The 288,358-nt window shown below is 41.3% G+C and overlaps 12 protein-coding genes and 3 long non-coding RNA genes across 23 annotated transcripts in view; 10 read left to right on the forward strand and 5 right to left on the reverse strand.

The window, feature by feature from the left end:
• Nucleotides 1-26,368: 26,368 nt before the first annotated feature.
• ctsd (cathepsin D) lies at nt 26,369-37,180 on the forward strand. The gene is made up of 9 exons (XM_078254832.1): nt 26,369-26,532; nt 29,341-29,497; nt 31,700-31,823; nt 33,077-33,195; nt 33,280-33,479; nt 34,904-35,026; nt 35,487-35,631; nt 36,283-36,381; nt 36,616-37,180. Exons 1-9 carry the CDS (start codon nt 26,471-26,473, stop codon nt 36,775-36,777), a joined length of 1,191 nt encoding a protein of 396 aa, XP_078110958.1. The 5' UTR covers nt 26,369-26,470; the 3' UTR covers nt 36,778-37,180.
• Nucleotides 37,181-82,191: 45,011 nt separating this feature from the next.
• Nucleotides 82,192-96,252, forward strand: LOC144520825 (D(4) dopamine receptor-like). Its single transcript, XM_078254887.1, has 4 exons — nt 82,192-82,453; nt 85,422-85,534; nt 93,578-94,173; nt 95,583-96,252. Exons 1-4 carry the CDS (start codon nt 82,202-82,204, stop codon nt 95,651-95,653), a joined length of 1,032 nt encoding a protein of 343 aa, XP_078111013.1. The 5' UTR covers nt 82,192-82,201; the 3' UTR covers nt 95,654-96,252.
• On the reverse strand, nt 92,546-118,947 carry sirt3 (sirtuin 3). Of its 3 annotated transcripts, XM_078254865.1 has the most exons (9): nt 118,255-118,947; nt 118,136-118,184; nt 117,300-117,482; nt 116,364-116,596; nt 116,177-116,277; nt 115,319-115,480; nt 112,406-112,615; nt 111,614-111,661; nt 92,546-92,699 (listed from the first exon to the last, which is right to left on the reverse strand). In XM_078254865.1, the coding sequence occupies exons 1-8, from the start codon at nt 118,346-118,348 to the stop codon at nt 111,638-111,640; spliced, it is 1,056 nt and encodes a 351-aa protein (XP_078110991.1). In that variant the 5' UTR covers nt 118,349-118,947; the 3' UTR covers nt 92,546-92,699; nt 111,614-111,637. The 3 variants fall into 3 exon arrangements, with proteins under 3 accessions (XP_078110991.1, XP_078110982.1, XP_078111000.1); XM_078254856.1 differs by lacking the exon at nt 92,546-92,699 and having other exon boundaries at nt 110,648-111,661; nt 118,255-118,946; XM_078254874.1 differs by lacking the exon at nt 92,546-92,699 and having other exon boundaries at nt 110,648-111,661; nt 118,158-118,184; nt 118,255-118,357.
• Nucleotides 118,948-118,991: 44 nt separating this feature from the next.
• On the forward strand, nt 118,992-129,074 carry psmd13 (proteasome 26S subunit, non-ATPase 13). Its single transcript, XM_078254845.1, has 13 exons — nt 118,992-119,191; nt 120,742-120,820; nt 121,148-121,182; nt 121,270-121,325; nt 121,433-121,476; nt 122,686-122,772; nt 123,718-123,889; nt 124,493-124,572; nt 124,670-124,795; nt 126,325-126,387; nt 127,457-127,537; nt 128,384-128,500; nt 128,773-129,074. The coding sequence occupies exons 1-13, from the start codon at nt 119,091-119,093 to the stop codon at nt 128,866-128,868; spliced, it is 1,137 nt and encodes a 378-aa protein (XP_078110971.1). The 5' UTR covers nt 118,992-119,090; the 3' UTR covers nt 128,869-129,074.
• A 2,256-nt stretch (nt 129,075-131,330) lies between these two features.
• Nucleotides 131,331-174,798, reverse strand: LOC144520842 (uncharacterized). Its single transcript, XR_013502254.1, has 4 exons — nt 174,719-174,798; nt 134,329-134,398; nt 132,904-132,973; nt 131,331-131,938 (listed from the first exon to the last, which is right to left on the reverse strand). It is a non-coding gene; the product is annotated as an uncharacterized LOC144520842 (long non-coding RNA).
• On the forward strand, nt 150,916-165,824 carry jph3a (junctophilin 3a). Its single transcript, XM_078258310.1, has 5 exons — nt 150,916-151,297; nt 156,635-157,415; nt 160,549-160,673; nt 163,682-164,931; nt 165,744-165,824. The coding sequence occupies exons 1-5, from the start codon at nt 150,916-150,918 to the stop codon at nt 165,822-165,824; spliced, it is 2,619 nt and encodes an 872-aa protein (XP_078114436.1).
• Nucleotides 174,605-179,870, forward strand: znf319a (zinc finger protein 319a). Its single transcript, XM_078254899.1, has 2 exons — nt 174,605-174,923; nt 176,053-179,870. Exon 2 carries the CDS (start codon nt 176,195-176,197, stop codon nt 177,971-177,973), a length of 1,779 nt encoding a protein of 592 aa, XP_078111025.1. The 5' UTR covers nt 174,605-174,923; nt 176,053-176,194; the 3' UTR covers nt 177,974-179,870.
• Nucleotides 179,871-182,007: 2,137 nt separating this feature from the next.
• On the forward strand, nt 182,008-201,019 carry LOC144520866 (casein kinase II subunit alpha'-like). 2 transcript variants are annotated; one of them, XM_078254969.1, is made up of 13 exons: nt 182,008-182,243; nt 185,876-186,258; nt 187,810-187,921; nt 190,084-190,185; nt 190,390-190,440; nt 190,591-190,650; nt 193,022-193,105; nt 195,311-195,421; nt 195,505-195,606; nt 198,527-198,627; nt 199,404-199,552; nt 200,100-200,187; nt 200,546-201,019. In XM_078254969.1, exons 2-12 carry the CDS (start codon nt 186,152-186,154, stop codon nt 200,171-200,173), a joined length of 1,053 nt encoding a protein of 350 aa, XP_078111095.1. In that variant the 5' UTR covers nt 182,008-182,243; nt 185,876-186,151; the 3' UTR covers nt 200,174-200,187; nt 200,546-201,019. The 2 variants fall into 2 exon arrangements, with proteins under 2 accessions (XP_078111095.1, XP_078111084.1); XM_078254958.1 differs by having other exon boundaries at nt 185,879-186,258.
• A 380-nt stretch (nt 201,020-201,399) lies between these two features.
• kiaa0895l lies at nt 201,400-218,657 on the reverse strand. Of its 4 annotated transcripts, XM_078254927.1 has the most exons (8): nt 218,472-218,657; nt 217,971-218,034; nt 215,745-216,512; nt 214,979-215,122; nt 211,416-211,548; nt 206,378-206,683; nt 205,961-206,058; nt 201,400-204,578 (listed from the first exon to the last, which is right to left on the reverse strand). In XM_078254927.1, the coding sequence occupies exons 3-8, from the start codon at nt 216,468-216,470 to the stop codon at nt 204,417-204,419; spliced, it is 1,569 nt and encodes a 522-aa protein (XP_078111053.1). In that variant the 5' UTR covers nt 216,471-216,512; nt 217,971-218,034; nt 218,472-218,657; the 3' UTR covers nt 201,400-204,416. The 4 variants fall into 4 exon arrangements, with proteins under 4 accessions (XP_078111053.1, XP_078111045.1, XP_078111071.1 ...); XM_078254919.1 differs by lacking the exon at nt 217,971-218,034; XM_078254945.1 differs by lacking the exons at nt 215,745-216,512; nt 217,971-218,034.
• An 847-nt stretch (nt 218,658-219,504) lies between these two features.
• LOC144520883 (uncharacterized) lies at nt 219,505-229,159 on the forward strand. Of its 2 annotated transcripts, XM_078254994.1 has the most exons (6): nt 219,505-219,648; nt 220,333-220,520; nt 222,055-222,153; nt 223,530-223,682; nt 226,325-226,579; nt 227,116-229,159. In XM_078254994.1, exons 1-6 carry the CDS (start codon nt 219,525-219,527, stop codon nt 227,491-227,493), a joined length of 1,197 nt encoding a protein of 398 aa, XP_078111120.1. In that variant the 5' UTR covers nt 219,505-219,524; the 3' UTR covers nt 227,494-229,159. The 2 variants fall into 2 exon arrangements, with proteins under 2 accessions (XP_078111120.1, XP_078111129.1); XM_078255003.1 differs by lacking the exon at nt 222,055-222,153.
• Nucleotides 227,134-233,716, reverse strand: LOC144520893 (uncharacterized). Of its 2 annotated transcripts, XR_013502264.1 has the most exons (4): nt 233,626-233,716; nt 233,253-233,290; nt 230,508-230,613; nt 227,134-229,753 (listed from the first exon to the last, which is right to left on the reverse strand). It is a non-coding gene; the product is annotated as an uncharacterized LOC144520893 (long non-coding RNA). The 2 variants fall into 2 exon arrangements; XR_013502262.1 differs by lacking the exons at nt 227,134-229,753; nt 230,508-230,613 and adding an exon at nt 232,244-232,748.
• A 2,348-nt stretch (nt 233,717-236,064) lies between these two features.
• On the forward strand, nt 236,065-239,279 carry LOC144520876 (beta-1,3-galactosyltransferase 1). Its single transcript, XM_078254981.1, is given in 3 exon segments — nt 236,065-236,371; nt 237,985-238,738; nt 238,740-239,279. Coding segments are annotated over 3 exon segments (1,269 nt in total). The 5' UTR covers nt 236,065-236,336; the 3' UTR covers nt 239,220-239,279.
• A 14,080-nt stretch (nt 239,280-253,359) lies between these two features.
• On the reverse strand, nt 253,360-260,969 carry LOC144520902 (interleukin-17C-like). Its single transcript, XM_078255024.1, has 3 exons — nt 260,654-260,969; nt 260,285-260,502; nt 253,360-256,051 (listed from the first exon to the last, which is right to left on the reverse strand). Exons 1-3 carry the CDS (start codon nt 260,678-260,680, stop codon nt 255,814-255,816), a joined length of 483 nt encoding a protein of 160 aa, XP_078111150.1. The 5' UTR covers nt 260,681-260,969; the 3' UTR covers nt 253,360-255,813.
• Nucleotides 253,404-258,244, forward strand: LOC144520911 (uncharacterized). The gene is made up of 2 exons (XR_013502265.1): nt 253,404-253,482; nt 257,592-258,244. It is a non-coding gene; the product is annotated as an uncharacterized LOC144520911 (long non-coding RNA).
• Nucleotides 260,970-285,458: 24,489 nt separating the features above from the next.
• nqo1 (NAD(P)H dehydrogenase, quinone 1) overlaps nt 285,459-288,358 on the forward strand; it is a 6,328-nt gene continuing 3,428 nt past the window's right edge. Inside the window, exons 1-3 of the mRNA XM_078255044.1 lie at nt 285,459-285,568; nt 287,254-287,421; nt 288,003-288,133. Of these exons, the coding sequence (XP_078111170.1) occupies nt 285,565-285,568; nt 287,254-287,421; nt 288,003-288,133 (303 nt within the window). The 5' untranslated portion in view covers nt 285,459-285,564. The remainder of the gene's footprint in view (nt 285,569-287,253; nt 287,422-288,002; nt 288,134-288,358) is intronic.

Genomic DNA, 288,358 nt, shown 5'->3' on the forward strand with positions numbered 1-288,358 from the left:
AAAGACATGTGTATACATGCAGCACCAGTTTATGTCCTAAAAGGGAGCAAACTTGGAAAGATACATAATCCAAAAACATATCATTTACAACAAATCTCCCACATTTTTACACCATTTAACCTCTTAGTTTGAATAAAAAAAAGAACTGCCTGAACTAGTCTAGATTAGATCCGAAGTAATAAAATCAAAAGGGCTCTATAAAGCAACTCAAGGTTGTATATAAATACTGTGAAAATATCAAAACGCTCAATCCACAGAGAAATGCACACTGCCCATATTCAGAAATACTTTAAACGAGCCATCAGGACTTCCGTACAGATGTGATGTCACAACTATACTATATGTAGGTAAAAAGTGCCGCAACAGTGCCGTTACAATCATTACACGGCTGCAACGACGATGCAGAGACTAAAGGAACGCAAATGAGGAAGACCCAAAAATGCTGACCAATCAGAGCAGACTGGGCTTTTCTCGGGAGGGGGTCTTAAAGAGACAGGCGCTAAAACTGAGCGTTTCAGACAGAGGGTGAATACAGGTATATTCAGACAGACAGTATGAGAAAAGTAAAGTGTTTTTTGAACATTAAAGCATGTAAATAAAATTCTAGTCAAAAGCGAGACACTATAAATACATTTAGTAGAAACCCACAATACAAGTATGAACCTTAGGGACTGTTGGTTATCTATTCAAGGGGCCACCGGAGGAGTTTCGGGACCTTCAGCCAAAAAAAGACATGACCCTCCCCTCGCCAGTAATAATTTTTCTATGACCCTCCAAAATTATTTGAAAAAGAGGTATGACCCTGCCCTTATGTACTAGTTTGCACTTAGCAAAGATGTACAGATGCCATTTGATTTTTTTACAGCCATGACATACGTGAGTTAACCTCTGCATTCTCATCTTACGCCTCCCACTCCTCTGTTATGGTGGGGGGGCCATTTCAGTAGATTTACTCACTAACATTGTTGTAGAAACACAATAAGCATGGAAACTAAATGCACACTTCCTGCATTACTGCATTACTTCAAATACTAAGTTACTCCTCTAGTAAGCTAGTATTCACATGAAATAAAACAATAAAACATTGAGACCATTCAGCAAAGGACACTGGGAAATAACAAATTCAACACTGGTTGCTATGGACTCGTCACTAGGCTTCCTCAGTCATTGTATATTTTAGCACATAGGTAAAGGTGCCGAAGCTGAACATTATATTCCAAAACATATATGTTTATTTTTAAAGCAGATTTTAAATTACGTTGTAACAATTTAACAATCCGCCCTTTTGAAATCCAATCACGGCACGGCTGTCTTGGAATGCAATAGACAGACGGTGGCGGGATGCCCCGACACTTAAATTCAATTAAAATGTAACAGTAAACAATCAGTGTTTACTGTTAAAGTCTGTTGAGACGCCTCTCCAAACGCAGAAATGAAGCGCGGTCACACCATAAAACATTAAGACACGTTGAGAAAAAAGATCCGTATTTTGCCGTAATCCAATGACACGAAGAAAAAAAGTAATCCACAGCGATCAGTAGATCCACAGATCCAACAGAGTCACGGTGTATCCAGCGAGGCGAGCGTCACATTCTCCAGCCAGCTCCAAACAGGTGAACGAGGCTCTCCACTTCGCCGTTTAAACAAAGTGGAATAAACGTATAAAAGTCCAAATCTACACAAAACCCGCAATCAAATAGTAAGCTGACATCACATTTATATACATGGCATTTAGGAAACCTTTATTGCAAGGTTGGCATGGCAAGATGTCTAGACTAGTGCAACAGTCATTTTTGTTTTTTGCGTCCTGCTGCTCCCATCGTCAGCCAGGTAATATTTTTCTTTACTAAAGCAGTATATGAAATCTGATGTATTACCTACCACCATTTAGTTGTTTTGTGTTATTTAAGATATTTATAAAATATCTGGTCATGCCAGATGTAATTATTCCATTAATTGTTTAAACAATGCAATTACCTGTTTCAGCCACCATGGCGGCAGTGCTCCCCCTGTCCCCCAGCAAACTCATGGGTCAGACCCATCTGATAGTGAAGGAGGGCCGAGACTAAGAGCTACATGAAAAAATATGCGCCAAACAAGCCACTTTGAAATTTTGCTGTTTTCATGAAAACAAAGGTTGGGTGACCCCCCCTCAACAAAGAATAAAAGACATGACCCTCCCCTATGTTCTACCGGTGGTCCATTCCATAAATACCAAACGGTCCCTAAACATGAATATGGGACCTTTAAATTTCAGCTCCAGCTCTTCCAACAAGCCTTCACTTGCTGACCAGTAATCTCTTACAAATTGTTTATTTAATTTAATTCATTTACCTCTGAAATCAAGACAAGTGAGCCCCAATAAGCCTTAATGGGAAAGCTCTAATATCCTTGCTGTCAAACACATCCATCACTCCCTTCTTCTTAGTGAGGGTGAATAAGAATTACGTTACTGAGAAATCAACAAACAGGAAGGTCTAACTACACATGTTGATCTGTTTCCAGAATAATCTGACAGAATGATTTTGTCACAGTTTTTCTCAGTCGTTTTGGTACATTACTCAAAATATTCTTAACATTTGCAAACCAGTAAGTAAGTCGATTTCTCAAAACAATTATTACAAACAGCACCACCCAATGGATGACCTGCAAAAGCCTGTAACTTGCTCCAAATTTCTAGTCCATTCATCAAAAGTCCTTGTGTCATTATGTACAAAGAAGAGGCTGAGTTTGATCAAAAAGCTTAGGTGTGTTGTCAATATAAAATTGTACCTTTTAGGTATTTTCTGATGTACACTATGGCTACATTTTTTATGACAATGATTGAAAATGCACAAGGCTGCACTTCTTAATTCATAGATTTCAACAGTATAAAGTCACACATTCCTTTATGTGAGATTATAATTCACATTTATGCTTTTATTTTTATTTTTTCAACAAATTACAGTGTCATTGCATTCACTTCTTTCTGTGCAATCATAATGGTATGGGGTCCTGACATTCCAGTCTGTCGGGTCAATTGGAATGAACTGTATGGGAAACTTGCGATTATGACAATGAGTTCAACCATTTTGCATTTAAAGACTTATTCAATGAACTTATGCCTAGATGTTTTTTTTGTTGTTTTTTTTTTGGGGGGGGGAGTAAGACAATTCAACAGACGTCCAGTATATTATATCATGAGCTACATGACAAAAGCAATTGATCATGTAAAAAACAGCAGCGGTTGTACATGATCAATTGCATGAATGTACAAAAGCAATTGCAATTTGACCAAAACAATGATAAATTGCTTTTGCGCAAGTGACTAGATCATGTGAAGGTTGAACAAGCTGTTTTGAGAGTGTCAGTTGTGATCTGAGAAATGTACCAACGAACTGTTAACTGTTACAAAAAACTGTAACATAGATAAATTATTCATGTTCACTCTGGTGGGGAGATGTCAGAGGTTGGGAAAGTTGCATCAGGGGAGGTAAGCGCACTGAAAATGAATATGTTGGAGATGTGATTATCTCCATCAGTGTCAGACAGCTCATCAATGAGGTGCGTTGAGCGTGACTTATACTCACAGTTCATTTACACTGATTGGAAAAAGCATCCCAGGAAGTTCACACAGAAAGATAAATCAGGAAGTGACCGTGTAGATAGATAGACAGATAGATAGTTAGATACAGTAGATAGATAGATAGATAGATAGATAGATAGATAGATAGATAGATAGATAGATAGATAGATAGATAGATGGATAGACAGATAGATAGATGGATAGATAGATAGATAGATAGATACAGTAGATAGATATATAGATAGATAGATAGATAGATATATAGATAGATACAGTAGATAGATATATAGATAGATAGATAGATAGATAGATAGATAGATAGATAGATAGATAGATAGATAGATAGATAGATAGATAGAAAAGGACAACACTTCCTCAGAAAATGTGAATCTTTGAATTCCTGTAAGCAGCACAAATTGACTTGTTTTCCACGGAAAGTTTACACACTCAGCACAGTTAAAAGTGGACCCAATCACCAGCTGCCATCTTTCACTTCACAAACATATTAATCCACATGAAGTAATGATCAGAATAATTAGCGCTGACTCCTGCTCTAATTTAGTGCAGCAGCACTTCATCAGAGATCATTAAGTTGTTTTCTTTTAGAAAGCACTTTCCCGGAACATTGCTTGGCTGTGGTGGCCTGTGGTGAAGAGCTGAGGAGAGACAATGCTAATGAGCTTTTCATCTGTGAGGATCCATTCGACCCAGACATCACACTTCAGGTAATCCACCCACCAACACACTCTTTACTCTGTCACAAACAAAGCAAAGACATGTATGATGTTTGAAATAAAGTTGCAATGTCATATGTACAGACAATAAAGTATGTATTACTTATAAACAGCACTTTTCTACTTGTTTCCATGCTCTCAGGGCGCTTTCACACCTATAGTTCGGTGGGTGCGAGTCGGGGGTGTCGTTGCAACATTGTTTTTGGTTCACTTCCTGTATTTGGGTCAGATCGCGTTCTCACCTGAAGTGAACCGAACTCTAGTTCACTTGGAAGAGAACCGAGACCCCCGTTTTTAAGTGGACCAGAGTTGGGATGAGGTTTCACATCTCAAACGAACTGGACTGTCCAACCAAACGCTCCAGGGTTCGTTTTAAATGGACCAAACGAGGTAGGTGTGAACGCAACCTCAGTCACAACCTGGCTGTGGTGGAAGAAGCATTCATATCTTTTACTTAAAGATATAATATGTAACATTTCCACATAAGGAATGTCTAAAAGTGACAAGACCTATGTTATATATTTAGTTGAGTTGTGTACTTACAATTTCCCAACTGTTTTCAACAATGTTCAAACTCTCAAAGTCATTTTATTCAAGGTTACGGTCCGTTACATTTGGTCGCCTGTCGATAGCATCATATGCCCTTTGTGCATGCGTCAGCGTTGTGGTTGTCTGTCAGAATATCCTCTTTTAAGCCACATTTATACACTTTCGAGATCTTGGTGGTTTTTAAAATATGTTTGTTTAGAATCAAGCAGAGCAAACTTTAGGAGCAGCTCAGAAAAACAGAAATACAGATTCTTTCCCCTATTTTCCACCGGTGTGTCTGCGTTGCGTTCCGGGTGCGTCGCGAGCCCCGCGAGCAATCGTTGCCATTCAAGTCAATGCTTGATAATCCACCAGCAGCGCCACGGCGCGTCACAGAAGAGTGCGTGATGCGGCTCTCTGCTCCGCTAAAGAAACGCGCCAGGTCTATTCGGGCAGGAAGTAAAACAGCGAGAGCATCCAGTCAATTTACCAAAATACAAAACATAACAGACACCACATATCCACGCTAGAGCTGAAGATCTTTGCCCGAAACCGACGGGACCCAATGGGTTCGTTCGGGTTCGGTCTTAATTTCTATTATTTTACACAGGCTCGGGCCGGGCTCAGGCTTGCGCTCCGGGTTGCGCGTTAAATGAGCGGTCAGGTGATGCATTTCGATTAACGTGAAAATGGATGCTGAGGAGGTGAAACGGAGGCTGGCCTCTGGAAGACTTATTTTATTTCTTTGTTCCAACTTCCAAGTGGCCTGTAGCCTACGTTAGTCATGAATAAATGATGTTAAAAAATGTATAAATGACTCATTCTTGACAAAAGGCAAAAGAGCTAAGTGCGTGCGCACATTAAACGGGTTTGGGCTTTTAAAAAGCTGTCAATCAAAATGTACCTGTCGAGCTCGGGCCAAATTCTGTCGGGCTCGGGCCTTGTTGGGGCGAACTTTTAAGGCCGATTACAGCTCTAATCCACGCCAGAAAAGAGAAGGCATGGAGTTTAATTGCAGGGGTGATTGGAGTGGAAGGTTGATACTAGCTTAAATAAACACGTGATTGTTCTGTAAAGTCCTTGTAGAGACAATAAAGTCAGCGAGTCAGGCAGCAAGATTCTTCTGAGACGCTCCCGGTGTGGTATGGCAGGTAGCGGAGGACGGAACAAAACCGGAACGCTGCACAGACGCACGCAAGGTGGAAAATCGGGGTAAACGTCACCAAACAATGTTTATCTGATATTTTAATGGGATGAACTGTCTTCCAAGTAAAAGTCATGTGAATTATTTCTGCCTCTTGCCCTTTAGTGACATTCTGTTGACTTTACTTTGAAAATGCCAAGAAAATATGAAGTCCAGTAAAATGCTTCCTCATTCTGTGATGGCTGGGCACAGTTTGGTGAATCTAGACACCTCTAGTGCAATGATGTGTTTAAATGTCTATACATGCAGTCAGTGTTGTAATTTAACAAAGTACAAAAACTTTGTAACTGTACTTAAAGCTACATTGTGTAAGAATTTCTCCCATCTAGCGGTGAAATTGTATATGACAACCAACTGAATATTAGTTTCTAGCCCTTCGTCCTACGGTGGCCGAACCCGAATTTAGCTCTTAGTATCTCTTAGTTTACACCCAGCTGTTCTAGCCACTCCAATATTAACTTTGGTCTTGTTGCTTTGCCTGTCGCGTTGTTGTTTTTAATTCTCTTTTTCAATTCCTGGCGAGTAATCTCCCCCTGGCATTCATCACGGTGCCACTGAGTGTAAGAGGGCGAAAGGCGGAGGTATGTCCCTCTTTGGCTAATGTATTTTAAAGATGGATGCGCAACATGGCGGCCGTCATTCGAGCGACTCGCTCGTATGTATTCTGAATAGGGCTGTCAAACGATTAATTTTTTTAATCGCAATTAATTGCTGAAGTTCTATCACATGATTAAAATTCTATTATTTTGCATTTCAGAACAGTTTTTAAGTACATATTAACAATCGAAAACAATTCTTACCAGTGTATCTTGATTGGGAATCAAATGAATACAAAGAAAGTGACTTGATGAACTTCATTTTAAGATTTGTAATTATTTATTTACTGTAAACAAAAGAAAAATGTGTGAATCAATCAATCAATGTCATTATTGCACAATTCCTCCAAGTACCTAACTAAAAAACAAAAAAAAACCCTACCCTTATAGTCAATATAGTGTTTAGTAACTCCTAAATAATGTTGATTACTCACTGACGTCCAGTGATCACCGGTTAATGAGCAGCTCATTTCTGCACAAGTCCGTGTTAACACAGCCCATCTCCACTCTTACACGGTGACCGAGAAACAGGCTGGATAGTCCGGTACACTGTTGTTTCCACAACAACAAAAACACAGCAGTCCCTGAACTCGCGTTGGGAGTTTCGTTGAAGTTGGATGTAGTCCAGTTTTTGTCTAATGAGCGGACACTTGCAAGCAGGATTGATGGAACAGGTGGCAGGCTAGCGTTAGCTTTCCACCTAGCTAGGTTAACCCTCCGTTCGCGTTTCACCACTGAGGATGTTCCCCCGTGATCGCCGCTCTGGCCGCTGCCCGCTCCGGCCGCCGCAGCTGCTGCTGCCCGCTCCGGCCACCACTGCTGCCCGCTGGTCAAACTAACCTGTACGGCGGGCCACAGCAACCTCTTATTTCCAAACATTCATCTCTCCCCCGAGGGCTGGTGGTCTAGCATTACGTTAACTGTACTACTATGCTTAGCTCCGTAGGTGGTAGCTCAAGCTTGACGTGCTTCAGTGATATTTTAATTCGGCTTTACACAATGTGCATATGGCTTTGGACTTGTCTACGAGCCGTCCGGGAGTTTTGGAAAATAAAAAGCGCCATTCAGGATTTCATTTCTGCTGTGTTTCTCCATCATGCCTGCAGCCTGCAGCAGCAGGATGTGATACGAGGAAGTGGTAGCTTGATGATAAGTAACGGTGCTGCAAAGGGTCAAAATATTAGCCTGTTAGGCACGACGCAAAGCCGAGTGAAGTGTAAAATAAATTAATAAATGCCGGCATGCGATTAATGCGATTAAAAAAAATTAATCGCATTGCGTCGGCCCTTAATCGCATCGCGATTAACGTGTTAACGCTGACGGCCCTAATTCTGAATGATTCTAAATGTCAGATTCTACGCTTACGAGAATACTTTGATTAGTTGGTGGAAGTAATTACACATGAATGAGCACATATTTGTGAAAGAACAAAGGGGTTTTTGCCAAGAATCAACTAAAAGAATTACACAATGTAGGTTTAAGTAGAATTGTAACGTATCTGTACTTTACTTCGTTATTTATATTTCTGGAAACTTTTACCTTACCTGGATACATTTCCACTAAGAATCTTCGTTTTTCGTTAGTTGCAAGAAATGTTTTCGTACGTTGGAGTGAAAGATTCTTCCTCACGAAAAAATGAAACTATGTTTCTGTTTTTCTCTTTGATGATGTCGGACTTTGAATTTGATGTTGGAGAAGGCATGGAAGCCCTAAATGTTATGCTTTACTATAAGGAAGCCACAATAAAGTTTAGAATCAAAGTTTTTTTCACTTTTACTTTTACTTCCAATAATTTTGAACATTTCGTATCAGAAAATTACTTTTGATACTTAAGTACAGTTAATATCAGATACTTACTACTACCAGACTTTTACTAAAGTAATATTCTAATACTAAATGGTGACTTTAACTTCTACCAAAGTCTTTTTCTTGTAAGATACTTGTACTTTTACTCAAGTATTGCTTTCAAGTACATTATACAAGACTGAATGCAGCAACGCAAACTAACACCAAAGGCTGCTACTCAAAACATTTAATACAAGTACACAGTATGCTGCTGCAAAGCCACAAAATCCATTTCAATCCATTTCAATTCTGAAAAAAGAAGCAGACGATAGATGGACAGATATTTAATTTGATTATGAATTATCAGTAATGTTGTTTTCTGTCTGTGAAGAAAACACACACACACACACACACACACACACAGACACACAAGTTCCCTCTCAAAAATGCACACCTTAATATTACTTACACACAAACCAAAACAGTGAAAGGGCACTAATATTAAATATCAGTAACCTTATTTCATTTTATTATATTTCATTAAGGAGATCTTCACCATATTGCCGCAGAGTCACAGCTTCATACTCCACTGTACATCAAGCCAGCTGGCACGGATTTAATGGAATTTTCAATTTACGACTATTTTTCAGGGAAGTAATGGATGCCGTCTGAGAAATCTCAACCTCATTAGTAAGACGCATTACGCAGCTGAGAGCGGTGGCTGACAGTGATGAGGGGAGCTGAAGAGGCGTACAGGCAGCTGAGCTCTGCTTAAAGATTACGCTGAAGCTCGTCTCGCATTGCCACAGCGCTGTGGAGTAAGGTCTGGCTACACCGCACATACATTCTGGGATAGGAGGGGAAAAAAACGTTCTGGGTTGTTTGCATTTCTTTAAACTAATCGCAATCATCTTGGGCGGCGCTAAGCTCCAGACGCAGTGACGGTGGCTCTGCAAAATAGTCTCCGGAAGGAACTTTTTTTTGGTGGAACATTTGTACTCCGCAAAAGAAAACGCCACGTACAATATTACAGTTTTTCACAATCGCTATGACACTTTTTTCAATACTTTTAACAACTTTCCTAAACTCTTAACGCACCAACACACCTACAACACACAATTGACAAAACTGTTAATTTTCATGCTCAAAATCACACATTGTAAACTAAACTCCAACACTGATTTCCAAAATACAATAATACACTAACACAACACACTAAGTCTACCAAAACACTGCAAACATGTCCCAAACTCAAATAATTCTTCCAGAACACTAACATCTGTTCTCTTCCAACAGGAAGATTTAGTCAGTCATAGCACAATGTCATAAAAACACTAATACCAGGTGGAATTACAGAAACTGCATTATTTTATATGTGTCAGGTCTGCTCCTTATACAATAGACAGTTTCATTTGAAGCCTCTCTTAATTTTGTTATGGTGGGTTTAGTCAACAACCATGCAATCATGCATGTTATCTGTACGCATTTTGAGATATCCGCGTGTATGTATACGCCGTATACAGCGGACGGCAGTCTGCAACGTCACAGCGTAAACATAACATTTTTTATCGCGAGGTTTACGGTCTTGTTTAGGAAACGTCACACGTGGGTTGGATTTAGGAAAAGAAGAACCGGTTGGGTTTAGGAAAAAAACAAACATGGAAAAGAAACATCACTCGCAGGACACGAAGGAATAAGACACACGGGACACAATCCCCGCTCTCCTGGGTGAAAGTCCTGTGTTTTACTATTCCTCCACCCCATACATTTAAGGTACTTGTACTTCACTTGACTATTTCCATTTTTTGCTACTTTATAAACTTGTACTCCACTACAATACAGTAGTATGTGTATACTGTATGTATCATAGAGTACAGTAGCACTTTTGACTTTACTACATGTATTTAATACTTTGCAGATTCAGATTATTATCACAAAATCTAATCAACAAATAGATAATTATGATTTATTATCGGCTAACTTAAAACTATATTGATCCCTAGGGGATTAGCTCCACCTTCACCAACTGATGTGATGAAACACATGAATGCATCAATAATCATAAGCCATTGATATATATATATATATATATATATATATTAATGTAAAAGGAGAATTCTGCATAATTAGTACTTTTGGTACTTTAAGCATGTTTTGATGCTGACACTTTTGTACTTTCACTTAAGTAAAATTAGGGCTGCTCGATTATGGAAAGAAATCGTAATCACTATTATTTTTGGTCAATGTTAAAATCACGATTATTTAACATGATTACTCATTGACTTTTGGAAAGATGTTGCATTTCTTGAACTTAGTTAAACAAATCAACAGGGAAAACACCTTAAACTGTGACATTTCCCTTCTGTTGTGGGATTCAGAGAATGTCGGCCCCAAATGCAGAGACAGCAGTAAATCAGGAGTCACTTTTCGAAGGGGATCTAAATTGTGCTTTAATCACTTTGGGTGAAGTGTGACTTTTTAACAGTTAAATGCAGCATGTGCCTGTAGGCTGAATTTCATTACATGTAACAAGTAAGTGAATTACTGTAACTTTTCAACAGCGAATGAACTCTGAATAGATTTCTTTTTTTAAAGATAATTTTTTGGGGCATTTTTTTCCCTTTATTAGATAGTGACAGTGGATAGACAGGAAAGGTAGGAGAGAAATGGGGCATGACACACAGCAAAGGGCCACAGGTCGGACTTGAACCCGGGCCTCTGCAAAGAACTCAGCCTACATGGGGCACGTGCTCTTACTGGGTGAGCTAGAGGTCACCTAGTATCCAGTATTGAGATCATTAGGAGCCGAAATATTGGATTTATTGCACAGCTCATAGTAACATTTTCAATGCAGGATTTATAAGAGAATATTTCTTCACTGTGGCATTACTGCTTTACTGCTTCATTTTAAGGTCTGAGTACTTCTTCCACCACTAAAGGTAACACAACCGTACTATAACTGGACTATTTACCTTTCCATTGCACAAACTGTATCTCCCGAACTTTTGCACATTCCTCAACGTATTTGCACATCTTGCACCAAACTAAACATTTTTCTTTTCTTATTTTAAAACATTTATATTGTACATACTTGTTTAGTTATGTTATGGTTTCTTTTACATTCATTGTGTTTTTCCTTTGAATATGTTTATGTTTATGTATCCACCATCCACCAAGGCAAATTACTTGTAAGTGTTGTACTTATTGGCAATTAATCCTTTTCTGATTCTGATTCTTAAACTTACGTGATCCTCTGTCTACCATGAATATTTGCACCACATTTCCATTGGACGTTGGATGGATGTTTGAGAGTGTTAGATGAACAGACTGAGACACCATCATCATCCTTTAATCCTCACCTGGATGGGAATCTGGTACATTAGTTTCTCTTTACACGTGAAAAGTTTTACTTTCTGGAGACACACACACACACACACACACACACACACACACACACACACACACACACACACACACACACACACACACACACACACACACACACACACACACACACACACACACACACACACACACACACACACACACACACACACACACACACACACTAGTCCATTTCTGAAGAGCTGACTGGTTTGGACTGGAAAAAGGTTTTGATCTGAACAAGGTTTCCAGCTCACTTGGTCACCATGGAAACAAGCTGTGGATTTCAGAGTGTCTATCCATCTGCAGCTGTGTGTGTGTGTGTGTGTGTGTGTGTGTGTGTGTGTGTGTGTGTGTGTGTGTCTGTCTGTCTGTCTGTCTGTCTGTCTGTCTGTCTGTCTGTATCTGTCTTCTGGCTGCCAATCAATTTTCAATAATTCATCCCTTTATATTTTGACGAATTAGTCTAGCTGACCCTCGGTGCGTCTATCTGTGTTATACTCGCCTGTCAGCATCTCCTCATTTATTAAAGCTGTAGAGTTTTCACGCTGTTTTCAACAACTCCTCTAGAGATGAGACCTAATACTTGAGCAGGTGGAAAACATGAGACTGCTCTCATAGCTCCCCAGGGATTCATATGTAGGAAGTGAAACAGCGAGAGTATCCAACCAATTTACCAAAATACACCCCCTAATATCATCTTCAACGCCACGGACGACGAGTGATTCAACTTGGAGGGGGAAAAACATATAGACATCAAAGATCATTTTTATCAGGACAACACCAGAAAAGAGAAGGCATGGAGTTTAATTACAGGAGTGCTTGGAGTGGAAGGTAGATATTAGCTTAATAAACACGGGATTGTTCTGTAAAGTACAGTACTGTGCAAAAGTCTTAGGCAGGTGTGAAAAAATGCTGTAAATTAAGAATGCTTTCAAAAATATAAATAATGATTGTTTATTTTTATCAATTTGCAAAATGCAAAGTGAACGAACAAAAGAAAAATCTAAATCACATAAATATTTGGTGATACTACCCTTTGCCTTCAAACCAGCATCAAATCTTATAGGTACTTGCAAAAAGTCAGGGATTTTGTAGGATTGTAGTCAGGTGTATGATCAACCAATTATAGTATATAGGTAGTTATACTGCATCAGCAAGGTCTCTCCCAGACAAATATTTCAAAGCGGATTGGTGTTTCAAGATGTGCTGTTCAAGCTCTTTTGAAAAAGCACAAAGAAACGGGCAACGTTGAGAATCGTAGACGCAGTGGTCGGCCAAGGAAACTTAGTGGAGCAGATGAAAAACACATCAAGCTTATTTCCCTTCGAAATCGGAAGATGTCCAGCAGTGCCATCATCTCAGAACTGGCAGAAACCAGTGGGACCCAGGTACACCCATCTACTGTCCGGAGAAGTCTGGCCAGAAGTGGTCTTCATGGAAGAGTTGCAGCCAAAAAGCTGTACCTCCGACACTGAAACAAGGCCAAGCGACTCAACTATGCACGAAAACATAGGAACTGGGGTGCAGAAAAATGGCAGCAGGTGCTCTGGACTGATGAGTCAAAATTTTAAATATATCTGTAGCAGAAGGCAGGTTGTTCGTCGAAGGGCTGTAGAGCGGTACAATAATGAGTGTCTGCAGGCAACAGTGAAGCATGGTGGAGGTTCCTTGTAAGTTTGGGGCTGCATTTCTACAAATGGAGTTGGAGCTTTGGTCAGGATTAATGGTGTCCTCAATGCTGAGAAATACAGGCAGATACTTATCCATCATGCAATACCATCAGGGAGGCGTATGATTGGCCCCAAATTTATTCTGCAGCAGGAAAACGACACCAAACATACAGCCAAGGTCATTAAGAACTATCTTCAGCGTAAAGAAGAACAAGAAGTCCTGGAAGTGATGGCATGGCCCCCACAGAGCCCTGATCTCAACATCATCGAGTCTGTCTGGGATAACATGAAGAGACAGAAGGATCTGAGGAAGCCTACAGCCATAGAAGATCTGTGGTTAGTTCTCCAAGATGTTTGGAACAACCTACCTGCCGAGTTTCTTCAAAGACTTGATTTTAAAATCAAAGCTATCTTTATCTTGAAGACGAATCTGAGAACAAAGGCTAATGCATGACGCCGACGAAGATTTGTGAACTGCGGATGAAAGAGGAAACTGACTTTGTAGATTTATCTCCTTCCCCATGATGACATCGAGGGGGGAGGATTACGGATGGGCCTCAGTCTTTATGTCTGTCTGTCTGTCTGTCTGCCATGTCCCATAATCCCAACACCACTGATTCGATTTTTAATGGAACTTCTGGAGATCAATACATTTTGTAGTCAGGGTCCATGGAGCAGGAGTCCATCCCAGCATGCACTGGATGAGAAACATGGTACACACCATCACAAAGCTATAACACATAATACTTATACACACAGACACACTCACACACATTCTAGTAAAAGTCAATTTTATTTATATAACACTATATCACAAATGACAAGTTTGCCTCAGGGGACTTGTGCAGCGTTCGACACCCTCTGTCCTTTTTTTTTTTTTTTTTCAGGCTCCAATCAGATTACGTAAGAAAATCTCCCCCAAAAAAACCTTTAATGGGACAAAATGGAAAAGCAACTGATGACGGACCCCTTTCCCTTTTTTGCATGATACAAAACAACTCTTTCAATGTTACAGAGTAAATCAGGAATCACTTTTCGAAGGGGATCTAAATTGTGCTCTAATCGCTTTTGGTGAAGTGTGACTTTAGTCTTTACATGCAGGTTTCTTGATTTAAAACAGTTAAATGCAGCATGTGCCTGTAGGCTGAATTTCATTACATGTAACAAGTAAGTAAATTAACTTTTCAACAGTGAATAACTCTGAACAGATGCCGATTTTTTAAAGGAGTTCTCTGACATGCATGCGAGGTGGTTGTGGAATATTCGACGAGAAGAACGTGCCCACGAAAGAAAACTTGAAGTTAATGAAACAGATTGCATCTTCAAATCTGAGCTCCAAAGTTAGAAAAATAAAAAAAAATCTTATTTCACTTGGAGATTTGAAAGATGGGGGCCTTCTTGTGCCTTATTTCGATATTTAATGTTGTTTGTTGTGGCGTTTTCTTTATTCCCGAGGGATGGGCCGAGAGAGAGGAGAAAATGAGTTGTTGCATACAAAATGAGAGAAGAGCGAACGAAAGGGCACTTTAAGATAATGATCCATCCACCTCCTTCACAAACCAATGCATTTTAAATGAATCTGGACACAGTTGGTCGACTAATATAGAGGGCCAAATGTGTCTTAAGTGTGGGTCAAAATCCAAAATGCGTGTCGCTTGTTCTCCTCATGAAGTGAGAGTGTAACAGCTGTATTTCTGTGCATTGGAACAGCAGGTACTCAGCAAGAGATAACTAAAGCGAGTGCCGAGATGAAGATTTCTGACCTTATATAAAATGGATTTTTAATTAGATGCTGTTTGGCGGGCTAATTATCCCCCAGCCTCGGCTCTGTGTCTTTTAATAGAACTCAGTGTATAAGGTGGCAGTTTATATGTATGACTCGTTTCACTAATGGTGTTTTTTTTGTTGCTAAAGAGCTTAACAAGGACTTGTGGAGAGGCTTTTAGGCACTTAGATTTTCCTAAACAATTCCGTAAGAAACAAAGCAGGGAAACAGCACATTACGGCGTCATTATCATCAGCACATTGGAAAAGGAAAAGGAAAACGCCGGGGCTGATTAAAGGTTTCAGTGTTTGAGTGATTAACTATCTTAAAAGACAAGAGATAGGCCTATGTCAAGACAAAGGAGTGTTTGGTGTCATGGGACGTGGTGAGATATCGTGCATTAAGTTGTGTGAGCGCTCAATGTATGAGTCATCAGCCTTGACAAGATAACAGAATGTAACTACAAAGCATTTAGAGCAATTTTAATAGTGCACGAGTGACAAATCTAACTTAGAACTCTTTTATTTGTGATGCAGTTGGTCTTTTTATAGGCAAGGCAATTTATTTATAGAGCACAATTCAGACACAAAGGCAATTCAAACTGCTTTACATAAGCATACAAAGCAAATAAAACCAAAAAAAGAATAGTGTAACTAACAATATTCTTTCTCGCAAACATAGTTATGCATATTCCTCTTCATATACTCTTATTTATATATTACACTAAATTCAAGAGCACTGAATATACAAAAGTGAAATCGTACAACATATTTGTATATAAATATTTCTATACATAAAAAGTACAAAATGTAGTTACAAAAAATGTACTTTAGCAATCTGAGCTGGAAATGCGGTCCATGCAACCTCGATAATACTGTACGTTGCATTGATTGTGTTCTGGATCTAGAAACTGTGAAAAGACCTCTGGTGGCATGTCTGGTGGGGTATGGATGTGCCGATAATTAGGCATTTTCCAAACTATCGGTTTCGGCATTTATAATGGCCGATAAATGAATATTTTAAAAAATTAAATAAAAACGGACGAAACACCCTTCAACCATGAGTGTTGGCGTTGTATAGTCTGTCCACCAGAGGGCGCTCTACAACGTCCCTGTTGGCAACACTCTTTGATTATTTTTTTTGTTATTGTGTTTAAAAAGGACTTTAAGTTTCATATGTTAAGTTTGTATTTTATACATTTTATTTATCAGAACTTTGATATTTTGATGTTTCTCTGTTCTGTTGTGACAATAAAACAAACAAGTTTATTTTTAAACTGCATTATCATATTATTTTAGTTCATAAATAGCTACAAATAGCTAATGTTAGGGAAATCTGTTTATGTTTTGTTACGCGTTTCTGTATGTTTTTTTTTAAATATATATCGGAATATTGGATTTTTAAATCACCAAATATTTGTATCGATATCGGCCTTAAAAATCCTTTATCGGTCGGGCTAACAAAAGCCAGGAGTGATGCTGATAGCCTCTCCTCAACTTTCAGGAGAGATTGACATGCATGTTGTTACATTGGACCTAATTGTGCATTGAAGGGCAAGACTCTCTCTGTTCTGAGCCAGCTGCAGTTGTCCTAGATCCTTTTTTGTAGCACTTGACCATATCATTGGGCAATAGTCCAGATTTGATAAAACTAGAGTCTGCAGGACTTGTTTGGTCAAATGTGGTGTTAGAAAAGCAGAGCACCTCTTTATAACAGATATTTCCTCCCCAGACATGTATTTTGCTCCCAAACCATTCAGTGCTTTGTAAGTTAACAACATTTGAAATCAATTCATTGATTTACGATACACGAGGATACTCGAGAGCAACCTTCCCAGAAGCTGTGCAGCTGAAAGCCGTTGCTAACGCTGCCCAAACAGAAGAAGAACGTCTCATCCCTCTAAAAACAAATTTCCTCGTTTCCTCGTTTCCTCTCTCCTCGCATGATTTCCTCTCATGTCTCCCATGCTTCCTCGGTGGGACGGACTAAGACGTGAGGAAGGTAAGCAGGGGAAGGAAACAGGGATGCAATTTAAGGGGGATGGGATAAAAAAAAAATAATAATCAAGGATAAAATCAAATTTCAGTTCATAAATGATCTTCTGCCCTCATGTTTGTGCTTGAGGCCCGATCGATTGCTCCACATGTTGGACCATCTGTTATCGTTATCGCTCAAGATGCTTCAGCACCTGCTTCCACGACACCCCAGGAGGGTTACTGCTGTAATGCTGAATCCATCCAACCCAGTCTCACTCAGTTCGTGTGCATTCAACAAAGCACTGCAGTTGAGGAGTTATAATGCTGAATAAAGAACTCCATTCATGAATTATTCATGATGAGCTGTAATACTTGAAGGCATACAGATTGATGCAATTATTGCAGAATGTTTGCATTGTTAAAGAGAGACAAGCAAAGAAAGAGAAGGGCAGCAACACAAGAAATATGATATATACAATACAGATGTTCTTAATCAGTATTTTTATTTAAAGGGACAATGCAACATATAGAGAAATATACTCTTTTGTCCTTTTACAGAAATCCCACATGCTAGTTGAAAATATTATTCCAAAATTATTCAAATGAATCTGCTGCAACAGCCTCCGCTCTTCTGGTTTCAGAGATTTGCTCCCATTCAGCCACAAGAGCATTCAGGCATCATCAGTGTGCTTCAAACTAAGTGCTTGTTGAATCGTTGAACAGCGTCTGCATCCGATTGGTTATGAGAAAAGTCGTAATCGTCGTAATAAGTTTTTTTTGCGAATGTTCTGCAAAACAGAGCAGTGTTACAAAACCAAACAATCCATTATTATGTGAGGCATTTTCTTACGACATCTGTTTGTTCAAGCAGCAAAATACGACCTATGTTTACGTTTATAGTGGCGGCGCCCTCTAGTGGCCGTAATAGTCATGACAGGAGCAAAGCAGGAAGTAGGGTGACGAAGTTAAGAGCGTCAAATAGGAGGTATGTTGGGGTGGTGGATGGGTCAAACAAACACAGGACTTTCCCCCGGGAGAGCGGATTCAGGTTACTGGTTAGGGGTTACACAGCGTTCGTTGTTTGACTGGTCATGACTGTTTTCCCAAGATGGCACCTGCCTGTATACGTGAACGCTACTGTCTTTATAAACTATCTTTTTAATAAACTGTCTGTACACTTACAAAGTTCTCAATGCTTGGGTTTACATGTAGGGACCCTCATTATGCTACCGTGGAAGTGTGGTGCTATTTTGCCTTGTTAGTGGTATAGAAATAGTGATTTATTTTTACTTTACCCGTGTCCAATGTAGTGAATACAGCAAAAAAAAACGTGGAATGCTTACGAATTACAGTACTTAACTTTTCGTAGCTTTTTGAATGAATGGTTCGTGAGAACAGGCTGTTTAGATATGAGATTGTATTTCTGCCACCGCTAGGGGCGCTAATTTATTAAATGCTCCTGTGGGTCGTATTAGCAGGTATAAAGGGAAGGAAGGAATAAACAGCCGATATTGTCTTATGGTTTGAAGGACTTGGTGGTTGTTAAATTGGTATGAAATGTATTTATATATAAATGTATTTTTGAGGACACAGTTGGTAAAAACATCCACAGTTATGTGGAGTCAGATATGATAATCAGTAAGTTATTCACTGCAATTAGTATTGTTCAACTCACCCTTACTGTCACATCCTTGTTGGTTAGTTTCAACATGTGATCGATGTTCCTCTTTGTTTGTTCTCATGATTGTTCGCGACCTTTCCCATCAGCACATAAAGGACTCTGCAGAGTTGTTTTCCTGCCTGCTGCTCTTGCAGTTTGGGTTCATGTGAGTCACTCTGTTTCCAGCTCTAACGTCTCATGCTTTAAAAAAGACTCACATCAAAATGCTGAATGTCCAAACTGTTTTGTTGCTGAAATGCCAGTCGACCTCATGCTGTATGACTCAGCTCTGTATTGATGAATTAGTTATTTCAAAAATTGTCCTTTTCCTGTAGATGTATACATAACGAAGCCTAGATTAATAATATCACATCAATGGACAACAAATTTAAACCAATTTTACTTTATGTCCTGCTGTTATTACAAACTCTGAGTTACCACTGTTGGAGTTGATTCATATTAATTCATTGTAAAAACAAGATGATTTGTATTAAGTTTATTTTCTATTATTTCATTTTGAGATTATAAAATTTGGACTTTTGAATAATTTTCTGGAAAATGTTAACCTCCCCTCCTCCTCCTAATGAGCTCATTCTCAGGTGTATCGAGGGGTTTGGTGACAGTTTGGAGGGGTTTTTTGGCGTTTGAGTGAGGGAGGAGGACTGAAACAGATTAGTGAACACATTGTGAACAGTTTTTAACAGAACCCCTGGGTTTAAGTTTAGGATATGTTCTGTTGAAAGCAGTTTTGTAGTACTGGAGACCAGTCTCGGTCTCGTCTCGGAATCCTACACATTTTTACTCAGTCTCGGATGAAGAGGACTCAGGATTTTATTTCAAGACCACAGCAGCAGGGATATCACTAAACTGCCTGTGTACCGTCTGACTTATGTTGACATAATTACCGTGATTGGATGTAAAACTTCCTGCTTCAAATGCAACCAATAACTTGACTCATTTCTAGTTTAAAATGTGTTTTAAACACCTTATACCTTACCTTATGTTATATACACCCACCTTTAAAACGAACTCCCAAAGTGAATGTAGGTGACAGGAGAAGAAGCTCTGGCTGTCTCTTGAGATGCCAGCTAAATCCTCGGTAATAATATTTTATTTATCACATTTTATTTACTATATTTTTTCAAGAGTTTATTTGCAAAACAACATCTAAAAGAAAACCCAGAGCAGTGTGTAAATTCTGCAATGTAATGCTGATTGAGACAGCTGGGACCACCTAAAACTTTTATCGGCACTTAAAAAGGAAGCATAAAGAAAGTGTTAGTGACGCTAGCGAAGCTAAAGTTATCAATCTTCCTCTGCACCAAAACTCTCTATAAATCTCTTCACCCCTCACCCAAAGGGATTTAGTGAACATTAGCTATACATATTAACTAGTTGTGTACACACTGTATGTTTCAGTTGTTTGGTCTGGTCTTGGTCTTGTCTCAGTCTTGACTCCTCATAATCTCGGTCTTGTCTCTGTCTGTCTCTGTCTCGACCCCTCAAAGTCTTGGTCTCGACCCCTCAAAGTCTTGGTCTCGACCCCTCAAAGTCTTGGTCTTGTCCCTGTCTCGACCCTTCAAAGTCTCTGTCTTGTCTCGGTCTCAACCCCTCAAAGTCTCGGTCTTGTCTCGGCCTCAATCCCTCAAAGTCTCGGTCTTGTCTCGGCCTCAACCCCTCAAAGTCTCGGTCTCGACCCCTCAAAGTCTCTGTCTTGTTTTGGTCTCAACACCTCTAAGTCTCTGTCTTGTCTCGGTCTTGATACACTCTGGTCTTGGTAATGACTTGGGCTCGGTTAAGGTGGTCTTGACTACAACACTGGTTGAAAGTCAACCACAGAGAAAAAAAATGTTGACGTAATAATTCTTGGATATAACTGAACTGAACGTGAGGATCTCCATGAGTGCTTTTCCTTACAAAAGAGTCACAAACGTCCTCCAAAAGGCGACGAAGCAATATGAAAATGAGCAAAGGAGTCACCATAACAGGAAAGTTTAATCCTCCATTGTCTGAGGCTTATGGAAAAAAGGGTTCATTAAAGGCTGCTAAAAACTGAATAAACAACCATATTGTTTTTCTTTTTTAAATGGCCGGCCTTATCTAAATATATGGAGTGAACAACACAACACGTTAAGTACACCCCCCCGCCCCCCCTTTAATCTACCTGACTGAGGGATGGGATGTCGTTTTTGGATCTATAAAGTTTACGCTTAGAGAATCTAATGAGTGCTTTCTAAAGAAGTGGAAACCCTTTGTCTCCCATTTTAAGGGCTTATCTGTCCTTCCTCCTGACTGATTGCTTCGGTTCTACACAATATCATCGATAGCAGGCCCCTGATCAATATACTCCTTAACCCCATAGACAAATATAAACTCGTTGAAAAAGGTTCTTTTCAGTTTTTATTTTTCTTTAGTTTAATTTAATTCAATTTATTTTTCCTTTCTATTTTCTTCTTCCTGGCCATCTAACTCACCCCATTGTTAGTATTATCGTATTGGTTTTCATTGGTTATCACTGTCTTCCCCATTTTATTTTTCTATTATTATAACCCTTTCTGTTTCTGTAATGCATGTTGTTGTTGTTGTTGTTGTTGTGCAGGGGTGGGGTGGAAAGGTGGATGTGATAAAGAAAATATGTTTTAAAAAAAATGGTGACCTGTAAACCCAGCAGTGTTTTTATTTTTTGCTTCAGTTTTTCACCAAAAAGAAATTATTAAAAAAAAGAATAGTTGAGATATTTCAGTCAGACTTCAGTCAGCTGAGAGTGTTTGTTAAGAGGGTCCTGGCCAAGACAAGCATCAGTACAGTCACACATACACACAAACACAAAGTGCAAAAAAAACATTAAAAACATAAAAAAAAAAAAAAATTAAAGCTGCAAATATTTCCTAAAGTCAACCACAATCATAAATGCAATCAGGAAAACATCTACAGCCAGATGTGTCTGCCTCTAAGGAGCAATAGTTAACGTTTACTTTTCAGTTATACAATTATACTGAGACATTTTGCAGGGTTGCTGTGAATGTAAGTTATCATGGATGTAAATTATAAACGTCATCTCAAGATGCAGCTGAATGTAATCATTAAAAGCATTGCTGGAGGCATTCTGAAAACATTTTAGAGGCAGCAGTTTCTGGAGGTGAATTAGCCAAAACACTTGATGTCACTTCACAGTAGCGCAGATGTGGCTCTAATCCAACTCTGTTTAGTGTTCAGGCTCTTGCTCCTAAACATGATTCAGCCATTTCTAAGCACAGGATTAATTTGAGGAAACGAAGCTCAGCACTCCCCATGTGATACCTACTGTAGTGTAAATCCTGACTGAGTCAGAAGTTACATTTCCATATTTTTAATGTGCCTGAGTCATACTCAGTAATAAGGGTAATGGATCTACTCTAGCTCTGTGCGTGTTGAGTTCCCACATGTATTTGGAAATAGAAGCTCTCTAATGTGTTATAGTTATAGCTGCAACTACTACTTAGTTCTTGGATCTATGAAATGTCAGAAAATGGTAAAAAATGTGGATCAGTGTTTCCCAAAGCCCAAGATGACATCCTCAACTCAAAGATATTAAGTTTATTGTCACAGAGGAGAGAAGAAACTAGAAAATATTCAGATTTAACAAACTGGAATCAGAGAGTTTTTACTTTTTTCATGAAAAATGATTCAATCCTTGTGTTGTCCTCGGATCAAATTTGACCCGTTTTCAAATTTTCTATATAAAAATATGGGTTCCTTTCAACCAAATTGCCTGGATGGATGTAAATTGTATGGAAGCCATGCAACATTCTTCACAGGTAAAATTAAGGATTACTTTCATTGCATTTTGGGTGTTTTATTCAATTTCATAGCATTTGAAAAAAATGTCTAAATGGTTTCAAAAAAGTATCCTGACTCAACTTTGACAAAAACCAGTCAGTGATTATCCATCAACATCCTCTGTTCTTAATTATTAGTCAAAATAACTCACCAACGTGAGTTGCCAGTAAGTTACCACAATTGCATTTACAATACCTTTACAGTAATTATGTTTTACAGTAAAACAGCGTTACTGTGAATGTGCTTTACAGTAAAACTGCTCTACTATAGTTGTGGTTTACATTATGACACTGTAATTGTTAGTGTAACTAACTGTAAATATGTTTTATAGTAGGTTTACTGGGCATTCTGTGGTATTTTATTGTAAAAATTACAGCAAGGGCTAACAGTGTACCTGTCCACACGCCGTACTTTGGTCTGTATGGGGACCAGTGACCCTGAGGTTCCCAACCCAACACCCTACTGCCCCCCCCCCAAAAAAAAAAATAAATAACACACATATAGCCATCCACGTCTGCAAGATATAAGCACCTAAAAACAATTAGTTTTAGGAGTGTGTGATAAAAGGATGACAGATTTAAATCAATAAATCATAAATACCATATGGACCCTTTGGGATACTAAAACTCAAATAAGATTATAAAAGTTTATTGCCAGGATTTATCTGGAAATATTAAAATCCCGCTGAACCTGAAATTAGTTTTTCAGTTCTGTTTAGTATTACCTTTGGGTTTATTGCATTTCCATTTATTTTTTTTTCGTTTAGTAAAATCTACAGTTGCAGTATTTCCTTCAAGCAGTCGTGCTGTCAGACTTTAGACATGCTGTTAAACATGCCGTCATCTATGTTCATTGTCAGTGTATGTTAGAAAGGAAGAAGTCGCTTGTCTGTAATTGTGATGTGTTACGGTAACAGCTCAGAGTTTCCTTGATGAGTTTTTATGAGAGAAAGGTTTGAATATGATTTGTAGACTGAGGGAGAATCCTGGCTGGTGGTCTCTGGCATTTGGGACAAGGCCGCCCCTATCTGACCAGTCCTCGTCATTACAAGGCAGATTATATTTACTGGTATACCTCCAACAGTAGAGGTGGTTTAATTCATTTTAGTATGTTTTTTTTTACAACTGCTTACACACAAAAACGTTACATGTCACACGTTTTTGAAACCTCTCACTCAAAGAGCCAAACTACACACTAAATCTCCAAAACCATAAGCTATTTCTCAGCCCTTCACTCAGTTTGCTTAAGACACTATTTTCAAAACACTACACACACGTCTCTACCTAAGAAACAAACATCTAATAGGAAGTGACTTGCTTTCCTTTTCCAAACACAATCAATCAAAATGCTACACTTATTCACCTGAGGTCACACACCCACTCCTCACATGTGCAAACACTCTTTTTAACTGATCACTAACCAGTCACTGTTTAAAGCTATAGTGCGTAGTTTCTGCCGCCCCCATGAGGAATCCTAAGTAATGACAACAATGTCGGCGCGTCCACATGATACAAGCCTTCTGTGATCACTCACTCACCCCTGTTGCGTTTTTCTTGAGTTTTTAACAAAAAGATTTAATAACGAAATGACAAAAACAAGTTTTAATGCTGCAGCGGACTGAAAAAATGCTTCTCCCCTTGTGGATTCACATTTTATCGTCCCAAACATTTCTCAGTTTCACAAATATATTCTCTTGAAGTTGTGGGCAGTTCCTTGGATGAAAACTTTCTCTATTGGTCCGTCGTCGCCCAAAAGAAGGCATTATTTCCAAATCCATGTGTTTTGAGGTTACTAAAATCCAACCATGTGGGTGTCAATTCTTTTCAAACTACAGGAATAAACATTCTATTGTTCTAATCTAGATCTAATCTAGGGGTTTGGCTCCAAGACGGATAGACAAAAGGTTTCTTCCTGCCGTGTGACAAAGACCTTCCTCCTGTATGCTAAGTGACAGACACGATCTAATTAACACAATAAGCTGCAGAGTACATTGTGAATACATCAAAACATCAGCAACACACAGTTGCTAGTAACCAAGGAGGACACGGAGGATTAAAAAAACATGATGGACTCTTCAGAAGAGGGCATAATCTTCACTCGAGCTTCTGCGCGGGAAAGTCACCGGACGCCACAATCTTCTGAACATAGCCATACTGAGAAATACAGAGAGAGTTGTGTGGAGCTGATAGTCTTAATTAGCTTTGTAGCAAAAATACTTATATATAATATCAATAATATTGAAAATGTGTTTAAGCAGTTGTAAAAAAAAAACTTAACTTCTCCACCGAACATTTCACCTGGTGGAAGACGTTCTAGGCAGAACAATTATAAATTAAATGAAAAATATATTTGGGAAAGCACCAGTGGAATATGTAATTAAATAGGCTACATGCACTCAAGTACTCTAGGCCTACTTGAGCAAAGATTTGAGGTACTTGTATTTCACTTGAGTCTTTTCTTTTCATACCACCTTCTACTTCCACTCTACAACATTTATCTGACAGCTTTAGCTACTTTACAAACTAAGATTGTTGTACACAAAACACATGATGATGCCCAGTGGCTAATCTCTGTGGTGATGAAATGCTTTGGAAGGCTGGCCAAGGATTACGTCTTTTAGCAAACTGGCCCTCCAGGTTGGGGGTTGGGCGTGGGCCTAATAACCCCACCCCGGAAAAAACAAGATGTTGATGAACTCTCAAAGACCTATGACGTTGAGTGGTGAAAGCCAGGAGCTCCTGGAAGCCTCAAGACGGACAACCCTTCTTTCCACCATGAAGAACATTATGTGGAACCCCGAGGGGAAGAGAAGCCAGCGGCCGAGTTTTCTGGAGGTCCTTTGTCGACGGCTTATACCCCCCAAGGGGTGTCAGGCATAAGAAGAAGACAATAACATTCTTAAAAGAAATTCAAGATAACTTTAACTTTGATTGTACTGACTTGATATTTTTTTGCAGATATCCATAATTCAGTTCTTCCTAGTCATAAAGAACATTTTAGATATCTACAAAGTAATTCTTCCTATCTACAATAAACATTCTGGATATCTGACATATAATTCTTACAGGAAGAACTTCAATTTCAGCTATCTACAATCCATTTGTTACTATGGTTACTATTCATAATTTTGATTTCAGATGTCTAAAATGGAAAACCATTCCAGATATCCATACTGTCATAATCAGAATTAGTTTTAACAAGCAAGTAAGTGTGAACACATTCAGGAAATTTGACTCCTGGCTCTTGTAAACATAAACATTTGACTATATGTACTTAATGTAATTTTGAATATCTAGAATACATTTTGACTTGAAGCTATAAATGTAATTACGGATTACTAAAATTGCCATTGTGACTAGTAAATATGCAATTTCAAATATCTACAATTAGGCCTAGAGTTATGACTAGAAACAATGCAATTGCAGATACCCACACACACACATATTGTGGATATCTTTATCTATATATAAAGATATCTCTATTTTTTTTTCAATAATGCCACTGTGGATATCTGAAATGTTTTTTATGACTAGGAATAACTGAATTAAGGATATCTGCAATGCAATAAATACCCAGTGTAGCTATTACATGTAAAAGCGGCTTGCACACAGAGAGTTAACGGTAAGTTCAACAACCACCGGAAGTGACGTGTTTGTAAAGGAGTGCCTCACGTGAGCCTCCAATCAGCTGATAAAAGTCTGCAGCAGTTTGGCAACAACATTCTGAACCAGAACCTCTAAACTGCGTCGTCATTGTTGTGACTCTTCTCCGACTGTTAACAATGAAGGTTTTACTCCTGTTTGTGTTCGCGGCGTTAGCCCTGACCAACGACGCACTGGTCCGGTAAGAATATTAAGTATTAATACAAGTGTTGTTTCATAAGCGAAGTAAACACGTTTACATTGATGTGAACTAATGCTAGCTAGCGTGCATGTTACACAATGTTACCTAACACTTTGTAACGGAACACGGTCTAGTTGCACATTTTAAACCTGCAATATCTACAATGTCACGTAAGCTAGAGGAGTGTGTTAGCTAACGACTTTAGCTATATATATATATATATATATATATATAGCTAACGCTAGCTAGCCTTTGTCTCCTCTGTTTCTTTGTAATCGTCTGTTCCAGCGAGGACAGCTGATCCTGTGATCCCAGCACTTCTCTGTAGGCTCATACCAATTCATCTTACTGGGGGTGCATCTTACATTTCAGTGTGTGTGTATATTTATGACTTGGCACCTTTTTGTGATTATATATTTTGTGGCATCTAACAATGCATTATATTTATAAAACTGGTCCATGTGTTTTGTAAGTAAAGTATTAATCCGAGAAGTAACTAATAGGCTACTTATATTGAAATAAATGTAAAGGAGTCAAAAGTACATTTGCCTCTGAAATGTAGTAGTATAACATACTAGAGATGGCCCGATACCATTTTTTGCTTCCCGATTCTGATACCTGAACTTGCGTATCGGTCGATACCGAGTACTGATACCAGTGTGTCATATATTTTATTATGTTTTAACAACTGTATACTACTATCCCTGTATGGATGTGATATTTCTATCTTTGTTGTCGTTCTGGCTCAGGTTAAACTCTTTGTGAAACATGAACAAACAATGAACACCCCAGAACTTTCTTTTATTCTGCAGTTTGACAGTCAGTTATGTCAGTTACGGAAAAAGAACATAAACTACTCGAACGTAGATTTTCTTTAGGGCTTTATTACGTGGTATCGGATCGGTGCATTAACTCCAGTACTTCACGATATTGATACCAGCGTTTTAGGCAGTATCGGAGCCGATACCGATACTGGTATCGGCTCATCTCTATAACATACCCTGAAATAGAAGTACAAGTATCTCAGTGTCTATCTAATAAGTTTCTCTTGTATTGTAATTGGACAGAAACTGCGCACTATAGCTTTAACAGAAGGTTTGCTCTTAGTTTTAATATTAAATTTCTTCGGGGGGGGGAATGACGAAGCCGAATGCAGTTAGTTGACTCTCCATGAACTCATTAAAATTGGATGGAGTTGGGATATAGATTGAGTTTATTAGGCAGGTAGGTAAAGCTAATGCAGTGCAATACAACAGTCCAGTTGAACCTGATGAAGGCCGCCAGCCGAAATGCATCAACCTTACAAGAAAGTTGTTCTATATGCTACAAGTGTTCCCCTCTCCGTGCCCCTTGAAAGTAGCTGAAGTTGTGTCAGAAACCCCTACAATACGTACAATAAATCCTCCCCATTTATTTTCTGTTCATTTATCCTTTTATTTAAGCACAAAGGTCCCATTGAGATACAATGTTTCTTCTGCCAGGGAGTCCTGGTAAAGATGGGCAGCAAAATAAAGTTTCATATACAAGGAAGACGGATAACTTCACAAAACCTACCAAAACAGAAGAATCCTGGCATATAATGGCACCTGTTACAAGCAATAACATTGTTCTGAAAATAAATGACTCGAACTGATCGAGAGGTTGAAGATTTCTAGTTAAGTATGCCCTGCAGCTTATTCCAAGCTTGCGGGGCATGGGAGGAAAGGCAGATTTTGCCCAGCTCTATTGCGATCATGAGTAGACTTGTATCTGATCTAGTGTTATAGCTACTGGAGAAATGTGTGTAAACTGGATATGTACTGTGGTAATTTAGCCAGTAAAGCTTTAACAATATAAATGAACATACCGGGAACATACAGGCTTTTTAATGAAGGTTATAATGAGACGTGTTGATGCAACTGTACAATCATTTGTGTTGCTGTTGTAACACTATTGCTTCAAACAGATGTGTTTCTTTAGCCTACCCTTACAGATAATAGGAAAATCTATCTCTTTCAACACAAACTGAACATTTTAATCTTCATCAAGGGAGGATTTCTCCTGTTGTATTAGACTGGATTGATTTTAGCTTGGTGTACCTATGGCCTCCTGAGTGGAACATGTTGACTTAATGTGGACCTGTTGTGGTCACAAGCATTGCTGCAGTATGCATTAGACTTGCAGTATATTGCTACACACGTCTTTTGTGCAGATAAGGAGGAAGTATGTGGGTGAGATCTTATCTGCAAGGCCACCAGTGGCGTCTGTGTATTTCATAAATGAAGTAGCGTGATCATCAAACTTAATTTGTACTGCATTTGTACTAGTGCTGTGCAATTAATTGACTTTTGATCGCGATTTTGGCTTCTAATGATCACAAAAACAAGGTAATTGAGAAACAATTTTTGCACATTGCAGTTAGCAAGTAAACTCTTATTTTGTCTTGTGTTCTGAATGACAGATTTGTCATACAATGTTTTTTGTATTCTATCACTTGTTTTCAAAAGATTGTGAAAGTGTATCTATTTTGTGTTTATTTAATACTATTAAGGGGAATTCAAAAGGTTCAATGGGAGAAGTATTAAGGGCTATTTCACAGTTCAGGGTGTTTTCACTGTTTTTTAAGTTCAATAAATGCAACATCTTTCCAAAAATCAATGAGTAATCATGTTTAAATAATTGTGATTTCAATAGTGACCAAAATAATTGATTTTTATTTCCACAACCGAGTAGCCCTACTTTGTGCTTGGTTATATTCTTCAACCCCCTCCCCGAAACAAACATTCAGAGCCTGTAAACTAACAGCTTTTCCTGTTTCTCATCGTTCAGAATTCCCTTAAAGAAATTCCGTTCCATCAGACGTGAGCTGACAGACTCGGGGAGAAGAGCCGAGGAGCTTCTGGCCCACAGGCACTCCCTTAAGTACAACTTTGGCTTCCCCTCCAGTAATGGACCCACTCCAGAAACCCTGAAGAACTACCTTGACGTAAGCATCACTCTCCAAACCACTGAACTGTGGACTTTTAAGGCTTCCTTTTCCCCTAATGCATCACTCCGAAGCCAAGCTAGGGGAGAGCCACAACAAAGGCCCTGTTGTGTTGTGACCGCCTCGGCCCGCTTCTGTAAATCCCCTCAGCTGAATGGTAAATTAGACTTTGCCTATCAAGACCAGAAAATCCTCTGAACACAGCTTTTTTTTTTTTTTTTTTAGAAAGGCTGATTCATTCTGCTGTTGACTAATATCAGCTTTTAGGTGATGAGCTGAGAGTGACAGAAGAGGGAACATTTACCGCGTGCCGGCTGACTCACTGTTGATCTGTAAGCCTCTTGATCCCCGTCAGCTGACAGAAAGTTTGTTTGTTTGCTCTCGGTTTTACTTAACATATTAAGCAATCACCTTGAAATCAGTCAGCCTTTTAAGATTGTAAGATGAGAAGAGTGGAAAAACATCGATACAGCATAGTATTGCGATATTTTCAGTGGCAATACTGTATCTATACACAGACACCAAGTATGGATTCTTTTATTATGTATGTTTTGGTCAGTTTGTTTGCTTGACGATCCCATTTTGAAGCTATACAGTTGAAGTTAGATGAACAAACAGAGGACTGTATCTTTTAAGATAAAACCGATGTTAAAGTTTCCTTTTTGGGGACATCATTTGAAATTGGGAAAAATTTGAAGTTGGAGAAAACAATTGTTTTAAAAAAACAAAATTAGGAACTCTTACAAATGTTTTATATTAAAAATCACTTCACTGTCATAGTCGCTGCCATTGTATTGGGTTAAAGGAAGAAATATCAACGACTGCTGCCTCAAAATCTGGACAAATAATCTAAACTGCTAGATACAACTAACCAAGCACAGATTAAATCAAGCGGCTGTCACACGTTGCTCTGAAAAAGGAAGTACTTTGAGGGCCTGGGTAACTTGACAAATCTCGCAGAAACAGAAGTTTGCATCCGCTCCTAAATTTGTGGAGTAATCATTTGTTGTGTCATACTGTAACTGTGAAACTAGAAGTGATTTATTGAAATGACTCTGTAACTATTTGACCTGCGTCTTTCGAAAACATTCGCTGACACAAACAGCTGTCAGGCCTAATCAGCTGCTTTGCTTTGTTGTTTTAATCATTAGACCTGGGGCCTGTTTCAAAAAACCAAGATAAGGGATTAAGCCGGGATTTCTTCGTTATCCTGGATGAATTTAGCCTTGACTCGGTTTCACAAAAGTGGAGGTACATAAATCACCATGGAGACTTATTCTGTGCAGCTAGCCTGCTCCCGACCAGGCTAACAGCTAGCCTGCTCCCGACCAGGCTAACAGCTAGCCTGCTCCCGACCAGGCTAACAGCTAGCCTGCTCCCGACCAGGCTAACAGCTAGCCTGCTCCCGACCAGGCTAACAGCTAGCCTGCTCCCGACCAGGCTAACAGCTAGCCTGCTCCCGACCAGGCTAACAGCCAGCCTGCTCCCGACCAGGCTAACAGCTAGCCTGCTCCCGACCAGGCTAACAGCTAGCCTGCTCCCGACCAGGCTAACAGCTAGCCTGTTCCCGACCAGGCTAACAGCTAGCCTGCTCCCGACCAGGCTAACAGCTAGCCTGCTCCCGACCAGGCTAACAGCTAGCCTGCTCCCGACCAGGCTAACAGCTAGCCTGCTCCCGACCAGGCTAACAGCTAGCCTGCTCCCGACCAGGCTAACAGCTAGCCTGCTCCCGACCAGGCTAACAGCTAGCCTGCTCCCGACCAGGCTAACAGCTAGCCTGCTCCCGACCAGGCTAACAGCCAGGATTTATTTAATCCTGGAGCCTTTTCTGATCATCCAACCCTATTGTTATCAGCCTGGATTAAAATACAAGCCAGGCTTGGCCTTCATGAAACGCACAAAGCCAGGATGCACAGATTAGACTAGGTCAAGCCTCGCTTTATCAGTTATCCTGGATTTATACATTCTGCTTTTGTGAAACAGGCCCCTGCTCAGTTTCTCTGCTGTTGACATGCTTTCTGTTTTTAAAGGATATTTATAATCCAAAAAACATAAGACCAGCTCCAGAAGCCTGTGTTCTCTCTCAGATTTGTTTACTGTTGGGATTTTAAAGCTCAGGTTCTTTTGGGTAAAGTTCGGCAAGCTTTTAAGATACAGGCGGTTGTAATAAACATGAACATGTTTGTGTTTTTTTTTGTCCAGGCCCAGTATTACGGTGAGATTGGCCTGGGTACACCGCCTCAGATCTTCACTGTGGTGTTTGACACCGGGTCCTCCAACCTGTGGGTGCCCTCCGTTCACTGCTCCCTCTTAGACATCGCATGCTGTAAGTTCAACGTGTGTGTGTGTGTGTGTGTGTGTGTGTGTGTGTGTGTGTGTGTGTGTGTGTGTGTGTGTGTGTGTGTGTGTGTGTGTGTGTGTGTGTGTGTGTGTGTGTGTGTGTGTGTGTGTGTGTGTGTGTGTGTGTGTGTGTGTGTGTGTGTGTGTGTGTGTAAAATGCAACAGAAGCATTTCTTCACAAGACGAACATTACACTTGGCAGCACGTAACGTTAGCCTACTGTTAGCGTGTAGCTGGCTTAAACGCAGTTTGCTGACAGCTAAGCGGTCTACTGTTGTCTGTATTTCACTGGAAGGGATTTAAACACAGAGACATGCAACAGTCTGCAGCTAAAGACACAGAGGAGACTAGTTGATCTAAAGGCAGCTACACACGGGGCCGATTATCGGCCCTTGGACAGTCTGGCGAGGTCAGTGACTGGAGTCTGTTCCGTGCTGTCGTCCGTTGGAGGAGCTGTCGGCCTTCATTTTGGCCGACCTGACATGCTCAGTCGGAGACAGGGCAGTCGGGACTCACCCGGAAATGGCGAGCGGATGAGCCTCTCAAAATCTGACAAATCTTTTAAACTGACCTTTGATCTGAAATGAAGACAGATTCAGCAACTGCACGGCCTATTTCTCGCTTAAAATGTTTTCAGAAACACGTTTCGGTGAACTATTTTAGTACAATATGAGATCGTATTCTGAATGAATCGCCATTAATGGCCGGTTGAAAAATCCGGAAGCAGCAGCAGCCAGACCCACATGACGCGTTCGTCCAATCAGCTGCCGGTTTTAATTTCTTTGGCGACAATACAGAAGCACTTTTTTGACCAACTCTGGGAGACTGATCAGTCCAACTGCCTTTTCTGCCGACGGTCGGCCGTCTGGTCGGTGTGTAGCTGCCTTTAGAGTTGGGAGTTGTCAGAGAAACGGTACAGACGGGACTTAATGGTGCTCTCGAAACTCAAGCTGTTGTTGTAAAATACTTTCTGCCATCTAGTGGTTCTTATTTTTATTTAACAGTATTTGATTGATTTATGTTTGACTATATGGCCTTAGCAACAAACAAGCTGTTCTTTAAAACCGACTGTCGTTTTGTGCTTCATTTCTTTATCGGTTTAGGCCCCGTTTTTAAAAGTGTGATATTAGCACCGGTATTTGGGGGGGAGGGACCAAAAGACACCCGACCCTAGTATAGTTTAGGTAAAAATGTTAAAGCTTTAAATATAATCTTTCCATTCCTTCTCCTTTTTCACAGTGCTTCACCACAAATATAATTCTGCCAAGTCCAGCTCATACGTTAAGAACGGCACTGCCTTCGCCATCCAGTATGGAAGTGGCAGTTTGTCGGGCTACCTCAGTCAGGACACGTGCACGGTAAGATTATCTCGCACGTTAGCATCGCAGTAAACTAGTTTCAGTGAAGCTTTACGTGACTAAGTAGTTTGTTTTTATTTCTAGATTGGAGACATATCGGTGGAAAAGCAGCTTTTCGGAGAAGCCATCAAGCAGCCCGGCGTGGCCTTCATCGCAGCTAAGTTCGATGGGATCCTCGGCATGGCCTACCCACGCATCTCCGTAGACGGGGTGGCTCCGGTCTTTGACAACATCATGAGCCAGAAGAAGGTGGAGCAGAACGTCTTCTCCTTCTACCTGAACAGGTGGGGAAACAGAACCGGGGTCCCAAAACACCCTCCAGTGCATCACACCACTTCATAGTTTTCTGTTTGCGCCACTTTTTTTTTTTTTTTTGTGATCTGGTTTCATTTCATTTTTGTCCTGTACTGTTTAGCTGTGTTGAATGGCCTTCTGTCCTAAGTTTTGCTGCATTATTCGCCACATGCTGCTGTAGAAGCCAAAGAAACTCCTTTACAGCTGCACACTGGCAGGACTGACCAGTGTATGTAAAATCTGGTTAGGACACTCAAAGGTTGCTGCCGTCATATGGAGAAACGGTCTCCCTCCAAACTGTGTGTGTGTGTATGTTGGTTAACAGTAGCAGGGCCTCTGATAACAGAAGTAGATAAAGATAATGTGCAGATGGATCATTCTCACAAACGTGGTCATAACATTTAGTGACGGTAAAGAACATAGGACAACATTTCTTGTCCCTTTCTAATAATCATAATTGCATGTATAAAGAACTTTATCATAGACACTCAGTCATTTTTTAGATTTCTGTATGAGGGACTTTCTGAAATTATGACTTTAAAAACTTTCTCTCTCTCATTACAAACCTAAAAATAAGCATAATATGGACACTTTAAGAGTGGGTAGTGAACAAATTGTTGATATGCATAGATATTTATTTAGAACTGTCATAATTTCAATTCATTAGATTTATCATTTAAAGCTGAAAATAAATAATAAATAAATTTTTTACGTGGATGAACTGACTGAAAGAGGTGACACTGAGACATATCACCCGACTGCAGCTCCGAGGAGCGTTTTTAGTTCTGTTTTAGCTCATAGCATTAGGCTGCAGTTTCCGTCTCGGCGCTCTCAACTATCAGCAGCAGCAGGCAGCAAAAAAGGTGCTAATAAACCCACTGTACAGTACCTGGCCAGCATTAAATCCTGCAACTAGCTGGTGAAGATAGTTTAACAAATGAAAAAGAAATGTCAGAGGTTTGTGGAATAAATATGGAACAAAAAACACGACTCCAAATGAATGCTACCGTTGCAATTTAAATGGTTAACTGTTTGCTGCCTTAACTATGGACATTTTTTGGAATCTTAAATTGCTGAATAAAAACTGTTCGTAGTAACTTCTTAAGAAGCCGGTTCACCCAAATAACAAAACATTTTCTTTACTTAAAACCACTTTAGTGGTATCGAGCTGCAGCGATGACTGATTTAGTTTTGGTTTTATTTGTCTTGAAATACTTTCTATGACAAAGGTCGAGTCCAGTGGACTCTGTCCGATGTATTGTGGTAGCAGACGTTTCAGAAACTGACACATTTGAAAACTATATATAAATCTAAAACAAACTCTCTGCATGTCTTGACACTGCAAGAGCTGAAACAACACTTTAAAGCCATCCTTAAAAGTTGATCCTGAAGTTCCCGTCTTCTGTGTGGTCAGGAACCCGGACACCGAGCCCGGCGGTGAGCTGCTGCTGGGAGGAACCGACCCCAAATACTACACCGGTGACTTCAACTACGTCAACATCTCCCGCCAGGCCTACTGGCAGATCCGCATGGACGGGTGAGTGGTGCTCCAATATTCCAGTTCAAACACAGATCATTATATTATCATCATTCTTCAAGTCGTGCAGTTCTAGCTACTCTGCCTGGGGATGATCGTAATTTGCGTCTTATACTCTACGGGGGACAAACAAAAGTATGGAAACCCGTAATTTGAAGAGATTAAAGATTAAGTTAAGATTTGTTGACCAAGTCAATTGGCTTCAATGGCAGTGAGAATTTTGTATATTTGTTTCCTTCAAACATTTGCTGTGTCCATCTTTTCAAATGTGACTATATTTAAAAATTTTTTTTGACTGTTGGTTGGACAAAACAAGCATTTTGGAGACTTCACCATGTGCTCTGGGAAACTCCTTAAGAAAATGATAACAAAATAATTGTTGCATGCTTGCTTTAGTGCATAACTTCCATGCCACAGTGATGCTGTGATGCTACTTTGAATACTTGTGTGTGTGTGACAGGATGGCCGTGGGCAGCCAGCTGAGTCTGTGTAAGAGCGGCTGCGAGGCCATCGTGGACACCGGGACGTCTCTGATCACCGGCCCCTCTGTGGAGGTCAGGGCCCTGCAGAAGGCCATCGGAGCCACGCCACTCATCCAGGGAGAAGTGAGACACACAAACTTCATTCAACCGCTCTGATGTAGAAGCAAACCTTCTTTTTCTTTTCTTTTTAAAGATCCAAGGCACACTGCAATCCTGTTGCTTTTAAAGAATACGTCTGATGTTCAATATTTTCTTTTAATGTACTCAATCCCGCACACACACCTGCTGCCACAAATACCCACTAGAGCAACAAATGTGGTTGCTATTGCTAAACTATTTTCTCTAAAAACTACAGGGACCCACTGTTGTAGGAAATTAACTTTTTTTTACAAATTTTAACTATATTGGCTATTTGTGTCTTATGTGATTAATAAACGATAAGACAACAGTCTTGAGTTTTGAATTGCTGCATACCAGCAATTCTGATCAACTTGTGTCCTAAAGTTTAGAAATATTGTGTTGAAGTTACAATGGCTACATTAAAGTAGTTATTTGAGTTTCATTTTAATTTTCGTTTTTAATTGCATCATCATATTTTCCAGTCAACTTATGTAAGGGCAGGGTTCACTGTACATTTACTTTACTGTTGTGGAATCAAATCAAACGTAAACACAGTTTTATGCCGCTTATTTCCCAGTCTTGTCAGTTTGTAGTTAAAATAATGAATTTAACAAATAAGCAGTGCATTTAATAAGTGGCTTCTGGTTGTTTCAGTACATGGTGAGCTGTGATAAGATCCCATCGCTGCCCGTCATCACCTTTAACGTGGGCGGCCAGTCCTACTCTCTGACTGGAGAGCAGTACATCCTCAAGGTGAGACGTGATGTTTATTGTCCAGCAGGGGGCCACAGAGTCTGCTCCCGCAGCACCAGTACAACACGGACTGTGTTGCGTCATTTTAAAAAAAACTAAACAAGTGCAGCTTTTGTTTCCCTTGGCAAAGCGGGGAGGAGGCTGCTTTGTTGTCTGAGGAGTGATTACACGTTCCCAGATTTATTTTATAACCCTTCAGCAGCTCTGACTGTCTTTCTCCTTGTAATTATTCAGGTGAGTCAGGCTGGAAAGACCATGTGTCTGAGCGGCTTCATGGGTCTGGACATCCCCGCCCCGGCCGGGCCCCTGTGGATTCTGGGAGATGTATTCATCGGTCCGTACTACACCGTCTTTGATCGGGAAAACAACAGGGTGGGCTTTGCCAAGGCCAAGTGAGCACGTCCTGCAAGAGCTGAGCATCCCAAGTTTTAGGAGACAAAACGAATCTGAGCTGCACACGTTTTCTGTTGCTTTGCAATCCAACTGTATTTAGCAATAGATTTTGTGTAGAGCCTAAATGCACTGATCTGAAAATTTTGTACGATTTCCAGCAGTGTGTGTGTGAGTGAAACCGACTGGAGATTTGATAAGTTTGTGTGGCGGGGGTACATGATCAGGAATGAGTTGATTGAAACAGTACTGCCCTTTCATAAACATAAGTGATCATTACTTTTTTTTAAACCAGGGATTTGTTTTAAACGAAACTTCATTTGCATTTTAGGAGAGAGTTGTTCCTCCACTACTGACTTTGAGGTGTATAGTAATGTGATGGGCCTGAATAAACAAGATTTTAAAAGGAGCAGCAAGTCTCAACTGGTTTGTAGCTTCTCTTAGAAGATGATCTCATTAAAAGTTGCTTTTAAAGGAACACGCCGACTTATTGGGACTTTAGCTTATTCACCGTATCCCCCAGAGTTAGATAAGTCCATACATACCCTTCTCATATCTGTGTGTGTTGTAACTCTGACGCCCCCCCAGCGCTAGCCTAGCTTAGCACAGATCCTGGAGGTAACCGGCTCCATCTAGCCTACTGCTCCCAATAAGTGACAAAATAACGCCAACTTCTTCCTATTTACATGTGATTTGTATAGTCACAGCGTGTACAAATAACAAGGTCACATGAGACACAGCCGTCTTCTAACCGTATACAAACTGGGAACTATATTCTCAGAAAGGCGAAGCACTGCTACTTCTGCTACGTGGGCGGAGTGATTAGCACTACACCTGAAAAGCACCGTTGTTACTTCTGAGAATATAGTTCCCAGTATGTTTATGGTTAGAAGATGGTTGTCTTTCATGTGACCTTGTTATTTGTATGCTTATGCTCATTTGCAGAAGTATTTTGGATTTCTACAGGTTTAGATGCTTTAATGTTAAACGCTATTTCCGGATCTTCCGCATATTCCCAAAAGAATCCAAAATCTTCGCCGCAGAACCAGGCTTATAGGGTAGATCTCATTCATGGCTGTATATTAATAACTGGATACTGGACCCCAAAATGGCGGCTACTCAGTTCGCCTGGCTCATACGCCAAGAAGTTTTTACACTTCTGGGTTAACTAGTGTTTCTCCCGCTGGCCTCGCCCGCGAGTTTCTGCTCAGCCCAGAGACTTTAAATTGTGATGTCACAGGTTTCTAAATCTTTTTTTTTTTTCTCGGCTTGAGGGAAGTCTTTCAAATATGAAAAGTCCACGGATTATAAATTCAGAATAGAAAGGGTCACAACCGACCTTTGTTTGCTGTTAGATGTCCTGTCGGCCTATAGGGAAAACCCTTTTTGGGCAGCTGTTCCTTTTTTAAATATCAGAAGTTCCTACGGTAGGAAAAAAATGTATGTACCAGCGAGACGTTCTCCCAAGACTCAACAAATCCTTTAAACTTTATTATTCCCTCAATCACTTTAATGTACAAAAAGTCAACTATACATTAACCATATAGGCTATTTATCCATAAAACAAGTTATTTTACTTAACATGCTCAATAAAAATACAGTCCACATAAAAACGTCCTCTCGGCTGTTTAGTATTCAGTAGATAAAAGTTTCTCTTCACATGTATTTTTCACTATAAAATCCAGTTTAGTAAAGCTTGAACAGAATGAGAGTGAAATCCTAATCGCAGCACCACAGCGAGCCGTGTCACTGCAGACAGAAATCGGGAGCAGGAGACGCAGATCAAATCTATCATTTTATATCGTAGAAATTTATATAGTAAATGTCCTGAAAATTCAATTTAGAAACAAACAAATGTCACGTGAATTAAATACCTGAAAAATCAACCACAAACTAAATTAAATGAATGCAAAAAATCCTGATCGTTACAACTTTCTAATAAGGCATCCTTTAGAACAGGTTTATTCATGGTTAATAAATCGTGTGGCGTCAATTTCACTTATCTGTTAAACACGTTTTATAAATATGATGGCATTCTCTTCACCTTAATGTTAATGATTTAACTTAAAGTGCTCATATTATGCTGTTTGGCTTTTTCCCCTTTCCTTTATTGTGTTATATATCTTTTTTTGTGCACGTTATAGGTTTACAAAGTGAAAAAGCCCAAAGTCCACCCCAAAGGGACTTACCATCTCCAACAGAAAACACTGTTCACAAACTGCTCCAAACAGCTCTATTGTAGTCCAGCCTTTACTTCAGAGACAAACGTGGTCACTTTGGAACACACGTTATAATGCTCGCCTAGCTGCTAGCATGGCACGACCTCATACTCTGCTTCTGACTGGCTAGTAGTCCTTACCTAGCTACTGTCAGGGCACGCCCTCATACTCTGCTTCTGACTGGCTAGTAGTCCTTACCTAGCTGCTAGCATGGCACGCCCTCATACTCTGCTTCTGACTGGCTAGTAGTCCTTATCTAGCTACTGTCAGGGCACGCCCTCATACTCTGCTTCTGACTGGCTAGTAGTCCTTACCTAGCTACTGCACATGTGCGACTCCAAACAAAGATGGAACAGAAGTGAGATGTCTCACTCTGTAGCTAAAACAGAGAGCTCAACACACAGGGTGAAAAGAGGAGCTGCAGCAATGTGCAGTACAACATAAATATGGTGTTTTTTTGAAAATTAAACCATGTAAACTTACTCTGATATAACCTCTAAATACAATTATGAACCTGAAAATGAGCATAATATGAGCACTTTAAATGATTATAACTTAACTGTTTGTCTGCCATTTTTATTTGTCTTTTTAGCACTTTACTTTGTTTTTAAAAACTAAAAAGAGATCTGAAAATTTTAATTTTGAGCATAACCACTTCATTTCCTACATTCTGGTGAATTTTTCTGCAACAATTTGTGCCTGTTATGCATCAAGTTATGGTTCAAATGTTTTATTTATGTAAAGGAAATTATAATAGGTTTTTTGGGGGGTTGTACTGACCAGTTTTAATTAATGGGGGGGTTGTAACCCCGCCCCCCCCTGTAAATTACGCCTATAACTACACACTAATAATTTAAGAATAAAGGATTTTGCATGATAGAGGGTTCTTTAAAACCTGGCAACCTAAAAGTTGTTCTGATCAATCACTCATAACTGGTCTATGAATTAATTAGTTAAGAAATGATTTAACTAATAAAACCATTAATTACAACTTGAGCTGCAATGATTAGTCGATAAATCAAAGAGTCGACCGTTTTCATCGTCATTTTTTTAAGCAAGAATGTCAAACGTTTGATCGTTTAAATGTGAAAAAGTGTTGCTCTTCCTGTCTTAGATAATAATAAATGTAATATCTGAGTTTTGAACTGTGATACAAAGCAAAACATTTGAAGACGTCACATTGGGCTTTAAATGAATGTGATTTTCACTCTTTTCTGATGTTTTCTATAGACAGAACAATTATTCGATTCATTGAGAAAATAAACTGCAGATTAATCAATAATGCAGAGTTAGTTGCAGCTCCTCATCACAACGTATAAACCTTTTCATAAACGATGCCTTATTAGAGAGTGATCCGCTTATCGATTTGCAACATCTCCATTTTATTACAACTTGGATCTTACTTTAGTACTTTGGGCCGTCGTTTCTATCCGTCATGAAAACACTGTACCCACCAGAGATCTGGGAACATGGTGACATTACGACAGAGAAGTCAGACAGTCAGTCAAGTTGTAAACACACCCAGCAGTTTACCTAAATCCAAAGGTTCCCAACCCCTGGGCTGCGGGCCAGTACCGGTCCACAAAACGCTTGCTTCCGGACATGAGGAAACACATTTCACAATTACAATTACCTCAGAAATGTCAGTGGTAGGCCTGCACGATTTGGGGAAAAATATGAATCACGATTTTTTAGCTTAGAATTGATATCACGATTCTCTGCCACGATTGTTTTCTCACGGAGTGTGATGTTTATTTCACACATGAACCATGACAAAACAAAACAAACTGGCAGTACCAAACATAGATTTTTTTTTTTGGCACCTATAGCACATTACGCATCACCACAAGCCTGTAAACACAGAGGCTTCAATGAATAAAGAAAATAAAGTACATAATACTGACCATTTAAGTACAGTAGGCTACCAGAAACAGTGACATATAACACATTGAACTAAATATGGCCCTGATACAGGCTCTATCTGAACTCCTTGAACATGTCGTAACATAATTAAAACATGTTAATGTCAAATGCTTTCAATAAATTAATTGAAGGAGAAAAAAACCCCAAAAAAACGTAGTCATTTAAAAATTAAATTGCAAACAGGGGTGAATCGAGATCGCGATTTTATAATGATTTATCGTGCAGGCCTAGTGAGTAATAATCCCACATTGCACAGGAAAAATGGTGTATTTGACTACAGTGACTGGAAATTTTGACTAATAATTTAATTCATGTTGCTGTGTTTTTTCGCAATATATTTACACAATGTTGAGTACAATGTTATAACCAAAACTACGAGGGGAAAAAGACAGGTTGTGTGAAGCCAGACTCACCTTGGTATAAGTATTCATAATGTATACTTGTGCCAACACTAGTGACAAGTCAGGCTGGGCTCATGAACCATTCGTAGGTATAGCTACGAAAGGTAAAGCTCTATAATAAGTTTGTATTCCATCTTTTTATTTCTGTATGCAGCACAATGACTGCAGCTGTATAAGACCGTGAAGAACCGCGTAGGGAGTAGGGTTAGGGTGGATAGCTGGGTCATAAAACACAGGGCTTTCAAGTTAAGGGATAACACAAGACTTTCACCCAGGAAACGGGTGTTTGTGTCCCGGGAGTAGTCTACCACTCCAGGGGGCTGGCGTTTTAACCCAAACTACAATCTTTTTTTCTAATCTTAACTAGCCGTTTTGGTGTCTCAACTCAAACTCAACTCTCGTCGCTGCATGATAGTCACCTTTTCTCAGCTAAATGTAACTGTAAAGACCACTAAACTCAACAGGTCGTCATGTGACCGGCCTTTGCCCTAATTTCGTAGGATATTATACGAATTGTTGTGCGATATACAAACCCGTTCATGAGAATGCGTTGGACAGGTTTATGTTTTTAAATATTGTATGTATAATAAGTTATTACCTTGGACACTAGTCTTCTGAAGATACTCACAGTAGAAAATAAATACTTTTTGGATCCTTGAATGTATTCTTGAGGTTTGGGCAGTTATCCAGTCATCCTGGTCTGCTGGGACCTCCCTGCTGAAGGCTGGCGTCTCCAAAAAGTGACAAGAAAACAAAGCTCAGTTTCATTCTCCGACTGGAGTTTCCCCTGTGACCCCCGCTGTCAGCCCTCTTTCTCCTGGCCTCCCTTCTCTTTTTCTGAGCTGGTATTTCCACGGTCCCGCTCCTCACTAGGCTCCGCGCTCTGGCTCTCCTGCCCACCATCGGACTCTCTCAGCGGGGCCGCCGGGTCTCTGACAACCCCCTCCATATCCAGCTCCTCCTCCGTCTCCTCCTCCACCCGGCCTACAGTGTCTGGGATAATCTCCACCTCGATGTCAGACGAGTCCTCGATCTCCTTGAACCACACCGTCTTCTGGCCCTCTTTCCTCCTCTGCTTGGCCAGGATAGACCTCCGGCTGTACTCGTCCCCGTCGCCTCTGCCCCTCCGGGACGGTCTCACCGAGGGGCTCCCCTTGGGGACGTGGTTGGTGTAGACGCCACAGGAGGAGCAGTGGCGGCTCCGTCTCTCCATGGGGATGACCCGGCCTCGTGCCTGGGGGAAGGTGCTCCGTCTGGGGAGAACGTTGGTCCAGCGTCTGCCGCTCGCGCGGCTCGGGTCGCCCTCATTCTGGAAGCCGTCGTTGGTATACTGCAGGGAGTCCCTGTGGCCGGACCGCGGCTGGTCCGACTTCAGGCAGGGGCCCAGGCACTACAGGCAGGAAAGAGGCCCCTCATTAAAACAGCAGTTAATGAAGCATTGAGAATATTGAGGCATTGTTCAAAGTTACAGATGCCACCGTGCTTCCCCGAGAGTGAGCTAGGTTCATTTGTTCTGCTTTGACACAGAGCCCTTCTGTGGATTTCAGCTGATACATATTCATCAAAGCCGCACAGGAGGAGCGCTGCACATACAGAGTATGTCTCTGACGCCCAAACCATCACAGTACGGAGGTGCCTTTGTAACGCACTGACAACTAAGGCTTCAAAAAAGCGGCACAAAACTTTAATCGTTTCAAAGGAAAACAATGTTTATATTTGACAGGCTATTGTCAATGTTTCTTTTACAAAGTCAAGAGAGTGGAATTTAAGTTCCTTTCACTTTCCAGACTTTCTTCGCTTTTACCAACTTCAAAGTAGTCTTTTCACTTTCATAGCTGCATATACCTTACAGTAAAATCAACCAACTAAACTACTTTGATCCAATGTTTAATTACATCTTCATTTTATTTAACTTTTATTTAAACAGGAAGTTTTGAGTCCCATCATCTCTTTTAATGAGAGAAATCGATACCACTTTAATGTTTATATGTTATGTATGGAGCTGGTGTCTGGAGGCTTGGATTAGCTTATCTTAGCATAAATGCTGCAAATTAACAGATAGCTTAGCTCTGTCCAAAGTTAAAAAAATATGTCTTACAATAATTAGCATGTTAAACCTCATTTGTTGTGGCCGGGTTGGTTCAGTGGGTAGAGCAGGCGCACATATCCTTAGAGGTTTATGCCTCGACGCAGAGGTCCAGGGTTAGAATCCGACTTGTGATGATTTCCTGCATGTCTTCCCCCCTTTCTCGACTAGCTGTCCTATCCATTAAAGGCAGAAAAGCCCAAAAAATGATCTTTAAAAAACAAAATTTAATTTGTTTACCTACACACAAAAATATATACGCATAACATAATTTTTGGTTATAGGGGGAGATGCTGCACAGAAGTCATATAAATAGTTATTCATCAAGAAAACGTTGTAGCACTTAAACACAAATTGTCCTTTTCCCATTTCTGTTCTGGATTGAGAAAATAAGATACAATGTGTTAATTATGGCACATCCAGCTGTCTTCATGCTAAGCTAATCTAATCAACTCTTGACACCAGCTCCATACATACAGCACAGACATTAGAGTGGTAATGATCTTTTCATCTAACTCTTGGTCACTAAAGCAAATAAGCAGATTTTCCAAAATCTGTCTTGGTCTCAGTGTCTCTCTTGTAAAGGAGATACTATGTCTTCAGACTTCCTGGGTCAATAAAGGTTGAATTAAATGAAAAATAAAGAAAGTATTTAATGGAGCTATTATTAATTGAATAAAATACTTTGAAATTGGTAAAAGCAAAGAAAGTTACAGAATCTTCAATTCCAATGTCCTCACAATTATTACTTTTGTAAACTTTGGACAATAGCCTTTGAAATAAAAATATTGTTTTCTATACTAAACATACAAATTTGAGAGTGGTTTTGATCTCCTGATTCAACTTATCGGCTATACCACCAACATATTTTCCTTAGTATTCCTTTAATATGGGAACGTACAGAGTCAACAATCAACCACATATAAAACATAACAAATAGGACCTTTAATACACACAAAAAGTAAATAAAACAAAACTCTTTCAGCAGCATTTATGGTGTTCAAATGCCTGATATTATGCAACATCTCAAATAAAGTTTGTATGTTACAGCTAAAAACACTTCAGAGATGATACTGACTGACCTCACATATTTTCCCCATGCTGGCATTTCCCTTCCACAAGTGGGAAATCAAGAAGCCAATCACAATGAGGCAGAGGACCAGCAGAGCCGCCATGACCAGACCCAGAAGCGCCATGTCGCCCGGACGGTAGCCGACGTTTGAGGGGGACGGGGTGGCCACGGCTGCAAAGGGAGGACAGGTGAATGACTCAGGATTACACCTGCCGAATCTAACTGATACTGATGTTGCGTTCCAGACAACTTTTAGCCCGTAAGTTACGATTTCAAGTCGCGACTCACAACTTGGTAGCGTTCCAAGCAAACGTTAGCTAGCGGCTACCTAACATTGACGTTAGTTAGTGCTAGCTAGTGCTAGCTGATACTAGCGATTTCTAGTCGGCGACATATTTTGGGCTTCATTTAATAAACATAACCTGTAGTTGTACACAATCGTATGTGTATTGTTTTGATTACAATGTGCGGAATTACTTTAACGTAGCCTATTCATGTCTATTTATTTCAGTTTCTCACCGTTAATCAACGGCGTCTGTACAGCATCAATAGGGGTCGCCATTGTTGTTTATGGGTTACGGGTTTGACTGCCGTTTCAGGGCACTTTCAAGGGTAGAAGGTTGTGAAAACACAAGTTACGGGTTGCCTGGAACGCAGCATTAGGTCACTACATAGACACCAAATACAGTTTACTGCAAATGCATTTTTATAGGTGCTTTATTCACAACAATATAGGGCACTTAAACAGCAATGCCTGCAAACAATGCTCACCCAAGTAGAATATTTATACTTTTTACAAACTTCTAAGGTCTGAAGACCAGAAATCTCTTGCCTTTTTTTTTATTTGAGGGGTCACAAAGACGATTGCTTTATATGCCACCATTAATCTTATCTTTTTTATCAATGAGATGGACCATGTCAGCACTTTATTTTAAGGGCCACAAACATGATGAAATAGTGAAGAAGTAATGTTTAGTTATTCAGGATTTCTACAATTCATTTTCTTTAGCCTGTCACTTTAACAACTGATTTACTTATGAAGATATGAACATCATTCTAAATCAGAAATCATGTTGATTGAAATACCTTAATTGATGCATTAATTAATGTATTGTTCCTGCATTTAGTCATGCATGAGATACTATTAATCCTTGTACATTACTGATTGTTCATGAAGTACTACATGAATGAATTCAGGCTTTTTCATGCATGAAGAAAAAATTGTACTTAAGTAAATGTACTTAGTTACTTTCCACCCATGTCAATCAGTATGACAGAGTGATGTTTTACCTGGTATGACCTGAACAGAGAGGGCAGCTGTTCCAAACTCCCCCGTTGTCGTGTCCACGGCTCTGAGCTGCATTTCGGAAAAAAACAATTGTACAGCTTCAAAAAACTGTAAGACGTGTCAGTTAATGTACGTAGAGATATTTTACTGTGCTTGGTTTTTAGAAACGTTTTCACATCCGTCACCTGAAGCGCGAAGGACTCCGTCTTCACGACTCTCTTCAGGATCACAAAACCGTCCGAGGTGACGTTGACGTAGCTGCTGTACTGAACCTCGTACTTCACATCTGGATTCGCACCCTGAAACACACACACACACACACACACACACACACACACACACACACAAATAAAATGCACAAAAGACACTGGATTTTAGGTATTATCATTTTGTTGCTGTCGGGCGAAAACCTCGTATGTCCTAAACCGTTGCTTTTCAGGAAATTAAAAAAGACTAAAACAAAAAATAACATCGTATTGAGCTATTATTCTCAAATCTAAAAATCACCTTGTAATTGTTTAAATATGAACAATTACAAAAAAACCACAAACAGACACAACATACAAAAAAGCACAAAAACGTCTCCACCTGCTCAGAAAACTCTTTCAGATCAGCAAGGACGTGTTAGCTTTGGTTTACCGCTCCCTCATTTAATCAGTTCTTACTTTCAATATCTCTATATAGTGTGATAGTGAATCACGCTGCCAAAATAATTGGCTCCCCCCCATCCCCGCCCCTCCCCCCATATCTCCCCAGAGTCAGAACTAAACAGGGGGAAGCAGCATTCAGTTTTTATGCTCCTGTCTGGAACAAACTCCCAGAAAACTGCAGGTCTGATGCAACTCTCAGTTGCCTTTCTTTAAATAATTGTTAATTTCTTATACTGCACTGTCAATTTTATTCTCGTCTTTTATCTAGTGGTATTTTTGAACAGATAACGGACATATTTCTAAGAATTTCTCCAACGCGGGTGTGACATAGATTTTACGATAAAATCTAAAGGAAAACAGTTGGAACTGTTTAGGATTTTGCAAAGTTTGCCTGATTAAACTAAGACTTGTAGTGACGGCTATATTGTAGGTAAAGAGAAGTACTTCCACTCTTGTTATGGGTAACAAGAATACAAAGTCACATGTTCCTGCGGGGCCCGTGGTGGATGAGACGGTAAAGAAATATGGTCCTGCCTGTTTTTTTTTTTTTTTTTTTTTTTTTTTTAATCGTTTTTAACTGTTCTTTAATGTGTTTTTTTTAATCTGCACTTTGAATTGCCCTGTTGCTGTAATGTGCTATACAAATAAAGCTGCCTTGCCTTGCCTATCTGAGCTGTACAGCTGCTCAGTAATCAGGTAAGCCAACCTGATCACAGAGGACCCCTCTCACCCCCTCCATCACTCCTTCCAGCTACTACCATCAGGCAGGCGTTTTAAGGTACCACTGGCCTGCAAAAACATCTACAAGAAATCCTTCATCCCCTCTGCAATAGCCATACTGAACAGCACAAAATGAACACCACAGTCAGCTGATACCTCAACACCCCATGTCTTGTTTTTAGATGTCTGTGTGAATGTCTCTTTGTGACTGGAGCCTTGTCAAAGACAATTTTCTGTAACCCGTATCTTATCTTATCTTAAAGGGTGACCAATGTTGATTTATGTAAAAAAAAAAAAAAAAATTAAATGATGACAATGTTTCTGCCAAACAGCGACAATATGCCATTTAAAGCTGTATTTAGTGATTTCTGACCACTAGGGGGCCAGCGACTTATACATTTGCTTTAGCTAATTAGTTAGCAAACCACAATGCAAGCTCACACTGAAACACACTGAGAAACATTATCCTTCATTTGGAGTTGTGTTCATGTCAACCTGATTATTAACTTCTGAAAAAATGATCTGGCTCTTTAGGTGCTTGATGTTTCACACCATCAACTCCTGCCATTTGATACTGGACAGGTAGAGTACGCTTTGGTTGTTTTCTTATAAAAGCAGCCTTCTACAGTTGAGTCTACATAGGAGAGCTGACTAAATTATACCTGCAGCGTTGGAAACAAAACAAGGACATTTGAAAGCTAAAAGCTCAGTAGAGCTGCAGACTTTGGTGTTACTTTCGACCCTGTCGCATTACATGTGCGTCATTTTGATACCTTTGAATGCAGATTCAAAAAAGCTGATATGCTGAACTTGTCCTCCCCCGAAAAACGCCCTAATAAGTCGTTTTTTCAAGCAGCAAGTACGTCTCATAGTTTCTTTTTATAGTGGCGTCGCCTTCTAGTGGCCGTAGTCATTATGAAATGAGCAAAGCAGGAAGTAAGGGAACAAAACATAAGAGCGCCAAACAAACACAGGACTTTCACCCAGGAGACTGGGAGACTGGGTGAAAGTCATAAAGCCTAGTTAAATGGCAAGTTTTTTTGTTTTGTTTTTACTTTACAGAACAAATTAAAGCTAAATCACATTCTGCATTACATGCGTAACCGAAAGTAAAGGAACGTCTGATTTGAACCCAAACTACAATCTTTTTCTAAACTTGATTATATTGATTATAGCCACTTTAAAGCTTTAGTGCGTAACTTTTTGATATTAATGAACGTCCGTTACATTCGAGCCATTGCCAAATGAGTTGCTACAAAGCTAATTAAGACTATCAGCTCCACATAACTCTCTCTGTATCTCTCAGTATGACTATGTTCAGAAGATTGTGGTGTCCGGTGACTTTCCCGCACAGAAGCTCGGAGTGAAGATAATGACCTCTTCTGAAGAGTCCATCATGTTTTGTTAATCCTCCGTGTCCTCCTTGGCTACTAGCAACTGCATGGAGGAGGGGGTGGGGGTGGTGCGTCGTCACGGAAGGCTTGTATCATGTGGACACACCAACAGTTTTGTTGTCATTACTTAGAATTCCTCATGAGGGCGACAGAAACTACACACTATAGCTTTAAGTAGTTTTTGTGCTTAAACAACCAAACTGTAAAAGTTTTCACAACATTAACGACGTGTTTAAAACCGTGACTATTACATTCCCTGGTTTATATGAGGACGGAAAACGCTTTTGTATTAGAGGTTAGGAATAAACAACCTGTTTTGTCGTATGGTTTGAGTAATTTAGCAAACAGTTGCTTATTTCCACATCTAGCAGTTACATACAACATGTCATTAGAAGTCTTTGTGTTTCTGTCAACCTGATGAATGTCAGTCCAATATTATCTCGCTTTTAGCTCTATGTTTGGTCTGCACCATCTCCTGAGAGAAATATATGTCTCTTCAGCTGCTAAAAGCTCCACTATGTTTCAGAGATGTGCACTTGAGTCATTGGGACTTGGCCTTGAGTCGACTCTGCGAAGACTACATTTTTCAGGGAGGTTAAACACTCACAGCGGCGAAGTCCTCGTCCTGAGCTCGGACCCTGAAGGGCCGGTTGGTGCTTCGGTCTCGGAGGATCATGCTCTCAGGGATCGAGTTGCTGTAGATGAATCCTTCGTATCGCTCCCTCTCAAAGCGAGGAGGGTTCCTGCTCTTCTTCATCACGTTGATGGTCACCTGCGTCACCGCGAACTGATCTCTGTTGGTCACCTGTGACGCCTGATGGAGAGGCCAGGAGAGGATGACAAGTGAGTTACACCAAAGCCATGTCCATTTTCTCAGTCAAATGTTTTGCAGTAACTACTGTAAATAGTTTAATTTGTTAGTTTTTTTCATCCAAATCACCACAGAACTACAGGCCAAAAGAGATTATTTTACCAGAACAGTGAGAGTTATTGGGCCGACAATATCAGCAGCCTTAGCCATGGAGATGTTTCCTGTTTCCTCATCAATCTGGAAAATATTTCCCTCATTCCCTGATGATGAAGGAAAACACCATAAGTAACAAACATCCGTAAATCAACACATCATTCAGAAGGACCTCGTAAGCTAAAACTGATTCAGTCTAACCCAACAGCCCTGCAATAAATCACCCCTTCATGAAGGTTATTGTTTCATTTTATTTAACCTTTATTTATACAGGTAATCGCATTGAGACACAGGGCCTCATTCTCAAGAGAGACCTGTTTGGCTCGATGGTGTTTTAAGCCCCCAATGTCGACTTCAAGGCACCTATCCCAAACCCTAACCATTGTCTAATCCTAGTGCCTTCCAGGCAGTGCTGCGACGTTGGGGGCTTAAAACACCAAACACCACCTATTTGGGACAATACACAACATCAGTTATAGACAGACATACAGATTACAATAGTATTATCAAGATTTACTAAATAGTATATACAATATTTAAACGAAAGTGCCAAGTAGACTTAAAACACTCCAAACACATTCCAAAGATGTTTTTTTTTCCAGTGCCCTTAAAATGAGTTTAAAATCCCCTAGCGTGATCAAGCTGGACAGCTTTAGATCCTGCTGCAGTGTTATAATCTGAGTTAGCTTCAGCTGTAAGGATAATATGTATGGAACATTCATTTGAACGATATTTTGAATGTTATTGGTCCTTGTGTCCGTTTGAATTTTACAAGAATCATTGGGGGAATAAATGGTCTGGTTACACTTTACTTGAAGGTATCTACATAAAAGTGACATGACACTGTCATGAACGTGTCATAAACATTATAAACAAGTCATACACGTTTATGATATAACGCTTCTTTCAGTAAGTGTCATTCGGTTTTTGTCATGACAAGTTAGGGTTAGAGTTCATGTGTCATGACAGTGTCATATGTTCATGACAGTGTCATGTCACTCTTATGTAGATGCCTTCAAGTAAAGTGTTACCTAAATTCTTCCTAAGTATTTCTCCACATCAACAACTAAATAAGCAACCATTAAGGTTTAAGGTTAGAGGAGGAGGCCTCGGGGAAGACCCAGGGCTAGGTGGAAGGGTTATATCTCCACCCTGAACTGGGAACGCCTGGGGATCCCCCAGTCAGAGCTGGTTAATGTGGCCCGGGAAAGGGAAGTTTGGGGTCCCCTGCTGGAGCTGCTGCCCCCACGACCCGACCCCGGATAAGCGGTTGAAGATGCGCTCTGTATCTATTGTTCAGTTCAAACCTCGGAGGATTCTGTAGCTGATCTGCTCGCTCCGGTTCTTGTCTCCGTCTTTGGCGAACACTGGGCCGGGCTCCAGCACCAACGGCCCGTCCTGTGGATTAAAACCATCACACATTTCGTATTCATTCATACCAAGACTTTTTTTTTCTCACAGGGAGACCTGAAATAGCAAAAACATCTGATGAGCCTTCAACATGTGTCGACTCAGGGGAAGTTAGAGAGGAAGTGACAGTTTTCACAGTTTCATCAACACCTCTCTCCACTGAATATGAGTATGAGAATAACTTCCATCTGCCAACTGACTGAATAATCAACATGAGGTTCTGACTAATGTTACATCCATGGACATTGATGAGATTTCTCACTAGAGAGAAAAAGAAAAGAGAGACAAAAAGTAATCGGTTAATCGAGCAGTTGTCAACTATTAAATTAATCGCCAACTATTTTGAGAATCGATTATGAATCGGGTTTTGAAAAGTAACGGGGACATGTGCCACAAATTCTATATCCATATGGGCATTTTGGAGTTTCCTTTTCACCTGAACTGCATGTGTTTACATGTGCTGCGAGGTGAAATATTGTGAATTCAAATCCAGTAAATGACAAAACTCAGATGCTCACCTCCTTCTCGGTGAGGTTGACTTTGCCTCTGTAGCCGGCGCTCACACACAGTTTGGCAATTCCCAAGTTGGTCCTCAAACAAGGCTGAAACCACGGAGGCCGGTTGTCAACGTCCTTCACGTGCACCGTGATGGTGGCCACGGATGTGAAGAAGGGCTCGTCGGAGGCCGAACCCTCCAGCGTGTCCTGGAACACGTGACACATATTCACAGGTCAAAGGTCAGAGACAAGAAGGAAGTTGTTTTTTTATGAATGATGACTGTACCTGCACGTGGAGAACCAGAGAGATCTTCTGAACAACATCGTAGTCCAGGATGCTTTTCACAATTATCTTTGGAGTGTTGATGTTTTCTAGGCGGAAATATTTGTCCTGGTTTAACAGACAGAGAGACAAGAAAGACACAATGACGTTCATAATGATGAACTACACTTAGCAGCATCCTTTAAAACTAAGGTACAAAGTGATTTACATGAAGAAAGAAAAGCGAGATTAAAACATTTCAACAGTTAAATAAAATCTGGAAAATAAAATACAGAAAAGGAAATGGAATAAAATTACACCACAAAAACAATAAAAAAGGAAATAAAATCTTTCTTTTTTAAATATAGGCTTGGAGAGGTGAGAAAGTTGTGGGACATCTGACAGGACAGGAGGGATGTAAGTCACGTCCACATAGGTGTAATTTATTGTGGCAATTAAACCCTTTTCTGATTCTGAGTGTTTGTGTGTGTGCATGTGTTTGTGTGTGTGTGTGTGTGTGTGTGTGTGTGTGTGTGCGTGTGTGCGTGCGTGCGTGTGATTCTGAGTGTTCATAACAATGATGAAGAATATATCTGCAGACAGTGGTTCACATTATGTCTGGCTTGTGATGCATTCAAAACCTTACCCTGAAATAAACGTATGTAAGTATTATCAGCAAAATGTACTTTAAGTAAAAGTAGTCATTGTGCAGTATAATGTCCCCCGTCAGTGTTTTCCTCTTCTATCTGATGTTTCTGGATTAATATTCCTGCTGCATTAATGTGTATGTTGCATTTTACTGCTGTAGATGTTTAAGGTTGTGCTTATTTTGACTCCTTTATATACTATAACGGCTAGTTTAATCTACAGCAATGCATCATGGTCTATAAGATCATCATGTTTTTAGCGTCGCTGTCTTGTGAGAACCACGTATCTCTAAAAAGTGAACTTTTCACGGTGTCAGAAACACATCCCTGTTTTCAGCTTTGTGACGATGCATTTCTCAGCTGATCCCAGAGGCTTTATTTAGCTTAAGAAGGAGAAGAATTTTCTCAACACCTAAAGGAACACTTCATCCTTCAGTTTATCACAAACATTCAACATCGTGAAAAAGTACAATATTTACCTCTGAGATGTAGTGGAGTAGAAGTAGAAAGTTGCATAAAAGTGAAATACTCAAGGAAAGTACCTCAAATTTGTATGTAAGTACTTAAGTAAATGTACCTATTAACATTCCACCACTACCTAAAGTTAAGAATGAACATAAATGCTCAAACATAATTTTGTGTAATGTCATTGTCAAATGTCATTTAAGTTGAATTCTCCCCCAATAGATAAACAAACGTACCTATTTTTTGATTTTTCCGAAACATCTTCTTCTCTAAAACAGTGTTTCTCAAATGACCTAACTGCCAACATTTTCTCAAAAATAGTAGGCCTTCTACTTCAACAGTACATTACAAATAAGTTTTTACAAATAGCTGACTCACTCATTGTCCCTTTTTCTCATCCCAATGGAAAAAAATGGTGCTGCTTATGCTGAGAATGCAGTAACCGTGAACTTTATTCCTGCGTAATTCCTTCAAATGTCACGCTGATCATTTGTGATGTAAATTGGAGGTATTGATGCAACACGGTACACAGACGAACGAACACAGAAAACAACAGCTGATTCAAATAAATAATTTTTTAATTGACATATGAGGGGTTTTTTTTATATTGAAAACCACCCATCTATGCTCCACAGGAAACACTGTTTAACATTTTAAAGTAGGTGTGTGGAAGACTAAGGTGCACATATTAGGCGGGGGGTTTAGGGCTCCTCCCTCAAGAAAATGCCAAGTTTTTTAATTTAAAAACATGCAATTTCACATCATTTTGGACTACTATTATCACCATATCTGTGTCTAAAATGTGGGAAAAGCTAGAGCAGATGATAAATAAACAGTCAAAAAGATTAAAGACAAAACTTGCTAAAGAAGTCCACTGGGGACCAACTACAATCATTAGATCCTAGAAAAATCTTTCAGTTACATTCATTTGGCTAAGGTGGTGCCCAGAACGGCTCGGGTGCTGCACCTAAACCTTATAATGGTAGGTAACCCTGAAAACATAATTTACCAAATCTACTCGCGGACCACCGGGGGTCGCTACTCTTTGAGAAATAATGCTCTGAAATAATAAAAACCAGTGAGTCCAGCATCACTACATGGTTACGTTAGTATTGGTCTTACTGTTGCAGGCTCTAAGCGATAGTACAGCGGCTCTGAATCAACATCCGATGCTTCTATCAGTCCCACGCTGGAGTTGACAGGAAGGAGCTGCAGGAGACATAACTCAGAGTCAACACATCTCCGTTTTGTCCTGGTAATAACATCCGATCTGAGTGATCGGATCACGAGTGGACAGCTCTAAGTTACATTATATCACATGTCATATAGCTGACGCTTTTATCCAAAGCGACTTACAATTGCTGTATATATGTCAGAGGTCACACACCTCTGGAGAAACTAGGGGTTAATTGTCTTGCTCAGGAACACATTGGTTGATGTATCACAGTGGGAAATGAACCCGGGTCTCCCACACCAAAGGCATGCATCATATCCACTCACCACCCAAGTAAATACAGGTGAAAACGCACCCAGGACGCATTGAGATCCAATCACTTAGAGCACATTCAGAGATGGTCTGGGCCACATATGGCCCATACTAGTCTCGCACTGCCAGAAAATTTGTGTCCTGCGGTTGCCTGGAAAAGGCAGCCGCCGGTAGACAATAACCTTATTTTTAGTTTCATAAAACAGGATTTCATTTCCTATACGTTCTTCACAATAAAAGTCCCAGGTTATTTTGTTATTAAAGGACAATTCCAGCGCAAAATGAACCTAGGGGTTAATAACATATGTGTACCGAGCCGACTGTTCTCTGGGACATGTTTTCATGCTAATCAAATGTGTCTCTAGCTTTTAACAAGCTACGGCAAACAGGTGGCTAGCTGCTAATGCTACCTTTTGGGGCAGATGGTAAATGGCTATTTTATATCACTAACAAGGCCCAAAATAGCACCACACTTCAACTGTAGCATAATGAGGGTCCCTACATGTAAACCGAAGCATTCAGAACTTTGTAAGTGTACAGATATATTATAAAGACTCAGTAGCACACAGTAGCTACTGAGTACTGAGTACTGACTACTGAGCTACAGTAGCATTCATGTTTAACTTTGTGTTTGAACTTTGTGATTGAGCTATGCTACTGTAACCAGTAGCATAGCTCAATCACAAATCACAAACCGTTGAAGTGTGGTGCTATTTTGAGCCTTGTTAGTGGTATAAAATAGCGATTTACCAGCGCCAGTAGCGTTAGCAGCTAACCACCCGTTTTAGATTAGCATGAAAACATGTCCCAGAAAACGTTTGACTTGGTACACATATGTTATTAACCCCTAGGTTCATTTTGCGCCGGAACTGTCCTTTAAAAGCTTTTATTATGAGGCAGCAAAATCAGGAAATACGTGAAACACCAGCAACACTCACCTCATTCACTTCCAGTACATAGTGGCTTTGTGCAAAGTTTGGAGGGTTATCGTTCACGTTTTCAACCAGAACTTCAACAGACTCGCTCACCTTGAAGGAAAGAAGCGACCGAATTATCAGAAACAAACACACAAACAAACAAAGAGTGTCTTGACCTTCTCACCACTGTTTAAAATCCATTTTCTTGGTTCACTAGATAATGATCGGCTTCTTTGTTGACTAGCTTTGTTGTGATATTGTGTTGGTTTCACTCACAGATTTGGAGCCATCTCTGCTGCACTGCACCCACACCACCAGAGCTGCACTGTGGAACGACTGACAAAAACACACAGCACTTTTAACATACTTTGACTTCATTTAAACACAAGTACGGATGATAGTTAAGTTGCCATAATTACGTAAATTATTGGCCAAGGAGTTCTCTTGCAGGACATTACATTTCCTTAGATTTCAAATTGATACATGATTAAATATAGTCTTTGCTAAAATTTGATTTGGTTTCATTTTAAAGTTACGGTGATATTTGAACCCTTCATGCTGTTACTACCCGGTTAATTTAAAGGTCCCACATTAAGCAGCTTCAACTTGTCTTCTATTTATAGTGATGTTAAGTAGAGATACTTAGTTAAGGTATTGTTTCATTTTCATTTAGTTTGAGTTGTTCAAATCACATCCTTCTAAAGTCTCGTATCATTTATTCACACAGTTTCAGACTATCTTCAGGAAGTGCATCACAAACTGAACTGGGCCCTGATTGGCTCCCCTCACTGAAGAATCCCTGAAATCTGTCCAATCAGGTCAGGTCAGGTCAGTAAATTATTGAAAGTTCACAGCTACCATACCAAGGATTCTCAAAAACAAAATGCGCCAATGGTATAAAAACGGTACACGAAAAGTGGATGGATATATATAACATAACAGCATAACATATATATATATATATATATATATATATATATATATATATATTACATTTACGTCAATTTATTAATATTTAGTTTTGTTGACATAGATAGATACACAGCTTTACAAATATTAGTTTTGTTAGGCTTATCTGTGTTGCCAGATCTTGCGACAGTTTGTTCCTGAGACAGAAACAGGCTTCGAACAGTTAAAGTTAATTTTCTCCACGTGTCCGTCTGAAAAATGCCATTTTAGTGTCAGAATGTTCTGGAGATATGTGGCTTGTGAAGAATAAATCAAAATGTTACTTTGGTGACTATGGGGTGAAAGAATCACTCATAATCTGTGTTCACGTTCACTTCTCCCATTAGGATAAATACACTCGGAACCTGCTGCTAGTCTCCTAAAGAGGCGTGGCCGTGGCGGAGCCCACGTGACATAGAATCAGCTGATATTAGTTTACTGATATATGAGTATTGTTGTATATTTTGACCGAAAAGCGACAAGACATTGCAGTACAGAAACTGTAAAATGTTCCAATCACAGTACATTTCTTGTCACACACTTAAGGGATCTTTATCAAAGTGTTTGCTCAATGTAAACGACTATCAGCTGATAGTTTCAAACTCTGGCTGTAATCACCTCATAGTCGAGTCCTTTCTTTACCATCAGGGCGTTCCCTTTCAGGTAGAACAAATCTTCAGGGTTCACGGTGACGGTCAGCGTCACATCACTCCCGGAGAGGATTTTTACCACCTGAACGTCGGCCGTGTTGTTTTCTGGGACCGCCACGGGGCCTGGAGGAACCGTGCAGACTGAGAGAGGGGAGAGGCAACGGATAAGTCAGGTTTTAGAGAGTAGAGTTAGAATCAACATCAGGCCTGCAACATTAAAGGTCCAGTGTGTAACATGTTAAGTTGTTCATTATCAAAATCTGTGTTGTCCGTTCACAAACGTGTCCTTTTTCATGAATATTTACCACCACCATCAATTCCAAGTATTCCTTTTGGCTTGAAATTTTACATTTGCATTTGCATGAACTGGGGTAGACGCTCAACATTCATGCGCCCTCTTGAAATATGTTTGCCGGTAAGGGACATACAGGACATACTGCTCCGCCTTTTGCGTTTTCGTGCGATGCTGCTAATGCTGCTAACGGGTATCGTCGCCCCGGCAAGTTTGAAGAAGGAAACATGGAGGAGCACACATACTCAAAATCCAAATTTCAGGAACAGGAGTCTTCTTCTTCACCCAGAAAAAAGAAAAAGGATATTGAAAAGAGCAAGAGACCGGCTTTTTGAAGCGTGAAGGCTACCGTAGCTGTAATACGTACTTTGAACTGCGTGGTGCGAGAGAGCTGATTGCGATATATGATCTCAACGCTAGATGGGAGAAATTCCTACACATTGGACCTTTAAGTCTAGGAGATCTTAATCAAATAAAACGAAGATTTGTGGGAGGAAAAACAGGATTAATCATCTAAAGAGATGAAGATCTACAGTACATGCAGATATGATTATTATAAGTTTGTGTCTCCCTTTAACCCTTGTGTTGTCTTCGGGTCAAATTTGACCCGTTTTCTAAATTTCTATTTTAGAAATATGGATTTCTTTTTAACTACCTAATTTTATTTACCCAAGTTCCAAGATCGGATCTCTACTTTCATTGAATTTTAGGTGTTTTGTTCAAAGTTTTAGCATTTGAAAACGAAATTGAAAGGTTTTTCGAAACAGTATCTTCTCTGAACGTTGATATATAAAAGTCTGCGATGATCCTTCCTTTAATATTAGTCTAAAATAATTCATCATTTCTGCTTTTTTAACTCAAGAATTAGGTATAATTTCATATAAATGAGGTTTATTGACCATGAATTCCAAAAATAAGTGTAAAACTAGTAATAACTTGGTGTTCGTGGTGTGTATAGGCTACATGGTAGTGAAAAGAAGTGTTCAACGGCAAAAAATGCGCCAAAAACATTGAAAAAAGTGCCAAAAGTGTCGAAAAAAGGGACAAAAACGTGAGAAAAAGTGTTGATTTTCAGTTCTGACCCAGGAGGACCTGCGTGCATGGTCCAATGGAAAACAACACAAGTGTAAACATGGGCTGCAATGGGAAATTGGCCTCACTGATTTCAGTATTTTTCAATACTTTCCACCACTTGGATTTCTTAGGACTTTATTTACTTTTATGATACTAGATCAGTTGAAAGAATTTCAATTTGTGTGGGGTCATGTTGCATAATGCCTTTCCTATTTACCTAATCACACACATACACACACACACTGTACACTGGTGGAAGTATAAGTGGCCTACATTTACTCAAGTGCTGTACCCAAGTACCTGTACTTGAGTTTACTTGAGTATTTTCTTTCCATCCCACTTTCTACTTCTGCTCCACTACATGTATCTGATAAGTTAGCTTTAGTTACTTTGATTCTTGAGCAAAACAGTAAAACATTATTTCTAACTTTGAAACTAAACTAAGCGTGCTGCATGGTGGGATGAACCTGTTTATAAATGTTAACCTGTACTAACGTCTTGCGGCTTCCTGTTGTAGCTCTGCATGGCTTCTTGAGAATGCTTATTTTGTTGCTGTTTCTGTCTTAATGGCATCTTGATGTCTTCTGTATCTAGATGTTAAAGGTGCTGTAGGTAGGATTGTGTGAGCATTGGCAACTTCTCAGTCCCTCCCCCCTTTCAGCTAAAGCACTAAACGGTCTCCTAATCCAAGGAGAATGAATGTTAGTTTTTTTTATGACCTGCTTCATGTAGTTCTACTGGAACATAGGGTCAGTTTCAGCAAATATGACAGAAAGTTAGTTTAATAAGTCTTACCTACTGCACCTTTAATCTTTAGCCCACTAATGTGTGGCTGTTTCCTGTTGCTCTGGTCTCAAAACATCTCGCCAAAGGACTACAGTTGAAAACTAGCCAGCTGGCTAACACTGGCACCTTTACAGAAATGTTGTTGATTGTGTGTTGTCCTAAATAAATAAACAGTCCCTCCAGGATGTTGCGATGTCGCGATCGCGCCGATTCACGCAAATTCAACCAATCACCGCGAATTTGGTGCGACTCGCAATTCTGACCAATCACCGCAACTTTTCTGCACATTTGACCAATAACCTGAAGTTTCCCACGACTTCAACCAATCACAGCAGTCCCACGTGCACTCTGAGAGCCAATGACCAATCGGGAGTGAGAATGGGTTTGTCATTTCCTTGTTTTTGATATGAAGACGAGACGTGTGTGTGACTCATTTACCAACAAAACGTACAGCGAAAGACATTTAACATCAATGTTGACTTTAACGATTTAAAAGTCGCTGAAGTTGCTGCCGTTTTAATCCTGGCTGTCGGCTCTCTGCCGCGGGTCGGGCTACTGCTCCATACCCCCCACGACTGACGCTTCCACACACACACACACACACACACACACACACAACACACACACGGTGGATGTTCTCTTAATACATCCATGGGTGGATGCAGGAGAAAAAGGAGATGAGACGACACGATGACCTAAATTGAGGACAGCTGCACTCGTTATTGTAAGTGCAATGATAAGTTAAAGTCAGTATTATCAAACCGTATGAATGTGTGTCCCAGGCCAGGATAGGAAATGAACTAACAATGTAAAGATCAACAAGCCACTGACACATATGTTCAAATTTGATTGATTCAATAAATTATTATTTTTTGTCTTAAATCCACCAGCCATTTTCATATTATACCAACATTTACAGCATCCTGAGCCTTTTTGGTTACTAGGAAATCTCAGCCCAGAGTAGTTTTATTCTCCCCGTAACAAGTTTCCTTTTGATTTTTAAAGAACTATACAAAAAACGCAACTTTTTGCAACTTTCACTGTCTCCCGCAACTTCTTTGCAACAAACATAAAAAAGACATCGTAACTTTTATCGCAATTTTTTACAAAAGCTCCCTCGAAATCAGGCATTTTGGGCCGCAACAATCTCAAAAAAAGGCCGCGAAATCCTGGAGGGACTGAATAAAAGAGCCCGATATAAACTATATAAAAAAATATAATAATAATGGTTTGACACAGGCCCCTCCACAAGGTAGGGCCAAAACATTACAGTAGGCTGTAATAAAACACAACCTGCCACTTGATATTGTACTTAAAGGGATAGTTCAACATTTTGAGAAACATTGACTTTCTGGTGGAGAGTTACTGTAGATAAGAAGACACTTCATGTCTGTACGGTGCAGCGGTGGAAGAAATATTCAGATCCTTTACTTAATAATAATAAATTGAATTTATATAGCGCTTTTCACGAACTCAAAGTTGCTTTACAGGGTACAGATAATAGAGACAAACAAACTTTATAAAAAAAAAGATTCAGGCACAGATGAAAAGGGGAGGGGCGTGGGGCTAGGGATAGGCAGTGGTGAAGAGATGGGTCTTGAGGCAAGAGTAAAAGTACTAATACCACACTGTAAAAAATATTCTGTTACAAGTACATCAGTATCATCAGGAAAATGTAAATAAAGTATTAAAAGTACTCAATGCAGAAAAATCCTCATATTTTTGAAACTGGAAAGGATCCAAACAGTTGTGTGTTTAATCAGCTAATCATTACAGCTGGACTCGTAGGCCATTATATTGTTGAGTAGTTTCATTTATAATAAAACATCAGATGTTATAAATTACCACCCGTTCTCACTCTGAACTCGCAAAATATGGATGCTTAGGCAGTGGCTCTCAGCGTCAGATGCGACGCAAAAATCACCCTTCATTGGTGTGTGGAACGCTCTGGGCAGAGCAGCAGCTACGCGGCGCTTTAAGATGACATAGTATTAAGAGAGACAACGATAGCGAGTAGTATGAAAGACTGGAATTCAGCGTAGGGAGGGTGGTTGGGGTGGTGGATGGGTCAAACAACACAGGACTTTCCCTTTGTGCCCAGCGTGTCACTTTTCCTTAACCCAACTGTCCCGTTCATGTCCCGCGTGTCACATAAACGTACTTTTTATAAGCCCACCCAACATTTTTTCCTAAACCTAACTGCGTCAAAAGTGACAACAATAGTCCCGACCCAGCACGTTTAAATAAAGCGAGTTTAGATAAAGTCTTAATTTTAATGTGGAAAGTAACTAGTAACTAAAGCTGTCAGCTAATGAATGTAGTGGAGTAAAAAGTACAATATTTCTCTCTGAAATGTAGCGGAGTAGAAGTAGAAAGTGGCATGAAAAGCAAAGACAAGTAAAGTACAAGTACAGTAATCACGACTCAAAGTTGTGTGAAGTAAAACTAAAGTAACGGTGACACTTCTGTATTTTCTTTGTTAAAGCATTAGTTTCTAACTTGGGGCTCAGGAACCTTTAATGGGTCCCAAAAGCAGACCAGATGATAAAATGGATAAGAAAGAAAAAATTAAATTTCAGTTGCATGAAGTCCATTTTCTGTTTGTTTTTTTGGTGTAATTTCATGTTTTTTTTTGTGGTGACATACTGAATTCTTTGACTTCTTCAGGCCTTAAAAATCCCTTGGAAAAGGAAAACATCTTCTCTTTTCCTTATGGATCACAAGTAGACATAGGGTCCCTAAAGGTTGGGAACCCCTGCTTTCTCACTGTCTTTCTCACTGGCTCTCAGTTATACAGTATCTTGTTTGTTTAAGCTGCACAATAACTTAATCCAAACCTGCTGATGAGTCAAATCTTTACGTAGGTTACGTAGTTACATAGGTTTATGTCAAGTCTGAATGTGATTATTTCATTGGTCTGCTATGTTGTGCTTTATTTTAGTGTTTCTTTCATGCTGCACTGAAATCAAATCCCACAACTTAAGTTGTGTGAAGTAAACATAAATTAACCCTTTGAGAGGCTTCTATTTTTCTAAAGCATTGGATCCCAACCTGGGGGTCAGAACCCCCCCCAATGGGCCACAAGATCTGATCTGAGAGGGGGGTCACCAAATGAATAAAGGAATATAAAAAAAAGAGTATTTCAGTTGCACAGAGTTCATTTCCTTTCACTTTAGTGTAATTTCTGCGTTTTTCGGGTGAAATACTGAATCCTTTGACCTCTTTAGGTCTCTAAAAATCATTATGAGGGACCACAAGTAGACATAGTGTCCCTAAAGGTTGGGAACCACTGCTTTAAAGGAGCAAAAAAATTGAAAACATCAACTGTTTCTTTCTCCCTGGCTCTCAGCAGCCTCATCAACATCCACATCCCTCCATGCCCTCGACAGATGACACCCTGCACAGAAATCAGAGCTCTACTCACGTCTTTCAGCCGGACAAACTGTACAAAAGCAGACGACGACGACGAAGACGCATCCGAGGAGAACGTTCACAGGTTTGTTCTTCGATTTCAGTTCCATGTCCTGATTTCAGACGCACTAAACAAATGAAGTCCCAGAGGAGGATGAGGAGCCCGTGGTACCAGCTGGTACTCGTCCACATAATGCCCCGTCTGTGCTGCCCGGCGAGTGGGAGTCGACTACAGTTGCAATGTTTGTGACTTCATCTTACGGGCACATATTGCACTAAGCGCCTGCCAGCAGAGGATTCGCAGCCTCCTACTAAAATACTTGCATCTGTTTTAGCTGGATGGGCCAAATTGAATTGGTGGCCCTAATGCATTCTGGGAGGAATCCAGCACAGGAACGCTGGCAGCTGAAAACATTTCTCACATAAATACTCTTCAGGTTAGACCTGTTAAAGACCTATTACTGCACAGAAATAAACATACTAACACAAGTACATTTACTCAAGTAGTGTAGGGAAGTAGAAATTCAAGATACTTGTACTTTAGTATTTCCATTTTATGTAACTTTATACTTACTTCTCTACATCTCAGAGGTAAATATTGTACTTTGTACTCTACTACATTTGTCTGACATCTTTTCAGGTGACAGGTTTTTCGTCCCCTTCCTCTCCAGAGAAAACCATGTATCTCCAGATGTTGAATGTTTGTGATAAACTGAAGGATTCCTTTATGTGTTGAGTAGATTAAGCTAAATAAAGTCTTTAAAAAGCCTCTGGGATCAGCTGAGAAATGCATCGTCACAAAGCTGTAAACAGGGATGTGTTTCTGACACCATGAAAAGTTTAAAACTTGTTTACGTGGTTCTCACAGGACAGCGACGCTACAAACATATACTGTATAATGATCTATATAGACTACATAGACCAGTGGTTCTCAAACTGTTTTCAATAATGTACCTCTTTTGAATTGTTTCTTTAAGCCAAGTACCCCCTGACCAGCGCTAATCATTTTTGGTAGAAAAAAAAGTTTATATAAAGAGGAACAGTACAGCGCTGTCAGCGATACATTTACTAAACAACTGCTTGTAACTGAAAAAAACATTTAAATGCTGATGAGAAAAGGAGACAAATACTGTAAACAAAACCTTGGAAAAAGATAGTAGAAAGAAGGAAGGAAGGAAGGCAAGAATAGGTCGAAAATAGTATCGAAAACTTCAAAAACAGTGACATAACTTCGAAAAAGCGAGAAACTTGTAAAAAGTAGAAGGAAGGAGGCAAGATTAGGTCCAAAGAAGGCGACACAAATGTCACATAAAGAGGAACAATGTTCTGGACAACAGCCTTGTAACTATTAAACATTTTGTTAAATATCTCACGTACCCCATGCAGTCCTCCAAAGTACCCCTAGGGGTACACGGACCCCCATTTGAGAAACACTGTTATAGACCATGATGCACTGCTGTAGATTAAACTACCTAACATTATATAAAGGAGTTAAAATGAGCACTTCGCGGGCACCTGGATAGCTCAGATGGCAGAGCAGGCGCCCATCTATATAAAGGTTTACTCAACGCAGGGGGCCTGGGTTCAACTCCAACCTGTGGCCCTTTGCTGCATGTCTCTCCCCCTTTGATGTCTTCAGCTGTCCTGTCAAAATAAAGGCCTGAAATGCCCCAAAAAATATCTCTAAAAAAAATGAACAAATCTTCCACCACTGCCTGTACAACTACAGTGACCAGCTGTTTTAGGAAATGACCAACACTTTAAAAAAAATAAACTATTTATTTGTGTTTTGAAAGATTTTCGTCTTCAGTAGGAACCAATACTCTGCTGCACAGACAGGAAGTTGGACAGTGTTGACAGATGGACGAACACTTTGTTCTTTTCATGGTATTTGTTGACAATAAAAAAAAATAAAAAAAAAACATAATGCCAGCTTTATCCTCCATTTTATCAGTGATAGATGATATTGATCTGCTGACAACCAAACACAAGCACAAATTCAAGTTTCAAAAATGATTTCCTCTCCTTCCTGTCTGATCCCTCGCTCAGTAATAATGACACAAAGTTACGCTGGCACAAACTGGGACACATAACGGCTTCACATGTGGACAAGGCACCACTGTGCGCACACACACATAAACACACAACACACACACACACACACACACACACACACACACACACACACACACACACACACACACACACACACCATCTCCTCTGTGTGGGAACAACAAGCTCACAGTGTCATGATGTTACATGAAGCCCATACATAATGTTTCCATGCAGAGATGCTCCTCACTAACACTGAACACACACACACACACACACACACACACACACACACACACACACACACACACACACACATAGTGCATGGCACTATCTTTGTGGGGACCCGTCATTGACATAATGCATTCCCTAGCCCCTTACCCTAACCTTAACCATCACAACTAAATGCCTAACCTTAACCCTTACCCTCACCCTAACCAGAACCTCATTCTAACCCTAATCCTAAAACCAAGTCTTAACCCTCAAACAGACCTTTAAAGTTGTGGGGTTCAGCATTTTGGCCCCACAAAGCTGTCCGGACCCCACAAGTATACTGTATTCTCGTTTTTTTTAGTTAAACAAGAACACACACACACACACACACACACACACACACACACACACACACACACACACACACACACACACATACACACACACACACACACACAAACACACACAGCTTCTCCCTGTGCTGCTTTCCCATCTGACCACTGGGAGGAGCCTTAACATCAGCAACTGTCAGCTCCTCGATTTCAATTTCCAATACAACTTTATTTTTCCTGGCAAGGACCAAGTATGCAGCAGCTTGAACAAATACACACAAAATAAACAGGTTAGTAAGAAAGAAAGAACACTAATAACCACTCAAAACAATTGAAGGCTGTAAGTTTAAAAACTAAATGTGGAATTGATAATACATCCATTCATTATAAATATACAGTAAATATCCAAGTCCAAGTCTTTATATAAGCATTTTTTTAAACGTCAATGGAGCAATTGAACGGGTAAAATCACTTCTGGAACCAAAGCTGTTCAAAAACCTCTGACAATACTTCCTGTATTCTACCTGTACATATTTGAGCAAGCCAAAAACATAGAAATAAAAGCCAAATGTTTCATGTTATAGTCCAGAATGCCATATTTTTATATAACTAAGGATAAGAAAGCAAAATTATTGGTATTTTTCATCCATAACAGTTTGGTTTCTAAGAAGCATTTCAGCATCACATGGTATGGCTTTAAACTTTTGTTCTTGTCTGTGTTTATGAAACTTTGGACTTGTAACTGACCCATTTTTATATAAAAATGGTGATGTAATTGTGACTTGGGGTTGGTGGGGTTTAGCAGGGAAGCTAATCTCATTAGAGACCTACTTAATAGTGTTAATAGTGTTCTTGTTCCACATAAAGCAGACAGAGAGAGAGAGAGAGAGAGAGAGAGAGAGAGAGAGAGAGAGAGAGAGAAGCTGGGCCCTAGCAGTAAATATAAAGAAAACTAATGTCATGATCTTTCAAAAGCGCCCCAGATTTATAAACCTCTGACATGTAGTGGAGCAGATGCATGAAATTGAAATACTCTAGTCCCTCGAAATTGTACTTAAGTAGAGTACCTTAGTAAATGTACTTGGTTACATTCAGGGGCTAAATTGGCGCCGGAACGATCAGGAATGGCGTTCTGGCACCTTCGATTATAAAATGAATATATATAATTTGCCGTTTCATACATTATGTGTCAACAGAGTTCATTTTTCGTGTCATGCAGCCTGTCGTTCCTCCCAGCTGATGCCGGCGAGTCAGTCAAATAATCCGAGAGTAATGTCACCCCTCGACCCGCCACCCATTCTCATCCCTTCCCTTGAGTTTGTTCACTCGCAGATAAACCAATATTAGTCTATATCCACGACGTTCCACTTCCGGGATTGCTCCGATGCCGCTGGAAATTCCACTGGATGTCCGTAACCTTCCTCTTTCTTTGTGTTGGCGTTCTAAACTCCGGTGGATTTATGAGGACTATGGTTAACTGCTCCTCAGATCTCTGCAGGGTAAATCCAGACAGCTAGCTAGACTATCTGTCCAATCTGAGTTTTCTGTTGCACGACTAAAACTACTTTTGAACGTACACATGTTCCATCAAAACAAGTTCCTTCCCGAGGCTATTTTGCAGAGGCGCCGTCTCTCCTTCCAGCGCTTAGCGCCGCCCAAGACGATTATGATTGGTTTAAAGAAATGCCAATAAACCAGAGCACGTTTTTCTCCCATCTCAGAATGCTGTGTGGACTAGACAGACCTTCCTCTGTAGCGCTGTGGAGGAAGGTCTGGCAATGCGAGACTAAACCAAGATAGACTCACGGCGCTCAGCGTCATCTAACGTGAGCTATCTAACGTTAACGTTTCAATTCAATTTCCATTCAATTTTTCAATTCAATTTTATTTAGAGTGTCAAATCATAACAGGAATTATCTCAGGACACTTTACAGATAGAGTAGGTCTAGACCACACTCTATAATTTACAAGGACCCAACAATTCCAGTGATTCCCCCAAGAACATGCATGAATGCGTAAATGCGACAGTGGCAAGGAAAAACTCCCTTTTAGGAAGAAACCTCGGACAGACCCAGGCTCTTGGTAGGCGGTGTCTGCCGGTGCCTGTCTGGGGGTATGATGAACAATGGCCATAATAGTCACAATAAAGATATTGTAATAGTTATAATAGTTCATGGTGTCGTAGAGCACAGCAGGACGTAACAGGGCGTGGCAGGGCGGTGGCATTGCAGTGCGTAGCAGGGTGTAATAGGGCACAGCAGGGCGTAGGGCAGGACCACGGCGACAGCTGCCACCATGATGTAGGTGCCATCATGATCCAAGATGATGATGCTGGGCGGAAAAAGAACATAAGGACTCCGGGGAACAAGCTCCCCGGAGCTATGTTAGTAACAAGCATTTCTGTGACACGAATACACACAGATGGAAAGAGAGAGGAGAGAGAAGCTCAGTGTGTCCAAGGAGGTACCCCAGTAGTCTAGAACTATAACCGCATAACTAAGAGCTGCAGAGAAGGGGAGATAGGGAGGCTGTGTTCTGTGATTGTGGCTACACACCTTCCTCCGCCGGGTCTAGGCTAACGCTGCGACTCATTACTCCCTAAGTATATGTAAGTTTTCTATGGGGAGAAGCAGAGATAGGGTGGGGGTGCGCCATGACTGTGGCTACACACCCACCCCCGCCGGTCTAGGCGAATGCTGCAACTCCTCATACCCTAAATATAGTAAGCTTTCTATGAAGAGAAGCCGAGATAGGGAGGCAGTGCGTCATGACTGTGGCTACACACCGTCCCCCCCGTCGGTCTAGGCGGACGCTGCAACTCCTCACTCCCTAACTATAAGCTTTATTGAAGAGGAGAGTTTTAAGTTTACTCCTAAAGGTGGTGACGGTGTCTGCCCCCCGAACCCAGACTGGGAGCTGGTTCCACAGGAGAGGAGCCTGATAGCTGAAGGCTCTGGCTCCCATTCTACTTTTAGAGACTCTAGGAACCACAAGTAACTCTGAATTCTGGGAGCGCAGTGCTCTAGTGGGACAATAAGGTACTATGAGCTCTTCTAGATATGATGGTGCTTGACCATTTAGAGCTTTGTAGGTCAGGAGAAGGATTTTAAATTCAATCCTGGATTTTACAGGAAGCCAATGCAGAGAAGCTAATACAGGAGAAATATGATCTCTTTTCTTAGTTCTTGTCAGAACACGCGCTGCAGCATTCTGGATCAGCTGGAGAGTCCTAAGAGTTTTATTTGAGCATCCTGATAATAGGGAATTACAATAGTCCAGCCTGGAAGTAAGAAATGCATGGACTAGTTTTTCAGCATTGTTTTGAGACAGGATCTTCCTAATTTTGGCAATGTTACGAAGGTGAAAAAAGGCTGTTCTAGAGGTTTGTTTTAAGTGGGCGTTAAAGGATATATCCTGATCAAAGATAACTCCTAGATTTCTGACAGTAGTGCTGGAGGCCATGGCAATGCCATCTAGAGTAATTATATCTTGGGATAATGATGTTCGGAGGTGTTTAGGGCCCAGCACAATAACTTCAGTTTTGTTTGAGTTTAACATCAGGAAATTGTAGGTCATCCATGATTTGATATCTTTAATGCATACTTGAAGTTTAGCTAACTGACTGGTTTTGTCTGGCTTGATTGATAAGTATAATTGGGTGTCATCCGCATAACATTGAAAGTTAATTGAGCGTTTCCTAATAATATTGCCTAGAGGAAGCATATACAAGAAGAAAAGAATTGGTCGATCAGAGAAATAGGACTTAAACCAGCTTAGTGCGATTCCTTTAATGCCAACTACATGTTGCAGTCTCTGTAAAAGGATGGTATGGTCAATAGTGTCGAATGCAGCACTAAGATCTAATAAGACAAGTATGGAGACAAGTCCTTTGTCAGCAGCAATTAGAAGGTTGTTAGTAATATTCACCAGTGCCGTCTCTGTGCTATGATGCTTTCTAAATCCTGACTGAAAGTCCTCAAATAGACTATTCCTATGTAAAAAGTCACATAACTGATTAGCGACTACTTTATCAAGGATCTTGGAGAGAAAGGGAAGGTTAGATATAGGTCTATAGTTGGCTAAGACCTCAGGATCGAGGGTGGGTTTTTTCAGAAGAGGTTTTATCACAGCTACTTTAAATGACTGCGGTACATAACCTGTTAATAAAGACATATTGATCATATCTAGTAATGAAGTGTTAACCACAGATAACGCTTCTTTAAGTAGCCTCGTTGGGATGGGGTCTAATAGACAGGTAGATGGCTTTGCTGAAGAGACCTTTAGCATTAATTGTTGAAGGTCTATAGGAAAAAAGCAGTCTAAGTATATGTCAGGTCCTGTCCTTCTTTCTAGCACTCCTGCATTCAAAGGTGAACCGTTGAATTCCATCCCTAATTGTTATAATTTTATCATTAAAGTGCCCATATTATGCTCATTTTCAGGTTCATAATTGTATTTTAAGGTTGTACCAGAATAGGTTTACATGGTTTAATTTTCATCTCATTTTCATTTTCACCATATTTTTGTTGTACTGCACCGCTCTCTCTCACTGCTGCAGATCCTCTTTTCACCTGGTCTCTGTTTTAGCTACAGAGTGAGACCTCTTTTCTTCTTCTTCTTCTGTACTATCTTTGATTGCACATGTGCAGTAGCTCAGATGTAGATCATGTCAGCTAGCTAGCTCCATAGACAGTAAAAGAAAGGCTGTTTCTCCAACTTCAGTCAGTTACAAGGCAGGATTAGCTGGGAGATTTCTTCTAAATGAGGGCGCACATGGAAGTAGTTCTTTTGTAGCTTATGGTGAACTTGTGTGTGTTGTAACAGTGCTTTGCTTGATTGAGAACGAGGTAGCATTAGCGTTAGCATTAGCGTTAGCATGCTAACGCTAACGCTACGAGCTAACGGTTGCGGTTAGCCAGCTCGTTTCTGGCTAACCGCGTTTCAGCTGTTCAAAATTTTGAACAGCTCACCCAGAGACTGAAGGCAGGACACATTCAGAAACCGTATCTCATTCAAAACAGCATGGATGGATTTTTTTCAAAGTTTGTATGCGTGTGGAAGCACCAGAGACACAAAAGAACACCTCAAATCCCAGAAAAAGTGTTTTTTTCATAATATGGGCACTAACCCTAACTCATGAAGTCGTCACTACTAAGAGCTAGGGGAATAGATGGCTCAGTAGAGCTGTGGCTGTCAGTCAGCCTGGCAACAGTGCTGAAAAGAAACCTTGGGTTGTTCTTATTTTCTTCTATTAATGATGAGTAATAGTCTGATCTGGCATTTCTGAGGGCTTTCCTATATGTTTTCAAACTGTCTTGCCAATCTAAACAAGATTCTTCCAATTTGGTGGAACGCCATTTACTTTCAAGTTTTCGTGAGATTTGTTTTAATTTGCGAGTTTGGGAGTTATACCAAGGTGAGTTATACCAAGATGCTAGTTTCCTTTGCTTCATCATCTTCTTTTTGAGGGGAGCAACAGAGTCTAAAGTCGTCCGTAGGCAGGCTGAAGCACTGTCTACAAAATTTGGGAGGAACTAAAGTTAACATAAAGGTCCTCTGTTATATTAAAGCACGACATTGAGTTAAATGCTGTTGGAATATTTTCCTTAAATTTAGCTATAGCACTGTCAGATAGGCATCTAGTGTAGAAGGTTTTATTTAATTTCGTATAGTCGGGTAGTAAGAATTCGAAAGTTATTAAAAAATGGTCTGATAATAAGGAATTCTGTGGAAATACTATGAAATCTTCAGTTTTGATGCCATATGACAGCACAAGGTCGAGTGTGTGGTTAAAACAGTGCGTGGCCTCATGCACACTCTGACTGAAACCAACTGAATCTAGTAGTGAGTTGAAGGCAGTACTAAGGCTATTGCTGATCTGATTTTAGGACTACACATGACAAAAACTCTGAGAATTCAGATAAAAATTCTGAATACCGGCCTGGCACTCGGTAAACAACAACAAATATAATTGGCTGTAATGTTTTCCATATCCGATGTTGAAGATTAAGAACAAGACTTTCAAATGAGTTATAATTTAGTTTAGGTTTAGGATTAATTAACAGGTTTGAGTCAAATATGGCTGCAACTCCCCGTCCTCGGCCTGAGCCTCGTGGAATTTGAGTATTAATATGACTGGGAGGAGTGGCTTCATTTAGACTAACATATTCTTCATGTCCCAGCCATGTTTCACTAAGACAGAATAGATCAATTTGATATCTGATATCAAATCGTTTACCAATATTGCTTTAGAGATCTAATATTTAATAGTCCACATTTGATTCTCCTATTCTATTCTATCGTTGCAGTGGTTGTTTTAATTCCAATTAGGTTGTTAAGTATAGCACCTCGTTGGTTTACGTTTGATTTTACCGATCTCAGTCGGGGGACAGACACCGTAGTTATGGGATTATGAATGGGTGGCTGCTCCAAAGGAAGCACAGAGGAGCGTGTAGCGCTGTACCTGTGATTACTGATATTATTGATTCTTACTGAAATGATATAGCTGGTCTGTGGGATAGCAGAGTTATTTGTAAAGGAGTGAGAGCTTATGGGAGAGTGTGACTGGGAAGTGTGCTTGTGCGTGTGTTTACGGGGTGCAGACAGTCATACTAAGGTCTTGGTCTGCACGGCGTGCCGCAGATTCTCACATAGCATCTGGCTGCCGCGTCTATTGGGATGACTCCCGTCCCTGCTGAACAGGGAGCCACGTTCCCAAAACAGATTTCACCTCTCACTATTGATGGTCTACTAGTATACAGATATTTTTGGAAAGGATATTCTAATCCATCAACCTCTTTCAAATATGTAGAAATAAAGAAATAATTAGCCAATATTGTTTGATTTGTTTACACCGTCAAAGGAAAATAGGCTCATTACGCGGACTCCAAACACGTGTTTGGAGTCCTTTTTGGCGTTTTAGTGTGGGCGCAGAAATGTTGTCAAACTAAGCTTGTGTGGACAGAATCTGGCCTGAGGCATAAGACATGATGCTGTGATCTGAGGATCAACACTGATTGGCTGCAATTAAACTTTGAAATTAAACTCTGAAATCTGTCCCGTTCTTGCATCGTGCTCCTGCCTGACCTGCGTCTTTAGTGACAAGTCACCTGTGGCTGACCCTGTGACATCACACGCTGAGGATTATGGGACGCAAGTCTGTCACAGGGGTGTGACGACATGGGAAACAAGTGTGAATGACAAACTGAGCGTCTGCTGAGTCTGATAAGCTTTAAAACACACACACACACACACACACACACACACACACACACACACACACACACACACACTCTCACCAGCATAAAACAAGCAAAACCCAAATTGTCTGTGCTGCTGACCTTTGACCAACAGAGCAGCAGGAGGGGGTTGTTGCTTTTCATTCATTCGTGCCAGTTTAGCAGGTGACTTTAAAGCTATAGTGTGTAGTTTCTTTCGCCCCCATGACAAATTCCAAGTCATGACAAAAAAACTGTCGGCGCGTCCACATGATACAAGTCTTACGTGACCACGCACCACCCCCACCCCTCCTCCACACAGTTGCAAGTAGCCAAGGAGGACACGGAGGATTAAAAAAACATCATGGACTCTTCAGAAGAGGTCATCATCTTCACTTCTTTTCTCGCGTTTCTGCGCGGGAAAGTCACCGGATGCCACAATCTTCTGAACATAGGCATACTGAGAAATCCAGAGAGAGCTGTGTGGAGCTGATAGTCTTAATTAGCTTTGTAGCAACTCATTTGGCAACGGCTTGAATGTAACAGACGTTCATTAATATCAAAAAGTTACGCACTAAAGCTTTAAAGTGGCTATAATCAATATTTTGATTATATGATATGATGAACAGGGAAACACTCAAGCTGTTCTCATGAACCATTCATACATTTAGGTACAGAAAAGAACAGCAACACACAGAGAGCAGACAACATGACAGGCTTTATCCTGGAAATGTACTTCCATTGATTCAGACTGAAGCTGTGTTCGAAATCGTTCCCTATCACGGAAATAGTGCACTATATAGTATAATTCGAACACAGCTTAAATGTATAACAGAGTGAATTTGAAATAATTTGGTATCTTCTTCTTATATATCAACTCGAATATGTCAGTGTGTTCACATCCACATTTTTATGCACATCATTTGCAAAACTTAGTGGAAACAAAAAAGTTTTTACGTTTGGCAGAGGTGGAAAACTTGGTGTATAGGAAGCAACATGCAGCAAAGTACAACGTAACCCACAAATAAATAGTGATGTACATAAGCGTCACTGAAGAGCTGAAGACATCAGAAGTGTGGAGCGATGAGGAGACAGTCATCTTTCTCACATTAATACATGAAACATATATTTACATGATGTTTTCTACTTTGTTTTCTACTGTTTAAGGTTCGACTTACTTACATAGTCCAATATTCTTCTGCAGTGGTTTATGGGCAACACAAACTGTTTCTCTAGATGAACCGACTAATATTCACTGGAAGGAAACCCGCGTTAATTCCTTTTTTGTGTGCAGATTTTCCGGAAATTCGGTTAAAATTTTGACAGAAACTTGAAACTTGTTTCTGCCCCAAAGTGCCCTAAAAATAAGTTGTCCAAAAGTAGTTTTAGTCGTGCAACAGAAAACTCCGATTGGACAGATAGTCTAGCTAGCTGTCTGGATTTACCCTGCAGAGATCTGAGGAGCAGTTAACCATAGTCCTCATAAGTCCACCGGAGTTTAAGGGGACTTTCACACCTACCTTGTTTGGTCCGGACTTTCGGACTTTTCAGTTTGATCCGAACCAAAATTACAAGTGTGAAACCTCCCCCGGTCCACGGTCCGGACCAAGCGGCCGAAATTTGGTCCGACCAAATGAGGTGGTCTTGGTCCGGATCAAACTGAACCATGGTCTGGTTCGTTTATAGTGTGAAAGCATTTTTTGGATGGTTCGGACTTTCTGACCAAATACAGGAAGCTCTGGCAGGCTATCTTGGGGTTATAAGACCGGGGAAGCTCCTTTAAGGAACAGCTCAGTGCTTAGTTTGTAGCCTACGTGAGAGAGAGTGTGCAGACAGTTGTCGGCTAGCAGAGATGTTCACAAGTCATTTGTTGCAAGTCCAAGTCAAGTCTCAAGTCTTTGAGCTCAAGTCCAAGTCAAGTCTCAAGTCTTTGAGCTCAAGTCCAAGTCAAGTCTCAAGTCTTTGAGCTCGAGTCCAAGTCAAGTCTCAAGTCTTTTGCCACAAGTCCAAGTCAAGTCTCAAGTCTCTGGCCGTCTGATCTGTCCCTAACACTGTATTGTTAAATCTTATGAATTCAAAGCATGTCCTGTAGCTACCATCCAGACAGTACAGTATCAAAATCAGTTGTAGGATAACCTTATGGGGTCTATTTAACACATCCCTCTAGACCTCGGACCTGGTGAAATATTAACCTAAGTCTGTCACATCATATGGATACAATGATAAAGATACAATTTGCATGTTCCCAGCATTAGCACAACACTTTGCGATGGTTAGCTTGTTACCTGTGATTATATATGCTAAATGTAACGTCTCTTTCACTCAAAAAAATGTCTAATGTCGAAGTGGAAATCAAGAGAATAGTGGCAGCGCCACACCAGTTACAGAACAACATGCATCTCAGTGTCAGTCCAAATTACGGACAATAAGCAGTATGAACTCACTGATGTAACGCCATTTATTTTCTAAGTGTTAGTACGCTCAGTGAAACTGAGTCCAGCACTCAGAGGAGGAGAGGTTAGTGAGGCCAGCGTCTCCACGGCAGGTGACAGTGTGCACGGATCCGCTGCGCCACACATGGATGAAATAATGAAATAGTAAATAGGACTACAGTAACAGAATTATGTGCAGAATTAAGACAGTCAAGACGGCCCAGTGTTTGGTGGACCGGGTACACCTTGTTCACTTAATAGCCTACAAATCATCCACGGGATCAAATACGCATCACATGAGTTTGCCCCCCCGACACAGCATTTGTTCCTGGGGAGATGGATCCGTGCGTCCCGCCTCCTGCGTGCCATGGATGTCTGAGCCTCAGCAACCACTAACTATAAGATACAATGTGCCTGTTCCCAGCATTAGCACAACACCTTGCAATGGTTAGCTTGTTACCTGTGACGATATATGCTAACTGTAACGTCTCTTTTCACATTAGTGTGTGAGTGACTGACCTATCTGGGTGCGTTTTGAGATGCCTGATGAAGTCCGACGTTGTTGATCCAGCATCATTTATCTTGGTGCCACACTTTGCATGTAGCTGTTAGCTTACTGCCACTGTTTACGAAGTTATTGAAAGCAAAACTAATGAGAAAAGGCAATGCATTTTTTGATATGTGAGTGCGCGCACATAGGCGCATGCGTTACGTTGCACATTATGGCAAAGGGCAGGGGACATGCAGCTCGTCATACGTTTCCCCGTATATGCGCCAATAAAAGAAAATAGAAATACATGAATACATTTTGATTTAAAAAGCAATAATTGCATGAAAACAGGTTGTTGACGAGTCTCGAAGCTCGAGTCCGAGTCTTTTTGGTCGAGTCGCAAGTCATGTCTGAAGTCTTTTGGGTCGAGTCCGAGTCAAGTCTGAAGTCAGCTGTTTGTGCGACTTAAGTGCGACTCGAGTCCGAGTCTCAGACTCAAGTCCCCATCTCTGTCGGCTAGCAGAGCAGAATATAAATCAGCAGTTTACTTGTTAAGTGGTTGGCCTCGTAAATGTACAGTGTAGGTTTCCGTTTGTCTCTAAATAAATGCTCCAGATAGAAAGTTCCTGTGTCTTGCTTCTCAACATCACAACAAAACAAAAAGAGCCGCGGCAGTAAGGGAGAGCAGCAGTCAGTTGAAAAAACTCCGACACAGAGAGAGGATACGAGAGGACGGGGAAGCCCATCTACAAACCAATCAATTATAAGTATCTGGAAACGCAGCTCACGTATGTGATGACGGCAGGACGTAGCGCTTGCATAACTGCAGTGTGAAACCAAAACTTACTGGATCAAATGTATACAATGTAACAAAAACATGAACCTTGGTCCGGACCTTGGTTCGGACTTTCAGGTGTGAAAACGCCCTAAAATGCCAACACAAAGAAAGCCCAAGGTAACGGATATCCGGCCTAAATGAGAGATATCTGGTGGATTTTCCAGAGGCCACGGAGCAATCCTGGAAGTGGAACGTCAAGGATATAGACTACAGAATGAACAGAATGGGTTTAAAAATAGAGTTACCGGTATAAAAGAGAAGTCATTAATAATTGATGGTTTCTTCTTTTAACCTATATTAATAAAACCAGCTGAGGGTTGAACTTCAAAGGATCTGATCAGCAGCGAGCTCCCAGCATGCACTGCAGGATATCATTTTTCTGTCACAGTGTTGAGAGGCGTCCACTAAATATCAGCTAAAATATTGAATGTCAGGTTTTAATGTTCGGTGGCGAGGACAGAGAGGCGATAACTCTTGTTATGATTTGATAGGATGAATAAAATGTTATTGAATAGTGTGTCTTTATTTTCTTCGAATGTGTCTTTATTTGCTCTGCCATGTGTCTGACAATATTTTTTGGGGTGTCTTTGGAGTGTTTATTGTCTTTATCTCTTTTGCTGTTATTTATCTGGTCATTAATCTTCATTATGTTTTTTTATTATTATTATTTATTATTTTCACCTTTAGAGGTGAGGCAACACATTAAGAACAACTTCTTATTTACAATGGTGGCCTGACAAGCGACAAAGCCACTTAGGGGGAAAGGAAGGAGGGCTAGATAAAATACATTAGACATATATACAGTTTAAAATGACATAAAATAGCATTTAAAGTAAGAACTAAAATTGCCAATGAGAACACAGACAATCAATCAATCACAGTCAACAAGTATAACAAGAAAAGTGCACAGGCGGTATTATATCTATGGGTACACGGGTACACGGGTACAAGGGTGCAAGGGGGAATGAGAAAAGGAGAAGCCTTAGAAATGTGTAGCTGAGAAATTATGATGTAGAAAGCAACTGCATATTTTGGAAAAAGTGGTCAAGTTTATCCCTGGGAAGCTCACCATCTTCCTCTCCACACACACTCACACGCACACTCACACACACACACACCTTAGTAATTAGCCATGTCCCATCAATCTGCTCCTATTTATAGCCTGTGAATGGAACAAGGTCCTTCTCCTGCTGCCGTGCGTGTGTGTGTGTGTGTGTGTGTGTGTGTGTGTGTGTGTGTGTGTGTGTGTGTGTGTGTGTGTGTGTGTGTGCTGCAACGTAACAAAGCCAAGACAGACTGACCTGTAAAAACTGTGGTGAAGTGGCAGGAACACACCTGAAGAGGATCCAATGGCGCTTAAAGGGATATTTCACCGTTGGAAAGATGAATATATCTTTAAATTGGGTCACTTATGTAGTAGAAATGTGAATTTTTTTTTTTAGAAATTGGTGGCTTCTAGGCCGAGAAAAGCCAGAAAATGTGGATGAAAGACACCAAATCCCAGAATGCACTTGATTCGCTGCTTTAGCATCTACTCCCAAGCCACGCCTACCGTTTACAGACAGACAGACAGTGAGACTGAACTCAATTTATGTGTTTTATTGTCATTTCAACCATATACACGAAACCACGTTTCACCGTTGCTCAAGTGGTTACACAATTAAAATATATAAAAACGACATTATATAAAAACGACATACGAAACAGGCTACATTTAGTGCACACACATTATATGCTCTGTAAAGTTCAGCTAACACATAGCTACTAGCATTAGCGCTTGGTGGGCTGTAAACACCGAGTATAAACAGCCGTAAATTTGCGAATGGAATGTAGAATGGACGCCATTTAACAGTCACAAACTCCACCAGCAGTTAGCGGTTAGTTGGATACAAGCACCCCATTTCTGCACCAGGCAGTCTGTGTTAACACAGCCCACCTCGACTAGTCTTACCCGGCGACAGAGCAGCAGGCCTGGTAGCTGGATAGTCCCAGAGCCATCTTTCTCTATCACTCTGGATAGTCTGGTACACTGTTGTTCAGCAATGTTTCCACAACGACAAAAACACAGCAGTCTCTGAACTCGCGTTGGGAGTTTCGTTGAAGTTGGATGTAGTCCAGTTTGTTGTCTAATGAGCGGACACTTGCAAGCAGGATTGATGGAACAGGTGGCCGGCTGGCGTTAGCTTTCCACCAGCACTCGTTATGCGTTCCCCGCTGATGATGTCGCTTTACCGGCCAGATGTAGAGTATTCCGTCTGTCAATGTATCCCAGTGGTACACGTGCGGTAGTTTGAATGCACATAATTTTTGCTCTAAAATTTCCTTCAGGATGAATAAATCTATCTATCTATCTATCTATCTATCTATCTATCTATCTATCTATCTATCTATCTATCTATCTTTCTGCTGAGAAGCCATTAAGTGAGGAATCAAGATGGCTGACCCTCGTTTTGCCTCGGCAATTTTCGGAGAAAGACGACAGTCCAACCCCCTATGGGTGGGTTGAAAACATGCGGAAGTAGCTCCTACTACTGGCTGTAGTCCATTGCCTCTGGGCAAAAAAATCTTCCGATGACGCAAAAATCGTCGTTTACCCACAATACAGAGATCTCTCGTCTCAGGTTGACATGAGGGGACGGAAGCACGGTCATTCAAAAATACTACCGTGTTTCTACTGATACAAAGCTCAATGCTAAATCTGTGAAGTATCCCTTTAAGCTGAAAGAAACTGCTCACTGGGCGGTAACAGCGTGTTAAATCTGATTTCAACAAGTCCTCCAAACCATACGACAACATGGGTCTTTTGTTCCTACCCTCTCACGACCTACAGGAGCATTATTCATAAATTAGCACCTTAAGCGGTAGGAAATAAGTCCTCATATTTAAACCAGAGAATGCCGGTCGTGGTTTTGAAAGCTGCTCTCGTTTAATCATTGAGTTCAGGTGGAGGAAAGAAGATTAGCCCACATGGAGCTGCAACGATCAACCGATTAGGTGTCAAATATTAAATTAATTGCCAACTATGTTAAACAATTCATCGGTTTGAGTCATTTTTTATGAAAAAAGCCCAAGATTCTCTGATTCCACAGAATAGAATGCCTTTTATTGTCACTATACACATGTACAATGAGATTAAAAGCAACTCTTTTCCCAGTGCCAACATATATGTAAAAAATATAACAACATGAAATAAAATAAGTAGTGCAAAAAGGGTGGGGAGGGGGGGGTAAGGTGCACATTTGAGACACTATATACATATTAAAAAATAAGTATGGTTTTATATACAGTGTGATATGCAGTGTGGGTTATTGCACATTATTTGAATATTGCCCAATGGTGGTGATCATATTCAATGAGTAATAGATATTGGACAATGAGAGTAATGATATTGCACAGTGTACAGGTATTGCACAGTAATGGAATTGCACAGTAATTATCAATATTTTCAATAGTATCAAATATTAAATATTGCACAGTAGTGAGTAGAAGAAATTCCGGGGGTTGGGGGAGTAGACTGTGCAGTCTGTGAAGTCAGTGCATGTGTGAGTTCAGAGTTCAGTCTTGAATCTGTTAGTCCTTGTTCTGATGCTTCCAGCTTCTTAAATGTGAATATGTTCTAGTTTCTTCTCTCCTCTGTGACAGTAAACTGAATATATTTGAGTTGTGGACAAAACAAGACATTTGATGACGTCATCTTGGGCTTTGGGAACCATTTTCTGACATTTTATAGACATATAACTAATCGATTAATCGAGAAAATAGAGCCTAAAGCCCACATGGTGTCCTTTATTTCCATGGGTGAGAAGATATTTCACACTGATCGTCCTTCTCTTCATGAATATTCTGCCCAAAAGGACTCCGGGCGAGTTTAACATCTGCGTTGTGTTTCTTTTTTTCAAGCATGTGTGCTGTTCGCCTTTTCTTCCCGAGGCTCCGTGACGATGTGTGAACTAATTGCTGCTGACTTTATTCTAATGATATTCATGCCACAGGAGCAGCCGCGGCGCAAACACCTTTACGCTCAGATCAAAAGTCGCTAGACAACTCGTCATCTGTTTGTAGCATGTGATGTCTGATTATAACGTCGTGGGGTGAAAACCAGACCTGGAAGTGTATGCCTTTCTGCCCTCAGTTCGTAGCAAATTTCAGAAGCTAAGATTAGTTTTTAAGATGTATAAAAATATTCGCTCCTTGAAGTTTTGGTTCTTTGAGGTTGTAAGGATAAACAGCAAACACAGTATGGAGATTAGATGTTTGAACACAAAATTATCCAGCGTCTGTGTTGCTGCTAAATGTAGTTTTCAAACAGTTCAAAATATCAGAAGTCACGCGGAAAGTTGCATCATGTTCACCCGAGGAAGCAAAGTGTTCAGATGCATGAAACAAAACTAGGCTAAACCCACTGATTGCCCCAACATCTAATGTAAGCTGCAAATGTTAGCATGTCCAGCTAACTTCTTCAGTGGCACAAATTCAGACATCTTCGTCCCAAGCAAAAAAAAACAACTCTGAAAGCTGAAAAACTATAAAATAAATAAATAAATAAAAAAACTGAAAAAAGCTTGATCCCGTTTGGGTCTGCACATCACATATATTTTATTCAACAGCAACAAAACTTTTCCCTGAAATGATTTTTGTCTAATGTCACGCCCCTTAATTTAAATATGTAAGAAATCAAAATAGAGCGGAAAAAAATAAATAATACATGTTATTTGGAGGTGTCTTTCGTAACACCCAAGTTCACCTTACATTAGATCAGGGGTGTCAAACATACGACCTGTGGGCCAGAACCGGCCCGCCAAAGAGTCCAATCAGGCCCACTGGATGACTTTGCAAAGTGTGAAAATTGCAGAGAAGTAATTAATTCCAATTCCAAATTTACCACTTTAATCTCAGAGAATATCAGTTTGAGAGTTCTTTTTCCGTAAATGTACGACTTTAAAGCTTTAGTGCATAACTTTTTGATATTAATGAACGTCTGTTACATTCAAGCCATTGCCAAATGAGTTGCTACAAAGCTAACTAAGACTATCAGCTCCACACAACTCTCTCTGTATCTCTCAGTATGACTATGTTCAGAAGATTGTGGTGTCCGGTGACTTTCCCGCGCAGAAACTCAGGTGAAGATAATGACCTCTTCTTAAGAGTCCATCATGTTTTTTTCAATCCGCCGTGTCCTCCTTGGCTACTAGCAACTGCGTGGAGGAGGAGTGGTGGGGGCGGTGCACGGTCACAGAAGACTAGTATCATGTGGACGCTCTGACAGTTTAGTTGTCATTACTTGGAATTCCTCATGGGGGTGACAGAAACTACACACTTTAGCTTTAATCTTAGATATTCTGAGTTATTTCTCTGACTATTACCCCTCTCTCCCGGGTCTGTAACATAATTTGTTTCCTACAACGGCCTTAGAATGTAGCAGAAGCAACCTGCGTTTGCCAACATCAAACTGACAAGAAACTCTGTGGCAGATAAAGTTGCTGATCTTTCTGGAGGGGTTTACCACTTGAGATCAGATTAGGGGAATTTGGACCCATTAACTAAAATGAGTTTGACACCGCTGCATTAGATAAAAACATGATAAAACAAGACAGGCAATGACAAAGACCAAACACAACCAAACAAGAGGCATGTGAAACCAGTTAAAACTATAATTTTGTTGGGAAACAGTGCAAAACAATCTGGACTTATGAAATAAAAGTCCCCTGAAATAAATAAAAGTGGTAGTTTGAAAAACGTTCTTTTAAATTATTTCCTCATTTATTTATTTCAGGATGTATTTCATAGGCATATTTATGTATTTATTTATTTAATTAATATTGGCTAATAATTAAATGGCATTCCATATAACTGTTGACACACAAAGCGAGCAGCGGAGCTTCAGTAAGCAGACTTTGTGCGGATGGATTTAAGCTGTTGCCTTCTGATTCGTCCACTCTGCTCACTCATTCCTTCAGGAGCGGGCTGACTGAGAAGACGGCAGGGACACTGATCCACACAATTCTACAAGAGCCCGGCAGTATCCGTCCAGAAAATATAAAAGAAAAGAGGAAACGAGGGGCTGGATAAAGCAGAGTTTGGTTCTGTGCGCTGCGGGGCTTTGAGTTTGGAGAGCGGAGCGCAGGGAGCGCGCGCTCATAGCGGAGACTTAAAAGGTCAGATGAGCGTCCTCGCGGAGATACTTTCAGAGACTTCATCTGTCACGCTGCTACTTATCTCCGAGCTGCTGGATACGGCTCCTAGATGAAAACGACCCCGGAGAGAGTCGCTCCGCACGGCGGGACACCGGCGACCATGTCGGAGAACTCCAGTGATTTCACCAACGACACGCTGCCGGTGGCGGCTGCGGTCACACACTACAACTTCCCCGCGCTCATATTCGGGATTCTGCTGATTGTGATCATCACCGGTGGGAACGTGCTCGTGTGCCTCAGCGTGTACCTGGAGAAGGCTTTAAAAACCACAACAAACTACTTCATAGTCAGTCTGGCGTTTGCAGACTTGCTGCTGGCGGTGCTGGTGCTGCCGCTCTTCGTTTACGCAGAGGTAAGCACCGAGCTACCGGAGCCCGGGTGGATTACTGCATGAGGCTGGCTGGGGCAAGAGGGCACCGGGGCCATACGATACGTGTCAGTGTGAATCTGCTGTGGCAGGAAGCTTTAAGAAAGCCTCTTTTCACTTTCAGAACCAAATAGCCTACTGTTGCTGCAGTTTTTAAGCACCTGAGGGTTCGACTTTACCTGCAGAATGAAGCTAAAGGAGACATAAAAAAACACGCAAAACCACTACACATGCAAAACAAGACAGGCAGAATTACCTCAAAGGCCTGCTCAACGACTACAAAGTTGCGCGAAGCGATTACAAACGCAAAGTGACTACAAAAACACGCAAAGCAACTGCAGAGAAACACAAAACAGCCTCAAAGAAACGCGAAGCGACATGCAAAAAACCCTGCAAAGACACGTAAAACAACTAGTAAGATGTGTAAAACACAAATGACCACATTGGGTGGCAATGCTCCATATACGGCAGCGTTGTGCACTATTTATTTTCGAGCTATTTGATAATTAGATGCCAAAAATCTGGGAAAAACATGATAGTTGGCAAGGTAAAGAATCATCCTGTAGAGATGACATCCTGTTTTGTGTCTAATTGTTCTCCATCATGCTGAAACCAGAACAGAGCAAATGTTAAGGATGACTCATTTTCACTGCTTCCAACTTAAAAGAGGCAGAAATTGTCTGATGTTTCCATCCAAGTTGCATAACATGGGTACTTATCTGGATTACTAATCTTGCTAAATATTTGTAGTAGAGTTCACAAAATGAATGAGCCATTGATTTGCCGGTTCAATCACAGAGACTGAGAAATGACGCAAAGTTGTGTTAAGTTATTTTAAAACCCTAAAACATTCTGGGCTTTTAAGAAAACATTCGGGGGAGCCCCAGAAGGTCCACACACACACACACACACACACACACACACACACACACACACACACACAATTCTCAAGTAAAAGCAAATATTTTAGATATTCTGGTTTAAAATTATAAAAAGGATAAACGTTTGAAAAAATCTGATCCAGGAAGGTTGCCCATTAAACCCAGCAGAGCCAGGTCATCATGGTGCAAAATAGAACAAAGACCATCCAGTACTGAGTCGTGCTGCGTTTCTCACTTCTTTAATCAGGATTATTTAAGGACAGGGGACACACTGGGGGTTCGTACTGGTTATTAGGAGAGGCGTGATCCATGACTCAAAACATTAGCAGCCAATAAAAAGGTTTAAAGGGAAGTTATTAAAGTATTAAAAGCCACCTGCCTGCCTGTCTAAATATCAGTGTGGCTCAGAGATGCCCTGCCGAGGCTTCCCCCTTTTAAGTCCTCTTTAATTAGCTCCAGGTGTTATCCCATTACGTGTGCCAGTGTCTGCAGCCAGTTTATCTACCGCGTGGTGGTTCGTCCGCATGCACTGACTGGATTAGAGAAGTCAGTCTGAAAGTTAAAACCTTTCCCACGTTCACCTGAAGAGGAAAGTGTTTTTACTGGAGGAATGTCTCAACACTGAGCTGCATTGGTGCAAGAGGTTTAAACATATTTACTCTCGGATTTAGGGCACGTAATCAGTTGCTGTGTGTGTGTGTGTGTGTGTGTGTGTGTGTGTGCGTGTGTCCACAACTCAGGTCCCTCATTGCTTGCATCACACCTCAGAACATATCAGTGAAACACTGTCACACATCCTAAATGGAATGTCCATGTTTCCATCCATGTTTCAGCACTGCAATAGTAACCCTAGTACTTTCTTACACCTGGTTGCCTATACGCCTGATGTTGTTGTTATCAATGAGGAGTCCAGTGAGGTGTACATTTTGGAGGTAGGCTGCACTTTTGATTCCAGCATGGAGACAGCTTTCTACACCAAGGTAGTTAAATACCAACCACTCCTAAACACCATCTCAGAGCTAGGCTATAGGTGCAGAGTATTCATTTTCATATTTGGTAGCCTAGGACACACACACAGGTTGGTAGTAAGAGGGCTGCAACAACTTGGGATGGCCAAAAAGAGGGCTAAACAGCTTGCAAAGTACTGTACCATATCTGCTATTATTGGCATCCGCCACATATGGTGGAGACATTGTTACTTATAACTTTAAGAACTGAGTATTGTGCTTATTAAAGGGCCCATATTATGCTCATTTTCAGGTTCATAATTGTATTTTAAGGTTGTACCAGAATAGGTTTACATGATTTAATTTTCAAAAAACACCATATTTTTGTTGTACTGCACAGCTCTCTCTCACTGCTGCAGATCCTCTTTTCACCTGGTCTCTGTTTTAGCTACAGAGTGAGACCTCTTTTCTTCTTCTTCTTCTGTACTATCTTTGATTGCACATGTGCAGTAGCTCAGATGTAGATCATGTCAGCTAGCTAGCTCCATAGACAGTAAAAGAGAGGCTGTTTCTCCAACTTCGGTCAGTTACAAGGCAGGATTAGCTGGGAGATTTCTTCTAAATGAGGGCGCACATGGAAGTAGTTCTTTTGTAGATTATGGTGAACTTGTGTGCGTTGTAGCAGCGCTTTGCTATTGAGAACGAGGTAGCATGCTAGCGTTAGCACAAGCGTTAGCATGCTAACGCTACGAGCTAACGGTTGCGGTTAGCCAGCTCGTGACGTCACAAGCCGTGCCGATTTTGAACAGCTCACCCGGAGACTGAAGGCAGGACACATTCAGAAACCGTATCTCACTCAAAACAGCATGGATGGATTTTTTTCAAAGTTTGTATGCGTGTGGAAGCACCAGAGACACAAAAGAACACCTCAAATCCCAGAAAAAGTGTTTTTTTCGTAATATGGGCACTTTAAGTGATATTGTGAAGACCTGCTGCATGCCACTGGTCCATGAGTTTGCGTATGCATTGTACTGCATCTGTAATATTTGTGTCCCTGTATCATTTTCTTCATGTGGACATAAATAAATGGTTAAAATGTGTGTGTGTGTGTGTGTGTGTGTGTAGTTTCAGGGCGGAGTTTGGTCCTTGAACATGCTGATGTGTGACAGCCTGATGACCATGGATGTGATGCTGTGCACCGCGTCCATATTCAACCTCTGTGCCATCAGCGTGGACAGGTATGTGTGCATTCGTCTGGTCGAGGTTTATCATCATTGATAATTAACTATGCTCTTATTTAGATTATATTTATTTTATTATTATTTATTTTTTTATCATTCTACCGTTCTTATTTATCTTAATCCTTATCTTACTTTCCTTTTAATACCTTACACTTCCTTAAAAACCTTACTCACTCATGCCACTAGTGTTTCCTCAGTGCAAATTTGGGTTTTGCTTGTTTTATGCTGGTGAGAGTAGTTTGTGTGTGTGTGTGTGTGTGTGTGTGTGTGACATTAATTTGTGAGAGACATTAGCTGTGTTGACTGAAAAGGAAAAATGGAGCGGACTTTCGTTTCTAAACAGTGGAAATGTAACATGCAACATATATACAGTATCTCACAAAAGTGAGTACACCCCTCACATTTTAGTAAATATTTCATTATATCTTTTATTGGGACAACACTGAAGAAATTACACTTTGCTACAATGTCAAGTATTAAGTGTACAGCTTGTATAACAGTGTAAATGTGCTGTCCCCTCAAAATAACTCAGCATACAGCCATTATTTGTCTAAACCGCTGGCAACAAAAGTGAGTACACCCCTATGTTAAATTCCCATAGAGGCAGGCAGATTTTTATTTTTAAAGGCCAGTTATTTCATGGATCCAGGATACTATGCATCCTGAGAAAGTTCCCTTGGCCTTTGGAATTAAAATACCCCCACATCATCACATACCCTTCACCATACCTACAGATTGGCATGGTTTTATTTCAGTTAGCCTAATAGCTGGTTTGATTTGCATTGAGAGATGATTTTATGGAAAGTACCCCATGCCAATCTCTAGGTCTCACTTTTGTTGCCAGCGGTTTAGACATTAATGGCTGTATGTTGAGTTATTTTGAGGGGACAGCACATTTACACTGTTATACAAGCTGTACACTTAATACTTGACATTGTAGCAAAGTGTAATTTCTTCAGTGTTGTCCCATTCAAAGATATAATGAAATATTTACTAAAATGTGAGGGGTGTACTCACTTTTGTGAGATACTGTATATATGTTGCATGTTACATTTCCACTGTTTAGAAACGAAAGTCCGCTCCATTTTTCCTTTTCAGTTGTCGGGGGTGCAGCTGCTGCTTCTTCTCCTCAGGGAAAACAAGACCGCATTGCATTGTGGATATACAGGAGTAAAATGTAGGGTACATCATATGTACACTCAAATTAACAGTCCATTGTGGGTATTTTATACTGGACTAGATAGTGAATGAAATGAACCGCGGAGAATTTGGACATTACTCCAAAATGGCGAACACACTATATAGTGCACTATTTCCGTGAAATGGAACGGTTTAGAGCACAGTGACTGTCTCTGTTTTTATAACGTAAAGCACTTTGTGTTGCATGAAAAGTGCTGTATAAATACATTTTGATTGATTGGTGCCTCGCTGCTGCGTCTGCAGGACATCCCCACTAAGCACCTTAGCGTAGGACAGGGGTTTTCAACGTTTTTTAGGCCAAGGACACCTTAGCTGAAGAAGAGACATTCATATATTTACACATCATGTTTTTATGTTAATCATACATGTAGCACAGAGAATCCTTAAGCCTAACTCTATCTGCGGATGGCTACCTTAGTTGCTACCTTACCTACAGGCCAATAAGCCTGTCATCAATGTTGTGTAAATTTAAAAAGAAAATCACAAAGAGGCCGATTTATCTTTGCTAATAATATGTTGAACTGATGTTTATGTCTATTCTCAGACATATAACATTTTGAACTATGTTTTAAATGATTTAACAATAACTTGGGGCCCCCTGCAGTAACTCTGAGGACCCCCTAAGGGTCTCAGACCCCCTGTTGAAGATCTCTGGCGTAGAGCAAACGGCGTCATTAAGGACGCCACTCATCCCTCTCATGGCATGTTCACACTCATGCAGTCCAGGAAAAGATACAGAAGTATCAAGGACTACTCGGCTGTTTCCCACGGCAACCAGACTGCTTAACCAGAGAATGTGAACTGCACATGACTGTTCCTCTAAAATATTATATTAAAACGACTTATTTTATTCAATTTTAGCGTGATCGTTGTCGATTTATTAAATGCTTTTATTTATTATTTATAAGTCTTCAGTCTTGCACTGATTTATTTATTGACTGGTAGTTGTGTGAAACACAAGTTCATGTTTATGTGGAGCATAAAAATGACAAAGAAAGGAATCTTGAGAATATTGAATCTTGGTCAAGGTTTAGATGAAGGCAGCGATCATCCCTCCTATCTAACGATATTGCAATTTTAAACATATTTTGATATTCTGCTAGCCTGGAAATCAATCAGCATTGAGTAATGAAAATGGCCCAACTCGAGGGACGGCACCAAGCATGCATTTGAAAATCTCACTGCACGCAATTGGATAACACTACGACCAATCACAACAATACACGGGGTGACGTATCCAGAGCCTCATACACTTAGCTACCAGCGGAGCTAAGTGGTAGATTAAACTGTCGTCATCTGTTTAGCCCGCCTCTGGCCCGCCTGTATCAGATACACTGATGTGATTGGTGCAGCTCGGCTACAAGGGCATAGTTAAAACGTAACTCTCGCCAAAATGAGAGAAAAGTGTTTCTGGGGAAAAGTCGATACAGCACAGTATTGCGATATTTTCTGTGGCAATACTGTATCGATACACGGACGCCAAGTATCAATCTTTTTTTATATACATTGCACATACGAATTTAAACTTATAATAAAAGTATGATAGAATAATAAAATCTATTGCTTTTTCAGTTAATTAAAAGGTGCCCTGCCACACAAACCCGTTTTTACTTGTATTTTTTGAAGTATGCCGGGCGGCCTCTAGCTCACCCAGCAAGAGCATTCGCCCCATGTTGGCTGTCCTTTGCAGCGGCGCAGGTTTCGAATCCGACCTGCTTCCCTTTGCTGCGTGTGCATAATTTTTTTGGGGCTTTTCCCTTTATTGTGTAGAGACATGAAAGGGGGAGAGAGATGGGGGATGACACGCAGCAAAGGGAAGCAGGTCAGATTCGAACCTGCGCCGCTGCAAAGGACTCAGCCAGCATGGGACGAACGCTCTTACTGGGTGAGCTAGAGGCCGCCCCAAAAAACACAAGTAAAAACGGTTTTGTGTGGCAGGGCACCTTTTAATTAACTGAAAAAGCAATTGATTTTATTATTCTATCATACTTTTATTATAAGTTTAAATTCGTATGTGCAATGTATATAAAAAAAGATTGATACTTGGCATCCGTGTATCGATACAGTATTGCCACAGAAAATATCGCAATACTGTGCTGTATCGACTTTTCCCCACCTCTAGTTTTCACTGTGTGACCCAATGGAGGAAGGGGGAAATGAACCCAGTGGTGGTAGGGCGAGGATTCATATTTGTCTGGAAGTTAAAGAACAAGACTCAAATTTGTATCCATAAATGAATCAGACAACCGATACTGAGTGTTGAATATTCTACTGTTGACTGCACTTGAAAATTAAAATTCCTGCTTGGCTTTAGTGCTGTGAAGAAGAGACAAGCGTGATTCTCCTGCGCTGATTTTCGGTTCATCAGAGCTTTGATGAAGGTGTGAGATGCCGCAATTAAAATACACCAAAACGATTGAAGTGTGAAGTGATGGAAGTGATTCTTTCCCTCTTTTCTTTTTTTAAACTACTGGAGTGCTGCTTCGGTCCTGAATGTGTTTCAGGATTGCTCCCAATTAAGAAGAAGACATACTTTATTAATCCTGCAGGGGATCACACTCTGTTGTTACACTTACACACAACCAAGGGTGTAACTTTGCTTTTAGAAGTGTGGGGGGGGCACAAAACAGGGGGTCCAGGTCCATATCTTGCATTCCATATTGTTTAAAATAGCAGGCCAATTGCCTATACAATAAAATAATATCAAATTAATTTGAAAGTGTGGGGGGGGACAACAAAAAACAGGATTTTAAAAAGTGGTAAAAGTAACCCTAACCCTGTCCCCAGTGGAAATGACGCCCTAGCACACAACACACACATGCCCAGTAGGTCCTGGGCATGTGTGTGTAAAAGTCTCCTTTAGCGTCGGGACTCTTGACGTCACTTTTGACGCTCTGGGTAGGGACGTACTGACTGACATGCGGCACGAGAACGGGACAGTTAGGTTTAGGAAAAAATCGTGGGTGGGGCTATAAAATGTACGTTTCAGTGACTCACGGGACAAGAACGGGACATGCACCCCGGTCTCCGAGGTGAAAGTCATATGTTGTTTGACCCATCCAAAACACGGCATTTCGCTCTTGCATACTGCATGCTACCGTTGTCGAGCTGCTGCTCTGCCCGGTGCGTCCCGTACACACGCTGAAGGGGGCTTTTTTCATCGTATCTGACGCTGAGAGACACTGACCAAGGGTCCGTATTTTACGAGTTGGGAGTGAGGGGACTGCCCACGGAAAGGCGCCCCGAGCAGTTGGGGCGTTCTTTAGTGCTAACAAAAGCTGAGTAAGACATGCATAACAAATGTTGACTAGTGTGACAGTTTATCCCAAACAAAACAAGTGGGTGAAGATTTAACGGCAGAATGGTTTGGATTTTCCTAAAAAGTAAAAATAAATAAAAATGTTCAAATTTTAAAATACAAAAAAACAATGACATGAAAAAGAATGATGACAAGATTGTGCAGCGTTAGCTGGGGAACATAGTGGAGCATTTAGCTGCAAAGGAGCAGATATTTCCCTCAGGAGTTGGTAGAAAACCAACCAGATTTTTCAAAGAGTAAACGAGTGGACTTAGACTCAGTCAGGTTGACAGAAACACGAGTCGTGGCTCCAAATCAACGCTAAAGTTGCTCCACGTCTATGTCTATTACATGTCAATGTTGTGTTTACAGCTTGTTACGCTGCCTCCGTGGCCAAAAAAATCAATAAATGTAAGTTTTAATGTTGTCTAAACACTCAGTTGTGAAAGAACTTGGCCTAAATATATTTTTTTCTAACTTGTATTATCTTTTAATACATATTGTAGCTTGTTTTCATTGTCCATTCTCCTTAATGACTGAATTTGAACTGTTTTTAAATGTGCTTTATAAATAATTTGCCTCACCTAAATGAAAGACATTGTAGAACTGCAAATGACAGTTGATGCTCAGTGCTACTGACAGCAGTAGATTTAGAATAATTATATAACAGAACAGAAAGTACTGAAATCTGATGCTGAAGACATATACAATATATATACAATAAAACTCAGTGTTATTTTAAAACAAAGCAGATGGGAGCTTCAGAAGATCTCTGCATGACAAATGGTCAATTTACATTTCCCACATGAAAAGCCTGTAAAACAACGCCTGCTTACTTTCTGTCTGGAGCAGCAGAGCGATGCCTTTATGTACCTTTTTCATTCCCGTTTCTTCAACTACTTCGATAAATTGGGAATATTATGAGTGGATGGGTTGGAGAGAACATCTCATCTCAATCTCCTTTGACAGTTTTTTGTTTGGACTTTTTTTTAGCATCTGGAAACTTAAATTACTGAATAATTTAAAAAGTAACCTTTAAAAATGCAGATAAGAAATAGAAGGAATCATGTAATATACATTTACTTAAAAACTAAAGCTTTGGAGTGACTTTTAAAATAATTACTAATATCTGACAAATACTAAGTAATTGAAAGAATGAGTAGAAAAGATTGATTAGGTATTAATAGGCATGTTCTAGGGATGCTAATTAAGAGGGTTTTTTTCTGACCGATACCTGACCCTCGTTAACTGATCATTAACCCTCTGAAGTCTAATGTCATTTCTTCTTGAATTCTCCTTTTTAAAGCTTTAGTGCGTAACTTTTGATATTAATGAACGTCCGTTACATTCGAGCCATTGCCAAATTAGTAGCTACAAAGCTAATTAAGACTATCAGCTCCACACAACTCTCTCTGTATTTCTCAGTATGACTATGTTCAGAAGATTGTGGCGTCCGGTGACTTTCCTGCGCAGAAACTCGAGTGAAGATAATGACCTCTTCTGAAGAGTCCACCATGTTTTTTTAATCCTCCGTAGCAGTCGTGCAGCCACGATGTTCTGTGCGTTGTCGTGGAAACATGCAGCTACTTTCCTGGAACCGCTTGCAAGTCCACGGCGGTCCGCGGCGTGTAGTCCGAGCCCGTCTCCACCGCACCTATCTGCGAGGTAGTCAGCTGTGTGTCTGCCTGGCATACTCTGTGTGTCGGACGGCCAATGTAACCCGCCAGTCTTCATCGATACAGAGGCGTTTGTCACGAGCAGAAACAAGAGCTTAAAACGCAACTTGCTGGTGCAAAGTTAACGCTAGCAAGTTAAATAGCAGTTAAAAAATAGATTGTATAGCCTATTTTTCTTTTATCATGCAAAAAGGTTTTTTATAATAACTTGAATTTTGTTTTATAATATTGTTTGTTACCGTTTAACTGATGAGTATTAATCGTTTTAATTTCTGACTGTCACAGTTTAACAGTTTATCATTAAAGAGCCCCTGTTATGTCTTTTAGTGTGTTATATAGTTTTTTTTTTGTGTGTAATAGATGTATAAAGTACAAAAAAACACATTTCACTCCAAATGGAGCTTTCTCTCCACAGACAGCACTTTCTTTTAACTGCCAAACTTTCCTGTTTCAAAATCCTCAATTAATTGAGAAAGCCAGCCCAGTTTTTCATATGTGCTGCCCCTAGGTGCTGCCTGAGCAAGCACAGCCCACCCAGTGGCTTGTTTAAATTTGGTTGACCAATCACAACAGAGAGGGCCAGCTGACCAATCAGAGCAGACTGGGCTTTTCAGGAAGGCGGGGCCAAGAGCTCTGACAGTGTCTGGCAGAGGCAGCGCAGCAGTGGGCAGTATGAGAAACATAATGTTTTTTGAACATCAAAGCATATAAGCCTATTCTAGTAAACCCCAAGAGTACAAATATGACGCTGAAAAGGAGCATAATAGGGGCTCTTTTGTTAAGTCTGCTATGTCTGGACTCAAGAGCGGACACCGACTAGAAGGTTTTGGGTAGTAAAAGGGTTTTAATGAATGCTCAACTGTACAGAAAATCTTGCAAAAAGGGAAGGTGGTAGTCCAATGGTCGGAGGAGTGGAGGTAGGCGAGGCGGGCATGAAGTACCGGCTGGTGGATTAGCAGGTAGCCTAGGTGACGTTGACTCCAAACGACTGCGCACAGAGAGACAAAAAAAGGTGTTAACACAACATCAAAAGTTTCACGAGAACTTCTAGGAGTTTGGGCCACGTGAGTGACTGAAACAAACTGGCGCTGGCTGCCTGGATCTCAGGAGTACTTGTGCCGGGGCTTGATTAGGAGATTGCTTGCAGCTGCGCTGGAGAGCCAAGCGCCCTGGAGAAAACCACGCCTACACACACACACACACACACACACACACACACACACACCAAAAAAGGAAACACTAACCCTACAGTCACATTAGCTACAAAAGAGAGCGACATGCACTCGCTTGTGGACGCTCCTGGGCGTGCCTAGCCTACTCCTGGTTGCTTGGCAACAGTAAACAGAAATTCTCCGGAGCTACCTTCAACCACGTCTTACAAGTCACTTCAGAGGTATTGTCAAGTCACAAGAACGACTTTTTTGGATTTAAAAGTAACTATTTAAATCATAAATATATGAGATAAAATGCCAACCATATCAGATATATACATAAATACGATGTCCTGAAGCGTTTTCTGCCATCTTGAATTATTTTCTTTGACTCGAGCCACTGACATATGTCACGCAGCCCTCACGCTGCCTTCATTCCGATTGGCTGTCGCTTTGTCGCATTGCTCATCATTTGCATAAAATAGACTTCTTGTCTATTTTGGCACCGTCTTGCTCGTGGCAGTGGCAAGCTCGTCGGTTGTCGCTGGCAACCGGCCACTCCCATTGAAAATGAATGGCAGCCTGTCGCTTTGTCGCTGTCTCTTGTAGCTAATGTGACTGTAGGGTAAGACCTGAGTCACGGATAGGCCGTGACATCTTTAACGCCCCTAACATGTTCTTTAGAGTTTTAACCCTTCTTCCTTTTGTTTTGCAGGTTCATTGCCGTGTCCATCCCTCTAAACTACAACCGTAAACATGTGGACCAACGTCAGCTGATCCTGCTGTCGGCCACCTGGCTGCTGGCCCTCGCCGTGGCCTCGCCTGTCATCTTTGGCATCAACAACGTGCCTAACCGCGACCCCAGTGAGTGCAAACTGGAGGACAACAACTATGTGGTTTATTCCTCGGTTTGCTCCTTCTTCATCCCCTGCCCCATCATGGTCCTGCTCTACTTCGGGGTTTTCCGCGGGCTGCGGCACTGGGAGGTGACTCGTAAGGTCAAACTGCGCAGCAGCATTGAGGCCTGCAGGAAGCTGCAGCACGCCACCGTCGCCACCGCCTTCCCCCCGCTGGCAGGCACCATCCCCGGGCCTCTGCCCATGCCTCTGCCCAGGATCATCGAGAGGGACTTGGCCCAGTCTCGGCTGGACGATACGGACGACTACATGCAGCAGGAGATTCCTTATCCCCGGCAGTACAGAGAGAACTCTGTGCCCACGGTGACGTACAGCCAAAAGCTGCGCATGAGGAAGAGAGCCAAGATCAACAGCAGGGAGAGGAAAGCTATGAGGGTGCTGCCTGTCGTAGTAGGTGAGTGTTTATGTTCTCCCTCTCCACCAATCAGAGACAGCTTTGATAACTCAATCTAAATACGGTTAAAGAACCATAACACTGAACTACAAATTAAAGCTGCAAAATATAATCGATTAGTTAGTTATAGTCACGTATTAAATGAATCGCCAACAATTTTGATGATTGAGAATAGTTAATGGGTTTGAGACCCATCTGTTTTTTAATAAAAAGTGCTTCTGACTGGCTAGTAGTCCTTACCTAGGTACTGTCAGGGCACGCCCTCATACTCTGCTTCTGACTGGCTAGTAGTCCTTACCTAGCTACTGTCAGGGCACGCCCTCATACTCTGCTTCTGACTGGGTAGTAGTCCTTACCTAGCTACTGTCAGGGCACGCCCTCATACTCTGCTTCTGACTGGCTAGTAGTCCTTACTTAGCTACTGAGCATGTGCGACTCCCAACAAAGATGGAACAGAAGTGAGATGTCTCACTCTGTAGCTAAAACAGAGAGCTCAACACACAGGGTGAAAAGAGGAGCTGCAGCAATGTGCAGTACAACAAAAATATGTTTTTTTGAAAATTAAACCATGTAAACTTATTCTGATATAACCTCTGAATACAATTATGAACCTGAAAATGAGCATAATATGAGCACTTTAAGTAAGGTAAGCTATCGAGATTAAACTTTTTACCGAAGCTCTCTGCGTCAAGAGCGGCCTCATCCAGACGGATAAAAGGGCTGTTATTCTTCACGCAGGGTTAAAGTCAGTCTGAATAGTGAAAAAAAGAATACTCTTTATTGTCACTATATATGTACAACGGAATTGGATGCAGTCCTATCAGTCCAAACATCAGCCAAAGTGCAAAATGGGTGAAACATAAATATAAAAGAAAAAGAGCAGGTCTGAACTGTTATTTCATCAGCTGTTTCTGGTTCCAGTGAGTGTAGTCGGGCGTCAGGCAGCTTGGGTGCCTTTTGTTCCTTGTTATTACTTACATAAATGGATTTCGGAGAGCCAAACAAACCAGTACAGTGTTTTTTTCTTTTTAGTTTCTCTTTAATATTTGTGGTATTATCTTAAATGTACCATTCAGCAACAACTAACCCAAACATGTAATAAAAGATTTTCAGATGAAATTGTTCTTTCCGGTGCTGTCAAGGGCCACTGTGCCTTTTCATTAAGGCCATTTGTGTATTTCAGTTATCAGTTTACTCAGTGAAGCAGGAAATAGAAGTACAATTGTTCGTGACAGTAGGTGAGGTTCAATTTGGTAATTACTGGCCTGTTTAAAAGTGGCACTGCAGCAGCTGTGTGTGGAGCCCATTAGTCAAACAGGATCAGACGATGAATTGTAGACAATTTTCACAATTTCCAAACATAACAGCATCTGTTCTCCGTGAATTTTGATTTTCTTTCACTTTTACAGATTCTAAGAAATGTCTGCCTGCTGCTTTGGAAGATAAAAATGGACTTTGGACTCTTAATCAAAACAGTTAATCAGCTTTTGCACTTTGTCTTTACAATTGTATTAATTAGTGTTGCAGCTCAGGTACTGTAGGTGTGAGGCTGCCGTTGTTCATGCTGGTTCACTGTGAGTGACGGTATCAACGCATCACTTCTGACTCGCGGTCTATCAACAAGCAGCGCCATTATAGCTTAAAGCCCTCAATCCAATTATGCAACACATGCTGTCCCAGTCACATCTCTACTATACACAGACAGGCTGAAATCCGCTCCGATTTGTTCACGGTTTGGACCAATGACCTACCAGAGATGAATCACTTTTATTCTGTAAATGCTTTCCCAAAGGTACCTTTTTTTTGGTACTTTAACTCTATAATTACGAAACAGTTATTTCAGTTGTAAACATTATTGTCAAACCTATTTATCCTATGTACTTAGAACATTGTTATTTTATTAATTAAACAAAATCCTCCTCCTCCCAAACCTGTCCCTACAACCTATTAAATTGAATAATTATTCATTTCTTACTCACTGTAACTTTTATTCTTGTATTTGTATATTCTTTTTTAGCCTGTTTTATTTTCATGACCGTTTGTAATTGCTCTTTAATGTTTCATGTAAAGCACTTTGAACTGCCTTGTTGCTGAAAGCTGCTGTAGAAATAAAGTTGCCTTGCCTTACAACCTCAGCCTGTCAGTCATTAACCAGGGCACAGAGACCACTGTTGTGCCTGCCTAGGAAGTGTAACGCCAACAGCACCGCGACCGCTTTCGGCTCTCCATTAATATCATATCGCAGCAAACGCTGTCTGCGTGAAGTTTTGAAAAACTGTAACCACACTTGAAACCACTTTATCGGCATCTCCGTGACTCACTGTGACTTCAACAAAACTGCAGAGCCGACGTAGTTTGCACCGTCCGCAGCTATGCGTGTGTGCGAGTGTGTGTGTTTGTGTCAGAGCTCCGCTCTCTGTCAATTTTCAGAGAGAAGCTTGAGCTTACACGCTCTCAGGTACTGACATTTCAACGTTTAACGTGTAAAAAAAGGGGGCAAATTTACTGGTCGCATGTGTGCGACAGGATGTAAAATTCCGTCGCACACTCTCAAATTTTGGTCGCAAAATGCAACCATTTGGTCACAGTGTGGAGCCCTGGATACAATTTCCTTCTGCTGCAAACTGCAGTGCTCAGCAGATTCTTTTTAGCCATTAGTTTATTGACGTATGGCAGCACCTAGTGGTATAAGACCATAAACCATTCACACTCATTCATGTCAACAATAAAGAGTTTCAACATGTAGGGCAAAGCCTCGACTGCAGAGCACAAGCTGATTAGTGTCCATTGAATATTTAAGTGTTTGGCATGGCTGGCCGAGTGGCTCTATATCCATGGTATTGCAAGGACGGTTTAATTCTTGCATGCTTTTTTCACAAATCGCACCCTGTAGTCGCCTATAGTGTGAAAAGATTGTGTATACAAAATATCAGACCCTTAGACAGGACTAATATATAATAAAGATTGACACTACATATTTCAACATACTCTACTAAAACTCATCAACGCTCTCTGGTGGACAAACTAAGTAATATAACTGCGTAATCTATATATACACACACACACACACACACACACACACACACACACACACACACACGTACGTGATATATGCCCCCTCTGAGTCGACCGATTAGTCAACTAATTGGTCGTTTTGGTCTTAGTCGACTAAGATTTCTTTAGTCGATTAGACACTGTTTTTTGCTTTTTCATGCTGAATGATTTATTTCCAAGACACTTATGAGCACATCTCTGGTAGAAACAAAATATAAAGTGGTTATTTTGCCTGTTTCTTTGTGGAGAAACTCAGATTTACAGATCTGTCAATAAAATCATCTACTCGATTAGTCGGCAAAATCATATGAGGACAGCCATAATAAAATATAGGCCAGTAATATCTGCCATGCTAATTTAGTAGCATACTAAAAAAAACTGCCAGGTAAAAAATCAAGTGATTGTTAGAGTTTCTGTCATGCTTTGGTGGCTTAAATACTGTGACAGAACTTTATACACAGAACAGACATGAATTCTCATATATATATATATATAAAAAAACAGTCTTATCAGAGCTGGCATGAATGCATATCATGAATAGGTAGTGATGCATGATCCCGTTCTTCTGACAGCACAGATGTGTCATATTATGCAAAGTCCTCCAATCTTCTGGAAAGAGGGACAGAAATCTCATCCATCAACACAAAGCTAATAAATCGCCCGGATCCGTTTTATCACCAACATGCGATGCCACCTGAGACAAATGGCCTAGGATTGACTCAGTAACACAGCTATTTATAGTCCTCGCCGACCAAAGAAACTAAGCTTGTTAAAGTTGCGTTATCATTTGAACAGACGGACCTCTGGTTTTAGTTTGAGGAGCAGGTGTGAATCATGTTTTTACACTCTCTTCTCTCAATCAGCCAACGAGAGAAAAAAATCCTTTGAATCACCGTGTATCCTTTCTGAAATGAAACTTTTCTTGTGATGGAGAAGTGGGAAAAAAAAAGTCCAGAAGTCCCAAATTTATCAAACACCCTCAAGCAGTAATGTCTCGAGTTAAAATTATGAGACGGCAGGGTCGTTACATTTCTACTTTGTCTCTAATGAACTCGGTGTGGTCGTGAATCATTTAGAGTCACTCCGTCAAGTCACAGTGAAACGGATCATCCTTATTTGACGCATTTCCCCTTGAATCTGGATCTTCAAAAAGCATGGAAAAGAAGAAATTAATGAGAGCAGTAACAAGGAGAGAGGGACTTATTTTTTTAGATGAGACCGGTGGAGGGATGGGGTTGTTAAAATATAGAGTTACACCATTAGGTCATCCATTAAAGTTATATTCACAAGTTCAGCTTGACACTTCTTTTCCATAGTCTGGGATAGTAAACCACTCCAAATTACGTGCTTGAAAATAGAGTTTTGTACCTGTAATATTGGTTTTGGAAAGTTTTCCATTTGAGTTTGTACCTGCAAACTTTGGAAGTCTGCTTTTTTTGGGTTTGAACATTTAGGTTTGTGCCTTTTTGTTAAATTGTACATTCAATTTGAATGTCTGCAAGCTTCCACCTTCTGTCCATCTTTGATCTTGTTTGTTCTTGGGTTTGATATAGATTTATTATACATTACATGCTGAAGTGTTCGGGTCATTTTACCTGCTTCTGTAAAGCTATAATCTCATCTCTAACTGTCTGACTGACGTTGATTAGTCATAAGTGAAATGTCTGCCCTCTCTCCTGTGCGAATCCTCCGTTTTCTTTAAACCAGACATCTTCAATAGAGGCTCCAGGACCCCCATGGGGTCCTCAAAGTTACTGCAGGAGGGCCACCAAATTATTAAGAAATAATAATGTTAATTGTCAAGAAAATAAAAATATCTTAACACATGAATCCAACATAAAATTAGCAAATATAAATCAGCCTATTTGTAAAGAAAACATTGAGGATAGGCTTACTTGCCTATAAAGTAATCACTAAGGTAGCCATTCCTGGGATAAATTCACTGTGCCACATGAATGTTTAACATTAAGGGCCCTATCTTGCACCCAGCGCAAAACGTGTCTCTGCTAGTTTAAAGTGCTCATATTATGCTCATTTTCAGGTTCATAACTGTATTTAGAGGTTGTACCAAAATCGGTTTACATGGTTTAATTTCCAAAAACACCATATTTCTGTTGTACTGCACATTGCTGCAGCTCCTCTTTTCACCCTGTGTTGAGCTCTGTTTTAGCTACAGAGTGAGACATCTCACTATTGCTATCTTGAGGCAGCGGAAAGTGATCGCGCCATTGACCAACAAAAATCTGGTTTAAAGTCAATAGCGCAGCATTTTATTGTTATTTAACAGCACATTAGTAAAATGCACCTAGGCTCGTGCACAGCACGCACACACTAGGCTTGTTACACACACAGGGACACGCAGCAGCACACAAACATGCAGAAGATTAAAAATACAAATATTGCGCACGAGCAGATCATATAATACTATTTCATATTGTAATATTTGTGAAAGGAGTCGCATACACCGATAAGTAGTTTACTTAAGTAGTGGGATTGCTCTGTTGCCGACGGAAAATCAGCCGGATTTCACTCATTTAGGCTGGATATCCATTGCCTTGGGCTTTCTTTGTGTTTGCATTCTAAACTCCGGTGGATTTATGAGGACTATGGTTAAAAGGAACACGCCGACTTATTGGGACTTTAGCTTATTCAACGTAACCCCCAGAGTAAGACAAGTCGATACATACCCTTCTCGTGTCCGTGCGTGTTGTAACGCTGTCTGACGGTTCCACCGGTAGCCTAGCCTAGCACAAAACCTGCAGGTAACTGGTTCCAACTAGCCTACTGCTCTGAATAAGTGACAAAATAACGGCAACATGTTCCTATTTACATGTTGTGATTTGTAGAGTCACAGCGTGTACAAAAAAACTACGTAACATGAGACACAGCCATCTTCTATCTGTAAACAAACTGGGATCTATATTCTCAGAAAGGCGAAGCTCTGCTACTTCTGCTACTTGGGCGGAGTGATTTGCTTTGAAGCAAGCCTTTCTGAGAATATAGTTCCTGGTTTGTTTACGGTCAGAAGATGGCTGTGTCTCATGTTACGTTGTTTTTTGTACACGCTGTGACTCTACAAATCACAACTTGGAAATGGGAACATAACTCCGAGATTCCTTACGTGGTGCTGGAGGCTAGGGCAACAAGTAGCTATATCTTTAGATAATGAGCTTCGAAAGATTTTGAGGCCAAGTACAATAACTTCAGTGTGACTGAGTTAAACATCAGGAAATTGTAGGTCATCCAGGTCCATGTCCTTAATGCACGCTTGAAGTTTCTTTTGGCTTGTTCGAGAGGTATAATTGGGTATCATCTGCATAACAGTGAACATTTATGGAGTGTTTCCTAATAATATTGCCTAAAGAAATCATATTTAAAGGTGAATAGAATTGGTCCAAGCACTGAGCCTTGTGGGACACCATGGCTAACTTTAGTGTGCCTGGAGGATTCATCGTTAACATGAACTGAGATCAATCTGATGAATAGGACTTAAACCAGCTTAGTGCGGTTCCTTTAATGCCAATTAAATGTTGCACTCTCTATAATAGGATGCGATGGTCATTAGTGTCGAATGCAGCACTAAGATCTAAAAAGACAAGTCAGGAGACAAGTCCTTTGCAACAAGTCCAACTTATTAGCGACTACTAATAAAGACATATTAATCATATCTAATAAAATGTTAACCACGGGTAAATCTTCTTTAAGTAGCCTAGTTGGGATAGGGTCTAATAGACAGGTAGATAGCTTAGCTAAAGAAATCTTTAAAGTTAGTTGGTGAAGGTTTGATAGGAGAAAAGAAGTCTAAATGTATATCAGGTCTTACAGCTGTTTCTAGGGTTCCTGCGTTTGAAGATAAATCGGTACAGATTGAGGGCAGGAAGTGATGAATTTTATCTCTTAGGGTTAATTCTATCATTAAAGAAGCTCATAAAGTCGTCACTACTGAGAGCTATAGGAATAGATTGCTCAATAGAGCTGTGACTCTGTCAGCCTGGCTACACCACTGAAAAGAAACCTGAGGCTGTTCTTATTTTCTTCCATTAATGATGAGTAATAGGCTGCTCTGGCATTTCGGAGAGCCTGCCTATACGTTTTACTGTCTTGTCAGACTAAGAGAGATTCTTCCATATTGGTGAACACCATTTGCTTTCAAGTTTTTGCAAGTTTTGCTTTAAGGTTTGGGAGTTAAACTATGGAGCTAACTCCCTTAGTCTTATCTTCTTTTTTAGAGGAGCAACAGAGTCAAGTGTTGTCCGCAGTGAGCCTGCAGTGTCTACAAGATGATCAATTTGGGAGGGACTAAAGCTAACATAAGATTAGACTATATTGTCCCGAAGGAAATTTGACTTGTACACATACAGTATCTGCTGTATCTGCTGTTTAGGAAATACAAGGAGTAGGAGTCCTCTGTTATATTGGGGTATGGCATTGAATTAAATGTCATTATATTCACTTTCTTAAATTTAGCTACAGCACTATCCGATAGACGCATAGAAACGTTCACCTTATGGCGTATAGTTGCAGTCGAGTAATAAGAATTCAAAAGTTATTAAGTACTGTACTTAAGTGCAATTTTGTGTACTGATACTTTATACTCCTACTCCACTGAAATGCTGAGGCAAATACTTTACTTTGCACTAAACTAAATTAATTTAATACCTTAGTTACAAGTTACTTTGCAGATTCAGATTAATAATATAAAATATATTATTATAAAAGGGGGACATTCACAAGCTTCCCAGCAGTATATGAAGTCATTAAAATTAATTAACAAATTTATATAATATATATTATTCTGAAATAGGCCATTCTGCATAATGAGGACTTGTACTTCTTGACACTTCAAGTATATTTTGAGGTTCATACCTTTGTACTTTTACCTAAGTACGATTTGGAATGCAGGACTTTTACTTGTAGTATTTCTACTTGTACATAATTATAAGATCTGAGTACTTAAATAAAGGTTTCATGTGATACACAATTTAGTACTCAAAGCTAAATACGTAGAAAGTTTGGAACACAACAAACTATAGAAATATAAGATTATTTATTCCATTATTGATTACATTTACGCTTTTGATAACACATACAAAAATTGCTTTCAGTTTGAGTTTGTTTCCCGTAGATTTTGGTTGAAAATGCACCAAATCAGTTTAAGAAAATTGAAGAAAAAAAACGTTAAGCTGTTTTTTTACAAACCGATCCTTCTCTACATGCAACTAAAATGAAAAATAACTAAATAAATGATGTTAACATGTCTGAACTTAGTTGGGGTGACATTTACCAAACACCTTCGATGGCCACAACACCTGATTTAAAGGACACAAAAAATTACCGTGCCAACATTTTAATTGCTTTGAACCTTCTGACATTTCACATGGTTGATTTTTGTAATTTCACTGATCCTGCCAGCCAAAACAAGAATGATTGGTACTAATTGGTGAGAGAATAACAACCCCCAGATGGCTATTGTCACATTTCTGTGACATATTGGGAAACTTGTCGGATGAATATAAAATGTGAGCATGACCCAAGACGCTGCATGCAGAAGTCAATCCGTCACTTTGTGTTAAAAGCAACGTCTGGGTTTGAAGTTATGATATAAGATGAGACTTGAAGCAAAGTTGGCCCTTTGGTGTGACATCCTGTTGTGTTCTTTAACCCTCCCAACAAAGCACACGTAGACTTTATATTTCACAATTACTGTTGTCCGTCAGATCATTTATAGATTTCTTGCGGTTGGACTTTTCCAACCGCACTTGAAGGCAGCTTGACTTCACAGGAGCGAGAAAAAGAAAAGAGATGAGCGAGACATAGCGAGTGTTTTGTTGTTGGAGGAAACATTCAGCTATTACACAAATTCCCGGGCAGTTCAGTGTTTGTGTTTTGTTTTTTACCCTCATAGTGTTTTAAAACTTTCTTGTGGCAGAGATAGAGGCAGTGATGTTTCCTGTTTACTGTACGGGACTGTCACACCCCCTCAAACCATAGTTCAAAACATTCTGACAAGTCTGATATCCAGTTACATGATTGGCCAGCGCAGCGTGACGTGGGGTTGCGTTTCTCCAAAAGTTGAGTTGTTAATTTTCGCCGCAGGCCCGCTGCGTTTTTTTGAGTGCCCCCGCCGCAGTCTAAATGCACTAACCCCATTCACAATCAATGGAAAGACCTGCGCGTTTGCCGGACCGTTGGACGGCCGACGCAGGTACTGGGAATGCAGCCTAACTCTAAACTTTCATGTTTTCATGCAGGTTGCTTCCTGTTCTGCTGGACTCCGTTCTTCGTGGTGCACACGACTCGAGCTGTGTGTCTGACGTGCGACATCCCTCCCGGTCTGATGAGCACCGTCACCTGGCTGGGCTACGTCAACAGTGCTCTCAACCCCATCATCTACACCATCTTCAACACCGAGTTCAAGAAATTCTTCAAGAAATGTTTCAGCAGCTGCTGTCGGATTTCCATCCACAGACGCTAAAGGAAAGAAACTGGAAGGTTTCCGGTTTGGCCAGTCAGCTCAACTCTGGTCTGCCATGCTGGATGTGGATGCTTAAAATTGATGGTATCTGACCGACAGGAAAAATACGCTTTAACAGTTACTAGTGATATATATCACATTTCTGGGCCCATTTTGTCATTTGGGGATGTACTTTTCTTGATCCTCAGGGATTACTGCCCCAACAAAATGATGTTGGAAAGTAAAGCTGCAGAAAACAGCTAAACAGACTCAAACTCTCCTGTCTGAGAGGAGCTTTTCCCCACTTTCAGTTTGTCTGTACAGCATGTCTTTACTCTATATCAGCCTTGGTTGTAGTTGGTCTGCCAGTCCCAGTGAACAACGTGGGATTTGTACTGCGCCTGGTCTGCCCGAAAGGATTAATCGGGACAAAAATGTCCCCAGGACGCAGAAAGACTGAATAAGCTTCAACAGACCAGAATGTCATACAGTTGGAAGCAGCTTCATGACAAAATAAATCTCTAAAAAAGGACTAGTTTGATATTCTGGGAATTACGTTTATTCGCCTTCTTGCTGTGAGTTGGATGATACCACTCTCACGTCTGTACGCTAAATATGAAGCTAAAGTTAGCAGCTGGTTACGACAATTTGTAGTTTTACAAAGAGTTATGATGTTGGGCTATTTCTTGTCCCGGGGGAGTAACTTCCTGGCAACCTGCGGACACTGCATGCTAGCTTTTTCCCTCCGTTTCTAGTCTTTCTGCTAAGCTAAGCAAACCGGCTCCAGGCTGTACGAAAGTGGTATCGTTCTTTTCATCCAACCCTCGGCAAGAAAGCCAAAAAGAGGACTTCCCCAAAACGTTGAACTATTTATTTAAAGCATTTGTTTCCAAACGGGGGTATGTGTACCTCCAGGGGCGGAAAAAGACTCATATAAGAGTGCGGGTGTGGGGGGTATGAAGTTGGAGGTTGAAAGACTGAAGGGGTACAGGAGAGACTGTAAAGCAACACAACGTTCACATCAGTCCTTCCGGCACTGTCAAAAGTTAAATAAGACATTAAAGTTCTTGTTCAACGAGTGACGGGCAAAGAGGCTGGTGGCAGGGAAGTACGAACAAAACGCTTCATCAACTAAATATCTGCCCGGAATCTGAAGCGTGTTATCAAGCTGTATGAGTGGAGTTTTTAACCTTAAGAGGAGCAGCAGGATCTGCTACATCCAGTCGACTGACACTCCCCCGTCATGGATCACTGACTCTTCTATGAACTGTGTGGGAATCAGTAAAACGGTTTAGAATGTGCAACATGGCACAGTTTAAAAACCAGCTCCCCATGGCTGTTTAAAGTGATTTTGACATATGTACAGATAAAAAAAAAAAAACATTCATACAGTATTAAGTAGCAATATGCCTTAAACTTCACAGGACGTTCTGGCTGTCTGTCGTGATAGAAGTCAAACTCTCAACATACTGAGGAGCTAATGAGATCCCTAAAAAGTCCTTTTTAACTTGTCAAGAACATATTTCCATTCCGGTTTCATATTTAAACCCCTGTGTTTGTGTCTTTCTCTGCTTTTTACCTGAACAATAGCCTCTTTCCGACCAAGTAGTTACAGGAACGTAGTTATAGGAACAGTCCACTTCTAAACAGTTCTACTAACTACTCTCCCCCAAAACAGTTTTTTTCCATTTGCATTCACACGGCCAAGTGGCCATAGGAACTGACCTTTTGTTATTAAAACACAGCCATCTAACCACCACTATAGCCGCTTTCCGACCGGAGGGATTTTTGCAGTTCCTAGAACGTAACGTTCCTTTTTTTCTCGTGTTCCGACTGGACCAATTTGGAGATTATTAAGTTCCTCTGGCCACAGTTCTTGTAACTCTTTCAGCTCCTACTTCAGGGCAGGGTCTTTTCCCTTTTCTGCATAGTGGTGGTTAGATGGCTGTGTTATAATAACAAAAGGTCAGTTCCTATGGCCACTTGGCCAGTGTGAATGCAAATGGTAAAACCGGTTTTGGGGGAAGAGTAGTTAGTAGAACTGTTTAGAAGTGGACTGTTCCTATAACTACGTTCCTGTAACTACTACTAACTACTTGGAAAGAGGCTTATGCGGAAAAGGGAAAAGACCCTGCCCTGAAGTAGGAGCTGAAAGAGTTACAGGAACTGTGGCCAGAGGAACTTAATAATCCCCAAATTGGTCCAGTCGGAAAAGGGTTCTAGGAACGTTATGTTCTAGGAACTGCAAAAATCCCTAATTTTACAGTGATTTTGACTATCTTGACTTCTCACAGCGAGACACGCGATCAGGCACACGGAGAGAGAGACCAACGGACGGACACAGAGTGTCTCTCTCACTCACACACTCACACAGCCACATATAGGCTACAGTTACCACAGTTTTCCCCACTCATCCTGTCTCTTTCTATCGGGGAGAGAGAGAAGGATCGCTTTGTGACCGGCGCGTAAAAATACGCGTCCAGTGTAAAGGGCCAGGCGCACGATCAGGCACTTATTTACGCTACGCGACACTTACGCAGACGGTGTGTTCCCAGTGTCATTCTAGTGCTGAGAGGATGACACATTTATCAAAAATGATATAATAAAATACCACAAGGGAGGATAAAAGGGTAAACATCTTTTACCTGACAATGTGAATCATTCGCCTCTGCTACCCTGAAAAGAATAAAGATTACCAAATTATTCCACACTTTTCTCAATCAAAGTATCAAATGCCAAGTTTCATGCAACTTGTTTTAATGAGAATGTGGTTCTAACAAAAACTGGTTTCCTTCTTTTAAGGACGCACGCCAATTGTTGTGGAATAACGGCAAAGTTTCACGACTAAAAAGCAAGTGATATGTTATTAAAACGGAATAATTTGGTATCTAGTAATAACGAGAAGGCTATGTCCTTATAACATGAAATATCCTGTGAAGTATCTTGTTATAAAAACGAGAAAGTGATCATATATATTTTGTGCCAAGGTGGCAGTAATACGTTCGTTACACTAATTGCCAGCTTTGAATTCATCATACATCATTTCCTGCCAAAACTATTATTTCTGCTACTTAATATACTCAATGTGATACCTTCTCGGATTGATTATTAGAGTAAGTCTCATCACATAATACAGTACATCTATAAAAGCAGCAACACTGTAAAGGAAGTCATTTTATTTTTTACTGAGTGATGAATATCAGATCAAATTAGCTTTGTAAAATGTGTCGAATGAAACGTTGACGTTGCTATAATAGAAAACTTAAGTGAAGCATTTCCAGATTGTGTCTTGGTAACGTTGCACATTAGAGTCATTGTCCTCGTGTCAAGTTTCAAAGAAGAAAAAAAAGTTGTGTTGAAACTGAAAGTATTCTCGACTGCAGGATGGTATTGTCCTTTTAAGTCATTACTGCCTGTCACCACAGTATGTATGTTTGGTTACTGACTGTGCCTATTGTATGCCATATCCACGTTTTATGTGGAAACCTTTCTAATAAAGTGTGTCATCTTTCTAAATGTTCCAGTGGCCTTTGGCTGAAATCGTATCTGCTCAGTTTGAGGTCGATGTGGTCGAACTCCCTCATCTTTTAATGTGAGATAACTTCCTGTGCCAGAACATCTCGTGCGAGGCAAACAGAACTTTCATTGAAAACAATGACTGAGCCACAGTTGGATGCCAATTTTAAAATCCCATTTATGCATGCATGGACTGTGAGACAATGGGCCCCTGGGCGCAAGCGTGTGAAAGGCCTCCTACCACTTCTACAAGACACCGAGACACAAAACGTGACGTGGCCACTTTGTTTGTAGTTGTTGTGTGTCCCTTTGTGTTCACTGCGCGTCTCTTTCCGGTCTTGTTGCATCTCTTCATGATCTCATTATGTCTCTCTGTAGTCACTTTGTCTCTTTCTGGTCATTTTGAGTCTCTTTATAGTCACTTTGTGTCTTTATAGTTACTTTGTGTATTTATATAGTCACTTTGTGTCTCTTTGTAGTCGTTTTACGTCTTTCTGGTTGTTTTGTGTCTCTTGCAGGTAGTTGGAGAACATGAATGTCTGAAAAAAAAATCTCATGACAATCCATCCAATAGTTATCGAGACATTCCACTAAAAACCACAAATGGGAAGCTCATGGTGGCGCTAGATGAAAAGTTCATCCTCTGGGCAACAGGAATGTTTATTCAAAATGTCAATGTCAATCCAGCAGTTGTAATAGTTATTTTAGTCTGGACCAAAGTGGTGGACTGACTGACAACATCACTATTACTAGAGCCGTGGCGCTACAGTGACTACACCTAAACATTTGGAGGGTCAAAAGTATACGTTATTATCCCAGAGTTGGGAAATTTGTTTGGTCAAAGTGCAGCACATTTAAAACACAGGCATATACAGTAAGTAGGTACCCCCCCCCCACACACACACACACACACACACACACACATAACATTTAGGAATACATAGTTAAGTATGAACACAACTCAGCCTTCCCCCACTTACACTTCAATCAATCAATCAATCGCTGCTTTGACCAGTGGATCTCACTGTCAACCCAGTTCAACCTGGAGGCACCTTTATAAAACAAAACCAGAAAAGAAGATGAAAAAGTAAAACAGTGAACTCTACAGACTAGATGTTAACATCATTAAAAATCCTACGATTGACAGTAAAGCAGTGGGAGGGATTTTAAGTACTTGTGAGCCTTGAAGAAGCGCACAGATCCCTGTGTGAAAAGTTTCTCCCAGTAGATGATATCATGCACTGATAACTTTTTCATGTTACAGAGACGACGTCAGCAGCAGCAACAGCAGCAGCAGGACCAGGCGGGGGAAGGAGAGGTGAAAATTGGAGCGAGGTGTGAGAGCTGGGTTTAAAAACTGAAGCAGGTGATGAATGTGATAAAATCTGTGATTATCCGCACGACTGCAAAACCCAGAGGCATGTTAAACCCAACTGGAGAAACTCCAAGTGATGTCAGCTCACACGAAATTACTGAGTGAGAGTAATGGTGAGAGTAAAAGACAATCTTGGGAAAGCTAGCGTGACAGAAATAGGCAATGCATGGCCCTAATGATGCTGGGTTTGATCCTATTTGAGAAATAACGTTTACGTGAAACATGAGAAACCTGGGTAATAATATCCCTGTATGGCTTCTGATCGTCAGCATCAGTGCGGGTTTGTCTTTGAATTTTTCCACATCCAGCAAATCTGTCATTTCGGTGTCAGTCACCTTAACAGTTGAGAATGAACCCAGTTTGATTTTTGGATTCAGCTAAACTTCTCCATCTAATCTTATAGTAGTGGTAATAGAAACTTGTTTCCTGTGCATTTAAGTCAGATTTCGGCTTTTATTTTAGCACGTAGATCATCAGTACATCATTTAGCGTCACAATCGTTTTGTTTTACTGATTAACTTTGACATAACTTGTGACTCTGAGTCACAGAATGATCAGAAACCTGGATCGAGTTGCACCAGCTATTTATTTGCGCGTGAAGTCCCTCTTGAATTCTTAGCAACAAGTAGCTTAAAGTTGTGATTTATTAAATCAGGTTGCCCCATTAAAACTTAAAAAGTCTCCGCTATTATAGACTAGACTGTGTAAATCGGTGTCCAACCAAAAGCAATCAGCTATGCAAACAGGAAGTAACTGTAGTATCACAAGCTGTTGGAGGACTGTTTTTAGGATGCCAAACAATATCTTAAACTTACCAGCCAATCCTTCATAAATGTAGATACAAGTCTGCCTTAATTAAGTATAGAAACATGGAGAAATATGTCTGAGTTTGCAATACTTAATGCAGTTTGAAGTGAGAGGAAATCTCTAATTATGTCAACCTAACTGATGTCATTTGGTGATTTAGATTTAAGTTGTAGTGGTAACACTTTACTTGAAGGTATCTACATAAGAGTGTCATGACACTGTCATGACACATGAACCCTAACTCTAACCATAACTTGTGACAAAAACCGAATGACACTTACTAAAAGAAGCGTTATGTCATAAACGTTTATGACTGTTTATTATGTTTATGACACGTTCATGACAGTGTCACGTCACTCTTATGTAGATACCTTCAAGTAAAGTGTAACCATTTTAGTTCCACTGACACATGTTAAGTTGCTCTGATTCAGTTTTAATAAAGACGTATTATGAATGAGAGATTTACTTTTTATTTTCTCTAAAACACCCTTAAAGCTATAGTGTGTAGTTTCTGTCGCCCCCATGACACACACACACACACACACACACACACACACACACACACACACACACACACACACTTAAAATAACATGATGGACTCTTCAGAAGAGGTCATCATCTTCACTCGAGTTTCTGCGCGGGAAAGTCCCCGGACGCTTTAACTTTTTAAGTGTTAAACACTTTAAGGTAAAGCTTTAACTTCAGTTTAGTTTCAAGTATCATTATAAAAACAACCATCTATTGTTCAAACAGGAATCTTTGTCACACTAAAAGGTCCGCTGGCTCCCTCTGCTGGTTAAAATACCAACAAATCCCACAAGTATTGTGTGTATCAAAGCCTGAAGCCTTCATCTTCTTCCTCTGTGACGTATTGAAAACAGTGAGAAGAATCAGTGAGCCACACTGTTGCACTGGATGACATGCTCCTTCATCACCATAAACAAACACACACACACACACACACACAGTCCTGCTGCCACAAATACTCACTAGAGCACCAATTGTAGATTAATCCGACGCTGAAAATAGTCCCCAACAAATGCACTATTTCCTCCTGTTTGTTGGATCAAAACTACATTGACCAGCTATCTTAGGAAACTACTGAATCTCTTGTAACTATTATATATTAACTAACTACTATTTGTAAGCTGTTTTTAAAGATTTACTCTTGTGAAATGTCCACTGACATTCAGCATAAACCTCAGTCCTTATGATTTTTCTGCATTTGAGAGTCGGTCCTGAAAAACTTAAAAAGGATGAAATAATATTTCTTTTTTTCCTGTATTTTACTTACTTACTAAAAAAAAAAAAATAAGTTTTGACTAATTCCACTAAAGCAGTCATTTTTACATCATTGTGATTAAATGATTTCATACAAACAAAGGCCATCATCAAGGTTGTTGTTGCATTTCTTACGCAAGGTTTTGACACAAAAGATGGAGGCTAATAACCAAAATATAATACTGCACATGGTCAATCAGCTGCACAATATATTCTATTGTACATATAAGGGCTGGGAGTCGCCAGAGGCCCCACGGAACGGTATTATCACGATACATTTTTGCAATTGTCTGCGACTATATTGCAATTTATCACCTTTTTTCCAACTTCAAATGATGTCGCCAAAGAAAACCTGTCAACATCTGATTTATCTAAAATGATACATTTCTTTTGTTTGTTCATCTCACTTATAATAAAAGCTTGACACTTGGTGTCTGTGTATCGATGCCGTATTGCCACGGAAAATACTGCGATACTATGCAGTATCGATTCTTTCCCCCACCCCTGGTACATCTGCACCTCATTAGATTTCTTGGCCACATCATCCCTGTGTGATCCCTGCATTTTACTGATATTTGACTGAGAAACATTTCTGCATTTCCATTGTAGCAGTTCCTTATTTGTCAGTCTATGAGTTCCCATCGATATAGTCTCACTTTGCCAGGCCATCCACACACTGCGGAACAGAGGAGGGTCTGGCTAGTCCACACAGTATTCCGGGATGGGAGAAAAACGTGCTCTGGTTTATTGGCATTTCTTTGAACCAATCACAATCATCTCGGGCGGCGCAAAGAGCAATCCCGGAGGTGGAACGTCATGGATATAGACTACCATTGACATAACCAAAGGTCCAAGTATCACTCATAGGTATCACCACATGAACCCCAGTAAAAAGTCTGGATTTAGTCTTGCAGTGTTGGCGTTTTCAAACAGTGAGTGAATGAAGTCAAACCTCCAGCTTGATGTGGTGAAATCGTCACTCTTCTGTCTTTGTTGCAGCCTGTAGATAAAAGTACACACAATAACATCAGTGAGGGTCTCAGCGTGGCTCCGGCTGCTGTTTGTGGAAATAACTGATATAGTACTGCAAGAATATATCACCAAAATACCGCTGTGCTTTGCATGTAGTCACACCATTTCTGTTTTTACTTTTGAGAGGACTCACGACACTGCACTAAGATACAAGACGGCCAAAAACATCAAAATGTTGTTAAAGAGAGGTTCTGTGTGGCCGGGTTAGCTCAGTTGGTAGAGCAGGCGCACATATGTAGAGGTTTACTCCTCGACGCAGCGGCCACGGGTTCGACTCCGACCTGTGGCCCTTTGCTGCAGGTCATTCCCCCTCTCTCGCTCCCCTTTCACGTCTTCATCTGTCGTGTGGAATTAAAGGCCTAAAATCCCCCCAAAAATAATCTTAAATAAAAGAGAGGTTCTGCATAATCATACCTTTGGTCTTTAAAGCTGCACTAATTGATTGAACATTTTATATTAACTATGGAATATTTATGTGTAATGTGAAATGTGTCACAGAGATTTATTACCTAACTCTGCAGTTCCCTTACGCTTTTAAGTTTCCTTCAGCTCATGTTTTGTTTGTTTCAGCGGCTTCAACCTTACTTCACTGGCTTGCGATACATGCATGGACCCGAGTACAGCGCCAGAGAAAATGTAACGGCCCAAAAGGCTCATGGGAACTCTGACGTAGAAGAATTATTATACATGTGAGCTTGTAACCCACACTCACTTTCTCAGCACCGGCCACCATCAGAGCGTTCAGCTCCCGAGTCCAGCCGAGGGCATCCACCAGGGCTTGCACACCACCGACCACGTCACCCAGCTGCACGGTGTCATGACGACGGCGGCGCCAGGCAAACGGACCCACCAAGTCCCTGTTGATGAGCAGACGGGGAACAGAGCTGCGCACAGCTCCCGCCAGACTGGCGAAGGGCTCCACCTGCAGAGCAAAGAGTCAAACAGCAGCTTTTAACGTTGAATTCCTGTTGTCAGGTGCTACACGAATACACTTACCTTTTTTTTTTTTTTTAAAGACTTTTTGGATGTTTTGATTTTATAAGAGAGTTTATAGTGGAGATGCAGACAGAAATCAGACAGACAAAGAGAATGTAAGACGTGCAACACAGGCCAAGGATTAAACCAGGGATTGTGTGGTGCAGGTCTTGAGTCCAGCAATAACCAACAACGTCAGTGCGTTTTCAGAAAGGTTCAAGATTTTGCACATAGTACAGAGAGTCAGTTTTCATGTTTAAAACCTGTTATCTCTCATCCCAACATATAGGCCTGTAACAATTATTACATAAAGTCTAACTGTCAATTTTTTTTTTACATAAATCGCGGTTTCTTCGTTTAAATACAATTAATTGCCAACATTAGCTAAGGTCTTAAGTAGAGATGCCCCGATTACAATTTTCTAGGCCGATACCGATTTCATTTTTTCTAACCTCTTTACAGCACACACAAATATTTACTTTTCTTTAATAGAACATTTTGCACAGAACATAGAACATTTTTTGAACAGATGATGGATCACTATAAAATACAACTATATAAATTACTCCTGGTGTGGGAAATTCACACACATCTAAAGTGCAACGTTAGAACCATTTCCTTCTTTTCACGTCAGATATCCAACTAAAAAAATGGGATTTTGGTTTTTGGTGTCGTCCCTGCACGCCCTACTTTCTCCTTGCAGGTGTTGCATATTGCAAACTTGTTATCTTCTGCACACACGCTGAAGAATTTCCAAACAGCTGACATGTTGCAGGTTAATTCACGAGGTTCCCTACGTTTGCGAGAATAGCGCGGACACGCGCTTCACACCGCGAGCGGGTACGCACGACACACGGCGGAGAAGTTGAGAGAAAGGAAAAAGAGACTGTGCTGTCGCGTCCGTGTGTGCGTGCGTCCTTGAAAACTGTAACACGTATAACTTATGTTGTCAGTTAATTGTAGCGTTGACCGGCATGAAATCGGCATATGTCAGACTGACCTGCCGGTCGCCGGTCATGGCCGAGCACGTGAAAATCAGTCAATTCCAGTCACCGGCCGGTCTATCGGTGCATCTCTAGTCTTAAGGCGTATGACTGGGAATTGTTTAGGGATCGACTGATATGGATTTTGTAGTGTCGATGCCGATACCAATACGGGCTGCCGATTTTCTTGAGCCAATACTGCTTCTGCTCCCTCAATTTACATCATAAAAATGTAAACCCTGCCACACTGGATTTGTTTTTGGAATCTGCTCTGCCATTTCTTTAAAACTAATAAACAAAAACACAGATCAGTGTCACTTCTGCAATCATCTTACATTCATATCACCCAAATTATGTGTGCAGTGTGCATCATATGGATGGGTGCACTGCATATGGTTAACTGTCCAAGGGTAAAAGGCTTTCATCAACATCTACAACACAGCCTTGATGACATATTATAAGGTAGATATAATCAGGTCATCACAAAAGGTCCTTTGTCAACACATTTAAATAATTTAAGAAAACAATAAACCTGAAAAGTAGCCATTGAAATAAAGTGCTTGATTTGTAATTTAAGACTGCCATCACTCTGCTAGTGGGGGATGGGCAGTGCATGGTCTGCACGTGATCTGCAGCGTCTCCAGCAACACAGAGCTGCCTGTGGACGCCTGTCTGTAAATAAGGAAAAAGTCAGGGAAAAAACTATCAGCGAACGCAGCAGCCGTGTATCGTGTAAAAACGCAAATATCAGCCGGCCGATAAAATCGGTCTATCATTAGAATTGTTGATGTTGTTTAGATATGCCCAATTGTAATTATGTAAGTGATTATTGGTCGGACTATATATTTTTATCCATCCATCTTCGTCCGCTTACCCGGTATCGGGTCGCGGGGGCAGCAGCTCCAGCAGGGGACCCCAAACTTCCCTTTCCCGAGCCACATTAACCAGCTCCGACTGGGGGATCCCGAGGCGTTCCCAGGCCAGGTTAGAGATATAATCCCTCCACCTAGTCCTGGGTCTTCCCCGAGGCCTCCTCCCAGCTGGATGTGCCTGGAACACCTCCCTAGGGAGGCGCCCAGGGGGCATCCTTACCAGATGCCAAAACCATCTCAACTGGCTCCTTTCGACACGAAGGAGCAGCGGCTCTACTCCGAGCTCCTCACGGATAACTGAGCTTCTCACCCTATCTCTAAGGGAGACGCCAGCCACCCTCCTGAGGAAACCCATTTTGGCCGCTTGTACCCTGGATCTTTATTATTATTTAAATTGTTAGTTGTTGGAACTTGACCCGATACACGTTCATAGCAACAGAAATGACAAGGGGGGATGCATGCTAAACGTTTTATGATAATGTAGAGGCGTGGTTTACTTCATAGGCTGTGTATTTGAGTTATTACATTATCTGGGTCACATAACAGTGATATAACCAAAAGATTGATTCTGGTATTCATTCAAAACTTTCATTTGTTAAAAAAAATGAATAAATTAATTAATATTTTTGAATTTTACTGAACGAGACAATTATATTGTTAACCACAATTAGTTCTGAGACAATTAATTGTACAGCAACATTTGGAATTGTTACAGCTCGACCAACATGTTGGTTCAGCTGGAAAAACATCACACTAAAATGGGGCATGACGTGGTTTAAAGCCGGTGGCGCTCACCTCCAGTGAAGTTCCCATGACGATCAGGAGATCAGCCAGAGGGAAGTCTGTGAGGTACTTGAAGAAGTGACGTGGAAGCTCCTCCCCGAAAAACACGATGTCAGGCTTTACCACGCCTTTACACGTGGGACACTTTGGGACCGTTCCTGCCATCACATCTGACTGATGAAACAAGATGGAAAATGAATATTAATATTATAACAAATATATCACCAGAGTCTAAAGTGATATCTTACATTTGCTCATTTCATCTGGCTCTTAATGTACAATGTATAAAAATGAAGGAAAACAAGAAAATATACTGATTTGCCAAGTTGTAGACACCACATGTTTGTGATTTATTTTCCAACAACATGATAAACTGTATTTTAAATATTCTGGTAAATGTGTAGAGTTAGTGTTTGGGTTATGAGGCTTGTAAACTTAATGGCTAAGAAATAAGGACTAGGTATGGTGACTGAGAGCTGTGTGTGTGTGTGTGTGTGTGTGTGTGTGTGTGTGTGTGTGTGTGTGTGTGTGTGGGTTTGTGTGTCAAACTGTGTTGGTGTGTGTTTGTGTGTCAAAAATGTGAAAGATATATATGGATGAGTGGGAATGAATGGTATATGTGGAATGTGGATAAATGGTCTATGTGGATGAGTGGAAGCATGGAAGCATGGAGAGTGTATGGTTGGGGAGGTGTAGAAGTATAAGTGTAAGTAAGAGTATGAGCATGCATGAGTGTGGTTTAAGATCCTGTGGAGTAGAGGAATACTGTTACTAGCAGGAGTTGTGCTCTGATTGGAGTATGAAATTACACAGTATGCTGGTATATGTATTACTTCTTGATGGAAATAATAAAAATAAGTTATGACTCACTCGTAGCTCCTCTCCCTCGTATTTCCTCCGGCAGACTGTGCAGGTGGCGGTGGCAAATGTACCGTGAGCCTCCACCAACATCTCAGGAGGAATCCCTGCAACTTGGTACACAAGTAAACAAGCACGATGGCTTACAATGACTCAACGATGTGTAGTGACTTCTAGAAGCAAAGATATGAATACATACGTCTTTCCAGGCCGTCGATGTTCTGCGTGTACATCCTGAGGAGCTGACTCTTCTCGTGAAGCAGCCGTACAAAATAGTGCGTCAGGTTGGGCTGATAATTCCCCGGATACAGCTCTTTGGCCAGGGCGAAGAAGGGATTTGGGTTTTGATGGAAAAAGCTGATCTCGAATATCGCCTCGGCGTACGGCAGGTCGTACTGCTGCAGGTTGTCATAGAGACCGCTGCCTGGAGACCTGACAGGGAATAATCTACTGAATACACCCGATAGTTACAGGTTTACAGAAACACTAGAATACATATCTAGTAGGGGATGGATTCACATATGTATCGTGACATTTTTTGCGACGGATTTTAAAATTCTTTACCCCAGAAACAATATTTTTTACCAATGATTCACCTAAATATTTTTTCGCTTATGCGGTTCCGCCGACAGCGACTACGTCATATCCGTTAGCAAAACAGACCGAAAGCAGAAAATCTATATTATGTTCTTCTTGACAAATTAAATAAATGTCAGACTGACTGAATGACATGTGACGTGCATTCTTTTTAGAAAACGATTAGTTTTTAGAAATGTCTCATGATATATTGTCTCTAGAAGTTTATTATTCAACTTTTGTTTAAGTTAAAGAAGGAAAAGAAAATCGCAATACTTCTAGAACCGCAATAAATGAAAATTGCAATGCCAAATCAAATCTGCACCCATTTATAATGTTTTTTTAAGGATCCCCATGAGTCATCACTGTCGTGAAGACTATTCTTCCTGAGGTCCAACACAAGACAAACCCAAACAAATATTATAAAGCACCATACATATTGTTATATCAGAACAATGGAGACATCCGGAATTTTATAAAGCAAAAAGCCATGTATCGTGAAAGAATCGAACCGGTACAAAAGCATACCGTTCCAGCACTAATATCTAACCTCTTTTACCTGAAATCTGGGATGCCACTAGGTGTGCTGATCCCAGCTCCGGCCATCACCACCACCCTCTTGTACCGCTGCTCTCTGATGCTCTTGGCGATGTCCTCCAGGGTCTGCTGCTCCTTGGCTTCACCGCCGCCACCACGGGAGAAAAACCCTTGAGTGCCATTCCACCGGGGAGAGTTTGTTTGTCTGCGAAGAAGAAAAACAAAGATGTAGAGCTGCAACAATTAACCCATTAGTTGTCAACTATTAAATTAATCGCCAACTATTTTGATAACCGATTAATCAGTTTTGTTTTCACTGGACAGGAAGGGGATTAAAAAAAAACTGAAAAACAACTAAAGCCGTCAGCTAAATGTGGAGTAAAAAGTAAAGAGTAGTAGATAGATAGATAGATAGATAGATAGATACTGTGTGAGGTGGTGGTGGCAGTATTATAGTTTGTATAAGTGTAACGTTACATTAAAAAAAAAGTACGGTACTTGAGTATGAGTGAGTGAGTGAGTGAGTGAGTGTGTGTTGTTGTTGTTTAACTATATTCGTGGGGTCCAAAAACCAGGAGTCCAGTATACTTGTGGGGTCCGGACAGCTTTGTGGGGTCAAAATGCTGGACCCCACAAGTTTAACGGACTGTTTCGAGGGTTAAGACTTGGTTGTAGGATTAGGGTTAGAATGAGGTTCTGGTTAGGGTGAGGGTAAGGGTTAAGGTTAGGCATTTAGTTGTGATGGTTAAGGTTAGGGTAAGGGGCTAGGGAATACATTATGTCAATGACGGGTCCCCACAAAGATAGTGCCACAAACCTGTGTGTGTGTGTGTGTGTGTGTGTGTGTGTGTGTAATACCTGCACAGGGCTGCAGCTTTACCTGAACACAAACTCCTTTGACCCAAACCTATAAAAAGCATGAGTCACAATTATCAATCATATAACACAGTTCATCATGTGGTTGTCTGTGTACTAACCGTATGCAGAGAGCGTCCTGCTTGTTCTCGAGCACAGACACAAACAACAAAGTCTGACAGGTGAAATTAATGAGGAGCTCGCTAAAGAAGCCATAACACAGCTGCAACTAAACTACTCCTACTGACTGAAGCAGACACCTAAACAGGGACACGCGCTGTTAACACATTTTATTCACCTAAAATCAGATACAATTTAATATGACTAGATGCCTGCATGTTTGTTGTCGTCCTTGGACCTCCGTATAACGCGATGAGACGACCCGTAACATAAAATAACCATAAGCGACTTTTTCCCCAAGGATAGTCAAGGCATGTCGCCGCTACTCTGCCTCTGATAGGATTACCCTAACCAATCACACGTCTTTGCCTAAACCTAACCAACCCAGCAAGAGCAGCCAGCGAGTCATAGCCAATCAGATGGATAGTAGGGCGGGTCGTGCCTTTGTCATCCTAGAAAACAAAACTACATTACAAAACCGTAATGTACGATATATATATAGCCTAGCTAACTTTAGCTAATGCACACAAAACAGCTCGGTGGTCAGCTACCAAGCTCGGTTACCTAGTAATTTGTTGAATTAGCCACCGTTTAATAATGAAAAACAATATTAAACAAACAAAAAAAGTGTAAATCGGTCAAGAAATCAACTTTGTCAAAAAGAAGAGGGGTATATCCCTTTTACCGTAAAAACCATAGAAACGCCTCCTCCCTTCCCATCATCCTTTGCGCCCAGCAGCAGACTCACAACACGGCAAGCTGGTTGACGTTAGCTGAAGATTCAGCAACACTCATCAGCCCCCGAATATACATTTAACTTTTAAATTTTGTTGCTACAATGAGAGATGTTACCGGGTTCCTCAAACAGCAGCAGAGCACCAGCTCCACGCCGGAGATGGCGACGGAGTGGCACACTTTGGAGGATTTGTACAACAAAAGGTACAAAAAAAGTCAGCTAGCTAAATGCTCTGCTAACGCTAGGCTAGCTAACGTTAGCTCGCTCATTCATTGGAAACGCACGCTGAGTCATGCACGGAGCTAGCTAGCGTTAGCTGAGGTTCGGCTAATGTTAGCCGCAAGTTTCTTCTTGTAGATCAGAACGGAAATGTTGCTTTTAAAAGTATTTTTTTAATATAAATTTAAATCAATAACGTATATATAAGTTAATGGTTTGTAGCTTTCAACATAACACCGTTAATGTTGGCCAGTGGAAGACAGTTTATCACAAGTTGTCCTTAGCTGTTTGCTAACGTTGATGCTATAGACGAGTCCTTAGTCACTGCACCATAAGAATATAATACGTTTAATATTCAATTCAATTTTATTTATACTATCAAATCTTAACCGTATAATGCCGTTTTGTAAGAACACATTACCATGGAGGCAGAACTGAATGACCTTAAAATAGTCGTTTGCTCTGTAAAATACATCATTAGCTAGTAGAGGTGTGCAAAACAATCGATTCATATTCGATTCAAGACAAACGATTCTTGATTATTAAACGATTCACAATATGTAAATGATAGTTTTCCCATATGATTGCAGTAGACATAAAATAAAATAAAAAATATGAATCGATTTTGAATCGGTAGAGCTTGAATCGCGATACGAATGTGAATAAAAAACATTTTGCACACCCCTAGTAATTATCTTCACCTGAGTTTCTGAGCGCAAAAGTCACCGGACACCACAATCTTCTGGACATAGTCATACTGAGATCCAGAGAGAGTTGTGTGGAGCTGATAGTCTTAATTAGCTTTGTAGCAACTCATTTGGCAATGGCTTGAATGTAACAGACGTTCATTGTGCTTTTTCCCTTTCCTTTATTGTGTTATATATCTTTTTTTTTGTGTGCATGTTATAGGTTTACAAAGTGAAAAAGCCCAAAGTCCACCCCAAAGGGACTTACCATCTCCAACAGAAAACACTGTTCACAAACTGCTCCAAACAGCTCTATTGTAGTCCAGCCTTTACTTCCGTGACCAATGTTACATGTTATAATGCTCGCCTAGCTGCTAGCGTGGCACGCCCTTATACTCTGCTTCTGACTGGCTAGTAGTCCTTACCTAGGTACTGAGCATGTGCGACTCCCAACAAAGATGGAATAGAAGTGAGATGTCTCGCTCTGTAGCTAAAACAGAGAGCTCAGCACACAGGGTGAAAAGAGGAGCAGCAGCAATGTGCAGTACAACAAATATATGGTGTTTTTTTGAAAATTAAACCAAATAAACCTATTCAGGTACAACCTCTACTATGAACCTGAAAATGAGCATAATATGAGCACTTTAATATCAAAACGATACGCACTAGAGCTTTAACACTGCCATCAGTCTGTGACTGGCCAAGGCTCGGCCCTCGTCACACTTGCCATCGAGCCTAACGACTTTTCTGGGTAGAAACCCTGTTGATTCTACAAAAACAATACAACTTGTCTTTTGGGACATTTGTCTATCTTCATGTATTCACTAACTGTTTTTTTTATTTGGCAGATTGTGGCATCAGTTGACTCTCAGACTGACAGACTTTGTGAAAGATCCTTGCTTCAAAACAGGAGATGGCCTCATACAGGTAACGGCACAGGCACACGTGACGTCGCAACTGGAAGCCTCACCACTGGTTATAAGGGATTAAAGTAAAATCTGTACCAACATTTACATACCAGACATTTACGTAAACGTTGAACTTTACACGCTTTGCTCATTTTCTCTTAATTAGGATCTTCAACCGTAAATAATGTCAAAGTCTAAATACTGTTCATGGCCACTAGGGCTGCACAATGTATCGTATATTTTCCTCATGTCGTGCAGCCCTAATGACCACACTAATGAGATAAACATTGAACGTTTTGATGTTTTTTTGTGCTCTGACAGCTCTTTTTTTTCTTTCTTCTTAAAGCTCTATGACAATTTCCTCAGTGACTTCGAACACAGGTGAGATAAGTTCCTCAAACACTCCGTCCGCCAGTTCAGTATTTCCTGCTTCTTTCGGTGCTTATTTTATTTTTTCTCCCTCGTCAGAATCAACCCATTGTCCCTCATGGAGATTATACTGTATGTTGCCAGACAGATGAAAGGTAAGAGCAACATGATGTAGCAGGAAATATTTCTCAGCAGAATACACTTTTTTTATTTTATTTTTTTAAACTTTTTTTAGTATTTACAAAAATGTTTTTTTCCCCAGATCCGAAAGATGCCATCACTTTTCTTGAGAAGACCAAGGAAAAGGTAAGACATCTAACCAAAGCTAATGCAGGCCAACACCACAGTAATAACTTGCAATAAAATTTACCTTTTTATGAATATTAGAACAAGTTTTAATTTCAACTGTTTTAAGGAAGTTGATTTAAAGTTTAAATATGATGCTTTTTGGCTTTTCCCCTTTCCTTTATTGTGTTATATATCTTTTTTGTGCATGTTATAGGTTTACAAAGTGAAAAAGCCCAAAGTCCACCCCAAAGGGACTTACCATCTCCAACAGAAAACACTGTTCACAAACTGCTCCAAACAGCTCTATTGTAGTCCAGCCTTTACTTCAGAGACAAACGTGGTCACTTTGGAACACACGTTATAATGCTCGCCTAGCTGCTAGCATGGCACGCCCTCATACTCTGCTTCTGACTGGCTAGTAGTCCTTACCTAGCTACTGTCAGGGCACGCCCTCATACTCTGCTTCTGACTGGCTAGTAGTCCTTACCTAGCTACTGTCAGGGCACGCCCTCATACTCTGCTTCTGACTGGCTAGTAGTCCTTACCTAGCTACTGTCAGGGCACGCCCTCATACTCTGCTTCTGACTGGCTAGTAGTCCTTACCTAGGTACTGTCAGGGCACGCCCTCATACTCTGCTTCTGACTGGCTAGTAGTCCTTACCTAGGTACTGCACATGTGCGACTCCCAACAAAGATGGAACAGAAGTGAGATGTCTCACTCTGTAGCTAAAACAGAGAGCTCAACACACAGGGTGAAAAGAGGAGCTGCAGCAATGTGCAGTACAACAAAAATATGGTGTTTTTTGAAAATTAAACAATCTAAACCTATTCTGGTACAACCTCTACATACCTGAACCTAAAAATGAGCACAATATGAGCACTTTAACTCTATGGTTGTTTTGAAGGCTGTAGTCACTGGTGATGTTGTGTTTTACTGAGAGATGTTTTGTCATAGTAGTTCATATAACAGAAACCACTCTCTGTATATCACAAACAAGTTATACAGCATCACAAACTGCATCCTCCAAAAATGATCATAAAGTTGCATCAACACAAACTGAACATTATAACCTTCGTGAAGGAGGATTTATTGCAGAACTGTTGTATTAAACTGCATCAGTTTGTAGGTACGTGTACCCAATCGTAAACTGGCAACTAAGTGTAAATTATGGAATTTTATGAACTGTGATTTTTGAGCAAACCTTACCGTGTCTCTGTCTGGTTCAGGTGAAAAGCAGCGACGAAGCCGTCATTCTCTGCAAGACTTCCATCGGCAGACTTAAACTGGAGATCAACGACCTTCCCGCCACAAAGGTAAACGCTCCTGAACTCTCAGCGCTCTCCCTTCGAACGTCACGCTGCTGGTGGCGTTCACACGTAAATATGTCGGTAACACCAACAGCTGTTAAAAGAAACCGAAGCGCCGAGTTTAGGTATCTGTAGAGAAACGGTTGGATTGATGCATCCCTGAAGTGGTGTCTCCGACCCTGTGGAACGCCCTTCCTCTTGTCTCACGTTCTGCAGTCTCTGTTGATGCTGTTAAAAAGCAGCTGAAGACTCGCTTGTTTCAAACTTGCTTTTGTCTCATGTTTGTAACTTTGGGTTTTTAAAGGTGCTCTAAGCGATGTCACTCGTTTTTTAGGCTACAACATTTTTCGTCACATACAGCAAACATCTCCTGACTATCCGCGAGCTGCCTGTCCCCTGAACACACTGTCTCTGTAGACAGCCCAGGCTCCACAAACGCCAACAAAAACAAACTGGCCAACCTGCACCACCAAACATAACAAACAGTGTTCCAGCGTTCCAGCCAATAACCGACGAGAAGGATTTCGGGGTGGGGGTTGGAGGGTTAGTGTGCGGAAGGGGACGGGATGAGGAGGAGGAGGGAGGGGCGAACTAGCCTCTGTTTTGTTTGACAATACTTCAAACGTCAACAAGAAGTGACGACAATTTATCATGTGAAGCACTTTGTTTGTAAAAGGTGCTCTATCAAATAAACTTAATGTTATAATATTATTATTATGATTATGATAATTAATAATATAAACAGTCCTAGAACATCTATAATACTACTGACCTGCCAGATAATGGTATTTTTACATAGCCTGACCTATTCTGGAAACAAAAAGTGCAGCTAAATCATGTTATGACTCTGACATATACGCCTGTAAAGATGAGTGAAAACGGGCAAAAGTTTTTTAAAGTAGAAGAAACGTGATCCACGATAACCAGAGATTCTCCTTTTGTCACTTCCAGAAAATCATTGAAGACGTCGAGGAAATGTTGAATAACTTGCCCGGCGTGACGTCGGTCCACGGCCGGTTTTACGACCTCTCCAGCAAATATTACCGCATCATCGGGAACCACGCGTCCTACTACAAGGACGCTCTGCGCTACCTCGGCTGTGTGGAGATTACAGACCTTCCAGGTGAGCAAAGACACACGGAACGCCTTTCATATCCGTGGCTGAATGATTTCATGTTCAGGGCTCAACAATAACGGCCCGGGGGCGCGTAAAACCCCACGTCGGGCCAGTAACCAGGGGTGTCAGACTGGGGGGGGGGAGGGGACTGGGTACCCAGGGCCCTCATGTGAGGAGGGCCCAAAAAGATGCTAGAATGAATAGCTGTGGATGCGGGGAGGGGCCCATAGAAAATGCCTTTCTACAGGGCCCAGAATGTTGTGCTACGCCCCTGCCAGTAACTAGAACAACTCACTTACCTGTTCAGGCATCATCGTATCATAAATTATATCATTTTTCTCTTGCACCCGTCAGAGAATCATTTGATTGTGCCGTTGGCCAAGAACGTGTTTTTTTTTTTTTTTTTTTTTTTTAGGGGGGGGGGGCTGAAGTACTCGGACATTTTTTTTAACGCTTTTAAAAGTTTTTTTCTTTTTCTCCGGGAAAAAATAATTGATTACGTGCAGGTATAAATCATTTCTAGGGGCCAATAAAAATTTGACTTTGGGAAAGTAAATATTTTTTTTTTTTTCTTTAACGTTGAACCGTGATGTTGTCGTTACTCCACAGAGACGGAGAAGCAGGAACGGGCGTTCACACTGGGACTGGCTGGACTCTTGGGAGAAGGAGTTTACAACTTTGGGGAGCTGGTGGGTTTAACAGCTGCACGTTGGATGCATGTTGTTTATCGATGCCGGCCGGTCTTTTAAATGAAGCTTGTTGACGCCTGCTGTCGTGTCTTTGCAGCTGATGCATCCTGTGCTGGAGACCCTGAGGAACACAGACAAACAGTGGCTCATCGATACACTATACGCCTTCAATGGAGGCAATGTGGAGAAATTCCAGGGCTTCAAGACCGCCTGGGGCCAACAGGTGAACGACCCTTATATAACCGCTCAACATAGGCTACGTCTACACTGCTCCCGTTTCCTTTTTTAAGCTGCGCTTTGAGACAAAATCGATCTCCGTCTACACAAAAGTTTTAGCTCCAGTAGCAGAACTGATCTCCACTATATTAACACGTCTGACAACACGTATCACATGACCTTTCACACACACTGGGCATGTGCGTGTCGGTGTAAACAGGAAGCAGGTTGTCTGACGTTACTCTGCGGTTTAAAATCACGTATGTATAAGTTGAAAATACTTTGAAGAAAGGGATGTAAAGGTATGTTGTTGGGTTGAGATCTTGTGACTTGTGATTTTTTTTTCGTCTTCATTTGTTTTTTTACACTAATTAATTTAGCTTTCTTTTAGCCTGCTTTAGCTCCGTTACTGGATATGTATTGCATGAGGAGCTCTGATTGTTTTCAATCAGAGCACAAGAGAAAATAAGAGTTTACTTGCAAAACGTAATGAGCTAAATAATTGTTTTTCTCGATTATTCTGTTTTGTGATCATTGGGAGTCGAAAATCATAAGCACGATTAAATGGATTAATTGCACTGTCCTACTTTTGCTTGAGTCTCTGCCGAGGAACTCAGTTTTACAGATCTGTTGATTAAATCAACGACCCCGAGAAATAGATTTGTCTGTCATGTTTTTGACTAAGAATATCTTTACTCAAGGACGGCCCTAGACGATTACACCTTTAAACCTCTACAGCAATACATCACTGGCCTTAATCAGCCCCAGTTATGATAAACGGAGAAATAAGATATTAAAAATCTACTTTCTCTTCACGCGTGTGCCCGACACAGTTCAGTCATACTCAGCGATGGAATGTAACTAAGTACATTTACTCTTAAGTCCAAATGTTGAGGTACTTTACTTGAGTCTTTTCTTTTCATGCCACTTTCTACTTCTACTCCGCTACATTTCAGAGAGAAATATTGTACTTTTTACTCCACTACATTGATCTGTTACAGCTTTAGTTACTTTACACATTAAGGTCATTGCTCACAAAACACATGTAGTTTATAAAATCTGATGTTTCATTATAAAGTAAACTACCCAACAATATAACGGCCTACAAGTCCAGCTGAGATGATTAGACCATTAAACACACAACAGTTTGGATCCTTTCCAGTTTCCTAAATATGAGGATTTTTCTGCATTGAGTACTTTTTACTTTTGATATTTTAAATACATTTTCCTGATGATACTTGCATACTTTTACTGAAGCAACATTTTCACTGCAGGACTTTGACTTGTAACAGAGTACTTCTACAGTGTGGTATTGGTACTTTTACTGTAGTAAAGGATCTGAATAATACTTCCACCGCTGGTGATAGCCGAGTTTAAACCTCGGTAACGGAGAGGATGTATTACGCAACCTTTTGATCGGAGCTGTTGCCGTGCCAACAGACATCTGGAACCGGGTCACAGGATTTTACACTCGAACATCATCGCTGATATTTGGCAACTGTCTGATTTCTTTATTTTTCTCTCTCTTGGTTGTAGCCTGATCTCGCAACAAATGAAGCCAAACTGATGCAGAAGATCCAGCTGCTCTGCGTGATGGAGGTGAGGACCCCACCTTCTTCAGTCAATTAGTTGTTTTTTATTCCCTTTCATGCTGAATGACTCATTTCCAAGAAACTGATGAGCACATTTCTGATAAACACAAGATTTAAAGTGGTGCTTTTGCATGACTCTTTGTGGAGAAACTCAGTTTTACAGATGGTCAACGGACTGCATTGATATTGCGCTTCTCTTGTCTTAAAGGAACACGCTGACTTATTGGGACTTTATTTTATTCCCCGTATCCCCCAGAGTTAGATAAGTCCATACATACCCTTCTCATCTCTGTGCGTGTTGTAACTCTGTCTGACGCCCCCACCACTAGCCTAGCTTAGCACAGATCCTGGAGGTAACCGGCTCCATCTAGCCTACTGCTCCCAATAAGTGACAAAATAACGCCAACATGTTCCTATTTACATGTTGTGATTTGTATAGTCACAGCGTGTACAAATAACAAGGTCACATGAGACACAGCCATCTTCTAACCGTATACAAACTGGGAACTATATTCTCAGAAAGGCAAAGCACAGCTACTTCTGCTACTTGGGCGGAGTGATTTGCTCGCAGCACCTGAGAAGCCCCGTTGTTACTCTCTGCTCCTCACCATGGGTGTGGAGATGGAGCCGGTTACCTCCAGGATCTGTGCTAAGCTAGGCTAGCAGTGGGGGCATCAGACAGAGTTACAACACGCACGGAGATGAGAAGGGTATGTATGGACTTATCTAACTCTGGGGGATACGGGGAATAAGCTAAAGTCCCAATAAATCGGCGTACAGCTCTGTCGATTAAATCAGCTAATTTATTAGTCGACAAAGTCATTAAAGTGTAAGTCGACTAAGAATTTCTTTGAACAAGGACAGCCCTCAGCTTGTATGTATATCTTGCAGCACCACTTTATGGTCTGACCGAGGAATAACGACTTCTTCAAACACTGAAACAAATGTACAGTTTGTTCAAAATGAGTCTGACGTTGATCATTTCCTCCCACTTTGTATGTGACCGAGATGATGTCACCCTGAAGGTTTACAAACTTGAATATTAAATCACTTAAAGTGTCTCTTTTCTCTTCCAGATGACTTTCACTCGTCCTGCAAACAACCGACAGCTCACCTTCACCGAGATCGCTAAGAGTGCCAAAATCCCCGTCAACGAGGTCAGTTGGATGACGAGCTAATCTCCCTCTTCTCATGTCACGTCTGATGAACAATGAGTTACGGGAGTGAGAAACACAAGGCTTTGTGAGCAAACGTTACGTAACGTTAGTGGGGGGGGGGGGGACAGGCTGCGGCTGGAAATCGGAAGAAGGATGGGGAAATAGTTTTAACATGACTTTAAAATCGACATCCACCGAGCCAAAGTGCTTATGTTATCAATAGTTAGCTCGTTCTGGTTTCCTAACTAAATATAAAAAAAATTAACAAATGAAAGTGGAATGGTATTCTAGAGGTCTACAACAGACCATAAACGATCGTTGCCTACTGATGTTGCTTTTTTAGTCTTTGCCTTTTGTCTGCTGTGTCCTAGTCTATATCCATGACGTGGGATTGCTCCGCTGCCGCAGGAAATTCCGCCGGATGCGTGTCTTTTCACCGATATCCGTCCCCTTCCTCTTCCTTTGTGTTGTTCTAACCTCCGGTGGATTTCTGAGGACTATGGTTAACTGCTCCTCAGATCTCTGCAGGGTAAATCCAGACAGCTAGCTAGACCATCGGTCCAATCTGAGTTTTCTCAGGGGAGTTCATATATATCTGACTACATGACTTTGATGACGAAAAACATGTAGCAGTATTAAATAAAATTGAGGAGGTGACGCATCGTGATGTTGAATGGATTTGAGTCGACGACAGGATAATCGTGATCACATCGACTCGTGAGACCAGTGAAGATCCCCACTCCTAGTCTTACCGCCTGCACAGAGCAGATCCTCCAGTAGTTTTGACATTTGTTTTGAACATGAGAGCGTGTTGATCTGTGAGAACTGATGGAGCGTGTGCTGCAGGTGGAGCTGCTGGTGATGAAGGCTCTGTCCGTGGGGCTGATCAAAGGTAACATTGATGAGGTGGACCAGAAGGTGCAGATGACCTGGGTGCAGCCCAGAGTGCTGGACCTGCAGCAGGTGAGGCCTCATTCATACATATATATATATATATATATATATATATATATATATATATATATATATATATATATATATATATATATATATTCTCTCTCTCTTTCAGCTGCTCACATTGTTCGCCGCCTTCTAAAATATTACTCCATTATTTATATATAGAAGTGTCAGAGTTTCACTCGAATATTCTGTTCGATAAACAAGCGAGCACTTCGACCGTGAGAGATTTGTTTACAACGTTTGGTGCGCCTGACAAAGTGTTTTTTCTGTTTCAGATCAAAGGTATGAAGGAGCGTCTGGACTTCTGGTGTGGAGACGTTAAGAACATGGCCATGCTGGTGGAGCAACAAGCCCACGACATCCTCACCTAGTCCGCAGAGGGAAACCTCTTCACAACCATTTCTCTTTTTGTATTGTTTTTCTTTCTATCGGATGTTCATTCGTCACTGTTTATCACCAACCCGTAAAAATACGCTGTGGTATTTTACAAATAAACAGCTGGTTGTAACATTATTATCCTCCTCATCTGAAAATATTGTCTAAAACATGAATAAAAAAAAAGACCCCAAAAAAGTCATTTCTGTACAAGTATTGTATGTTTTTATTTCTTTTATTGGTTAAAGTCTGTCCAGCTTTGGATTGTAAATTAAGATTTGTTAAATCTTGACTGTAACAGTTTCAGTGTGGTATTAGTACTTTTACTTAAGTAAAGTTACGACTGAAGACCTCATCACTCACTCTGTTAGACATTTTTATATATTATGCATCACTGTAGTGCAAATTAATATATACAGTGACAACTACATTATTTATAAAGCAAATAATGCCCACAAATTATATTTAAGGGTAACTTCTGTGTTTGTCTTAACCCGGGGTCCGTTTCAGGAAGGAGGTTTAACAAACTCTGAGTCTAACCCTGAACTCTGAGTCGATTTACCCTGAGATGAGAAACTCTGAGTTTTTGGTTCCAGAACAGCTGATTTGAGTTGGTTCAATCAACTCCGATACTACGATTCACCATGGTAACAACCACAAACAAACCAGTCGCAGAAATACTCGTGCACATACAGCGAGTTTCAACATGTATTTCATTAAAAAAGCAACACGGCAGCTGCTGCAAAAGAGAATCTGCGTGGGAGAAAATAGCTGCTAGAGTAAATGTGTAAATTCCAATATAGGGTATTAACCTATTTAATCATAAGTATAATATTATTGGTAAACTGGTATTGAACCTATAATCTATTTCATTTAGGTGCAATCCTGCGGCCTACTAATCCCATTCTGAGGCTGCAGCCCCATCATTAACAGAATTATAATTCATAATCTTTTATTTCAAAGGGTTTACATCATTCACCTGCAATACTGTGGAACTCCTTTTTAATGGCTCTTACTGGTTTGTGTCCAGGGAACGCTACAAAAACGTTTAAAAACGCGTTTCAGAGCGAGTCACACTCTTCTGACGGCGCTACAGCGGCTTTACTAAAATGCTCCGCATCACCAATGTTGTAAAGAAAATTGCCATTTGCAAAAAAACGTAATGCGACACAAAGAATGTGCTGGGATGTAAAGCATGTCCACGATGGGTGACGTTAGTGATATGAGGACGGATAAGGTTATTTAGGCTACATAACTGATAGACTGGGAAGAAAAACCATAACGCTCACATAGGTAGTTAACTGGAAATGAAAATACATCTATAGTCGGGACCTCAATATCATCTCCCGACTTATGTTTAACTCCCTGCGAAGTAATACAGCTTCTTCATCAACGGGATCGTCAACAAAAGGAAATGCCATGTTTTGAGAAAAAAAACGTACACGTTCCACCAAAACAAGTTCCTTCCCGAGGCTATTTTGCAGCGGCACCGGGGCTCCGTCTGGCGCTTAGCACCGCTCAAGACGATTGTGATTGGTTTAAAGAAATGCCAATAAACCAGAGCATGTTTTTCTCCCATCCCAGAATGCTGTGTGGACTAACCAAACCCTCCTCCGCAGCGCTGTGGAGGAAGGTCTGGCAAAGCGAGACTACATGAAAACTGAATTGTTGACAAGGTACATCCTTACATGAGTCAGGGTTTTTTTCAAAAAATGCATTAATGAGGTAAACAGTCATTTTGATGCTTGGGCTACATGTTTATTGAGGTTACTTAGTGTCTGCGTTGGACAACTCTCATACGTCTGCAAGCAGCAGGGGACCTGCGAGGTCTTCTACGTCTGCGAACAGGGCGAGCGGCCTGTCTGCGTGGCATTGTCATAAAACAACCTCGGGGTGTGATGGGTTTATATTTATATAGCATGTCAGGCAATGTTCTATGATATCACAATTCACATGGGACACTCACTGACATTATCATAGGAAGTACATCCAGTATAGGCTGTGTCCCGAACCCACCTATGGCTGGGCAGGAGGAAGGAAAGCCACTTCTCAGACAGCGAGACTATTCTCTCGAGATCAAAAGAAAAAGAACGTAACAACATATAAAGAAATAGTAAAAGAAGATAAAGAAAATTAAACGAAAAAAGAACGAACAAGCAACGGTAAAGCAAGAAATGATGCACGTGGTGTGTAGTGTTGGATACTCTGACGTATACGTTAAGTTAATGTGTCCTAGTTCTATCCTCCCTCAATGTGACGCATGTACTGTATAGTTCAGACAGTTAACAGCCCTTGATGTGTCAAATTGTCACATGGAATGTTGCATCTGTGGGGTCATAAATGCTGATGTCACGTGTCAACTGTGACGTCATCAGTGATATCACAAAACATAGGCATGAGATTTTATGAATAGGATCCCTTACTACTTGTCTTTTGTTTTTTAAACAATGTCTTTATTGATTTCTCTTTGCACTTATAATAATGTTATTGTGTGGTACATACATTACATTGTTAGTTTAATCTGATTGTCAAGACATTTGCATTGTGTCTAATCTATGTCACCAAACTGATCTCAATTCAATTCAATCTTATTTATAGTATCAAATCATAACAAGGGTTATCTCAAGACACTTTACAGATTTTACAGATAGTAGGTCTAGACCACACTAGTAATTCCCCCAAGAGAAAGCATTTAGTGCGACAGTGGCGAGGAAGAACTCCCTTTTAGGGAGAAACCTCGGACAGACCCAGGATCTTGGTAGGCGGTGTCTGACGGTGCCGGGTGGGGGTGTGATGAACAATGGCAATTATAGTCACAATAAAGATAATGGAACTATGACTAGAAATAGTAGTTGTAGTAGTTCATGGCGTAGCGGGGCACTGCAGGACGTAGCAGGACACTGCAGGGCACCGCAGATCGTAGCAGGACGCAGCAGGACGCAGCAGGACGTAGCAGAACGTAGCAGGACACTGCAGGGCACCGCAGAGCGTAGCAGGGTGTAACAGGGCATGGCAGAGCGTGCAGCAGGACCACGGCGACAGCTGCAACCATGATTTTGGTGCCACCTTAATCCAAGGAAACATAAATGAAAAAAACATAAGGACTCTGGGGAGTTAGTAACAAGCATTTCTGGGACAAGGATGCACACAAATGGAAATGGAGAGGAGAGAGAAGCTCAGTGTGTCAAAGGAAGTCCCCAGGCAGTCTAAAACTATAACAGCATAACTAAGAGAGTCAGGTTAAGGAGAGGAGCCTGGTCAGGCTAGAACTCTCCCCAACCGGATCAGGCTGTACTGGCCTGCCTCCCTCTACTCTGATTATATTATTGATTATATGGTAAATGAATCAGACGACTATGAAGAGAAGCAGGTGGGCCGGTCTAGGTGGACGCTGCAACTCCTCACTCCCTAACTATAAGCTTTATCGAAGAGGAGAGTTTTAGGTTTACTCTTAAAGGTGGTGACGGTGTCTGCCCCCCAAACCCAGACTGGGAGCTGGTTCCACAGGAGAGGAGCCTGATAGCTGAAGGCTCTGGCTCCCATCCTACTTTTAGAGACTCTAGGAACCACAAGAAGCTCTGAATTCCGGGAGCGCAGTGCTCTAGTGGGACAATAAGGTACTAAGAGCTCTTCTAGATATGATGGTGCTTGACCATTTAGAGCTTTGTAGGTCAGGAGAAGGATTTTAAATTCAATCCTGGATTTTACAGGAAGCCAATGCAGAGAAGCTAATACAGGAGAAATATGATCTCTTTTCTTAGTTCTTGTCAGAACACGCGCTGCAGCATTCTGGATCAGCTGGAACTAATTCATCACAAAGTACTCAAAACATAGAACTACTGCTGTTGATCTCTGTGAGAAATCATTGACTTCATCAGAGGAACTACATGATGACACCGATGTCATGTTCTTGCTCGGGTCCAAATCTGGTTTCTTTCTTTCTTTCTTCTTTTTTTGTATTTTCTTACCTAATATGATGTTGACGTTAATTTAAAATTAAATAAAAAATTCTGAATAATAATTGAACTTACCTGGTGATGTTCTGAGCTCCATCCAGCTGTTTTGGGTATTTCTTCGGGTCGGGATGTCAGCTGACCCAATCTGGTAAAAGAGAAAGTGAGATTAGTAATATACTATTTCTTGTGTGTAACAGGTCCTATTCATAATCTCTCAAGTCTATGTTCTGTGATGTCACTGATGATGTCACAGTTTATGTGACATCATCATTTATGATGGCTGACCTCTGATGAAGTCAATGATTTGTCTCACAACATTGTGATTTCAGATATCCACAACTTCATTCTTCCTAGGACAGATTACGTCACTTTTGTCAGTTATGTGGAGCTTTCATTTTCAGATATATACAACGTTATTCTTCTGATCCAGAATGAACATACTAGATTTATGCAATATAATTTGTACTAGTTAGAGCTCAGTTATTAGACATCTACAATCCAACTGTTACTGGTCATAATTTCATTTTCAGATATTCAAAATGAACAACATATACCCACATTACATTTGTGGATATCTGCAGTTGCATTGTTTCTAGTCAGAATTGTAGATATCTCAACCTCATTTTTACAGTCTATGGTAACAACTCGTGAACTCTGAGCTTTCAGAAGATCTCCACCTCCGAGTTTCGTGAATATCACGAGAGGGGGAAGTTCTTATGGACTCTGTTTGTGAACATGCTAAACACGACTCCATCTGAAAGCAGCGCTACCATCATCAATGTTGGCATTGTGAGATAAAAAATGATGATGTGACATCATCAGTGACATCACAGAACACTGTCTTGAGAGTTTATAAATAGGACCCGTTACTCCCATCAGGTTGTTTTTTGACAATGCCACGCAGACACGCCGCTCGCCCCATTCGTAGACGTAGGAGGACTCGTAGGTCCTCCCGTGTCCACAGACGCAGGAGAGTTGTCCGACGCAGACGCTAGGCAACGCTAATAAACATGTAGCACAAGCATGAAATGACAGTAACCTCAGTTGTTTTAAGCCATAGAATAGTAAACAAAGTTATACTTCATTTATTAATTGTTTAATTAACATCAACATCATTTTAGGTTTAAAAAAAAAGAAGAAAGAAAGAAACCAGAAATTGGACTGAGCAAGAACAGCGAGCCATCATGACATCAGCGTCATCATGTAGTTCCTCTGATGAAGTCAACGATTTCTCACACAATGAACAGACTCAATCAACAGCAGTAGTTTTATATTGTGAGTACTTTGGGATTAGTTTGAGACTTGTTTAAGAAAAGTTGCAATGTAATGTGCTACACAATAACATTATCACATTATATTCTAAGTGTAATGAAAAATCCATGAAGACATTTTTAAAAAAAGATTTAAAAAAAAAAATCGGTATTAGTGAAAAAGTGAACACGCAAATGATGTTGCGTATGTTTAAAAAAAAGAAGAATTCTGAATAATAATTGAACTTACCTGGTGATGTTCTGAGCTCCATCCAGCTGTTTTGGGTATTTCTTCGGGTCGGGATGTCAGCTGACCCAATCTGGTAAAAGAGAAAGTGAGATTAGTAATATACTATTTCTTGTGTGTAACAGGTCCTATTCATAATCTCTCAAGTCTATGTTCTGTGATGTCACTGATGATGTCACAGTTTATGTGACATCATCATTTATGATGGCTGACATCTGATGAAGTCAATGATTTGTCTCACAACATTGTGATTTCAGATATCCACAACTTCATTCTTCCTAGGACAGATTACGTCACTTTTGTCAGTTATGTGGAGCTTTCATTTTCAGATACATACAACGTTATTCTTTTGATCCAGAATGAACATACTGGTCATAATTTCATTTTCAGATATTCAAAATGAACAACATATACCCACATTACATTTGTGGATATCTGCAGTTGCATTGTTTCTAGTCAGAATTGTAGATATCTCAACCTCATTTTTACAGTCTATGGTAACAACTCGTGAACTCTGAGCTTTCAGAAGATCTCCACCTCCGAGTTTCGTGAATATCACGAGAGGGGGAAGTTCTTATGGACTCTTGTTGTGAACATGCTAAACACGACTCCATCTGAAAGCAGCGCTACCATCATCAATGTTGGCATTGTGAGATAAAAAATGATGATGTGACATCATCAGTGACATCACAGAACACTGTCTTGAGAGTTTATAAATAGGACCCGTTACTCCCATCAGGTTGTTTTTTGAAAATGCCACGCACGCAGACACGCCGCTCGCCCCGTTCGTAGACGTAGGAGGACTCACAGGTCCTCCCACGTTCACAGACGTAGGAGAGTTGTCCGACGCAGATGCTAGGCAACGCTAATAAACATGCATTCTTAGGGCCCTATCAAGTGTAATGATCTCATTCTTTTTTAAAGGTGTGTGGGACATCATGGGAAGTGATGACATTGATAGTGGGAAATTATTTCCTATGCATATTCTTTTATGTCTTATATGATAATAGTTGCTATTCTGGATTCATGGTAATGTGCTGTATGTGTAAGTGAAGACTAGTGAGAAAGGATGACAGTTGGACATTTGTGTATGAGACAGAGGCGCCAATACTGTTTCAAATTCATCAGTTCACCTCTGACTTCAGACTACAGTAAGATAGTGAGATGGACGCCATACAACATCTGAAAACCTGAGATACCTGAGAGGACATTATACAACATCTGAAAACCTGAGATACCTGAGAGGACATTATACAACATCTGAAAACCTCCTCCTGTTGCCTTGATATTCTACCAATGGGTGCTGAAAACTGCAGTAATCAAGCCACTCTAAAAAAGGACAATCTAGACACGTCACTAATGAGCAACTATGAACAACTCAACCTTTTCTTGTCACTAAACAACAGTTGTGATGCCTTCCAGTTGGGTTTTCGACCACACCACAGCACTGAGCTCTTGTTAAAGTCTTTAATGACATCCACTTAAACACAGAGAGTGGCAAAATTTCAGTCTTAGTATTACTTGATCTCAGTGCTGCATTTGATATGGTCGACCATGACATATTACTAGACCGATTGGAAAACTGGGTTGGCCTTTCTGGCTCAGTACTAAACTGGTTTGAATCCTATTTAAAGAATAAGGACTACTTTGTGTCTCTAGGTAATTATACATCTGAGCATACAAATATGACGTGCGGAGTTCCCCAAGGCTCCATTCTGGGGCCTCTCCTGTTTAACATCTACATGCTTCCACTGGCTCAGATTATGGAAAACAACAAAATAAGTTACCATAGTTATGCGGATGACACACAAATTTACATAACCTTATAACTATAGTCCAATACAACAACTGAATATTTGCATTGAACAAATTAACGACTGGATGTGCCAGAATTTCTTAAATTAAATGAAGAAAAAACTGAGGTGGTTGTTTTTGGAGCAAAAGAGGAACGATTAAAAGTCAGCACTCAGCTTCAAATGACAATGTTAAAAACAACAGACAAAGCCAGAAATCTTGGTCCAGTCATGGACTCAGACCTGAATTTTAACAGCCACATTAAGACAATTACAAAGTCAGCCTAGTACCACCTTAAAAATATATCAAGGGTTAAAGGACTTATGTCTCAGCAGGATTTGGAAAAACTTGTCCATGCTTTTATCTTCAGTAGACTTGACAACTGTAATGGTGTCTTTACAGGTCTCCCTAAAAAAATCAATCAGACAGCTGCAGCTGATTCAGAACGCTGCTGCTCGAGTCCTCACTAACACCAAGAAAGTGGATCACATCACTCCAGTTCTGAAGTCTCTACACTGGCTTCCAGTGCCTCAAAGAATTGATTTCAAAATACTTTAGCTGGTTTGTAAATCACTAAACGGTTTAGGTCCAAAATACATTTCTGATCTGCTACTACACTATGAACCCCCCAGACCTCTCAGGTCATCTGGGACAGGTCTGCTTGTTGTCCCCAGAGTCAGAACTAAACAGGGGGAAGCAGCATTCAGTTTTTATGCTCCACATATCTGGAACAAACTCCCAGAAAACTGCAGGTCTGCTGCAACTCTCAGTTCTTTCAAATCAAGGCTGAAGACCTTTCTTTTTGATGTTGCCTTTCTTTAAATAACTGTTCATTTCTTATACTGAAGTTGCATTGTTGAAACTGTATGACAATCTATATAAGCATATAAAGATAAATTAAAAAGCAAGACCGGTGGGACTGGCCCGTTCTGGGAATGGCAAGGATTGCAGGTGGATTACGTGTATAGAGCAACGGCTTATATATTGTCCCATACTAGCAGCCTAAAATCTCCTATTTGATCTGCTTTTATATGTTTAACTGTTTTTAATTGCTCTTTAATGTTTAATTTGTTATACTGCACTGTAACTTTTATTCTCGTATTTTATTTGTTTTAAATTTTTTTAATCTGTTTTTATGTAAAGCACTTTGAATTGCCCTGTTGCTGAAATGTGCTATACAAATAAAGCTGCCTTGTCTTGCATTCTTTGTTCAGACCACATATAAGACCTTTTTATCTTGCTGCTGAGAGAGAGAGAGAGAGAGAGAGAGAGAGAGAGAGAGAGTCTGTCTCATCTGTCGTCTGATCATCATCAATACAATTTCCTTATTACACTGATTCTCAAGACTTTCTGACATTTGCAGTGTCCTATGTCTCACAAAGATTTGTCAAAGATTTGAGACATAGGAAAATGCAAATGTCAGGAAGTCTTGACAATCAGATTAACCAAACTTCCTAGAAAATGTCTCTATTTCTCACTGTTGATCTAATTTACCTGGTAATGTCACTTGTTCCTAGTTCCATCCATCCAGCCGTCAGTGATGACTCATAATGATGATGATTAGTAAGTGTCTGAAAGCTCAGAGTTCACGAGTTGTTACCATAGACTAAAAATTAGGTTGAGATATCTACAATTATGACTAGAAACAAGGCAATTGCAGATATCCACAAATGTATTGTTGGTATATGTTTTTCATTTTGAATATCTGAAATTTAAATTATGACCAGTAACAGTTGGATTGTAGATGTCTAATAATGTAGTTCTAACTAGTAAGAATCCCATTTTAATAAATCCAGCATGTTCATTCTGAATAAGAAGAATAATGAGAAAGAACAGGCTCCTCCCATGTCCACAGACGTAGGAGAGTTGTCCGGTGCAGATGCTAGGCAACGCTAATAAACATGCATTCTTAGGGCCCTAACAAGTATAATGATCGCACATCTTTTTTCCAGATTGAGTCAGCTGCCATCACGACCTAGAGAAGCAGCGAAAACAGCTTATATACAGCTATATATATATATATATATATATATCCATCCATCTTCGTCCGCTTATCTGGTATCGGGTCGCGGGGGTAGCAGCTCCAGCAGGGGACCCCAAACTTCCCTTTCCCGAGCCACATTAACTAGCTCCGACTGGGGGATCCCGAGGCGTTCCCAGGCCAGGTTGGAGATATAATCCCTCCACCTAGTCCTGGGTCTTCCCCGAGGCCTCCTCCCAGCTGGACGTGCCTGGAACACCTCCCTAGGGAGGCGCCCAGGGGGCATCCTTACCAGATGCCCAAACCACCTCAACTGGCTCCTTTCGACGCAAAGGAGCAGCGGCTCTACTCCGAGCTCCTCACAGATGACTGTGGTTCTTACTCTCTCTCTAAGGTAGATGCCAGCCACCCTCCTGAGGAAACCCATTTTGGCCGCTTGTACCCTGGATCTTGTTCTTTCGGTCATAACCTCCAGCCTTCTTGACCATAGGCTATGGTAGGAACAAAAACTGACCGGTAGATTGAGAGCTTTGCCTTCTGGCTCAGCTCTCTTTTCGTCACAACGGTGGGATAAATTGAATGTAATACCGCACCCGCTGCGCCGATTCTCCGACCAATCTCCTGCTCCATTGTCCCCTCACTCGTGAACAAGACCACAAGGTACTTGAACTCCTTCACTTGGGGTAAGGACTCATTCCCTACCTGGAGAAGGCACTACATTGGTTTCCTGCTGAGAACCATGGCCTCAGATTTAGAGGTGCTGATCCTCATCCCAGCCGGCTCGGCTGCGAACCGATCCAGTGAGTGCTGAAGGTCACAGGCCGATGATGCCATCAGGACCACATCATCTGCAAAGAGCAGCGATGAGATCCCCAGCCCACCAAACTGCAACCCCTCCCCACCCCGACCACGCCTCGATATCCTGTCCATAAATACTACAAACAGGATTGGTGACAAAGCACAGCCCTGGCGGAGGCCAACCCTCACCTGAAACGAGTCCGACTTACTGCGGAGAACCCGGACACAGCTCTCGCTTTGGTTGTACAGAGATTGGATGGCCCTGAGAAGGGACCCCCTCACCCCGTACTCCCGCAGCACCTCCCACAGTATCGCCAGGGGGACCCGGTCATATGCCTTCTCCAGATCCACAAAGCACATGTAGACCGGTTGGGCATACTCCCAGGCTCCCTCCAGGATCCTTGCGGGAGTAAAGATCTAATCTGCTGATAATATTTATATATATATATATATTTTATTAATTAATATTATCCAGGAAAACATTTTCTAAAGGTGGTTGGGACCGAAATCACTCTGTGTTCACTTATTCACTACTTCCTATGTAACAGATCAATAGTTTATTCAATAGTGAGCAGTACATTGAGATTCCAGACACCAATCATCATCATTGTGGAGTCATCGCTGTAGGCTGGATGGATGAAACTAGGAACAGGTGAAATTACCAGGCAAATTAGATTAGATTACAAACATTGTTTTCTTTGCAATTAGTTTAATCTCATTGTTATGACTTCCTGACATTTGCTCTGTCCTATGTCTCAAATCTCTGACACCAAACTGATCTAAAACTAATGAATCACAAAGTAACATAAAACAAGTGCTGTTGATTTCTGTGAGACATTGGGAGGACCTGCGAGTCCTCCTACGTCTACGAACAGGGTAAGCGGCGTGTCTGCGTCTGCGTGGCATTGTCAAAAAACAACCTGTTTGTGTCTTAAGTGACTGATGGGAGCAACAATTTTTGGAATTGCTCCAGTATTAAAGCTTTAGTGCGTAACTTTTTTATATTAATGAACGTCCGTTACATTCAAACCATTGCCAGTTGAGTTGCTACAAAGCTTATTAAGACTATCAGCTCCACACAACTCTCTCTGGATTTCTCAGTATGACTATGTTCAGAAGATTGTGTCGTACAGCGACTTTTGTGCGCAGAAAATCGTGTGAAGATAATGACCTCTTCTGAAGAGTCCATCCTGTTTTTTTAATCCTCCGTGTCCTCCTTGGCTACTGGCAACTGTGAAACTTGTTGTCATTACTTTGAATTCCTCATGGGGGAGACAGAAACTACACACTATAGCTTTAAGCAAGATACAAGCTGCGATGTAACATTAATGGGCCGACACCTTCAATTATCCTAAATGTCTAACAACATTATGGAAAGGATCCCTACAGAAATAGTAATTTTTGTTTGGTCTTTTTGTTTAACATGAAAGAGCTCCAAAATTGCCATCACCAAACCCATCAGACTCCATTTAAATAAACAGTAATTTTACCATCATAAAACACACTTGGTCTTGGTTCGTCTTTCCACTGTTCCAACAATCACCACTCTGGTTTGTTTAATTCACCCATTTACATGGGAACATACAGTATACTGGCTCTATTGCACCTCAGCAGCTCACTTGGTTGAGCGTGTGCCTCATGTGTAAAGGCTCGGTCCTTGCCGCTTCAATTCCGTCCTGCAGCCCTTTGCTGCATGTCATTCCCCCTCTCTCTCTCCTTTCACATCTTCAGCTGTCCTGTGTAATAAATATTCTTTAAGAAAATAAAAATATACTGGCTCTATGCACGCTAAAAGTATTGTTTATTTAAATGGAGTCTGGTGGGTTTGGTGATGCCAGTTTCTGGTTAAACAAAAAGGATCTTACTCTTCCAGGTTGAAAATACCGAAGTTACCCTTCAAGCAAAAAGTGCTGTTCGTCTGCAACTAACAATTTGTTTTTATTATCGATTAATCTGGTGATTATTTTCTTGACTTATCGATCAAGCATTTGGTTTAAAAAAAAAAAAAAAAAATCTTAAATTTGGGGGAAATGCCCACAGAGCCATTGCTTTTATTGCCTGTTTTAATTCCCTTGTAATCCAAAATCCAAAAATATTTATTTTACTATCATAAAAAAACAAAGCACACCAGCACATATTTAGATTTTAAAGCTGTAGTTTCAATAAGATTAACTTTCTGTCGCTCGACTAATCCATTTATTGACTAACTGTTTCAGCTCTAAACGATCTGCTGTTAGAAGAAGCAAGACGAACATATTGATATTTTGAAAGTCGATACCATGACAGACCTGCTGCTCACCGTCTCATACTTAATGAGCTCCTGTGATGGATCTATCCCAGAATGTTTAAAGGGTAACTACTGTTTTTTACAACCTGGACCCTATTTTCCTATGTTTTTGTGTCTAAGTGACTGATGGGAACAACAATCTTTGACATTGGTTCAGTATTAAGCGAGAGAACTGCAGTCAGTAGCGACAAAACAAGCTACAATGTAAGTTAATAGGACAATTGTCCAGCTTGTATGACTACATTATGGAAAGGATTTCTAATGAGGTCGATCTTTCTGAGGCAGCGGAAAGTGATCGCGCCATTGACCAACAAAAACCTGGTCTGAAGTCAATAACGCAGCATTTCAACAGCACATTACTAAAATGCGCCTAGGCTCGTGCACAGCGCGCACACACTATGCTTGTTACACACACACACACACACACAGGGAAGCGCAGCAGCACACGCATGCAGAAAAACATTACAATGTAAAATAGTATTATGATATGATCTTCTGTTTCTTGACTCTGTTTCTTCTCTCCTACCTGCTTAGCAAATCCGCCATCATAATAGCAATGTGCCAAGGTACAAACACGCCTGGCTTTCAAAGGGAATGGGAGATGACACTCTGATTGGTTTATTGTATGTTAGGCCCAAAACACACCTCTGATTAATGAAGACACTAAGTACAACCCTTTTGAACTGCGTGCCTGGCACACTGACCCTTTTTTCCGCCGTTAAACTAAGAATAGTGGATTCCAGGGTTTGTCACTAGGATTGAAAGACAGGGAGGCCTTAGCCCCCAGGGTATTTGTAACTAATCTCCTGCTTCTCTTTCTCTCTCGCTGAAATATCTTCCAATATCCATCTCATCTGCTCAATGAATTGAAGGATACACCGGTACAATAGCATTAATAGGGACCTTATGACATTTAGTTTTCAGTGACAACAACATTGTATGGGGATTGATATTGTTTTAGAATATGCCTACTATAGAGATAGGCTATATTATTGGCAATGAATAAAGAGTTGTGATTAGCTTGCTAAGTTAACCATTTCTTGTATTTCACTCGTTAACTATAGTTTTCCATAGCAAACCAAAATATCCCCTTTCCTTTACCTCAAGAAAATGTAGCTAAAGGTAAGCAGGTAATTAAAAACAACTTACAATTCCACTCTGTATCACTACGTGTAATCAATCTTCCTTTCACCATTGACGTGTGTATCGGTGTGTGTATGTGTGGGGGGGGGGAGGTTGCATAGCAAGTTCAGACCAAAGAGTAGCGACGAGACGAGATGAATCCTCCAATTACTCGCAACGCTCTGAAAGCTGCCAGTTCACACCAATGCAACGAGACGGTGCGGTGCATCATCTTGAAAGCACGACTCTTTGTACTGTCTAACTTCCGACTTTTCGGCTATCTTTTTGTAGCTATATATATATATATATATCTCATTTGTTGCGTCTAAATATGAATGAGGATAAATCGAGTTGTTATTATTATTGTTATTATTATTTAGGGGGGCTTAGGAACATTTTGGGGAAGCTTCAGCCCCACTAAAATAGGCCTAACGACGTCCCTGGTGGATTCCTACACGCTCTAAACACGCCGTGTGCTTAGATAGTTGAAATAGGGCCTTAATAAAATAAAGCAGGAATTCTTTACCGTGAAAAATCACCAATAAAAGGCTTCTAAACCAAATACTACACAACCGGAAATGTTTCAGGAGTAATGGGACCTGGAATTGGGGAGATTTATTATTTAACAACATTGGCAGCCAAGATGACATCTTTTACTGCCGTTAGCATGTAGCTACAATGTTAACACCACATTAGCTTAACAAAAAGAACACTCCAGTCCTACCTAGATGCAGAGATCTGAGGAGCAGTTAATCATAGTCTTTATAAATTGGCCAGAGTTTAAAATACCAACACAAAGAAAGCGGAAGGTGGCCACCTTCTTTGTGTTGGCATTGTCTGAAGGATAAATCCAGACAGCTAGCTAGACTATCTAACGTGCACATGTTCCACCAAAACAAGTTCCTTCCCGAGGCTATTTTGCAGAGGCACCGTTGCTCCGTCCGGCGCTTAGCGCGGCCCAAGACGATTGTGACTGGTTTAAAGAAATGCCAATAAACCAGAGCACGTTTTTCTCCCATCCCAGAATGCTGTGTGGACTAGCCAGACCCTCTTCCGCAGCGCTGTGGAGGAAAGTCTGGCAATGCGAGACTACCCGAGGCCCAAATCTCAGACACACGTGTTAATCGTGCATCAAAAGATCAGCGCTGTTAAAAGGAGTTGGCGTTCTCATTATTGCGATAATTTTGACAGCCCCAATACATATCTCTAACTTAAAGTGCTCATATTATGCTTTTTGGCTTTTCCCCTTTCCTTTATTGTGTTATATATCTTTTTTGTGCACGTTATAGGTTTACAAAGTGAAAAAGCCCAAAGTCCACCCCAAACGGACTTACCATCTCCAACAGAAAACACTGTTCACAAACTGCTCCAAACAGCTCTATTGTAGTCCAGCCTTTACTTCAGAGACAAACGTGGTCACTTTGGAACACACGTTATAATGCTCACCTAGCTGCTAGCATGGCACGACCTCATACTCTGCTTCTGACTGGCTAGTAGTCCTTACCTAGCTACTGTCAGGCCACGCCCTCATACTCTGCTTCTGACTGGCTAGTAGTCCTTACCTAGGTACTGTCAGGGCACGCCCTCATACTCTGCTTCTGACTGGCTAGTAGTCCTTACCTAGGTACTGTCAGGGCACGCCCTCATACTCTGCTTCTGACTGGCTAGTAGTCCTTACCTAGCTACTGAACATGTGCGACTCCCAACAAAGATGGAACAGAAGTGAGATGTCTCACTCTGTAGCTAAAACAGAGAGCTCAACACACAGGGTGAAAAGAGGAGCTGCAGCAATGTGCAGTACAACAGAAATATGGTGTTTTTTGAAAATTAAGCCATGTAAACCTATTCTGATATAACCTCTAAATACAATTATGAACCTGAAAATGAGCATAATATGAGCACTTTAACTTTTCCTTGTAATCAGATTTATGCTTGATTTGTTCTAATTATGTTCACCGGACGCAACTCACCTGTTTAAAAGAGGTCGGACTTTGACATTCATTGAGGAAATGTTTGCTTTACAAATCTATAAAGAATCAGCAGATTTGAACCAGTTTAACCAGTTCACCCTGACACAACCGGGGTCAGTCCGTCTTTGACGCTATTTTCTGGTCATACGATCCAGCAGATGGTGTGCTCAGTGACGGATAGATTTCCAATACCATCATGCTCTAGTTATTGATTAGAAACCAATTTACCATGGGGCCGCTCGGCCAGTGAAGACGACTGTGTTTGGCTGTCAGACTGTGATGAAGCTCCTATATCAGACGTTAGGAATGTATTTGTGTTTATAAAACAATCTGATCACGATTGTGATTGTCGAGGTTTCCAGTAGCTCACCAATAGGTTGACAAACTGAGACACAAAATGACCACGATATTAAAAGTGAGGTAGCTAACATGGTGGGCCATAGATGTGTAAAGTGGTAATTTTTTCTTAAACCCTGATGGGAATATTTTCAGTGATGTAGCTATAACTTTGTGGGCTAAAGAAGTGTAAAATAGTCATGAACCTTGACGTGAAGTTAAGACTTCTCATAAGCTTTGTACAGTAGCTTCATTCAGCTTATGTGTGTTATGTAAATAAATGTAAGCGAAATGTAAGTAGCTCATGGCCACTTTCGTTATTTTAAAGTAGCCCTCGGATGAAGAAAGGTTGGAGACCCATGATCTACTGGCTTGACCTCTGGGCTGGGTTAAAATAATCGGTTTTCCAACTAAATCTATATTTGTTTGGGGGATCTGATATAGATTTAATAAAACCCCAGAATTGATCTTTTAATATGTGCCTTTTCACCATGGATGTGGTGAGTTGACCCCCTTTTTGGGGCGTTATAGAAAACATTTGACAGCTTGCTTCTTGCTTGTACAATTTACAGCAGAAGTTCTCTGAGAATCTCTTTTACATCCAAGCAAAGTTGGTTTTGTAACTGAAATGTCCCTAACCTAATTGATATTGAATCAAAAAGTAATCGAATCAGAACCTTGCAAATTGGAATCAAATCGATTCGGGAAATCCCCGACGATATCCAGGCCTACTGTCCTCTGGGAGTTGATTCTGAAAGCAGATACGAGCTCTGAGGACACAGCGACACGAAGCAGTGTTCAGTTCACAATGTTCTAAAGGTTTATTGAGACACACGAATATATACACTGTGTGTATATATTCGGGTGTGATTTGCCGGGGTAGAGATGCGTGGGATTCCCCCTTTTTGGTCCAAATATCTCTGCTGAATTATTTTTATCCTCGGTGGGGACAAAATGTAGCCTGGTCCTACCAGACTCTGGTACATTTCATTTGTACAGAGAGTCTGGCCACTCTCCATTGACAAGTCTTCCTTGAAGGCGGGTACTCTGTTGAAGTTTAAAACTATTGGATCTGGCCAGAGCCACTCTGGATCTGCCATAACCAACCGCTAACATTTGGTCGTGATGTCGGCTTAGCATCGCTAGCGTTAGCCTTAGCCAACTCCTTCACCACTAACAAAGCGAGCTGGAAAATCAAACTTTTCCCGAACCCCGTGGGGAGGAGGGCCACAACATCATGGCCACCAACACAACTCAGCAAAGACTGTTCTTGCTCGGACCTTAACTTCTGGATATTCGGCAGCGTTACCACAACGGACCGAATGGCTTTGCTCGCATCTTTCTCCTCTGCCATTACAGAACTACAACTCAAACCAGCGCACGGCCTCAACGTCATCGTTCTCAGCCACTCCCTCTGTTCGCTGATTGGACCAGTAAAAAATTGACCGGAGAAAAAACGCTAATATACCGCAAACCCAGACGACGTACTGAAGGAAAATGAAAATTGAGCGGAAGTATGTAGGAGGGCGGAGCCAGGCTAGCCAAAATGTATCCCCCTCCTCAAAGTGATCAATGCTACGTCACCTATAGACGATATAGAATATAGCTAAAATAGAAGTATTTTTAACCAAATAAAGGGCATTTTCACACATTTTCTTAAATTTACATATAACTAATTCCCATGTGTTTCATATCAAAATGTTCACAACAAACTCAGCTTTCTTCTTTGTCTTTGGCAGCATGGTGGCTCAGTGGTTAGCACTTCTGTCTCACAGCAAGAAGGTTTTGGGTTCGAATCCAGGTCGCTCTGGGCCTTTCTGTGTGGAGTTTGCATCTTCTCCCCGTGTTTGTGTGGGTTTGCTCCGGTTTCTTCCCACCATAAAGACATGCATGCTAGGTTATTAGGACTACAGTTGAAAATTAGCCGACTGGCTAACACTGGCGCATTTACAGAAATGTTGATTAATGTGCATTGTCCTAATCAAATAAACTTACAAACTTCTGTAAAGTGAGACCCAAATCTGTCTCAGAGCAATGTGTGAAGAGGTAATTTGGCGCTAAAGCTGAAACGTTGATGTTCGCTTTTCAGTCCAGTCCTCAAATCTCTTTTGAAAACAAACCTTAACTTATGATGTGTTGTCAAATTGTTTCGGTGCTTGAAATGAGTTTACCAAAAGTCTTTAGGTTATGTATATGATTAAAATAGTAAATAAATGTCTGAAATGAAATTTTGTATAATGGCTTTTTGAGTAGGAGTTTTGTCAAACATCGTTTGGATGTGCCGGTGCATCTTTCGTCCTCAGAGGGTTAAACTAAGTAAAGCGCTGTAACACTGTGCACAAAAATATTTATTAATTGAACTTATTTTTTAAAAGTAAGTGCTGTAGTACAACTGGCAGGAGACAAGTCATAATTGAGGTAAGTTTGGAGACAACCTTATGTAGAGGGAGGCAGGCCAGTACAGCTACAGGTTCCATTAGCGCCTGCACTAAGCCATTCGGCTAATAGTGCTAACTCAACCAATGTTAGACCAAGGGAAAAAAGCTTCTGGGGGGGGTGTTTGGCTCGAGGTCATGGTGCAAAGGAACCTAGGCTGAAATTACTCCGAACCATCACTTTAAGTTCAGGCACCAAAACAACTATTTAAGTTTAGGAAAAAGACCTTGGTTTGGATTAAAACATTCCAGAGGAAGTGTTTCCTGGGTGAAAGTATTTAGTTTTGTGGCACTATATCCATGTTATTGGAAGGGGGATTTCATTCTAGCATGTTTTGTTTTGTACCCCCCCCTCTACGGTGGCCAACAGGGGAAAACGCCCTGCAACTTAATGAAACACACGCAAATAGACAAAACACAAGCAAATAAAGAAAACAACTTTGTTAATTTGACAACACATGCGCAGCATTCAGCAAACGCGCTGCAAATATACACAACACAATAAAATACACAAACGCGCCGAAAACAAATGCAACTAAAAAAAACGCTGCATCCAGATTACACAAGTTCTCCAGTCCTCTAGGGGGAGCAGCTAAGTGGAACAGCTGGATTTACGACCCCACGGGGAGAGAGCGCTCTGCCTTTTTTATTACCACTAGTTTACAGACACGTCTCTGCTGATTGGGTCTCACCTGAGACCTGAGCCAATAAACTAGAGACACACCCACCAAACGAGAGAAAACATATCTCAAACATGGACTTAATATTCATAGTCTATGATCTCAAAGCGGTTGCACACCGTTCTGAGATTGAACGTGCCCCGGCACTCGCGCTCTCTCTCTCTCTCTCTCTCTCTCTCTCTCTCTCTCTCTCTCTCTCTCTCTCTCCCCGTGGGGTCGTAAATCAAGCTGTTCCACTAGCTGCTCCCTCTAGAGGTCTGGAGAACTTCCGTCGTGTAATCTGGATGCTGCGTTTTTTTTTAGTTGCATTTGTTTTCGGGGATTGTGTGTTTTTCTTTTTGCGTCGTTTCTGTATTTGCAGCGCGTTTGCTAAATGCTGCGCATGTGTTGTCAAATTAATGAAGTTGTTTTCTTTATTTGCTTGTGTTTTGTCTATTTGCGTGTGTTTCATTAAGTTGCAGTGCGTTTGCCCCTGTGGGCCACCGTACCCCTCTGCTTGTTTCACAAATCGCACCCGGTCTACACTTTCTAATTCACCTCTATGACGGGAGAGAAGACAGAGGCCCGGAAAGGCGGAGGAAAGGGGGATTGGTTCAAGGGAGGTCCACTCACATAGATCTTCGGGAAGGAAAACAGTTTTAATTTATGATTAGGAATGTAACAATGCACTCAACCCACAATGCGATACGATTCACGATATTAAGTCCACGATTGTTTTTAACAGAATGCGCTGCAGACAAATGACTGAAAGATATGCCTTTATTTCTATAAACTGTGCAAAACAATGGCTATGGGGCGCCTGGATAGCTCACCTGATAGAGTGTGCGCCCCATGTACAGAGGCTCGGTCCTTGTCGCAGGTTCGGCTCCGACCTGCGTCCCTTTGCTGCATGTCCTTCCCCCTCTCTCTACGCTTTGACATCTTCAGCGGTCCTATATAATAATAAAAAAAGGCCTAAAATGCCCCAAAAAATCTTAAAAAAAAAAATATAGATGTGTCCTCTTATCAAAAGCAACATTCAAATTGTATTTTATCTGGGGGGGGCGCTAGTGACCGAGCAATGGAGTAGCTGTGTTTTGCGGAGCTCTTCTGAACATTTTGGCATTTAACTGTTATTCTGGCGCAATATCGACGAAAAAAACGACAGTCTTTCATTTAACTTGTTAAACAAACATTTAACAAGCTCACAAGTTGTATTTTACCTTAAATTACAAAAAAAATTCAAAGTTTTTCCCCTTAAAAAACAAATCTCTTCAAATAAACTAAGAAGACGTAGTGAAGAGTGAAATCAAAAGTAGATTACGATCTAGGACGTTTAAATTGATTCATCATTCATACTTTTTTTTTATCCCAACCAGGTGTCAACTTTTGAACACATCTATGTCGATGTTTAACCCGATTCACGTCGCATCGTTACGTCCCTAGATGGGAGACCATCCGATCACGACGGTTTTGTGGTTTGTGTCCGATCGTCTACTGGCTCGGCCTCTGCGACACAAAGCAGAGTTCAGTTTACAATGTTGTGAAGGTTTAAAGAGACACACGGATATATACATTTCTGATGACGTGAGAGAAGATAGGTAAGGAAAGGAGGATCGGTTCAAGGTAGATTCACGCAGATACATCTTCAGGAAGGAAAACAGTGCAACAATTTATAATACAAATTAAAACAGGACTTTTTGCAGAATGTAGTGTAACATATCGTCTCCATATTTTGTCCTTTCAATTTTCTTTCATTAATCAATGCTATCCGTCACCCTTTATGTCTGTTAGTGGGTTTTACAGCTAGTTTTCACTTCCTGAAAAACAACAGTTTTGGACATACACGGTTTTTACCTGACGGCAACGTTATTCACAACAATTTGTGCGTGCAAAAGTCAGTCTGGGTGTAATAAAGCTTACTCAAGTGACAGCTACGGTCTATTGGTTTTCCTACGAGACGACAGTGAAAGAAATATCAATCAATGAGCTTACAAACCTCTGGTTATCAGGAAAACAGACTGCTGACTGACCAGATCTCAGTCTGGAAGAAGAGAGAGTGAAACTGGGGCTGGATAATTAGGAGAAGCAGGCTGTATCCCCAAAGGGAAAGAGGAGAGCCAGCTCTCCGCGCATGCAGCTATTCGCACCATCCCTCCATCTCTATCTCTTTAAGAGCCGAGGGAAGGAGTGTGTGTGTGAGTGTATGTGGGGGAGGGGTATTGGCTGGGGTGGAACAGTCCTGTAATGAGCAGATTTTAGAGAGAGAGAGAGAGCGAGAGAGAGAGAGGGAGAGAGAGAGAGAGGCCAAAAAAACAAGAGAGGACAGATGACTTGGTGGAATTGGGATACAACAAGAATCCAGGTTTTAGGCGAGCGCTGAAAACGGAGAGGACAAAGGGAAAGGGAGAGGAATAATTTTTTTTTTTTTCTCCTTCGCATCCTCATCTCCAAGGACAGGCTCGTCTTCAGATCACAGCGGAGCAGAGGGGAGATATTCCCTCTCCGTTATGTCTGCCGAGGTGTGTGTGCCAGGCTGAGGCTGTGTGTGGTTATGGATGTGTGTCTCTGAGCCTTGTTTCCAGGCCATGCTACAGAGCTCCAACTTCATTTCTTTTTTTCATGGCGTACCAGTACAGCAGCATCCCCGTCCTGTCTCCCTCTCTGTGTGCTGGTGCTGCAGGGATGTGTTGATGCTGTAATGTCTGATTGAGCTGAGCTCGGTCTCTGCTGCTGCCATCGCCACTCTGTGGGCCTCTGGGACTGCTGGAAAAAAGCCTAGGCCTCGCTTGTCTGGAGCGCCCTGCTGCACCGGCTGAGGCGACAGGCCGGCTGCGAGGCTGATCAGAGCAGGAAGGTGGAGGAGGAAGTGGAGGAGGCGGAGGATGAGAAGCACTCTGAGCCTGCATGCCCATGGGAAGCAGCATGCACAGCAGCTGCTGCGTTCGTCACTCCAGACCCGTCACTGAGGCTTGGACTGCTTCTCCATCGGAAGGCGATGCTCTCCGGGCCACGTCCTGTTGCTTTCAAAACGAGGAGCTGGTGTTTTAGGTCCTGAACTAACAGGAGAGGGAGAGTCGAGGCCCTGCACCTCCATGCTACCGGATTCAAACGAGGCCTCCTCCCTTTTTGCTCCTCTTGAGTGAACCAGGCCTTTGTTTTTTCTTTTTCTTGACATTCTAAGGATTTGCCTAAACCTGTTTCATGCATGTCCACTGGAGGCAGGTTTGACTTTGATGACGGGGGGTCGTACTGCGGGGGGTGGGAGCAGGGTAAGGCCCATGGACGAGGGGTCTGCACGGGGCCCCAGGGTCAGGGCGAGTACGCGGGCGCATGGAGCCATGGCTTTGAGGTCCTGGGCGTGTACACGTGGCCCAGCGGGAACAACTACCAGGGCACCTGGGCACAGGGCAAGCGGCATGGCATCGGAGTGGAGAGCAAGGGCCGCTGGGAGTACAGAGGGGAGTGGACGCAGGGGTTCAAAGGTCGCTACGGGCAGCTGGAGAGCACGGCGAGCGGGGCCCGGTACGAGGGGACGTGGAGCAACGGGCTGCAGGATGGATACGGCACTGAAACCTACTCCGATGGAGGTAAGGCTTCTAAAACTCATTTTCTGTCCGAGCCAATTTGCCCTCCCCGTATCTTCTCACAATATCAAGTTTAGAGCTCAGATTTAGTCCCGTTGGACTTCTCCGAATAAAACATCACTACTCCCGTTCCACAGATGGATTTTCAGGCTGAAAGTGGAGCGACTTGCTTACTTAGCCTGCTGCTAAAACCCACTGTAACACATCTCCGATGTCGGCTACATAAATAACATGTAGGTCACATGCACATGCATGGATGGATTCCTGAGCAGGCCTACCGGGCCCAGGCCTGGGGGCCCGAGGGTTCAGGGGGCCCACATTTTATACAATGTGCTGTAGTATTTAGTATCTGTGCAGAAGAGTGACGGTGTGGATCTGCTGTGGCAGGAAGCGTTAGACAGGAGTCAGACAGCCTCTACTTATCTCCAGCATGAATTAAATATTCAGGATTATATAAGTACATAAAGTTCATCTGCAGTTGTTCACCCAAAAGCACCTGAGAGTTCGACTGCACCTGCAGAACTAAACTGAAAGAGACACAAAACAACCACAAAGAGAAACAAAATGACGACAGAGAGACTAAAAGTTTCTACAAAGAGACACAAACGACTTAAAAGAGATGCAAAATGACCACAGAGAGACATAAGATGATTACAAAGAGACAAGCAGGATGACTACAGAGAGATGCAAAGTGACTACAAAGAGACAAAAAGTGACTATTGATTAACAACGCAGCCACGTCTCTTTGAGTCTGGGGGTGTTGCTCTGGTGTAGCAGGGGTTGGGGGCCATCTGACGTGTCGGTGTCCAGGAGCCCACTGCCTCATATAATCTGTCCATGTCGTCCACATGAATACATAAGGGGGTCTGCTGCCTCTGGCCGACTGACCACTGATTATTATTATTGCTAATATTATTAGAAATCAGGCTGTGTGTTTCTAATATTATACATTAAACCATGTTGAGGTCTCGTCACTTCTTGTGTTTAGAGCGATTTATAAAAACACACCTTCACCCCTCTCCCCTCTGCATCACACCCTCTGTCGCCATGGTAACGCGCAGACAGCAGGTCAGCGTGTCACTAGAGACCAGAACTTGCCTGCGCTTCTGCCTCTCTGATTGGCTCTCGGCCTCCGTCAGTCTCGCGTGTAAATCTAGGCCGTTTGATAACTGATGCTGCGCGAGACCCGGATGATGGAAGCCAGGTCAATGAGCGATGCAGGTGGAAGGAACACACGGTGTGTGTGTGTGTGTGTGTGTGTGTGTGTGTGTGTGTGTGTGTGTGTGTGTGTGTTTGTGCGTGTGAGGTTGTTTTTACCAGGAGGTGCACTAATGCTCACATCCTCACACACCTGCTGTTTTAACACGAGACTGTAAAATATAAAAAATATTAAAAAAAATGGTGAAGAGAGGAAAACATAAAAAAAAGACTGCGTCACGCGAGAGCTCTGCTTCTCTCTTCCGATCACGTGGAAGACCGCCGACAGATGAATATAGCACGCACGAGCTGACACATTTTCCACAACCCAATAAATGCTGTTTTACACACACACACACACACACACAGCACCTATTTAAAAATTATAATAAAAACATATCATAAGCCACATGACGTTCTTTTTTTTGTTCTTTTTGTGCTTTTATTCTCTGAGAAGCTCGATAGAGTAGTACTTAAATTGGAGTAGTATTTATGTTGTATTTTAAAATTGTCTGTTTAGTTTATTTTTATTGGATTGTGAACTTGTCTTTGGTAAAGACTGGAGGTAGGACTTGACAAGCCTAGGCTTCTTCTTGTCCCTTTTTGAACGAGACCAGAGGGTGTTATGTTGAAATTTTTTTTGTTGGTATTCATTTTTTTTAAATTCGTTTTGGAATTCTTTTATTCATTTCATGTTTGTTTTTTTTTAAATTGTTCACTATAAAGATTTTATTGATTCAAGCTTTGTGCCCCTACAGAGAAGGTCCGCGGAGCGCGAGAGAGTCCAGTTTTGGTTTCAGCACCGCGGACAGCTCCCGATCGACACTGACTGATCAATGTTTTTAGTTTGTGGAGCCTTAAAAAGCTTTAAAAAAAAAGAGAAAAGAAATAAGATGCAAAGGCAACAGGAAAATACAAAGAATTACCTGCCCTTGACTTTGGTTCGTCAGTATCCACAGGATTCACCTAACAACAGATGTGTCACAATACCACACAACACAGTAATTATATACAGTTTACAGCCTGGAAAAATGTAAACCATGTGTCTTTTAGGGTTTTGTTTCAGCACCATGGACAGCTCCAGTCCCACACTACACAACACAGCATCAGTTATTAAAGTGTTAAAAGTACTCCGTTTAACTATTCTGAACTAATAGGAAATTATGCAAGACTTAAAGGTGCAGTAGGTAAGACTTATAAAACTAACTTTCTGCCATATTTGCTGAAACTGACCCTATGTTCCAGTAGAACTACATGAAGCAGGTCATTTAAAAACAAATCTGGCTCCTCTGGACCACCTACAGCCTGTAGTGTGATTTGCAAAAATCCACAGCTCCCTGTTCAGATGCACCAATCAGGGCCAGGGGGGGGGTGTTTAACTGCGTGTCAATCACTGCTCATGCACACGCATTCATTCTCCCTTGTGGGGGGAGGGGCTTAGGAGACAGTTTTGGGCTTTAGCTGAAAGGGGGGGGAGGGACTGAGAAGTTGTCGATGTTCACATGTTTTGGCTAAGTCCTGGATCTTCACAATCCTACCTATGGCACCTTTAATGTCAACAAAAATGCAAATTTAGAAAACTATTAATAACTATTGCCATTTAAACAAAATTTAAATGGCAAAATTTCCCAAAGATGTAACTCTTAATTATTGTTTTCTGCTCACTGAATATTATACAACTGAGTTGTAAGCTACTTGTCTGAATCTTGTGTGAATAACAGCACACTATGAAACAAAAAATGATGAGACATTAGTAATAGTATTTGGTCATTTCGCACAAAGATTCTCTATAACTAAAGATAACTAGAAAGCATTACACGCTGCACCTTTGGTATTAAACGGTCAACACTTCCTGTCTCCTAAATGGGCGCGGCCTCATTTAAAAGTGTAGGGAACGTCGTGTGGATGGATGAAAAGTTATATTTGCATAATGTATTAATATTTTCTTTTGCTAATATTAGATATTTACACAGTTAAAAGACATACGAACATTTGTTTTGACACGGCGTTCGCAAACTTGTTGACGTTAGCTTCTCTGTGTTGCCAGATCTCGCGAGAGTTCGGTCCTGAGACAGAAACGGGTCTCAAACAAAGTTCAATTTCTACTGATGTGTCCGTCTGAAAAATGCCATTTTAGTGTCAGAATGTTCTGGAGATATGTGGCTTGTGAAAAATGGGTCCAAGATTTACTTTTCTGACTATGGGGGGAAAGTACCGCTCATAATCTGTGTTCACGTCCCCTTCTCCCATTAGAATAAATTCACTCAGGGCCTGCCGCTAGTCTCCTAAAGGGGCATGGCGGTGGAGAACCCCATGTGACAGACACAGGAAGTAACTCTGAGTTGGGGCGTCTCTATTGTAAATAGTCTCTGGTTCGCAGTGCGATGGAGGAGAGTGGGTGAGTGAGTTCCCACCAACAGAACAGATGTAAAGATCAGTAATGTCACTGCCATTTAACCACATGTGAACCATTACAAATCAGCAGGAGATGCCTCTCACGGTGACCTCATGCGGAACCAAAGAGCATGAAATATCTATCATTGAGAAACTGTAGTCACGTTTTGTCACAATCAATCATCTTGCCGTGAGTTTAATTTGAAAAAAGAGCCACCAAGAAGCCGAGTGAGGCTCTTTTCTTAGGAAAAGATATTTGATTATTGTAATGTTAAAATCAACTTATAGCAAATCCTTTCTGGAACATTCTAAAATGTGATGAAATAGGTTGTTTTATTCCTACCATCTGAAACGACCAACAGGTGCGTTTAATAAATTAGCGCCCCCTAGCGGTGGCAGGAAAATACGACCTCATATCTAAACCAGAGAACGTAACAGCCGCAGTTTTAAACATGTTAACATTGTGAAAACAGTCGCAGTTTGGTTATGTTTAGACACAAAAACTACTTTGGGTTAAAATCAGACGTTACTTCACTTCCTGAAGGTTACATCACATGACGCAGAACGTGACATAGCTCCGTTTGTTCCATAAAGTAAAAAACAACTTTCCGTTTACTTTTATTTTCAAACTGAACACGAACCCCAGTCTCCTGGGTGAAAGTCCTGTTTGTTTGACCCGTCCACCACCCCAACCAACCTCCTTACAAGGAAAGTTGGCACACTTATTAGGGTGTACTCATACTTGGCCCAGTTACCTAGAACCGTGCCCGAACACAATCCCCACTCCCCCACTGGCCAGCAATCACACTGCAATAAAACACGCAGGGCCAGAGCACGCTTACGTCATTACAATGCGACTTTTTGGTTTGAAGAAAACCGGAAGTGAAGCGCTCTTGTACAGCACAGAGTCCATCATTGTAATGTCTTGCGGAGCTAAGCACCGGACAGAGCCCCGGTGCCGCTGGAAAATAGCCTCAGGAAGGAACTTGTTTTGGTGGAACACGTGTACGTTCAAAAGTAGTTTTAGTCGTGCAACAGAAAACTCAGATTGGACAGATAGTCTAGCTAGCTGTCTGGATTTACCCTGAGGAGGTCTGAGGAGCAGTTAACCACAGTCCTTAGAAATCCACCGGAGGTTAGAACGCCAACACAAAGAAAGAGGAAGGGGACGGACATCCGGCCGAAATGAGTGACATCTGGCGGAATTTCTGGCGGCACCGGAGCAATCCAGGAAGTGGAACGTCATGGATATAGACTACTGTAATGCTCACTTTGTGGCTTATTTGGAGATGTTCGGTGCGCGACGACACACAGCCCTCTCATATGCCTTGCTTACGCAGTGTACGTTAGTTCCGTCCTCGGGCACGTTTAGCGATCCCACTGATGCTTACCGGGCCCGAGTCCAGCCGAACCGTACCCTGGCCCACATCTTTCAAATGTGCCAGGGTACGGTTTAGTGTACAAAGGGATCACACTAGTCAAATGAACCGGACTTTGGGGTCAAATGTGCTCGGCCATTGTTTAACTTGGCCAAGTGTGAGTAATCCCTTAGACTTTGTCACCTTACTTCCTGCTTTGCTCCTGTCATAATTACTGTGGCCACTAAAGTGCACCGCCACTAGAAATGTAAATATGAGTCGTAATTGCTGCTTGAACAAGTGACTCATTGGGTTGTTTTTCATGGGGAGGACAGTCTCATAAAACAAGGACATAACTCTGACTGTCTGTGTGTCTCTGTTTGTCTCTCAGGAACCTACCAAGGCCAGTGGCTGGCCGGGATGCGCCATGGCTATGGCGTGCGGCAGAGTGTACCGTACGGCATGGCGGCGGTCATCCTCTTTCCTCTGCGAACATCCATAAACTCCCTCCGCTCCGAGCACAGCCACGGCCCTCCGGCTGTGCTGGAGGACGGCTCCGTCACCACACCCACGGACGGAGTGGCGGCCGGGCTGGCTGGGAGCCCTGTGGGGCGGGGTGGGTTCGCTCTTACGGCTCCCAGTGAAGCTGAGCGCCAGAGGAAGAGGAAAGGCCGCTTCCGGCAGTCCATCCTGAGCGGCCTGAAGCTGCGGCGCTCCGAGTCCAAAAGCTCGCTGGCCAGTCAGCTCAGCAAGCAGAGCTCCTTCTGCAGCGAGGCCGGCATGAGCACCGTCAGCTCTGCTGCATCTGACATCCACTCCAACGCCAGCGAGAGTGAACAGGGCGCCCCTGTGGACGCCACCGTCACTGAAATGTATGCTGGCGAGTGGCGGAGCGACCAGAGGGCCGGCTGGGGTATAAGCCGGCGCTCGGACGGCCTGCATTATGAAGGGGAATGGGTGGGCAACAAGAGGCACGGGTATGGATGCACCACCTTCCCGGACGGCACCAAGGAGGAGGGGAAGTACAAGCAGAACACGTTGGTGAGCGGAAAACGCAAGAACCTGATCCCACTGAGGGCCAGTAAGATCAGAGAGAAGGTGGATCGAGCTGTGGAAGCTGCGGAGAAGGCTGCAGACATCTCCAAGCAGAAAGCAGAGATCGCCATGTCAAGGTAACAGGTTCACTTTTTAACCGCGGTGGAAGACGTATTCAGATCCTTTACTTCAGGAAAAGTACTAATACACACTGTGAAAAATACTCCACTACAAGTAAAAGTCCTGCAAAAAACTTTACTTACGTAAACATTTGAAGTATTATCAGCTAAATGTACTTAAAGCTTTAGTGCGTGAAGATAATGACCTCTTCTGAAGAGTCCATCATTTTTTTTAAATCCTCCGCGTCCTTCTTGGCTACTAGCAACTGCGTGGAGGAGGGGGGGTGGCTTGTATCATGTGGATGCACCGACAGTGTTGTTGTCATTACTTAGAATTCATCATGGGGTGACAGAAACTACGCACTATAGCGTTTACTTTTCAGCAGCAGTGGAAGAAGTATTCAGATCCTTTACTTCAGGACATAATATGAAAAAATCTCCAAGTAAAAGTCCTGCAAAAAACTTAAGTAAAAGTTAAGTATTATCAGTTAAATGTAGGCTACTTAATGAAGGCTACTTAAAGTAAAAGTATTGATTGTGCAGTAAAATGTTCCCTGTCTAGGGGTGTAAATCACAATACAATATTATATTGATTCTTAGGACAACGATACAGTATTTACTGATATCACAAAGTCTGCCACGATACGATTTTGATGCATAAGTCCATGTAACACAATCAGTTACATTATATATATATATATATATATATATATATTAGGGCTGTCAATCGATTAAAAAATGTAATCTAATTAATTACATACTCTGTGATTAATTAATCGAAATTAATCGCATACATAATTAACGGTGCCTGAACCGATACTTTTTATCAAAGTAAGAAAAGAAAAAAAAGGGCACTAAACAACAGTTGGTGACATTAAAGAACGGCTTGTTTATTGCTAAGGCCATATGGTCAAAATTAAATGATTAATAATAATGTAGAACAATAACAATAACTTATTTCACTAGTAAATTGCTGTTGAACGACAAAAACAACAACCGGATAGGAAAAGGACATTTACAATAACTTCAAATGCACCACGAGGCTGTACTTCACCAGTTTCATTGAACGTACCGTCTGCGTTGTTTCTCTGACGGCAGCTGCAGATTGTTACATCCCGGTGTTGAATCCTCTACAGTAAAACACAGTCACACTTTACACCGTTTAGCGTTAGCTGTCAGCATTTTAACTGTGTTTAATCCAGCTACTAGCTAGCGGTAGGCTAACGTTAGCTGCTGTTGAGTATAGTGTTAACTAGCTAGCGGTAGCCTAACGTTAGCTGCTGTTGAGTATAGTGTTAACTAGCTAGCGGTAGGCTAACGTTAGCTGCTGTTGAGTATAGTGTTAACTATCTAGCGGTAGGCTAACGTTAGCTGCTGTTGAGTATAGTGTTAACTAGCTAGCGGTAGGCTAACGTTAGCTGCTGTTGAGTATAGTGTTAACTATCTAGCGGTAGGCTAACGTTAGCTGCTGTTGAGTATAGTGTTAACTATCTAGCGGTAGGCTAACGTTAGCTGCTGTTGAGTATAGTGTTAACTATCTAGCGGTAGGCTAACGTTAGCTGCTGTTGAGTATAGCGTTAACTAGCGTCACATGCAGCGGGGTTTGTGTTTCCTGTAACGTCTGTTTCAGAGCATCAGAGAGAAGCGCAGAGGTATCAGTGGCACCAGATTTTCGTCTGTATGCAAACGTCAATATGGAATGGATTAATCTGCGTTAATTTTTTTAACACGTTATTTTTTTCTCAGATTAATCAATCAAAATTAACGCGTTATTTTGACAGCCCTAATATATATATATATATATATATATATATTTATTAGGCCTGCACGATATTGGAAAAAAACTTACATTGCGATATTTTTTTTCCCTGCGATATATATTGCGATATGAAAAAAAGACAAATAGCCCTATTTAGAAATACTAAATCATTCTCAGCTACTGGGGTGATTTTGTAGGGGAATGCATCTATAAAGAAAATAAAAATGAAAAAGGAAATTTTCTTATGTGAACCAGTCTTTCTTGAACTTTAATGCTTTACAAAAACCAAAGCAAGTAAGCGCTGTGACTACTCTTCTGAAATAATTTTGGAGAGGGAAATTAGGAAGAAACACACTGGTTAACTGACATGACACCATTGTATTCATATAATATCAATCCAGGCTAAAGTGAATATTAATAATGCATGCATGTTGCTTCCTCTAAATGTCAGGTTGTGGTCGACTAGCGGGGCCTGCTTTGGTTGTTTGATAAATTGATTAAAATACTGTGTATCCAAGAGCACTTAAATCAGTGTAAATGACGTTATATCAGAAACAGACTGCTGTTGTAGATTAGTGTTACGTTTCCAGCTCCGAACCACAACGTTAGTTGGGACAGATGCCTTGTTTCTTTAGGCTAACTATGTTAGCTTTAGCCTGGCTGGTAGCAGCTTTCTGCGGTGAAAAATGGCCGGGAGATGTCGTGATTACGCTGCATTAATCAGGTGATTTAGTTTGTCTTTGCAGCGAACAGAAAACACTGACTACTATAGCTTCACTACCCATAACAAACTCAAACTCACCTTCAATAAGGGCCACATTGAAAATAAGAATCACATCCAGGGCCAGCCATGTTGAGTTTATTGACATGCTTTTATTTAATCGGAAAAGTAACGTCTTTTTGACTGTATTGTTGCACGTCTCATATACTCTTCTCACATACAATTTGCTCTGCATAAAGCCCTACAAAATTCAGGAAAAAGTCCCTTAGCCATCATAGAAATTAGCAAATCAAGCACAACAATGAATACATTTTCTAAAAGCAGGCTACCTGACTTACAACAACCTGTTTCACATCCTGAATATGCAGACTCACAGTTTCAAAATCAGCAAATCTGCCAAATTCTGCTTTGAGTTTTTACGTATTTGCAGTTTGAAAATCAGTTTCCTGTCTTTTTGGTTAGGCGCACAACTAGGCGGGCCAATATTTATTGTGAACCTAAATTGATATTAGTACCAGATCAAAATTAGAGAGGGGCCGGATTTGGCCCGCAGGCCTTAAGTTTGACACGTGTATTAGAGGTTAGGAACAAAGGGCCCTTATCATCGTATGGTTTTGGAGGACTTGTTGTTTATCCTGTGTGACTGCTGTGTTTCCCCCTGTGCTGTTCAGGATGAGCCACGCTCGTGGGAAGGCGGAGGCAGCTGAAGGCGTGGCGCAGAAGGCCATGGAGGAGTGTCGACTGGCCCGGATCTCTGCCAAAGAGCTCTCTCCCTCCTTTCACATCTACGGCAACGGTGAGTGGACGACAAACACAGAAGTGTGTCCAATTTTAGGTCCAGTAAATTCACAGATTTCACTTCCTGCTCTGACTTATCGCCGTTATTTTAGTTATATGTTTACAATGCAGAATTACAATAACATTTAACGGAGTCTTTGTTTTATTGTAAACACTGTCTTATTACTGTGTAAGCAGACAGATTCGTTTGTATTTAATGGACATCATTTAGAGACTGTTCTCTCCTGAGAAACGCCCACATAAGTTGTTTGTTCGAGCAGCAATTACGACTCATATTTAGTTTTATAGTGTTGGCGCCCTCTAGCGGCCGTAGTAATTATGATGGGAGCAAAGCAAAAAGTAAGGGAACGAAGTGTAAAGGCTGATTTATGCTTCTGCGTCGAATCAACGACGTACCCCCGCAGACCCCTCTGCGTCTACGCCGGACCCTACGCCGTAGCCTGACGTGCACCTCTCAAAAAATGTAACTACACGTCACGGCGAAACACACGTCTCTCAGCCGTGGCTTGGTAGCGTTGCATTTCCTCCGACTCATTTCCTGGTTCTCCATAAACAACATGAAATCAAGGAGAGGGTTAACTTTTCCTGCTCCAGATTTCCCACCGTGGTCAGAAAGAACAGGAGAGACACTTTGTTTCTCTCACTACGACTCTGGAGTCGCTACTCACTCCGAAGCTAATCACTGTCACTCTCTCACTTCTCCCTCGCTCTATCACCCACTCCCAACACACACACACACACACATGCCAGCTCGACGCACACACCAACGCACCAGTATAAACTTCAGGCCACTTACGTAGGCTGCGGAGAAAGCTCTGCGTGGAGCCTGCGCAGAACCATAAAACAGCCTTAAGAGCGGCAGGTTGGGGGGTGGATGTGTCAAAAAAACACAGGACTTTCACCCAGGAGACCGGGGTTTGTGTAACGTTTGAAATTAAAAGTAAACGGCAAGGTTGTTTTTTTTTACTTTTAGAGCACAAACAGAGCCACGTCACATTCTGCGTCGCGTGTGTAACCGGAAGTGAAGTAACGTCTGATTTAAACTAGGGCTGTCAAACGATTAATTTTTTTTAATCGCGATTAATCGCATATTTTATCACATGATTAAAATTCTATTATTTTGCATTTCAGAACAGTTTTTAAGTACATATTAACAACGGAAAGCAATTCTTACCAGTGTATCTTGATTGGGAATCAAATGAATGCAAAGAAAGTTACTTTATGAACTTGATTTTAAGATTTGTAATTATTTATTTACTGTAAACAAAAGAAAAATGTGTGAATCTGTCATTATTGCACAATTCCTCCAAGTACTGAACTAAAAAACTAAAAATCCCTATCCTTACCAGTGTCAGACCAGAGTCAATATAGTGTTTAGTAACTCCTAAATAATGTTGATTCCTCACTGACGTCCAGTGATCACCAGTTAATGAGACAGCGTTGGCAGCACCTTGCAGCAGTTCCAGTGTGGCTGCTTTCTCCGTGTCATACAGGCTGCGTGGGGCTGCTGTCCCCCTCGACGGCAATGAGACAGGTCAGAACACGCCAACCGTAGTACGTCTTTAAGACCTGAGTCCTCTACGATGCTGACAGGTCTGCAGTTAGTTGCCACCTGTTTCGCAAGAGCTGTAGTAATTTTTTGGGATTTGTTTTCATCCACAGGTCGGCAAGTAGCACTCTCCAAAATAGTGCTTTGCCTGAGTGGGTAGCATGCTAACTGGTAGCATCACGTTAACTGTACTACTATGCTTAGCTCATAGGTGGTGGCTCAAGCTTGACGTGCTTCGGTGATATTTTAATTCGGCTTTACACAACGTGCATATGGCTTTGACTTGTCTACGAGCCGTCCGGGAGTTTTGGAAAATAAAAAGTTCCATTCAGAGTTATTGCTGCTGTGTTTCTCCATCATGCCTGCAGCCTGCAGCAGCAGGATGTGATACGAGGAAGTGGCAGCTTGATGATAAGTAACGGTGCTGCAAAGGGTCAAAATAGTAGCCTGTTAGGCACGACGCAAAGCCGAGTGAAGTGTAAAATAAATTAATAAATGCCGGCATGTGATTAATGCGATTAAAAAAAGTTAACGCGTTATGCTCGGCCTTTAATCGCATCGCGATTAACGCGTTAATGCTGACAGCCCTAATTTAAACCCAAACCACGATATTTTTCTAAACATAAGTAAGTCGTTTTTGTGCCTAAACATAACCAAACTGCGACCGTTTTACGAGTAAACTAGTTTTTACTTTATGGAACAAACAACATTTGAGTCATTGTTAACATAAAAATATTGATTAGTGCAGGTTTAATGTATCCACCACTATAGTTGATTTTACAGTTTAGTCACATATATATGTGAAAATGAAGAAGTGAATGATAGTAAAACTCTTTCCTATACAAAAGTAATTTATGCTTTATGCAATTACAATGCTTTTTGTTTGACTTACATTTAGAAATATGATTCTCAAAATATACAGTGTTACTTTTTCTTTTGGCTTTTTTAATTCCCTTTAGGTTTGATTGCCAAATCTCTGCCCACTTTTATGTTGCTCCCCCCCCACCATTAAATCCACAATTAGTCATAAGTCGTGACTAAATAAAAAAGGCAGCAAATTGTGGAAATGATGGCGTCACCTTCATTATCTTCATTTAAAATCTACATTAAAACATTTATAAGTACCTGATCCTTTAAAGATTTATTTAAAAAACATATCAGACATGTGGATTAAAGTGTTTACGTACATATTTTGATCCAGAGCATTTAACAGAGCATTAAAACCTCTGAGAATTCAAACTAAATCAAGTGTATTCACTCAGTTAATCCTCTCTCAGCCAACACTGACTACCAGTTCCAGTTTGTATGCAGCTTTTCTCTCCTTTTGTTACCCTGCATGCTAATAACACTGACACACACACACACACACACACACACACACAGTGTAGGTTTGATGGACTCGCTGTGGATTGGTGCCAAGTCACTTCACTGCTGTTATTCTCCAACTGTTTTTGTAGGGCTCGAATGTCAGAGGCCCAAGCACCAGGACGCCAAGGACAAAGACCACGAGGTGATCTCGACAGGAACAGACAGTCCGGAGCTGTGCACGCCGGACACCACGCCGCCTGTGATAACACCTGATCTCAGCCCCGTGCTGAGCGTTCCCACCTTGACCCCCCACAGCCCGCCCAAACACGGCCATCGCCCCAGAAATGCTTGCTTCATGCGCCAGAGCGCCGTGGACGATCAGGGCGGGGCCGAGATCCAGGTGCTGGTGGAGGGGCGGGGCATGGATCTGCCGAGGGGAGGGGCTAACAATTGGACTGATGACATGTATCCGGACCGCGGAGGCAGCAGCCGCTCCACCACACCCTCCCTTCTGGAGGAGACGGAGGGCCAAGTGAACGGCCACGAGCAAGCCCCTTTGTCCAACCACAAACCGCGGGAGAAATCCTCGTCCAATCACAAGTCCCGGGAGCACGCCTCCTCCTACAGAGCGTGGGAGCACTCCTCGTCCAACCAAAAGCCCTCCAAGCAAGCATCTTCCAATCACAAGTCGAGGGAGTACTCGTCCTCCAATCACAAGACATGGGATCATTCTTCCACCAATCACAAGGCCTGCGAGCACGCCTCTTCCAACTACAAGCCGCAGGTGCACATTTTATCCAATCACAAGGCCTTGGAACATAACATTTCCAATCACAAGACTTCTGAGCATGCTTCTTCCAATCACAAGTCCCAAGATTATATCCCCTCCAATCACAATTCAAAGGACCACGTCTCTTCTAGTTACAACCCTCGAGAGCATGTCTACTCCAACCACCATCCAAAGCAGCACAACCCCTCCAACCACAAGCTAAACGAGCATGCTGTAATCGACCAAAGGCTAGACGCCGTCACCGGCGGGGGCTGGACGGCTGAAAGCACTCTTAGGTGGAGCCCTGCCCACTCACGCCTCACGGAGCAGGACGAGGAGAGGATGAATGACTATACGGTTGATATGAGGCTTCAGTGTCCGGACTCGCAGACGTCTCGGGGGCTGGGCCCGGAGTCCCCGGCCCCCAAAAACAACCGGCTGCGATCCCGAGGCCTTCGGCCGGTCAGAGAGGGATCCATGGACTCTGTACAGATGCTGGACAACCTGAATGTGGGGGCAGAGCTGGAGGAGTGGCCGCTGCACAGGGACCTCACCCTCTCCCCACCCCTCAAGTCTCAGCCCATCACTCTGGAGCAGGAAGGAGAGCATCTCATTCTCAAATCAAACTCAGTGAGACATCACAGTTACTGTCTGTCTGTCTGTCTGTCTGTCTGATTGTTTAGTACGGATCCACATTTTCACAATCCCTTTAATTGCAGAAGGTTAAATATAACAATTGAATCATGAATAATCATTAAAGGAGTACTTGGAAATACGCAAATTCACCTTAATGCCAAAAGTTGGATACTTCCACAACTTATATTCTTTGCTAGGGCTGCAACAAACGGTTGTTTTCATAGTCGGTTAATCCGTCAATTATTTTCCCGATTAATCAATTACTTGTTTGTTAAATTGCCAGAAAGTTTTGAAAAATGTGGATCAGTGTTTCCCAAAGCCCAAGATGACGTCCTCAAATGTCTTGCTTTGTCCACAACTCAAAGATATTCAGTTTACTGTCACAGAGGAGAGAAGACACTAGAACAGATTCACATTTAACAAGCTGGAATAAGAAAAAAGACTCACCCAAACCGATTAATCGATTATCAAAATAGTTGCTGATTAATTTAATAGTTGACAACTAATCGATTAATCGTTGCAGCTCTAGATAATAACAATTGAATCATCAATAATCATCAAAGGAATCATCTTTACGTCTCTGTGTTTGCGTGCAGATTAAACGTTGCTTAATAACAAAGGATTAAGGATTTATTACAACCAATAATTGCTCACTTTTTTTAACTTCCATTTCTTTTAATATGGTTTTAATCCATTTGCAACGGTGGAGTCTTTGTCTGTTTTCTATTTCCCAGCCTTCAGTTGAGTTTGAATTGGAGAATGTGTGCATTAACTGAACTAATTCCTTCTTTTCTTCTCTCTTTTAGGGCTCCAGCTCTATCCTGGTGGTTATGGTCATTTTACTCAATATTGGAGTAGCCATTCTTTTCATTCACTTCTTTATTTAAGCTTATACAGGTATGATCTACTAAGACTTATTGATAACTACGGTATATTATATTATTACTTACTGAGACGGACATTCTGCCAACTCGACTGGAGCCCGCAGCTCGAGTGACGGACACAGCAGAGCCTTTCTATTGTTGCTTCTGGTCTTTTCACCTCTGTTGAAGCCTGTTTCAGTTTTCTCTGAAAGCACCGTTTCCTTTTCAAATGCTTATTTTGAGCTTGCAAACCATAGAAAAGAAAGTAAGAAAGTAAAAAAAAAAAAAAAAAGATATAAAAAAAAAGAGTGCAGCTTTAAACTAGCGTGGTGTATCGGGACACACGTGCATGGGTGTCCATCGGTTAATGTTCAATGGACTGGAGATGGCACAGGCAGTTTTGCCCATTTTTCCATCACTTAAGACAAAAATATAGCAACCGTTGTTTCCTGGTTATCGTGAGAAACATGCAAACCAAGATCATGACCCATACTCCGTCCTAAAACCCCACAGACAATTACCCTTTTTGCCTTTTAACCCTTTCCCCCCTGTTGCCCCCGCCATCCACAAATCTCTATAACCCACCTATTCGCACTATGCGCTACATACAGAACTATGCTGCAACAGTAGATCCATTTTAAAGGGCTCCGTCATTATTCTTTTCTTTTTTTTTCCACTACGAAACTACACACACAACCATTGCATGAGGCTGTGTGGGGGTTTTAAAAAGTGCATTTTATATCCCTTTAACATCACTGTCCTGTCCCCATTTGTACGCTGTCCATCCCCTGGTTGTCACTTCCAGAGATTTTTTTGGAAAGAAATCAGCCGCCACGCCAGCTCACGTGTCCAGTCGAAATCACAGAATCTGACCGAATCAGATTCATCAGCGACCAACAACACACTCCAAGACCCATGAGTCTAAAAAGCCTCGAGGAACTTCCTGAATTTATTAAGTGAAACACATTCGCACGCAAAAAAAAAAAAAAACAACACATACACATTTAACTGCTGACATACTGGGGAGGGTTTGGCCTTGCCCCTTTGTACAGCCTTGAGACTGTTAAGTTATAACCACTAATTCTACTATATATGTGTACGTGTCATTATTATTCAAGTTTGTTACTTTTTTGCAATTTGCAAGACAGAGAGAATGCTGAGTGCCTCGTATTTATTCATTTTCCGTCTCAAATTTATTTAAAAAAAACCCGACCAGAAATAATAAAACACCCAGGCTATGAGGAGACGAAAAACCTTCAACATTAAGAAAGGTGACCCCCTCCTCCTTTCCTCCCCTTCCCACCCAACACACACACACACACACACACACCAGCATAAAACATGGATGTCAAAGAAAACTAGAACATATTCATATTTAACAAGCTGGAATCAGAGAATGTTTCAAACCGATTATTCGATTATCAAAATAGTTGGTGATTCATTTAATAGTTGACAACTGATCATGTAATCTTTGCAACTGATGAACATATTTGGCGGTTTAGGGGTCCTCCCTCGAGAAAATTTGTTGTTTTTCGATTGAAAAACAGCACCAATTTCACATCATTTTGGACCGTTATTATCACCATATCTGTGTTTAAAACGTTGGAAAAGCTAGAGCAGATAATAAATAAATAACACTCAAAAAGACTAAAGACAGAACTTGCTAAAGAAGTCCACTGGGGACCAATTACCATCATTAGATCTTAGAAAAGTCATTTAGTTAGTTTTGATGCTCGCACTGATTTTCCATTCATTGGGTTTGGGTGGAAAACCCTACACACGCACGCACGCACACACGCACACACACACACACACACACACACACGCACACACACACACACACACTCCCTTTCACCCTGAAATGGCATGCACTGTTTTGTCTCTCTCCCAGTCGTCCCCCTTTTGGACCAGTCAAAAAGGGAAAAATGGGGTTTCTACGGTGTCATTTCCAGACACGTTTTGGGCCGGATGAGATTTTTTTCAGCATGTTTGTTCAGCCTGCTCAATCTGGTGTCAGTTTGTGAGTTTCTCCCTCTCGTCTCTCTTCTATTCCAGCAACACAAGGCTACGTGAGACACGGAGAGCAGTGTAAAATAAAACGCTAGCTTTTAAACTCTCAGCGGATTACCGAAAACGTCCCCGAGTTTATGAATGATATTAAAAAGAAACTCTCTGCTACTGTATGTTTTATACTTCGCACCCAGTGGCATCATCATGTTGTGACATCATTGCATGCCCGAGCATGCTCTTTCTTACTCTTTGGTTTATGAGGTTGTTTCGAAGTTAATGTGGAGAAAATAATGAAATGTTTGAAATGAATGACTTTGGTGTGGTTCATTGTCTCGCCTTTCCAATTTAATGATTCAGTTTCATGAAGGTGGCGAAGAACATCACAGATGAACACATGAATAAGGATGTATGGTTGTACTTCGTCACATTGATCCAACGTGACGAAGTACTTTTAATTTAACCCTTGTGTTGCCTTCCCGTCGACCGCGTAACTTTGCTTTTCTGTGTAAAAATGTAAACTTTTCTCAGTGTTTTGGTCGTCGTTTTTGACACTTTTGTGGCTTTTTCCCGATGTTTTGGAAATGTTTTGACGTTTTAGTCACTTTTTTCCAAGTTTTTTTGTCACTTTTTCGGATGTTTTTGCCGATTTTTTTCAGCGCTTTTTCTGACGTTCTTGACTAAAACACCCAAATTCAATGAAAGTAGTGAGCTGATCATTTCATTTACTTGTGAAGAGCGTTGTACGGAACCATCCACGTTATTTCTTAATAACCAAAACAAAAACATTCCAATCTTTTTTTTATTTTCTTTTTAAATCTATAAACCGTTTTTCAATTGATTTAGCAGAAAATTGACTATATCACAATATTCATCATTATCATTGGGGCTGGGTATCACCATTGATTTCCCGAATCGATTACATTTCCGATTCGATTCAACATCAACTAGGTTAGGGAAATGTCAGTAACAATACCAATTTTGCTTGGATATAAAAGAGTCTTAGAGAACCTATGCTGTAGATTGTACAAGCAAGAAACAACCCTCAAATATTTGTTATAATGCAGCAGGTGTTATGTTATAACCACTAATTCTACTATATATGTGTCATTATTATTCAAGTTTGTTCCTTTTTTGCATTTCGCAAGACAGAGAGAATGCAGAGTGCCTCGTATTTATTCATTTTCCGTCTCAATGTATTTTAACCCTCTGAGGACAAAAGACGCACTGGCACGCGTCCAAGCGCTGTTTGACAAAGCTACTACTCAAAAAGCGGTATCACAAAATTTGATTTCAGACATTTAATTACTTTTTGGCCATTTCTGCCTTTATTTGATAGGAAAGCTGAGAGAGAGGGGGAACTGGCAGGAAAACCATCACAGGTCGGATTCGAACCCTGGACCTTCTGTGTCGAAGAATAAACCCTCTGCATATGTGTGTCCGCTCGACCAACTGAGCTAACCGGCCACATTTAAATACTATTCAATGATATGTAACCTATAAGATTTTGGTAAACTCATTTCAAGCACCGAAACAATTCGTACAACACATCATAAGTTAAGGTTTGTTTTCAAAAGAGATTTGAGGAATTTCAAAAAGCGAACATCAACATTTCAGGTTTTTTTATTTTCAAATTATCTCTTTACACATTGCTCTGGAAAATGGCTATACAGAAAGCTGAGTTTGTTTAGAATATTTTGATATAAAACACATGGGGATTAGTTATATGCAAATACCCTAAAAAGGTAAATTTAAGAAGATATGTGAAAATGCCCTTAGACCTCAGAGGTTAAAAAAAAAACGACCAGACATAAAACATCCATGCTAAGAGTGTTCAACATTAAGAAAGGTTCATATTATGCTCATTTTCAGGTTCATAACTGTATTTAGAGGTTATATCAGAATAGGTTTACATGGTTTAATTTTCAGAAACATCATATTTCTGTTGTACTGCACATTGCTGCAGCTCCTCTTTTCACCCTGTGTGTTGAGCTCTCTGTTTTAGCTACAGAGTGAGACATCTCACTTCTGTTCCATCTTTGTTGGGAGTCGCACATGCTCAGTAGCTAGGTAAGGACTACTAGCCAGTCAGAAGCAGAGTATGAGGGCGTGCCCTGACAGTACCTAGGTAAGGACTACTAGCCAGTCAGAAGCAGAGTATGAGGGCGTGCCCTGACAGTAGCTAGGTAAGGACTACTAGCCAGTCAGAAGCAGAGTATGAGGGCGTGCCCTGACAGTACCTAGGTAAGGACTACTAGCCAGTCAGAAGCAGAGTATGAGGGCGTGCCCTGACAGTACCTAGGTAAGGACTACTAGCCAGTCAGAAGCAGAGTATGAGGCTTCATGAGGCTTCATGATGCCAGCTTGCCCTGACAAGCAAGCTAGTGTGATCCAAAACAAACCCGCTTCAGCCAGTAACCATGGCTTCAGCTCAGGGTAGATGCTAGATTGGATCCGCTAGATAGATAGGTAGATAGATACTTTATTCATCCCAAAGGAAATTTTAGGTATCCAGTAGCTTACACAACCATAACACAACAAACACACATACACACATATATCACACATACATAAGAATCAAAATAAAAATAAAAATGACTCACAGAAATGCAATGACGATGATAAGGTGCTATAGGTGCTAGACGTGTCGACGTAGTTAGGTTCAGGCATGGGCAGAGGTGGAAAGTAATGAAATACATTTACTCACGTTACCGTATTGAGTAGTTTTGTTGTGTATTTTGTATTTTTCAAATAGTTGTAAAAATCTGTATTAATATATAATTAATATAATTTAAAATGTACTTGATTACGCTTTGAGTGAAGTATTGTATTTCGCTACATTACAAATCCCATCCGTTGCTGAGTAAAAAAAAAAAAAAACTTTGACTAACGAAAACCGAAAGGAAGAAAAATAATTGCGCCCGGAACCACTACGGTGACGAATGATCAGCATCTAGGCTGCCTACCAGGCGGCAAGTCTTTCTGTAGGAGATTGAGAACGAGATGGATCAGGCGAACGACGACGGTTCAGAGACTGTTTCAGTAGAAATGCTAGCTGAAACATCGAATTCTGCTGCCCAAAACGACGAAAATCCTTGGCCACATTTGATTTCATTTAAATTCAAGAGAGCCAATAGTATCATCATGCAATGCCAGATGTGCCTGCCAAAGGTGACTGAACTGGCAGCATTCAATAACACCACATCTAATCTGCGGAAGCATGTTTTGGTAAGTATTTGTGCATTGGTACTTCAAACGAAGTTTTCATGACTAATAGCAAATTGCCAATTAGCAAGTTAGTTAGCAGTTTCGTGGCAGTGCTAATTTTTGTCTAGCACTAGCAACCCGTAGGACAACGTACGTAGGACACTAGCTAAATCCCCCCGCCCTGTTTTACAGGTTTTTTTTTATGTCACTAAATAACTTTTACTTAAAGTACATTTTAAATGAACTACTTATTACTTTTACTTGAGTAATTTTTCAGATAGGTAATTTCACTTGAGTAATATTTCATCAAAGTATTGGTACTTTTACTTGAGTACAATATTTTAGTACTTTCTCCACCTCTGGGCATGGGGAGTGGGGATTGGTTAGGGTTAGGGTAAGAATACCAGGGTAAGCCAATCAGAGGCTGAATAAGGCTGGCCACGAGGCACGTCCTGTGACGTCGGCACGTCTAGCGGCTCCGATCTAGCATCTACCTAGGCTCAGCCGTACCTGTTCAGACCCAAGTCTGATCCCGAAACTCAGGCAGAACAACCCGAACCAGCTTGGCAACCTAGACTGGAGCAATACGTTTCAGAGTGGTAAGTGATTTAAATGTTGACAAATTAATTCAATTCAATCCCATTTTATTTATAATATCAAATCATAAGAGTTATCTCGAGACACTTTACAGATAGAGTAGGTCTAGACCACACTCTATAATTTACAAGGACCCAACAATTCCAGTAATTCCCCCAAGAGCAAGCATTTAGTGCGACAATGGCGAGGAAGAACTCCCTTTTAGGAAGAAACCTCAGACAGAACCAGGCTCTTGGTAGGCGGTGTCTGACGGTGCCGGTTGGGGGCGTGATGAATAGTGGAAATTATAGTCACAATAAAGATAATGGAACTATGACTAGAAATAGTAGTTGTAGTAGTTCATGGCGTAGTAGAGCACTGCAGCACATAGCAGCGCGCCGAGCAGGAACACGGCGGCAGCTGCAACCATGATTTAGGTGCCACACTAATCCAAGGAAAACTGCGAGCCGAGACAACACAAAGACTCCGTGGAATAAGCTCCCCAGAGCTAAGTTAGTAACAAGCATTACTGGGGCATGAATGCACACAGATGGAAAGAGAGAGGAGATCAGTGTGTCAAAGGAAGTCCCCCGGCAGTCTAAAACTAAAATATAATGTGACCGTGCACCGCCCTCCTCCACGCAGTTGCTAGTAGCCAAGGAGGACACGGAGGATTAAAAAGAACATGGTAGACTCTTCAGAAGAGGTCATTATCTTCACTCAAGTTTCTGCGCGGGAAAGTCACCGGACACCACAATCTTCTGAACATAGTCATACTGAGAGATACAGAGAGAGTTGTGTGGAGCTGATAGTCTTAATTAGCTTTGTAGCAACTCATTTGGCAATGGCTCGAATGTAACGGACGTTCATTAATATCAAAAAGTTACACACTAAAGCTTTAAAGTGCCCATATTATGAAAAAAACACTTTCTGGGATCTGGGGTGTTATTTTGTGTCTCTGGTGCTTCCACACGCATACAAACTTGGGGAAAAAAAACATTCATGCTGTTCTGATTGAGATACGGTTTCTGAATGTGTCCTGCCTTCAGTCTCCGGGTGAGCTGGTCAAAATCGGCACGGCTTTCTACGTCACTAGCCGAAACGAGGTGGCTAACCGTAGCATGCTAGCGCTAGCATGCTAGCTCAACTGCTACAACACACACTAGTTCACCACAATCTACAAAAGAACTACTTCCATGTCCCTGTCCGGCAGGTATTCCACTAATATTTCACATTCACAGCATGAAATTGGTTAACAGTATGATCTTTAAGTTTGTTGATGACACTATCAGGTACATTTCATTGCGTTTTCAGGAAGATGAAAACCTCCTCAGCAGCCATTCTGACTGCTACTCAGATTGGTTTTTCATGCGCACGAGATAGGCCTACTTTCGTGTGCTCATGATAAGAAGAAAAAAATTACCCATGTCCCTTTAGGGGCTCGGTAATATAGCCTACATAAAGTTTTGAAACAAAGTTTACACTTTGCTCATGCGCACCAGAAAGTTTCTCATGCACCTCAGAAAAAAAAAATCCCCATGTCCCCTTTAGGGGCTCTGTATAAAATATGTAGAAATGCTGCAGAGCATTGTGGGATGTGCTGGGACGAGTGCACTCTGTCCAGATGAGCTGAAATAAATCAAGTAAGCTCAGATCTGTTATCCATGCACGGTACACAGGAATATATTCAAGAGCTGTACTTTTACAGCATCTACACTGAAATAAAATAAAATCAGAACAGTTAACAAGGTAAGTGAAGGCAGCACGGCCACGTTATTCAAACCACTGATCTTTAACAACAGAGATATTGTTTACAATACTGCAGCCAGCCATAATCTAACTTTCCAAAATGTCACGTTTTCTGAATTTTGGAAAAATGTTTTAAAATCGACTGAGACTTCTTCAATACATCAAGTCAGAATGTATCTTAACATTTTAAACTGAATCTATAACCAGGGAATTGCAGCGTGTGGTTGGTCTGGCAAAGCGAGACTATATATGGGCAAACCCAAACATTACACCCATATGTGACTGTTTAATATATGATAACAAATATTCTTAAAGCAGGAAAAGTAAAAATATCCATTATGCAGAAAAATGTGAAGACTTACTTTGAAAATCATTCAAATCATTCAATCGTTATTACAGAGATTTGTCAGAAAAACACGATTATCACTCCACCCTCAGAATTAATACCAATTTACATCAAACTGAAGTGAAACTGCCCTCTTTATTGTTTGGTAATTAGGTTGAAACCTCAGAGGTGATTCAGTCAGACTGATGCACTTAATAATTTTAATGAAAAGTTCACTTTGATATCAATGAGTGTGAGACTTCCACAGCAACAAAAAAAAGGTTTGTGACTGTTGTTTTTTTGCACGGAGATGCATTCAAGATATATTAATATATGTATATATATATTAGAACCACTTCACCTTTGGCAGTGACTAATCCATCACTTTTATAAAGTAGTGGAAGAAGTATTCAGAGCCTTTACTCTAGTAAAAGTATATCACACATTTAAATACATTACATGTAAACATCCTGCTTTTAAGTACTATCAGCGTAATGCACTTAAAGTTAGAAGTTAAAATACACATTATGACCTGTAAGTAATATTATTTTATATTCGATTAGAATCTGTAAGAGGAATTTTAATGTTGCAGCAGGTGCAAGTTGCCTATTTTACTGTTGGGTAGTTTAAGGTACTGAAAAACTATTATTTGTTGTATATTTTCTCCTTATAGGTTGATTTAATTAGAGTGAAGAGATCAACTTTTACTTTAAGGTGTGTGAAAACGTCCACAGCAAAAAATAACGAGAATAGATTTTAAAAAGAAAATAGCTGTTGTAGCTCCAGAAATATAAGGTTCGAGATGATACATTACGCTTTTTTTTTGGGTTGATTTGGTAATGGTGTGGATGTATCTGTAAATCGGTGAAAATGACAGGCGAGACTTTCCAGCATTAGACTGAAGGAGAGAAACACTCCCCCCTACTGTAATATTGAAGAAATATATTTGCTAATATCTTTTCGGCTCGTATTGTGTTTGTTTGAATGCTCTTCAAACTAAGTCAGAGAGCAGTTTATCTCCACCTCGGCTTGTTTTGGGGGCTCTTGCGTGTACCTCCAGCAGGGACCGGCTGTAGAGGCAGCAGCTCCGCGGCGACAGCTCACTGCGTGGCGGTTTCCGGTGTCCGTCCGTCTGCAGGAGGATGGCGTCCGGCTTCAACTGCATCCCCTCCACCGCCGGTCCTCCGAGTCCTAAATATACCTAAGGTTGTCGAACTCAGGCTGAAGACGTCAGTGAAAACCATCGATAAGTGGCTCCAGTAAGTTATCATGCATTTTTTTTTGTAAATGGTGTTTTTTGGCGGATGTGCGAGGCTCCGCTTAAGGAGGTGGGTTTCCCCCCGCAGCTCCAGGGAGGCCTAGTCTGATTTGGGGTCCGTTTGCGGCGAAGGCTCGAAGACAAGTTATTGTGGCCTTTCAGCGAAGCGACGGTCGCTCACAGGCTGCGTCGCTTCGGTCGCGTTTGCCTATTGTAGTTAAGCTATAATGTGATGTTCATAGAACGACAACAGCGGATATTATTATGTTTTATGATGTGAAATAGCAGGAGATAATCTCGAAGCAAGTCCAGTTTAGTAACGGTTAGCCGTTAGCTGTTAGCTTCGCTGCTGAAGCTAACAGCTAACGTTTGGTAGCCACATCCTGAAACAGTAACAGTACCATTAAATAACCATGTATGAAAAAACATATCTCCAGCTAAATAATATGGATATAATAAAGATATTTACACAGTGTAGCTAACGTTTAAAATACACAGTTGACTAAGAAATGGGACTATTGCGTGCCTGATTCGCTTTTCAGGAAATAGACCGAGCCCAATGCTGGTTTAGCGTAATTTTCTGTTATTTTTTGCGGGTTTCCGTTTAAGCAGACACCACAGGCAAGAAACATCATTTTGAGATTTTGGGATATTTTGCTTCTTTAACATGTTTTCTTACAGACTCATGGGAAAAAAACAAACAAAAAAAACCATACACATTAAGGGGTTTTATTTTACTACACCTTGTCTATTTGTGTCTGTAAATTTCCCCTAAATTCACCAAAACTTTAGCATTAGATAATGCTAGCAAGTTTTAGGCCTCTCAAGCTGGCATAGGTGGTTTGTGTCAGTTTTATTCTTACCACAAACAAGACTTGATTTACACCAATCACACACATTATTCTGACACTGGATACCGGACCTTCCCTTTGATATAAATAAAAGAAAGAAGTAGTAAACATAAGTTTCTTTGTCTCTTACATTGTTATTTATAATGGATTGCGTTGGAAACTGGCAGCTCATCCGCCCTGCACTTTTGTATAACTACCCTGCATTGTATTTACTCACATTGCAACTCTATTTTATGAATTAAACTTGATATTTTGTTGTATGTTCTTTCCCTTTTTTAGGTTTTCTTACCTATCTCAAAGGACGTGCATAAACACAGATATAGAACTCAGCTACTCTGTGTGCTGGTTACCATTTGTAAAACCACATCACCCTCTTCAGTTCAGCACTGAAACCCTCATCTGCTGAGAGCTGAATCCCTTCATGCGAAGTGGAAGAATGACGGAGGCGTGGCAGCAGCAGCAGCAACATGCAGTGGCTCCACCCTCTGTTGTACACACGCTCCCCCAGGGAACTGACAACCCTCTGGGCTGCACTGTGTATGGAGTTGTATTGCAGCCAGATACTTCCCTGCAGGTGGCCCAGCATGGCCAGCAGCACTCTGTTCAAGCTCAGCAGCCCTCTTTACAGGTAGGGGGCGAGAGAGGGCACAAGTGTGGAGCCTGTGGCCATGACATATCTCACCTGGCCAACCCTCATGAGCACCAGTGCATGGTGAACCAAGACAGATCCTTCCAGTGTACCCAGTGTATGAAGATATTCAGCCAGGCGACGGACCTGCTGGAACATCAGTGTGTGCAGGTGGAGCAGAAGCCGTTTGTTTGTGGTGTGTGTAAGATGGGCTTCTCTCTGCTCACCTCTTTGGCCCAGCATCACAACTCGCATGGCAATGGAAACAACCCAATGAAGTGCTCCATCTGTGAGAAAACATACCGGCCGGGTTCTGGAAACGTCACCCCAACCTCGTCAGCTGCCAACCCCCAGCAGCCCTCCACTGGTGAGACGTCCAGTGGCGGTGCAGCGATCAGTGCCTCGTCTCCTCCTGCGTTTGAGGCCTCTGCACCAGACCGGCCATATAAGTGCTCCGTGTGCCATAAGTCCTTCCGGCATTTGTCAGAGCTGACCCGTCACGAGAGAGTACACACCGGTGAAAAGCCCTACAAATGTGACACTTGTGATAAAAGCTTCAGCCAGTCTTCACATCTGGCGCACCACCAGCGTACACACAGCTCCGAGCGACCGTATAAATGTGCCGTGTGCGAGAAGAGCTTTAAGCACCGCTCTCACCTTGTGCGGCACATGTACGCTCACTCCGGCGAGCACCTTTTCAAGTGCAATTTATGTGAGATGCACTTCAAGGAGTCGTCTGAGCTCCTGCACCACCAGTGCCAGCCGGAAGGGGAGAGACCTTTCCGCTGCGGTTCTTGTGGAAAGAGCTTCAAACGCCCATCTGACCTGCGGCAGCATGAACGCACTCACTCAGAGGAGCGACCTTTCCAGTGCGAGGAGTGCCAGATGAGCTTCAAACAGCAGTACGCTCTCGTACGCCACCGTCGCACCCACAAAAATCCAGCCGATCGCCCTTTCAAGTGTAACCTCTGTGATAAGGGGTTCCTTCAGCCATCCCACCTGCTGTACCACCAGCAGGTTCATGGTATGGAGAGTCTGTTTAAGTGCGCATCCTGCCAGAAGTCTTTCAGCCAATCAGGAGAACTGCTGAGGCACAAATGTGGTGGCGAGGTGGAGAAGCCCTACAAGTGCGACGTGTGCGGCAAAGGTTACAAAAAGAATTCGACGCTGCAGCGCCACCAAAACTCTCACTGCACAGAGAAGCCGCTGAAATGCTCCCTGTGCGACAAGCGCTTTGTGTCGTCCTCCGAGTTCGTGCAGCACCGCTGCGACCCAACCCGCGAGAAGCCGCTGAAATGTCCCGACTGTGAAAAACGATTCAGGTACTCGTCCGAGCTGCAGCGCCATCGCCGAGTTCACACCGGGGAGAAGCCTTTCAAGTGCGCCAGCTGCGACAAGAGCTTCAAGCAACGCGAGCACCTGGCCAAGCACCAGAGTGTGCACTCGCGGGAGACGCAGTTTAAGTGTGTGTGGTGCGGCGAGCGTTTTGTTGACCTCACAGCTCTGCAGGAGCACACAGTCCAGCACACTGCCGAGGGGGAGAGTTTCCCTGAAGCTCAATGCATCCCATGAATCGAACTGCTCTTAAGTCCTGGGCAGCAAACATGACATTCACCTTCAAAAGCAACGTGTGCCAGCCTCCGCTCTCCCATTTGTAGTTTAGAACATGCACCCATTAATTATGTTCAACGATTAGTTTCAAGACTCCTCAGTAAAATCTCTACTCAGTAAAATCACAAACACCCTCAGTCAGTAGGGGCGATTTAGGATCCCTCGTCTTATTTTTGGAACACATGGAAGAAATCTTGAACAGAATGAAAAAGGCATGAAATGTGTGAGGATCTTGGTTTAGTTTAGTGCTGAGTGTGGGACCTTTTTCTGTGGTTGCATGTGATGGTCTGTTTTGTAACTGTTGATTATGTTGTTGAGAAAGATTGGACAGAACTTCCAGATAGTTGTCAGATGTGTGTGTGCTCATGTGTAAGCTCCTCAGAAAAATCCATGTGCCTTTTTTACCGATCACTTAATTTTGTGTTTTCGTTAATTTCATGTCCAGTTTAGCCGAATACACCCCCTCCCATCGTATACAGCGGCTGGCTTAGTGCAGCAGTATCTTTTCACATACTAGATCTTAGGTAGTATCATCTGTTTGTGCATGAATATTTATCACACTTTAATATCACTGTTGTATTATAGCTTTGGTTTATTTAGGAAAACATCCTAAGAAGAAGAAGAAAAAGTGGATTTGTGAAAATGTATAGCCCGTGTCCTATGAAATCTGTGTTGTTGCATCTTTGTATTAAAACAAATGACATCTAGGTAACTAACCCATACCTACCATGTCATACAAACACTTGACATGTGCAATAATAGAACATGCACAATGTAATACTGTATTTATGACTACTGATTCATGGCATAGTCTTCTCTGTTATATTATAGATTGTGTGTATACGCTTATGTAAACATTGAAAAGTGTATAGTGCTTATGTTACCTGCTTTTGTATTCACTATGAATGAGCTTGCAGTATTTTGCAAGTACTTTTAGTTGCAGTTCCAGGTGGATTATCACAAGTTTTAACCCGACAAGACTTCAAAGCATTATATTGCTCACTTGCCACAACCTAGCTGCATTAGTTACTGTGCGATAGATTTAACAAAAGTTAATATGTTTTTTCTTGTTTTGGAAGAGAATTGGCCTTGTAACATCCTCTCGGGATCCTAGCCTCGTCCCGGTCTAGACCGGACCTTCAGCAGAGTAATCCGAGCATCCTCAAAGTTGCGATTTATGTGTTGGTTTATTCCAGCGCGTTAAGTGAAACAGTTGTGTATTTTAGTTTACTGTGTGGATTTCTATATTCACAATATTTGCAGTATATTGAAAAGAAGGTTTTTGGAGTTTAGAAATCACGGGCAAAGGGAATGAGAGCGGGAGGGATGGGACTGTGTGGTTGTGCCATGGTTTAAGTCCTGGTAAGTCTGCTTCAAAACCTCCCGTTGGAGGTGAACGAGTGTAATGAAGCGTTGTATTATTTACACATATGGATATCAATATAGACTCCTGTTCATACTGTATACAGACAATAAAAATAAACCACCCTTATGAAAACAAAGGTGTACATTGTTTTCATCATAGCTAAGTCTAGTCATTGGTTCAAATGGATGCTTATTCTCATTATTTATGAATGATGTGTAAAATGTCATAAAATAGTAAGAAATGCCCGTTATTTCCCAGAGTTCAAAGTGACATTTGTTTTGTCTGACCCAACAATCCAAAAACCAAAAATATTCAGTTTACAATCATAAATCAGACAAAAGCAGCAAATTGTTATATGGAAGAACCTGGAATTGGCAAGTGGTTGGGGGTTTTGGTTGAAAAATGAATAAAACTAACAATTGATTATCAAATCTTGGTTGATGCGCACATGTAGATTCATTGTAAATACTGTAAAATGAATAAATATTAAAAGTAGGTTTGTGTGAATACTTGAAAGGGCCCAGATGTTGATAACTAAGTACTCGCAGCAGACGGTGTCCTTACTGTATGTGCTGCATTTATCTTCAGTTGAAAGCGGACGTTGTCTTTGACAAAAGTGATAACGTTTATTAAGCTGTTTATCAATTCCTAATTACATTTTTAAATATGTCATCTCAATTCAGTCACAAATTCTTGCTAAAGGTGAAATGTTCAAACATTTTAAAACTGGCAGTGTAGCTAAATTCTCCACAAAATAAGATTGCCACCATTACTCCTCACAGAGATGGTTTTAACAGCCCTTTTTCTTGTTTATATTGAAAGATTAAGTTCAATTTTGTATGCTCATATTATGCTTTTTGGTTTTTTCTCTTTCCTTTATTGTGTTATATATCTTTTTTTGTGCACGTTATAGGTTTACAAAGTGAAAAAAACAGAGTCCACCCCAAAGGGACTTACCATCTCCAACAGAAAACACTGTTCACAAACTGCTAACAAAGATGGAACAGAAGTGAGATGTCTCACTCTGTAGCTAAAACAGAGAGCTCAACACACAGGGTGAAAAGAGGAGCTGCAGCAATGTGCAGTACAACAAATCTATGGTGTTTTTTGAAAATGAAACCATGTAAACCTATTCTGATATACAACTGAATACAACTATGAACCTGAAATGAGCATAATATGAGCACTTTAAGAAAACAGTAGCGAGGCTCCAGACGATAAACATTTATGTATATCAGTATATACTGATATGTAATAACATTAAAATCGACAAGGTAAAGTTGTTTATCTTTAGGTTTGTGAAAATTGTGGAATCTAAAAAGGCCATTATGATAATATAGAGATACAGATATTTCGGTATTTTGGGGCTTTCTTGTTTTTCATCAGTATCAGGGATGTGATATATCAAATGCTATAAAACTAGGGGACATTTTCAAGGCCCCAGCACGTTAAGGTATCCTCGGAAATGAGAGAGCGGGCAGCTTAGAGGCAGTCAGAAAAAGCAATTGTTGATAACAATAAGCAGGCTGATAATTGGACACAGCAACCTAACACACATCACATTATAGGGAAGCATCCAACTGGTTTTGGGGATCACTGAGAGAAAGGACATGATGGAAGAAATGAAACGATTTGGGATAACAGAAGCAGGAGTAAAGAACATACTGGGGAAAGATGCTTGGTCAGCTTTCTGAAGGGCTGACGAGGAAAATCTGACATGCAGGAAACTGTAAAAACAGAAGATGGCAGTGGTGCAACATTAAGGATGCAAGCTGATACGTTGTGAGCTGTAAGATACGTGTCTGCCGCCGCCATATTGAGACGGAGTAAGACCCGTTCTGGCCTTAGAGACTCATAGAAGAAGACTTGTTTGTGCTGCTTTTGGATGTTCCTGCGAAGTAATTGCTAAACCTAAGAAATGTGGAATAACATTTCACTGATGAAAATGTGTTACAATATTGTACTGTTATGAACGTGTTGAATTTAATATCACAAGAGGTAACTAATCCTTCTTTAAAGCCAACATGAAGTTAAGTGTCTTTCCTTATACTTAATTACACTAATGCTAGCTTGTCTGTAAGGTATAATAAAGTAAAGTAAATAAAGTATTTTTTTTTTTTTTTATTCAAGTAATTAGAAATATATCAGTAAGATGCTGAAAATTACATTTGTCTTGTGTGTTATTGAAGTGACAGCTCCGGGCTGAACTGCAGTTCCTCAACTGGCCACTTTAAAGCAGAAATAAATATGTTTACAGCCTAGTATAACAAAACGGTTTTGGTCTCTATAGCTCATTTTCCCCTTCATGACAATTGTACGGTGGTGAATTTTTATATAGCCTAACTCTAAAGCCGTGCACTGTTACTATCTACACAAGATAAGGTATTTTTTGGTATGAAAACCCACATTTGATTTAACCAAGTACCATCTATCATAAGATCATGTCTGGCGTCTGTAGCACAGCAATCCGCTTGAAAATCGATTGGAAATTCAGCGAGAAATTATGATTTTTATTTTAATGCCTTGATAGACATGCGTAGGAGGCACGGCTACTCCGTCCCAACATGGCCGCCGCGTTGACGTATCGCTTCAATGAACAGCAGCCTCTCGATTCACTTCCGGGTGATGTTTACTGCAAAAGGGAAGAGCTTCCTGGTTCTGCTAACGAACCGCTGCTAGATGTACCTCCACCACCCATCCGATGAAATTAATATATCACCGATACTGCTGATATACATTATCAATAACTAACCCTGGAGGTGCTACATCAGCTGCACGGAAAGCAACGGACCGCTAACAAGGTGCTAACGAGTACACGTACATGTCGGGCGGACTTCCTCTGAGCTCGGATATTTCTACGACGAGGTTAGCGGCTAACTTTAGCCCCGTTATTGATTTCACATTCACACAAATGTCGACACTAATAAATAGTTTATAGTCCATAAATGTGTATAGAATGTGTACATACACGACTTGCGATGTATGTGAATCTGTATTGCTGCTTTCAAGGTTTACATTTTGTGATTTTATTTTTTGCTAAGTAAGCTAGGTCACGTAACGTTAACTAACGTAACGTAACGTTAACTAACGTAGCTAGTTAGCGTTACATGAGGCTGGTCCTCATAGATTCGGTTAAATGTTGAGATAACTTGGCACTAACCAGCAACATTAATGTTAGCGCAATCACTAACGTTACAGGCAAAAACATGTTTTTCCATTTTGAGATTTGGGGCTATTTTGCTTCAATAACATGTCTTCTTTCAGACTAATGGGGGAAAAAAACATCCAAATTACAGATGTAGGTGTTTATTTTACTACAGTTTTCCTATTTGTGTCTGTATATTTCTAAAAAATGTCAGTAAACGTTTAATACAAAAGAGAGTTTTTGTAAGAAGTGTCATGGTGATATTTGTTATGAGTTAATATTTACACTATTCACCTGTAGTTTATATAGGAGCTTTGTGGCTGGTGAAAACGCCACGGGGGACTATATTTAATTTTTTTGGGGGTAAATAGCTTTTGAGGAGAGTGTCCATGTTAATCTAGTTCAGGGTTGACGTGTCTGAATATAGTGTTTTTTGAGTTAGGCCTGGTTTAATTTAGTGTATTTATGTTAATCTGGTCCAGGTTTGACAACTCTAAATATATACATACACACACACACACACACACACACACACACACACACAGATATACACACACACACAGATATACACACACACACAGATATACACACACACACAGATATACACACACACACACACACACACACACACACAGATATACACACATACACACACACACACACAGATATACACACATACACACACACACAGACACAGATATACACACATGCACACACACAGATATACATACACACACACGCACACACACACACAGATACACACACACACAGAGCTACACACACAGATATATACACACATGCGCGCGCACACACACACGCACACAGATACACACGCGCACACAGAGATACGCACACACACACACACACACAGAAAAAGCACACACACAGACATACACATTTTCTAATATTGCACCTGTCAATACAGTTAATATTCTGTAGCCTATTTTGCCGTCAATACTGCCAACGTTGTCTTTGCTATAATCAAATCAGTCTATATTTATGTTTAACATGGTATTTCATTTTATCAATGGGAAACATTAATGTGTCCAGACAAGGCTAGCAGCAGCACCGCGTCAGACATGTTTCTGGTGTGTAAAGACATAGGACATAAAATCCACGCAGCAGAAACGCCACACTCACGCCACTCAGGCAGTGTGTAACCGGCCTTAAGAGGATGTTGATTGACTTGGAGGCAGCCACATCTGGCTGCAGATGTTTTGCCTGATGTGTGATTGTGGTTGACTTTGAGGGATTTGCTGTTTCAGTTGTTTTATGTTTTTGTGTATTTTGTGTTTGTATGTGTGTGTGGTTGTACTGCTGCCTGTCTTGGCCAGGACACTCTTGAAAAAGAGTTTTTTTTTATTATCTCAATGAGTCTCTTCCTGGTTAAATAAAGGTAAATAAATATTGGTTAAAGATTGCCTCTTTTTCTGTTTTCTCAAATAGCAAACGGAAGGGGAAAAAAAAGAAAATTCTTAAACTGGGTTTTAAACAGTCTTTAGATCGTCCATGTTTATCAAGTCTAGGTCTGACAAGTCTAAGGACAGTCAGTGCCAAGTCCAATGTGGTCTGGGTGGTGAGGAAGCAGTGATATTTCCATCTTTTTCTGTTATCTGATGAGGGGATTATGATAAAATGGTCCGTGGGCGTCAGGAAGCTGTGTTCTCACAGAATACACAATTTTTCAGGACACTGTGTCACAAAACGGGCTGTTCGTTCTGTCTCACAAAGGTATTTTTAGACCGTGTTTCTCTAGTTTAGGTACAGTGGTTTTTCAGGTTGTCTTTGTCTCCCAGTGTTTCCTTGATGGATTTCTTTTAGCAGTGGGGGCACGTCTGTCCGAACAACAAGCTGTTCGTTTAATAGTCGACTCGGAAGAAAGCAAACGTTTTGACAAACTACATCAACACAACAGTATGTGGAGTTAAACTGGACGGGCCCAATAACCTCTGAATAGTTCTACTAGTTGTTAAATTGCAATGTGAGCAACCGTGACTCCATTGTGCGTCTGATCTATTTCTGATACCGTGGCGGCAGAAATTTTGCCATGGCGGGCCGCCACTACAAAATCAACATAGAGGAAACACTGTCTCATGTGGGCCTTTTCTTTCTGTGTTTACAAACAGGATAACAGTTCCACAAATCTGAAACCAGGTTTCAGACAGTCTGTAGAGTCCCCCGTGTCAATCTAGTCCAAGTTTAACAAGTCCAAGACAGGGTTTTTAGTCTGTACACCTGTTCGGGAGGGTTTTCCTCGCCGCTGTCCCACCAAATGCCTGCTCTCTGGGTAATTGTTGGGTCTCTGTAAATGATAGTGTGGTCTAGACCAGTGGTTCTCAAACTTTTTTCAAAAATGTACCCCATTTGAATTGTGTTTTTAAGCCAAGTACCCCCTGACCAGCGATAGATTCACCAAACAACAGCCATGTAACTGAAAGACATTTAAATGCTGATGGAAAAAAAGGCAACAAAAACTTAAAAAGTCGGTAGAAAGAAGGAAGTAAGGGAAGAATAGGTGGAAAATAGTATCAAAAACAGCAGCAGTAGAAAGAAGGAAGACTTTGAAAAAATGACAAAAACCTTGAAAAAGGCAGAATTGTTTTTTGAAAAAAGCGACAAAAACTTCGACAAACTTGGAGAAAAAAAAAAGACGGTAGAAAAAAGGAAGGAAGACGAGTAGGGCTGCACGATTCATACCTGCAAACTAGTCGCTTTTTGGTGAAAATCGCCGTTTTGAATGGGGAAAATGTCAGATGGCATAATTCAACACATTTTAAACATACATTACATATTACAGTCTACATAAAAAAAGGCATTCTCCTTATTTCCTTTGTAAACATTGATCTCACATTGATGTGTTAATTTCAGTCGGTGCCCGTTTGGAACGGGCCGATTGCTTTTTATTGAGTTTCCTCTTAGCGAAATCCTCTGAATGAATTTAAGCTGGGCTTTTATTGTGAAGGGTGGACACGGAAGAGCCAGCGTTATGGCAGCGCTTTTTTCCTCAACAAAGACAGGCGCACACACACACACACACACATATATATATATATATATATATATATATATATATATATATATATATATATATATATATATATATATATAGATTGACAGATTTATTAGAGAGATAACGGAGGTATTCCATGTTTTTGTAGCTCTAATTACAGCCTTCTGTTGCCTGTCTGGTGGCGTATGTATACTCTAAATTGTGTTTTAATTGACTATACTACTGATATGATGAAGTGTTTTTGGATTGTAAAACTTTCCATGTTGAAAGTCTTTGCTCTTTCTCAGCCTCTTCTCTCTCTCTTTCTCTCTTTCTCTCTTTCTCTTCTCCCTGGGCTTTCAGCAGCTGGCGGGTCTTCATCCCATCCTGCCTAACATCCTGCTCAGGGGCTTCACACACTCGGTGATCGTAGCTCTGTCAGTCTGCACCACCGCTGCGTCAGACCGGCCTGACGCCTTTCATCAGAGGGCGCACGCAGCCAAAGCCGATGGTAAGGACAGCACCGGGATCTTCTTAGAGCCTCATTTCCTGGAGAGTCGCTGCGCCGCCTTCCAGTATCGAGCCAAGAACTACTTAGCGGGAGGGGACGGTCCTCGACACGGAGCCGCGAAGCTAGCGATGCCCGGATCCACGCCGGCCAGCAGCAAGGCTCGGGTGTACACCGATGTCAACACACAGAAGAACAGAGAGTACTGGGACTATGACGCGCACGTGCCAAACTGGAGGTACAGTTAGAATGCTACAGCGCTCTAGAGTTGCACAATATTGACAAAATGTGATATTGCGATATTGATTATGAATATTGCGATATCAATATTAATTTTGATATTTTTAAACATATGTAAAATTAAAGTTATGGGAAAATGCATAAAAATAGACTCATAACAAATACAACACAGGGTTTATTTCAACTGACAGTCATATTGGACTGGTCCAACATGAATAAATATAAATAAGGACCATGTCTACAGGACATGTTTTACTGGTTGGACAGTATCAAATGAATAAAGAGAGAGAACAGGACATGTTCTACTGGTTGGACAGTATCAAATATATAAATAAAGAGAACAGGACATGTTCTACTGGTTGGACAGTATCAAATATATAAATAAAGAGAACAGGACACAACTTTTCTTTCTCTTCTCTGATTCTCTGACCAACGTGCAGTTGGCACAGTAACTGGCCAATGAAACATGATCATTATAGCGTTTCAAGAGGGCTCTAAATCAAACACAACTAAGCCACACAGCCAACGGACGGGACGCAGCGCTCCACAAAATATTGCGTACTTATCCCGACACTTAGGATATAATATTGCGCAACGTGATAACGATATTGAGTCATGCAGCCCTAGTTCGGTGTTAGGGCTGATCGACTCATCGTTTTCAAATCTAAAGCGAGATTTGAAAGAATGCGATTAGCTAGTTGTGAAGACTGCGATTAATCAAATGTGAAATATTTAGTTGAATGTTTGGTTTAACATTTTTTATTTCTCTTTTCCTGATTATTTTTTTGTTATAAGATATATGCTGGAATAATGTTACATATCACAGATTGTTTACATAAATGTTCTATCTCAGTGGATCTTTCTTTTATTTTGTACTATAATAATTTATCAATCGCAATATCTGGCAGGAAAATCGCAATTATATATATATATATATTTTTTTTTTTTACCAAAATCATCGAGTCATAATTAGTGTTCAGCTGTCGGTCGGACAAAACAAACAATTTCAAGAAATCACTTTGTGCTCTGGGATCCTGTGATTGTCTGACAGTTTCCCAACTGAACAATTATTAGATTGATTGATGAAATAATTAAGAAATTAATAGATAACACAAATCATCATTAGTTCCCAGAAGTAATTTTCTTTCAGGTTGAAACTAAGGAATATTTTCATTATCAAATAATCTCTAATTTATTTTTATGATTCAGTTACTAATCGTTTAGTCTGTAAAATGTCAGAAGATATAAAAATAAATAAATATGGCTGTTATAATTTCCCAGAGCCCAAGGTGACGTCTTTGAATGTCCGGTCAGCAGTCTAAAACACAAAGATGTTGAGTTTACAATCATTTAAAACAGAGAAAAGTAGCAAATCTTTGTATCGGAGAAGCCGGAGCCAGCGAACGTTCGGTGTTTTTTGCACCATAAATGTCTTAAATGACTTGACTTGTTTTAGCACTTAGTCTTCTGACTGAGGAGATAGTTGTTTGTGGTCGTGATCGGTTCGTCCTTGGTTTAATTTCTGATGAATGTTTCCACTCTTTCTCAGCAATCAAGACAACTATCAGCTGGTGCGTAAACTGGGTCGAGGGAAGTACAGCGAAGTATTTGAGGCCATAAATGTGACCAACAATGAGAAAGTGGTGGTGAAAATCCTCAAGGTGAGCTGTTTACGTCGTCTTCTTTTTTTTTTTCTTTTTTTTTTTTATTAAAGCAAACAAGTTTTCCACCAAAGTGCTTCAAAAATACAAAAATATATACACACACGCATACACAGATACACGCATGCATACGCACACACACGCATACATATACACGCATACATACATACGTACACACACACAGTGGTGTGAAAAAAGTGTTTGCCCCCTTCCTCATTTCCTGTTCCTTTGCATGTTTGTCACACTTAAGTGTTTCGAACATCAAACCAATTTAAACAAAAGTCAAGGACAACACAAGTAAACACAAAAATGCAATTTGTAAATGAAGGTGTTTATTATTAAAGGAGAAAAAAAAATCCAAAACCATCATGGCCCTGTGTGAAAAAGTGATTGCCCCCCCTTGTTAAAACATACTATAACTGTGGTTGTCCACACCTGAGTTCAATTTCTCTAGCCACACCCAGGCCTGATTATTGCCACACCTGTTCACAATCAAGGCATCACTTAAATAGGAGCTGCTTGACACAGTAAGGTCCACCAGAAGATCCTTAAAAGCTACACATCATGCCGAGACTCAAAGAAATTCAGGAACAATTGAGAAAGAAAGTAATTGAGATCTATCAGTCTGGAAAGGGTTATAAAGCCATTTCCAAAGCTTTGGGAATCCAGCGAACCACAGTGAGAGCCATTATCCACAAATGGCGAAGACATGGAACAGTGGTGAACCTTCCCAGGAGTGGCCGGCCGCCCAAAATTACCCCCAAGAGCGCAGCGACGACTCATCCAAGAGGTCACAAAAGACCCCACAACAACGTCCAAAGAACTGCAGGCCTCACTTGCCTCAGTTAAGGTCAGCGCTCATGCCTCCACCATCAGGAAAAGACTGGGCAAAAAATGGCCTGCATGGCAGAGTTCCAAGGAGAAAACCACTGCTGAGCAAAAAGAACATCAAAGCTTGTCTCAATTTCTCCAGAACACATCTTGATGATCCCCAAGACTTTTGGGACAACATTCTGTGGACTAATGAGACAAAAGTGGAACTCTTTGGAAGGTGTGTGTCCAAGTATATCTGGCGTAGAAGGAACACTGCATTTCATAAAAAAGAACATTATACCAACTGTAAAATATGGTGGTGGTAGTGTGATGGTCTGGGGCTGTTTTGCTGCTTCAGGACCTGGAAGACTTGCCGTGATAAAAGGAACTATGAATTCTGCTGTCTACCAAGAGATCCTGAAGGAGAATGTCCGACCATCTGTTCGTGTACTCAAGCTGAAACGAACTTGGGTTCTGCAGCAGGACAATGATCCTAAACACACCCAGCAAGTCCACCACCGAATGGCTGAAGAAAAACTAAATGAAGACTTTGGAGTGGCCTAGCCAAAGTCCTGACCTGAATCCTATTGAGATGTTGTGGTATGACCTTAAAAAGGCCGTTCATGCTCGAAAACCCTCTAATGGAACTGAATTAGGACAATTCTGCAAAGATGAGTGGGCCAAAATTCCTCCAGGACGCTGTAAAAGCCTCATTGCACGTTATCGCAAACGCTTGGTTGCAGTTGTTGCTGCTAAGGGTGGCCCAACCAGTTATTAGGTTTAGGGGGGCAATCACTTTTTTCACACAGGGCCATGATGGTTTGGATTTTTTTTCACCTTTAATAATTAACACCTTCATTTACAAATTGCATTTTGTGTTTACTTGTGTTGTCCTTGACTATTGTTTAAATTGGTTTGATGTTCCCAAACACTTAAGTGTGACAAACATGCAAAGGAACAGGAAATGAGGAAGGGGGGCAAACACTTTTTTCACACCACTGTACATACACACACATACACGCATACATACACACACATACACGCACGCATACACACATACACACACGAATACACACATACACGCATGCATACACACACACACACACACGCATGGAATTGGACTGAAGATCTGAAAGTATTAATTAGGGTTTAATTTACTTAAGAATAATATACATTTTTGTATATTAACTTGTCAGAAATAATGGGTAAATGCATAGATTTCTGTCAAATAAGGTAACACAGAATCTTTATCTCTACTGTACGCGGACTGATCATGCTCACTGCCCTGCCAAGTCTTAAATATGCGTATTAAATATGTGTTATTTGGAACCACACGTTTTCTTCCGCAGCCCGTCAAGAAGAAGAAGATCAAACGGGAAATCAAAATTCTTGAAAACCTGCGCGGAGGAACCAACATCATCCGCCTGGTGGACACGGTCAAAGACCCGGTGGTGAGTTTGATTCTTGCCGTCACTTTGCTGCATGTCGGCACGCCAGCCGTGTGTGTGTGTGTGTGTGTGTGTGTGTGTCTCTGTCTCTGTCTCTGTCTGTCTGTCTGTGTCTCTCTGTCTGTCTGTCTGTCTGTGTGTGTGTGTGTGTTCTCCACCTACCTGCTGCTCTCCTCAGTTAAGCCTTGTCTTGTCCTCTCTTTGCAGTCCAGAACACCAGCGCTTGTCTTTGAGTGCATCAATAACACAGATTTTAAGGTACTTAAGTTTGGCCGACATCATACGTGCAGAGCTGCCATTGATATCCATTATTAATAACATGCATAATAACCCTCCAGTTAATGCTGTGCCAGGTGTCTTGTTATTGACGATTTTTCTAAACATTTTCTACTTGATGTTGTTCCACAGGAGCTTTACCAGAAGCTGACAGACTATGATATCCGTTACTACATGTATGAGCTGCTCAAGGTAAAATCATCTTGTTTAGATCACCAATCATTCATTCATTTAATCACGGTTATTTACTAGGGGTGTTATGATTTCAATTTTAAATAGAAAATCTATCAATTAGCTTTCAATATCGTATATATTGAAATCAGAAGTAGGATCGGCGATTTCCCCCAGTATTGTTTTTCTAAACTTTCTTCTACGCCTACTTGCGCACAGTCCAAACTTTTTGGCTCACTGGCCAAGTTAGTGGGTTGATGGGAAAAAAAATCCATCGGCCACGCATGTTTTTTACCGGCCCAAATATTAAATTGCGATTTTTGTTTGTAACATACTTCACCTTTATTTGTGTCCCCAAAGGGCGATTAGGTGTGCAGCAAGTATAAACGCATACAAGACCCATAAAACCATACAAGCACCAGACAAGAAGACTTTTTTTCTTCAACTATGGGGAAGAGCAAGTTTAGCGATGTTTCCAGACTCTGACTGATGGTTTTTTTAGGGGATTTTTATGTTGTGATATAGGTCTCAAATTTAATTTATAATGGTCTTAAAAAGTCTTACATTTGACTTGGTGAAACCTGCAGAAACCCTGGGTGTGTGTGCGTATTTGCATCAGTGTTTGTTAGTGTGTTTGTGTGTGCATGTGGCGGATAGCCCTCTGAGATTAACTTGCCAAACGGAAGATTAACCCGCATTTGGCGCTTGGCGAGTGTTAATTTTGAACCCTGCTTGTGCACATCCTAAAAAACAACCGATGCAGTGTAGCTTACCGGCTGGTAGCACGCAGCTAAAGACACAGGGTAACATTAGCTTAGCTGTAGCCTGAAACTGCACTTTTCCAGACACCGTCGGAGATGACTGAGAAACAACAAAAAATCCTCCTGCACACACAGAGACACACACACACGTGTTTACAACCAAGGTAAAGCATGTGGGCTCCGACGGGACTCCATGGTGCGTTCATCTACATGTCATTAAACTAATAGTGCATACAACTATGCCACTAAAAAAACTCTTGAGACATTATCGCAAAGAACCCTTCTGTCGTCTAGTGGCTGTCAATGCCGCCGTCACTGCTGACATTTTTTTTAAATTGAGTCGAATCGTGACCTTAAAATCAAAAGTCAAATCGAATCCTGACACCCCTATTATTTGCCACTTTTAAAATAAAAAATGTGAACGTGACAGTTGAATTTGTGTGGTGATGTTTTTAGGTGATTGACAGGAAGCGGAGTGCAATGTAATGCCGAGAAAATTGGAAATATATGGAGGATATGGAAGGTTTGTTCTAACTAAATTAGTGCTGAAACAATTAAATGGACCGAAAATGAATCAACAACAACTCTGATCATTTATCAAACAGCTTCTGAAATGTTTTTTGTTGTTGTTTTGTAACTCGAATATCTTTCAGTTTTTGACTGTTGGTCACAAAACAAAGTAATTTGAAAATGTTTTTATAGAATATCAAAAATTCATGTAAAAAAACTAAAACAATCAAGGGTTTAATTGACAATGACAATAATCTGCGGCGTTTGTTTCCTTCTTGGCTTCATGAGTCCGGCCATTGTGCAGAAAATAAGAAGTGAAACGCACTGGGAGGAAGAAGCCCCAGTGCAGAGCAGATGATGGTTGCAGACCGGCTTTATTTTCATTTCATTTTCATGTTATATTTTTCATTAAGTTACAGGCCTGACTCAGTTTAAAAACTGGTTTCCAGCAGGTTCCTGTTTTGCAGAAACATAGAACATAGAACACAGTTACGGCACATGAGGACAGAAACACATGTACAGGACATTAGCATGGGCTAGACCGATACAGACAACTTAGAAACAACAATACAGACAGTGCAAACAAGACTTGGACAATACATGAACAATCAGTGAGGGCAAGTGTAACTGTTGAGAAGGAACGGTTTGTATGCCTTTTTGAAATATGTGATGGATGGTAGTGTTCTGATGTGATGCGGAATGTCGTTCCAGATTTTGGTGTATGTATGAAAAAAGGATTTCTGACCATAGTTGTTTTTGGGGACTGGAATGAGTGCCTGTGAGATTGACCTAGTGAGGCATACTGGTCTCATATTGTGTCGCGGGAGAAGTGCAGCAAGTGTTGGTGAAGTGCTATTTTGAATCTGAAAATAAAATGCAACAGCGTGGCTGTTTATATAGTTCTGGTAGGTCAGAGCGTGTGAGTGCAATGCAATGGTGAGACCACTTTGGAAGATTACTGTGGATCTTGAGAGCTCGATTGTATAGTCGAGCTCTCAGGTTCTGTAATTTCCTTAGAGGTAAGAGACCATATTGGAAGACAGTCGGACATTGTTGAAAACACAATTGCATGTAAGTAGACCGGCTTTAGTGTTGAATATTGTGTGTGTTTCTTCCTTCAGGCTCTGGACTACTGTCACAGTATGGGCATCATGCACCGGGACGTGAAGCCCCACAACGTGATGATCGACCACCAGATGAGAAAGGTACCGAGCAGCATGAGGCGCACTTACAGGCTTTCATAATGAAATAATACACACAATTCAAAAAACCTTCAAATAAACCATGGCACCATCTTAGAATGGAAATGCTTGCATATTTAAAACATATTAGGCACAAGGTTTTATTTTGGAGAGTAGAAGCCCGATGGCAGCAGACAGGAGGCTCCAGGCTGCAGCCGTACAGTCTGGCAGATTTTTGTCAAACTAGTGAGAAACCCGACCCGATAAAGGATTTTTAAGGCCGATATCAATACAAATATTTGGTGATTTAAAAATCCGATATATATTTTTTTAAATCCAGAAACGCGTGACAGAACATAAACAGATTTCCCTAAGTTATCTGTAGTTATTTGAGTCCTCACTAAAATAACATAATGCAGTTTAAAAATAAACTTGTTTGTTTTATTGTCACAACAGAACAGATGAACATCAAAATACAGTGAGAACAAGTATTTTTAAATAATTAATTTGCATTTTATTGCATGACATAAGTATTTGATGACCAGTAATTCCGGCTCTCACAGACCTGTTAATTTTTCTTTAAGAAGCCCTCCTGTTCTCCACTCATTACCTGTATTAACTGCACCTGTTTGAACTCACCTGTATAAAAGACACCTGTCCACACACTCAATCAAAGAGACTCCAACCTCTCCACAATGGCCAAGACCAGAGAGCTGTGTAAGGACATCAGGGATAAAATTGTAGACCTGCACAAGGCTGGGATGGGCTACAGGACAATAGACAAGCAGCTTGGTGAGAAGGCAACAACTGTTGCCGCAATTATTAGGAAATGGAAGAAGTTCAAGATGACGGTCAATCTCCCTCGGTCTGGGGCTCCATGCAAGATCTCACCTCGTGGGGCATCAATGATCATGAGGAAGGTGAGGGATCAGCCCAGAACTACACGGCAGGACCTGGTCAATGACCTGAAGAGAGCTGGGACCACAGTCTCAAAGAAAACCATTAGTAACACACTACGCCGTCATGGATTAAAATCCTGCAGCGCACGCAAGGTCCCCCTGCTCAAGCCAGCGCATGTCCAGGCCCGTCTGAAGTTTGCCAATGACCATCTGGATGATCCAGAGGAGGAGGAGGAATGGGAGAAGGTCATGTGGTCTGATGAGATAAAAATAGAGCTTTTTGGTCTAAACTCCACTTGCTGTGTTTGGAGGAAGAAGAAGGATGAGTACAACCCCAAGAACACCACCCCAACCATGAAGCATGGAGGTGGAAACATCATTCTTTGGGGATGCTTTTCTGCAAAGGGGACAGGACGACTGCACCGTATTGAGGGGAGGATGGATGGGGCCATGTATCGCGAGATCTTGGCCAACAACCTCCTTCCCTCAGTAAGAGTATTTAAGATGGGTCGTGGCTGGGTCTTCCAGCATGACAACGACCCGAAACACACAGCCAGGGCAACTAAGGAGTGGCTCCGTAAGAAGCATCTCAAGGTCCTGGAGTGGCCTAGCCAGTCTCCAGACCTGAACCCAATAGAAAATCTTTGGAGGGAGCTGAAAGTCCATATTGCCCAGCGACAGCCCCGAAACCTGAAGGATCTGGAGAAGGTCTGTATGGAGGAGTGGGCCAAAATCCCTGCTGCAGTGTGTGCAAACCTGGTCAAGAACTACAGGAAACGTATGATCTCTGTAATTGCAAACAAAGGTTTCTGTACCAAATATTAAGTTCTGCTTTTCTGATGTATCAAATACTTATGTCATGCAATAAAGTGCAAATTAATTACTTCAAAATCTTTTAAGATTTTCTGGATTTTTGTTTTAGATTCCGTCACTCACAGTTGAAGAGTACCTATGATTAAAAATTACAGACTTCTACATGCTTTGTAAGTAGGAAAACCTGCAAAATCAGCAGTGTATCAAATACTTGTTCTCCCCACTGTATATCGACCTGCCGATATCGTGTGTGTGGGGGGGGGGGGGAGGTTCTAATGCTGCTCCCTCTAATAGTTAATCATTTTGATAATTTAACACTTCCTGAGAGCTACTACTGCGTTATCTTTGAAGCAGTTTGTGTTTGAGGTGCTTTGTTTTGAATTAAAAGAACAATTTTTTTTATTTTTTTTAGGGTCCTAAAGTTTGACCAGACTTCCAAACACTTAAAAAGAAATAGCAATACATAACCCTGTAACATAAACCAGATGAAGTGATGTGTTTCCTCTCTGTGTCTCAGCTGCGTCTTATAGATTGGGGTTTGGCAGAATTTTACCATCCCGCTCAGGAATACAACGTCAGGGTGGCCTCTCGATATTTCAAAGGCCCTGAGCTGCTAGTGGACTATCAGGTATTTTATTTCGGAGGGGGGGAAAAACAACTCTTTCAAAATGTTGCATAATAATTCCTGATGTGTGATTTCTCTCCCTCCAGATGTATGACTATAGTTTGGACATGTGGAGTCTAGGCTGCATGTTGGCCAGCATGATCTTTCTGAAGGAACCGTTTTTTCACGGCCAGGACAACTACGACCAGGTAACGGCTCTGATAAAGATTCATATCCCTCACAAACAAAACTCTCGCTCGTTAAATCATATTGTCACCTCTAGCTGAAATCAAGAATCACATATTGGGGCAGAAATGTATTTGTTTTCATATATTATACTTTGTAATTCTAATGAAATGTATCGGCAGGATGTAGCTGATGAATTTAGGGCTGCAACTAATGATTATTTTCATTGTTTTATTTTCTTGATTAACGGATCAGTTGTTTGTTCTATATAATGTCAGAAAATGGTGATAAATGTTGTTCAGTGTTTCCCAAAGAACAAGATGATGTCATCAAATGTCTTGTTTTGTCCACAACTCAAAGATATTCAGTTTACTGTCTCAGAGGAGAGAAGAAACTAGAACATTCACATTTAAGAAATAGGGCTGCACAATTAATCGCAATTTTATCAAAATCGCAACATGGACTTATGTCATATCCATATGTGAGGGGCAACGCAATATTTGTTAAAGGCAAAATATGTGTCAAACCATTTTAAATTAAGTACCGTGGTGCTGCAGAGACGTACCGGCCACATACACATTCACATAGTTACACATTCACACAGTCACACATTCACATAGTTACACATTCACACAGTCACACATTCACATAGTTACACAGTCACACATTCACAGTTACACATTCACATAGTTATAGTTACACAGTTACACAGTCACACATTCACAGTTACACAGTCACACATTCACATAGTTACACAGTCACACAGTCACACATTCACATAGTTACACAGTCACACATTCACACAGTCACACATTCACAGTTACACAGTCACATAGTTACATAGTTACACAGTCACACATTCACATAGTTACACATTCACATAGTCACACATTCACATAGTTACACAGTCACACATTCACATAGTTACAGTCACACATTCACATAGTTACACATTCACATAGTTACACATTCACATAGTTACACATTCACATAGTTACACAGTCACACATTCACATAGTTACAGTCACACATTCACATAGTTACACATTCACATAGTTACACAGTCACATAGTTACACATTCACATAGTTACACATTCACATAGTCCCACATTCACATAATTACACATTCACATAGTTACACAGTCACACATTCACATAGTTACACATTCACAGTTACACATTCACATAGTTACACATTCACATAGTTACAGTCACACATTCACATAGTTACACATTCACATAGTCACACAGTCACATAGTTACACAGTCACACATTCACATAGTTACAGTCACACATTCACATAGTTACAGTCACACATTCACACAGTCACATAGTTACACAGTCACACATTCACATAGTTACATAGTTACACAGTCACACATTCACATAGTTACACAGTCACACATTCACATAGTTACACAGTCACACATTCACACAGTCACACATTCACATAGTTACACAGTCACACATTCACATAGTTACACATTCACATAGTTACAGTCACATAGTTACACATTCACATAGTCCCACATTCACATAATTACACATTCACATAGTCACACAGTCACATAGTTACACAGTCACACATTCACATAGTTACAGTCACACATTCACATAGTTACACATTCACATAGTTACACATTCACATAGTTACACATTCACATAGTTACACAGTCACACATTCACATAGTTACACAGTTACAGTCACACATTCACAGTTACACAGTCACACATTCACATAATTACACATTCACATAGTCACACAGTCACACATTCATACAGTCACACATTCACATAGTTACACAGTCACATAGTTACACAGTCACACATTCACATAGTTACACAGTCACACATTCACATAGTTACATTCACACATTCACATAGTCACACAGTCACACATTCATACAGTCACACATTCACACAGTTACACCGTCACATAGTCACACAGTCACACATTCATACAGTCACACATTCACATAGTTACACAGTCACACATTCACACAGTTACACCGTCACATAGTTACACAGTCACACAGTCACACATTCACATAGTTACACAGTCACACATTCACATAGTTACAGTCACACATTCACATAGTTACACAGTCACATAGTTACCAGTCACACATTCACATAGTTACACAGTCACACATTCACACATTTACATAGTTACATAGTTACATAGTTACACAGTCACACATTCACATATTTACATAGTTACACATTTACAGTCACACATTTACATATTTACATAGTTACAGTCACACATTCACATAGTTACATAGTTACACATTTACAGTCACACATTCACACAGTTACATAGTTACACAGTCACACATTCACATAGTTACAGTCACACATTCACATAGTTACACAGTCACACAGTCACACATTCACATAGTTACACAGTCACACATTCACATAGTTACAGTCACACATTCACATAGTTACACAGTCACATAGTTACCAGTCACACATTCACATAGTTACACAGTCACATAGTTACCAGTCACACATTCACATAGTTACACAGTCACACATTTACATATTTACATAGTTACATAGTTACACAGTCACACATTCACATAGTTACAGTCACACATTCACACAGTTACACATTCACACCTGGAAACTGCCTAGTACAACCACAGTCTGAGCTGCTGAGCAGCTCCCCTGGAGCGGACGGGGTTAAGGGGTCTTGCTCAAGGGCACCTCAGTGGTGGCAGTGAGGGAGGGGCAAGCGCCGCTTGTTCACTTCCCCCACCCAGATTTCTCCCGTCGGTCTGAGGATTCTAGGTCACCAGCTCTCTTCTCTAACCGTTAGGCCACCACTGCCCATTATTAAAATGGTTGGCGATTAATTTAATAGTTTACAACTAATTGATTAATCTTTGCAGCTCTACATGTGTTATATTAAATGTGCGTGTATGTTGTTTTCCAGCTGGTCCGCATCGCTAAAGTTCTCGGCACAGATGAGCTCTTCGGTTACCTGCACAAATATCACATAGAACTGGATACTCGCTTCAAAGACCTGCTGGGACAGTGAGTACCAGGATGTTCATCAGCAGAAACATTTATTTAACATTCAGATGTATTAAAACCACTTGAAGCTAGGGCTGGGCAATATATCGATATTATATCAATGTCGATATATGAGGCTAGATGTCTCTCTGTCTCTCTCTCTCTCTCCCTCCCTCCCTCTCTCTTATATCAACATAACTGATGATTATTTATCACAAATCTCATTGTGTGCATATCAGTGCCTCCAGAAAAATGTGAATATGCGATCGCATAATTCAATGCTTAAGTCTGCATATTTATGCGGGGGGGGGGGGGCGTATTTTTTCAAATACGGCGCACTTTCGCCGCATAAATTGCCGATTTCCGCGCAAAATATGCGGGGCTTGCATGATTTCATAATCCCCGCATTTTCGTTGCAAAAAAGGCACATGTATCTTAGCAGAAAGTTGAAAAAATGTTTATTTCACACAAGAGCACGATAAAACTGCAGTTTTTGCAAGTTCCCGCAAATTCATCGCATAAAATTGCATAAATATCCCTCATATTCCATCGCATGTTTTTAAGAAAACGTGCCGCATAATCAAGGATTTTTGCCCGCAACAATCACAAAAAAACTTTTCTGGAAGGATTGGCATATTTTGTGAAAGCACCAATTGTCAACCCTACAATATTGCCACAATATCGATATCGCGGTATTTGGTTTACTCCTTATCACCCAGCTCTACTTGAAGCCCAGGCCCGCTGTCACAGTAAATAAAGAGCGAGTTCAGTCACGTGAAATGTTTTTCTGTGTCCAGGCAAACGAGGAAGCGCTGGGAGCAGTTCATCCAGTCAGAGAACCAGCACCTGGTGAGTCCGGAGGCTCTGGACATGCTGGACAAGCTGCTGCGCTACGACCACCAGCAGAGGCTGACGGCGGCCGAGGCCATGCAGCACCCCTACTTCTGTTAGTACTCGCACCTACACACGTCTGGCTGGCAGAGCCCCCGCTAAAGCTGGGTTTATGTGTCAAAAATATTGAATTGTTTTCTCACTACTGTAACCAGTTTATTACAGATTGTTATAAGACCTCATAAATAGTTCACGAAAGATAAAATAGCAGGTTTTTGCCTTTTTAGCTGCCAAGATAGTGATGTCATCAAATTGAATCAAAGAGTTTGTGAGCCTGAATTTCAGTAGATTAACTGGTTACTTTAATTTTAAAACCACCTTGGTGTGAAAAGAATTGCCGCACCCTTAAAGCTATAGTGTGTAGTTTCTGTCTCCCCCATGAGGAATTCTAAGTAATGACGACAAAACTGTCGGTGTGTCCACATGATACAAGCCTTCTGTTATCGCGATTGTGCTGCATAAAACCAAACGGTATGAAGACTTCAGCTAAACACACGTTACCAGTTAACTTCAGGCACCAAGGACAAAGACGTGCCTGTATTTGCTTCTTGTAGCTGAGACCGGGTGGAGTTTGTCAGATAAAATGTGCGTTTGTCCCTCAGATCCTGTGGTGAAGGAACAGGCAAACGCCAACACAGACGGCACAAAGGCCATAAGTGGCTCCAATGCGACATGATAACCAGAGAGCAGGTAACGCACACAGCACGTTTGTTTTAAACTGAATATGTTTAACGTGTATACGCTCGGTTGCCATTTTATTTGGTACAAGCTAAAACTAATGCAACACTCCTCCATGAAGGTTACGGTGTTCAGTCTGTGTTGATCATTTTGAAGGCTGCAGTTTGTGATACTGTTAGAATGGTGTTACGTTATACAGACGGGTGTTTCTATTATTTTGTCCACCCCATGAGGGTGGACTAAAAAACAGAAACACCCCTCTGTATAATGCAACACACTCCCAACATTGGAACAATAATAAAATCAGATGATCAGTGTTGAATCTCTGATTGGTCTGTTTTCTTTCTTTGTTCCTCTTTCGTCCAATCAGGAAGAATCTTTGTTACCTCAACTTGTGACCTTTTCGTGGCAGAAACGTCTGCCTCCACATCAACAGCCATACTGGAGCAAGATGTCAGTTTTGCAGCATACACAAACACGCACGGATTAAACTTCTCCCAACAAAGCCTGGGGGAGGGAGGGGGACGGGAATCTACGCTGCTGAAATCAGATCTGAGCCCCTCCCCCACCTCCTCCACCTCCTCCTCCTCCCCCTCCCTCCTTTCGTCTTACTCCTCCTCCTCCTGCCTCCCAACACCCCCCCCTCTAACTGTTTTTAAAATGAGCAAAGTGACTGTCGTTGGATCAGTATCAAGCCGGTGTTGTGCTGTAAAGACGTTTGTCCGTCATTACGACGCTGTGGTGACCCGAGATCCAGTTTTAGCACTGAGTGGCATGGCGGCTCTTTTCTGCTACGGATAGAACAAAAGCTATATTGAAAGAGAATAAACCATTTTTATTTAAAGATGCGTGTCTGATTTTCATTTTAACTCAAAGTGTGAAATTCTTCCTTCTGTTATCAAATAAATAAAAATCAAATGGCCGTCCCCACAGATGGAGGTCAGGGGGAGGGGTTAGACTGAGCCCCGAGGAGATGCTACTTTTAAATCTCGCTAGCTTTTCAACATTACCAACCCTGCCTTTAAAGGAACACGCCAACTTATTGGGACTTTAGCTTATTCACCTATATTATTATAATACTATATTCTCAGAAGGCGAAGTACTGCTACTTGGGCGGAGTGATTTGCTAGCAGCACCTTCAATCTCATGAACACAACAAACATTTTCCAGGTTTGTCAGCTGTGTTTGTTTTGATGCTTCAAGTAACAGACCAGAGACGTCACGAAGTGTGTGCACTTTTTAATAAATAAACTGGAACTTCAAGGTGTTGTCCAGAACATAAAACACGTGTGCAGCATTCGTGCGTTACAAATAGGTGCATTCGTTTAGGTGAATCCAGGCCGAAGGTTTGATGAGGTCACCACCTGCTCAAATTTAAAACTGCTTACCAAATGGCTGAAATTGTAAACACAGCAGAGTACATTTCAATTACATGTTAATATTCAAATCCAAAGTGTTTTAAAATGCATCACAGGAGTAGAATTCACATTTTGGTCATGTGGTTTTTCTTTGTAAGTTTAAAAACTGGAACTACTGCTGCTGTTGAGCCCACATCCTGGTTTAATTCTGCTCACAGACGGCTTGGCCCAAAATGAATGCCCTGACTGACATCTGAAGTTTTTTAGTGTCAAACACTGTAAGAAGCAGCTTACGAACACACAGATAGCTACAGCAGATGAGCTCTACACCCATCGAAGGCACGCCCACAACGCCCCGCTTCCCCCTCAGCCAGTGACTGGGCGAGGAACTACGACGACTCGCTGCTTCTCAAAAAAAGCCCAACGGTGAATAAAAAAAATGCCCCTTTTGGCACTTTGTCTACATGTTTAAAGGAATAGTTCTACATTTTGGTAAATCACTTTGTTGCAGAGGCGAGTTAGAGGAGAAGATTGATGCCAATATGAAGCTGCAGCTGGTTAGCTTAGCCTAGCATAAAGACTGGAAACAGCTAGCTTAGCTCAAAGCCCGTAAAGTGGCAAATTGAGAGTACGCCAGGGCAGGAATTTAATGTGGGTCAGTTTGGCCTTCTGGCCCACGAAAAATGATATGCCCTGCGGCAAGGGGAAGACTTTGGTAAACATTGGGGGGGTTGAGATCTCCTATTTTGAGCATAATTTAAAATGTGAACGTCAAACACTTAATTTTCTGCATTCTGGTGATTTTTCTTGTTTTTTTTTGTGTGTAAATTACGCCTATGCCCTGCGGCCATAGTGGCCTTGAAGCTCCGCCCACACTGCCCCAGCTGATTTAGCCGTTTTCTCCACTGGGAGGGGTTTGGCAAACTGTCAGTTGTCGCTTTTTAGATTTGGGACGGAGCCAGACGAGCCCTCTTTCTAGTCTCTATGCTTCCGCTACATATTGAACACTCAGACATACGAATCAGTCACTTGGTAGTCTTTGGACTAGGGATAGACCGATTATCGGCCCTAAACGATTATCGCTTTTTTCAGTTTGCAGGTTATCTGTATCGGCGTTTTATTTACCTGATAACCGATAAAGTCAAGTAATTTAAAAAGTGTTCTGCTACAGCTCTGTGTCTGTCCCTCTGATTCAAAAATCTTAATTTTGACTTCATTTATTGTGAATGCAGGTTCTAAATATCGTCTCTCGGTTTCATTGACGGTATCGGCCTTTAAAAATCAGAATCGGTCGATCCCGACTTTGGACACATTATGTTAACTCTAAAGAATAGTTAGTCTGTGGTGAGAGGGGTTATAGCTTACGTCATCACTGGCTGCTCACTAAGGTTTTTAGTCTATGTCTGCAGGCTCCTCGACTTCCATTGATTCAGTCTTCGGCACCAGAGACAAACAATAACTATCTTCTCCTCTTAAAGGACAATTCCAGCGTTAAATGAACCTAGGGGTTAATAACACATGTACCGAGTCGACCGTTCTCTGGGACATGTTTTCATGCTAATCGAATGTGTCTCTAGCTTTTAACAAGCTACCGCAAAACCGGTGGTTAGCCGCTAACGCTAGCTTTCGGGGAAGATGGTAAATCACTATTTTATACCATGAACGCTGTGCAACCAGTAGCCAGTAACATAGCTCAAACGCAGCGTTCGTCGTTCGACTGCTCATGACTGTCCCAAGATGGCGGCTGAATGTAAACACGAACACTACTGTCTTCATAATCTCTTTTTAATAAACCGTCTGTACACTTACAAAGTTCTCAATGCTTCGGTTTACATGTAAGGACCCTCATTATGCTACCGTTGAAGTGTGGTGCTATTTCAAGCTTTGTTAGTGGTATAAAATAGTGATTTACCATCTTCCCCGAAAGCTAGCGTTAGCAGCTAATCACCAGTTTTGCGGTAGCTTGTTAAAAGCTAGAGACACATTCGATTAGCATGAAAACATGTCCCAGAGAACGGTCGGCTCGGTACACATATGTTATTAACCTCTAGGTTCATTTAACGCTGGAATTGTCCTTTAACTTTCTGCAGCAGTAAATGTCCGTTGATGTAGCGAGAGAAAAGTTTGGCTTCTGCAGAGGGGGGGGGAGGGCTGGAGGACGGGGTCACCATCACAGTAGCATATTGATATTAAAAGACCACCAAGGACACGGTTAAGACAACACAGCTGATTAGCTCCTTAATAACACTGATATATTTGCACCCTGGGGAACGTTTGAACACCTGACTGAGTCCACTGGCACTTGATTTGTTTTTTTTTAAGATTCATGGTCTCAGCTACAACTTCCCCGGAGTTTTTGAAATGTGTGTGTCCTTGGTGTCCCCTTTTTAAAAAAAAAAAAAAAAAATGCAATCTAAGGCAATAAAAACAATGTCTAAAATAAAAAGGTATAAAGCTTAATACCAGAGACATTCGGTTTGTTCTCTCAAAAGGAAGAAAAACCCTAAACTTAAATAATTGCATAAATAAAGCATGAGATCATGTTTGATTCTGTACGTGACGTGTCAGCGGCGTCCTGTACAGGCGCTGGATGCAGTGATTATGAGTGAGTCTACATAGATAGTGTCGGTTACATCGTGGAGTCGCAGTATTGAGGTAACTTCATAGTAGGAGGAACGGCGAAGGGGGGGACATGCACGAGGCCAAAACAAAAAGTGGAGATGTAGAAAGAGGTGTTAAGTGTGTACGTCCCTTTTTGTTCGTATCGTTCAAGTTTTACAAAAACAAAATTGCTCAAACAAGTAAAGCATTGGATAATACTGGATGGTTTTATACGGCATTAAACGCACCACGTTACAGTCTGTTTCTCCGGGAGGAGGGCGGTCAGGGCAGCAGGTGTTGCAGCGTTGAATCGTCCAGTTCGTTGACGGCGACGATGTGATCCAGGTAGCGCAGGTAACGCTCCGGGTCTCGCATGAAGTGTGGGATTCTGGTCCGGGGGAGCACCGCCAGATGACGCAGCCTCTCCACGTCTTCAAAAGACACCTGACGAGGTGAAGAAGAAGAAGAAGGTTCAACGATGGAGGGAATGTGAATGCGAATGAACGGACTCCACAGGAGGAAATGTCATTCTTATATGAGGCTCTTTTTTTAAACTACAAGGTCAATATTGTTTTTCACTGACGACAGAAACGACAGATTATCCGTGCATTTATATGGAACTAAGCTTTAGGAGCTTTCCATCTTTACTCTCCTCCCCGTTACGTCACATTCAGAGATCGACACTTTTTGACTGGCTAGATGGCGGCGAGCGGAAACAACAACTGCTAAAGTGAGTCTCGTTCTTTTTAGTAATCTCTGTGTACACAAACAATGTTCTCAATGTTCATGTGTAGAGACCCTGGTGATACTTGGAGCAAAGTCTCATGTTGTGTCGAGCCTTCTTAGTGAAGAAATTCTAAGGTTCGGCAGAAACCGATCCCCGTCAAAAAGCCCAATATTCGGCCGAATCCTGGATTGGGTGCATCCCTGGTAGTTGGTGCCCAGTGGACTTCTTTAGCAAGTTTTGTCTTTAGTCTTTTGAGTGTTATTTATTTATCTGCTCTAGCTTTTCCAACGTTTTAGACACGGATATGGTGATAACAACGGTCCAAAAATGATAACTGGAACATTATGTGCATGTAAACATAGTCACTGTTCCTTCATCCAGTCAGTAAGAAGGGAGACGTTTCTGATCCATTCACAGTCATGTCTTTATCTTTTCATCCTTTTCATTCTTTTGCCTTGTCTCTATTCGTCGCCACTTACTGACTGTCCTCCTATAACTCGCTATTTCCACTTCTCTTAGATCTACTTGTGAATTTTCTCCTTCCTGTCCTTTAGAGCTGCCCCATCTTATGTCGTGTATGTATAGTTATGTGTACTGATGTGCTGTGTATATTTATGTTTTGTTTATGCCTTTGTTTCTTCTGTTAAAACACTGTCAGCGGTTGTTTTTAAAAGGTGTTATTATTATTATATTATTCTGCCTCACAGAGACATGAGTGACAGCAGGTTGAATCTGTCTGCTTCACGGTTTATTCTTTTATTAAAAAACCTTTTCCATCACTGAGTTTTCTGAATCAACAGATCAGGAAGTTCTGTTCTTTACCTGAAACGCCCTGCAGGGGGCAGAAGCTGCACAATATCTCACTGAGCTCAGACTAGAAACCTCTTTAATCTGTACCAGAGTCTGCATTACGTTAAAATACTTCAAAACAAGCAGCTTATGCAACATGATTTGCTTATTTTGTATATACTTTTTTGAAACTATTAGTGCAGTGGTTTAATGTTAGGCATTAGGCATGCAGTGCTTTTTTTGTCATATCATACAGTCGGCTTTGTATTGCTCATTAAGGCTCTTGTTATTTGAAGGTATTGACACTGACCTTCCCCAAACAAGTCAACATCTTGAAGTCGATGGTCCTGCGATGTCGGAGGATTCGGAGGATCCCGTCCAGATAAACCTGGTCTTTACTGAAGCAACCTGAGACACAAACACACGACACGCAGCAGAACACTGATGAGAGGACATGTACAGTGTCAGTTTGTTTTACTCACTAAAATCTCATTTTTATCAGATGAGCTTTCATTTGGAAAACCACATTTCATAACAACGTCTTATTTGTCAGATTGATGAAGTCATAAACATACATTTTATGGCAGAGAGCTTGTATGGGATTGTAACAGGATCTCTGTGTGTGTGTGTATTTGTGTTTCTGTGTGCGCGTGTGTGCGTGCGATCGTGTGTGTGTGTGTGTGTTATGTGTATGTTTTTGTGTGTGTGTGTGCGTGCGCGCCTCCACCTGGCTGCGAGGTGTCCGTCTGTCCCCTCTTGGCTCTCAGACAGTACTCCCAGCGGACGTCGGGGTCCTGGACGAAGCGGGCGATGTGGCTGAAGAGGCGGCTGAAGCTCATGCTGGTGGCGTGGTACACCGTGTAGTACAGCAGGGCCGCGCGCCACAGGTACGGCTGTTTCCGTAGCAACACGCTGTGCAGGCTGGCCAGGCCCTCCTCTGTGGGATTGGCCGGTTTGAGGCCGAACTGCTTCCTGCCCTCGGCGGTGGCCCACGGCTGCAGGTTGTTGTTCACCCCTCGCAGGTAATGTGTGCCTGAGGACACGATTAACAACCATATAATAATAATCAATCTCATTATATTTTACTTTGTATTTATTCCATTTTATCTGATCATTATTACGTCGGCACGCCAGCCGTGTGTGTGTGTGTGTGTGTGTGTGTGTGTGTCCTGCAGCATTCCTCCTGTTCAGACTGCTGGCGTCTCCTGATGTTAGAGCTGAACAAAAGAAACTTCTCTATCTTTTTGTATCAGCTTGTGGGTAGTGTAGTACTTATTTATGACATCCTGTCAAACATACATCTCCCTCCTCTAACACACACACACACACACACACACACACACACAGATTTTCCAATGTGTGTGTATGGGGCTGGAATGTTGAGAGTTAGAGGGGAGGACAGAGGGTGGAGCTGCATTATGATCCTCTGAAATCTTTCCAAACAAATGTCTCTCTCCCCTACAGTTTTCACTCTTCATACATCATGGTGCCGGTCGCAGACATGTAACTATGGACTCCACCGGACTTAAACCTTTGGCTCTGTTCATACCAACTGCCGATAGAAACAATGAAAACAAATATCTGGAAGTACGCAGACGGTTCCCTGTTTGTTGCCTGCTCTGTGGCGCACATCTTTGACACCACAAACATAAAAACCACATCAACGCGTTCGCCAGACCTTTATCTTTCTTGTGATGATACAATTTTGACGTTTGGACCCACCGTTTTTAAATTACAGAATAAACTTAACAGGTATAATTAACATTAAATGGACATGTTTGATGGAAGATACTGTCTCACCCTCCCTCCTCTACTACCTCACTGTGGAAATCACCGTCCTTCATGTGTGGACCACCATTTCTGGGGACAGTCAACCATGCCAGTAAGAGGCTCTGCCTTGTAGCGCTCCAGACATTGCTCAATACTGTCCATTTCGGTGTCTCGCGCTCGCCATCCACTCAAAACGTGACGTTAGCCTACTACTCTTTGGCCGGCTCGCAAGCCCAAACAAGTGTGTGGGGCATGCCCGTTTTGTTTCCGGTCTAGCTAGATCCGGTGTGGTGTTGTAGTTTTTCTAACGTTACTAGTTGTTGCAACAGCATGTGGGAAAAAAAACTACAATGTTTACTAGGCCAAGAAGAACGTTAATCTCGCGATAAAAAAATGTACGCCGTTAAAATGGGTTTGTGTTAACACCGTTAATAACACGTTTAACTGACAGCACTAAAATAAACAGTACTTTAAGCATCCTAAACCCACCAGACTCCATGTAAATAAACAGTACTTTAAGCATCCTAAACCCACCAGACTCCATGTAAATAAACAGTACTTTAAGCATCCTAAACCCACCAGACTCCATGTAAATAAACAGTACTTTAAGCATCCTAAACCCACCAGACTCAAAGTATGGAAGAAATGGTAAGTGGTACTACGCTGTACTCTGGTCTTGACCTGTATGCATGTGTGGGGTCTTTTAAGCCCATCCATCCACTCCGTATTGCTATTGTTAAACAATTGTATTCTCTCTCTCAGTGACAGTGTGACCTATGTACGTCAATACAGCTACTGCTATTAATACTTAGCTAGTGTTATTCGGATGTGCACCAAGTAGCAGGCACACTGTCAAAATTTCTTGCGGAATTTTCTAGTTTAAATTATTTCAATTTTTCATGACTTTTTCGACATGTTTTTTTTCATTTATTTGGAGTATATTTGTTAGTTATTTGTGTATTGCTCCATGGTATTTTAAGGTTTTGTTTTTAATAAAATTTGCAATATATTTATTGATTATCTGAGGTGGTTTAGCCTATTTTGCACACCTGCATGGCATATTACTAATTAATACATAAACTGTGTATATTAACTCAATTTCCAAGTAATAAAACTCGTAGTTACGATCACTCTGATAGGACATGAACGCAGCGGGAGCTTTGGGCCCATATTGCATATTTTCATGATCCCGATGAAGCGCGGAGTGAAACATGAAGCTCTTGCCAGTGTTAACAGAAGATGCTTTATCATATCTTTATGGTTTTTGAGTGTGTATGGTCTCTTAGGTTACAAACACACTGCTGTCTAAAATATTACCGTATGTTAATAAAGAGCATTAACCCTTGTGTTGTCCTCGGGTCAAATGTGACCCGTTTACAAAAACTTTCTATATCAGAACTAGGACAAAAGAACGTTGAAAAAAGTGACAAATGTTAGAAAAAGCTGCAAAACCGCAGGGAGATTTTTTTTTTTTATATATATAATTTAAAAAAATGCCAAAAAAGTGACAAATGTTAGAAAAACCTGCAAAACCGCAGGGAGATTTTTATTTTTTATTTTTTATTTTTTAAACGCTGAAACAAAGTGACCAAAAAAAAAAAAAAAAATAACAAACTTCTCTCTCCGGTGTCTTTGTCCGTGATAATTACGGAGTGAGAAACACACAAAGGAGGAACAGAAGAAACAAGGTGTTGTGGCTTCAGGCTGCACAGCTGGATCGTGTGTCAGTCGGCTTGAAACTAAACTGTAGTATCATGTGACCCGGGAGTCTGTGATGTCACGTTCAAACAACAAAGGGCCACTCAGATCGTGATCCGTCTTATTGTTCGGCTTCCTTTTAGATGAGCATTACAACCTCATGTGGCTGCAGATGCTCGGCCTTGTTTGTAATTACATAATATATTATTCATGTTCTGCGAGTCTACAGTTTTTACAGTATTTTTAGTGGCTGCTGCGAGACACAGGTTGTCTGTCCCTCAGAATCAAACTTTCGAGAGCCGCCGTTATTCACCGACGTTTAACAATCAAATCAGTTTGTTGTTTATTTTTGTGGAATAATTTAAAATCTCAAAGATATACGTCATGATTAAACATTTATCAAGTTTTAGGTCAGACATGTCGATGTTATATACCTCTCTTACTCTAAACTGCATTAAAACGGCAAAAATAAATGATTTTATTTTACTTCTTTTATATTATACCTGGTGTACGTGTCCTTATTGCACCGTGGGTCAGAGAGAAACATGCTCTATATGTCTATTGCAGAACTGACAATAAAGTTGACTTGACTTGAAATTAGCATGCTAACATTACAAGCAACGTTATTTTTTACAGTTTTCAGCGGTGATCCAGAATGAAAATCTGCGGAATGTAGCGGACCGTTTTTTTTTTTGCTTGGGGTGGAGATGTGTTAAGCGTTTTATTCAATTTGTTTTTCAAATTCATTTAAAATCTTTGAAAAACATTTGCGCAATCATGCGTCCGCAGATTCCGTATGGCCCCGGTTACGACTTGTGAAGTTTAAAACTCTAGTTTCAAAGGCTGAAAACCCAAAATGGATTCAGATCTGATAAAATGCGGCTGAAGCTCAACTCTTCTGCAGATACACAGTCACAGAGGAAAGCACGGTTTGTCCGTCGGTGTCGGATGATGAATTGGATATCTGACCCTTTGTTATTGATGTGTGAGGCGACCGTATGGAAGCAAATACGAGACATAAGTATTTGAATTTTAAAGTGCTCATATTATGCTCATTTTCAGATTCATAACTGTATTTAGAGGTTGTATCAGAATAGGTTTACATGTTTTAATTTTCAAAAAACACCATATTTTTGTTGTACTGCACATTGCTGCAGCTCCTCTTTTCACCCTGTGTGTTGAGCTCTCTGTTTTAGCTACAGAGTGAGACATCTCACTTCTGTTCCATATTTGTTTGGAGTCGCACATGCTCAGTACCTAGGTAAGGACTACTAGCCAGTCAGAAGCAGAGTATGAGGGCGTGCCCTGACAGTAGCTAGGTAAGGACTACTAGCCAGTCAGAAGCAGAGTATGAGGGCGTGCCCTGACAGTAGCTAGGTAAGGACTACTAGCCAGTCAGAAGCAGAGTATGAGGGCGTGCCCTGACAGTAGCTAGGTAAGGACTACTAGCCAGTCAGAAGCAGAGTATGAGGGCGTGCCATGCTAGCAGCTAGGTGAGCATTATAACGTGTGTTACAAAGTGACCACGTTTGTCTCTGAAGTAAAGGCTGGACTACAATAGAGCTGTTTGGAGCAGTTTGTGAACAGTGTTTTCTGTTGGAGATGGTAAGTCCCTTTGGGGTGGACTTTGGGCTTTTTCACTTTGTAAACCTATAACGTGCACAAAAAAGATATATAACACAATAAAGGAAAGGGGAAAAGCCAAAAAGCAAAATATGAGCACTTTAACAGCCACTGAATCCTTAATATTGAAATATTTTACTTCCAAAACCATGAATCTGAATTCATTGGTTCTGATTATGACATTTCTTGATTTGAAATTTCAAAAGCTGAATATGAATTTCTTTTTTTTCCCAATGGTCACAAATTTTGTCCAAAAACTTAAACAAAAAATCTATTCGGTTGCTCAAATTCGATTAGTGAAATTCAGATCCAAAAAATTCAAGATGAAATAATTCATATAGCAACATCCAGACAGGACTGACTTTGACTGATGATGTATTTGAATTTGTTGATCTGAATTCGACCAATCAAATCAAGCAGCCTGAATCCTTGAAACCTTTTTTCTTTTCTTTTTTTATTCTGAAACCTGAATTTTGGGATCTGAATTTGTGACCATTCAGCTTTTGAAATTGCAAATCAAGACATTTCATATTGTAATTCCAAAGAGGTGAATTCAGGACAAATACATTCAGATACATGGGTTTTTTTAAGTAAAAAATGTAATTATGAAGTATTCAGTGGCTGTTAAAATGTAAATACTTATGTCTCTCATTTGCTTCCATACATCGGCATACCGATCTCGTGCCGCAGCATCCCCTCCAGCCAGTGCTGGCGAGCTCCGGCCAGGTTGATGGTCAGAGTGGGACGGCAGCTCTCCACCACCATCACCGCCTGGGACAGCAGCTCGTCAGACAGACGCACCACCACCTGAAACCACACAAGTCAAGCCAACTTTATTTATACAACATAAGTTGACACAAAGTGCTTTACAACCAAGGCATTTATGCCATTATAAGGTTTAGGTGCAGCACCCGAGGCGTTTTGGGCACCACCTTAGCTGAATGAATGTAACTAAAAAGACTTTTATAAGATCTAATGATTGTAGTTGGTCCCCAGTGGACTTCTTTAGCAAGTTTTGTCTTTAAGATATGAGTGTTATTTATTTATTTATTTATTATCTGCTCTAGCTTTTCCAACGTTTTAGACACCAATATGGTGAGAATAACGGTCCAAAATGATGTCCATCCATCCATCCATCTTTGTCTGCTTATCCAGGGTCGGGTCATGGGGGAAGCAGCTCCAGCAGGGGACCCCAAACTTCCCTTTCCCGAGCCACATTAACCAGCTCCGACTGGGGGATCCCGAGGCGTTCCCAGGCCAGGTTGGAGATATAATCCCTCCACCTAGTCCTGGGTCTTCCCCGAGGCCTCCTCCCAGCTGGACGTGCCTGGAACACCTCCCTAGGGAGGCGCCCAGGGGGCATCCTTACCAGATGCCCGAACCACCTCAACTGGCTCCTTTCGACGCAAAGGAGCAGCGGCTCTACTCTGACTGTGCTTCTCACCATTTCTCTAAGGGAGACGCCAGCCACCCTCCTGAGCAAACCCATTTCGGCCAATTGTACCCTGGATCTGGATAGGTGAGGGTAGGAACAAAAACTGGACCGGTAGATGGAGAGCTTTGCCTTCTGACTCAGCTCTCTTTTTGTCACAACGGTGCGATAAAGTGAATGTGATACCGCCCCCGCTGCTCCGATTCTCCGGCCAATCTCCCGCTCCATTGTCCCCTCAATCACGAACAAGACCCCAAAATGATGTAAATGGCAAATTTTATTTTATTGAAAAACATTTTGTTGAGGGAGGACCCCAAAAAAAACCTCGCAATAAACACCTAAGTCTTCCACAATCCGAGGGAAAACACTGTACAACCAGTGGTGTAGTCTACGTGATACGCAGGTATACGCAGTATACCCACTAAGAAAGCTCCAGGATTTCCATATACCCACTTAAAAATGCCCAATGACATACTTTCCATTAGATTTTTGATATATTTTGAATTGTCCAGTCCCTCCAGAAATATATCAATAATTCAATGCATAGTCAGCCAAAGTCCGCATATTTATGAGGGGGCGCATTTTTTTCAAATACGCCCCACTTTCGCCACATAAATTGCCGATTTCTGCGCAAAATATGCGGGGCTTGCATGATTTCATAATCCCCGCATTTTCGTTGCAAAAAAGTCACACATATCTTAGCAGAAAGTTGAAAAATGTTGCATTTACTTCACACAAGAGCAGCCATTTTCCCCTGTTGCCATGGGAACGTTATGAAGTGACGTAATTACGCGACGTCAACATCATCAAAAAGCTGCAAACCCCGCGATGAAGCCACGATGAAACCGCAGTTTTTGCAAGTTCCCGCACTTTTATCGCATAAAATTGCATAAATATCCCTCATATTCCATCGCATTTTTAAAGAAAACGTGACGCATAATCAAGGATTTTTGCCCAAAACAATCAATCAAAACCCTCTTTTTCTCTCTTTTTCTGGAAGGACTGATTGTCATCTGTGTTTTTCTTCTTCACATAGGCTAAATAAAAGGTATTTCCCCCGGAAATTGGTGCATAAAACTGTATCAGAATGCAGGAAATGAAGTCGTTGATGCTCCAAACTTCCCTGGGGGAGGACAGCCTGATATGGCCCCCCCTCCCCCAAATGCAGATTTTGGCCAATATACAGTACAGTGTACCCACTACAATACATTAGACTACACCACTGTGTACAACATTGCATAGATAAAAAGTACATAAAAAACAACAATACAAAATGTAATACAAAACCGCTGACTTGAAGACACCAAAGCAAAGTCACACAGACACCACCCATCATCACCATCAGAGACATTTCCTTCATCCTCTTCCTCATGGATGGATTACACTTGAATGACTGAACAAACAGTCCTCGCCTTACAATATTAACGGTTACACACTGTGGGATCGTTGCTGTGTCACTTGACAGGTTTAAATTCTTCAGAACAAGTTCAAAGTGTCAAAGTGCTTGTTTTGGCCGAGCGACAGTCTAAAACTTAAAAGTATTTAGTTTAGAGCTCCCACGATGAGTCGACTTATCGATTAGTCGATCGATAGAAAAATAATCAGCAACTTTTTTGATAATTAATTAACTGAAGTCATTTTTCATGCAAAAACTTTTCAGTCACTCAAATTTGGAGATTTCTTGCTCTTTTCTGTTTTATATCATATTGAACTGAACATCTTTGGATTTTGAACTGACAAGACAAGACATTTAAATACATTACCTTGGACTTTGAGAAACGAATGGACATTTTTCACTATTTGCTGACATTTTACAGACCAAACGATTCATAAATTAATTGATCGGCAGATTGATTGATCGCTAGTTGCAGCCTTAATTTAGTTTATGATTACATTCTCTCATTTGAGAAGCTGCGACTGCAATTTTCGGGCATTTGTTGCTCATTAAAATCGACAAATTGTTTCAGCTCTACATTGAAATGTGTTCTTCGCTGGGCCGTGTTTGTGAGTTAGTGGTTATGTGTGCAGGTTCATGCGGCGCTGCATCAAACAAACAGGAAGGTTAGTGGGTGACTACGTCTGGGAGACAGGGCGAGGCAGAAGGAGGGTCAACTGCCTCTGAAAGACGGCGTTTACAGAGCCGCGGGGGGGGAAGGTTTCCCTCCACTGGACCATCGTATCAACATACCAACTGTTGCAAACAACAAACAACAACAAAGTGCTGCCGCGAGGGACTAAACACAGAGATGCAATGATTTATTCCTCCAAACGTAAAATACAACTAGCACTGCAGTTACCAAATGTAAAGTTACTTTGTGAGTCTAAATAAGTGCGTTAGTGCAGCGTCAACAGAAAGTGTTCGCTCCCAGGCTCACCCCCCCCCTCTCTGTCAAAGCCCAGGTGAACAAAAACATTTCAACTGTCACTCATCCATACACCACTGATACTATTTACTCACCACACCTCATGTTTTTTGTAAATGGTTATCCTTTCATTGGCACTTTAACCTGTCTGGACTCCCCTCTTTGTCACATGCTTTGAGTCAGTTTGTGACAAGTGGGAGCTCGTCAAGTGGTAGGAGTAAATTAGTTTAAGCCTAATTGGTAATTTGGCCCATACTGAGGATGTTTGTTGCTACTACCTGTGGCAGACCGCAGCTATTGTTTGGTTGTTATTTTGAGGGGAATTGCAGGTTGTTAGTGCCAGTCAGTTTGGCTTAGTGGTAGGCTGTTGGAGTTAGGTATTTATACTTTTTGCATGGAGTTGTTGTGTATCTGATTGGACTTGATTGATTAGGGCACTCACCTCTCCCACGCAGCCTTCTTTCTGCAGATATTTGCGTACAGCCGCCCAAACTTGACTTTTAGGGAGGACGCTGCCGCCTGTCACCTCCTCAAAGTCCTCATAGGAGCCAAACTTCCTCAGGACGCACTCCATGATTCCAACTGCCTGCAGTTAAACAGAAACACCATCACGTTAGTCTGGATCAACGGTAGTACATTTCCAGGATAATTGCCTGACATCACGCGCGCGTTGTCCGTCACCTTCCGCTCTCTGTGTGTTGCCGTTCTCATAATCCCTTCAGAAACAAACAACAATAAACTTCGAGACAGCAAGCTACACTCTGAAAATGGCAAGTTAATGGCAGGCCAGGCCTGCTTGTTATTTTTGGGGAAAGATTGTAAAGATTTACAAAGAATATGTTTACGGCATACACTGGTAAGAGCAAATAACGCTTAACCATGTATCCAGCTAATTTAAATATATCACGTTACTGTGTTGTGTGAACAGTTAACTTCATTTAATATTTGATGCAACTTTTTTTCTTTTGCGGGGTGCAAATGTTCGACCGTCTCTGCGTCTATATCTTAGCGCCACCAAAGACTATTGTGATTGGTTCAGAGAAATGAACAACCCAGAGCGATTAATTTTATTTTTAATTTTTTTTTATCTCAGAATGTATCTGTGGTGCAGCCAGACCTTCCTCCACAGCGCTGTGGAGATAGAGCTGGCAATGCGAGACTGCCATCATGTGAACTCACAGGTGACCTGTAGATGTTTGGTACTGTACCTGTTCGAGAAAGAGGCCCGAGCCCTCTTGGTACTTCTCTAACACACTCCTCGGCTCCGGCTGTGCGTACTCAAACTGAGGCTCGTACTTGTAGTCGGACTGGAAGAAAGTCTGCTTCTCCTGCTCCAGGTTCAGAGGCCTGAGGGCGACGAGCAGACAGGGCCTGGAGGGTGTAGTCAGCGTCCTGCCTGTCGCACCCTTAGCTATGTGTGGCAGGGAGGTGGCAGGTCGCATTTGGCCCTTGCCAGCCCGGAGCCCTGCGGAATAATTGACCGAGCAGGTGCTCTCGCTGCGGCGCATCCAGCCGCCTGCGCCCAGGCTGGGGCTGGTCAGGCTGCGAGCCGGGGGCGAGGGGGCGGGCAAACCACTGCGCCAAGGAGGCTGTATGATCCGCCTGTCTGCCATCTGCTCCAGGGACCCTCGCAGGCGCTGGGGCGTCATCTCCAGGCTGAGGGGGCGGCAGAGCGGCGGTCTGGGCGTGGCCCCGCCTTTTGATGATGATGATGATGATGTCCACCTCCGCACTACCTGGCTGCTGTTCGTCTGGGCCGGAAGTCCGTTGTGGGACACGCTCTCTTTACCTTTCTTGGCAACATTGCTCCTTTTGGACGTCGTGGCGGTTTTGGGTGGATCTGCTCGGACATCTGGCTCCAACAGGTCCCTGCTGCTCCCAACACTTTCACCCTCAACCTGATCCATGAAGACTTCCCCTGAGTCCAACACCATCACCACGGCCGCCACACCTCAGCCTTTCCTCCGGCCCCAACGCTGTGGACAGGACAGACGGATTCATGTAAACTGCTTTTTACTGTTGAGGGTGGAGGGAAATGGTTGTGAAGCCACTTACTGCCAGTCGTGGAAGAAGTATTCAGAACATTTACTTAAGTAAAAGTATGTATTATCAGCAAAATGTACTTAAAGGACAAGTCCGGCGCAAAATGAACCTAGGGGTTAATAACGTATGTGTACCGAGTCGACCGTTCTCTGGGACATGTTTTCATGCTAATCGAATGTGTCTCTAGCTTGAAACAAGCTAGCACAAACCACTGATTAGCTTATAATGCTAGTCTTCGGGGCAGAGGGTAAAGTAAAAAGAAATCACTATTTCTACACCACTAACAAGGCTCAAAATATCACCACACTTCCATAGTAGCATAATGAGGGTCCCTACATGCAAAGCATGGAGAACTTTGTAAGTGTACAGACAGTTTATTAAAAAGAGATTATAAAAGACAGTAGCGTTCACATATACTGGCAGGCGCCATCTTGGGTAAACAGTCATGACCAGTCGAACGACGTGCAACCAGTAACCAGTAACATAGCTCAAACACGGCGTTGGTTGTTGGACCAAGATGGTGCCTGCTTGTATACGTGAACGCTACTGTCTTTATAAACTCTTTTTAATAAACTGTCTGTACACTTACAAAGTTCTCAATGCTTGGGTTTACATGTAGGGACCCTCATTATGCTACCGTGGAAGTGTGGTGCTATTTTGAGCCTTGTTAGTGGTATAGAAATGGCGATTTCTTTTTACTTTCGGATGCCCCGACGACTAGTGTTAGCTAGCTAATCAGCGGTTTGCGCTAGCTTGTTTCAAGCTAGAGACACATTCGATTAGCATGAAAACATGTCCCAGAGAACAGTCGGCTCGGTACATGTGTTATTAACCCCTAGGTTCATTTTGCGCCGGAATTGTCCTTTAAATGTAAATTCAAATGAAAAGTAGTCATTGTGCAGTATAATGTCCCCCGTCAGTGTTTTCCTCTTCTATCTGATGTTTCTGGATTAATATTCCTGCTGCATTAATGTGTATGTTGCATTTTACTGCCGTAGATGTTGTGCTCATTTTAACTCTTTACTTTAACTCTCGGTTTGGGTAGTTTAATCTACAGCAATGCATCATGGTCTATAAGATCATCATATGTTTGTAGCGTCGCTGTCCTGTGAGAACCACTTTTCACGGTGTCAGAAAAACAGCCCTGGTTCCAGCTTTGTGACGATGCATTTCTCAGCTGATCCAAGAGGCTTTTTAAATACGTTATTTAGCCTAAGAAGTACAACTTTCTCAACACATAAAAGGAACACTTAATCCTTCAGTTTATCACAAACATTCAACATCAACACATCTGGAGATATGTGGTTTTCACCGGGCAGGAATGGGATGGAGAAACTGTCAGTTAAAGTAAAGTTACATAAAATGTTAATACTCAAGTCAAGTACACATACCTCTAATTTCGTACTTGAGTAAATGTACTTGATTACATTCCACCACTGATACTGCTCATTGTTGCTGGTGGTGTGTGAAAGAGGAGGAAAATGGAGCTGATGTCAGACACTCCTGCTGCTTTTAATGAGATTACAGTTGAGTAAATGAATGGCAGCAGGTCAGTACCATGTCAGTGGACGTGTCAGTCAGTGTTTATGGAGGAGACAGGGATTAACAAACAGAAAACAGACAGTCCACATGATGTCCGAACACAAGCTCCACATGAACAAAGCTTTTAACACAAGTCAGTTCCCATTAAGTGTCCAGCGTATCACTAATCACTCAGTACGAAGCGAACATTTACTTTTATATGAAAGGAAAACACACTCAAACGTTTAAATCTGAATTCTCCATGGAGACAGCCGAACAAATAACTGACAGTGATTCATTCTGAACACAAAACAAATCAACGTTTCCAGTAAAGGAGCCCTTTAAACTCCCAAACTCAAACAAATACTCACCGAGCAGCGAGTCCCAGGACTTCTTTAAAAAGGTTTTAGCCGTTTCATTCACTCATACCGGCGGCAACTCCTCACGGACAGAGCGGAGGAGGCGGTGTGTTTTTCACCGGTGAATGATGATAATTTGCGGATAACGGTTCAGTGTTGGAGCGGGGCCTGAGGCGCCTGCCTGGGCCGGCCAGGAAGCGGCGGTTGTGTTGGAAGTTATGACGCGTTACGCTACGCTGGGTACGCCGCGCATGACGATGCCCTGCGTCGTTACGTACAACATTTATTTATTTATATATATATATATATATATATATATAAAAAAAAACAGTGATGAACCAGAATATTTAACGCATTTATTTCACCATTGTATATATATTCGCTTACTTTTTTTTTTTAAACTTGAATTAAACATTATTTATTTATATATATATATATATATATTAGTGTAAAACTAATCTAATTTAAATATCAAAATGTAGTGTACAAATGTCCTTTTTACATTTAGAACATGAGAAATATAACATTGAAATTGATGATTTTAGATACATAAATGCAAAATAACAAACTTTACCCCCAATGTTACTGTTTTTATTTTAATGTGAATTCAAAGAATATATTAAGATTCTCAAACTTATAAACACTGAAAAAAGTAATACAACTGTCAAACTATAGGGTGTTCTTAAAAGAAGAATAATGTATGTTTTTTTCTCTCTTATAATTTTGTATTATAGAAGTTCAGGTATAATAAGAGTTTGCATAAAATAATTTTGTTTAATTTATTACAGGCTTGGAAATCTGTTTGTTGAATAATACAAGTTGTTAATTTCTACAGTACTAAGGGTTGATCATGGGTTGATGCCAAATGACTGTAAAAATATTTTATACAGTCACTGGTTGATACCGGTTGCTGCTAGAATAGATGGTCCGGAAGGACGTGCGAAGGCATGGCCCGCCTTACTCCGTCTCTGATTGGCTTACCCTGGGCTCTAACCAGCCGATCAACCAATCAGAGGCGGGTCATGCCTTCGCTCGGCCTCCGGACCATCCATTCTAGCATCAACCATGGCTGAGGCAGCTACAGTTCTCCGGTCCAAGGGGGCTGTGGAAAACTTTGTAAAAACTTTGGAGGAAACTACACGTACCAAGTACATCGTTCATAAGTCTGACAAGCATTTCCACGGTGCTGGTAAGTGTTTTCTAACCGGCAAAAGCTAACGTTAACGTCAGTCTTTTTTTTTTTTATCGCTGTAACGTTAGCTTTCGTTAGCATTTAACTAGCTTGGGTAACGTTAGCTTTAAAAAAGAAAACACTCATCCAAAACTTTATTAGTAACACCCAGTCTACGGTAACACTTCTATAATGTAACTGCCCTGCCATGAATGCACTTTTAATGTTGCTTTAAATGGAATTTCATTGCTAGGCAACAGCCTGGCCCGTTGTTGTCAGTTGATGTCATTCATACTGCAACAGGAAATGTTTGTTTACAACTGTGACGTCGTCTATAGGCTAATGCTTCCGTTTTTGTTGACACTGATGCTGTCAGAAAGGTATTAATACTATTTTATGAAGTCATAGTGTTGTACTGGTGTTCCTAATATTCTGTCCCTCCAGTTTGTGTGAATGAAGTGGCCAAACACATCTCTGCAGTCCAGTTCAATACCACTTACCTAAATAAAACACGTGTCAATCAAAACTGAACATTATTTTCTTTGCAAAGGCAGATTTTCTTTGTACTGGATCACATTAGATTGTGTACAAGTGTGCCTAATAAAGTGGCCAGTAGATTTAGATTTTTGTCATTTAGATTGTCACTGAAGTCTCCAAAAGACCTGTCGTAGGTAACGCTATTCTTTCTTAACAAATACCTAGCATGGCAGCCATCAAATCCGATGAGAGTGCGATGGGAGTGGAGTCACGAAAGTGCCCAAAAAACAGCCAGCATCCCCTTTGATGGGGTGCCTTTCGTTTTCATTGCCTATCAGCATTTGGGCTGTCACCTGGGGAGAGACAGGTCCAGGCAGCAGAAGATGAGATATGCTGAGGCGAAGCAGAAGGAGGTAGGCTGCTGTCTGTCTGTCTGTCTGTTATTCTTATGATCCGTACACTTGAATGTTCATCCTCAACATCTGTAATTCATAGGGATGTAACGATGAATCAGTTAAAATCTGTATACATGTGTAAAGATTACAACCGGTTGAGATGATAACTGAATCACGATGCAGTTTTTAAAGTGCTCATATTATGCTTTTTGGCTTTTCCCCTTTACTTTATTGTGTTCTATCTTTTTTGTGCACATTATAGGTTTACAAAGTGAAAAAGCCCAAAGTCCACCCCAAAGGGACTTACCATCTCCAACAGAAAACACTGTTCACAAACTGCTCCAAACAGCTCTATTGTAGTCCAGCCTTTACTTCAGAGACAAACGTGGTCACTTTGGAACACACGTTATAATGCTCGCCTAGCTGCTAGCATGGCACACCCTCATACTCTGCTTCTGACTGGCTAGTAGTCCTTACCTAGGTACTGTCAGGGCACGCCCTCATACTCTGCTTCTGACTGGCTAGTAGTCCTTACCTAGCTACTGTCAGGGCACGCCCTCATACTCTGCTTCTGACTGGCTAGTAGTCCTTACCTAGCTACTGAGCATGTGCGACTCCCAACAAAGATGGAACAGAAGTGAGAGGTCTCACTCTGTAGCTAAAACAGAGAGCTCAACACACAGGGTGAAAAGAGGAGCTGCAGCAATGTGCAGTACAACAAAAATATGGTGTTTTCTGAAAATTAAACCACATAAACCTATTCTGATACAACCTCTAAATTCAATTATGAACCTGAAAATGAGCATAATATGAGCACTTTAAACGCCCTAGTGCATATTCTACTTTTCGTTTCACTTGTTTGTTCAGTCAATACGTCGGTGCGGCTGTGGCTTATGTGGTAGAGCGGTCGCCTACCAATCGAAAGGTTGGTGGTTCCATCCCTGCAGTTCGATGTTGAAGCGTCCTTGGGCAAGACACTGAACCGTGAATTGCTCCTGATGCTGCGCCATCGGAGTGTGAATGTTCATCTGATGAGCAGGTGACACCTTGTACGGCAGCCTCGGCCTCAGTGTGTGAATGGTTTCTGTATTATGTAAAAGCGCTTTGAGTAGGCGTTAAGACTAGAAAAGCGCTACATAAATACAGTACATTTACGTCTTCTTAGTTTATTTATTTGAAGAGATTTTTTTTCTTCTATTTATTTAGTTAATTTGTGTTGTTTAAGATAATACTTTATCTTAAACAACACAAATTAACTAGAAAAATTGGGGAAAAAATGTCAGTGGCACTCTTGATAAGAGGACACATCTGTTGTTTTGCATATTATTGTTGTTTATATAAATAAAGGAATATCTTTCATTTGTCTGCAGCTCTTTCGGTTAAAAAAAATCCTGAGAAAACTGTCGTGAACTTAAAATCGTGAATCGTAAATTGAGTGTATCGTTACATCCCTAAATAAATACATAAAAATATAATCCACTCTGTTTTAATGGGGACATGCTGTTTACAATGATATGACCACTGCATTATAATGTCAATTCTTTATTTCAAGTACAATCAGAAGAACAGGCGTCTTATTAAGACCACAAAGAAGCTCGGGTGTCCGGCAGTGCTCAACATTTCAAGGATTGCCAAATTCCCTGATTATAAGGTTAGACGGTTGGCTCCACCCTTTCTTCATTTAAACCTTGTGTTGCCTTCAGGTCAAATTTGACCCGTTTTCTAAATTTCTATTTTAGAAATATGTATTTCTTTTTAACTACCTAATTTTATTTACCCAAAAATAACACAGATGGATGATTCCTTCACACCCTTCACAAGTCCAACAAGAGATCGGATCTCTACTTTCATTGAATTCGGGGTTTGGTTCAGTTTTTAGCATTTGAAAAAGAAATTGAAAGGTTTTTGAAACGGTATCCTGTCTGAACTTCAATATAAATGAGGTTTATTGACCATGAATTCCGAAAATAAGTGTAAAACTAATAAGTTGGTGTGAGTGTTGTTTATACATGGTAGTCTAGTGAAAAGAAACGTTCAACTGCAAAAAAGCACCAAAATGTCACGGGAGTGGCGAAGCTTGGACCCAGAGTTCAAAGATTTAATAAGGCAAAGGGTACAACAAAAAGAGTCCTGAAGAAACAGGCAAGATATGTTTCCAAAAATACTGTGGAGTACAAAAGACCTAGCCTCGTGAGACCGTCCTGATCTCGCGAGTTCCAGTTTTCCACTCGCAGATCAGTCTGGCATCTTGACAGAGAAAATTTGGAGCTGTTCGCCATACGACGGCCCAATCAGCGTTGGTTTTGAGGCAGCTTTAGGTGTGACGCAACGAGAAGCGACTGTTCAGTCTAAACAACGTAGCGGCTTCCACAGATGAGATGAGCGTAGCTATCGCGCAAGGTAGGTGGTGATAGACAGATGGTTTAGCCAATCAGCTAACCAGTATTTTCGCCCCTTCCCAAAAGTTCTCCAACGGAAAGTTCCCAGATGGATATGTTGAGCAAATGTGAAGCAATCCATCTGACAGAGTCAGGTTACAAAAGACCAGGAACACGGAAACAAACTGGAACACCGACAACATACAATATCAGACAAGATGATCCGACAAGACACAACGAAAACACAGAGACTAAACACACAGGGTAACAAGGTTAAACAAGGGATCAAGAAATCAGGAACAGGTGTAACACATCAGGGCGGGGCAGACAATCATACAGGAGGGAAAACACAAGACAGGAAGTAAAACGAGCCATAACTAGAGAGAAAACAGATACTACCAAATAAAACAGGATACACTACATACTCACAATTGTGACACAAAAACATTGAAAAAAGGGACAAAAACGTCAGAAAAGGTGTTGATTTTCAGTTTTGACCCGGGAGGACCTGCGTGCATGGTCCAATGGAAGACAACACAAGGGTTAAGAATCTTGATTATCATTAGTACATGTATTCTCCAAATGTATTGTACAGTTTTAAATATATGTAAGTAGCTGAAAAGTAGTCAACCTCAGGTTTGTCTTTCAGGTGGCAGATAACAAGGACAGTCAACGGAGGAAAATGGTAACAAAACTCAAGCAGGATGTGAAGAATGATCCATCCTCTGTCCGCTGGGAGGATTTCTTCTATGTGCGGACCCCTGCCATCGAAGACCATGTTGGCCACCCTTTGTGTGGACAGGTACATTGTGAAAAGGAAATGCTGAAATCACTTGACATCATGACAAAACATAATTAATGGGCGCACACCTAAGCCATACTCATCTGATGACCATCTTACAGAAATAGTTTCTTCATAAGAGACTGTATGTTACTGTGCTAAGAGTTGCACGATAAGCCCGATAAAATATGCAATATGTGATCACATTAATGTCGCGATAACGATATTACTTGCGATACATAAACAGATATTGAAGTCTACTCGGTTCTGCATTTCTGCTGCTTTCAGTGTTCTGCTAAAATACAACAAATTGCTTATTGAATTTCAAACAAATGAGGGAACATTATTTCCAACATTTTATTGAACAAATTGAATATAAAAGGCACCACTAAAAAAATGACACATTTTAAAGTGCAGATTTCTACTAATATTTTCTTTCAACTAACACAAAATAATCTATTGTCTTTTGCGATATGTCGCAGCCTTTCGCGATGTGTATATTGCACCAGTTGATATCGCGATAACCATAAAAAAAAAACAAGATATATTGTGTGCCATAGTTAGTAGTAAAGTAAGAAACAGTCATAGCAAGTTATTTATTTAAATAGCAAACTTTTGTGTGTCTTAAGCCGCCTACACATGATCAGAGGTAAAACTGTGAGGCAATTTAGGCCAAGGGTAGCACTTCCTCTGAGTTATTTGCACTGCTCTTCTCATCGGAAAACAATGGCACAGCAAGTGAAGATCGGTTTTTCTGCGGATTGTGTGTAGGCGGCTTTACCATTTAACTGCTAAAACAAAGACAATACAAACAACAGAAGTCACAGCTATTAAATCACAGTCTAACCCTGGCAGACGACAAACACAAGAATCAGCTTTCATGGCCAAGTAAGTGTGTAATGGCAGTTACACACCGGGCCGACAGTCTGGCGAGGTCAGTGACTGGAGTCTGTTCGGTGTGCTCCGTGCCGTCGTCCGTTGGAGGAGCTGTCGGCCTTCATTTTGGCCGACCTGACATGCTCAGTCGGAGACAGGGCGGTCGGGACTCACCCGGAAATGGCAAGCGGGATGAGCCTCTCAAAATCTGACAATAATCTTTTAAACTGACCTTGGTTGGTCTGAAATGAAGACAGATTCAGCAACTGCACGTCCTATTTCTCGTTTAAAATGTTTTCAAAAACACGTTTCGGTGAACTATTTGTACAATATGAGATCGTATTCTGAACGAGCCGCTAGTAATGGCCGGTTGAAAAATCCAAAATCCGGAAGCAGCAGCCAGACCCATGTGACACGTTCGTCCAATCAGCTGCCGGTTTTCATTTTTTGGGCGACAATACAGATTAGCGCCGCCTGCTGTTATGGAGACGTATTACGTCTCGTCTCTTCGGTGTGTTCTGAGGCACTTTTTTTGACCAACTCGGGGAGACCGATCAGTCCAACTGCCGTCGGTGTGTAACTGCCTTAACACATACAGGGAAATTTACTTTGGCTTTATGTTGCTCTCGATGTACATACACAGAAATAGACATATGGCTAAATACAAGGACAACAAAGCTGAACAAGGTAAACATAAAGATTTGACTACAATGTACAGATCTAAGTATGTATATAAAAAAAGTTCATATATACTGTACATACGTATGCATAAACATTAGGGATGCACCAAATCCAGATTTCTGGGGTTCGGCCGAATACCGAATCCACTGGTTAAGATTATGCCGAAACCGAATACTGAATCCTCCTCCCATCCTCAGTCCATTAACACAGGAAACACATTAATGAAGTAAACAACGTCCACAGCAGTGTTTTTCATTTTATTTTAACTGTTAAAAAAAAAAAGAATAGGCAACATTATGCCAGGAAAACAAGACAACTATTTTGACAATTACCATAGGCCTATGTTTACCCTATCTCAAGATCCAATCAATATCCAAAATATTAGCCTTTTAGATTTATAATCCCATAAAGTAGGTAATGGTCGTCTGGTTAACACAAGTTTTGAGCAGTGACTGTCCTTCCTTTGCCGTACCTGAAGTTGCTGCATTTTGGCTGCTGTCTGTAGATTCCTTCATGCCCAACTCGTATTCTGTCGGACATTTCATACCAGATGTTGTAACAGCGGTGATGTTGTGTATTGTTTAGGGTCCTCGCCACCACCAGACTAATCAGCATTGTTAATTGAACATGTAGCTGGACTTGAATGGCCTTCTTTTGACTGAAAGTACTGCCAAACAACACTTTTTCTGCTCACCAGTTCCATTTCCACTTTCTCACAGCCTACTACATTGTACGCTCCACCTACGTAAACACCTTCCCGTAATCAACGGCGGTGTCATTACGTCGACCAGCGAAGTGCGAGCGTAGGGTCCGGTTTGGTGGAAAAAAATTCGTAGGTTTGGCAGAAACCGAACCCCATCAAAAAGCCCAATATTCGTCCGAAGCCGAATCCTGGATTCGGTGCTACACACACACACACACACACACACACACACACACACACACACACACACACACACACACACACACACACACACACACACACACACACACACACACACACACACACCTCTGTGAGGATTGTAAACAGTAATACAATAGGATTTTGGATCTATTGCCCAGGTTTAGAAGGTGGAAACATCCTTTTCTTATGACACATTGTGCAGGATGCCGGTATCTATGAACCTGTGGATGAACGCGTGAAGAGCCACATCATAGAACTCACCAAAAGTGGGGTGAAACGAGTGAGCGAGATAAGACAGCACTCTAGACAGTTTGTGGAGAGACACCTCTTCAAGGATGAAAGGCCGCCATCACCTACAAGAAGAAGGTTCTACCCCACCGATAAAGATATCCGCAACCTGATGGGGAAGGCTAAAGAATTAGTGAGGCACTCCAGTATTGATCAGGAAAATCTACAGGTAAGGTTATAACTTTTTGATATTAATGAACGTCCAAATTGCAAAAACATTGTCAAATGAGTTGCTACAAAGCTAATTAAGACTATCAGCTCCACACAACTCTCTATATTTCTCAGTATGGCTACATTCAGAAGATTGTATCACGGAAGGCTTGTATCATGTGGACGCGCCGACAGTTTGTAAACCTATTCTGATATAACCTCTAAATACAATTATGAACCTGAAAATGAGCATAATATGAGCACTTTAAACGACTTTGAGTGAAGCTTTATTTCAGATCTCACCCCACAACAACTAATTGATTCATCTTTGCAGCTTTACTGCAGTGCTATATATTTGGTAAGAAAGATTTTCTGAGAGAGAGAGAGAGAGAGAGAGAGAGAGAGAATATGACATCCCAGCATCTCATTTACAAATTGATTTATACACAAATTATAGCACATCTATTTTTTATTTTTTTATTTTTTTTAAGAAGATGGGGAGCGGAGGAGTCTTCTTCTCAATGACTTATTTTGCCTGCTTCTTTATCATTTCAGCCTTTTCGGCCACTCCCATCAGCCACCGCCAGCCAACCACCAGCCGAGGCACCGGCCGCCAGCAGCCAATCACCAGCCGAGGCACCACCGGCCACGAAAGCCCTCAGGAGGGAGTGCATCGGCCATCTCAAGGCTATAATGGATTACGTGAACCTTATAAAAGATGACACATGCCTGAAGGAACTAAGACAAACTATCAAGGACCTGCACAGTCAGGTTGCGTTGCAGGCGCCGGTGGAAGTGGGAATGGTCTTGCTGCCGCAGGCGACAAAAAAAAGAAAGGTGATTCCCTCGAACGCCGTACCGCTGCCAAAGCGGCCAAAAGAACACGCTTACGCTAACAGAGGGGATGAAAAGGCTGAAATGATAAAGAATTAGACTCCTCCCACCCACATCTTTTGAAAAAAAAGATGTGCTTCCTATTTGTATTTAAAGCTAAAACATTTACGAGTACTAATAACTCCTTTCATCCAGACGGCCTGCCGTTATAAGACCTTTGAGATCACATACGTACTGTGATTCGAGGCTAGCTAAAAAAAAAATGATTTTTTATTTTTAGGCCTTTATTTTTGATAGGACAGCTTAGACAGGGGAGAGAGAGGGGAAAAGACATCCAGCAAAAGGGCTGCAATTCGGAACCGAACCCACGGCCGCTACGTGGAGGACTGAGCCTCTGTATATGGGCGCGCGCTCTACCAGGTGAGCTACCCCAGCGCCCCCCGAGGCTAGCTACATAAACATGAACTTGAATTAGCCGCAGTAGATGAAGCTTTGTCAACCATTTTGTTTATTTTGTGGGGAGGGGAGCAATGCGTCACTTTTAAAGCTGTTTCCGTTATTTCCTTACAAGCAGCGCTCACTCCACGTGCAACGCTACGTAACATCATTTCCAGCTAACTTCACGGGGGAACAATGAGGGCAAAAACATCATCATCGATCTGTTTTAATCGAATATTATTTGGTCCGGCGCACCTAAAGACACCGTAAAAACACTGAATGGATTCACGGCAGTGCGTCGCTGCAGAATGAATATAGGGGAAACGTAGTTGCATAGTCTATATCCATGACGTTCCACTTCCGGGATTGCTTTCATTCTGCGGAAATTCCGCCGGATGTCCGTAACCTTCCTCTTTCTTTGTGTTGTAATTCTAACCTCCGGTGGATTTGTGAGGACTATGGTTAACTGCTCCTCAGATCTCTGCAGGGTAAATCCAGACAGATAACTAGACTATCTGTCCAATCTGAGTTTTCTCTCACACGACTAAAACAACTTTTAAATGTACACACGTTTCACCAAAACAAGTTCCTTCTAGAGGCTATTTTGCAGAGGCACTGACGTACAGGGGACACTAGATGGCGCTCTCTGGTTAACAAAGGGTTAAAAGCACACTGAATTAGATTGATGACAAAGTCTCTTGTTTAATAGTTTAGTCTTGAATTATTGAATTACCTGCACATGCATCCGCCTTTGCAAAACAGCCAATAAGAACGCTCTCTCTCTCTCTCTTTCTGAAATGAACTGTGATTGGCCAAAGTCTCACCATCATGGCTAGATTTACTAACGCCTGAAAACAGAGCCAAAAGGAGGTCCAGAAGTCCATTTCTCTTTCAGAACACTTTGATCCTTTGCCCAACGACGTCAACAATAAACTGCCTATCCCAGCTTTAAATTCATTTGTAAAAGAGATGACAGGATTACATTTTTGTGTATTGTCAAAGCGAAGCCTGGCCTCCTGTGGAGTCGGTTCAGGTGTGGCTCGATGCCTCCAGGTTCACTTGCTTTCAACATCGAACTTTCATACTTTGATGCACCGGCTTGTGGCCTCCCATGAAAGTCTCCATTCCCTGAGCCAGGTTTGTGTTACATTAGAGAAATATGCTGTTCATGTTTGACAAACTGCCTGTCATTCTGTAAAAATGTTTGAATTGTGTTTTTAGGCACTGATCCTGCCCGATCAGGTTACAGTTTAAAAATAAAACTACTTAAATTACTCATTTTGTTACTTACATCAGTCTGTAATCAAGAAATAAAGTTGTAACTGTTTTTATGGTGCTGTTTCTGTTCGATATGATAAGATAGCCTTTATTAATCCCACACTGGGGAAATTCCTTTAATGTTTGATAACAGGTCAGGTAATTAATGACATTAATGGTCGAAGTACAGTATACTTCGTTACTGTACTTAAGTACATTTTTCACGTATCTGTACTTTACTTAAGTAGAATCAATAGTGCATACTTTTGACTTTTACTTTGTTACATTTTGCAGCAATTATCTATACTTTTCGTTCCGTTACATTTTCGTTACATTTTGTGATCGGTTTTTCCTCCTGCCAAAACGTCTTCCTGACCGTCGCACGTTTGTCTCACCGGTGAAGTTTGGTTGCCATAGATATGGGGCACCGCCGATCCTTCATCGGCTTCCAAGCCGGCTCCGGTGCTCCGGAGCCCGGGCGCAGCGCCGCTGACCCTCGGTAATACAGCCTCCGGTAAAAGCGGAAATGAAAATTTCTCTCCACAGCGTCGTTTACTTCTCCGCCAGGCTGCATAAGACGCGTTCATATCTTATTTATTTGGCTGGACCTCTTCACATCGCCTCCCCATTCCTGCTGCTTCACACACTTTATTTGCTTACGCTCCTATGGTTAAAGGAAATAAAACCGTCTTAAAACACATCCATGAATAAAACCAACCGCATTCCGATTCTAACAACATATTTCCGTTTTATGCTGGTTAGGATAGGAACTTCTTTTAAAAGCCAGCTGGCCTTGTGGTAGTGGACAGTATGGATACTGTCGAAGCTCAGCAACAAAATAACTGAACCACCCCGTAAAGTACAGGTCGCTAGACACAGCGCCCTCACTGACCAAGGTGCAAACTAACCAACTAACCAACTTTTTTTTCTTATTTGCATATTACCAAAATGGTAATATCCCTCTCCTTCTGATCCCAGTATCCCCATCAGATTCCACTCCCGCCCTGCCTCCTGAACCCTATCTTTAAACACCCGTCTTTCCACCTCATTCAATGTACAGTACAATATTATGTATGGTATGTATATAATGTTCAGCATTTTCTTTAACCCCACAGTTTTCACTATTCCTTTTCCCCGTCATTATAATAATATTCATTAATATGAGTATTGCGTTAATGGGGGTTGACTTAATAGCTCCAATGCACACACGTAATGCTCTATACTGTAATCTATATTTTTTTTTTTCCCAATATTGTTTTTGCCGCTGCTCCATGAACTACACAACCATAATCTATTGATGACCTCATGCATGCCCTATAGATGTCAATTGACAATGACTGTTGACCCCAGTCACATCCGGCCACAGCTCTCACCAGGTTCATGACTTTTTTGCTTTTTAGTTTGAAGTCATAACTTACGGGCTAAAAATTGTCTGGAACGCAGCATAAGTTCCTGATCGCAGTGGTTTTTGTAGTGGTGTCAGCAGCCATCTTCCCGTGTCCCCGGAAGATCGAGTCTCCTTGTCTGATAGAGAAGCATGAATTGCCTGATAAATCAAAGCTTATTGGTCACCGAGGCGCACCGATGTGTTTTACTTGACAACACCCTAAAGGTACACATGGTCCACCTCGCATTGTGTTTGCAATTATTTTCGACTTTGACTTTTGTCTTGCAGCCAAGTAAAATATAGAACAGACTGAGACTTAGGCACACAAACTAAGGGACCGTTCGGTATTTATGGAATGGACCACCGGAGGAAAATAGGGGAGGGTTGTGTCTTTTTATTCTTTTCTGAGGGGAGGGTCATCCAACATTTTTCAGTCCAGGGGGGGGTCACCCAACTTTTGTATTCATGAAACAGCCAAAATTTCAAAGTGGCTTGTTTGGTGCATATTCTTCCATGTAGCTCCATGTAGCTCTCTCAGTCTCTGCCCTCCTTCGCTACCAGATGGGTCTGACCCATGAGTTTGCTGTGGGGCAGGGCATAGACATATGGGGCAGAGGGAGCACTGCCCCCCTGGTGGCTGAAACGGATACTTGCATTGTTTAAAAAATGAGTGGAATAATTCTGGCATGATCAGATATTTTATAAATATCTTAAATAACACAAAACAACTAAATGGTGGTAGGTAATACATCAGATTTCATATACTGCTTTAGTAAAAAAAAAATATTACCTGGCTGACGATGGGAGCAGCAGGACGCAAAAAACGAAAATGACTGTTGCTAGTCTGGACATCTTACCGTGCCAAGGCTGCAATAAAGGTTTCCTAAATGCCATGTATATAAATGTGATGTCAGCTTACTATTTGATTGCGGGTTTTGTGTAGATTTGGACTTTTATACGTTTATTCCACTTTGTTTAAACGGCGAAGTGGAGAAAGCCTTAGCAACCTTAGCCTTAGCAAACGAGTCCATAGCAACCAGTTTGTGTTGAATATTACCCAGAGTGCCTTGCTGAATGGTCTCAATGTTTTATTGTTTTATTTCATGTGAATACTAGTTTACTAGAGGAGTAACTTAGTATTTGAAGTAATGCAGGAAGTGTGTAAGTGAGTAAATCTACTGAAATGGCCCCCCCACCATAACAGAGGAGTGGGATGCGTCAGATGAGAATGCAGAGGTTTAGTCTCATATGTCACAGCTGTTAAAAAAAACAAACAATGGCAATATGTATATATTTGCCAAATGCAAACCAGTACAGAACATATTGATAAATTGTTGGGGGAGGGTCATGTCTTTTTTCCAAATCGTTTTGGAAGGTCATAGATTTTATTTTACTGGTGAGGGGAGGTGCATGTCTTTTTTGGCTAAAGGTCCCAAAACTCCTCCGGTGGCCCCTTGAATAAATAACAAACAGTCCCTAAGGTTCACAAAACATGATAAAATACATGAATACATGAATACATCAAATGACTACAAAAAACATGAGTTTCAGCCATCAGTAGTTATCAGCTAAGTCTTCATGAGTATTTAACAAAGGTGGTTTCCCAGTGATACTGACATATGCTCACTGGCAGTGACGTGGGAGGGATTCTTTTTAGTATTTTGATCTTTCTTTTATTATTGTTTTGATAAATGTGGCACAAGTTGTTTTTTTATTTATTCCTTTTATATAGCCTGTCGATGCCAAATATGTAACTGAAGCTGCTGTTCTGCTCTTCATTATCTTGATGAGATGCACCGGGACCTGCGGCTTCACACCTGTACTGAACAACTTCTTGGACGAAATCAGAAACCGCTCTAAACAGGAGATGGATGACCCAGTATTTCAGGCGCTCTGTGAGCTCGGGTGTCTTTCCGAGGAAAAAATAGTTTTTTTGATTATTGGGGGGGGGGGCGGGTTGATAAACATGACAGATGGTCTAGCTAGCTGTCTGGATTTACCCTGCAGAGATCTGAGGAGCAGTTAACCAGGGGTGTCGGACTGTGGGTAGAAATGGGACTGGGTACCAAAAAATATGCAAGAATGGATGCGGGGAGGGGCCCATAGAGAATGCCTTTCTACCAAGCCCAGAATGTGGTGCAATGCCCCTGAAGTTAACCATTATATTTATTCAAAGAAAACTGGCTGGATTAGTTTTTACGTCGCTTGAGGTGTGGTTGTTCTGGTTGAATTCAAAGTTGGACGAGCTCCAGCAACAGGTGAGTTTAACAGCCTTAAAAAACACACAAACACACACACACACACACACACACACACACACTGAACTGAATAAAGACAACAACGATCCAAAAGGGAAAGTTAAAATTGTTGTTAAAACCAACAATATGCTTCATTATATATTATGTAGAAGAAACAAAAAGATGGGGGGAAAAAACAATTCACAACAGTAACGAGTAACGATGCAGCACGTAAAAAATGTCATCGAAAATATGTACTCAAGTAAAAGTGGAAGTAGGAGAAAAAAATAATACTCCAGTAGAGTACATATACAGCCTTTTAGTACTTAAGTACAGTAGTGAAGTAGTTGTACTTCGTTGCTGTACATCTCTGGTTCCCTGCAGCGTGAGCCCTCAGTGGCTCCCTAACTAGGCTAGTCAATGATTTCAGACTCAAATCTGCAGCACTAATCTCCTGTCTTCAAAAACATGTCCACGCCAGTCTGACATGGTTGTGAGAGCGAGTGCACCTGTGGATTAAAACCGAGCTGGTGAGTTACCTTGTGTTGTCTTCCCGTTGACCATGAACCTTGTTGTCCTTTAGAGTCAAAATAAAAAAAATGAACTGTCGCTTTTTTGCACTTTTCAGATGTTTTTGTCGCTTTTTTTTTTTCTCCGATGGTTATGACTCTTTTTTTCAACGCCTTTTTTTAAAATTCATGCTCACTAAACCTAATGTATATGACATTATAGCTAATTTTTTAGTAAAGAAAAGCAGAAATTATGAATTATTTTGACTTATTATAGTTAAGCTCAAAAGACATTGAGTGAATCACAGAATGTCAAATGTCAGAATGTCACTTTTTTTTTTTCAAATGCTATAAAATTGAATAAAACACCCAACATTTCAATGAAGGTAATCCTTAATTTTACCTCTGAAGAACGTGCATGCATCCATGTTATTTTCGGCCGATTTGGCCTGAGGACAATGCACAAGGGTTAAAACCTAAACCAAGGTCACACACACACACACACACACACACACACACACACACACACACACACAAAAACATATTTTTATTTGTGTGTGTAACGAAGACAGAGAGAAAGCTGTAAACCTGTTTTACAACATATTATGAAAATGGTTACACACACACGCATACACACTGAAAGTACTTTACATAAAAACGATAAGAATAAAAGTTATAGTACAGTATAAGAAATTAAAGAGCAGTTAAAAACAGTCAAACATATAAAAGCAGATCAAATAGGAGATATTAGGCTGCTAGTATGGGACAATATGGAAGCCGTTGCTCTATACACGTAATCCACCGGTCTTGCTTTTTAATTTATCTTTATATGCTTATATAGATTGTCATACAGTTTCAACAATGCAACTTCAGTATAAGAAATGAACAGTTATTTAAAGAAAGGCAACATCAAAAAGAAAGGTCTTCAGCCTTGATTTGAAAGAACTGAGAGTTGCAGCAGACCTGCAGTTTTCTGGGAGTTTGTTCCAGATATGTGGAGCATAAAAACTGAATGCTGCTTCCCCCTGTTTAGTTCTGATGACCTGAGAGGTCTGGGGGGTTCATAGTGTAGTAGCAGATCAGAAATGTATTTTGGACCTAAACCGTTTAGTGATTTATAAACCAGCAAAAGTATTTTGAAATCAATTCTTTGAGGCACTGGAAGCCAGTGTAGAGACTTCAGAACTGGAGTGATGTGATCCACTTTCTTGGTGTTAGTGAGGACTCGAGCAGCAGCGTTCTGAATCAGCTGCAGCTGTCTGATTGATTTTTTTAGGGAGACCTGTAAAGACACCATTACAGTTGTCAAGTCTACTGAAGATAAAAGCATGGACAAGTTTTTCCAAATCCTGCTGAGACATAAGTCCTTTAACCCTTGATATATTTTTAAGGTGGTACTAGGCTGACTTTGTAATTGTCTTAATGTGGCTGTTAAAATTCAGGTCTGAGTCCATGACTGGACCAAGATTTCTGGCTTTGTCTGTTGTTTTTAACATTGTCGTTTGAAGCTGAGCGCTGACTTTTAATCGTTCCTCCTTTGCTCCAAAAACAACTACCTCAGTTTTTTCTTCATTTCATTTAAGAAAGTTCTGGCCTGTGTGAAGATACCTGAGAGAAGAGATGTGTTTACAGTCTCTAGAAGATCTGAAGCCAAACATTTCAAAACATTTTTGAAAATGCCCGTTGGTAGAATATCAAGACAACAGGAGGAGGTTTTCAGATATTGTATAATGTCCTCTCAGGTATCTCAGGTTTTCAGATATTGTATAATGTCCTCTCAGGTATCTCAGGTTTTCAGATGTTGTATAATGTCCTCCAGGTTTTTACGGTTGATCGTATGAAATTGGGTCATATTGGAATTTCTTTTGCGTGAACACTGTGACAACACATACCCTGTACTCGATATGGAAGCACTGACTGTTTGTCTGATTTTCTGAAGAAGGTGGCAAAATCATTGCAGGCCTCGGTGGATAAAAGTTCAGATGCTACTGGTACTGGAGGGTTTGTTAACCCATCGACAGTAGCAAACAAAGCACGTGAGTTATTATTGTTTTTGGCAATTATGTCCGAGAAGAAGGACCGCCTCGCATTCCTCAGTTCCAAATTATAAATGCGAATCTCTCTTTATGGGTGTCATAATGGACCTGGAGATTAGTTTTTCGCCACCTGCGTTCAGCTTTTTGACACTCTTTTTTTCTGTTCTCACCAGTATAACATTTCTCCATGGAGATCTTTTCTTACCAGATAGCTTTGACCTTAGTGGGAGCAATGGCATCAATAACATTTGTAATTTACGTGTTGAAATTATCTACAAGCTGATTGACTAAGACCCCAGAGAGGGCAGGTGTGGAGGACAAAAGCTGAATGAATGTTTGACTGGTGCTGTCAGTGATATACCGTTTTCTGATTACCTTTGTTTGAACAAAGAGATAGTGCCGTTAAAGAAAACACAGGAATGATCAGAGAGAGCAACATGAATGTTGAAATCACCAGCAATAACTACACTGTCAAAGTTAATACAGATTATAGACAGCAGTTCAGTAAAGTCATCGAGAAGGTTGCACAGTATTTAGGTGGCCTGTAGACACACACACCCACACACACGCATGCACGCACACCCACACACACGCATGCACGCACACCCACACACACGCATGCACGCACACACACACACACACACACACACACACACACACACACACACACACACACACACACACTGTAGTGTAAGCTGTTCTCATAGAGTCTAGAGGATTCCCAGCTTTGCCTTTGCTTTGAGTCAAAACAGGTTGAGGGGAAGGGGTGGAGCAAACAAAGGTGTGGCTAAATGCAGGTGAAAGAAAAACACAGAACCGTGGTTATTTGATCAGGCCAAGGGCTTGTTGGACAGCTTTGTTGGCACTGGCACTGCTAGAGAAATGAAAGGATCAGAGACAACCATTTGCATATATGATTGTATTGTTCGTTGCTGCTCCAGTTTGACGTGCGCAGGTACGAGTCACACCTAACTGCAACTGAATGCCTCAAAGTCATCAATTCTTTAGTGTTTTTTAACATCTTCTGCTGCTTATCTAAAAGGACGACGGCAGCCATCTATAAGACGGGAGAATCAACATGCTGGAGGACCATTTTTCTAAACGAGGACAAAGGTAAGTGAGCGTTTGACATTTCATTTTCCATATTCGCGAAGCGTTTCTGTCTGATGAGGAAGTAGAGAAGATGAATGGCAGCTGTTGAGGCTTTGGGAGTTAGATTTTTTTGATCAAAATGTTGAAAATGTATCAAACACCAACCTTTAACCTGTAAAACAACTCTTAAGTGACACGTGGGGCAGCCTGTGACGCTGACGAACACTTTTTTAACGAGAATCTTTATGAAATACTTAATTAAATGAATTTGAAATCAAAAATCGATTTACTCCCAGTACTCAGATGTTTTACTTTATAAAAGTAGTACTGCAGTGTAAAAATACAAGTTGATTTATATTTCAGGGACAAAGCACATTAATGAACAGTATAAAATACAACATGGAAAGATCCTGAAGGTAGCAAGAATGCAAATTTACATCCGTATTCGGTAACGATATAAAGATACAAGTACAATACACAAGTAGAAGAGGACAAACGTTATGCAACATGTCAAAAGTTAAAGTGATCACAGTTCTGGTTTGTTTGAGATGAGTCTTAACCCTTTTCAAATTTTTTTTATATCAGAAATATGGGTTTCTTACAACCAAATTGCCCCAAAATAACTTGGATGCATGCATGTTGTATGGAAGCCGTGCAACATTCTTCGCAGGTATTATTTTTTATTAATTAAGGATTTTGGGGTGTTTTATTCAATTTCATAGCGTTTGGAAATGTTGTTAAATGGTTTCAAAACAGCATCCTGACTAAACTTTGACATAAACCAGTCTCAGTCACTCAACATCCTCTGATCTTAACTATTAGTCAAGAGAATTCATAATATCTGCTTTTTTTAAACTCATATATTAGGTATAATATCATTTAGGTTTATTGACCATGAATTAAAAAAAGCATTGAAAAAAGTGACAATATTTATTTTATTTTTAAGGGTCAAAAGCATAAAAAAAAGCAACAAAAATGTCAGGAAAAACGCCAAAAAAAAGTAAATTTAGAATTTTGACCTGGATGGACAACAAGTTAATGGTCGACAGGACGACAACATGAGGGTTACCTCATGTTGTCCTCGGGTCAAATTTGACCCGTTCGCAAAACTTCTATATCAGAAATATACTTTTGCAATACAACTGCAAGTACTCGATTACTACTTTCATTGAATTGTGGGTATTCCATTTTATAGCATTTGAAAAAATTGAAATGGTTTCAAAACCTGACTAAACTTTGACATCCACACGTCTGTGATTCTCCACCAACATACGTTCCTCTAATATTAGTCAAAAATCATTCATCATTTCAAAATGAGATATAATCTCCTATAAATGAGATTTATTGACCATGAATTCCAAAAATACGTGTAAAACTAGTGGTAATAAGTTGGTGTTAGTGAAAAATAGCATCGAAAACGTGGAACAACAGTAAAAAAAAACATTGAAAAAAGTGACAAAAACATCAGAAAGTGTGTCATAAATATCAACAAAAACACGTGCATGGTCGACCAGAAGACAACACAAGGGTTAATAACTAAAGCTGTGAGGTGAATGTTGTTGCTTCAGAAATGTAGACGTATAAAGTGGAATAGGATGGAAATGTGGAAGTAAAACTTAATTTGTTTGTTCTAGCTCTGCTGTCAGCCCGACCATGACGGATGCTGGGAAACCACCAGAGAAAGTGAGATGGTCAAGTTCCTGTCGCCACGGTTTCATCCTCATCCTGGTGCTGGCAGCTGTTTTCTTTTTCTACAACACAAACAAAGAGCAAATGCCGTCCGACTTGAACCCCAAAAAATGGTGGCATCGATTGATAAGCCAGAGACAAAATGGAGCTTTCTACACAGCTGGTGTTACCACGAGCTTACCTGCATCTAAACCAACTGTGACTGCATTTCCTCAAACTGAGATCATCACATCGTCAATGGCGACAGACGCGACTCGAAGGACTACAATTGCTTCGTTGGTGACTGAGCAGATGGACCAACCAAAAACTGAGCCGCCAACACCTGTTCCTTATAAATCGCCGGGCCCGTATGTAGTGGAATACCCCTATGAGTACCACTTTATCATAAACGAGCCGAAGAAATGCGAGCAGGAGAAGCCTTTTGTGGTCCTCGTGGTTCCAGTGGCGCCCTCCAACAGGGCGCACCGTGACGTCATCCGGAGCACCTGGGGAGGCGAGAGTCTGGTTCTCGGCAAAGTGGTGACGCTGTTCTTCCTGCTGGGGAAGCAATCCGGAGACGGAGCAGCGCAGCTCCAGGAGCAGCTGCTGCAGGAGAGCGCCGAGCACCGAGACCTCATCCAGAGCGACTTCCTGGACTGCTATAAGAACCTGACCATCAAGACCATGGTGATGCTGGAGTGGCTGGACGCCCATTGCAACGCCCGGCACCTCGTACGCCATGAAGATCGACTCGGACATGTTTCTGAATGTGCCCAATCTCGTCAGCATGCTGTTAAAAGCTCCGAAGACAAACTACATGACGGGACTCGTAGCGAGAGGAGCTGCGGTCCTGCGAGATCCAAACTCAAAGTGGTTCATACCTGTGGAGCTTTTTTCTCAGCCGCAGTACCCGCGTTACGCTCTGGGTCTGGGCTACGTTTTGTCTTTCGACCTCCTTAAAAAGCTCATAGAGGCTTCCAGACACGTTACTGCTCTTTACATTGAGGACGTGTATTTGGGGTTGTGTATGCAGCACTTGGGCATTGCTCCCACCGACCCCCCAAACTGGGAATATTTTCAAGTGAATCCTGTGGGGTACAATCGGTGCACTTACTCCAGACTCATTGCCACCACTACAAATCTAAACACTGATCGTGTGAGTGATTGGAAAGACTTTAAAAAACCGGGTACATACTGCTGATTAGAGCTGTAATTATTATTCAAATTGTTGTCAACTATTAAATGTATTAATAATGTTGAATCTTTTTTTTAAAATTATTTTAATGGAGAGAAAAAAAGAGAGGGAAGTTTGGGGTCCCCTTCTGGAGCTGCTACCCCCGCGACCCGACCCCGGATAAGCGGATGAAGATGGATGGATGGATGAAAAAAAGAAACTCTGATTCCAGCTTCTTAAATGTGAATATTTTTCTAGTTTCTTCTCTCCTCCGTGACAGTAAACTGAATATCTTTCAGTTGTGTAAAGAACAAGACGTTTGAAGACGTCATCTTGGGCACCATTTTCTGACATTTTATAGACCAAACAACTAATCGATTAACAACGGATTAATCAACAATGAAAACTATCATTAGTTGCACGTATCCATTACCCTGGAAATCCAGAGTTCTCGCGAGAGCACAGAATCCAGGTCTGGATTTCCAGGATCCGTATCCACGACGTTCCACCTCTGGGATTGCTCCGGTGCCGCAGGAAATTTCGCTGGATACAATATGTCCTCTTTCTTTGTGTTGGCGTTCTAACCTCCGGTGGATTTGTGAGGACTATGGTTAACTGCTCCTCAGATCTCTGCAGGGTAAATCCAGACAGCTAGCTAGACTATCTGTCCAATCTGAGTTTTCTGTCGCACGACTAAAACAACATTTGAACGTACACACATTCCACCAAAACAAGTTCCTTCTAGAGGCTATTTTGCAGAGGCACCGTGGCTCCGTCCAGCACTTAGCACCGCCCAAGACGATTGTGATTGGTTTAAAGAAATGCCAATAAACCAGAGAACCCTTTTCTCCCATCCCGGAATGCAAATGTGGACTAGCCAGACCCTCCTCTGCAGCGCTGTGGAGGAAGGTCTGGCAAAGCGAGACTAGTTGCAGCCCTACTGCTAATCTGTAACGACGACAGCTAAAGAAGGACTTCATACATGTATGTTAAGAAACAGGTCTGACTTTTCTCAGCTCCTGATCCAAAGTTATGTGGTTTACGTCTTGATTTTATAGCAGTCTGTTGATTACATACACTGACCGGCCAATTTATATTCAGTTTACTGTCACAGTGGAGTGAAGAAACTAGGAAATATTCACATTTAAGAAGCTGGAATCAGAGACTTCTTACCTTTTTTCCATAAACTCAAAGTGATTAATCGACTATATGAATAACTGACGATTCATTTACAACTAATCGATTAATCTCTGCAGCTCTAAATGCATCCAAATATAGCTGCCCTGCTATGATGTCCACTGTCTCTACAGTCAGTTAAAGGTGCTCTAAGCGATGTTGGGTGACGGCACTTCTTGTTGACGTTCGAAGTATTGTCAAACAAAACAAAGCTAGCTCGCCCCTCCCTCCTCCTCATCCCGTCCCCTCCCCCTCCCTTCCCCCCCCCCCAAATCCTTCTTGTTTGTTATTGGCTGGAACGCTGGAACACTGTTTGTTATGTTTGGTGGTGCAGGTTGGCGCAGTTTGTTTTTGTTGGCGTTTGTGGAGCCTGGGCTGTCTACAGAGACAGTGTGTTCAGGGGACAGGCAGCTCGCGGATAGTCAGGAGATGTTTGCTGTATGTGACAAAAAATGTTGTAGCCTAAAAAACGTGTGACATCGCTTAGAGCACCTTTAATTAAATTTAATTCAGAGGTGTTTCTAATATTCTGCTCTCCTGGTGGATGTAAATAGGGAGGACAAAATATTAGAAACACCTGTCACTATAACAGTCCAACGCCACCTTTTACTTTCACCTCAAAGGTAAAGTTGGAGGCACATTCACACATTTATAATAACATAAATTATAAAACACAGCAGCTAAAGATTGCATTTTTTTTTAATCCAGTGTTTTAAAAATACTGTTATTGGGTTGAGTTAAAAATGAGTAAACGTGCATTGTATGCATATGTTTTATATAAAGTAGTATTTATATATATATATATTTTGAGTTAATCTCCTAGTTTAAGAGAGAAAAGGAGGCACTTCTAGTTTCTTAACCGTCGGGTCTGATAAGCTCTCTACTTTCAGGAGTTGTAAACATTTTGGGAACACCTACAAGTTCAGTCACACCTGACCATAAAAGGTATAGAAACTCAACACTTTTCTCTGTTCTCAAGTTACTGCGCAGCCGTCTCCATTCTCGACTGCAGGGCTGTTGAACACAGCTTACAGATATGAAGGAAATGTTTGAAATGTCTGCTATTTACATAGCCTATCCTGTTCTTTAGAAGTGTTAGAGTAAAATGAGTAATCATAGCAAATATTTGACAAAGGTGATTGAAGCAGTTTGTCACCGCAAAAATGTTACGGCCTTAAAGAATTACTTTAAGTGCAATGAGCTGTGGCATTTGTGTATCCCAGCAGGTTTTCTGAAGCATGAGGAAACAGAAAATTACTCAAAAACAGTTTCTTTCTTCTGCACGAGACGTGTTGAGACACGTCACAAGCTCAGGAACAGTGCTGAGGTATGAGGATGTGTTGGGACAGCGGGGATGGGTTGGGCTGCTGCAGACATCAATTATTATTTAAAGTTTTCAATCTATTTTATTCTAGTTTGGACTTTTCCGTTTTATTTCAGTTTTGTTGTTGTTCAGAAAGGTTTAGTTTGAGTTTGTATATATTTAGTTTGTTTTGTCAGGGCCATGTGTAACGTCTCAGTTATGTAGCTACATTACCTACAAATTCAGATCCAGAAATTCAAGTATTAGAATCATTTTTAATTTATTTTTTTAATTCATTTGACAGGATGTGAATTCGACCACATTTGAGCAGCCTGAATCTTTTTATTTTTTTAATTTTTTTTAATCCTTAAACCCGAAAAGTTTGGATCAAAATTTTTGACCATTGAAAAAAATATTAAAATTCAGCTATTGAAATTACAAATCCAGACATTTCATATTGTAATTTAAAAAAAGGTAAATTTAGAACAAATACATTCAGATACATGGTTTTCAAAGTAAAATATTTTAATATTAAGTATTCAGTGGCTGTTGTCTCTTATTTTCTTCCATATCCAGTGACTGCTGCTGTATGTTGCGGAGGACAACATACAAATTGGTGAGCATAAATTATTATATGATATTGTATGAACCCGTTCATGAGAATGCGTTGATTTAAGCACTTGTCGACAGTTTGTACTGTATTGTGTATTGTGAGTGAGAAAGAAAAACATGTGACAGTCAACACTAGAGACTGTTTCTGTTGACTGTTTGTGCAGAAACGTGGATGGTTGAATCTGACAAAACAGCTGGTTCTGTTCTGCTTTTTGCTAAAATCTGCCTGAATTTCAGTTTTCTATATAAATGTGTTCCAGATAATGTGCTAAAAAAAAGTCATTTAATTGTACAGTGTAAAAAGGGAGATCTCCATGTCTTTTTTTTTAGTAATTTATAAAGCAGGTCCAGGTGCTGTAGAAATACTGTGATCAAATATCAAAACACACGCACACGGGCGCCCGGATATCTCAGTTGGTAGAGCGGGCACACCAACGCTTGCACATTCGTATTCAGTAACTGTGCCTTCGGAAAAAGCTGATCCACTTGTGCCTCTGTTTACGAATGTCTACTGCTGGCTCCGAAAGGTCTTTCTCAGCTCTTCGCCGCCTGAAAACCTGGCTCCGTGGCGCTATCACTCAGAGTAGACTTTCACAAAGGGCACTGCTTCACATCCACAAAGACATTTTGGATGATCTGGATATTCAGGGTCTCATGGCAGAGTTTATCAGCCGAACTCCAAATCACAAATCTACATTTGGTGTACCGAAATCATCGTAAGGTAGAGACACGGTGTTACTTCGCTGCGTCTTTTTCCTGCTGCCGTGGGGTTTATGAACATTTAATCTACTTGTGGTTGTTTTGAAATAAACATAAATTGTCATCTAAAAAAACGATCCTGGTGCGTCAATGTCCTTGTTTTAACTGACATTTTGATTATGCATGTATTGCTAATAATATATCATTTACATTGGTTGCACTACTATATAAATAACATTTTAGTTTAAATGCACGCGTTCACACAGATATTTAGATAGGCCTACTTTTTTCATCGCTGGCTTTTGGAGTTCGCTGTGCAGTAGGCCTTATGTTGGGATATAGTTTGTACTAGGGGTGTGCAAAAAAAACGATTCACATTCATATCGCGAGTCAAGCTCTACGGATTCAAAATCGATTCATAGAATTCCAAAAATCGATTCATATTTTTTTTTATGAACAATGTCTTTATTGAGTTTTCATTTTAAACAAAGAACTAAATTAAAAAAATATATATTAAAGAAAATAAAAAATAAATACAAGATAAAAATAAAAGAAAATATATCAAATCTGTAATTATACATATATATGTATATACACATACGAACAGGCGATATACTTACATACACACACATACATAAAAAAAGAAAAGACCTGTACGTATTTTTACGACATCCCAGTAAAAGAGTGAGGTATATATGTATACATATACATGAAGTCTTTTAACCATCTACATTGAGGAATACATGAACTGTTATAGCTACAGTGGTGTGAAAAAAGTGTTTGCCCCCTTCCTCATTTCCTGTTCCTTTGCATGTTTGTCACACTTAAGTGTTTCGGAACATCAAACCAATTTAAACAAAAGTCAAGGACAACACAAGTAAACACAAAATGCAATTTGTAAATGAAGGTGTTAATTATTAAAGGTGAAAAAAAATCCAAACCATCATGGCCCTGTGTGAAAAAGTGATTGCCCCCTAAACCTAATAACTGGTTGGGCCACCCTTAGCAGCAACAACTGCAACCAAGCGTTTGCGATAACGTGCAATGAGGCTTTTACAGCGTCCTGGAGGAATTTTGGCCCACTCATCTTTGCAGAATTGTCCTAATTCAGTTACATTAGAGGGTTTTCGAGCATGAGCGGCCTTTTTTAAGGTCATACCACAACATCTCAATAGGATTCAGGTCAGGACTTTGGCTAGGCCACTCCAAAGTCTTCATTTAGTTTTTTCTTCAGCCATTCGGTGGTGGACTTGCTGGTGTGTTTAGGATCATTGTCCTGCTGCAGAACCCAAGTTCGTTTCAGCTTGAGTACACGAACAGATGGTCGGACATTCTCCTTCAGGATCTCTTGGTAGACAGCAGAATTCATAGTTCCTTTTATCACGGCAAGTCTTCCAGGTCCTGAAGCAGCAAAACAGCCCCAGACCATCACACTACCACCACCATATTTTACAGTTGGTATAATGTTCTTTTTATGAAATGCAGTGTTCCTTCTACGCCAGATATACTTGGACACACACCTTCCAAAGAGTTCCACTTTTGTCTCATCGGTCCACAGAATGTTGTCCCAAAAGTCTTGGGGATCATCAAGATGTGTTCTGGAGAAATTGAGACAAGCTTTGATGTTCTTTTTGCTCAGCAGTGGTTTTCTCCTTGGAACTCTGCCATGCAGGCCATTTTTGCCCAGTCTTTTCCTGATGGTGGAGGCATGAACGCTGACCTTAACTGAGGCAAGTGAGGCCTGCAGTTCTTTGGACGTTGTTGTGGGGTCTTTTGTGACCTCTTGGATGAGTCGTCGCTGCGCTCTTGGGGTAATTTTTGGGCGGCCGGCCACTCCTGGGAAGGTTCACCACTGTTCCATGTCTTCGCCATTTGTGGATAATGGCTCTCACTGTGGTTCGCTGGATTCCCAAAGCTTTGGAAATGGCTTTATAACCCTTTCCAGACTGATAGATCTCAATTACTTTCTTTCTCAATTGTTCCTGAATTTCTTTGGGTCTCGGCATGATGTGTAGCTTTTAAGGATCTTCTGGTGGACCTTACTGTGTCAAGCAGCTCCTATTTAAGTGATGCCTTGATTGTGAACAGGTGTGGCAATAATCAGGCCTGGGTGTGGCTAGAGAAATTGAACTCAGGTGTGGACAACCACAGTTATAGTATGTTTTAACAAGGGGGGCAATCACTTTTTTCACACAGGGCCATGATGGTTTGGATTTTTTTTTCTCCTTTAATAATAAACACCTTCATTTACAAATTGCATTTTGTGTTTACTTGTGTTGTCCTTGACTTTTGTTTAAATTGGTTTGATGTTCCGAAACACTTAAGTGTGACAAACATGCAAAGGAACAGGAAATGAGGAAGGGGGGCAAACACTTTTTCACACCACTGTATTAGCTATATACCTATATAGGTACCCATACATACGCACTCATCCATATACTTGTGCAGCAACCACCCGTTTCCAATCACAAAATAGTAACTACATTTGCAAAGAAAAGATAATCAAATTAAATAACATAATACTTATGCACACATGCACATATACACACACACACACACACACACACATATGCCCGTGTAAAAAAAATGAAAATAAATAATAATAATAAAAAATAAAAAGAAGTAGATAAGGTTAAATTAGAGTAACTAAGTTAAAAATAAATAAAATATAAACAAATAAAAATGGGGATGTGGGTACACTATAGTGCCTTATCTAAATTCCAATCTAAGCAGGTGTACTGAATGTCCTTCACTGCAGAGGTTATCATTATCCCTCCCCCAGTTCACCGAGCATAAGAGATAGATCTTTGCCCCTAATGTAGTCTATAAAGGGGCCCCATATCTGTTGAAACTCCTTGTTTTTCCTTAAGTGTAAAGGTGATCTTTTCCAGAGGAAGAAACAAAGATATGTCCTTTAACCACTGTCTGATACTTGGTCTCCCACTGCTTCTCCATGTTATTGCAATTCATCTTTTGGCCTGTAGTAGGCAAACGTTTACAAAAATCTCTTTCCCACGACTAATATGATACTTTTTGGGGTATATGCCTAACACAAACATCTTAGGTTCTATTATCATATGTATTGATACAATTTCTTGTATTAACCTTCTAACTTCTTCCCAGAATTCTCTTATTTTGGGGCACTTCCATATACACGTTCCCTTATTTTCCCCACATCTTGTACATAGGTCTGGAATACTGGGATTAAATAAATTAATAATCAATCAGTATTCTCATTAACCAATTGTATTGCAGTAATTTTAGCCTTGTATTAGCAGTTTGAGATTGAGCATTCTTCCATGCAGCAATCCACTCTTCGCTTGGAATTTCCTCTTGTAGATCTCCCTCCCATGCTTTCAGTTTAGAGTCTGAGGAGTCAAGTGAACTGTCCCTCAGAAGGTCATATATATACCCAAAATGATTCTTTTCCCGAAGGGATCTTTGACCAAATTTTTCTCCAGTGAGGAAAGGGTTGGGATAGTAGTAGATTGATTTTGATGAGATATAATAAAACTTATGAGTTGTAAATATTTAAAAAAAAAAATGTTTATGGGGGATATCATACATGGCTACTAGGACCTCAAATGTTTTAATATTGTCATCTACTGGATTATACATGTCCTTAATTTGTTTTATTCCTCTTTCAGCCCATACTTTAAAACCACCATCAGTACCCGAATAATAAAACCTCATAGTTCTAATTTGAACACTAGATTATTATTAGTAATTATTTCTGCACATGGCTCTCTGTATAGCAGTTTCACCCAGTTACAAACACTTTTCCCAAGCCCAAATTTTTCTAGTACTTCAAACAGATATGCCCATTCCACCCTGTCAAATGCTTTCTCTGCGTCTAGAGACAAAAATGCTGTGTCTGGTACCTCTCTTTGGTTATGTAGAATATTTAGGACTCTTCTAATATTGTGAAAGCCCTGACATCCTAAAATAAATCCATTTTGATCTCCATCTATAATTCCAGGTAGTAAACATTATCGTCTTCTTGCTAAGATTTTGCAGAGTATTTTTAAATCTGAACTGAATAGACTTATTGGTCTTAGATTCTCACATTTATCGTTTGTCTTCCCAGGTTTAGGAAGAAGTATGATCAAAGCACCCCTTAAGGAGGGAGGAAGAATCCCTTCTTGCAAAGATTCGATAAACATATTGAGGAGAGGTGCCAATAGCTTGGATTCAAACCTTTTATAAAACTCAATGGGAAGGCCATCCGGTCCAGCAGCCTTCCCAGTTTTCATGTTTTTTATTGCCGTAGATATTTCTTCCAGAGTTATTTTCCCCCCCAAAACCACCCTCTCCTCCTCTGAGATTTTAGGGATAGTTCGACTGCATAGAAATGAACTTTGGTCTGATATTTCTGGGTTCCTTTCAGAGCTGTACAATTTTTCGTAATAATCTCTGAATGCCGCATTCATTTTGATGGGGTCAATGATATCATCAGCCTTATGTATTTTAAGCACAGTAATAGCCCTTTCAGTTTGAAGTTGTTTTAAGCGCCAGGCTAAGATTTTACCTGGTTTTTCCCCTTGGTCAAAAAAAGTCTGTTTGAGTTTTAAAAGATTGGCTGTGGCTTTAGCAGCTGAGACTTCATTATATTGTGCTCTTAATAATAATAATAATAATTCTTGATGCAGTTTAGGGCAAGTGTCTTGAAAATATTTAGCCTCCAAGATCTTAATTTTTGACTCTAACAACGTCAGTTTTCATTTAGTTTTTTTAATTTGGAACTTGTGAAGTTTATGTTTTGCCTCCTAATAAAAGCTTTAAAAGCTTCCCACCTTGTGCTCGCAGACGTTTCGGATCCATTGACTGTAAAGTACAAATCGATTTGAATTTCAAGAAAGGACATAAGGTCTGGATCTCTCAGCCACTTCTGCTGTACTCTCCATCTAGGTGGATCTCTTTTCAGGCCAGGATCTACATACCTTATGCTATTTGGGGCGTGGTCTGAGATCAGGATGCTATCATAAGTAGCCTACAATCCTTGATCTTAGACATTAGGCTCGCAGAAACTATAAAATAATCAATTCGGGAGTATGATTTGTATGTGAAGATCTGTCTTTGTGTGGGTCCAATGTACAATTAAAATCACCTGCTATAATATATTGACCATTAAGGGCTGATAGAAAACAAGTTGTTGAAAAAATTGGGATCATAGTTATTGGTCGCATAGATATTAACCAAATTAAGAAGTTCAGACAAAAGTGTCCCTTGGACAATTAGGTATCTACCTGCTTTATCTGCAATTACCTTGGTAATATTTAAAGGAATAGACTTGTGGATGAGTGTCATAACCCCTCTCGCCTGAATATTAAAAGACTTTCCCCTGTCACCTCCTTCTATTCCTTATGTCCTCTTGTGATGTAAGATGAGTCTCTTGAAGAATTATCAGGACATCAAGTGTTTCTGGGATCCACTTCTCCAGAAAATGACATGTGTCCCTCTGTCTTCTCCGGTAGACCTATTAGCCTCAGGTTATTTCGCCTGGACCTTGCCTCTTGGTCCCTGGCTCTATCTTGCAGCTCACTCTGGTCATTTTCAAGGTTTCGGACCTTAGCTTGGAGGGTAGCCACCTCGTCCTCAGCGTTGGAAATACGAACCTCCGCTCTCGTAACCCGCTCAGTACAAGTGCTTGTCTCTTTTCTTACTCCGTCAATTGCACTCAATACCCGGTCAAATCCGCTGGAGAAATCATCCTTAAGATCTCTGATAGCGTCCAGAATTGCTGTGCTTTTTATTTCTTCACCATCCTCTTTTCCGGCTGTTGCATCCATCCCGGCGGTGTTAGAATTAGCTTCCCCACTCTCCTTAGTCGAGCCAAAGTCCGAAATTTTTGTTTTTTGTTGCAAACTTTGCTCAATTTAGTTCCTGCAGACGACATCAGGATCCCTTGCCAGACGAGTTTACTCACTTTCTCGTGATTGTATGTTATATTTTGAACAATCTTTACTCGAGTGTAGTGGAGGGTAGAAAGATCACGACTGTCTAGCTCGCTGCCATTACCGGAAGTCGATTCATATTTTTTTAAAAAAAAAAATTATATTTAAAAATAATTTAATACATTTAATTGGAGGTCTACTGCAATCACATGGGAAAAGTAGCTACATTTACATACTGTGAATCGTTTTTTTAATCGAGAATCGTTTTTGAATTGAATCTTGAGCCTAAAAATTGATATTGAATCGTGACATTTTCTGAATCGTGTACCCCTAGTTTGTACACACCGTCAGCTCAGTTTAAAGTTTAGATTCTCTGCCGAAACCGGACCAGGCCTGGCCCGTGCCGATAGTTTATGCCGCTATGATCGGGCCGGCCCTTGTTCAAGCATTTGTCCATCCATCTTCATCCGCTTATCCGGGGTCGGGTCGCGGGGGTAGCAGCTCCAGCAGGGAGCTTGTTCAAGCATTTGTGGTTTTTTTAATCATTACTTTATTAGCCTAATTGGGTGAGGAGAAAGCTCTGCCTCTCCAGCTTCTCCCGTAGCTCTGGGTGGATGTCCTGCACTGACTTGAGTGTGAGGTAAACTGGGCTACATCGCGTCTCTCCCATCTGCAGCACTGTTGTCGGCCAGTGCGTCAGCATGCAGACCGTGGCGAAGGACGGTATTAATCAGGTGATGGAGACCAGAAAGTCCCCTATATGGTTCCATGGCTTTGAATATGTTGCTGCCTTGATCTGTTACCAAAACTATTCAGCAGAGGGAGCTAGGGTCCAGGTTTATTTTACGTTTCTTCATTCGGAGCCATTCCATTCTGAATAAACGCAGTTTACATGCTTCGTCCTTGTTGCATTACTGATATTTATTATTATAATTCTAAACAGAATATATTATTATACATTATTATATTATACAGTTATAACGGCCCACGTATTAAACAATTGTCGGGTTTAAATCAGGCTCGGGCTCATAATTACAGTTAGTGTGCCGGGCCGGGCCGGGCCGGGTCGGGCTCGGGTAGGGTCGGGCTTGATTTTTTTTGGGCCTGATCTAAGCTCTAGCTCAGCTGTACTTCATGGAGGGGAGGGAAGAGTGCGTTTTTAAAAGGAAACAGAGGTAGAGTGGTCTAGAATACAGAGCCTGTGTAACATAGTATCTTTAGTATAGTATTATCTAGACGTGGACCGTGGACCCCCCAGCACCCCCTGCCGAAAATATCTTCCCGCGCGTCTGTACTTAGGTAAACTTTGGAGTTACTTTATACTTCTACTTCACCACATATCAAAGATAATTAATATTATTATTTACTGCTCTACATGTGTTTAATAACTTTAGTTAGGCTACTAGGTACTAGGTAGTAGGCAGGATCCCCTTGCATATTAAACTGGGCCTATGTAACGTGCTGCCGTTCAATGAGCGATAACGGGCAGCTTCCCAGAAGTCCACAATCGATGCAGCACATAAGGTCTCACACTGCCCTCTACTGACAACAGTTGGGATAGTACATTTACCCAGAAAGGTGAAATGCTGCTGCACATTATAATTACTTTGACATATATTAAACTTAACAAAACAAAAATGTGATCATACATTTGTGTATGTCACACCTACAATAACCTGTAGGGCTGCCTAAGGCCTTTATACATTTTATACTATACTATACTTTTTTTTTGCATAGAATACTAAGCTATTCAAATAGTCCATCCATCCATCTTCATCCGCTTATCCGGGGTCGGGTCGCGGGGGTAGCAGCTCCAGCAGGGGACCCCAAACTTCCCTTTCCCGAGCCACATTAACCAGCTCCGACTGGGGGATCCCGAGGCGTTCCCAGGCCAGGTTGGAGATATAATCCCTCCACCTAGTCCTGGGTCTCCCCCGAGGCCTCCTCCCAGCTGGACGTGCCTGGAACACCTCCCTAGGGAGGCGCCCAGGGGGCATCCTTACCAGATGCCCGAACCACCTCAACTGGCTATTCAAATAGTCTATTTTATAAATCATGTTTTAATGTTAAACATACATGTGGCAGTATCTGTGGGTGGCCTCAGTGACAACCTTACCTACAGGCCAGTAAGCCTATCATCACTGGGGATTTATATTTGTAATATGTTGGATTCAGGTTAAGACATTTAACAAAATAACAATAATTTGGAGGGCCCACTGCATTGAGTCTGAGGGCCCCCTAGGGGTCCGGGACCCCCTGTTGAAGATCCCTGACTTAGACAAAAACATGGAAAAATAAGGTCCAGGTTAAAAACCAAAGTTACCCTTTAAAATAAAACTTTATTGATCCTGGTGGGAAATTCAAAAGCTACCTGCAGTAGCTATATTTTGTTAAAAATAATTTACCCGCTGCAACATTAAAGTAAAGTGATGAACACATTAACACATCAATAATTAGAATCCAATAACATAGTACATGTTCATCTGAAATGGTCCATTCTGCACAATGACAACTTTAATTTAGCTATAAGTATATTTTGATGATCACAAAGTGTTTCAGAGTGTTTGGCATATTATTTTTTATTGTAAATCATCTTGGGGGGGTGTTTTTCTTTGGGTTGTTGTGTTTTCTCTGCCTGCCTGGCACAGACACATATTGTGGGCTACATTTACCTCCGAACTAGGAAGCCGGAACTGGGAATGACGTCACAACCAAGTTGAAGTTGAGTTCAATTTACAAGTCGGATTTTTCAAAATGGATTTTTCATGGTGGGTTAGCTCTAGCCAGGTTAGCTATTGTTAGCAATACCAGTAGTTAACAACGCATTACGCTGTTTATAAACAGCGTAACAACATGTCCACAGATAGAAGATGGACAGCGCTGCGTGTACGACTGATTTAGTGAGACACAAATAAGACAGAAGTGCTAATAACTGTATGTTATTACAGCTTTCACAACTGTTGATGCACGGAAAGGTTGTCCAAGTTCTGAGCTTGGAAATCCGAGGTCAGGGGGCGTGTTTCCGACTTTGACCTCGGAAAATCCGACTTCCGAGTACAAATGGAACGCACTATGAGCGACACTCTCCAAATGCACCTGAGCCACATCTCCTAATCTGGAGAGAGACGTGGGATCGGCTCTGCTGGGCCGAGCATCAGGCAAGACGACGACATAAATTGTGTGAGACGAGATTTGTAGTTCACTGCACACAACGCTTTCACACAAAACTAAGTGGTACTACAACAAACCTACGACAGACTTTCTTCACTTGCTAAATTATCTTTTTAAATTGACAAACAGCATATGTGTAATCCATGGCTCAATTCAAACGGCATCAAAACATTACTTGTCTCTCCCCATTCACTAACGTACATATTTTTTCCGAAATAAGGTCCCATGGTGGTCCACCACCCGGAAGGGGAGGGACTCCACCTCTGTACGTGCTAGATCCGATCTGCTAGACATGTCTACGTCACAGGACGTGCCTCGTGGCCCACCTTATTCTACCTCTGATTGGCTTACCCTGGTATTCTTACCCTAACCAATCCCCAATCCTCATGCCTAAACCTAACTACGTCCATCAGTCTAGCAGATCTGATTCAGGATTTACCCTCCGCTTAGTCGTGTATTGCCAAACCTTCCTCCACAGCGCTGCGGAGGAGGGTCTGGCTAGTCCACACAGCATTCTGGGATGGGAGAAAAACGTGCTCTGGTTTATTGGCATTTCTTTAAACCAATCACAATCGTCTTGGGCAGCGCAAAGTGCTGGACGCAGCAACAGTCACAGTTTGTCGTAGGTTTGTCGTAGCACCACTTTTTAGTTTTGTGTGAAACCGCTCGGTGAACTACATCTCTTGTCTCCCACAGTTTACGTCACCTTGCTTGATGCTCGGCTTGCTCGCTAGCTAGCTTAGCGCTGTTCCACAACACATGTAACGTGCGAGCAACGGTGCCTCTGCAAAATAGCCTCGGGAAGGAACTTGTTTTGGTGGAACATGTGTATGTTCAAAAGTAGTTTTAGTCGTGCAACAGAAAACTCAGATTGGACAGATAGTCTAGCTAGCTGTCTGGATTTACCCTGCAGAGATCTGAGGAGCAGTTAACCATAGTCCTCAGAAATCCACCGGAGGTTAGAACGCCAATACAAAGAAAGAGGATGGTAATGGACATCCGGCCGATCTTCCGGCGGCACTTGAACAATCCCGGAAATGAATCGTCGTGGATGTAGACTACCCTCTGCCTCTCTATGAGAAACTTGGCACTCTTATACATTATCACATTACTTCCTGCTTTGCTCCTGTCATAACTACTACAGCCACTAGAGGGCGCCGTAAGTAGGACCGTAAATATGAGTCGTAATTGCTGCTGGAACAAACGACCTATGGGAGCGTTTTTTGGGGGGAGGACAGAAAATAGTTTCTCTGTGATTTATATGCAGGTGAGGAGATACTAATACAGTAACAAAAGCCAGAAGACAAATGACTCAAAGAAACCCTTTTATTTTTCTGTTCAATATAGGCAAGTAAAGAAAAGTGCATACGAAAAAACAAAAAAGAAATGAATACATACTTCAGATGAGAAGAGCAGCACCACGTCTGTCAATGAGGTTGGTTTGTACTTTTCACAATTTACCCAAGATAAAAAAACAAAAGCCTAAATTCATCAACTTCCCTGTATTAGTGCATTTAACATTCCCTCCTGACTTTATGCCTCATGATCGAGGGTTACAAATACAACTACATCATAAAATGTTCTACAGTGCAAGACAATCCTATGATAAATCTAAAATTTGTAGATTACCTCGTCACATTTCCAGAGGTGTCTTAACACCATTTACTCAACAGAGGCCGAAATTCACAGTTTTAAAACAAACACAACTTCATCACTGGCTCCTTTACGATTCTACATCACAATAAAAATACTTCATAAATTAAAAACATCTATTTTTAAAAAACTGTAAATAAAAAAGTATATTTAAAATCCTCACATTCAGCATAATAAGGTTTACTTCAAAGTGCTATGAGGAGTTTGATGCTTTACAGTGTTTTTAATTAAAAGTTATTACTCAAAGCGAGGTTTAAAGATTAATGTAACCTGTGTGCAACTTACATAATGTATATGTCTAATACTGTCCTACTTTAAAAGAATTTTACTTTGCTGCCGAGAGTAAGAGGATCTTACTTAGCCTAGCATAAAGACTGAAAACAGGAGGTTAGTTACAGGTAGCCTGGTTTTGGTTAAGGTTTTTTATGTGGGGTTGTGCACGGAACTATTGCCAATGCCAAATAAAACAAATGAGCTATAATATGTCAATTAGTGAGCTTTAAAGGTGCCGGTAGGAAGTAGTTTAAATAACTTTTATTGAGTATTTCCATTTTATGCTACGTTATAGTAGAGGCTGACATTTTGTTCCTGTGGGTCACGGGGGATGGGAGTCGATTTCAATATTCATCACATGCAGGGCCTGAAATGAACACCCGATCACGCGCCAAATGCATGGGAATTTTGCCATTTAGTCAGGTAGCCAATGAGAATTGAGTGATTCATTAGCCTGCATTCACACTGCTAAAACGCAGGTCTTTACTTTGAATGGAGGTAGTGTGTTGAGGCTGCGACGGTGGGGGGACGCAGTGGGGAGGGGAGGGGAAGATAACGCAGCGGCCTGTGGTGAAAAGTTTTGGACCAATAACTGATCCCTTGGGTACTTCACAGGTACCTTTCTATATCATGACAAGGTATTATTAATTTGTACACTCTGCTGTCTATTTTCTAAGTTGCTTTTGAGCCAAGAGTGAGCTATACCTCTTATCCCATACTTCTCTAGTTTTGCCAATAGTTTACTGCGATCTATGGTATCAAACGCCTTCTGATTCAACTTTTGGAGAAACACAGCACGACGACACACATGCTGTGGCCATGATGTAACCAGAGATCAGACCAGTCGGTCTGGTTTGAGGCGGTGGGAGAGTCCCGTACAGGAAACGGGAAACATCACTGCCTCTATCGCTGCCACAAGTTTAACAACATCAAAACACAAGCACTGAACTGCCCGGGATTTTGTAGAACAGCTGACTTTTTCCTTAGTCCCTTTGTCTCTTTTATTTCTCTCTTTCTCCGTGAAATGAAGTTGCCTTGAAGTGCGATCGGAAACAGCAAGATCTATAAACAATCTGAAGGTAAACAATCATTGTGAAATATAAAGTCTACTTGTGCTACATTGGGGGGTAATGTCACAGAAGGCTTACTCCTTAAAATGCACTTTGAAACGACTTTGAATACCTAATCGCACTCCAAATTCAGCTGAAAAGTTGTCAGCCCTGATATAAAGTAGTTCAAACTAGCTCCACCTCAAGCTACAACAGTAAAATGCTGCTTTAACTGATTGATTGATAGCAGTTTGGGGTTCACTATCCCTAATCTGAGATAATTTAGCATCTAATATAGATATATACGAGTTTGAACCCCATATGATTTTAACAAAGTGAAGGATTGTTCTTGTTAAAAGTCCCACTTCAGCGGGAATTCCAAATGAAATTTTTGGGAACTTGGAAAATTCTGACTTCCCAGTTCAACTAGAACACACCATTAGGCACAGCTTTGAGCTAAATGCTAATGCTAGCACATGTATGTAGGGTTACGGTGACTACATACTAGCATCTACCCGAAAAAGTAGGGTCCTAGGAAACTTGCAGCTTCCTCTGTTGCAGGAACATGCTACTCTTTTAAAAACTTTTAAACTGACACAAAACTTCTCAGATGCTCCTGCTTTGAGAAAATATTTCCCACAAAGAAGCATTTACACTAGTGACACATTCATAGATAACACAGAAGCAGATTAATTCTGACTATTAATTAAACCCCAAGCTACAGGATGGAATATTTCGTTTTTTTGGTAAACTTGGTTAATAAAGAATCAGCACTGATGTGATTACAATGGTTAGTTCGATGATTTGGGTACAGCACAAGTGCAGCCCACAGCGATAGTCTCAAAACCCTTTTTCACCACGAATTTGGTTCTGTCCCGTTGGCACGGAGTCTTCCTCAGAACCACCAGCTTAACGACCACAGGGACAGAGTTGTAGCTCATGTTTTCACGCCCGTTGATGATGCAGCCGTTACAAAGACACTCAGCGAAGGCGATCTCGTTAGGAAACCGGTTGTCTACTCGGGATATGCTGAAAGGAGACAATCAGACAAAACAGACAACAAATATCGGAATCATTTATGTTTGAAGTTTTTTTTCTTTATTCCCATTTGAAGCCATATTTCCTGTGTGATGATAAAGCGCCGAAAGGAACCCAGGAAAAGGACATGTTCACATTTATTTAGAAACATTAAAGCTATAGTGTGTAGTTTCTGTCGCCCCATTAGGAAAATCTAAGTAATGACAATAAAACTGTCGGCACGTCCACATGATACAAGCCTTCCGTGATCACCCACCCCCCACCCCTCCTCCACACAGTTGCTAGTAGCCAAGGAGGACACGGAGGATTAAAAAAACATGATGGACTCTTCAGAAGAGGTCATTACCTTCACTACCAGAGTTTCTGGACGCCATAATCTTTTGAACATAGTCATACTGAGAAACACAGAGAGAGTTGTGTGGAGCTGATAGTCTTACTCAGCATTGTAGCAACTCATTGCTACAATGGCTTGAATGTAACGGGCGTTCATTAATATCAAAAAGTTACGCACTAAAGCTTTAATCACTAGGGATGTATTGTGAATCGGTTAAAAATCGATATAAATGTGTTGAGATAAAAAATGAATCATGATGCAGTTTTTAAGGGCGTAATCTACTTTAGATTTCACTTGTTTGTCTTCAGACGTCACTAAGTCTTCTTAGTTTATTCATTTGAAGAGATTTCTTTCTAGTTATTTAGTTATTTTAATGTGGTTTTGTTTATAAATTTCAGATCAAATACAGTTCCAGTGTCACTTTTGATAAGAGGACACATCTGTTGTTTTGCGCAGTTTATATACATAAAGGAATATGTTTCAGTCATTTGTCTGCAGTTCATTCTGTTAGAAAAATTGTGTCGTGAACTTAACGTCGTAAATTGTGAATCGTGAGTTGAGTGTTTCGTTACATAGTTATCACATTAATTATAATCACTGTGTATATTAGCTGTGAAGTATTTGGGCAGTGGTGGAAGACATACTCAGATATTTTACTTGTGTGAAAGTAGCAGTACCACAGTGTATATAATTAGAGCTGCAACCATTAATCGATTAGTTGTCAACTATTAAATTAATCGGCAACTATTTTGATGGATAAAAATTCTCTGATGTCAGCTTCTTAAATATGAATATTGTTCTAGGGTCTTCTCTCCTCTGTGACAGTAAACTAAATATCTTTGAATTGTGGACAAAACGACATTTGAGGACGTCATCTTAGGCTTTGGGAAAACACTGATCCACATTTTTTTTTTACCATTTTCTGACATTTTATAAATCAAACTAATCCATTTATCTAGAAAATAATCAACAGATTAATCGACAATTAAAATAATCGTTAGTTGCAGCCTTAGTAGAAATACGGTTACTCTAACCTTAACCCTTAGTCAAAGTTTAGCACTCAAAATTGAACTTAAGTAAAAGTACAAAATTATCAGCATTAAAATATACTTAAAAAAAAAAGTTTTATCTGTAATAATCAGTTTTCAGCAGTGATCCAGAGAGAAAATCATAATTTTTAAATTTTTTTCTTTTCAGTGACGACCCCTGCTGTGTTTATGTGATTCCCCTGTGTGTATCTGCAGGATCTCGTCAGTCTAACCTGGAACACCTGAGGCTACATCTACACTTCTACGCTTTCATTTTCAAGAAGCGTTTTGAGGCAAAAACGCACCTACGTCCACACAAGAGTTTTAGCTCCAGTAGCAGAACTAATCTCCGTCCATATTAACACGTCTGACAACACGTATCACATGACCGTTCACACACACTGGGCATGTGCGTGTCGGTGTAAACAGGAAGCAGATTGTCCAATGTTACTTGGCAGCTGAAAATCATGGAGGTATGAGTTAAAAACAGAAAATACTTTGGAGAAAGAACAACAACGGTGAAAAGTAAAAGCAGGGATTTATTAGCTTGGAGCGACGACGCGGGGGAACTGTAACTGAAAGGTATGTAAGTTAACATTAGTGCTGCGTTCCAAGCAACCTGTAACCCGTGTTTTCGCAACCTTTTACCCATGAAAGCGCCCTGGAACGGCAGTCAAACCCGTAACTTACTACCCGTGAACTCGTACCAGATCGTTGTACTCCCAGTTACAGTTTTTGACGTCACACACACACAAACAACAATGGCGACCCCTGTTGATGCTGTACAGACGCCGGTGATTAACGGTGAGAAATAGAAATAAATAGACATAAATAGGCAACGTAAAGTAATTCCACACATTGTAATCAAAACAATACACATACGATTGTGTACTACTACAGGTTATGTTTATTAAATGAAACCCAAAATACGTCGCCGACTAGAAATCGCTAGTATCAGCTAGCGCTAGCTAGCTAACATCAACGTTTAGGTAGCTGCTAGCTAACGCTAGCTAGAAGGGTTTGTCATGACTTTGCCTGGAACGCTACCAAGTCATGAGTCGTGACTTGAAGTCGTAACATACCGACTAAAAATTGTGTCTGGAACGCAGCTTTTAAGTAACCAACAAGTTTTCAAACCAAAACGGGGGCAGCAGTGTTTCCAAATGTCTCTGTTATAGGGGCTCAGAAGCGCGGGAGTAGTGTGGAGGCGAGGTGTAAATGTAGCAAAACCAAAGCGTAGCAGTGTAAATGTAGAAAAGTGTGGCCGTGTTATTTGGCTGCAGTGCAACTCTGTCTGCCGGTTGCTGCTTTGTTGGCTGGGTTTGTTTCTGTTGTTAGTAGTTTAGTTTATCTTTAAGCTTGGTTCCTACTCGACCCTCACACACACCTGTCACTATTGTGAGTTTCTGTTGTAGTTTTTCCTGTTTTATTTTGTAGTCTGTTTTTTTCCCCTTGTCATTTCTTGTTTTACTTCCTGCCTTGTTTTTTTCCTGTGTTTGTGATTGTCTGCCCCACCCTGATGTGTTTCACCTGTTCCTGAGCCCTCGTGTCACCTGTCCCTTGTTCACCTCGTTACCTTGTGTATTTAGTCTCTGTGTTGTCTTTGTCTGTTGTCGGATCATTGTATTGTGTTTGTGTGTATTTCTACCCCGTTGTCTCGGTGTTCCAGTTTGTTTCGTGTTCCAGAGGCCTGTACTACAAATCAAGATCAACATGCCCTGGATTTATTTCCGTTACCCGGCTTCACCTAACCTAACACCCGCGGTCCTGCATAACCTGTGTCACGACGGTGGTTAACAACTAGTTCAATCAACCCAGGGTTTCCCAATCCAGCGACGCGCGTGTTCACAAAAAGGAGACCAATCGCAAACATCTACCAGAGCCGCATATTTTACATAAGAAGAGCAAACTATAATTCTACATAAATATGAAGAACACAGACACGGTTTTACAGGCAAAAAGCAATACAGTCGCTGCTTCTTAAAACAGGAAGGAAAGCTGGCAAAAACAAATAGCCAACGCTTTAAATACGTAAATCACAACACTTATCAATATCACTTCCCCATCAGTCAGACACTAGATCTGACCATAATTACACTTGTCCTTTACACAAACTGTCATTGCCTTTTATTTCAGTTGCAACCCTGGCAGTGGGAAGCGATCGTGAGAGCAAATAAAAAAATATGAAAACATAATTCAAACCAATGTGCGGCATTGTGTTTCAATATCAGTACAACTTTCACATCTCGGTTTACATTTTCACATCTTTCTTTGTTTTCTTATCTTTTTCTGTTATCTGATTTCAAGGGTTTTAGTTTGTTTCAACTTGTTTCTATTTCAATATTTTTTTAATTTAAAATGTGTAGGCTGTGTCTATGTGTAGGCTGTTTCTATGTGTAGGCTGTTTCTATGTGTAGGCTGTTTCTATGTGTAGGCTGTGTCTATGTGTAGGCTGTTTCTATGTGTAGGCTGTGTCTATGTGTGTTTGTTTACGTTTATTTTTGTCTTTGTGAAGCACTTTGGTGCAAAACTTGTTTACTTTTAAAGGGCTAGTCCTATATAAATGAAATCAACTTAAAACATATTCGTAAATAGAAAGTAAACAAACAAAAAAAGATCTGAGTAGCCTACTACTTCTAAAACTGCATTAGGCTATTGTTACTTTTACTAACAGTAAATAAAGATATGAGTAGCCTACTTCTTTTAAAACTGCAGTATTGTTACTTTTACTTACAGTAACTAAAGATCTGAGTACTTCTTCCCAAACTGTTATGACAGTGCTTTCTGCTCAGATTGATGACGATGATGAGTGAGCGGTTTTGTCCCTCCGCGGTCTCCGTAGCGGCATGTTTAGTCACTTACCTGTACTTCCACGGTGACAGGGAGCGCTGGTTCACTGCTCCGCTCATTTTTGCAGCCGCCTCCACGCACGTCTGCGCGCCCTGCACCTTTTGATAGAAGCTGAAGATGCCCTTGTAGCTCCTCTCAAACCTTTCGACTTTTTTATTCAGCTTGTCCTCGCTGAGGCACTTGGATTCCCACCCAGCAGCAGCAGAGAGCAGCAGCGAGCAGAGAGAGATCTAAAACACGTAAAAAAAATAAATAAATAAATAAATAAAAAAAAATAAAAAAATTAAAAAAAAATTAAAAAAAAGTGTTAAAACGTTAAAAACGTTAAACGTTAGACTTTTGGTCAAACTGTATCAGTGAGAGCGCGCGCCCTGTGGTTACCATGTGCAGGCTGACCCATCTGGTCATCTTGAGAGAAATGGAGAGGTCTGAGTGTGTCCGGCCGCTCCATCAGCACCGCTATATATATACACACACACCGATATGTAGGCTGCCGGTGTTTGAATGGAAAAGAGAAACCGAGGATCACCAGAGGAACATCAGCATCATGACCTCGCCCCTCCGCGCTGGGCGGTGTTTTTCATCAATGAGCTCAGATTTTACATTGAGGATACGAGAGAGAGAGAGAGAGAGAGAGAGAGAGAGAGAGAGAGAGAGAGAGAGAGAGATGCGGCTATTTCCTGCATGTTCTTCCCCCTCTCTCTCCCCCTTTCATGTCTTCAGCTGTCCTATAAAGATAAGGTCCTAAAATGCCCAACAGATTATCTTAAAAAATAAATAAATGGTTCACATATAAGAATTTGGGTTGAAAATATTTTTTTTTACTTTTTTCCATTTAAAAAAATGTCTCAAACCGATTCATCATTTATTAATCGATTCATCTTTGCAGCTCTAAGATGGAGAGATAGATATACATTTTTCCACAGCTCAAAGATATTCAGTTCACTGTCACAGAGGAGAAAATAAACTAGAAAATAATCAGATTTAAGGAGCTGGAATCTGGGAATTTTTATCATAAAAAATGACTCAAACCGATTAAAATAGCTGGCGATTAACTAAGCGATTCATCGATCTTAGCAGCTCTAAGATAGACAGACTTTATTGATTCATTGATAGAATAAAATAGAAACTATACAAGAATATTTGGAGACCAATGCAGGCGGACAAATCTTGTCATCTTGAGAGACATGATATGACAACGTGACTGTGGTGTGATATGAAAGCATAACCGGTATTTTTTCAACCTGGACACTATTTTCCTATGTTTTTGTGTCTAAGTGACTGATGAGAACACCACATTTTTGAAATTGTTCCAGTATTAAGCAAGAAAAGCGCTGCAATGTAAAGTTCATCGACCAAAAGCCACCGAATTCCATTCAAATAAACAACCGTATAAAAACTGGGAACTATATTCTCAGAAGGCGAAGCACTGCTACTTCTGCTACTTGGGCGGAGTGATATGCTTTGCAGCACCTGAGAAGTCCCGAGCAGATCAGCAGTGCTTCGCCTTTCTGAGAATATAGTTCCCAGTTTATATACAGTTAGAAGATGGCTGTGTCTCATGTGACCTTGTTATTTGTACACGCTGTAACTATACAAATCACAACATGTAAATAGGAACATGTTGGTGTTATTTTGTCACTTATTGGGAGCAGTAGGCTAGATGGAGCCGGTTACCTCCAGGATCTGTGCTAGGCTAAGCTAGTGGTGGAACCGTCGGACAGAGTTACAACACGCATGGAGATGAGAAGGGTATGTATGGACTTATCTAACTCTGGGGGATACGGTGAATAAGCTAAAGTCCCAATAAGGTAAACAAAGATATTGCAGGCGCCCTAAAACACAGATGCTCTGTTTCTCTCTGGGAAGTATCAGATGCTAAAGCCTAGTTCAGCCTATCTCTCTCTCTGACTAGTTATGTTCTCACCTTTCATGCTGTGTTGATAAATGTGATGTACAAATGTATGTGTTGCTTAACTTATTGAAAGAAATTAATTATAATGGCTATAACCGACCCCACACAGAGTGACACAAGGTTCACTTTTTGCTTTTGGAAACATTGGAACAAATGTCTGTATGTGTTTTAATCACTTTGATCGTATGAAATTCAATTTATAGAACTGTTTTGTCTTGTCTGTGTTGTTGTGTTTTACATATTTTGACATCGATAACTGGACCTGTGTCTGAAATAAAGTTGAATTGAATTACCAGTTGACATCATTGTGCAGTCTTTGTGTTTTCTTCGACCACTCAATCATCAGGAATGTGAATTCCTCCTGTTTTCTCCATAACTGTCGATACGTGCACATGTTGGCTCAGATCTAGCTAGACTTTGACCTAAAGCCAGGGCGACTCCCACAGCGTGACAACACAGTTCTCCTGTGACGACATGTCTTAAATATCTCCTTCCCCTCTGAAACCTGACACATATAAATGCTCTTCTGCTGTATTTAGACACACAGAGGAAGCGTAGTCCCGTACAGATTTAGCTCTTTTACTCGTGTTTCAGTTACACTTCACAATAACAAAGTCAAAAGAGGAACTAAATACAGACAAGGCTCAGAAAGAATATCAACTTTTTAAACAAGAGTAGAGATTTATTTGATGGCTGAACATGGGACAATGATTCTGTATCTGTGTGTTTCATATAATTGACTTGCTTTGTGCATGACTTTGCATTTCCAGTAGACTTTAAATAGTTACTTGTTGACTACATATCATCCGTGTGCAACACAGACTTGACTCGACTGCTGTCACTGCTTGCACTTTTGTCTCCATCTTGTTGAGTTGCTCTTATTTTATTCTTATTTTAGTTTGATATACCTCCTTAGTATTTATTATTTTTTGCTTTCTCTATTTCTCTGTCCTTGTGCTGCTGCAACAACCTAATTTCATAATCATTGAGTACGTTTACATGCACACCAATGTTCCAATATTATTCTGAATATGACATTATTCCGAATTTGATACAGGTCATGTAAACAGCCGAATAAGGCCTTTTTCCAATTATAGCATTTTCCGATTAAGACGTGGGATATGCTGGTATTATTCAGGTTTGAGAGGCATTCTTTTCAGTTTACGGCCTCTTGTTGTTTAGGGCTTGTGGTCATGGATGTATTAACTCTGTGCGTTGCTATGGTTGCTGTACACAAACCAACCAGCCAACAGTTTGCAAGGCTGCAGACCCGATAAGAAGGAGGAACACAGCTACTTTAAACGTTATCAAAGACTTGGAGGTTTTTGGGTATGCGCAAACATCGCTACGCCGACCTTTTCAAGAAGCTGGTTGAAGGAATGAAAGAGGGACGCTGTGTTCACACGGTCCAACAAGTCCGCCACTGCTGGTAAACTTTGAAAAAGATTGTATTTTGCACTATGGAATATTCACTTTCATTAGCCGTGTCAACAGCTTAGACAGAATATCGTCTTTTTCAGAATAAGAGCAAAAACCGGAATATTATGTGCATGTAAACGTAGTCATTGTGGCACTAGAGGTAAAGTCAATGGATCACCAAAGTCAGTAGGATTCATCCTCTGAAGAACATGAATGCCTGTTCTAAATATCAATCAGTCCTCCAAAACATACGACGAACAACTCTTAACCAGGCTAATAAAATGTTCAGACTTCCTGTCTGGATTTCAGGCCTTTACTTTTTATGCCTTCAGGAAGCCCGGCAGATAGATGCTTTCGGTATTGGATGGGATTTCCCAAAGTTGCATCATCATCTTGTATTGTCTCTGTGGCAGCCTTCAGCTGAGGCAATTTTGTTTATAAAGCAACTTGTATTGCGCCTTAACTCAAAGTGCCTTACATTTTACACTTTACAAGACTAAATATAAAACTATAAGCATAAAGATAAGAACAAATTTAAGCATCGAAAGACAATCAACAATACAACAATAAAAAAGAATGGATTCAGCATCTGACATTTTATATAAAAGTAACAATTCCACATTGTGTTTCACATCAGCGTTTCGGTTATAGAGTGATACAGAAACAAATCCTAAACCCCGGAAATGAGTTCGTACTTTGCACTTCTGGTTCCCTCGTCTCAAAGTCGATGGGTTTTTGGTTGGATGCCCGAAATAAGATCTGAGCCAACACAAGCTTAAGAGATTTTAATGTTTCAGGGCACAGTGAAATTATGTGCTTTCAGGGTCACAAAAGAGCATCATGAGGCGATGACAGTTATGTTTAGGCACCAAAACAACCAGTTAAGTTCAGGAAAAAGATTGTGATTTTGATTAAAACCCCCGAGGATGAAACGCATACTTTCTGGGTGAAAGTCTTTTGTTTTTACCAGGAAGTAAGCTCTCCATCCACCCTGACCTCCTCCCTACGCAGTCCACAGTATTCTTAAAGCCCGGACACACAGAGCCGACAATTGGCCGTTGGACCGTCAGTCAGAGCTGGTTAATGTGGCTCAGGAAAGGGAAGTTTGGGATTCCCTGCTGGAGCTGCAATAAAAGGATGATGGATGTTCATTTGTAAACTGGTGTCAAGCGTGCGCAGCCTTTAATGTTAATGTTCGCTGGGTTCCTTTTAAAAACCCTCAGGCTTATTTCTTTAAGTCGTCAGTGTTTATGTTTTACCTTTGTTCCTCTTTGTGTCAGCACATTCAGAGCAATGGAAAACACAGGGTCAAATTCCTTGTAAGTGTTCTCATACTTAGCCAATGAAGCTATTTTAAATGATTGTATCTTTATGCACTGTTTTCAATTCTGCAGATTTGATCTCTTCCTCCAAAACTCAATCACAACAGTGTGTTTGCTGTGATCTAAATCTGATTTGTAGCACTGATACAAACACTTGTTGGTTCAAACACAAGTCAAAGAGTAACTACCTGATGCTTTCAGGACTTTTTTCAAATTTCCAGACAGGACTTTTGGCGACATTCCCAGCGATACTTCTCTCCAAGTATCATCAACAGTGGAAGAAGTATTCTTATTTATACTGACCCTGAAATTGAAATCATTAATCGGAATGAAGTTTGCAGCTAAATGTCTCCGCCTCAAGAGTGAGGAAGTCTGATGCCATTTCCAGTCAAAGAAACACACAAAACAAACATAATTATGTAAATTAGTAAAAAACCCCATCTAAAAGTCTGTTTGTTTTTTTGCCAGAGGACTTTTACTTAATGGAAGGGTTTACCCAAACGCAAACATTACCTGGACTACGGCCTGCTATCAAGTGTGCTCACATAGCAGACATTCCTTAAGGTGCTTCGTGTCACAAACATGCCAATAGGGTGATGCAAGGTCACAGCCATTTCCTCCTCCTCTTCAGTATAAATGTCTGTTGCCTGTATTTAGACACACAGAATGAGCTCACAGGACTGACAGAGCTTCCTCTCTGTTTGTAGATTATAAAACGTCTGTTGATGAATACAGTAACAGCTATTCATTTTAATAGTAAAATGCAAGTTTGTCTTAATGGGAAACAACCATGGAAGAAATAATATATTGGCCAGAAGTTTCAGCTTATATCAGCCCCCCCCTCACATTTTAAGAGTAACAAACAAAGTGTCAAGGAAAAAGTTGACAAGAAAAATAAAATAAATGAACATATACACTTACCCAGATGACTTTCTACATACATGCATACATACAGTGTGTTTGCATATGCATGCATACACTTATATATACCCATAAGGGTCAGTACTTATATACAGTACATTAGAATAGATAGAATAGAATAGTTTATTTGTCATTCCTTTACAGACAATGAAAAGCAGTTTAGCAGCTCCGCATTAACGGCATAACACATCATTAAAAACAAAACAAAAAAACAACCACAAACAGTCATGCCAGGATAATATACATATAGATATAAGTTAAAAAGTTGCATTAAGGATTAGGGTAAAAAAAAAAAAAAAAAAATTTCCCCATATAGGCACACTCATAATTAAAAGTTCCACAGAACAAATTCCAAATGTAAAAATGTGCCCAGTTTTCTGCAACCTTTTGACCATGCGTGTGATCATGCGTAAAATATCACATGGATAAAGTACTCTGGATGCATAGTGCACAGCCTGCATGTGAGCACACGCAAAATTTTAATAATGAAGAAATATTATGCTATTTATTATTTCTTCTAACTCCAACTCATTGGCCTTGGCTCATTTTCTGTGAAGAACATAACAAATAACTTGTTTTCAATGACTGCACATGGTACAACCCCCCTACACATAACTATTACATATGAGGTGTTCGGGTCTACTGGACCCAAGTGTAATAATTGTAGGTGCTGTGAAACTTAACTGTGTCCTCCTCCTAACTGGGCCTGCTGTGTGTGTGTGTGTGTGTGTGTGTGTGTGTGTGTGTGTGTCTCTTTCTGTGTGTGTGTGTCTGTGCGTCTGTATGTGTATTTGACAATGGTGTTATTAGGGTGAATGGGAGAGCAGTCGTGTGTAAATATAGAATAAAGGAGGGGGTGGGAATCGGTCCATATAATGGGCTGATGGGAGGGAACCCCCTTGCATTTTCCTTTCAGATTTTTCGTTTTTAGTCCTTGGTGTTTAGGCTGCTGTTTATCAGGTGAGGTTCTCAGGAGGTGGTAGAGAGGCCCAGCAATGCGGGAGAAATCTCTAATGTATTGTCTGTAATAGCTCAGGAGGCCCATTAAAGCTCTCAGTTCTCCTACAGTGAGAGCCCTTACTGCTATGGTACCAGCTGGGTCCATCCTACTGCCCTCTTCTGATACAATACGCCCCAGGTAGTGTACTTTTCGCTTTAACAGCTCACATTTGCTGGGCTTCAGCTTTATGCCATGTCGTCGGAGCCGCTGTAGCACTGTTCTGACAGCTTCCACGTGAGCTGAGAATGACTTACTAAAAACAATTATGTCATCGAGATATGGAATACAAATCTCATCCCTCACATCTTCCAGACAGTCTTCCATACATCGCTGGAAGGCAGCGGGCGCATTCATCAGGCCAAACGGTATCCTGATCCACTCGTACAAACCCCAGGGGGTCACGAAAGCAGTCATGTGCCTGCTGTCCTCTGCCATAAAGCCCTGATGATAGGCCTTCCTTTGGTCCACTAGGGAGAACCAAGAGTTCCCTCCCAGGCTGTCCATGATACCCTGTATTCTTGGAATCGGCTGGCGGTCGGAGATGGTTTTCCTATTCAACTCACGATAATCAATACACAAGCGTAAACCCCCACACTTTTTGCGGACACAGACTACTGGAGACGCGTAAGGGGAGTTTGACTTTTTCACCCAGCCTTGTGCGATGAGGTCGCGCAGATAGTCTTTCATTTCCCTATATAATGGTCTGGGCACAGACAGGTACGTTTTTGCAACAGGCTCAGTGTCTTTCAGTGAAATGGAAAGCTGTAACTTTTCAATGCATCCAATGTCATTTTCTGATTTTGAGAAGGAAGCTGATTCATCTCTTAACATTGTTCGTACCACTTTCTTTTCAGACTCAGAGAGATGGCTCAAGTCAACTGTAGGATCCCAACCATCACTGGAGACTTCTGTGTCCACATGTACAGTGCTCACGAGTCAGCTTTAGGCTGTTGAAGGACTGAGGCGGGGTAAACAGCTTGGATGGGTTGTACTGTTCCAATAATTGTTTTCCCAGCTAGCACAATATCATGGTCTGTGGGGTTCTGTACATCAACAACAATAAATGGCTTTACCCCCTTCCTCAGTTTTACAAGGGTGTCACAGAACTCTAGCCCCTCTGCCCACTGTGGGAGTACATCAGGCTCAAATATCAGAGTGGTGTTTTCTTGAAAGGAGGATGCTTGTACACGGCATTCTACTTTAACAGATGTGTGCTTTGGTACCTTTAATTTCTCTTTTGTAGTTTTAACCATGTACTCTTGGTTCTGGCCAGTACTCACTTGTTCAATACAGGTTTGAACATCATCTGTCTCATGGCCAGGAAAAGCTGCAGTAACAGTCTGGATCAGTTGGTGTTTGTCGGTTGTGTTGGACTGTTTTAGCTCTGTATCAACAATGAGTCCTATTACATTAGAGCCGATGATGGGTCGGGCAAGACTGGCACCTTTCATGACAAGTGTACGAACAATCACATCTGCTGTTGGAGCTCCATCAGAGGCTAATTTGAAAGTGACTTCAACCCAGCCGGTATATGGCATACTTTCTCCATTAGCTGCAGGGATATCGAGAGTCTTGTCTGCTTCCAGTAATTCTCTAATATCTCTGAGCTTTACATTTGGCACCTTTTCCTCCCTCCATTTCTCATCCACTATTGTTACTTGCGATCCAGAGTCCCATAAAGCTCTACTCATTTTGCCTTGGATGTAACAGTCAATTAGGTATTTCTTTCCTATTAGTGGTGCCACTTTTGTTTTCGTCTTTTGTTTTGGTGTTTTACCTCGGATGGTCTCACATGAGGTCTGTGCACAGTGGTTCCTATGGGCAGTCCAGTGTTCAATCTGACATAACTTGGAACAATAAAACACCTTTTTGCATGATGCACATTGCCTGAGCCTCACCTTATCCCCTTCCATGCCACAGTATGTACATTGCTGGGACAATTTTGTGGGGTGAGTCACTCCCTGTCCCGCTGGAGCGACCCTTGTCCATTTAAAGAACCCCCTCTAAACTGTCTTGGTCCTCTCATCCTGCAGCCAGCTGGGTAATGTTCGTTGCTGTCCTACTGGTGGCACTTGTGGTGGTGGTGGTGGGACTGTTATTTGCCAGATGACATGCTGCACAGGTGAGCACTGTGGTTTCTGTATAAATTCTTTAATTTGAGAAACTTCTGCTTTCAGGTCACTCAAAAGAGCTATGTTGGACCGCATCTCTTTTAGTTCAGATAGAATATCAGGCTGTACTTTACTGCTAGTCTGCTGCACTGTTTTTTTCTCTGTCTTTTCCATAAGACTGTCACTGGCCTGGGCAGAATGGATGGCTGCAGAGCGTTGTGGTGTCAACATTCTTCTCTTGTCTTGTCGCTCACTCTCATAGGCACAGGAAGTGTTCAATTTTTCCAGTAACAGTTTATCAGAGACATTTGGCAGTTCAAGGTATGGTTGAAGGTCACGTTTTATGTTATCACTTTGCAAGCCGGTCAACACTGTGTGAAGGAACATATTTTGGACCAGACCTGGGTCATATTTTAATCCTGACTGATTCTTTTGAGGCAAATAAGATCTTCTGTCTCAAATCCAGGGCATGGATGACAAAGTTGTGAGGGGTCTCTTTTGCAGCTTGTACTTCAGAACTTAATTGTTTGTACAGGTCTGTTGCACTTTTTTCCTGATAGTGGCACCTGTTGATCTGTCTCAGTGTGGGCAATGTCAGGTCAGTTTGCCCCTCTAGGTAGCTGCGGAGTTGCATACCAGGAGCAATGGCTCTTATCACAGCATCCACTATTTCAACATCTGAGAAGCCCTTGGTTAGACCATGTTCTATCTGCTGTGCTAAGCTGGAAAAGGTAAGGCGATCTTTCTGTCCAGGCTCACCAATCTGGCCAGAGGTCGTGGCTGTCTGTGCCTTATTTTCTGGTTTTTCACCCTCATTGTGTTTCTGCAGTAGTGATAATCTCAGTTGCAAATTCTCAATTTCCTTAGCTAATTTAGCCTGTTCCTCCATTTTCTCTTTTGCTTGACTTTGCTGTCTATCTTGCTTATTATCCTGTTTTGTCTGTTCATTGTCATTTTGAGCTGGTCAAGTTATGTCACTGACAGTCTGACCCTTATTTATTTGATCCATCAAACACAGGAGTTCAGCCATACCTTTATCGTCCAGTTCCTCCAACTCTTCTCTTTGCAGGTGGTTGCTTATGAGTGAAATGAGTGCAGTTCTGTTCTTGCCACTTACACACTCAAACTCTGGACCAGCAATAGTCAAAAAGTCACATAAATCCTCGAGATGTTCTCTTGACAGCGTGCATAGTGCTTGTATGGCCTCCAGTTGCAGTTTTTCTAGCTCCGATGACTCCATTTCCCACGCAGTGACGGGGGCAGTAGCAGGCCGTGTTAGCGTTAGCTCCACGTAGCGGCGTTAGCTCTCCTGGTAACGTTGTCGTTCCTCAGATAGCAGGCGGCTGTGCTCAGATATCCCGCAGCCCACAGTTGCTACTTTAACACCCGATGTCACCGGTCTGGGTAATTTGAAGGGTTGAGTGACAAATGGGTTTACTTTAGCAACTTGAAAAGCTAGCCCACGTTGCACTCATCCCAGCGGTGCCTCCAAAATGTTAAGCCCCTGAATAGGGGAAGAATTAACGAGTTAAAACAATAGCGACTGTTCAGCTCTCAAGTCAGTAGTTTAATGACTGAGACACTGGCCAAGAGCTCCCCCTACAGGCTACGCAACGGACGTGATGTAATTGGCTACAAATTACAGTCAAACAAAGAATAACATAAACACTCATAACATTGCATCTACCGTTACTTTAAAGTGCATTATTTTATACCTTACGTATAGTATCTACAACACAAGCAGCATCTCTAATAAACAGCACCTAAAACTTGAGACAGAAATTTACCTTAAGGTGCTGTAGGTAGGATTGCGAAGATCCAGGACTTAGCCAAAAAATTTGACATCAACAACTTTTCAGTCCCTCCCCCCTTTCTGCTAAAGCCCAGATTGGTGCATCTGTATGGTCTGTCGGCATAGGGGGAATGTGGTCTCCATCATCTTTCTAATGAGGGGCAGGTTCTTCTCAGTCTTCTTCAACAATTTTTGCAAGCAAATACAAAGTTAAGTAGAATATGATCTGTTCAGTGCCAAAGGTTAAATATCAATTAGGAAGATGGTATTCGTGAACAGAACACATTCATGAATTGTTGACTTGAATACGGCAACACGCTTTATTTTGATCAAACAGGCAAGTAGAATAAACAATATGTGTATGTGGGGGTGCGGATGATTTAGGGTTACCACACTAAAACATTGTCTGAGAAAAAAACAATATAAGTTATTTGTTGATAGAAGAATTCACATTGATTGGATTACCTGGTATCTTTATCACATCTCTAGTTATCTTCCTTAACTTCTTGAAACTGGAACAGAGAGATGCAAAGGCATAAACTGATCTGAAACTGAACAATTAAAAGCATTCAGAGAGTGTCAAATTATAAATACTTCCATTTATAAATGTTCCCTGTTAATGATCTTTTCATTTGATCCCCAAAGTGTCAAGTTACTAAAGCCATCAAGCAAAATTAACATTACTGTAAAGAAAAGCAGCAGCACTTGAACCTTACTGCAGGGTTAATCAACAATAATGCCATTTCTACAAACCAAAGCTTTACTGTTAAGGGTTTTTACTTTATTCATCTTTGTCATGTAAAGCAGCTTGCCTCCAGCAGGGTCGTTTGTTTTAAAGCGCCCATATTATACTCATTTTCAGGTTCATAATTGTATTTTAAGGTTGTACCAGAATAGGTTTACATGGTTTAATTTTCAAAAAACACCATATTTTTGTTGTACTGCACAGCTCTCTCTCACTGCTGCAGATCCTCTTTTCACCTGGTCTCTGTTTTAGCTACAGAGTGAGACCTCTTTTCTTCTTCTTCTTCTGTACTATCTTTGATTGCACATGTGCAGTAGCTCAGATGTAGATCATGTCAGCTAGCTAGCTCCATAGACAGTAAAAGAGAGGCTGTTTCTCCAACTTCGGTCAGTTACAAGGCAGGATTAGCTGGGAGACTTCTTCTAAATGAGGGCGCACATGGAAGTAGTTCTTTTGTAGCTTATGGTGAACTTGTGTTCACACTTGTGTTGTAGCAGCGCTTTGCTATTGAGAACGAGGTAGCAGGCTAGCGTTAGCATTAGCGTTAGCATGCTAACGCCACGAGCCAACGGTTGCGGTTAGCCAGCTCGTGACGTCACAAGCCGTGCCGATTTTGAACAGCTCACCCGGAGACTGAAGGCAGGACACATTCAGAAACCGTATCTCACTCAAAACAGCATGGATGGATTTTTTTCAAAGTTTGTATGCGTGTGGAAGCACCAGAGACACAAAAGAACACCCCAAATCCCAGAAAAAGTGTTTTTTTCATAATATGGGCACTTTAAAACTGACGCAGCACAAGTGGGCGAGCACGGGCAGTTGACTTGTGTTCTGTTAACAGCAATCTCCGTGTCTCAGACAGTCTGCTCACACAGAATTTAAAACGAGCGTCCCTAGAAGCTACAGAGAGCGCAGTGTAGGAAATCAGTTTGAGGCACTATTATGCTCTTTTAATATGATATTGGACTTTAGCGGTGCACTAGTGAAAGTTTCCATCAACAAAAATCTAACTATCGCATACGAGGTGTCTGTTAGTGCTTCTACTAACAACACATTTTCTAACACCACCTTTAAGCGGGGATTGAGCGATACATTTTGATTTTAAATTATCCCTATTTGAAACAATAGAAATAACAGGACTTTATCATTCTTAGTATGTAAGTACTTAATTATATTAAGTTGTACTTACTGTATTGTGTGAACAGTTAACAGGGTGCAAATGTTCCACCAAAATAAGCTTCCTGAGATTATTTTGCAGAGCCACCGTTGCTGCGTCATCTGTGGTGTAGCCAGACTTTACTCCACAGCTCTGAGTCTGGCAATGCATGATTATTAGTCACTGAACTCTAACTCCAGTGTTTATTTTCAGAGCAACGGGCCTTGGAGCTGTCAGGAAAGGAGCCTTACTATTTTTTCCAATTGCAAATAGACTTTTGGAGAATATGTTTCCTAATGTATTCTGCATTCCACACATTGTGTGTGTGTGTGTGTGTGTGTGTGTGTGTGTGTGTGTGTGTGTGTGTGTGTGTGTGTGTGTGTGTGTGTGTGTGTGTGGGAGTTTTTTGCAGGGTGCAAATGTTCTGCCAAAATAAGTCGCATCATTTTGCAGATTCACCATCACTGCGTCATTTTTCAATTTTCTTGATTGCTTTGACGCAGCAGTCAACTCAAACTCCACATTTTTCAAAACAGTTAACACACGGGCCAAAACAGCGGCACTCATGGTCTAAATGACACATTTTGTTTGCAAAAGGCTCTAACCGTGCCAAAACATTTAAAAAATGCAACAAAAGAACACTTTGCCTTCAAATAACACAACTTGCAAACAAGTGTATGAGCTCTTCCAATCAACCATTACACAGTGGACAACAAAATACTAAATACAGCTCTCAGTGCCAATCAGTGCACCATTGCTTGTCATTGTAGCCTATTACTGAACGTAGCTTTCATGCCAGGGACATTTGTTGACAAATTTGCCGTCTTGCAAAGAATTGGATCCAGAATCAGAAATGCTGCTTTGATCCTTATTTGAAACTGTGGCTGAAAACTGAAAAACTGTAAATATTACACAAAATACATGTAAACCAAGATACAATCTATTAGAGTATAAGAAATATACAAAAGGCTTCTCTCATTGTTACTGTAATCTGTGGTTGATCACATGATGAATAAGTGTGGCCCAGACCTCATCAGAGATGGCTCTCCTCCTCCTCCTCCCCCTCCTCCTCCTCCTCCTCCTCCTCGTTTTCATCCCCTGTCTCTCCCTCCTCCTCTTCCTCCTCCTCCACGTTTTCGTCCCCTGTCTCTCCCTCCTCCTCTTCCTCCTCCTCCACGTTGTCGTCCCGTCTCTCCCTCCTCTCCCTCCTCCTCCTCCTCCTCCTCCCCCTTCGTTGTCGTCCCCTGTCTCTCCCTCCTCCTCCTCCTCCTCATCCTCCTCCTCGTTGTCGTCCCCTGTCTCTCCCTCCTCCTCCTCCTCCTCCTCCTCATCCTCCTCCTCGTTGTCGTCCCCTGTCTCTCCCTCCTCCTCCTCCTCTTCCTCGTTGTCGTCCCCTGCCTCTTCCTCCTCCTCCTCCTCCTCCTCCTCGTTGTCGTCCCCTGTCTCTCCCTCCTCCTCCTCTTCCTCCTCCTCCTCGTTGTCGTCCCCTGCCTCTCCCTCCTCCTCCTCCTCATCCTCCTCGTTGTCGTCCCCCTGTCTCTCCCTCTTCCTCCTCTTCCTCCTCCTCCTTCGTTGTCGTCCCCTGCCTCTCCCTCCTCCTCCTCCTCGTTGTCGTCCCCTGTCTCTCCCTCCTCCTCCTCCTCCTTCGTTGTCGTCCCCTGTCTCTCCCTCCTCCTCCTCTTCCTCCTCCTCCTCGTTGTCGTCCCCTGTCTCTCCCTCCTCCTCCTCCTCCTCCTCCTCCTCCACGTCTGTCTCCCTCTCCTCCTCCTCCTCCTCCTCCTCCTCGTTGTCGTCCCCTGTCTCTCTCCTCCTCCTCCTCCTCCTCCTCGTCCCCCTGTCTCTCCCTCCTCCTCCTCCTCCTCCTCCTCCTCGTCGTCCTCCCCTGTCTCTCCCTCCTCCTCCTCCTCCTCCTCCTCCTCGCTGTCGTCCCCCTGTCTCTCCCTCCTCCTCCTCCTCCTCCTCCTCGTTGTCGTCCCCTGTCTCTCCCTCCTCCTCCTCCTCCTCCTCCTCCTCCTCGTCTGTCCCCCTGCCTCCTCCTCCTCCTCCTCCTCCTCCTTCTCCCCCTGCTCTCCCTCCTTCTCCTCCTCCTCCTCCTCCTCCTTCTCCTCCTCCTCCACGTTTTCATCCCCTGTCTCTCCCTCTTCCTCCTCCTCCTCGTTGTCGTCCCCTGTCTCTCCCTCCTCCTCCTCCTCCTCCTCCTTCTCCTCCTCGTTGTATCCTGTCTCTCCCTCCTCACTGGAAGCACTGTGACGTTTTTGTGACTCACCTGTGTTGCTATTTACCGTCTCTGGATCGAAGCCAGCTGAGAAAGTCGTCAGCTGGGGCACAAACATATGTTTCTTATCCTGCTTTCCATGGACGAAGGGTGTGTGTGTGAAGAGTTTGAAGTTTTTCCATTGTTTAAAGTATGTCTCCAGGTGCAAACTATGCCCTTCACATTTAAAAAGGGTTGCCATGGTAACTCACTGATTACATTTGGTCCATCCTCCCCCTCCTCCTCCTACTCCTCCTCCTCCTCCTCCTCCTCCTCCTCCTCGTTGTCGTCCCCTGTCTCTCCCTCCTCCTCCTCCTCCTCCTCCTCCTCCTCCTTGTTGTCGTCCCCTGTCTCTCCCTCCTCCTCCTCCTCCTCCTCGTTGTCGTCCCGTCTCTCCCTCCTCCTCCTCCTCCTCCTCCTCCTCCTCCTCCTCCTTGTTGTCGTCCCCTGTCTCTCCCTTGTCCTCCTCCTCCTCCTCCTCTTCGTTGTCATCCCCTGTCTCTCCCTCCTCCTCCTCCTCCTCCACGTTGTCGTCCCGTCTCTCCCTCCTCCTCCTCCTCCTCCTCCTCCTCCTCCTCCTCCACATTGTCGTCCCCTGTCTCTCCCTTGTCCTCCTCCTCCTCCTCCTCCTCCTCCTCCACATTGTCGTCCCCTGTCTCTCCCTTGTCCTCCTCTTCTTCCTCCTCCATGTTGTCATCCTGTCTCTCCCTCCTCCTCCTCCTCCACATTTTCATCCCGTCTCTCCCTCCTCCTCCTCCTCCTCCTCCTCCACGTTTTCGTCCCCTGTCTCTCCCTCCTCCTCCTCCACGTTGTCGTCCCGTCTCTCCCTCCTCCTCCTCCTCCTCCTTTTCCTCCTCCTCCTCCACGTTGTCGTCCCGTCTCTCCCTCCTCCTCCTCCTCCTCCTCCTCCTCCTCCTCCTCCTCCTCCACGTTTTCGTCCCCCTGTCTCTCCCTCCTCCTCCTCCTCCACGTTTTCGTCTCCCCTGTCTCTCCCTCCTCCTCCTCCTCCTCCTCCTTCTCCTCCTCCTCCTTCTCCTCCTCCTCCACGTTTTCATCCCCTCTCTTCCTCCTCCTCCTCGTTGTCGTCCCCTCTCTCCCTCCTCCTCCTCCTCCTCCTCTTCCTCCGCCACCTTCTCCTCCTCGTTGTACCCTGTCTCTCCCTCATCCTCCTCCTCCTCCTCCTCCTCCTCCTCCTCCTCCTCCTCCTCCTCCACGTTTTCATCCCCTGTCTCTCCCTCTTCCTCCTCCTCCTCGTTGTCGTCCCCTGTCTCTCCCTCCTCCTCCTCCTCCTCCTCCTTCTCCTCCTCGTTGTATCCTGTCTCTCCCTCCTCACTGGAAGCACTGTGACGTTTTTGTGACTCACCTGTGTTGCTATTTACCGTCTCTGGATCGAAGCCAGCTGAGAAAGTCGTCAGCTGGGGCACAAACATATGTTTCTTATCCTGCTTTCCATGGACGAAGGGTGTGTGTGTGAAGAGTTTGAAGTTTTTCCATTGTTTAAAGTATGTCTCCAGGTGCAAACTATGCCCTTCACATTTAAAAAGGGTTGCCATGGTAACTCACTGATTACATTTGGTCCATCCTGTCTGCATTTATTATTTTTTTCATCGAGTCGGATGCTTTTAGAGAAAATATGACTTCATCACAGAAATCATATCTGATTTGTTTTAATACAATTACTGGGTAGGCTATGACTCACTTAACCTTTTGTGACTCACTTTTGTTACTCTTTTAATGTTACTGTTCAGAAGTCGTCAGATGTGATGCAAAAATGTTCCAAAGCTGAAAACATCCTGTTGCTAAGGTGTGGGTCCAGTGATTACATAACACAGGATGGTTTTGGCCATGTGCAAGCCACTACTGTGACTCAGCATGCAAACGAGGGGAAGCTCCCACGAAAAACTCTTTTGCAGGAACCTCAGTGGGGGAAATGAACCAACAAGCTTTCTTTTCTAATCTTTAGGCCAGTATCTATCTATCTATCTGTCTATCTATCTGTCTGTCTATCTATCTATCTGTCTGTCTGTCTGTCTATCTATCTATCTGTCTGTCTGTCTGTCTGTCTATCTGTCTGTCTGTCTGTCTGTCTGTCTGTTATCGTACTTTTACTTAAGGATCTTAAAGGCTCTGAATACTCTTTTCACCACTGGACATACAACATGTATATGTACTGTATGAACATATATCATACTGACCTTTTCGGTTCAGGATGGAACTGGTTTCAGTGAATTATACCTATGACTTCCCGGTCAGGGCGGGTTCAGAAGATGAACTAGGTAACAAAAAGGGCTGATGCAAAACTCAAAAGGTTATTGCAAAACAATGACACAAGATATTTCAGGCAGTCCTGCAGCACATATGCCTCACAGATGTTGTTGCATGAGTGCATGAAGTTAGTTGTGTTGATTGTTGATACATTAGACGTTAGATTGTTACATGCCGCGTGCCATTTAACAGATTTACAGAAGTGATGCTTATAACAAGATTATTTGGAACATTTTAAAAATACTAAAAACAAAAAAATACACAAAAACAAACCTGTGCTCCTTCCTATTCCGAAAAGGAATAGGAAGGAGCACAAGCTTATTTAATCCTAGACCTCCCCCCCCCACACACACACACACTTTTCCACTACTATATAATAATCATCATGAATAGGTAAATGTTTACATCATAAAGTATTTAAATCATATTCAACACGTTCTTTACAATTTCCTATAAGTATATTTATTTTCCTGTTTATATTGACCATAAAAGTAAGTAAATAATGTAAGTAACCAAATAAATAAATCTGATAGTCAAAACCGTTCCTCTTCACTGTATTTAGTGAGAACCATATTTTTGTACTGTTTTGTAAACTGGGTCATACTTGGACGTTGCTTTAACGATGGACTCAATCCGTTCCACAATTTCACTCCACATATAGAAATACAAAAAGTCTTTAACGTTGAGGACAAAAAGACGTTTCAACAAGAACTCTCCCCCATCTCTATTAAAAAATCATTTTTGAATGTTGCCAGGGAGTATGTTGTTTATTGCTTAATACATTACATTGAATGTCAGTGTTTTTCATTTCAAAAGACACTTGTTTAGGCGCCCAGTTAGCTCAGTTGGTGGAGCGGGCGACCATATATAGAGGTTTACTCCTTGACGCAGAGGGCCCGGGTTCGACTCTGACCTGCAGGAGAATGCGAGCATAGTAGGACCTTATGAATCCTACTATGGCCACGCCAAGACCTGCCCTTCAATAGCAGCTCGATTGGTTGGGGTTAGGCATTGACCTCAAGTGGTTAAGGGTTAGGGTTAGCCGATTGGTCAGGGGATAGGACCTGTCCATGTAAGCATGGACGCCTGGCCAATAGTAGTGTGTGAATGCTATTGAAGGGCGGGTCTTGGCGTGGCCATAGTAGGATTCCTAAATTCACGACCTGCAGCCCTTTGCTGCATGTCATTCGCCCTCTCTCTCCCCTTTCATGTCTTCAGCTGTCCTGTCAATAAAGTCCTAAAAATGCACTTGTTCATCACAACAACAAAAAACTGGTTCAAAACGGACTTAAACTATGGACCTTTGGCAGGGATTATTATTATTATTTCAAGCCATTACAGTAAACAAATCCTTGCAAAAGTTTGGAATCAGCTGCCATATTGCTATTTTTCTTCTTCCATTCAATAATAACTATTTAAATAGAAACAAAAACAGAAAAAGGTTGATGGACATTCCTGAGCCTGTGAAACTCTCCAGCAATTTTTTTTCCTGCAACAGGTGACCGAGTTTGTGAGGAACACACCGACTGTGACGCCAGCACAGTTTTCACTTTGAATAAGAGCTAATGACGTTGGAGGGAAATAATGAGACCCGGGAACAGGACAGGATCAGACTTTCTGCTGTGCACTCAGAGGTAAATTTGTGTTAATCCCTTCAGCGTGTCACTCAGGCCGCTGCAGGTCGGGATTACCAGCTGGGCCTGCAGGGCACACTGAAAAACAAAACTGTCACAGCCAAGGTGCACGAACAAGAAACAGGAAGGAAGGACGCACACATTTAGCCTCAGTCTCATCCACGTCCTGCACATAATTAGTTTAATTTAATGTGTAGTTTTTATTAATCCCCAGTGAGAAAATTACAATTTACTTTGTGTTTGTAAGAACAAAACATGCAGAAATGTCAAGCGAGGGGGCTGCGAATACTAGACAGGCGCCCGGAGCAGTTGGAGGGGGGGAGGTTCGGTGCCTTGCTCAGAGCCCCTTGGCAGTGCCCAGGAGATGAACTGGCATCTCTCCAGCTACCAGTCCACACTCCGTACTTTGGTCCGTACGGGGACTTGAACCAGCGACCCTCTGGTTCCCAACCCAACTCCCTCTATGAGCTTACTGCCACCCCTGTTTGTATCTTTATGCAAAACATACGAGGATATCGGTCAGTTGTTCCTCCCCTCTGATATGACCCACAGGAGCGTTTGATAAGTTGGCGCCCTTAGCACTGTCAGGAAATACGACCTCATATCTAAACCAGAGAATGTAACGGTCACAGTTTTAAACACATCTTTAAAGCTATAGTGTGTGTAGTTTCTGTCTTACCCATCAAGTAAAAACAAAACTGTCGGTACGTCCACATGACACAAGCCTTCCGTGATCGCGCACCGTGAATCGTGACCTATTCTTGCCTTTCTTCCTTACTTTTTTCTACTGTCTTTTTTTTCTTCGAAGTTTTTGTCACTTTTTTCAAAGTTTGTCGCTTATTAGAATTTTTTGTCACTTTTGTGGCCCTAGTGTTGCCTCCCTTCTTTCTACTGTGTTTTTTTTGGAAGTTTTTATTACTATTTTCAACCTATTCTTGCCTTATTTCCTTCTTTCTACCGTCTTTTTCCAAGGTCTTGTTTTAAAAGTTTCTGTCGCCTTTTTTTATTAGCATTTAAATGTTTTCCAGGTACAGTTGTTAAGGAACTGCATTGGAGGTTGGACCCAAAAGCAGAGGTGACACACAGGAAATACGTTAAAGTGATTTAATATATATATATATATATATATAAAATCTATTCCAAATTCCAAACAATTGGAAAAAGACCAAAACGCAGAAAACAGTCTTTTCTAGGAACACAGAAAAAGAATGTCAGTGTAACTGTAAGTTTAGTGTCATTCATTAATACATTCATATACATTAAGTCATGTACTACCTTCTTTTCAAATTCGAGCTTTTCTATCTCCAGCCTAGTTTTGTTTATTAAAAGCTTCTTATATTCTATATCCAGCTCCAGGGTTCTCTTATATAGGGCCCTCACATTGTCTGATCCAACCTAAAACAAATAAAGAACATTGTCCCTTTGCAAGGCACACTTGGAGAAAGTTGAAGTTGTCCATTTGACTACTGTGTTTCAAAGTTCATTGCTTACCACGTGTCTTTGTCTTGGCCTTGAAGTGGAGGCCCTAGGCTCAGGGGGTGGAATAAGTTTATCTTGCTCTTCCTGTTCCTGCTGAGTTTAACACCATAGCAATTCAATCAATTGAGTCATATTTGAAATGAGCACTTTAAGGACTTGTGTCTCATGTTTAGACCACCACCATTAGCAAGTCATTACAGACACTTCAATCGTTCACACTCTCTCACCATCTGTGTTGCAAGTGGTAAAAAAACTCAAAAGTGTACCCCCAAAGCGCTCTCTGAGCAGGCAGACACAGTTTCATCATCTAGGACCTCCACCTAAGAAAATAAATGGCCTATTTGATCAATATTCAGCAACCACATATGGCATACATACTGGCGTGTGACTATTAGTTTTACTGTTACCTCTGTATGGCACAGTGGGACGACAGTGGGTAGTGGTGTATCTCCTGTCACTGCAGAGCACAGTAATACATTTCACTCCTACAATATTTATAAATAATTGTTGAATGAACATGGCCACGTAGATTTCTTGACACATACCCTGTACATATGCCTGGGTTTGTGAGCTGCTGCCACCAGGGTCTGAAGAAATGCCCCCTTCCACTCCTTCCATCAGGGGAAGACCCTGATTGCTGGAGAGGGCCAGCTCCTCAGCAAGAGTGAAGTCCTGTGGAGGAGGGCCCCCTCCAGTCTTCTTTGCCTCATTTTTCTGTTGGCTGCAAGCAATTATATTGTTCTTTATGCCCTTTGTATACCAATATCCTACAAAAGGGACTAACCAAACAATTCAGCCTTGTACTTGTTGGTCTTAAAATATGTGCAAGTATTGCTACTGCTACTTACCGGTTTGAATTATGTTTTTATATTTATTTTTTATTTGCAACATGAATTTCAAAACTCCGCACCAAAATGATTTATTATTTTTATTCAGGAATTCAACTGTCTGTCATGTAAACCCGAAAATAAAAACACAAAATCATTAAAATCATGAACTCAAGTGTCATTATGAAACAGATAAAACAAACACAAAGTGTTGGTCTGTACAGTTGTGCTGTTATAGTTATATGTAGTTTGCTGCTAGCATGCAGCCTGATGTCTGACGACTCAATCGCCATGAACAGTTTTTAATGTTCTATCAGACAATAACTATTCGAGAGTCTGCTCTTGAGACTTTGCTAAAATGTTTGGGACAATTAGGGCAGGATTCGGGATTCGGGACAACTGCTTGGATTTCGGGACTGTCCCGAAATCTTCGTCTGACAGCTTTAGTTACTTTTGAGGATGAAGATTTTACTCCTTGTCACATTTCAGATGTCTACAGATAAACTTAAACTAAACTGTTTAAATTATCCAATATTTCACAAAAAGCAAAGAAAATTCCCCCAAATAAAATGAATACAAAATGTATGTATCAGAACATTTTATTTTTTTTAACCTTTATTTATTCAGGGAAGGTTCACTGAGAGGAAGATCTTTTGCAGGAATGCCCTGATCACACATTCATTCCTGGAAGCTGCCCAGTACAACCACAGTCTGATCTGCTGGCCACTGAGCAGCTCCACTGGAGCAGCTTGCTAACCCAGATATTATCCTGTCGTCTGGGGAATGAACTGGCGACCTCCCAGTCCCAAGCTTGTGTCTTTAACCTTTAGGGCACCACTGCCTGGGAAGTGTTTGCTTCCTCTCCTATTGTCCTTTGTTGGCTCAGTCGTTTTTTTCTCACTGTGTCCACATCCACCCAGCGCCAAGCATTTCGACTTGTCATTCCACATCCATCCACCAGATGGCCTCAAACTTTTGCACTAGTCACAGTGACTCTCAAATCTGCTCACATGTTCCTCATTATCCCTCACAGTATTTATACCAGCCCATCTCCACCTGCTCCTGGCAGATAGTCACTGTTGTTTTGGGCCTTTGCTTTCAAGCCCTTTCAATCCCAACTTTTTGCTGTCCTGGTTCCTAAATTCATTCATTCATTCATACAACCTTTAAAGGTCCAATATGTAATGTTGACAGCTAGCGTTAGAAATGGTAACTGCAGTCCACATTATAAATACTGGAGAGAGCCGTCTCCCCCCACAGTCACAAACAGTCACAATGTAGTTAGGTTTAGGCCAAAAACTACTTACCTAAGTTCAGAAAAAGATTGTGGTTTGGGTTAAAATCAGTAAATCTGTTACGTTACTTAAGTTCCGTGACACAGGACGTGACGTAGTTCCATTTGTTCCGTAAAGTAAGTTAAAACCCACTTTTTACTTTTATTTTCAAACGGGACATCAACTTTGTTCTCCTGTGTAAAAGTAAGTCTCGCATTGCCAGACCTTCCTCCACAGCGCTGCGGAGGAGGGTCTGGCAAGTCCACACAGCATTCTGGTATGGGAAAAGGTTATTTTTTCAGTTTTTTTAGCGTTTTTATTGTTTTTTTGAACCAATCACAATCGTCATCGCTTAAAACCGGACATAGCCACTGCAAAATAGCCTCTAGAAGGAACTTGTTTTGGTGGAACATGTGTACGTTCAAAAGTAGTTTTAGTCGTGCAACAGAAAACTCAGATTGGACAGATAGTCTAGCTAGCTGTCTGGATTTACCCTGCAGAGATCTGAGGAGCAGTTAACCATAGTCCTCAGAAATCCACCAGAGGTTAGAACAACACATATGTTCTTCCTTGGCCCATGCTCCCCATAAAGACATAAGAACATTATGATAATATGAAAAGAATAACTGGTCATTGCAACATATTCTTACTCCCATGGCTCGTCAAATACTGACACTTGGTTGGGACCCTTTGGCATCATTTTTCAACGCGCAGGGTAAAACCACTTGGGTGAGGAAAGGGTAAAAGTTGTACTTTACATGAGACACAAACGGGACACAAAGCCTGGTCACCTGGACGTGAAAGTCCTAAACCTGTATTATCACATAAAGTTTTGATCATTAATAAAACTCCCTATTGTCGCTTTTATTTACCAACCCAATGCTATTTTTCCTGGCCCAAAGTAATTAAAAGTAGCTGAATTGGGTGGAAACACTATCAAGAGCTATAAATGGTTTGATTTATTTAGCACACAAAAACAACAACGATACATTTAAAGTGCTCATATTATGCTCATTTTCAGGTTCATAATTGTATTTAGAGGTTATACCAGAATAGGTTTACATGGTTTAATTTTCAAAAAACACCATATTTTTGTTGTACTGCACATTGCTGCAGCTCCTCTTTTCACCCTGTGTGTTGAGCTCTCTGTTTTAGCTACAGAGTGAGACATCTCACTTCTGTTCCATCTTTGTTGGGAGTCGCACATGCTCAGTAGCTAGGTAAGGACTACTAGCCAGTCAGATGCAGAGTCTGAGGGCATGCCCTGACAGTAGCTAGGTAAGGACTACTAGCCAGTCAGAAGCAGAGTATGAGGGCATGCCCTGACAGTACCTAGGTAAGGACTACTAGCCAGTCAGAAGCAGAGTATGAGGGCATGCCCTGACAGTAGCTAGGTAAGGACTACTAGCCAGTCAGAAGCAGAGTATGAGGGCATGCCCTGACAGTACCTAGGTAAGGACTACTAGCCAGTCAGAAGCAGAGTATGAGGGCGCCATGCTAGCAGCTAGGTGAGCATTATAACGTGTGTTCCAAAGTGACCACGTTTGTCTCTGAAGTAAAGGCTGGACTACAATAGAGCTGTTTGGAGCAGTTTGTGAACAGTGTTTTCTGTTGGAGATGGTAAGTCCCTTTGGGGTGGACTTTGGGCTTTTTCACTTTGTAAACCTATAACGTGCACAAAAAGATATATAACACAATAAAGTAAAGGGAAAAGCCAAAAAGCATAATATATGAGCACATCAAGTAGATTTTAAAAACTACTTTAAAATGTACACAAAAAAGCATAATATGAACACTTTAAAGATTAAATAAAGGATATGCAAAAAAAGCATGCACGCTACAAATATTAGAGCTACAGAGCTCCATGGTATCAGCGGAAGTTGGTAGTTGAGTTTATCTGCTAATAGGTTACTGGTGGCCAGCAACAGAGCTCCGTGAACTGTCGGGTGTATCAACGCTCGTTGCGAGTTGACTTTAGCCGACATAAAGTGAGCATCAGGCAGCAACAACAGTTAAGTTTAGGCACCAAAAACGACGTTTTAGTTTTGGAAAAACATCGTGGTTTGGATTAAAACACTCCCGGGGGAACAAGCACACATTTCCTGGGTGAAAGTCTTTTGTTTTCGCTGGGAAATGAACTCTGCTCCCCAGCTTGAATGCGATGTGTTTTATGACACACCCAACCTCCTCCCTACGCAGACAACAACAAAAAATACATGGAATGCCTACGTGGAATACATTGCTTAACTTTTCGTAGCTATATGTAAGAATGGTTCATGAGCCTGTCTAAGGTTAGTCTCGCATTGCCAGACCTTCCTCCACAGCGCTGCAAAGGAGGGTCTGGCTAGTCCACACAACATTCCAGGATGGAAGAAAAACCTGCTCTGGTTTATTGGCATTTCTTTGAACCAATCACAATCATTTTGGGCGGCGCTAAGCTCCAGACGGAGCCACGGTGCCTCTGCTAAATAGCCTCGGGAAGGAACTTGTTTTGGTGGAACGTGGACGTTCAGAAGTAGTTTTAGTCGTGCAACAGAAAACTCAGATTGGACAGATAGTCTAGCTAGCTGTCTGGATTTACCCTGCAGAGATCTGAGGAGCAGTTAACCAGTCCTCAGAAATCCTATAACAAAAATATAATATTAATAAAATATTACTATTATCATGTTATATTTTAAGTATAATCCCCCTGTAAAGTGCGTGAAAGGTTTTCTCACCTACTCTACCAGCTTATGTCACCCAGTCAGTCCTAACAGCCCGTTTGCAGAGAACCTGCTGACGGGTGACATTAAATACATGGACTTGAGCAAACAGCTCAGGCTTTACTAAACTGCCGCCTTCTCTTCTAACGAGGTGAAATTAAGTCGGATTAAAGAGTTTATTAAGCCCCATGACCCCACGAAAATCCCTTGAAAGCGACCCAAACATTCTTTTCCAGGCCAAATGAAACCAATCTTATCACCAGTGAGTCCACAGCCCCGACACACACACACACACACACACACACACACACACACTCCTCCCTTTCAAAACACTCAACTAAACCGGTCCTACAGTTTGACAGCAGCGATTGCTTCATCTGATATCTAACCAGTTTCTCACGCGAAGACAGCCGCAAGGTATATAAGAGCCTCAGGAACCAGGTCTACAGTGCAGACGGATCCAGCAGACACACAACATGGGTAAGACTGAACTCATTCACTGTTTTTACTTCCTATAAATCTGTTTCTCTGCTGCTTTCTGAACCACAACTCTCTCTGCACAAACCAAACTCTGGGCAAATTTGGCTACTTTTTAAGAGTCTTGTAAGTTAGAATAGTTGGTAAACAAATAGGACAAATGTAGATTTTGTAGACTTTTTTTTTTAATGCTACAATGTAGGAATACATATTTTTTTTAAAGTACATTTTCTATAAATCTAGAAAATTTCTCTGGACAAACAAAACAAAATTGAACTAATCAGGAGCCAATGAGTTTGGTTTGAGCAGTTAATCATTTACAAATGTAGGACTAAATAACTTTTTGAAATCTATATATGTACACTGTAGGCTATGTGTGAAAATGTTTCTCTGCTGCTGCTGACACACAACTCTCTTTCACAAACCAAACTTCAGGCAAATTTTGTTCAAAGAGACAGGTGCTCCGACAGAGCATCTCAGACAGACAGGTGCAGCAGGCCAGTATGAGAACAATAAATTAAAGCATGTAAATATGTTCTTAGAAACACCAAATACAAGTATGAACCTGAAAATTGGTATATAATATTGTATTTAATAGGTCTCCTTGGGGGAAAAATAGGACTCGAGCCCGTCTCTTAAGTGTGATTTAGCGAGATACGTGGAAGAATTCAAAGAGCCAGAGATATTGACATCTACGGAAGTTTATTTATCCTGTACACTCACTCCATACACAGAGGTCATCAACCTACCCCAGTGTCTCAGTCATGGTAACCCAACAAATGTAAATAAACACGAACACTAAATCAAGACTAAAACCTAGGAAAGGTAAATGCATAACGAAAACACTGACAGAACATCATTTACACACTTAAACTAGGGCAGGAACCGTTTATAACCTAGTCACCTGATCCTTTGCACTGCCGTGCAGAACGGTCAACACAACGGCATCCTGCCAGCCGTTACTATGGACCTTTTTCACAGCAGACATTTTGTCTTGTCATAGTAGGAAAAGCACAGATGAAACTGATAACCTTAACGATGGCTCAGTTCCATCAAGTGTCCCAGTGAGCTAGTTCAGAGTCAGCATGCACAACACCAGGGCCTCTCCTAAATGGAATGCAGACATCATTAATGGGTTTGAATACACCTGGGCTTTTCCTACTATGACATGTCAACATGTCTGCCGTGAAAAAGGTCTATACTTCTGCATAAAATCTATGCCGTGGCTACGTACGTAAGTACGTGGAGACACGAACCTACGCCGGACCCTACGCCGGACCCTACGCCGGACCCTACGCCGGACCCTACGCCGTAGCCTGACATGTAAATGTAACTACGCATGTCACTCGGCCGTGGCTTGGTAGCGTTGGTATCACAAATGTTGTCTTATATCTTACTGTGTGTGTGTGTGTGTGTGTGTGTGTGTCTGTGTGTGTGTGTGTGTGTGTGTGTTTCTCTGTGTCTCTGTGTGTGTCTCTGTGTGTGTGTGTGTGTGTGTGTGTGTGTGTGTGTGTCTCTGTGTGTTTCTCTGTGTCTCTGTGTGTGCATGTGTGTGTGTGTGTGTGTGTGTGTGTGTCTCTGTGTATATGTATGTGTGTTGTGCGTGCATGGGTGCGTGTGTGTGTGTGTGTGTGTGTGTGTGTGTGTGTGTGTGTGTGTGTGTGTGTGTGTGTGTGTGTGTGACACAGCTCAGAAGACGGCCCTGATCGTGTACGCCCACCAGAGTCCAGTATCGTTCAACGCAGCGGTGCGTCATGTGGCGATGCAAGAGCTGGCAGCCCAGGGCTATAGGGTTCTCGTGTCCGACCTGTACGCCATGAACTTCAGAGCAAACGCCACCCAGGACGACATCATCGGTAACTGTGTTTCTTAAATGAGCTTCAAAAGGTCCCATATGATACTGTCTGGATATTTGGGGTCCATTAAAGGATAAAGCTGGTGTTTTGATACTGTTGACAAATCCTGCGAAAACCCCAATGAGGTGTTCATCTCTCAATACTGTCTGGCTTCCTGTCTGTGGCTCTCAGCTCCAATCCCATTGGTTCCTACTGAATAAATCAACACAAAGGGAAGCCTCTGGAAGGAACTTGTTTTGGTGGAGCATGTGTGCGTTCAAAAAAAATGTTTGTCGTGCAACAGAAAACTCAGATTGGACAGATAGTCTAGCTAGCTGTCTGGATTTACCCTGCAGAGATCTGAGGAGCAGAGTTTAAAATACCAACACAAAGAAAGAGGAAGGTAATGGAAATCCGGCCCAAAATGAGGGACATCCGGTGGCATTTCCGACGGCACCTGAACAATCCCTGAAATGAAACGTTGTCTATATAGACTACTGTCGGGGTGTAAAGACCATTTCAAACAATATATAAAAAAAGTGTATATTGGAAAATGTTACCAACCCTGCCTTTACGTTCTGACATGAATGTGTTGTGTTCAGGTGACCTGAAGACTCCAGAGCATTTCCAGTATGGAGATGAGACCATGAGCGCCTGGATGGAGGGCCGCCTCAGTGACGATATCGTAGCCGAGCAGCGCAAAGTAGAGGAGGCTGAGCTCGTCATCTTCCAGGTCAGAGGTCGCTCATAGTTTCTCCTTGTTGTTGTTATTGTGTGTCAAGACTTTGAGCAAAAATATTCAATTGGTCAGTTACTGTAAAAAAAAACAACTGAAAATATAAAAAAAATTACCAGAGTAGACTTTTTATTTTTTTAAAGAAAATGTGTTTGTTTTCCATAAAGGCTTGTCATTAAATAATCTGTACAGTACATAATGCACCTTTATATCAACACAAAA

This window comes from Sander vitreus, chromosome 1 (assembly GCF_031162955.1).
Source record: "Sander vitreus isolate 19-12246 chromosome 1, sanVit1, whole genome shotgun sequence".
NCBI lineage: Eukaryota > Metazoa > Chordata > Actinopteri > Perciformes > Percidae > Sander > Sander vitreus.

Excerpts from the sequence above, each read along its gene's own strand:
- ctsd (XM_078254832.1), top strand. The coding sequence starts at position 26,471 with ATGAAGGTTTTACTCCTGTTTGTGTTCGCGGCGTTAGCCCTGACCAAC. Across the intron at positions 26,533-29,340 it reads ACCAACGACGCACTGGTCCG|AATTCCCTTAAAGAAATTCC; the intron begins GTAAGAATATTA and ends CTCATCGTTCAG. Across the intron at positions 35,027-35,486 it reads TGGCAGATCCGCATGGACGG|GATGGCCGTGGGCAGCCAGC; the intron begins GTGAGTGGTGCT and ends TGTGTGTGACAG.
- LOC144520825 (XM_078254887.1), top strand. The coding sequence starts at position 82,202 with ATGTCGGAGAACTCCAGTGATTTCACCAACGACACGCTGCCGGTGGCG. Across the intron at positions 82,454-85,421 it reads CGCTCTTCGTTTACGCAGAG|TTTCAGGGCGGAGTTTGGTC; the intron begins GTAAGCACCGAG and ends GTGTGTGTGTAG. Across the intron at positions 94,174-95,582 it reads GGTGCTGCCTGTCGTAGTAG|ATTCTAAGAAATGTCTGCCT; the intron begins GTGAGTGTTTAT and ends TCACTTTTACAG.
- sirt3 (XM_078254865.1), bottom strand. The coding sequence starts at position 118,348 with ATGGCTTCTTTAGCGAGCTCCTCATTAATTTCACCTGTCAGACTTTGT. Across the intron at positions 116,278-116,363 it reads CATCGACGGCCTGGAAAGAC|TTGCAGGGATTCCTCCTGAG; the intron begins GTATGTATTCAT and ends TTGTGTACCAAG. Across the intron at positions 112,616-115,318 it reads TCATGGGAACTTCACTGGAG|GTGGAGCCCTTCGCCAGTCT; the intron begins GTGAGCGCCACC and ends TTTGCTCTGCAG.
- psmd13 (XM_078254845.1), top strand. The coding sequence starts at position 119,091 with ATGAGAGATGTTACCGGGTTCCTCAAACAGCAGCAGAGCACCAGCTCC. Across the intron at positions 119,192-120,741 it reads GAGGATTTGTACAACAAAAG|ATTGTGGCATCAGTTGACTC; the intron begins GTACAAAAAAAG and ends TTTATTTGGCAG. Across the intron at positions 126,388-127,456 it reads AGCTGCTCTGCGTGATGGAG|ATGACTTTCACTCGTCCTGC; the intron begins GTGAGGACCCCA and ends TTTCTCTTCCAG.
- jph3a (XM_078258310.1), top strand. The coding sequence starts at position 150,916 with ATGTCCACTGGAGGCAGGTTTGACTTTGATGACGGGGGGTCGTACTGC. Across the intron at positions 160,674-163,681 it reads CTTTCACATCTACGGCAACG|GGCTCGAATGTCAGAGGCCC; the intron begins GTGAGTGGACGA and ends CTGTTTTTGTAG. Across the intron at positions 164,932-165,743 it reads TCATTCTCAAATCAAACTCA|GGCTCCAGCTCTATCCTGGT; the intron begins GTGAGACATCAC and ends TCTCTCTTTTAG.
- znf319a (XM_078254899.1), top strand. The coding sequence starts at position 176,195 with ATGCGAAGTGGAAGAATGACGGAGGCGTGGCAGCAGCAGCAGCAACAT.
- LOC144520866 (XM_078254969.1), top strand. The coding sequence starts at position 186,152 with ATGCCCGGATCCACGCCGGCCAGCAGCAAGGCTCGGGTGTACACCGAT. Across the intron at positions 186,259-187,809 it reads GCGCACGTGCCAAACTGGAG|CAATCAAGACAACTATCAGC; the intron begins GTACAGTTAGAA and ends ACTCTTTCTCAG. Across the intron at positions 198,628-199,403 it reads TTCAAAGACCTGCTGGGACA|GCAAACGAGGAAGCGCTGGG; the intron begins GTGAGTACCAGG and ends TTCTGTGTCCAG.
- kiaa0895l (XM_078254919.1), bottom strand. The coding sequence starts at position 216,470 with ATGGTGTTGGACTCAGGGGAAGTCTTCATGGATCAGGTTGAGGGTGAA. Across the intron at positions 215,123-215,744 it reads CGGGCCTCTTTCTCGAACAG|GCAGTTGGAATCATGGAGTG; the intron begins GTACAGTACCAA and ends GTTTAACTGCAG. Across the intron at positions 204,579-205,960 it reads TGTTGACTTGTTTGGGGAAG|GTGTCTTTTGAAGACGTGGA; the intron begins GTCAGTGTCAAT and ends TCACCTCGTCAG.
- LOC144520883 (XM_078254994.1), top strand. The coding sequence starts at position 219,525 with ATGGCTGAGGCAGCTACAGTTCTCCGGTCCAAGGGGGCTGTGGAAAAC. Across the intron at positions 219,649-220,332 it reads CAAGCATTTCCACGGTGCTG|CATGGCAGCCATCAAATCCG; the intron begins GTAAGTGTTTTC and ends ACAAATACCTAG. Across the intron at positions 223,683-226,324 it reads GCCACCCTTTGTGTGGACAG|GATGCCGGTATCTATGAACC; the intron begins GTACATTGTGAA and ends CACATTGTGCAG.
- LOC144520902 (XM_078255024.1), bottom strand. The coding sequence starts at position 260,680 with ATGACCAGATGGGTCAGCCTGCACATG. Across the intron at positions 260,503-260,653 it reads GATGGGTCAGCCTGCACATG|ATCTCTCTCTGCTCGCTGCT; the intron begins GTAACCACAGGG and ends TACGTGTTTTAG. Across the intron at positions 256,052-260,284 it reads CTGTCACCGTGGAAGTACAG|CATATCCCGAGTAGACAACC; the intron begins GTAAGTGACTAA and ends GTCTCCTTTCAG.